Genomic DNA, 288,358 nt, shown 5'->3' on the forward strand with positions numbered 1-288,358 from the left:
AACACTATTTTTGCTTTTGACAAGTGATGGAAACACGACATCACTTTCACAGTTTATCATGCTACTCAAAATAATACCAGACATCATTGTTGCTAAACAAGTGATGGAAAACACATCATCACTTTTACATTTTAAAATGCAACAAATGATTTACAAAAGCACGACCATGAGATGCTAACATATCTAGAAACCATTTTTCACTTATCAAGGTGAATGGGTCGCCTCCTTGTGGTGCATTCGATGTTCAAACAATTGCTTCGCCTGGTTCATGCACCGACACTTTGTCTTTAAGGCGCTGCTTTGGATGGAGCCTCCAACAAGTGTCTCTTTGATGGCCACTTCTATCACAATGACTACAATACATCTTCTTCCTCCAGATCTGCTTAACATGTTTCTTTGCCTGCTGTTGAGAGGGTCATTCACGCCTCATCCTTTTGTGTGTTGCCATTCTTTTCCAACACTTAGAAAATGTATTGTTATGTAATCCACAAAAGGTACATGTCTTTCGATTCCATGGTTCACGTTCATCTCTAACAACATGATTATAATCAAAATGAACATTCAAATGTCGAGAGTGGTTATACCTTTCCTTGTCGTCTGTCGTGTAAGTATGGCGATGAGAGCTTTCCTCAGCTCTTTCCCTACCATGGGCACTGCCATGGGATGATGGGGATGTGTTCCCATCATTCTCTTTCCTTGACAATTTCAACGATGTCTCGGAAGCATTGTTGGGACTCAGAAATGTCATATTTTCATCCACCTTTTTCTTCACTATTCCTTACATTTCATCATCCCATTAACCTTTTATCATTTCATTTTCATAAATACATCTAGGTTTCACCTTCTTATTTTCCATTTTATTCATTTTTGTATTACAAGTGAATTTATGATTAAATATTAGGAAATATACATATTTTTATATATATCTCAAGAATATGTGAGTTTTGTGATGTGTAGGAAATATGTGAAGAATTAATTCCAAGAGGCTTATCCATATCTCCTCCACTATATTAAGGAGATAATTATGCAATCCTATTCCTAAGGAGAAAATCATGGAGAATTTGGTTGGCATATCTTATCCAATTCCTAAGGAGAAGATCATGGAGGATTTGGTTGGCATATCTTATCCAAGATATGTGAGAGATTTATGGAGGATTCAAAGGGATCATATTTTGTAATAATGGGAAAGTAGTTAAAAATGCTTGAGAGATTTGTGGGATCACATTTTGTAATAATGGGAAAGTAGTTAAAAATGGTTGCAAGATTTATGGAACTAAAGAGAGATTAGTGGATGATCATTATGAGTTTGTTACTCATCCCACTGTATAAATAGGAGTACAATCTCCTCCATTTGTAATCTGGAAGTTTTTGTAATCTTAGAATTTTGGAGTATGTAATCTTAGAAGCTTAGAGTTGTAATCTTAGAGTTGGTTTGTAATGGAGATTTTGAAATAAAGGATCATACTTCAATTTTGCTTCTACATCTGAGTCTCCATTGAAGTGGTGTGCTTGTGGAGTTATGGAGGGCCCCCATGGCCTCACTTGCATGCTTATTTGTTTATAATTTATTTTATGTTTTTGTTTGATTTCAGCTTTCAAGTTTTGTTAAATGTTCTAATATTGGAAGAGTCTTATTTGAAGGTGTTCTTGTAAGAGAACCATAAGATCTCATACAATTATTAGATCTAGGTTTATTTCATTTCAACTTTTAATTTCTTATTAGATGTTCTAATGTTGGAAGAGATCTTGTAGAATATGTTCTTGTAAGAGAATCATAGATCTCAAACAATTGTTAGATCTAAGTTTGATTAGTTATTGAAAGAGATCTTAATGAATATGTTCTTGTAAGGGGACTTTAAGATCTTGAACAAATTAGGAATCTTTCTAGATCTATATATTTTAGATAAGAACTTCTAAGTTTACCTTCCCGGGTTGACATTAAATTAAACTCTAATTTGCATCCGCATTTTAGACCACACAAGCATATGACACCTTCGAGCATTCTCCCTCAATGTATCTCAAACCTACAAATCGACGTTTATGCACAACCTCCAAGGGTTGAGTTATGCCTTGGTTATTAACACCAAGTTCTTCTTCCTCCTTGTTCCTCATCCTAGTGAGGAGCCTCATGTTTGTCCCTGTAATTGGGATCTCCAAATCTCCAACCGAAATCATACTATGTGAAGACGAAGCCGAAAGGAAATCAACATCTTTTACCTCCTCTGTCAATTTGGAAATAACTGATGAGGGTTGCTCATCATCTGTTGTTGGTGGTTCGCTTGTTGTCTCAGGCTCTCAGCACATTCCCCAACTTCTTTCCTGACATACCCAAGTCTTTCCTGACGGGGTAATTCATCTACTTTGATGGGGTTGACAATGCCTTGGCCATTAATGCCCAAGCCTTTTCCTTCATAGCCCATTTTCTTCAACAGTTTGGAGCCAATTCCCATGGTAAGATTTTCAAAAACAGCGAAATCATCATTAGGAAATATACATGAAGATGGAGAGCTACGTTTTACCTCACATGGGTCACGCTGCAGCTTTTCCAAGGCCTCGTCCTTAGCTTGCAGTTGTCATAGCAAACCATGTTTTTACGACAGAACTGTTGCAAACCTCGTCCTCTTTCTCTTCATGTAGACGCATTTTAAATTTAGCGTTATCTGTTTGAAGAATTTGATTGGTATGCTTCAGTTCTTCCAGGGCCTCTTTCGTGGCTTGCAACTGAAGCTGCAATCGCTCCTTTTCCTCTGTCTCTTTCTGTAGAGTTTCATACATTATTTCCACCCTTTCGGAAATTTTGAGTATGGTCTCGTACATCGTTTTTTCATCCTCTGTCGCTGCACATTCCATTGTTCACGCTTGCAATTCACATTCATGCAAAGACCGCTTTGATACCACTTAATCCGAGTTTGGGTGTGACAAAGGACCCTTTCAAGACCTTTTACTTTCGTGATGTGTTAGATTGCATTTTTAAAAGAACATTAATGAATACATCTGCATGTTGTAAAGAAGAGGAACATGACAATCGTCAGTACATGAAATAACAAGACATTGATAATGAAGTTCGTCCAGGAGGGACTACGTCTCCGTGCCCCGGTGTCAAGATGGTGTAGGCCGCTGCATTAACTGCTGCCAATAGTGATGATGTACATAAGAGGTGATGTCACTATCATACAAGGAAAATGCCCTCACGCAGGAGTGGCTCCAAGAGATGTTCCGCTACAGGAACTCTCAGTCAAAAGGAATCCTATCAGTATGACACAAACTCATGCATGATGATAATGAGCATCCCGCCAACATGGCATAAAAGGGATCTCAATGCAAACATGCATGGTGACACATGAGTATCCCATCAACATACAACAAAGGGATCTCAAACAAAACATGACGAATCATGACAACAAGTACATCACACAGCTGATTCTGCATCACATCAAGCAGGAATCATGAGACAAGTAAGAAACAGGATCCCACATCAAACATCAAACAGGGATCTGTGCTGCACAATGCATAGCAAAGGAAGTACATGAACACACTGCATATACCTCACATCCAGGGGCCATCTGAAGAAGAGGATGTCAAGCTGCTGAAGCCATTCGTATCATCGATCTCACGGCGTCGAATCTCATGGAATGACTACTCGCACGTCAAACGCTGACACCTGCACCCCACTTAGAAAAGTGGCTGAAAAATGAAATGAGCAAATGTAAAATCTGAATACACCATCAAATTTGTGGCATCGAATAGTGCAAAATCGACTGTCAAATTTCTGAATTCTGAAAAAGCGAGAATCTAGGGCTTAAGGAATCTTTTAGATTCCCCCTAGATTCCTCAAAGATTCCCTCCTCCGAGTCATCTGAAGATCTGCTGCTCAAATCAAAGTTCTAATTGCGCCATCAGGTTCCTTGCGAAATTCTGAGAAAAATGAGTATGAAGTTGGTTGCATTCTGACTCTGGCGAATTTCAGCGTCCAAGGAATCTGGAAGATTCCCTCAAAGATTCTTGAAGATTCTCCTCCGTTGGGAACCTGCAAATCTACTGCGCAAAAGGCATATCTGACCTCGCCATGGTATTCTTTACGAAAATCTGAGAAAATTGACTGTAAACTTGGTTACACTCTGATAAAAATAATTTTTACCTCCCCGGAGAATCTTCGGGCATCAAAGAATATTCTGCCTCGAAATGCATGTCAAGGTTATACCTCCCCTGTCTCGAAATCCATGCCGTGCTTCTTCCTCCATGCTCCCATGACTCTGTTCCGTTGTTCTACACCACTATTCCTGTCCTCAAATCCTCATTCCGCACTGATAAAAAAATGGTTTAGGTATTATTTCGCTGGCGGACTTTACAACAGAAGTCCAATTGGCGCATTGGTAAAATAGTAAATGGTTGAGGAGGGGTCGGGGGATCAAATCCCGCCCCTCCCCTTTTACATTACACAACTGTTTATTAGCTAAACGGGGCGCATTGTTGGTTGGATGGCATGGTTACAGTTTGAATTAACTACAGTTTGAGCGTTATATGAATTGTACTGTGGGGTTGTCGCGTGGGCGGGGCCAGCCCTCCCGCCGGCCGTGGTTTCAACTCCCACCAATTTCTTAATTTGATATGTATGGTGAATAGAGAGGCGTGGGGTTGTGGGGGTGGTAGCCCACCACTTCCTTTTTATATTATTTTTTTTAATTTTTAATACTATAGCCTTTTTTTTTTTTTTCGAAATTTGAGTGTGGGAGTCATTTTAACGAGGCAAAAATTTCGCACCCGAAATCTGGCTATAATTGTCCAAATTCTATCCGCCGGAAAAAGTCCAAATTGTGTCTCCATTAACCTGCCCAGTCAACAAAAGTCAACCAAAACTTTGACTACAACTATCTTCCTCATCCGAACTCCGATTGACAAACTGTTCACACCACCGCAATCACGACGACGGGATATTTAACATGAACCTAGTTCAAGCATAATCCAAACACTTTAATTTTTGAGCTTTCATAAGCCCTCTTTGTCCTGTGTGTGTCTCTAGAGCCACCTAGATCACTTCCTTACTTTGCTTGAGAGTCCTTCCACACTAGAGTAGGAGACCTTTGTAGGCCTAGTTACTATCTCAAACCATAAACAATATACCACTGTAATTTCTTTGTTGATCTAGCCGCACACTGTCCCTCATTCCTTCGCATGTGTGATTGTTTTCTGCCCTAGAAAACAACCCTGCACCTTCGTTGTCCTTCATTCTTCGTTGCCCTAATAGATCTTTTCCTTGGCCTATCTTCGTCCTTCTTGTTCTCTTTCTCATGCGGATTTCAGAGCACAATTGATGCATTCTAATTGGAGTGGACAACCTCTATAAATAGAGGACTGTCCCTCCATTTAAGCCGACTTGTCTGGCTGTCTTTAGGCCGACTTGTCCTCTAAGTTGTAGGCCGACTTGGAGGGCTGTTTGTAGGCTGATTTGGAGGGCATTTGGTGGCTGATTTGCTGAGCAGACTTCACACATTTTCCATGGTGGTGTAGCATGCTTGAAGGAGCTTCTTGAAGGTGTCCTTACATAGGATTAGACTTGACTTTGCCTGCAGGTTTCCCTTTGACTTTTATATATATGTATACATAATGTATATGTAGGAGGCCTTTGTAGGCCTAGTTACTATCCCAAACCATAAACAATATACCACTGTAATTTCTCTGCTGATCTAGCCGCAGACTGTCCCTCATTCCTTCACACGTGTGACTGTTTTCTGCCCTAGAAAACAGCCCTGCACCTTCGCTGTCCTTCAGTTTTCGCTGCCCTAACAGATCTTTTCCTTGGCCTATCTTCGTCCTTCTTGTTCTCTTTCTCATGCGGATTTCAGAGTACAATTGATGTGTTCTAATTGGAGTGGACAGCCTCTATAAATAGAGGACTGTCCCTCCATTTAAGTCGACTTGTCTGGCTGTCTTTAGGCCGACTTGTCCTCTAAGTTGTAGGCCGACTTGGAGGGCTGTTTGTAGGCTGATTTGGAGGGCATTTGGTGGCTGATTTGCTGAGCAGACTTCACACATTTTCCATGGTGGTGTAGCATGCTTGAAGGAGCTTCTTGAAGGTGTCCTTACATAGGATTAGACTTGACTTTGCTTGCAGGTTTCCCTTTGACTTTTATATATATGTATACATAGTGTAACATGCCCTTAAGGCCTTCAATATTTTCTCTTGACTATTTGACTCACCTATAGCACTTTGACATGTGCTAGACCTACTTCAATGAGCAAGAAACTCATTGACATATATTATAAAAATAATATTTTGTTTCTTGAATATGTACAAATATCAAAAGTACATCTATGAAGACTGAACCTAGTTACACTTCCTTCAACAGTATCGAAGAATGACTTGAATGAATGATTTACAAATGAGTATGACGAGGTTAGACCCAAAAGGATGACTAGGCTGACCTCATCAAATATAGAAAAAGTACAATAAAGTGTGTATTACCCATATGTAGGCTCAACAAAACCACCGATACACCTAAGAGAAGGTCAGCACATGGCCTCTAATGAAAATTAACCATAATCCAAACGTTAACTGCATGCTTACTTATTCCCAAAAAACTGGGCAGCTACCTGGTTGCAGTTGTCCATCAAGCAGTGTCCACAAATATAGAATGGCCAACCAGGGAAACGACCACTGTCCACTCTTGTAACATACTGCAATAATGTTTTGTTAAGATTTGTTGTTCTCTTTTGTTACATTTTATAATTGTTCAACAACAAAGGTTTTTAGAAAATGGGAAAATTGATACATCACACAATCAACAAATACATATTTGATAAATTAAAAAATAATCAGGTATCCCTTCTAAATTATTAATCAATTATTGAACAACGTTAAAATCTCACGTGAAACAATCACCAAATTTGAAATGAGTCATGAAAAAAACATAAACAAGTGCAAGTGAAATTCTCTAGGGAACATTCCTCAACAAGAGGGAAATTTTGGGGGATGTTCCCCAAACTACCCCAGATATCTGGGGATCATTTGGAATGTGCCCACCATTCTCGATGGCATTCTCCCCAGATTGGGCACATTCTGCTCCAATCCCCAGGTTCCCCTTGAAACGGATAACACCACAAATAGGTTGCAAATACTCTAGGAGCGCTTCTCATGCTACATAGAAAATTGGCAATATGTGCAGAAAGGATATGGTTTGTGGTTCTTTATACATAAAGAGGCAAAACATAACTAACTGAGACACAAGTCTTGGCTTCTGATGGATGTACATTTTTCATTCAGAGAGCCTAAATAAAATAATCTTTTCTTTTCCAAAATTTTAAAAAATTATTGACAAACATTATCAAATTTTCGGAGGGTTAAGTAAATTGGCCAGGATAATATTAGTGACCCACATAGGTAATTTATGTATTATTATAGCTGTCCATAACCAAGCAGATTGAGCAATTGGAGTCTGCATATTTGATCCATCAGTTATCTGCTGACAGGGACTACAAAATACCCTAGAGGAAAGAACACGACGTTGGACACAGACTTCGGTCCAAATCACGTACATCTGTTAGGATTGGAGAATAGATCAAATTTTAATATCAATCAAAATACTTATTAATTAAATAGTTGATAGACGTTGATAGCAATCAAACTACTTATATGTTATTTGCAATTTTAAGAATTTATAATTTCAATATATGAAGAGTAGAGGTAAGAAAAGAAAAAATCTTTAGAAAATCATTAATTTCGTCTTTTACATTATGTTTATGACTATGAATATTTTCACATGATTAAATTTGTACTATCCATAATTTTTTATCTTTTAAAGAATTAAAATTTCTAAAATCATAATTAAAATAGACAACACTTATTAATCAATGTAAATAAATCACTAACAAAGAAATCTTCATAATCTCTAATTCCAAATCAAAACCCACCCAAAATATTATGAATCAATATAAATAAATCATTAACAAAAAAAATCTTCATAATCTCTAATTCTAAATCAAAACCACCCAAAATATTATGGAACAAATTATGTCTTATCCATGGGTTCGAAGACAATAGTAACCTAGATATAAAAACAAAAATGCAAAACAAGTTTGAATTCCATTTTTATTCATTTAAATGAAGCTTTATACTTTATTTGTGCATTCTTGAGACTCTTCCCATTTTGACCATGATGAAAATGAAAATGGATTCTTAGCTGGGAAAGTTCAAGAATAAAATAAAAACTAAAAATGCAAAATAAGAAAATATTCAAGTATACTTTCAAACCAAAAAGGGATTTTTTTTATAAATTACATTTTAAAATTTCATATATATATATATCCACCGAGTTGATGTTCTTTCAGCTACCACCCCCATCGAGGATGGTTGAAAGTATTCTATATATATATATATAGATGGATATATATATATATATATATAGAATATATATATATATATATATATATATAAGAGAATACTTTCAACCATCATCGATGGGGGTGGTAGCTGAAAGAACATCGGTTCGGGGATGTCATTTAACTTCCCTCTCATGTGTCATTAACGGGAATCAAGAATGTTGAGGGCACTTCACTTGGTGCTCGCCTGGTGAAAATTCTAGAGAACTTTATACAATTAACATACATTGGCTTGGTTGCAGGGTTCGTTTGTGGTTTCGGGATATGAGGGATAGGTTTGCGGTGGGTGAAATTTCTTCATATGCGCAGGGTTGCTTCCAGTCCAATCCATTCCTCACCCCTTGTTTGAAAACCACAAAGTTCTACCATCTGTGCGATGTTGACTGCTGGATACAATTCTCAGCTGAAAGAAGAACCAATCAAGACATCCACAAAATTGTTTGAAACTTTTAAAAAATTGTTAAAATATATTTTGATATGCCCAATGGTGTTATATTTCCTTCTGTAACAAAAACTTAATCTTGGAGATGAACTTTTATGACCATATTCGCCTTATATTAGTAATCACAGACCTTGATTATTAAGTTGGAAAGAGGACCTGAAGATTTAGGGTTTCCAACTTGGGCTTTAAAAGAATCCAAATTTAAAACCCTAAAATGAAAATATGAATTATTTAAACTAAAAATGAAAGTGTACAAACAATGGAGAGCTTATTAGGTTGTCTTTGAACATAATTCACAAGTATTTACTGTAATTGCTCAAGATACATAAATAAACATGTAATTTGCTCAAATAATCCTGCTACCATCATACACATGTTTAATAGGAAGAAAACAAACATGGAAAACACATAAGAGAAGTAATGCATGCTACAATATACCAATCTGATGGAATCAATCTGGTGGCTTTATTTATTCTCTCCAAGGAAACAAAATCATTACACAAGTGCTCAAAATTTCCAAACTTTGAACCCCTTCTTAGTGGTTCTTATGTCTTTTAAATATTACGTAAAATTAGTTACAAAGTAATTGTCAAAAACTTCCATAACTACCTAACTATGTTTAAACTAAAATTCTTTTAAACATTACAAAAATAAGACTTTCTCATTTTTGAGAACCTGCATGACTAGTGGAACATTGACCTTGAGGATTGGTGCACAGTTCCACAACTTGGACTCTGATGGGTGTAATCATCCCATCGCACTTCTTCCAAAGTACTTAGTCTCGGAGTTTACATTGGATCATTTTTTGGAATGCAACTTTCAAATTTGAAAGCTTTGTGTAGTTAGGCTTTGCAACAAACAATGTTTTCATTAACCAAAAGAGTTGAAAATCGCTCTGTCAATAATTTACCACAAATATTGCTTTTAATATTCCAGACTTTTCATGAGTTGTATTTGCCATGCTCTTAAAAACCACTAATTCTTTTTCATATGATTCCCAAGAAAGTAGATTCCCTTGTTGATCCCAACAACTGGGTAAACCAACTCCCACCCTCTGATCAAAATTGGAATCAAAGAAAGACACTGACATTGAACTTCCTTCAATTTGTTTTCAGCTTGAATGCAAAGTATGTTCTTCTCATTCATTTTGCTAATCTCCATGATCATTGCAACTTTGTATGTAATATCTATTGCCCTTAGTTTAGTTGAAGACTTCACATTTAGGCATTTGATCGTTTTCTTAGCCTCAAGTGGTTCTTATTGTACATGTTGCTTGCACGTTCCAATGCTTATTTCATATCCCTTTATCACGGTTTTCTGCTCTGCAATTATTTGAATATACTCCCACACAGATTGAACTTACCAAATAATTTCATCCCAAATAATTTGTCTAGCCTCAATCAAATAAATATTTCCTTTTAGTTTTGCCTTCAAATACTTGATTTCATACTCTACAACTTTATTTTTATTACTCATTTGATTATTATTTTTATTTTCTATATTTAGTTACCTCTCTTTTATATTTAGTTGTTCTTTTATTTTAGTAAGGCTACCCTGAGATTTCTTCAATTCAACCTTTGAAATCATGAGCTCTGTCATTACCCTTGGTAACTTTTCTGAAGGATCATATGATTCAAGACAACAAATGTAAAAAAAAAAACATTTTTAATTGAATGATTTAAATTTTGTACCTTTTCTTACAAAATGACAATCTCTTTGTTTCTATCAATCAATTCTCCCATCAACAACTCTTTTACCTTTTCAACTTGTGTCATCTCAACAGTTTGGGCATGCTTAAACCCAGGGATTTTCAACCTTTTCCTTAAGGATTGCATTTCATATTCAATGCTTTTCGGTAGCACATTAACTGCTTTTCTATCTTCTAGATCAACCCCCAACTTTACAATTAGCTTCTTGAATTCATCAATCTGCACTTTCTTAGCTCTTGAATTAGATTTCTCTTGTCTCAATTGCTTTGTAGTACTTTCAAGTAGCTTTTTCAGTTTTGGTCATTGTCATGACATTCTTACTTAAGTAATTATAAGTCATTTCACTTGCCTTCTTGTGAAAATTGATTTTATCAGATAAAGGAACATCATTAATCTTTTGACAGGTTCATGGCTTTAAAATATGGTCTTGTGAAAATTATTTGAGTGGGATGCAAGAGGGATAACTTTAGTTGATTTCTTTCTAAGTCCATTGTAGAAAGAAACCTGATTTGGTAAATTGAGGTTGATTGTGCTAACAATTGGGCTGTCATTTTAGTTCTCATTTTTATATTCGTTTCCTCAATTTGTTGATAGTTTTTTTGCAAAACATTTATCTGAGAAGGAGCTTCCCCAACTTGGTGTGGTGTAAGCTCTGTAGAGGTGGAAGGGGGAATTGATCATTCTAGATTTTCAAGCTACATTTCATAACCAGGTTGTTTTGAGGGTGTTTCTGTCAGCGTAATTTGCATCACTTCTTCCTCCTCTTCTCCTTCAATTCTAGCCCTTTTTTCTTGTTGCATATCTTCCATCTCCACATCTTCATGTTTTGGAGCAATTCTATTGAGATTTTTTCTTTGACAATAGGAGTCTCAATGCTTATCCCTTGAGGTGTTTAAGCAAATTGATTACCAAACAATATTCTTGATTTTCCAATCTCTCAAGATCTAGCTCACTTTCATGAACATAGGGTACAAAACTAGATTCAACCCCTCTATTTGAAACAATGTGGAAAAAGTCGAAGTCGGGATTAATTCGACAAGGGTCCAAAAGTTGAAAAACTCGTCAAAGTCGGGAGTTTTTTTAAAAAGTCGGCAAAATTAAAAAAACACAAAATTATTCATTTTTTTTTTTTTTAACATCTAGAGTATCCACAACATCAAATAAATGCATTTCCACATAAACATGTAAAGAAAGCTAATATATAATTTGTATATGAAGTCTAGTGCTACATCACATATCAAAATAGTGAATCAACTCCTGAATTTTGAGTCCTGTCTGAATCTCAACTCTCAAGAGTCAAAATATCAACAAAAAATATAATAAATGTATATCATGAGTCATCTAAAAGTCATCAAGTAATCAGTGACTGAGATCCTCTTCCCCTTTTAATTTTTGTTTCCGTTAATTGTATTAAGAAATAAGTCATGCATTTATTCAGTAGATTGTAATCTGCTTGTGTAATAAGGTGTCAGGTGGTAAGTTCAATGAAAATTAACAGTGAGTATTACAGTAGATGTGAAAATTAACGCTTGGTGACTCCAAGCTGCTTATTTTCTGAGAAAATGGTAGATGTCAGATTACTAACTTAGCCTTGGCATCTAATATTCAAAAACTCTTGGAGGTAAAATCCACTTCTGATACATAACCTTTCCCCACATTTACAGGGAGTTCACCACTAAAGAAGATTCCCTTTCAAAACGTGCTCTCATTGCAGGAAGGATCTTTGTTGTCACAAGATTTCACAGGTACTTTGTTCCTGTCTGAAAAATGGGTTCTTTTATGAGGCACTGGTTTTGTTTTTTTTTTGGACAGGTTGTTGTTGTTTGATCTTCATGACCCCCTCTTTGTTGTTTCTTCTAGAAGCATTCAACAACTGTAACAATGTTTTTGATGGTGTGGCATTCTTTCTATGGAAAATTGAAGTAATGCCTGTCCTTTTGGTACTTTTGTAATCTTTTGAAGGGGCACTGGCTATTAGAGTCTAGATCACTGAAAGCCTGGAAGCTTAGCCAATGTATACTTTGCTTTCTAACTAGAAATATGAAGTATAAAGATTTGTTTTTCCTTGGAAAACAAAAACATATCTTAACCTCAAAACTAACAGATTACAAATGAGACTGCTATGCTCGCAAAAAGTATGACAAACAATACAATGCAATAACATGAAAATGCATGGATGGAAGCTTCAATTTACAGTTTTTTCACCTTTGCGGCCTGTTTATCTATGGCCTAGGAAGGAAGGCAGACTTTTTGGGTCGACTCCCGATTAAATCGGGAGTATAAGGAAAAAATCGCGATTTTTTCCTTTGTGAAAAAGTCGCCAAAAAGTCGGGGGATTAAATCGTTTAGTTCAAAAAATCGCGTTTTTAGGATTAAATTGCGATTTTTTGTAGACTTTTTCCACACTGATTTGAAATCACATGATGAGGGTCGTACTGCCACTTTTCCCCTTTTTCAAAACAAAATTCCTTCATCATCTCTTCCACTTGGTCAAGGGCTTGTTTAGTATTTATAATGAAAGGCCCAAAAATATTTTCCAACTTAAAAATGTATCCTTTCTTCCTAGGAACAAAGTGGATTTGATTTAAATTTAGGCTCTGCCTTATAAACTCTAAGGAGAAATTTCTCATTAGTAAAATAGTGGAAAATGATATGGTTCTACATATGCACCATAAAACCTTATTTCTGTGTGATTTTCAAATAAGAATCAATCCGCTACTCGAGTATCAACACTAAGTTGCAAGGGTTGCTTTGCTTGAGGCAACATTATTGGAGTTGTTGATTGTTTAGAACATAAAATACGCAAACATGAAGGAAGACAGATAATGTGAAAAACCCTAATTATTATTTTTCCTTCAGATGATATGAGTATATTCCACTACTGATCTTATTTTCTTTTTGGAATTCGTTATATGTAGATTAAGATATATAAACTTGTTTGCATGTACATATAAAAATAAATGTCCCAGATATAAAGGGTACTTGAAATATCTAGTATTTTGGAAATTCTGAAACTGAAAATTTATTGCTCGAGCTAGATAAGTAGGAATGTCGAGAACGATATCAGGATGGAGCATTAAACTAAGAAGTCCCAAGGTATGTTCATGCGCCAACCCTACATCATCTCCCCGGAAGAAATGAAATAAAAATCAAAACTTGTTAAACAACTTCTGAAAATGAAGTTATTGAGTAACTAGATGCTAGCTCTGGAATTTAGGCTTCTGATGGAAAAATTAACTTGAATAAATTTTCTTTATCAAGTTGTTGGAGGGATTTACAGGTGAGAGTGAGGGTATAATCATTGAAGGGCTTATATTTTTCCGTTGTTAAGAATTTAAATGCCTTTTTAATCAATTTAGGGGTAAACTTGAATAAATTTTCTTTATCAGGTTGTTGGAGGGATTTACAGGTGAGAGTGAGGGTATAATCATTGAAGGGCTTATATTTTTCCGTTGTTAAGAATTTAAATGCCTTTTTAATCAATTTAGGGGTAATTTCGAGAATATTTTCTCTAGTGCAATATATAAAGAATTTCCTTTGAGGCACTAAAGAAAACCTTAACCAACTGATGCATTTTAGAAACTTATAGCAGATTGGAACAATGGTGTGGTATAGGCCAAACTGAATAAACCAAAACAAGTCATTTGACTGATTGAATTTGTCAAGGGCTTCTTGTCGATCCTGTGTAAAGTCAAAAGGACAGTGAGGATCATGTACGTTGGATTCTCGGTTAATTAAGGGAGTGTTATTGGGTAAAGGGAGGATATGCTTCTGGGTTTTCTTCATGGCATGAAATTTTCAAACACCAGGAAGGGCCCTTCCTTAGACTACTTGGCAGTGGAAGGCTGAGTTCACTGGACGTTGACAGAATGTTGGGCATTGTGTAAATTTGGTCAACCTAGTAGCTTGGACATGTGAACAAAACGAACAATAATGACAAAAACCAACGGAAACTTGTTTTAAATGCGAGTAGAAAAAGCGGGAAATAACGGATTAGATGACGTGAGGGGCATACATGTGATGATCTAAAAGGGTTCACGAAAAGACTGCATCGAAAAAAAGACCCGACGAAAAGACTGCATCGAAAAAAAGACCCAACGCACAAGAATAACCGCTATTAGGCCTAGAATTTGACGTCCCACAGGACGTATTTTTTATTTCAGAACGTATTTGACGGCAGGGAAAAAATCTTCCACGTCAGGTTAGACGTGCGGTATACTTTTCCAACCCGTCATTTTGACGTCTAGTTTCATAAAGAAAACGTAAAAATCTATAATATCTGTAATGGGAGTATGGGAGTCTGGGACCACGTCACCACCGGGAGTATGGAGTCTGGACCACGTCACCACCGGACCAGCAGTGCTGCAGTAGCCCTGGTACACAACGCGTTACGCTGGCAGCTGCACAGTTTAAAATAAAAGGCTTTAACTGCATCACCATCCCACTGCGTACTACAGGGTACTTACCATTGAATAATCCAGCTACCATCTGCCCGGCGCCGCTCATAGCCGCTCAAAATTAAAACGAGACTTGCAAATTGCAATCTGCTACTGCTAGTCACTAGTGCCGCTGCCGCACACTGCAGTGCGTATTCTTCCAGGCTCTGCAGTGCGTATTCCTCCAGGCTCTGGTGAAGCTCAGGTTCTAATCTCAGAGGGTTCACTGGAGTTCAGACATGGATCATGGATGTCAAGCTATAAACAAAGAACCAGCAAACAGGGTAAGTACGGAAAGCGATTTTTTCATTTTTTCACAATATCACATGTAACGACAGCTACGGTCTGAAAGTAATGTCCTTTGGTTTTTCAAATAGTGAAAAGGATAACAAGAATTTGAATTGATGTATTTGTAGTGCTTTTAGTTGTATTTACAAAAGTTCATAGGATCCCTTGACAAAGTTCATATATCCACTTCACGCCTAATAGATTTTGAGGTTAAGATTTATTTCTACCAGTTCTAAATACTTCTGTAATGTTGGAGAGTCCGCGTTTCATCTTATTCTCTGATAGACTGTGTATCGATTTTCTCGCGTATCGGTAATATCGTCATTTTTTAACCAGAGAGCACTGTTCAGTTTCCCCACAGACCCCATGAGTATGTCAAATTGTTTTGTTCAGTTCTTCCTGAAAGCGCTCCAAGTTCCAACAGTGAGTACTGCGCTGTGAAATTGATTTTTTGTGCACTATATTGGTGTGTTAAACAGGCCTACGGCATTTTGATGAAAGGATCATTCAAATTTCTTATTTTGAATCAGATGGGTTTCGTCTAATTCTTAATAAGTTAGGTTTTAAACATCATCCGGGAAGTTTCAATGAACTTAATTAAAGTTTTCACTCTTGTTTTGTTTTGATTTGATTTGAGAATATTTTTAGAACTTGAATTTGATTTGATTTTAATTATTTTTGGAATTTTAATGATAATAATAAAATTAATTGTTGATTGGCTGCGTTATATCACATTTAAAAATATTTCAAAATAAAAATAACTTTTAATATTAAAACTCCAAAATTTTGATTGCTTTTGAAAATAGGGCTGAACATTCCAAGAGAGTCCCACCATGAAAAGAAAAATTCAGCGTATTGAAACTTTAGTCCAAATTGAATTAATCAATTAGGACTTTGAGGTGAAACTTTTCTAAGCCTATGAAATTTTAGTCGAAATTGAATTACTCGGTAGGACTTTGTGGTAAGTTTCAACGGATTCACTCAAATTTTAAATTTTTGTGTGTTTGGTAGAGGACCAAACATCTCAAAGAGAGTTCTGCCACGAAAAATTCTCTAACTCTATGGAACTATAAATATAATTTAATTAAAATGGAGAGAAAAAAAACTGTGATTTTTTATCGGTTAATTTTTTTAATTGGATGGTAAATCTTAAAATATTTGGTTTTTTAATATTATTATAGATTTTAGAATATTTTGAAAATATAAATATAAAGGATATTGAACAAGTTGAATGTGACATTTCAAGAAGAAAATGTAGACATTACAACTATTGGGGTGGCTCTTGAAGTAACTATAGGCACATTATCAAGATGATTTTTGAGAAAAGAGACATTTGCAGAAGGCACAACTTATCTTTCAAAGTTTTTAAATGATTCTAAAAATGGATACATTGATATTAAAGATGAAGGGAAAGTTGTAGATAGACATGAGTTACAATACATCTCTATCTCAGCCATGGATATTGAATCCAATGAAGCAAGAAAACAATCTATGAAACCTTGTATTGAAGGTACACAAGAGAGTTGTCAGCAACTCACTGAAGGTTATATAGAGACTCTCATAGACTCTTTGAATGAAAGATTTCCAGACCTTCATCTTTTTAATGCAGCGAAATTGTTTAGCCCTTGTTATTATTCAAAAGAGTGTCGTAGTCGTGAGAAAAATTCAGAGCATTGGTTTTTAAAGCTTTTTCAACATTTGCAACATACCGTATCAAGTGATGTTGGATTTGTAGCTTTATTTGATGTTAAAGCTTGTAAAAGAGAGTTGCACCCTTTTGTTGATTCATTAAATCTGGTATGTGAGGGGTTTTCTATGAAAGAAGCATGGAAAGTCTTTCGTAACACAAAACAGTGGCACAAAACCTATCCTAATATGATGAAATTATGGCAAGCTGTCCTCACTATTCCTGCAAGTATGGTGGATTGTGAAAGGGGATTTTCCAAGCAAAACATCATCAAGGACATTAGAAAATCGAGGCTTGGGTTGGATACACTAGATGCTCTAATGAGAGTATCTTTGAATGGACCTGAATCATCTAATGTTGATTGGCATGCAGTATATGAGATATGGATATATGAGATATGGATAGATACAAAGTCAAGAAGGATTTTTAAGCTTTGAAAATTCTTCTAGTTTATGTTTAATGGAGGATCTATGTATTGAAATATTCCTATTGATAAAAAATTTGTAGTTTCTCCATAAAATTTGACTTTTAATGAAGTATAATAAATGTTTATTATTGCATAATTTTTCTGTATTTTCTTTAGATGATTTATTTATAGTCCAAGATTTATTTATAATCTCACTAGATAATTTATTTATAGTCCATGGATTGTAAGTTTTTTGCAAAAATTTTATTGTTTAAATGGCCCCACCATAAATCTGAGCGATAAATCTGATAGACTGCAAATCTGCAATTTCAATCTAACAAGAATCATTATAAATAACAGTGATTATCAGCCTCCATTTGATGACTTATTGTGTGCTGTGAAATAAATTTACAAAAATGATTAAAATAGAGTTTTCCATGACACTCACATATTTAGTTAAAACGTAAAACAAAAAGTAAAAAAAATACAAAAACATCCTCAAATTTTAATTTGACAGGCAAAAAGAATTTGAAATTCCAAGCCTGCCCGCTATACACTGTCCGAACGGAAAGGAATAATGGAGCAGGTAGATGACCGACACGTTCAACCAAAACGACACTCGAAAATTGCATGAGCGGGACAGGTGTAAACTTTCCTGAAAGGAAAAGCTCCCCAGAAACGGATGCTACGTGTTGAAAAAATCAACTATTCCGGTTAAAAAACATAGAAGACATGAAATCGGATCGCATTTATGAAAATAGTAGGCCCGTTTCAAAGACTTCCGGTGTAATATCACCAGCTGTCTCCTTCATAAATGATTCAGTAGGACCAGCTCCATTCATCTGCGGCGGAAAACACGTGTGTTCTCGGCTCGGTGAATGACTTACGATTAGTCAAGGTAGAACTATTCAAAATTGGTTGTTGTTCTAGTTGTGAATGACTCTTACGATTAGTCAAACTAGAACTATTCAAAATTTGTTGTTCTAGACGCGTCAAACTAGAACTATTCAAATTTGGTTGTTGTTCTGGACGCGTTATATGGCTTTTGCCGGGGAAATGTTCGAGTCACAGCATTTGCAATGGCCATAGGTAAGGGAGTTTCGCTGGCATTCACGGCGGTGTTTTCCTGTTGCGTTGTACAAGGTAATAACTGCAAAAGTGACGACTCCAGCAGCACGTTCAGTTGCCCCGCAGGCACTAACTACACAGTCATTTTTTGCGGCGATGCCACTTCTTCCCCCTCTACGGCCCCTTCTGCGGCCGCTTCTGGTACTGAATCTCACTAACTAAAAGCAATTTCTTTTGGGTCCATATAGCCATGAAATTATTCATTTAACCTCTTTTGACATTCAAGGTTTTGTAGCCATGAAATTATGAACAGTTTTTGAAAATAACAATTTGTTAAATGATGTTTAAAAAGTAACTGCAAATTGGATATTTATGTATGTTCAAGGGTCCAACTTTATTACTGTATTTGTTATTCTCGCAGGAGCAGGAGGTATGACCATTGAGATCCTTAATGAGTGCGAAGGACAGAGGAGAATCGTGGACGGTTCCACTCACTGCCGGTCCGACAGTAGTCAAAATTTGGGGGCGCACTGGGTGTGCGGAGTGCACAACAGCGGAGTGCTGGGGTGAAAGGTATTGCAAAACCGGGCAATGCAAGGGTGTACCAAACTGTGAATGACTTACGCCCCCAGCCACTATGGTTGAGTACTATTTCATCTCTCTCGTCGGCGGATTCAACCTTCCAATTTCGTTCATACCCTCTAACTCTGAGTGCCAAGCGACCGCTTGCAGCAGCGACATAACTGCCAATTGCCCCTCAGAATTAAGGGCCACGGGTGGATGCATGAGCGCATGCACTATTTTCAATACATCCCAATATTGCTGCACTGGGGATTACGACGGAAATAATTGCCGTCCGACTAACTATTCGGGTTTCTTCAAGACGCAATGCCCTCAGGCCTACAGCTATCGATATGATAAAGAAAGCATCATGTTAACTTGCCCGCAGGCACTAAGTACTATACGGTCGTCCTCTGCGGCGCTGCCGCTTCTACCCCGTATCCAGCCGCTTCTTTCCCCTCTGCGGTGGCTTCTGTTGCAGATTCTTCTGGTATGGAATCTCACTAAGTAGAAGCAATTACTTATGGGCTCATATAGCTGTTCTTTATTTCTTCAGCTTTAAGATTTACACTATTTCTCACCATTGCAAAAGCCTAGTACTATGATAATAATAAATATAAAACTTACAAAAACATACAGAATCTGCTTGTCAAAATCCCTGGCCCTTTAATTATTTTTCCAATCAGAAGGAACTCTTTCTATTAATAGTAAAGAAAGTGATTATAACAGAAAACATGTATCAGTATTTCCACTAAAAACAGAGTAGGTTAAAAAGAGAAACTTCAGTCTTAGATGTAACAGAAAAACTGCTTTGAAAGCCTTGCAATAATCCATTATCACAGTAAAGAGATTCTTCCTACAAACCAAGCGATAAAAAGCCAAGAGAAGTAAAAGATAGACACCAATACAAATACTAATAAGTGGATCTGAAAGGCTCCAGTGATCCAGAGAAAAGTGGAAAGATGATGATACAGGGAACCTGCAAACAGACGTGGAGAGAAACATCATCCAGCGATCAAATCCATCCAATCCATCGAAAGGCTAGAAAACAGAGAGCTTCGACGGGGAAAGTTGAGATCTTAAATCTGAATTTGTCCTTTCTCCTGTAGGATGCTGTTTTCAAAATACTGGAAAGAGATCAGTCAGTCCCCGAAGAGCAGCGTGCTTTAGGTAATTGGTTTGCTTCACCATTTTGTGTTCGGTAGATGTGTGAATGTGTGAAATAGATAGGCTGTGGAATTCAGGAATCAGGGATCTAATTTTAGATTTCCAAGGCTCCAGAGAAGGGAGAAGAAGCTAGGCTGTCGAATTTAAAGGATCAGAGTTCTAATTCTAGATTTCCAAGACTCCAGAGAAGGAGAGAAGAAGTAACCTCTCATATTTGCCCACTCAATTATAGACTTGGAATCTCAAAAACAGTGAGCTCTCGTAAACCAAGCCAGCCAGATGGCACAATGTAAGATCTCCCGGAGAAGGCCTCCTCCCTTTATTTATAGTGACACAAATGCAGCCGAAACTCTGCGTCTAGGATCTCCCTTTATTTATAGTGACACAAATACAGTGAGACGCGCTATAACAGCTACCATCAGCAGTTATGTAGGTGCACTGTATCTTCGATACACCTCTTTTGATAATCAAGGGTTTGTGTCATTCTAACAATAGAGCCATGAAATGAATATATAGAATTAGAATAAAATTTACGTGACCAGTTTTACCATAATTTTTTTATGTTGTTTCAGTCTCCAATTTTTTTAATGATGTTTCCAAAAGAAATTATATTTTTGTTTGGGAAATTCAATAAATTATGTAAGATGTTCAAATTTCGGATCTAGAATTTCAATTTGTTTTCCATCTGTCTTTACATTATAACATCACTTGTAACTCTTCTTTAATTTTTTTTTAACCCTGTCTGTTAGCAAAAGCGAACAGGCTTTTAATCGGAATAACCATAAGCGGAGCTTTAATAGCTTTAGCAATGATGGTGGTTATAGCTGTTTATTGGAAGAAATTCAAGACTAAACAACATCTCAACGAAGGTTAGGAAGCAACTTGAAGTTCAGATATATTTTAACATGAGTCATACTGTGAATTTACCCTGTGAAAACACTTCTTTGATATACTGTAAATTTACAAGGATTGCAGACTACTTGACAATTATGCACCCAAATCCAACAAAATTCCGTGCCTTTAAGCTGGAAGAGATTATGGGAGCCACACAAAACTTTAATCAAAAGATTGGGCAAGGTGGTTTTGGATCAGTCTTCTTTGGTAAATTGCGTGAAGGAAAGAATATCGCTGTTAAAGTACTTTCATTGTTCTCTACAGAAGGAGTACACCAATTCCAGAATGAGGTAATTCTAGGGTTTTCAAATCATAATATTTTTAATTATATCGACATTATTATATGTGTGTATAATAAACTTGAGTGGTTTCACTTGATAAACAGGTTGATCTTCTTTCTAAACTCTATCATAAGAATTTGGTTTCTCTACTCGGATTCTGTAATGAATCAAAAGAGGTTATGCTTATATACGAGTATATGTCTGAAGGGTCGGATTCTGTAATGAATCAAAAGAGGTTATGCTTATATACGAGTATATGTCTGAAGGGTCCTTACGGGATCACCTTTATCGTAAATATGTTACTTGTTTAATTGAGTTGTTGTATACATTAAAATTAATTCCAAAAATAAGTTTAAAAAAATGTATATTTGAGCTGAAATTGTTTTCCAGGTCGTAGCGCAGAGCTTTCCCCTCTAAATTGGAAAACAAGGCTCAAAATAGCTTTAGATGCAGCGCAAGGTAAGTCTTTAAACAAATTAGTGCACAATACATATATGTGATACAAGGTTGGTACATCTATGTGATATATCTACTTTCGATCTTACATTTCAATAAATAATGTTTGAAGCATATTTTTCATGTGATCCACCTCCTCTTTGTGTTGAAAGGACTGGAATACCTGCACACGAGTTGCACACCAAAGATAATTTATAGGGATGCTAAGTCTGCCAATATCCTTTTAGACGCCAATATGAATGGAAAGGTTGCCGATTTTGGTCTCTCAAGGATCTCAGTGGATGGAGAGCCTTCTTATGCTAACACTGCAGTAAAGGGAACAATAGGATACCTTGATCCAGAGTATATATTCATATGCCCTCCTCTCTCTGTGCAATATTCTTGATATTGTACAAATTCCGTTAATTTTCTGTTTTTCTGTTCGGGATGTTGTGCAGTTATTTCCGGACTCAAATGTTGACTGTGAAGAGTGATGTATATAGCTTTGGAGTGGTGTTGTTGGAAATCATATGCGGCTGACCAGCCATAAATGCAAATCTGGGTGAAGAAGAGCTTAACCTCATTCAATGGGTAAGGAATCTGATTAACATTAATCGTTTGAATGTTGAACCTAATTTAGGATTTCCAATGATCACTCACCAAAATTAGATATTATGTTGACGTCATGTATAGATGAAACGGTATGTGAAGATGGATGAAAACGCTAGCGACATAGAGGAAATTATAGACAAGAGGTTGGACGGAAAGTACAAGATGGGATCAATAGTCAAGGTTGCGAGAATAGCACTTAGATGTGTGGAGGGTACACTATCATGTAGGCCAAGCATGTCTGAAGTAGTGGCAGAGATAAAGGATGCCAGCACATGTGAAAATGAGATTTATAGTCCCTCTCCTCTCATTTTGGAGGGCGTTGGATGTATTGAACATAGAGATTTGCAACCAGGCAATGTCCAACCGGGCGATGGAGTGGGCTGATAACAACTCTAACATACCACGAGTAGGGAGATGACTTGAAACTTCCAACATATCCATCAATGGACACATGAAGCAGTTTGCTCATTTCTATGTTGGAAGTTTCAAGTCATCTCCCTACTTGTGGTATGTTAGAGCTGTTATCAGCCCACTCCATCGCCCGGTTGGACATCGCCCGTGGTTGGACATCACCCGGTTGCAAATCTCTATGTTCAATACATCCAATGCCCTCCAAAATGAGAGGAGACGGACAATTAATCTCATTTTCACATGTGTTGGCATCCTTTATCTCTGCCACTACTTCAAACATGCTTGGCCTATAGGTTGGTGTACCCTCCACACATCTAAGTGTTATTCTCGCAACCTTAACTATTGATCCCATCTCGTTCTTTCCGTCCAACCTCTTTTCTATAATTTCCTCTATGTCGCTAGCATTTTCATCCATCTTCACATACCGTTTCAGGTCCTATACATGACGTCAACATAATATCTAATTTTGGTGAGTGACCATTGAAAATCCTAAATTAGGTTTAGCATTTAAACGATTACTGTTAATCGGATTCCTTACCCATTGAATGAGGTTAAGCTCCTCTTCACCCAGATTTGCATTTATGGGTGGTCTGCCGCATATGATTTCCAACAACACCACTCCAAAGCTATATACATCACTCTTTGCAGTCAACATTTGAGTCCAAAAATCACTGCACAACATCCCGAACAGAAAAACAGAAAATTAACGGAACTTGTACAATATCAAGAATATTGCACAGAGAGAGGAGGGCATATGAATATATACTCTGGATCGAGGTATCCTATTGTTCCCTTTACTGCAGTGTTAGCATAAGAAGGCTCTCCATCCACTGAGATCCTTGAGAGACCAAAATCGGCAACCTTTCCATTCATATCAGCGTCTAAAAGGATATTGGCAGACTTAATATCCCTGTGAATTATCTTTGGTGTGCAACCCGTGTGCAGGTATTCCAATCCTTTCAACACAAAGAGGAGGTGGATCACATGAAAAATATGCTTAAAACATTATTTATTGAAATGTAAGATCAAAGTAGATATATCACATAGATGTACCAACCTTGTATCACATAGATGCACTGTGCACTAATTTGTTTAAAGACTTACCTTGCGCTGCATCTAAAGCAATTTTGAGCCTTGTTTTCCAATTTAGAGGGGAAAGCTCTGCGCTACGACTTGGAAAACAATTTCAACTCAAATATACATTGTTTTAAACTTATTTTTGGAATTAAATTTAGTGTATACAACAACTCAATCAAACGATAACAATATTTGTTATTGTTTAGTAACATATTTACCGTAAAGGTGATCCCGTAAGGACCCTTAAAACATATACTCGTATATAAGCATAACCTCTTTCGATTCATTACAGAATCCGAGTAGAGAAACCAAATTCTTATGATAGAGTTTAGAAAGAAGATCAACCTGTTTATCAAGTGAAACCACTCAAATTTATTATACACACATATAATAATGTCGATATAATTAAAAATATTATGATTTAAAAACCCTAGAATTACCTCATTCTGGAATTGGTGAACTCCTTCTGTAGAGAACAATGAGAGGACTTTAACAACGATATTCTTTCCTTCTCGCAATTTACCAAAGAACATTGATCCAAAACTGCCTTGCCCAATCTTTTGATTAAAGTTTTGTGTGGCTTCCATTATCTCTTCCAGCTTAAAGGCACAAAATTTTGTTGGATTTGGGTGCATAATTGTCAAGTAGTCTGCAATCCTTGTAAATTTATAGTATATCAAAGAAGTGTTTTCAGAGGGTAAATTCACAGTATGACTCGTGTTAAAATATATCTGACTTCATGTTGCTTCCTAACCTCATTGAGATTCTATTTAGTCTTGAATTTATTCCAATAAACAACTATAACCAACATGATTGCTAAAGCTATTAAAACTCCGCTGATGGTTATTCCGATTAAAAGCCTGTTCGTTTTTGCTAACAGACAGGGTCAAAAAAAAAATTAAAGAAGAATTACAAGTGATGTTATCATGTAAAGACAGGTGGAAAGCAAATTGAAATTCTAGATCTGAAATTTGATTATCTTACATAATTTATTGATTTTCCCAAACAAAAATATAATTTCTTTTGGAAACATCATTAAAAAAATTGGAGACTAAAACAACATAAATAAATTATGGTAAAACTAGTCATGTAAATTTTATTGTAATTCTATATATTCATTTCATGGCTCTATTCTTAGAATGATACAAACCCTTGATTGTCAAAAGAGGTGTATTGAAGATACAGTGCACCTACATAACTGCTGATGGTCGTTGTTATAGCGCATCTCACTATATTTGTGTCACTATAAATAAAGGGTAAGGCCTTCTTCGGGAAATCCTAGACGCAAAGTTTCAGTTGCATTTGTGTCACTATAAATAAAGGGAGGCCTTCTCAGGGAGATCTTACATTGTGCCATCTCGCTGGTTTGGTTTACGGGAGCTCACTGTTTTTGAGATTCCAAGTCTATAATTGAGTGGGCAAATATGAGAGGTTACTTCTTCTCTCCTTCTCTGGAGTCTTAGAACTCTAATCCTTTAAATTCAACAGCCTAGCTTCTTCTCCCTTCTCTGGAGCCTTGGAAATCTAAAATTAGATCCCTGATCCCTGAATTCCACAGCCAATCTATTTCACACATTCACACATCTACCGAACACAAAATGGTGAAGCAAACCAATTATCTAAAGCAAGCTGCTCTTCGGGGCACTGAATGATCTCTTTCCAGTATTTTGAAAACAGCATCCTACAAGAGAAAGGAAAAATTCAGATTTAAGATCTCAACTTTCCTCGTCGAAGCTCTTTGTTTTCTAGCCTCTCGATGGATTGGATGGATTTTATCATTGGATGATGTTTCTCTCCACGTCTATTTACAAGGTTCCCTGTATCATCATCTTTCCACTTTTCTCTAGATCACTCGAGCCTTTCAGATCCACTTATTAGTATTTGTATTGGTGTCTATATTTTACTTCTCTTGGCTTTTTATCTCTTGGTTTGTAGGAAGAATCTCTTTACTGTGATAATGGATTATTGCAAGGCTTTCAAAGCAGTTTTTCTGTTACATCTAAGACTGAAGTTTCTCTTTTTAACCTACTCTATTTTTAGTGGAAACATTGATACATGTTTTCTGTTATGATCACTTTATTTATTATTAATAGAAAGAGTTTCTTCTGATTGGAAAAAATAATTAAAGGGCCAGGGAATTTCACAAGCAGATTTCTGTATGTTTTTGTAAGTTTTATATTTATTATTATCATAGTACTAGGGTTTTTGCAATGGTGAGAACCGTGTGTGAGGAGTTCTCATCCAGAAGAGATGTTTGGGTAAATTTGTAGTGGAGAAAATTGAGTGTCTTGTGTTGCTATGGCGCATAGTGCTTGTGTTTTGACAATATCGCCTGCGGGAAATAGTGTAAATCTTAAAGCTGAAGGAATAAAGAACAACTATATGAGCCCATAAGTAATTGCTTCTACTTAGTGAGATTCCATACCAGAAGAATCTGCAACAAAAGCGATCGTGGAGGGGAAAGAAGCGGTTGGAGACGAGGTAGAAGCAGAAGAATCTGGACCAGAACCATCCACAGAGGAGAAAGAAGCAGCTGGATACGGGGTAGAAGTGGCAGTGTCGCAGAAGATGACCGTATAGTACTTAGTACCTGCGGGGCAACTTAACATGATGCTTTCATTATCATATCGATAGTTGTAGGCCTGAGGGCATTGTGTCTTGAAGAAACCCAAATAATTAGTGGGACGGCAATTATTTCCGTTGTAATCCCCAGTGCAGCGATATTGTGATGTATTGAAAATAGTGCATGCGCTCGTGCATCCACCAGTGGCCCTTAATTTTGAGCAATGTTACTTGGGAGTGGGAGCGACCATTTTCAGAAGCTCCCAGTTTGGGAGTGAATACGGGAGCAATTTTTTAAAAATATATATATATTTTAAATTTTTAAATTTTTGATACATATATGTCAACAAAAACATGTAGAATGATGAATTAGATATAAAAAACATAGATTGATCATTGAACCATATCACATCAATCATCTAGATTCTAGAAATTATAATCTTCATCAACCATGTCCACAAGTTAGTAAAATACATATTACAACTGCAACATAATGAGTCTCGTGAATCATGATTCATCAAATTCAATCTTAAAGTTTCAACTTCAAGCTTTCAAAATTGAAAATTCAATATATAACATTTATCATCATTGATCACCAAAGTTGTACTTGTAAGCTAAGTTTAACGGTTAACCATTACAAGAAGTAATATCTTAGATATTTCTAAGAGTCCTAACTTCTAACTGTTAACATGAAATGAAATGTTATAAAATGAAACATGAATAATGAAATGAAATGAAACAACTTTAGTCTTTCACAAAGCATCATATTCATAATTCACAATCATTACCAATGAGTTATAATTGCCAACTTCAAATTTCAAATTTTCATTATCACGGTCATATATTGTTTACAAAAAATATCATTATGATATGAAAGAGTCAAGAGTCAAGGACTCAAAACTCAACAGTTATGAAAACTAAAGTCTAATAGAAACTAGAAAAGACAAGTAAACTGTAAATCTACATGTGGCCCTTGCCACGAGAGTCTCCAGGAGTATAAGCAGGTCGTGGTGGTCTTCTAGGAGTCTCTGGCACAGACTGACGACCAGAACTAGAACCTCCAGGTGAGGGTGTAGATGGAGGTGGCAACAGCAAAGGAACAAGACTCGAACCTTGAGCACTGCTACTGGATGGTGGAGGTGGAGGTGGCATGGCTGCTACAGCTACAGCTGCAGCTACTTCATCTTCATCCCTTATAAATTCCTCTTCCAGTTCTTCAAGATGCACTATACCATCCTCCAAATTGTCATCCTCTGGGTGATTGTCCCAAATTCTATATGGGATCCTCATAAGCCCGATCACAGTAATGACTCAACAACCTCAAGTTGTAGTGCACATAAACCAAGCTTTCTGCTCGGTTTTCATTGAGTCTGTTTCTTTTCACATTGTGTATGAAGCTGTAGGTGCTCCAACACCTCTCTGCAAAAGAAGTATTCACAACCTCTGATAGAACTTTTATTGCCAATTTTGGCAAAAGTCCATGGCCGCCATATGTTCCCCACCATGTGAGAGCATCAAATTTGTCTATGTCTTCCATTGCATGGAAGGTACCAAACAAACCAGTGCCACTGAAGTATCTGCCTATTTCAAGGCGCATAGCTGCACATTCCTCCCTGTCAGGTATCAACTTTTCCAGTGCTTGCAAATATCTACTAGTTACCTCTGCATCTAAATGGGGTTTGGTCCTAATCCCACCCCCTGGTGCAGGTTGGCCCAACCAAGATGTAGAGTAGTATTTTGGCATAAGGATATACGCCAAGCAATGTAGTGGAAGATTAAGTTTATTCCATACACACAAAATCGTGAATCATTTTGTACAAGTTGGGATCTCTATTATGAAAAATATCTTTTATTTGCCCCAACATGGTATCCATCTGCTCATACACCTCGCTAATCACTGGTTTGTCTGTATCTGCAAACCGAATTATGTGATAAATGGGTTTGGTGAAATCCAACACTTACCTCACATTTGTCCAAAACTGACCATCAAGAGCGACCTCCTCCACCAGTTCAAAACCTTGTCTGTCAGCTGCATTTGTAGCCCTTTCCTTTAATACCCGCCAATGTGGACTTGATAATACCATGCTAGCCAATGTCTCTCTTACCTTCAAAAGGCACCTGAAGGTGAGGTAATAGCTACCAAATCTAGTCTTTCCAATCTTCAACAACTCCAATCTCAAGTGACTGCGGAAAAGGCCATGTGTATTGCTATGATTTGTAATAAATTTTATCATTTGTTTGTCTTTCTTGTACAAATCACCAATCCATTGGTATTGTGCATTTTGGTTCTTGACAACATCATGCATCAAAAGGTTCAATGTGTGAACCAAACATCCAGACCAAAATATGTTGGGGTATTTATCCTCAATAATTGCTCCCGCTGCCTTACAATTAGGAACATTATCAGTGATGACTTGGATGACATTGTATGGCCCAATACGGTCAATTGTTTCAAGTAATGCTTCTGCAATGTTGATGCTGGTCCTGAACTTGGCTGAGTAATCATGTGCAGTTAAAAAGATGGCACCACTAACAGACACAGTAAAACCACTTATCAATGGCTTGCCTTTCACATCTGTCCATCCATCAGATACAATGGACACCCCATGGTCAGTCCAAGAACTTGTCATTCTATTCAAAGAATGTGATATTTTTTCTTTTTCATGATCAAGTCCAACGGTTCTTGCCTTGTCATACCCAAGGCTCTTGTATCCTTTAGGGGCATCATTTATGGCAGAAACCATTTCGTGCCAATAAGGTGAGCGAAGAACATTGAATGGTATCCCACTTGCATAGAGAAACCTGTAAACCTTAGAATCCACATCATTCCTACACCCCTCATCAAGGAAATCTGATATGGTTCTATGCCTTAAACCTGATGACCTTGTGCCTCCATATCCACTGCCTTGGGAGGATGCTGAAGGAGTTCTTTGTGCTTGTGATTGTGAGCTTGGTTCAAAGAAACCCCTTGATTTTTTTGATTTGTATTGGGCTTCCTCCTCTTCCCTTTTGTATTTGGCTCTACCCACTGCTGACACTGCTGGACAAGTTTTGATTCCTATTTGTTTGTCTCCATCCCATGGCCTTTTCCCGTAGAGGTGTTTTCTAGCACGGGTGTATGAACCTGTGTAATCATTGTTGCAATGGGGACAATGAAATTTAGTGGTTCTACCCCCTTTCCCATTCCACGTTGGTCTTGTTTAGTTTTTTGAGAGTCATGTTCACCCTCCTCCAGCGCCTCCTCACCGGGGTTTTCATCAAATCCACTTTCCCCAGCTTCTTCATCCCCCTCTTCATTTTGGCCCCTCTGTTTCCTATTCTCCAGTGCCATAATAACCATAAAAGGGACCAAGAAGAGGAAAATCCCAAGAAATATAGCCAGGTCCATGATGTTTGATATTTGTAGGCTTTTGAATCTGCAAATTAATTTAATTTATTTAGATTAATTAATTTAATAATTTTAATCTATTAATTTAATTTAGATTCATAATTTTTTTATTAAATATAGTTAATAAACTAAATTAAACTACCTAAATTACTACCTAACTAAATTAAACTAACTAAACTAACTAAATTAGTAAGTTACTTACCTCTCTGCAGGTTTGCTCCTCGCTCCTCGGGACTTGCTCCTTGCTTCTCCTCGCTCCTTCGCTCTTGCTCTCCTTGCTCTGGCTCTCATTCAAGTGATAATGAAATGTTTGTTTTCCCCATTGGGCTTTTAAAACAATTTTTATTTTTATTTTTAAATTGGAAAAAAATTTCGCGTCCGCGGCTTTTTTTCCGCCCGGTACGCTTCCGGCGTCGAGGGATTCGTTCCCGGAGCGAATTTTTAATGCTCGGGAGCGTTCGCTCCCCGATCGCTGTCGAGCATTAAAAATCGCCCTGGGAGCGACGAAAGCGACGCTCCCAATGTCGCTCCCTAAATTGGCAGGGAGTGCAATTTTTTTTATCGGGAACGCACTCCCGACCCGCTCCCGCCTAGAGCGCGGATTGGGAGCGGGAGTGAGGTGGGGGGAGCACTCCCCCGCAACACTGATTTTGAGGGACAATTGGCATTTATGTCGCTGCTGCAAGCGGTCGCTTGGCACTCAAAGTTAGAGGGTATGAACGAAATTGGAAGGTTGAATCCACCGACGAGAGAGATGAAATAGTAGTCAAGGTTGGAGACTTGATATTACAATTAAACAATTTAAATTTATAATCTAATATTTTAAATTATTAAACCTACACCAACCATATTATCAAAATTATACACAGTATATGATAATAAAATTCTTTTAAAATGATAATTACATTTTTATTTTCTTCCTATTTAATTTAATTAATTGAATTGATATACAAAAGTGCATTCATTTATAAGTAGGTTGGCTATATATATATAATCATGCTTTAAATTGTATTTTTGAATAGATAAATGGATTCAAGGTATTGAAAATTTTCTTGACCACTTGGATTGTGTAGATGACTAGGCTAAAATTTGCAATTCCAACAGCTCTTTGCTAGATTTCATACAAAATTGCTAAAAAAAAGTATAGAAAAGACCAAAATGTAGAATAATAAGACTATTTAAAAGATTTAAACATCATATTTTATTTTAATCAAAATTTGATAGGGATTTTTAAAAACTTGAGTAGTTGTTTATCTGTAGAATTCAAGTACGCCTTATGTTTTTGAGGGCGTTGAATCCATTTATGCATTGAAAATGTATTTTAAAAAACAAAAGATCACATTCTTGCTTGAAATTATATCATGAAAAAGATTATTTCCTCTATAAGTTACACAATCTATCTCTCTATATATAAATTTTCATTGTTTGAATAATAATTTTGAATACTATATAGAGTAAGTAACTTCAAAAATCTTGTGAAAAAGATTATTCTTGCTTGAAATTGTATCGTGGGATTACCATGAAAAAGACTATTTCCTCTATAAGTTACACAATCTCTCTCTATATATAATTTTTCATTGTTTGAATAGTAATTTTGAATACTATATAAAGTACATAACTTCAAAAATCTCTAGAGATTCCTTTGAAAAAAATTATTCCTTCTATAAGTTAGAAAATACACACAAATATATAGATATAATTATAATTTTTAATTTTAAATACTATATAGAGAACATAACTTAAAAGATCTTTATTAGATTTAAGGTAAGATTGACAAATTAATATACCAAAAATAAAACAATACATTTATATTACTAGCATTAAAGTAGGCATAATTCAAATTAGTTTATATACATACACCTTTTATGTTATATCTTTATTATATAATATTTAAGTGTCATTTATGTATATATAATTCTTAGTTAATTTATGCATTTTTTTTATTTCTTTAACTTGAATGACACTTAATTTAAAACACTAAAATAGAGAAATAAAAATACAATTTGAATATATAAATAAAATTTGAAATATAATTCTTAATGCAAATTCCACAATCATTTTTGGGTTCCTCTATTAGACATATCTTGCAATTTTTATTCAAATTATATATTTATATAAGAACGTGATAACATATATACAATTACATAAGAATGCAAGAATATATATATTTTATCATACATAAAAAGATAAAACTCATATATATATATATATATATATCGCATACGATAGTTTCTAAAAAAATACTAGATGCCAACATAAAGTACTTGGAAATATGTCAAAGATCAAGAAATTTTACCAACAAAAGATGAAACAGGAATGAGTTAAAAAAACACCTCAAACAACAAAACCAAAAGTGGTTTTTTTTTCTTATCCCCTTCATCAACTATTTCTTTGAGTTTCAATTGTTTAGGGTTTTCCAATAATAGTGTACATAACCACGGAGAGGACAACCAATTACTAACATAACTTACAAATCAAGTAAAAGATAATGCAGATAAAAAACCCAAATAAAATAAATTAAAAAATAATATAGATACAAAATCTATGTTTTTTTTGAATATTTCATGAAAAAAAAACTTAAAACCAAAATTTTAATTTGTAGAGTAAATGTATAACTTAGCTTTTTACGTTTTGATATCCTTGTAAGAAGTGACCAGTGAACATGAGCTAAAGAAAGAAAGTGATTTTAAAAAAAATAGGAAATATAAGATGGGCCAATTACAAGTTTAAACTTAGTTTACAAGGATAATTTAAAGGATAATTTAATTGGTGATCATCGTGATAATAAAGTGTTATGTACTCAGAGATTCAAAATTCAAATCCATAAACACTCAGATTATAATGGTAACAACCAGAATCAACTCATATCACACGAATACAAAATCAACCCAATTATCAATTCATCTATTAAAAAAAAGTATTACAAGGTTGAACTTACAACACCCTTAACCTGTAAGAACTATATTTGTAGGAACTATAATTTTTTTTCACCAGCAACGAAATTTTTTTCTTTGTAACTTTTGTACTTGGTGATTTAATATTATCTTCACAAATTTCTATTGGCAAAAAAACCTTTCTTTATTTGATACCCGTCTTCCTTACTTCAAATTGGCCCTTTTAAAACCTCGAAATCAACCTTGGGAACTTTTACTTAACTAACTTTAACAGTTAAAAGCTTAAAATTTGAAAGAAACTTTTGATTTTCCTTTTTTAATATAACCACTTGTGCATTTCTCATTTACACTTGATCTCAGGTCACAGTTTAACGCTCATCTATCGAAGGTTCAGAATGTTGACTTGGGAAGCGTGTTAATCAATTCTTTACTCTTCTAATTACAGATATAGCATGTTGTTTGTTGTGACAGGAAACCATGATAGGGCTGCTGGGATTTTTAACTCACTGCAACCATTTAGAGAGAAATGACACTTGGCATGGTTAAGCTTGCCTCTATAGAGTAGTTGCACACCGAAATACGTGTATCCCGTTTTTTTCCATGTGCAGCTTTTATATGGATTTTTAAAAGGAGTTGTCTATAATGTGACTTTTTGAGATTCCGGTGACGGAATCCGGCGGAAGAAATTGAGATGAAATCATGATTTGTTGCAGTTAAAATGGTTTTTTAACTGCATATTCGGATTCAGCACCCTGAAAAACCTCTGGGACGCTTTTATTGTGCAGAAACTAGTTATCAAACTTCGATTTCAATAAATCACTGCCGGATTTTCACCGGAAAAAATCGCCGGAAAGGCTTTCAAAAAGTCGCGTTAAAGACTACGGCTTTTTAAAATGGGGGCTAGTCCCCAAAGAAGTGATATAGGTCTTTTTTTGTACATATATATATTAGTCATATAGCTGACATCCGTCGCATCCAATCCATCACATCAATCGGAATACAATCGCAATGGTACAATATAGACTGCAGTGCAGCAACACAAAAGAAAATCGAACACAGGTGCGAGTAAGCCAACTACCCTGACCGCTGAACCGTGCACTCAAGTTATGACAATGACAGCTCTAATGACAACTGGGATGGGATTTGCAGTTTGATTTGTTTATTTAATTTGACTTATTGATCTTGTGGAAGGTCACGATGGTCAACAGTGTGGCTATTCTGCAATCCCTCGCTCCATTGACCCCGATCTTAACTCCACTGTACTTTTAGGGATAGGTAGCGTTTAACACACTACGGCCACAGTCATGACCTGTCTCATTGCGATGGTATTTTCTTTAATGTCGTTGCTTAGTGGCAGGTGGTTAATCCAATAGAGGTGGACCTGTAGGTTTAAAAAATTCCAGAGTTTACTTCCAATAAAGTCTTCTGTAACCTGTCCAGCTGTCACAAATTAGTTTTCTCTCTTTTTGACGGGGAGGGGAGAATATTTTTTTTGCGGAATGGTAGTCTCTCTCCAGCAAATATTCTAGACCCTATTGTTTCTCTTAATTATCATTTTCTGATTTCTGGTTTTATCTGATTTTGCAATGGACTAATATTCCTTTAATGGGAATCCAAACTGTAAATGGCCAAGAGCCAGTTAGTTATGGACCTGCAGGAATAAAAAACAGTCACTGATAAATGTCCAAAAGATTTGGAATATTAAAAAAAAACTATTTAGGATAAAATAATATATATTTATTTGAAATATAAAAGAAACTCATTTAGGATAGAACAAGAGCCAGTGGTAATATATCACTGCCTTCTGTATAGGTGGATTTTGTGTATAAAATGCCAATTACTTAACTGTCTTATGAAATATAATATAAGGCAAGGTTATAATAAATAAATAAATAATTATTTATAAAATCTATCAATCTAAATAAATCTACCATTGGTTCTTCTAACTTAATGTCAATTTAGCCCATAAATCTAAAATCAACATGATTTATCAATAACTCAATGTCAATTTAGTCCATAAATCTAAAATCAATATGATTTATCAATATATATTAAATATATTAATATTTAAGCTAATCCTTTTACTGGCAGAAAATATCATAAATGGATAATCAAATTTAAATTACTTATATTATTTTTGTTATAATAATTTATTAAAATATCAAATAATTATTGAACATTGATTATAAATAAATAGAAATATTCATAATCTTTCCTGTCATAAAATGATAAGCAAAATTAAATTATTTATATTATTTGTGTTATAATAATTTATTAAAATAACAAATAATTATTGAACATTAATTATAAATAATAAATTATTTATATTATTTTTGTTATAGTAATTTATTAAAATATCAAATAATTATTGAACATTAATTATAAATAAATAGAAATATTCATAATATTCTTGGTTAAGATTCATAGCGTTGTATTTATAGCTAAAAATTAAATAATATGTTTTTTTATTGCGTGGTATTTTATTTCTCTCAATAAAATTATAATTAACATAACTTGTATTTAAATTTAATTATACAATAATATATTAAGTATATTAAATATAGACATTAACAATAAAATTAAATTTATTTTTCACAAATTGTAATTTACTTATTATTAATACTTTATTTGATTCATTATATTATTATAATCTAAATTACTAAGATGCCGATCCATTTTTTGAAAAGCCAGGAACTGGATATTAATACTTTATTTAATTCAATATATTTTTCCGAGAGAAAATCATCATGTATATTATATTAAGAAAATATAATGAGCTGTTACATAAAAGGCCATAACATTCCGGCCGGCTGATCCTGAAGATAATCCCGTAGATGATAGCAGATGGAGACAGATGAAGACAAGTAGATGTGGCTGATCAGTTCAGATAATAAGATTGAGCTGATACAAAAAGAGGTCCAAATGTCCGTAACATATATATCAAAACATATCCTTGATAACCATCCAAAAAGGAGAGATGATTTCTATGAAAGAAGTTCCACATAGACCATAGAAAAAACAGAGAGAGAAGAAGAACCAGACTTATCAATCCGGAACAAACATAGCAGATATATAAACCAGCACATAGGCAATAGGAGCCTTGGACTCCTGAAAGATGCAGGCATTCCTCCATTTCCAGAGAAACCAACACGTGATGATGAATAACGATCTCCATGCTGGACGTTGGTCACTCCACCACTTGAAGCCCTCCTGAACAGAGGAAAAAACGTGGTAAGGTAAACCATGAGATAATGAGAGATCATACCAGATTTGGGCCGATGCCGGACATTGAAAAAACATGTGGACATTTGATTCGGACGCCTGACGACACATGACACATCTACCTGGACCCATCCATCCTTTTCTTTGAAGGACCTCCCATGTGAGGTTCCTATTGGAAAAAAACAGCCATGAAAATAAAATTGCCTTGAGCGGGCAGGATGCTTTCCAGAATTTGGAAGGAAAGATGGGAGTGGGAAGCGGCGGAAGAATAGACGAGGCAGCTGCATATAAATCCTTTACACAAACAGGCTGAGAGGAATTCGGCTTCGACCATACCAATTCATCATTGATACCTGACTGTTTAATACCTTTATCAGCGAAATTCTTTACGGCGGACACCCATATATGTCGCAGAGAGAGAGGCATACCGAGATCCTCTGCATCCTTCCAGGTTGGCGACGTTGAGGACCAGGACTGAATCAATTTATTCCAAGTGAAGAAACCCCTTGTGTGCAGGAATGAAATCAGTTCGGGAGTGAGTGAATCTTCCAAACCAAGAACAGTTGAATCCAGACCAATAAGGATGCTCGAGCCAGTATTGATGCGCCATCTAAGGAAATCCAGGAAGAGATCCTGTACCTTTCTGAAGCCGAGCCAGATAGCAGATCCCCTTTTTGAGCCCAAAGACTTCCTCCTGTACCAATATACCACAGACCTTCCTTTCAAATATTTTTGATTGATAATGGAGCTCCATTTGCCAACACCGAGATGCCTCGCTGGAGAGATTTGCAGAGGAGGGCCTTGCCGAAAGATCGCATATGTAATAGACCCCATCCGCCAGACCTCTTCGGTCTAGAGATGGAATCCATCTTTACTAAGTGAATCTTAGAAAGATGAGATCTTCCACCCCATAGAAAATTAGCAGATAAAGAGACCATTTTGTTAACAATAGAAGAAGGAAGATAATAGAGGTGAGCCCAGTATACCGCAAGCTGAGATAGGACAGACTGAACCAGGATAAGTCTGCCACCTAGAGATAGGAATCGCATCTCCCATCTTGAATTTTTTTTGTAAAAACGGTCAATCAGCCAAAACCAATCCTATTTGCGATTCCCCTTAGGCTTGAGGAGAAAGCCCAAATATTTAAAGCCATCTTTAATTAAAGCTAGATTAATACCAAATAATGTCGCAATCCATTGAGCTAACTCCTCATTTGAGTCGTTGTGATACAACATAGATTTGGCCCTGTTGATGACTAAGCCCGATGCGGATTGAAACTTTTGAAAGATTCCATTGAGGCATGTCCAGCTTGATTTGCAGAGCATAGCAAAAATAAGAATATCATCAACAAACAGGTTATGAGAAAGAAAAATATTCTTACAAATCTTGATAGGAGCGCATCGTTTATCAGCAACTGCTTTGTTGATCTGAGTACTGAGAGCATTCATGACTAGGATAAAGAGAAGTGGGGAGAGAGGACAACCTTGGCGAAGTCCTCTCTCCGCCTGAAAGAAAGATGAGGGGGATCCATTAATGATAACAGAGTATTTAACGTTCTCAACACATGCCATCACCCAGTTAATTCCTTGAGTCCTCAGACCAATTTTTGCTAGGAGGATACGAAGGAACCCCCAATCCACACAGTCATATGCCTTTTCCAGATCTATCTTTAGAATAGCAGCATCTATGTTTTTTGTTAAGACTGAGAATAAACATTCCTGAGTCGAGGCAACTGCATCAAGAATATTCCTATCTTTTAAAAACGCATGCTGATCCCTGGAAATGAAAGAGTTGAGGACCGATTTCATTCTCTCTGCAATAATTTTTGATATGATTTTGAAGAGAATGTTACATAAAGCAATTGGCCTGAAATCCGCAAACGATTCAGACTGTTCCTTTTTGGGGATAAGCGCTATAAATGTGGCTGTGAGAGCGTTGTTTATATTCCCTGACATACGAGTAGCATCCACCATCCCCAGCAATTCATCTTTGAATAAATCATAGAAGTGAGAGAAGAATTCAATCGGCCAACCATCCGGCCCAGGACTTTTGTCCTTTTTAAATTTCTTGATGGCTTCATGAAGTTCCACTTCCGAGATGGGCTTGAAAAATTCTGTATTAGCGACTTCATCAAACATAACAGGGACTTGATCAATCATCCAGAAGACATCATTTATCTCATTTGTCCGCCGCTTGTATTGCTCCTGGAAAAACCTTGTGGCCTCCATCGAAATATCATGTTGAGAATATAAGAAGCCCCCTTTTCCATCTTCGATCTTCCAGATCGAATTTATACGCCTCCTTGCATTAGCAAAATTATGGAAGAACTTTGTATTTCGGTCGCCCTCCTTGAGCCAAATCGCTCTACTTTTAAGCCTCCATGATGATTCTTCCTTTAGCAGCAACGCTTGTTTCTTTCTCTCCAAGGTTCTGAGATGATTTTTTTGATCAAAGGACATACAGTCAAAATTGACTGTAGCAGATAAAAACCTTAACTCCTTTTTTATGTCATCAAGCTCCTGTTTGTCCTTCTTCCTCTTTTTAATTATCCAATCCTTTGCCGCCTCCCTCAAAGATTGGATTTTTTCACGAAAGGTCGTGAAGGGAGCCCTCTCCGACTGCTTTAATTCCTCCCATTTTTTTGATATGAGCTCGTTGAAGGACTTGTCAGTCAAATAGATTCTGTTAAATTTGAAGGAATAACCCAGCCTACATTCCGAATCCCTCCAGTCAAGAAAGATGGGACGATGATCAGATGTATAATCACTTCCTGTGCTAGCGACTGGCATTCCCCATTCCTCGATAATACTGGCATTGATGATAAAACGATCGAGTCTTTTAGCAATGAAAGCCAGACCAGATCTGCTGTTATCCCATGTTGGAGACATCTTTAGAGGAATAACATCAACCAGATTCCTATTTAGAAATTCTAAATTGCTAGAATTAGGATCATTTTTTTGAAAAGCATTGGTTATTAATACTTTATTTAATTCAATGTATTATTATATTCTAAATTACTAAGATTCGGATCTATTTTTTGAAAATCCCGGCCAGTACCAACAATATAAAATATTTTATAATTTTTAAAAATTAAATTTATATAAAAATAAAAATAAAAATATATATTAGATAAATAATATCAAAATTAATATATTATTTATAAATATTAATTAAATTTGTATAAAATAAAATATAATAAAAACTATAATTTTGATTTAGAATTTTAAATATAAAATTTTATATAATACTTTTAAAATAATTATTAATTTCAAGTGAAATAATAATTATTAGTTTAATAATATTAAAATAAATATTATAATTATTAATTTAATAGTATTAAAATAAATATATCATAATATTGAAACATTAATGACTAGTTATTATATTTAAATTAAATGAACTTATTTTATTGAACTCAGCTTTTTAGGTTTAAAATAAACATAAAATTTAATTAGAATATCCAAAAGTCCGCATCTTATAATCTTAATTAAAGTTTATAATTTGGTTAACCAAGCAAAAATTAATGAACTCCTTTGTTAATTATTCTGGCCGCTGATTTTTAATATCACGTTATTCATCCGCCAGACATTTTCATTCTGGAATTCTGCGCTGAGATCTAATTTGCAAATATGTGCTCACGTCAAAATATTTCACACATTTCACACAGAGAAATGTTGAGCGGATCTTCATGGATCCAGACCCGAATCCGTCTTCTCTGATTCAAGATCCCAGTAACATATTATTTATAATTTAACCATTACTAAAATGTTTCCTCTTCTCAATACAAAAAACACACACTTCCTTTTTCCATACATGTGTAATGAATCTTTACTCATGAAAAATGAGATTCATCAATACATTTTTGCCATTATCCATACAAATATTTTTTAATATGTTTGGTTTATACTTAAATATATATTCAAAGTTGAAAGTTAAGTGAATTTACAATTACAATAAGAATTATATATATATATATATATATATATATATATCGCAATACCCATGCCTTAAAAAATAAAACATTTTTATTTGACAAATGCCTCCCACAACGTAATATAGTGTGGTTAATTATGTTATATTAATCTATTTAAAAATTCTTAATGCATTATGTGATTGTAATGGCATAAATATGTGATATAGTGTATGGTGTAAAATTAAAATGTATATATCTGCACAAATTTTTGCACCAAAAGTTTTGCTGCACACAAGCAAACTTGAGCATTTAAAACCCACATACCATTTTGTCAATGTGCTGGATGATTTCACTAGTAAACTACCATTTACCAGTACCGAAAGGGTGAAAGAGATTGTTCCCAAACAAATCGTCACTTATATTTAAGAAGACAAGAAATTACACTTTTGCTGCACACTTACACAAGTATAAAATACAGCATTTGTTTTACCTCCAAATAAAAAACAAAACCAAAAATGCATTTTCAGCTTGACGCTTAAATATGATGAGTAAAAACTTAAAGTCTATATATTTCAAAAATGAACAGAGTCCAAACTGTCTTCAACAGCCTTAAATATAAAGTCTATATATTTCAAAAATGAACGGAGTCCATAACATTCTCATAGATAGCAAAATCAAGATTTTAACTTGCATTGAATGACGATTAATTTATTCAATGAATGACTTTATATTTCAAAAATGAACTGAGTCCCACACTTTCTCATAGATAGCAAAATCAAGTTTGAACTTACATTGGATGGCAATTAATTTATTCAATGAATTGTTCATGGTAACGTTAGTTTCAATGATATTAATAGAGAATGTGAAATTCATGGATGACGACATCTGTTTTCAAACTTGGCTTATGCTTATATTCTATGATCTATCCAAATTGATGAACATTCTCATTTGTATTATACTAGGATAGAAAATTCATGGGGGTGAATTTGATCTGTTTTCAAATTTGTTCATAATTACCTTTATCTATATTGGCAATATGCTCTGTTTTGAATTGGATGCAGTTTGAAGACATGTTGTTGGTAAGCTTCATACAGAATCTGATCACTACGATCTCTTCACCATCTTCGCAAGCATTCCAAAGATGGAAGCAAAAACAATCAAGAACCTGGATCCGTTTCATTTGGCTCTTCTCTGAATGTTGTTGGGAAGCTTCATACAGGATCTGATCACTACGATCTCTTCACCATCTTCCCAAGCATTCCAAAGATGGAAGCAAAACAATCAAGAACCTGAATCCGTTTCATTTGGCTCTTGTCTGAATCCGACTTCGGCAAAACGGAAACACCAAAAACAGTTTCCAAGTCCCAAAAAAGGGTTTCAGAGATGCCCTTAAAAATGGTCTGTTTATTCCCAAGAAAACTTTTTCGGCCCTCAAAAACGTGAATCGTTGCAGAAAATGACATTTCCATTTTTAGACTGTTAGTTTTTGTAGCATCGAATGGTGTTTTAGTTTCGAGAATTTGTGGAGACGCTGGTTTCTCCAAAACCCAGAAATCGTTTCTAGAAATTCCACCTAGAAATGGCTCAATTAAATTGACCATAATTAAAAAGTTTGTAAGTCTAACTTAGGAAAAATGGTTAATTAATAACAATTAATTGAGATAGGTGATAATTCTCTAGAAACTCACACGGATCGACTTGGAGATAATTTTAGCGATCAATTAAGTTTTAATCTTGGCCATCGGAATCCCGACTGGAGATGATAAGAAGAGGTTGATGGAGAACGCACCAGTGCAAATACTCAATTGCCTAGGCAGTTCGATTTTCCAATGCGGGTGATTCTGCAAGAGAGATCGACCTAGTGGGTGAGTAGCAGGGGGCAAAGGGGCAGAATAGCAGTATTCCAGAGGAGTTTCTAGTTCCGGAGAGTCCGAAAGAAGAGGCTGAAATTTATCTCCAAGAGGTTGTGCAGGGGCAGCGCAAAGCCTCAATTAAGTGATTCGATTTGGCTGAGGAGAAGCTTGTTTTCAGTTCCAAAGGCTAGGAAGATTTTTCTAGAGTGTCGGAGAGACAGTGTCCTAATCAACTGCACGCAGGAGGGCTTGATTTGCAAGAGTTTTGGGTTGAGTGTGAGAGGGTCTGCACTAGGGTGATGCAAGGCCTTCACAAAGCAGGGTGGACGCCTTACTTATCAGAGGCAATCAGGTATTGGTATCGTTCGGAGAGAGGTCAAAATCCCTCAATATATTCTTGCCAGTATTTCTGTTGGGTAGAATCACCAGTTTGGCGACATTTTTATTGTACTCATAAATTCTACTACATAATAATAATAAAATCCCTCACTGCTGCACTGGTTTTCCCACATTGGGTTTTTCTGGGGACTTTTGTCCAAAAATAACGGTGTCATAATTTGTGTGTGTGCTAGCATTTCTCAGTTTCCATCATTTTCATTTCCGCAGCGCAAATTTTTTTGTGTGAAGAAATTGCAGAGTGATTAAATCATTAATTCGATATTAATCAGAAAATTAATAAACTAATAATCAGTGAGGAGAATTAATTCCAGTTGTTGCATTTCAATGAATTTTCACATAATATCAGAGCATTTTTTACGAACAAAAAGCTCAGAGGCATAAGAGGAAAATTTTGTTGTTGAGAGGGAACATTGTGTTGAAATATGTAACGAGGTCTGGTCTTTAGAATGACATATGTAATCATGATTTTCTGTATTTGATGTAATGGAAAAATAAATTTATTATCGTTGATCTTGAGGCATGGGTTTCATGTTCAAGAAGATTTACTTTCGGTCAAGCTCCCATTGAGAGCTCTTAGGATTTATTTATTGAGTCATCAAATCATTAGAGTCATTGTCAGGGGGCATGTTACATATTGTAAGAAAAATTTATTTGAGTCAAAGTCTAGTCAAAGAACTCTCCAAGACCAAGTCATAAAAGCAAAACACAAGTCAGCCTCCTCAAAGATCAAGTCGGCCTAGGGACAGCTTCAAGTCGGCCTCAAATCATGGATGAGGAAGTCTATATATAAGAGGACTTGGGCTAATTCAAGGATCATCGATGAACAATTCAGAAGTTCAATCAACAAGGCAAGAAAAGGAGAAGTGAATTGAAGGAGACATAAACTCGCTATATTTCAGATCTGTTTTGGGCTCATTTCCTCACACGTGTCACCTGTAACTAGGGCACATTCTCAGTGGTAGAAAGTCAAGATTATAGTCAAGCCGAATAGGTAAAATGTTAAAATTGGCAACAAGGGCCAAACTCCACATGGGTCATCTTATTTATGACAGCTGATATTTTTCTTGGATTCCTCTCTCCGAGAAGTGTAGGATTGATCTAAAGATCATCCGATTCCGACATGTACAAATGAAGTTATGAATTTATTTTGATTATGGACAAATTGCCAAGGTCGGCCCGCAGACTTATGTAGGTTCAAAATCCCAACAATCAAGTTCTTTCATCCTCAACGTTTGCTATAAATTCATGATGTCCAAGCCTCAATTGGACATCACTCATTCACTCACATCTCTCTCTCTCGTCATCTAATTGGGTATGCATTTTTTGGGCAGCTTTCTCTCTCACACGTGCGAAGGAAAGGAGGACGATTTTCTGTTTTAGGCGTTGACCAGTTTGACCGAATTTCAGAGGTTGTTTTCTTGGGCTGCATTGACCAGCGTTGACCTTCCTTGACTATGGATTTGGGTGAGGAATTTCGTCCTAGCAGGTCGTGGATCTGGGCATAAAAACTGAGGCAATCTGACCTCAATTTTGACCAGCGTTGACTATACTAGGCTGGCTGCAGGGTTGACTTTCATTGACCAGTTTTGATTGGACTTTTTTACACTGTTTTGGGCTAATTAGACTTGTTGTTGGAGGCCGAAGTTGACTGGGTTTGACCAAACTGAATTGAGAAAGAATTCTGCCTTGTTGACCAGCGTTGACTTTTCTGGTTAGGGCTCGTTTACTGATGTCATAAATGATCAGATTTGTAAATTGTACTATCTCTCTCTCTGCTGCACTATTGAAGAATATAAGACAAATTGATCAAGGGTTTCCCCAGATTGGAGTTTGTCCCTAGCTGGTGCCACATCTTGTGTCCTCTTGTCTTGGCTTGTCTTCTACTCTTTATGTTTATGTTCTATTTGCATTTTACTATCATGTTGATATGATTGCTAAATTGGATATTGATATTGGGCTAATAAAGAAATTGAAGTAAAATTGCTCTAAAGCATAAAACATACCATTGTTGCCTAAAAATAACATGGTATCCGAGTTAAGGTGAAGACAAAGCTCAAGCAAGAGTGAAAGAGCAATCACCAAAGACAGTTGGACAAGGACAAAAGGCTCAATGGGTTCCTCATCCCACTTACTGGCTGAAGACAAGCTCTGTGAAAAATTTGACTATCATGGATGGAAGATGTCTCTTGATTTGACCTTGGAAGAACGAGAAGTGATAGATTACGTGAAGGGTAAAATCCCTGAGCCTCCTTCAAATGCACCGGCTGCTGCGAAGACCAAGTACAATAGGTTTGAAGTCAAAGCAAAGAAGATTATCAAAAATTCCATTGACAAACGTCTGGTCACCTACATCTCCGAATTGAAGACCTCCAAGGAGATCTATGACAAGTTGATCAGCATGTTCAAGGTTAGTAATGCTAATCAAATTTTATTTCTCAAAAATAAGTTGAAGGATATTAAGAAGGGAAAAGATGAGGATATTCAATCCTACTTTTTAAGGATCACTGAGATCAAGAATTATCTACTTTCGATTGGAGAGGTCATTCCTAATAGGGAACTTACTCTCACCAGCCTTGGAGGACTCCCACCTGAGTGGTATGTATTTATACTCAACAATGATCGAATTCTAGGGTTTGAAGAATTGATGTCGAGATGCATTCAAGAAGAAACAAGAATGGTGGAGCAAGAAATGCCTTCTAATAGAAGCAACCCCACTGCATTCTCCGCTCATGCCAAAAGGAGAAATAATGTAGGGTCTAAAGGTCGTTTCAATGGAAAGCCTAGATCTAAGGGAGGAAGGAAAGGCAGGTGCTTTGTTTGCAATAAATTTGGCCACTATGCAACGGAGTGTCCAAATAGAAGGGACACATCGCATGATGATGATCACAATCATTCCAAGGGCAACTTCAACAACAACGATCAAAGGAATGACAGGTCCAATGGCAAGGGAAAAAGGAATCTAGGACATCAAGGAAATGGTCGACCCTCCAAGAAAGCAAGGAACTCCAAGTATGAAGAATCAAATGTTGTTAACAATAAGCAAAAGGAGTACTATCTTATATTGGCCCTCTCCACTACCTCTCCACCAGACACTTTGGGGAATTGGCTAATTGATAGTGGTGTCGCAAGGCACTTCACTGGATACAGGGAAGCTCTTTCTAATTTGATAGAAAATGAGACAAACTTGGAGATCATCCTTGCAGACGATGCCACCTATCCCGTCAGGGGAGTAGGGAATGTTACCCTTCAATTGAATCAAGGTAACACTGTTCATTTATAAGTACTATATGTACCTGATCTAAGGAAGAACCTAGTGTCCATTTTGACCATGGAAGGCAAATGATTCAAGGTGGCATTCATCGATGGAAAGGTACATGTTTAGAAAAGAAATTTTAAAGTGCTTTTACTCTTGGGTTCAGGGTTGACACTTTGTATCAAGTTGGAGGGAGTCCAATGGGAGCCATGTCTTGCGATACATCTCTACAATCTGAACTATGGCACGGGTGGTTTGCCCATCTTCATTATAAGGCCCTACCCAATGTGAGACAGATGGTGACAGGTATGCCCAAGTTCAAAGTAGAGCATAAAGGTGTATGTTTGGGTTGTGCCGAAGTAAAACTTACAAGGGGACCATTACCCTCAAGTAATAACAAGACCACAGATATATTGCAATTGATCCACTCCGACATATCTGGTATTGATGCCCGTAAATTCTTTGGGAGGATACTTATATTATCTCAACTTTACAGATGATTATTCTCATAAGACCTAGATCTACTTCTTGAAAAAGAAGGATGAAGTGTTCCCTTGGTTCTGACACTTCAAAGCCTTGATCGAAAACCAATCCGAGAAGAAAATCAAGATATTGAGGACTGATAATGGGACCGAGTACGAATCCAATGAATTCCAAGATTATTGCAAAGAAGCTGGCATTAAGAGGGAGACTACAACGCCATACACTCCCGAGCAAAAATGGTGTGGCTGAAAGGAAGAATCACATTATTGTAGAAGTTGTTGGTGCCATGCTTCATAATCAAGGGCTTCTGAAGGTTCTATGGGCTAAAGCTACAAATACTGTCGTGTATGTTCAAAATCGATGCCCTCATCAAGCATTGGATTCCAAGACTCTCGAAGAAATGTTCACTGGTAAGAAACCTGATGTCTCTCATTTTAGAATTTTTGGAAGCCTCGTATATTTTCACAAACCAAAAAAGAAAAGAAGCAAATTGGGTGCATCTGGGAAGAAAGGAGTCTTTGTGGGCTATAGTGAAAATTTTAAGGGGTATAGAATTTATGTGGTTGGTAAAAGGGAAGTTGAGATAAGTCATGATGTCACCTTCGACGAAGATATAGCCCTTAGCAAGATCAACAACCTTCCTATCCCAAGGAAGGACAAAGATGCTGACACAAGAAAATAGGGTGCAAAGGAAGATGAAACAATGCCGGATATTGATGAACCTATGGATCCTAGTGATCCTCCTCCTCAAGAGCCCTCCTCCTCCAAGAGGAGACCCTCATGGCTTAGGGAGACTCTCGAAGATGCCGAGAGACATATTGCACCAAGGGGGACTTTCCATGAAAGCAAGAAGCCGAACAGGTATCAAGGATACTTGACCATCATGAGCACTATCATTCAAAATGAGCCTTCATCATTTGAAGAAGCCATGAAGCAACAAGTATGGAAGGATGCTATGAATGAAGACTATGAATCAATTATGAAGAATGATGTCTGGGATGTGGTCCTTAGACCCCAGGACAAATCGGTTGTCACCTCTAAGTGGCTCTACAAAATCAAGCATGGAGCTAATGGAAGTGCAGAAAAGTTCAAGGCTCGTTTTGTTGCTTGAGGTTTCTCTCAAAAGGAAGGAGTAGATTATGATGAGATATTTGCACATGTTTCCCGATACACCACCATCCGCTCGATCATAGCCCTTGCCGCCTCGCAAGGATGGAACCTACATCAGATGGATGTCAAGACTGCTTTCTTGCATGGTTCGATCAAAGAGGAAGTCAATATGGAACAACCCGAGGGGCTTGAGGTTCATGACCTGGAATCTCATGTATGCAAGTTGAAGAAAGCTCTCTATGGTTTGAAGCAAGCACCCCGGGCTTGGTATGAGAGAATTGATAGCTATCTGATAAAGCTGAGATTCACTAGAAGTGAAGTCGATCTGAACCTTTACTTTAAGGTTGAAAATGATAAACCTCTCATTCTGATACTTTATGTGGACGACCTCTTTCTGACAGTTGCAGACCCTCTCATTCACAAATGTAAGAGGGAGGTGGCTTCTGAATTTGAGATGAAGGACCTAGGACCAATGCACTACTTTCTAGGGTTGGAGGTATGGCAAAAGCCAGGAGAAATTTTCCTATCTCAAGGAAAATATGTTGTGAAGATATTGGAAAGATTTGGGATGGTAGACTACAAACCTGTGACTACCCCAATGGAACTCAACTTTAAGAAGTTATGTGGAAGTGATGCCAGACCTGAATTGGGAAATGCTTCTGAGTATCGTCAACTCATAGGAGCATTGATGTTCTTGGTGAAATTCGGTCCGAACATATGTTTTGCAGTTAACACATTGGGCCAGTGTATGGTTGAGCCTCATCATATACATTGGATTGGTGCCAAGAATCTTCTAAGATATCTTCGGGTCACAATCACTCATGGACAAAGATATACTATCAGAGATGTGAGGTTGCATGGTTATTCCGATGTTGATTAGGTTGGCAGTGTGGTGGATCGCAAGAACACTTCTGGATGTTGTTTTTCTTTGGTTTTTCTTTGATATCTTGGATGAGCAGGAAGCAGAAATCAGTTGCCTTGAGCACCGTTGAGGCCGAATACATAGCTACTAGTATGGCATCCTGTGAAGTTGTCTCGTTGAGGAAGCTCTTTATTGAGTTGTTTGGACATGTGTTGGACACCACCATGATCCTCTGTGACAACCAGAGTGGGATCCGATTATCAGAGAATCTCGTGTTTCATGATCGCTCCAAGCATATAGATATCAGGTACCACTTTATCTGGGATATGGTACAACGAGGAGCAATAAGGCTCCATCACATTGGCACTGATGAGCAGGTCGTCAATATTTTGACAAAGCCCCTTGGGAAGGTCAAGTTCCTAGCCTTCCGAGAACGATTTGGAGTCATGGAGAGACCCTCTTATAAGGGTCCTGTATGATATGGACATTGAGCTTTGGGAGCTCCGGGGGGCTTGGGGTACTTCTTGGAGCGATGAGCAACCATAGGGTGAGTGGTTCAGCCTTCCCCTAGTGGTTTGTTGTGTACAGGGTGAGTGGTTCAGCCTTCCCCTGTGATACCCCGTGGCGACATGTAGGCAGGATGAGTGGTTCATCCTTCTCCTGCTGAGACATCCTACCCATGCAGTCTGGGACTCATGGGAAGTACCTCTCATCTGGCCAATGAGTAGGGAAATGAGGATAGGGACCATAATACTACTGATGGATGCATCGTGTACTACCATACTCCCTATGCTAGGATGACCAATATTGATTTGGGATCAATTGGAACTGACTTTGGGTTAGTAAGAGTGGTATGAGACACTCTCTTTTGATTGAAACTAACTTCGGGTCAGTAGAGAATGGTATGATACATTCTCTATCACTTCTTCTTCTTTATAGTTCAATAGAGCAGTGCATTGATGGTAGAGATAGTACAGATTGGCAGATGGATTAGCAGATGGAGTTGTCCCTAGTTAAGAAAGAGTGTTAAAATTGGCATCTAGGGCCAAACTCCACATGGGTCATCTTATTTATGACAGCTGATATTTTTCTTGGATTCCTCTCTCTGCGAGGTGTGGGCTTGATCTATAGATCATCTGATTACGACATACAAATGAAGTTATGAATTTATGTTGATTATGGCAAATTGGCAAGGTCGACCAGCAGACTTATGTAGGCTCAGAAGCCCAATAGTCACATCCTTTCATCCTCAACGTTTGCTATAAATTCATGATGCCTGAGCCTCATTTGGACATCACTCATTCACTCACATCTCTCTCTCTCCTCATCTGATTGGGTACACATTTTCTGGTTAGCTTTCTCTCTCACACGTGTGAAGGAAAGGAGGATGATTTCTGTTTTAGGCGTTGACCAGTTTGACCGAATTTCAGAGGTTGTTTTCTTGGGCTGCATTGACCAGCGTTGACCTTCCTTGACTGTGGATTTGGGTGAGGAATTTTTGCCCTAGCAGGCCACAAATCTGGGCACAAAAACCGAGGCAATCTGACCTCTATTTTGACCAGCGTTGACTGTACTAGGGCTAGTCACAGGGTTGACTTTCGTTGACCAGTTTTGACAGGACTTTTTCGCACTGTTTTGGGTTGATTAGACTTGTTGTGGGAGGCCGAAGTTGACTGGGTTTGACCAAGTTGAATTGAGGAAGAATTTTTACCTGTTGACCAGCGTTGACTTTTGCGGTTAGGGCTCTTTTGTTGCTATCATAAATTATCATATTTGTAAATTGTACTATATCTCTCTATTGAACTATTGAAAAATATAAGAAGAATTGATCAAGGGTTTCCCCACATTAGGGTTTGTCCCTGGATGGCGCCACATCTTGTGTCCTCTTGTCTTGGCTTGTCTTCTACTATTTATGTTTATGTTCTATCTGCATTTTACTATCATGTTGATATGATTGCTAAATTGGATATTGATACTGGGCTAATAAAGAAATTGAAGTAAAATTGCTCTAACGCATAGAACATACCATTGTTGCCTAAAATTAACATAAAACAAGGGTAAAAGAAGTCAGATATAACAAGCCAAATAATATAAGAAATGAAGCCTACCCAAGCGAAGAGGAGAAGGAATTTCCAATGTCCTCAATTTGTCGCACGTGCGAAAAGTGTACTTTGTTTCAAGAGGCCAAGAATTGCAGTCAAGGAGGTCGAAAGTTGCAATCAAGAAGGTCGAAAGTTGCAATCAAGAAGGTCAAAAATTTTAGGGTCAAAGACTGAAGTTGAAGAGTGGATTGAAGTCAAGAAGAATCTATCGTTGACTTGAGGCAATTTGACTTGGTCATGGAGAAGTTCACTATCAAGGGTCTAGGTCTTGGGATTTGTCAATTGAAGATTCTATAAGAAGAAGAATTTTGTGGGTTTTCCCCTCAAGATTGGAGAGGTTTTGGCCTTGGCTCATCGCCTATATCTTGTGTTCTTTGTCTTATTGTTCATTATGTTTTGATAATTGTTTAATGAAGGGAACACAATAATAATCAAGCTAAAGAAGAATCTAATCAAGAAAAATGAAAAATCTCCACAAATAGTTATCATAAGCAAGAGAAGTCACCTATACTCCTGCCCCTAGATTTCTCAACACAGCGGGACAAAATTTTTTAGGGCTGCACAGTGCCTATCCAGCAGAGCAAATTGTTCGACAGAGGATTCGATTTTCAATTGCAGGATGGCAGAAAATTCGACTTGTCCAGAATAGTGATTCCAATCTAGGCCCACGCAGTCTTGATGCAAAGCCAGAAGGGCCAGCGTAACAGTGAGGCTGCCTTCACACAGAAAGTCGGAAACTGTCAGGGAGTTGTCAGAACAGTCGGGAGAGGTTGACGCAGAAGCTCCAGGAGGCAAAAGAGACAGCGCAGGGTTGACGCAGAGCCTGTAAGGCTGACGCAAGGCCCACACAGAGATAGCCGGGGTTAGCCAGTTCTGCTGCCGTATCAGTCGGAATCTATCGGGTGAAGTGAGATAAAACACACTCAGTTTCCCGCCATTATATTTCTTTGCCATTGGATTATCGGGAGGGCGTCCAACATTGTATTCAGAATTACTGCTTAATAATAGAAAACCCTCAGGGTTGTTGCACTGGTTTTCCCACATTGGGTTTTTCCGAGGACTATTTTGTCAAAAAATAATTGTGTCCTATGTATCTTGATCTTTGCTCAGTTTTTTGTTTCATGTAATCAAATTTAAAGTAGTGTAGGCTGCAGAAGTAATTTTACTTCAATATTTAGAAAATAACTTGATAAATGTATATTAAAATCAAGTAGAAGTAAATTTAGTTTTTGTTGTAGGGGTTCCTTGGAGTAGGAATTTTCACATGGTATCAAAAGCATTGATTTTGAAACAGGAAGAGTAGATCCAGCATTGAGCAAAGAGGCCAATAGTTGCATTTGGTAGCAATTTGAATCCCCTTGAATGGATTGCGTAGTCCTTGCCGGGAAGCAGAGATTCCAAGGAAATCTCTCTCTAAGAGAGTCAACAGAGATACGATTTCTAGTTCGTGAGTTTGCATAAGCAGAGGGAGTGACGCAGAGCCTCCGTGCAATGCTTGAAAGGCGCAGTTTTTGTCGGGGAAGAAATATGTCGGAAAAGAGCAAAGACACATAGAAGGGGAATTTTCTCCTCAGAGAACTTTTCTTTTTTGCCAAATTTTGAATTTCTCATTTGCTGGGCAGCTGACCAGTACTGAGCAGTAACTATTGGAGTCAATTCGATAGTTTGGGTGAGATGGCATCACATAGGCTCAAAGATAATGACAGGTTGGAATGAGCTTCCAACTATGTCATATGGAAGACCAGAATCTTAGTTATTCTGGAGGAGTACGATCTCGAAGCTTACGTCAAGAGTGTTGTGGTTGTTCCCGCAAACAATGATCAGAAGAAGAAGTACAAGGACGAGCAGGAGAAGGCGAAGAGGTTCATACTTGATGGAGTTCAAGATCATGTGGTCTCACACTTGCAGGGCAAAGATACAGCGCAAGAGATGTGGGAAGCTTTGTCTTCACTGTATGAAGGCTCTTCCAAACAATGGAAGATGTACATAGAACAAAAGTTGCAACGGACATTGATGCAGAAGGGAGAAGGGGTTAACTCCTATCTTCAACGTCTTTAGAACACCAGAGACCAGCTTACTCCTCAGTCTACCGTGATGGTAAGGACCGCCCTGAATGGAGTCTCGGATGAATGGCAAGTCTTTGTCCAAAGTATATTGGGCAAGGAAAGACTACCTTCATGGGAGGAGAAGTGGGCAACCCTTCAACAATAGGAATTAGGGAGGGATCTCGTTAACGTCAACCTCAATGGCAGCAGTGGAAGTGACACGAAGACCAGCAAGGAGGAGGAGGAGAACGCAGCTCTAGCATCAAAGGAACGACAGAAGTAGAAGCGGAAGAAGGACATTTCGAAGGTGAAATGTTTCAGATGTGGCGAGATGGGCCACTTTGCATCCCAGTGTCCTTTGAAGCAAAAGGATAAGGATGAGAAACATAATCCTGAGGTTGCTCCAGCAAAAATTGATGAAGATGAGTTTGCCATGAGTGCCCATGCATCTCCAGGAGGGAAATGGGGTGATGTTGAGTTGTAGGTGGGAGGACTACATGTGGGCAAGATCCTTGAGGAGTCCACCTCTTAGATCAACTCCTTGTTATGGGAACCCGAGAATCAGCAATAACAAGATGGACTTAGTGTCAGATTATGCAATGGATTAATTGGAGAGACAGATGTAGTAGCCTGAGACCAGAGACTAATCAGCGCAGAGCAAGGTTGGCAGCAGTGCAGATGGCACAGTGCAGAAGATAGCAGCAGCGCAGAAGATTCAGAGGGTCAGAGACTAGTGGCAGTCAGATTCCAACATTCATGGTATTATGTTGAACACAATTAGTTCAGAAATTTTGGATGCTTTTCCGTTGCTGAGCAACAACAATCGGAAAATGACGTAGTGCAGAGCTAGCAGTGGTAGTGTTAGCAGCAGATGTAGAGGGAGTTGTAGTACAAATGCAGCAGTGGCAGTGTTAGCAGCAGATGCAGAGGGAGTTGTAGTATAGATGCAGTAGTGGCAGTGGCAGTGTCATGGGCAAGCAGTACAATAGCAGCAACAACACATTGTTGGTGGTAGCAACAGTGCGGAAAGGAGATGCTTTAGAACAAAGCAGCATGTAGTGGGACATTGTTGCTAGAGCACATTCCTCGCTAAGAGGGAGTGTTAGTTTTTGGTAGCATCGGATGTGCTCTAGCCATGAAAATTGGTGGAGAGGCTAAGGGACGAGTTCTAAAACACCCAGAAACCATTTGGTGAAATTCCACCCGGATTGTATTCTATTAAAATAATTAATATTTTTAATGGGGTTCCTAAGTCTAAACTTAGGAAAATTGAAGTATTAATGGGTATTAATCAAAATATGGGTGAGAATGATCTAGAAGGCAGATCAAGTCAAGTTTTAATCTCAGCCATTGATTAGAGACTTAATCTCGACTGTTGAAGTCTCAACAAGAAAAGTATAAGGAGACTTGGGGTTCATTTAAAAACACACACAGAGAGAACGAATTGATCTAGAGTTCGATTTCTGGGGCTAGGAAGCTGAGAAATTCGAATTGAGTGATCATTCTGCAACAAAGGGGTAGGGATAGTTCGGGAACACTGGGCAGAGAGGCGGAGAGCCACTAGTGGAGGCAAAGCAGCATTTAGAGGGACTGACGTTGGGCCAGTCTGGTCCCACGCAATCTTGACGCAGAGCTAGAAGGGCCAGTGCAGAAGTAAGGTTGCCCTCACGCAAAAAGCCGAAAACTGTTGGGGAGCTGCCAAAACAGCCGGGAGAGGTTGACACAGAAACTCCAGGAGGTAGAAGAGATAGCGCAGGGTTGACGCAGAGCTTGTAAGGTTGACGCAAGGCCTATATAGGGCCAGCGCAGAGATATTCGAGGTTAGCCAGTTCTACTGTCGAATCAACTGAAATCTGCCAAGTGAAGTGAGATAAAACTCACTCAATTTTCTGCCACTATATTTTCTCTGTCACTAGGTTGTCGGGAGGGCATCTAGCATTGTATTCAGAATTACTGCTTAAAAATAGAAAACCCTTATAGTTGTTGCACCGGTTTTCCTTCATTGTGTTTCCCGAGAACTATTTTGTCCAAAAATAATTGTGTCCTGTGTATCTTGTTCTTTGCTCAGTTTTTTGTTTCATGTAATCAAATTTAAAGTAGTGTAGGTTACAGAAGTAATTTACTTCAGTATTCAGAAAATAACTTGATAAATGTATATTAAAATCAAGCAGGAGAAGTAAATTAAGTTTTTACTACAGTAGGGGATCCTTGGAGTAGGAATTTTCACAGTTAGATTCCAGAGTAATAGTTGCATACTAGTGGCGGTCAGATGTTGAAAAGCATAGAGCAATGTTGATAGAAGAGGGAGAGGATCAGTAGCAGAGTTAGCAACAATGCAGATTTCTTAGTAGATAGTGCAGAAGCTAGTCGCAATCAGAGACTCAGGAGGCAAATGCAACACAGAGACACAGTTGGTTCAGTATTTTGGATGTTTCTCAGTTGCAGTAGCAGCAACAACAATTGAAAGGGAGTATCAATTGAGTTGCAGTGCAGATGCAAAGTTGGCTGTGGTACAGGTTGTACAGTGAATTGTCAACAACAACACAAATGCAGCATGGTTCAGCGACAGTGAGTGGCAGATGAATCAAAGTTAATGCAGTAGTTGACAGACAATGACTGAGGAAACAGTGGAACAACACAATAACTAAGGGAACAATGACTGAGGAAACAGTGGAACAACACAATAACTAAGGGAACAACACAGTAACTAAGGGAGCAGCACTGTGACTAAGGGAGCAACACTGTGACTGAGGGAGCAGTGCAGCCATTTCTGGTAGAGTTCCCTGTCAAACATCAACGACATGTATGGGAGGATGATGCAGAGGCAAGGTGTTGTAGCAGTTCAGCACTAGAACACCTTCCTCACTAAGAGGGAGTATTAGTTTTTGTAGCATATGATCGTGTTTATGTCTCGAGACTTTTTGTAGTGGTTAAAACACAGGAGTTCTCCAAAACCCAGAAATTGTTTCTGGAAATTCCACCTAGAGATGGCTCAATTAAATTAATTGACCATAATTGAAAAATTCCTAAGTCTAACTTAGGAAAAATGGTTAACTAATAGCAATTAATTGAGATAGGTGAGAATTCTCTAGAAACTCACATGGATCGACTTGGAGATGATTTCAGCCATCGATTAAGTTTTAAACTTGGTCATTGGAGTCCCAGCTAAAGATTATAAGAAGAGGTAGATGGGTAGATGGAGAACACACTAGTGCAGATACTCAGTTGCCTAGGTAGTTCGATTTTCCAGTGCAGGTGATTCAAAAGGAGAGATCGAGCCAGTGGGTGAGTAGCAAGTGGCAGAGGGGAAGAATCGCAGTATTCCAAGGGAGATTCCAGTTCCAGAGAGTCAAAAAGAGGAGGCTGAAATTTATTTCCAGGAGATTATGCGGGGCCAACGCAGAGCCTCAAATGAGCAATTCAATTTGGCTAAGGAGAAGCTCATTTTCAATTCCAGAGGCTAGGAAGATTTTCTAGAGTGTCGGATAGACAGTTTCCCAATGAGCTGCGGGCAGGACGGCTTGATTTGCCGGAGTTCTGGCTGAGCATGAGAGGGTATGCGCTAGGGTGACGACTTGCTTTTTAGAGTATCGTTCCGAGAGGGTAAAATCCCTTAGTATATTTTTGTCAGTATTTCTCTTGAGTAGAATCACCAGTTTGGCAACTTTTTTATTGTACTCAGAAATTCTGTTGCATAATAATAATAAAAACCCTCACTACTGCACCGGTTTTCCCACATTAGATCTTTTCGAGGACTTTTGTCCAAAAATAACAGTGCCATAATTCTTGTGTGTACTAGCATCTCTCAGTGTCCATTTTTATTTCCACAACGTAATTCTATTTTGTGAAGAAATTACAGTGTGATTAATTCGATATTAATAAAAAAATTAATAAACTAATAATCAGTTAGGAGAATTAATTCTAGTCGCTGCATTTCAAGGAATTCTCACATAGACCATTTCCATTTTCCATCTTGTTTCCATTTCTATACCATTTTGGCAAGGGAACAAGGCCTCCCATTCTGTCTCTGGTAATGTAGGTACTAACCATGTATCCCTATAATTTGTAAATGGGCAGGGCATGGCGATATAATGAGGATGTCATTCATGGTGGCAAAGAAAACACTTATGAAGTGTGTCAACATGATAAGAAGATATCTTAAAGCCTTTGAAGGAGGACACAATTGATGATGATGATGATGATGATGGTGGTGGTGGTGGTTAACGTCCACTGAGACCAAATTGGTCTATCGGACCTATAATTTCTTAATTTCTGATTGTCTGGCTCCTCGTATTTCTTGGTGAGATTAGTGATGCAGCTTTCTTTTTCTTTTCTATGGTCTTCCAACTTTCTTTATCTTGCATCTCCTTCATATCTTCTAGTTCTTGGGACATTGGTGTCTTAGCTTCGCGATCTATTGTGTTCGTCCTTTTGGAGATAGTCGGAGGAGAAGTTTGGTCTAGGAGATCTGCTTTGCTATTAAATGAAGATTTATTTTGCGCGTTATTCGAAACCTCATAATTGTCGATGCTTGAGGGGTTGTTGAGTTCACACTTTTGTTGTTGGGCGGGGCTTTCTCCCTGATTGTCTTGAGAGTTGTTTCTATCAAGCCCGATTTCTTGTAATTCAGAGTTTTCTCGAGAGTATTCTTCTTGGATATAACCACGTTGTCTCTTACAGTGAACTTTAAAGAGTGCCTAATGGATGTAAGAAAAGAAGTTTGTTATCTGTTCCACCCAAGAAAGAAGAGAGCATTGGGAAAACAAGAAATCCCAGTTGAGATGCAGAAGTTGTTGAAAGAATATTAAAATTTGAACCTAGTAGAGCTGCTAGCATGCTTACCTCCCTCAAGGTGTTACAATCAAATGATCTTATCTCAGGTTTTAGACTTCCAGACCAAGCTACCCATATATTGGCTCCTCAAGATTATGAATAGAAGAAAAATAAAAAATCACTGCATTGTTGGACATGGATTTATAAGAGAAATGGTTTTATAAGAAAAAGCAAGTCATGTGCTACACTCACCCATCCATCACCCAACGAAGGAGGCAAATGGAGGTTGTGTGTGGATGTTAGAGCCCTTAAAAAGATTACAGTGAAGTAGTGATATCCATAAGAAAAAATTAACAATATGTTAGATTGTTTGGCTAGAGCAAAAGCTCTTCTCAAAGATAGATTTGAGAAGTAGATTGTCTAATGCCTTAATATTTTCAAATGGGCCCTGAACTAGGTACTCAGAAATACATCATTACATTTGTTATATGTTAGATTGTTTAGCAAGCACCAAGCTCTTCTCAAAGATAGATTTGAGGAGTAGATTGTCTAATGCTTTATTATTTTCAAATGGACCCTGAATTAGGTACTTAGAAAATACATCACCGAATTTGTTATAGTCTATTTTGATGACATTTTTATATTTAGTAGAAATATGAAAGAGGATTTGCAAGATTAAAAGTCATGTTTGACAGTTAATGCTGAAAGGATATAAATCTTGAGAAGAGTGAATTTTGCAGAGACAGACTCGTGTTTCTTGAAAATCTAATTTCAATAGATGGATTGAGTATACATCTAAATAAGGTCGAGGACATAGTTGAGTGCGCAACTCCAGAAAATGTTATGGAGAAGAGGACTTTCCATGTATTAGTGCACTTATATAAGAAGTTTCTTGGGAAACTTAGTCGTATTTGTGCTTTCTTAACGGATTACACGAAAGGAAAGAATTTTACATGGACTAATGTAGCTGAAAAGAGCTTTGGAATACCAAACAAGGTGGTCATCGATGCACCAATCCTCATCCTACTGGACTTTGAGAAGTCTTTTACTATTGAGTCTAATGCTTCAATTGTGGCTATTGGATGAGATTGAGCCAAGAGGGCAAGCCAGTTGCCTAATTTACTGAAAATTGAATGATGCCAAGAAAATATATGGTACTTGTCATAAAGAGTTGTATGTTATCATCAAAACGTTGAAATGTCAGGTAATTCATTTTATTGACAGGCAATTTGGCTCTGAAATTTATAAATTCCCCTGAAAGATTATCACATAAACATGCTAAATGGGTTTCATTTTTGCAGAGTCATGCTTCTGTTGTGCAGCATAGGAATGGAAAATGAAAAGTGATGATTGATGCCTTGCATAGAAATTGCCATCCTCATCCTACTGGACTTTGAGAAGCCTTTTACTATTGAGTCTAATGCTTCAATTGTGGCTATTGGAGGAGAGTTGAGCCTAATTTACTTTAAATTGGATTATGCTAAGAAAAAATATGGTACTTATGATAAAGAGTTGTATGCTATTGTTAAAACATTGAAATGTCAGGGAATTCATTTTATTGACAGGAAATTAGGCTCTGAAATTTATAAATTCCCCTGACCTCATTTTGCAGAGTCATACTTCTGTTATGCAGCATAGGAATGGAAAATCAAAAGTGATGATTGATGCCTTGCATAGAAATTGCCAGCTTGTCACAATGTGGATAAAGATTATTGGATGTGAGAAAATGGAGGGAGAATATGAAACTGCTCTTTATTTGGTAACATTTATGAAGCCGTTGGTAAGCTTAACAACACAAATAAAATCCCTTTTGATGGGTATTTGTTAGAAGATGGTTTTGTTTGGTTTGAAGGCATACAATTATGAATTCCCAATGGCTTGAGGAAGGAAAGTCTGATTAGAGAATCACACTCAAGCAACTTAGGAGAACAATTTGAAAGAGACAAGATTTACAACTTGGCAAAAGAAATTTTATTTTGGCCAATTGATGAAAGCGCGTGAACATGTTTGTTTCTACATGAAAAATATTCCAAGTTGCCAAAGGCAAGTGACAAAAAAATTGGTTGGCATAAGACACTACCTTTGGGCCAAAGAGCCATAGATTGAGATCATCATGGATTTTGTTTTGGGATCACCTTGAATACAAAAAGGCCATGATTAAATGTTTGTGTTTGTGGACTGTATTTTTAGGATGGCTCATTTCTTACCCTACAAAAGACATGTGACACAATCCAAATTGTCCATTTATTCTTGAGAAAAATTATGCAGTTGCATGGAATTGACCCTTTATTTCTCAAAGAAATTATGCAGCTGCATGGAATTCCCAAAACTATAAATATTGACAAGGACACAAAATTTTTAAAGTTACTTTCAGAAAAAATTCAACAACAAATTATAATATAGCTTGGCCTACCATCTATGAGCAGGCAGTAGTAGTGAACCAAAGTTTCGGTAATTTATTATGAAGTCGAGTTGGTGAGAACTTAAAGCAACAGGATTGGCAGTTAAAAGAAAAGAAAAAAACATGATTGGCCACATTTAACAGGAAATTGTACCACAAATGCAAAAGATGGCCGAGACAAAATAATTAGCACGTGGGCAAAATCCAATACATGAGCTCTACCCCAATCCATGGTCATCACCCTGGTTCCATAGGCCCTAGATGAGCCTCCTTTATCATTTAGGAACCCATGATTGTCCCAACCTGGAGGGCAACGAACCACCCTACCTCAAAGGAGGTAATCAATGCTATATCTTACAATCATGCTCTTGTCCTTTGAGCCCCGAGGAGTTAATTAAAGAAAATTCATAAAAGGCAAAATGCATATAAAGAAGGGTGGAAAAATCAAGGTTGGGGGTCCTCATGTACCATGATTTCTCCCTCCTACACATTACATACCCAGGTGTGGGCTTTCCCTTATCTAGCTACCCCTATGCCCCAATATGTGGCCCAGGATTGCCCCTCTCATTCCCAATTCTATTCCACTTATTTATCCCTTGCCACCCCCATTAGAAGGATGTACCTTGGGCTTACTATCCTCTTTAAGGGTCGAAACCACCTAATAAGGTACTCTTGTTTAACCCCCTTTGGAGATTGGAGACACTAGCACATGCCAAAGCCCACTACAGAAGGGCATGCCATTATGAAGTGCCTACTTTGCTATCCATGATTTGTAAACTCTTTTACCCGATTATTTTGATGATTGGTTGTACTGGAAGTCAAGGGGACGCATTGGATCTTATGCAAGATTGCAGGTGGTTTCCATTTGGGTTTGGTCTCCCTATACGGGATCCTAACCCCCAGAGGTCTACATTGGCACATATAGGGTGTGCATAGAGAGCCATTGGCCTCTACAACAGCAGACAACACTCCACGGATCTTCATCGATGCTTAGAGACTACTAGCGATCCACTTTTGGGATGATGGTGATATGCTTGGTACATTATGCCTAGCAGGCCCCCACAGGAGCCCCACACTCTTGGCACATGTCCCAGGATTTGTACGATGTCATCACAGCATTCATTCCACCACTCGGACCCTTCCAGAGGATCTCCAGGCATCTCTGATTCATATCGAGACCCATGGGGTCATTTATGTGCCCTAAGACCCACTAGGAGCACCACAGGTCTACTACTTAGAGAACAAGGGGCCACTCCCTTGTCCATCATATTCCGAGGAATTTTATTCCTCGGTATGGCACTTCAAAACATTTTAGGCCTTTGGAGGGCCCCACGACATGTACATATTATTATTTGGCCCCTTGTGAGGCTTATTTTTACACTTGTGAGCTAGTTTGGTGGGCTTGTCACCAATAGGGTTTTATTTGCACATTAATTTATCACTAGGGGCTAATGTAGGTCCATAGGCTAATTCAAACTCCTTAGGACACTATATATTGATGTTAGATACATTAATTTGTATCATCACTTGACTTGGGATCTCTCTAATATAGAGAACTTCACATTTTTTCCTTGGAGGATATTTTTGGAGATGGATGAATTTTGACCTATGGATTTGGGTTATTTATCTTGTCTTGGAGCTTTGACTTGTAAGTGAAATGTTGGTTGGATATACTCTATAACGTTGTAAGTAAATTTTGATGTTATTATTCTTGCTGCATACTGCTAAAATTAGGGCTAGTTGTTGCATTATTGAAATGTGGAATTAAGCATGTTTTAGCTAATGTAATGTATGAGCCAATGTTATATGAATGAAATGTCCTAGAGATCATTTGTCTCGATAATCTTGCATCGTTTGCTTTGAAGTATAAATGCTTGAAGGTCACTTTTCTTTTCTTTCTCTCAACATTGGATGAAGTTGACTTTCTAGGCCTCCTTGATCAAGAAACCAAGTTCTTACTCATCATCATCCTTGAGTCCATATCCCCAAGTGAATTAGGCACTAATCCCTAAAAACAGGTGGTCATCCCCTTCACCTTTTTCACCTTTTATCACTTTTTCCTAGGGCTAGCCCTTAAAGGTCACCTAGGGCATCAATTTCTCGAGAATTGACCCATGGAAAAAATTCGATCTCCTACAAGCTACTGCACTAGGGGGTCCCCTCCCTCTCCTCCAAATTTGAGGCAATTCTAATGGTGGAATCTTCGAGAATCCCAAGCCCTAGCTCTAGGATCGAATTTTACCTAGGCATCCTTAAGGCTAGACCTCAACAAGATCAATTCAACCTGTTGCAGTAAATATTCTTATTTGGTCCTTTCCTTTCACCTTGTCCAGGACAGGAACATCATTGGTTGCTACATTCCATCCCCAAAACTGGGTTGGATCCACTTGGCCCTGTGTGGTCCCACTTCTCAATAAAGATTATTTGTCAAGGACCATTTGGGAATCCAAGTTTCCCAAGGATTATAGGGATTGAGAACCTCTTCATAAGTCTATTCATTCTCCCTCAACCCTCCAATCCTCACCCATTACCCTTGGAAGACCAAGTCCCTAGCTTAAAGAGCAAGCAAGTTCCATTCTTCACTCCATCCTCGAGAAAGGGTTTCTAGTGTCACCTTCCACCTATTCATTGACATATACTTTACAAGTGATCCCTACACTACTGGTACTCCTCCCATCAGTGAAAGTTTGTAAAGAGCAGGGAGACTTGGTTGTGGTGACAGTGGGCTAAGCCTCCATTGTTGCCCTGAACCTAGCAGTTGCCCTCTTAGGAACCTGTTTAGGTCCCATGTTGGTTTAAGTGGTAACATGCTGCAAACCAAGGCCAAAACCTCTCCACTTAAGAGGAAAAACCACAAATCTCCTCTGCTTATAGATTCTTCAAATGACGAATTCCATGACCTCTAGACCAAGACCAATACCCTTCCAAGTCCAAGCCAGACCTTCTTGATGATGTGCTTCTTCTATCCAAGTCAAACCTAGTCAAATCTCTTCCAACTGTACAATTTCGTCCCCCAACTATAGAATTTCAGCCTCCACTACAGGTCTGAATTTTTTGGCCCCTGCAACAGTAGTTTCTTCCACACATGTGAGCAATTTTAGGGCTTCCAAGGTTTCCTTTGACCTTCGCTTGGGTTGCTTCTCCTTCTAGGGCTTGTAGGTGATCAAAGAGTCCCTTCTTCAACCTTCTTTCTGCAACTTTCACAACTTCGACCTTGCAACTACAAAACCCTAGCCTTCCTTTCGCATGTGAGAGACAGAGAGAGAGAAATAACCCAAGAATTTTGTCCTTTGTCCTTCTATCCTTCTCTGCTTGCCTTTCTTTTGCTTCTCCTTTGCTTGGATGGTGAGAAGTGAGTGAGTGTCCATTTTGAGGTTGAGTTCCTTTCTATATATAGGCTTCCAAGGAGGAGGACATGCCCTAATGAGGCCGACTTGGTCTTGGAGGGTATTTTGACACTTTTAAATACCTAGAAGCACTCAATGGGTGCTTGACCTCTAAATAAAATGACCATGAGCAGGGAACCCATGCTACAAAAATAGCAATAATAATTTTTCTTTATTTTTACAATATACAAGAATCAAGAGTACATCTCACATTTATGAAGACTGAACCTAGTTACACATTTCATCATGGACTACAGGTGCAGAGAAGGGCGTGCACTACCTTGGGTTGTGTGCACTGATGGGGGATGCGAGATTGTTGGTTGGAGGCTGCTAGGGTTTTGAGATTGTTGGTCACACAATTACGAGTCTGGCCCAGTTGTCAATTCCTCTAAATACTTGAAAATAAAAGGATATAGAAGTGCAAGATGGAAGGCTTCTACCTATGCAACACTCATGAAGAGTAATACTAGTGACCATGTGTAGGGGAATGATTGATGATGTATATTGCACAAACAATGGCCTCTCCCAAAAAGACAATTTTATATTCTAAGAATGAAGCATATAGCAGGCCATTTTCATGATGCCCTATTCTTATGCTTAGCCACTCTCTTTTGCTCAAGAGTAAAAGATAAATGGCCTCTCCCAAAAAGACAGCTTTTTATTCTAGGAATGAAGCATATAGTAATCCATTTCCATGATGCCCTATTCTTATGCTTAGCCACTCTATTTTGCTCAAGAGTAAAAGGTAAATATATTAGTGTCCAAAATATGACCACAAAGTAGGTCAATGGGACTGTTGAAAATCCATGGGTGCTGAAACCAATGGAACGCATTACCAATATATTCGCCTTCCCCATTAATCCAAAGATAATTGATTGGTTGTTTGCATTGAACTTCAACAAGAGTTTTGAATTGTTGGATTTGCCAACACATTATCCTTCAATTTAATGGTGCAGACCCATTGAAATTGAGGACAATCAACAAAAAGAGGAAGTACTAGGCTCTCCCAAGACAAGTGGCAATGAGAACATAAATATCATCGTGAACTAACCCAAGGACTCAAAGGCAAACCTTGAGTTGTCTGTTGGTAGGGCTTGACTCTCGGTGATGTTTACCCACCACACATCCATCAAAAACATCACTAGGAGGGTTGATCTATGGAAGACAACTCATGTCTCAAGGATTCATGATGGATGTGACATAGACAAAAGTACCATATTTTTTTGTCATCATCAAAATTAGCCTCCATTGTAGTGAATTTATTCTAAGCTAAAGGTGAATAAGACTTTCAAACTTGTACATAGATTTCAATTTGTCAATAATATCAGGAAGCAACAAGTTTAACCACGTCCTATATGTCTTTAACAAACCATTTATTTGGCCAAAATTGGACCTTTTTCTTGGAGTGTGTGACATGATATATAGATAAAAGATTTTGTCCAACTCCAAGAACACAGAGAACATCCCCATACAATGCCACAACCAAATACAAGGAGTTGAATCATCACAGATAGTCGGTGAGAAGGTACTTGTGCTTTGTCATATGTCTAGCTGTCCCAAAATCTACAATCCATTCATGAGAAGAAATTGAAGACCTTAAAGCTAAGTCACAAGACACAGCCCTTAGGGGTCCCGCGTCCTGTATTATGCATGTCGAGCACGACACGACCCATAAAACGTGTCTGACACGTTTTTCATCATGTCCTAAAATCAAGACATGTGTTTGGACCATGTCAAACACATGCCCTAACGTGCTGCAATTTTAGGACATGTGTCCCACTAAAATCCCAAAGTAAGTAGCATTGTGTCGTGATTTTTTTTCATTTTTTCTATCAATTTCATGTTTGTTCTTGAGAGGAATATTGTTGAGCATGTGACTAATACACTAGAAAGTGTTCAATTCCAACCCCGCACAACATAAACTAGACATTGACCGGCAAAATTATTTCATTATTTGATTCATATATATGATGTTTTAATTTGTAAAAAATATGGATCAAGCACTATATTTCAGTATATTATATATATATATATATATATATATATATATATATATATATATATATATATATATATATATATATATAAAACGTGTCCCTCATGTCATATTTTTAGGGCTGCCATGTCTCATGTTGAATAATTGTATTTACGTGTCCTTCGTGTCTCGTGTCCTCGTGTCATGTGACTTAGCCATAAATCAAAGCGCACAACTAGATGTGCAATATTAGAAGTACTAGCCTTGTCTTCAAAGAGATTATTGTTGCTAATCCTTTGCTCGTTAACATCTTCAATTTTTTTTAAGATGAAGAAGACGAGCTTTGAAAGAATGTCCCTCCTTGTCATAATCAGAGGATGCCATTCTCTTTTTCTTGGAGAAATTTGGTGTCTCCTCTTCAAGTTCATGAATAAATGAGTACAAGGTAGCCTTAGAATAACAGGGTTAATAACAAGGGGATAGGTCTCCTGAATTCTGCAAGGTGACTTGATGCTAGATAAGGATCAAAAACCATATATTCTAAAGGAGAAATGGGCACTTTGATAAAGAGAGGAATGTTGTAGAAAATGACAACAAAATTTTTGAATGCAAGAAAAAGATTATTCATAACAATACTTACATATTCTGAATTAGAGTTTTATGAGCCACTGGATGTGATAATGCCAACATATACTTGAACTTTGTGATGCACTCTTCAATACTAGCAACATTAGCGATCTTGAGATTAGAGAACTGTTAATTTTAGTTAACAATGGTATGTTCTATGCTTAGCACAATTTACTTCAATGTTCCTTAGTAGCCCAATAACAATTTCCAAATTCCAATAGCAATCACAAAAATCACATCGATAGTAAAAGCAGATAGAACATGAAACAAAGTGCAGAAGACAAGCCAAGACAAGAGGACACTAGATTTGGCGGATGCCAGGGAAAAACCCCAATGTGGGGAAACCATTTGATCAATTCTTCTTATTATTAAATCAAAAAGTTCAAAAGAGAGAGAGAGAGAGTACAAAAGTCAAATTGACTTGCCCAATACAAAGTCAAAACAGCCCCAAAAATTTATGCAGTGAACTACATTCAAACTTCAGCCCTAATCAGAAAGTCAACATTAGTAAAAGCAACAGCAAATCGTCCCCAAAGCAACTCGGTCTTCTTCAGTCAAGCTCAGCCTGATCAGAAGGATGAATTCAACCCAAAACAGCTTGGTCAAACTCAGTCAAAGGAGAGAGAAAACTGCTGTAATTTTCAGCAATCAAACAGCCCAAAATTTCTCAGTTTTTTGCAATGTTCCACCAAGTCTCCGGGACGAGGAGACGCAGGTGCGGGGAGACGCACAAAGGGGACGTGTGGGAGAACCCTGAAATTTTAGGGAAATTTAGGGGAGATGGGGAGACGTCGAGGTATATATAATATAATTTTTATTTATATATATTATAAATTTATATACATGTATATAATTTTGAAATTTTCATGTTCATATTCATTGTTCAATAATGCTAATTCATCAAGATTCAATACCATAAGATTCAATAATAAAATTCAATATGAAATTCAAATATTCAAATACAATGTACATTGATCCATATCATTCATCATTCATCAATCATCATTCTGTAATTTACATTGAATCATTGATTTAAAAATTAAATTGAAAATTGAAAATTCTGAATTCATCATTCATCATTCTAGTCTTCTAGATTCTAAATTGAACACTAAATTAAACCAACGAAACCACCTCAGAGATAGCAAAAAATCCATGAAATTACTTCACAAAATCACCTCAGAAACGAGTTTTTCTTGTTTGAATTCGGTAGTCAAATGAAGAGGCCCAGCTTCAATATATTCAAGATTATGCTGAATCGTTGATATGCTACCGCCTGCCGCCTGCGTGGAGCAAGAGGGAGGATGCCACTGCAAGTTTGCAACGATTGCTAACTTATTCGGTAGTCAAATGAAGAGGCCCAGCTTCAATATATTCAAGATTACGCTGAATCATTGATATGCTGCCGCCTGCCGCCTGCGTGGAGCAAGAGGGAGGATGCCACTGCAAGTTTGCAACGACTGCTAAGTGCTAACAGCAAGTCGCTGCGTGGAGAAGAGTGAGGATGCGTTGAAGCTCTCATGGGCGTAGTGAGAGCAGATGGAAGAAAAAAATGCGTTGAGGTAAGAGCATAATGAATGGCGGCAGAATGAAAACTTGAAAAGTGGAGTTAACCCTAACTTGTTCATGTAATTTTTTATTTGTAATTGTTAATTTAGTTTATTTTTATTTTTTATGTTTTTTTAATAAATTAATTTTCATTTTTTTTAATTTTTTTTTTTTGGTTTATAAAGGGTAATTAGACAAAAATGAAGGGGGGACGCCCAGAAGTACCCCTTTCGGGGAGTCGAGTCTCCCACATTGGGGAAACGCACCCCCTTGCGTCTCCCCGAGTCTCCCCAAAAGGGGGACGTGGGGAAACGCACCCCCGAGAGTCTCCCCGTCCTGGGTGCGTGGGGTGCAAGGGGTGCGCGCACCCCACCCTGGGGGACGCATCCCCGTTGAACACTGGTTTTTTGTGCCCAGCAATGCAGCCTAGAAAATTGAACCTTTGACCCTCAAAAGTAAAACGCAGTCAAACTTGGTCAGCAACCCCTCAGTCAACGTTGGTCAAACCTGTCTTTGAAGTCTGAAATTTTGGCCTATAATCCTGCCCTGAAAATCTGTCCTTGCCACATGTGTGAGAGAGAGAGAGGCTGCCCAATAGTTGTACGAACCAATCTGATGAAGAGAGAGAAGAATGTGTGAGTGATGAATGTGCCAAATGAGGTGTGAGGTCTCTTGTATTTATACAATTCGTTGTGGGTGAAGAGACACATCCATTGGGCTTCTTGAGCCTACATGATGATGAAGCCGACCTGAACAATTTGCACATGTGTGGGCATAAATTCAAAATCACACTTCTACTTGTCCGAATGAGATGATCTTTATATCAATCTTGGACCTCTCGAAAAGAGGAATCCAATGCAATCATCATCTCCATCAAATGAGCTGTCCCAAGATGGAATTTGGCCCTAGTTGCCAATTTTAACATGATTGAGTAGTGTTCACTATGTCAAATAAAGTGTGAAAAGTTTCAAAAATCTCTGCTTTGCGCTTTTCTTAATCTTGGTGAGATGAAGAAGGTCCAACTCCACATAGAGAGTGATCAATCAAAGGGATTCATCCTCGTTTTTCAGGCAAACTAGGCCATAGCTATCTTATTTCAGGGCAGTAAAAGGTTTCTCCAAAAGCATCCATAAACCTTTGCTATAAGGAAGGGTTGTCATTTTATTAGCCCAAATATGATAGTTAGCCCAGTTAAGATGGGAAAAGCCATTTCCATATCTAGATGCCTAAGATACCAGCACAGCCATAAGAACTACACTATTTTTGGCTGAAAATATAGAAACAGGAGTCCACTTCCCTAGAAAAAAGGTAGAGATTTGCAAAAAACTCCCATTAAATCCACTGAAGTCAAAACTCTGCCCAAAAACAGAGTGCACTGCTGAAGGAACAGGTAAAAAATCCCTAGAAATTTAAAGCTTTTTCAGCACTTGTTTAGGACAGGTAAACAAACCCTAGAAAATCTCTTGTCGTCCTAAAAAAGTGCTGAAAATAACCTATATTCAGACCTCAAATGGCCTTCAAATGGTGTTGGCTAGAGAAAAACGAGTTCACACTGGTATTGATAAAATGTTGAGATCATAATAGGTAGTGGATCTATGGTGAACTCTCCAACAAACCATGATCCAGTTGAGGAAAACACGAGAAAAGTGTAATAGCAGAGCTCAAGATAAAAAAAAGTGCTGGAAAAAACCCTAGATTCAGACCTTAATCAGCCTTAAAACAGTGTTGGATAGAGAAGAAAGAGTTCACACTAGCACTGATACCATGTTGAGGTCATAAAGAGATAGTGGATATATGGTGAACTCTCCAACAAACCATGATCCAGTCAAGGAAAACACAACAGAAGTATAATAGCAGAGCTCAAGATGAATGCATGCACTTGAGAGAAAAATTCAAACATAACCAGAGAGATTGCTAGAATATTCCAAACACATGAACAACAAAAGCGTGCTATATAAGGAATGCTCTTAGTCCTTAGACGGTTAGACCTTTATCAAAGAATGACCTGAATGAGTAATTTACAAATGAGTATGCTTTATTTATACAAATACTTTAGGGTTTAGGGGAGCCCCAAGAGGATGACTAGGCTGACCTCATCAAATATAGAAAAGTACAATAAAGTGGGTTAACTACCCATAAGTAGGCCAAACAAAACCACCAATACATCTAAGAGAGTGTCAGCACATGGCCTCTAATGAAAATTAACCATAATCCCAACGTTAACTGCATGCTTACTTATTCCCAAAAACTGGGCAGCTACTTGGTTGCAGTTGCCCATAAAGCAGTGTCCACAAATATAGAATGACCAACCAGGGAAACAACCATTGTCCACTCTTGTAACATACTGCAATAATGGTTTGTTAAGATTTGTTGTTCTCTTTTCCTCCATTTTATAACTGTTCAGCAACAAAGGTCTCAAAAGAAATTAGAAAATGGAAAAGATGATACATCACACAATCAACAAATACATATTTCATAAATTAATCAATAATCAGGTATTGATTTTAAATTATTAATCAATTATTGAACAATGTTACCATCTCACGTGAAACAGGTACCAAATTTGAAATGAGCAAGTGAAATTCTCCAGGGAACATCTAGGGAACGTTGGGAATGTCTGGGAAACAATTGGGGACTGACAGGCACTGCCAAGGAACATCTAGGGAACATTCCTCAACAAGAGGGAACATTCGGGGAATGTTCCCCAAACTACCCCAGATATGGGGGGATCATTTGGAATGTGCCCATGCGCCCACCATTCTTGATGGCATTCTCCCCATATTGGGGACATTCTGCTCCAATCCCCAGGTTCCCCTGCAACAGGTAACACCACGAACAGGTTGCCAATACTCTAGGAGTGCTTTTGATGCTACATAGAAAATTGGCAATATATGCAGAAAGGATATAGTTTATGGTTATTTATGCATAAAGAGGCAAAACATAACTAATTGAGACACAAGTCTTTGTTTCTGATGGATGTACATTTTTCATTCAGAGAGGCTATATAAAATAATATTTATTTTCCAAAATTTTAAAAAATTATTGACAAACACTATCAAACTTTCACGGGGGGGGGGGGGGGGGGTTAAGAAAATTGGCCAGGATAATATTAATGACCCACATAGGTAATTTATGTACTATTATAACTTTCCATATAATTTTAAGAGAACCACTAAAACTGAAGATCATATTAACAATAATGTCATTGTTGGCAATTCCTAAGACAATAGCATTTGGGTATCAAATATAGGGTAGGGTGTATGTATTCTACTACATATAGTTCTTTCCCTTATGAGGTGTTAGGTAGGTTTTGGAGGTAACAAGATTCTCACTACCACAGAGTATATATAAATTAAATTGAGTGGGAATATGTTTCTGGTTAGAGGAATTGTGACTCGTCAAACTAGGAATCTACAACCAGATTTGTCCAACGGGATCAATGCTTTCTTCCTTGTCCAACCAAGTTTCGGTAGAAAACAACAGCCAAAGACTTAGATTTCATTCAGATGTCAGAGCAGTGAGGACTCAAATCTCTTCCCCCAACCTCTGCCAGCAGGATATCCTTCTGATAGATATTTGAGGAGACCCTGCCCGAGAGGCTGGGATAGACTTCAAAGGACTAGCAGGATATCTTTCTGATAGATATTTGAGGAGACCGTGCCCGAGAGGCTGGGATAGACTTCAAAGGACTAGAGGCATGTGGATTCCATGAGGGCCCACTGCCAAAGGTTATTTCCTTCGATCCAGAGTACTAGTCTCCATGCTTCATTGAGCGGCTAGTCATCAATTCAAAGTTTCTTCCACATGAGCTTCAGTGGTAGGAGTGGAGGGGATCCTTGCTCTAGGGCTCACCCCAGGATTCCCTCTATTATTCCATTTCCAGACAAAAGCACAAAATTCAATATGATTTACTGAATTTAATAGCAAAGAGAATCTAAAATACCAGAGAGGTGCAATGACAGAGCACATAATGAATAACTTGTTAGTTAACACAAATCATTGACAAATATGTTAGATAATGAATATTTCTCAATGAGACTATTAGGGAAATAAATGAACCTCATGAATGAAATTAACGTTGATGTATGCATTTGCTTTTGCCATATCTGTGATCATACATTTGACCACTAAAGGTGTTATGGCTTACTGAATAAATTTGGCATGCTAATAATACCTGTCTTCGGCAAAATAAGTGTGTATGTTTGAAGGAGGGCAACCAATGCAATGAAGTGCAGACTGAAGTCGCTCTACTTTCTGCATCATTCATAATAAACACATTAAAATATTGCAAAAAAAATATATAAAAATGCCATCCACCTTCACATTGTCCAATGTACTTAGTAATGTTTGTACCTTCTTTTCACTCTGTGCTTTTTGAAGCACATATTGAATGTCTTGGGTCTTCATTAATAACAGTTCCTCATTGGAATATTGCTTTGCACCACTCCTAAGCACAAAAAATAATCAACTTTTAACATCTTAAACTTCGGTGCAATTAAAGCAAGAAAGAATGAAATATTTGAATTTCCTTACTTTGGACGGTGCATGCCATCAACAGTCCTAGTGTTGATCATCTTAAAATAAAATTCATCGGGGTTTCTAGATGCTGCTTTCTCTCGAAGCCTCTACATTATCAATAACAATCTAAACCATCAGAAGGAAAGACAGTGAAGAAAAGCATACAAACAAAGTAACATATGAACATGCATAAGCAAATGCACACCGATATATATAAATTACACAGACAACTATATCATAAATGAGAGATGCCACTGTGGATCCATGCCATTTCACAAAAAGAAGATTATGGGTGATTAGATGCAGCTTTTCCTGTTTGCAAATGTTATGAGAAACAATTTCAACCCAAAAATAATTTATCGAAAAAATAATATATAAAGAAATTTTGCATGGCATACCTGGATGTTTTCCTGCTTCTTGTGATAATCACAAGCCCTAAGTACATAGTCCTTGTGTTTCTCTAGTAACCCAAATTTATTCCTTTCAGCCCTACATGGACAAAATGCTAATAGTCTAATGTTTTCTTCATAATTTATATTTCTAGGTTTCCAAAGTTTACAAACAAATATGCCAAAAATCATATTATTGTATTACTTTTTCCAAAATAAATCACTAACTAAAAATTCTAAGGAAGAAGAAATACATACGGTTGGGCGCGTTCCTTGTGAGCCTGCCGCTTTACAGCATTTCTTAACGACGACATAATTGAAAACTAGATAACGTAAATCTGCAAAGACAAAACAATTTAAAAATAGAAATAAAAACTTCTTTAGTGTACTCCTCATCATTACTGAGTGCCAGACACACAAGCTAGATACCATGATTACTGCCTAATGGGCCAATAAAGCAATAAGACTATATGTTTCTAATTAGTAACAAGTTAAACACCAAGTTCATATAGTTCAAACCTCAAGCTGTCGAGTCCAGAGTTCAAACTTCCAGCTGTTGAGTTGTTGTTGTTCAAACTTCAGTTCAGGCTCTAAAGCCCTCTACAGTGGACCAGTGGGTGAGGTCAAGAGGGCAACCGCTTCAGCTTCAACCTTCAGTCAATCAACATACAGATTTCCTGAACTTCAGCCTGATAGGTGCAGAAAAAAGCTAGATATTTTTCTATCAGGTTGTATCTCGAGTTTGGCTTGCAAGCAGGCAACTAATGGGGATTTTCAAAGCCCAAAAATGTCATGAATACTAGTGAAAATCCAGTTGTTTCTATTCTAATCCATACAGAAATATGGTTCAAGGAATAACAAGGAGAATTTGTAGCTAGTCCCTGCCTTTAGACAATAATCCGCAACTTTTTAAAAACTTATAAAAGAAACAAAACAAAAACTGTGTCACAATTTGTTCAATCTATTCAAAACTAAAGGTGTATATGTTCAAAAAATATAGCATAAACAAAACCAACAAATTTATTGAGCTAGAATGCAATAAATTTTCCAAAAACATAAACCTCAAGTTTCCAAAAACATATTACAAATGACCCATTTTTATATTCAGGATTAATTTGGCAAATTGTAAACTTATTCTAAATGGAAAACGTATAAGGCAGAAAACCTTTTCTATTAAAAAAAAAACTATAAACAAGTCAAATTGCAACCAATGAAGTTTGAGTGTTAGGAATCACTCTTAAATGGAATATAAAACATACATTTCCACTTAACTTTAAAAATACCATACAAAAGTTGAAGTGTGGCTAACTGAAATTTTATCCGCTGGTGTTAAAATCTGACCAACCTGATAGTCAAGTTCAAATGAAGGATATTTTTGCAGAAAAAGACTTCTAATTAGAAGTGTGGAGGAAGCAAACAATTTTTCCGACAATTTAACCAATTACATATTCAAAGTTGAAAAAATAACAAAAATGAATAATTTTCAACATAACTAAATCGACCAAATTGAAATTTCTAAAGCAGGACATCAGACCAAGTAGTATTTTAGCAGTGCAATAAAGCTATCATCAGCAATCTCCAATATGAATAATGTGGAGTGATCAGGGAAGGAACTAAAGAAACCCCAACCACCTCGCTGATGGTTTCAGGTTCTAAAGGGCCTCACCCTCTGCCTCCTCCACCTGATCCTGATATTGATGTTTTCAATGCACTAGTTGACGATGGTCCTAGGTTCTAGCGCTCCAAGCTAGCCCTATTTGTGAAGAAACTCAATGATGTCCAAAAAATTGGATTCATGCCAATCAATCCCACGCAATGCCTCTTAGTTTAGTGGAGAGAGGCCTGAACGGACAGTTTATGGCCTTATGGCCCTCACTACACTCTCTAAATCTCTAGGTGGATAAAAAATGGAGACCCATGATTGAAGGATGGCTTTCTATTTCCTTCTATGGGAGGGGGGTTTCTCTTTCCTCTTTGAAAAGAAAGCAAATTGAGATCTAATTTTTCGAAGTGGACCATATTTTATGGGGATTCAAGATTTGTATCTAAATCTATGGAATCTAGATTTCAACTCTGAAAATGATGTTCCATTAGTTCCTCCTGTTTGGATTAAATTGTCATATTTTCCCTTTCATTGTTGGAACAAGGACACCTTTAGGAACACTAAAAATGTTATGGACCACTATATCGATTCAGCAAAACCACAAGAAGGTGTGCAATCTTGTACCAAGATTGGTGTAGAAGTGGATCTTGATAAGGGACTCTTGATGGTAATAAATCTCCATCTAGATAATTAGACTCGTTATCAAGAAGTGGATTATGATCAACTACCATTTAAATGTAAGAATTGTCATGAATATGGGCAGTTTGCCCAAAGATGCCTAAACGCGAAAGAAATCCAAAAAATTAGTGAGTTCATGGCAGCGACCAAAAAGAAGAAAGGGTGCCCCCCAGCAAAATACAACCACAAGGACACAAGAAGGAAACGAATTGGGACCTAAAGGACCTCAAGAATTCTCCTCTAGCAAGAACAGAGGTTTGGCAAGGAACAGATTTGAAGCCCTCAATCAAGCAGACAAAGAAGGGGAAATCCCTAATCCAGTACACCAAGAGATCCAACTAGTCAACTCAAATGCATGTGTTCTGCGGGTCTAAATAACATGTCTCCCCTCAAAGATGTTCTGACTCAAGAAAATTTAGTCACAGAGGAAGAGGTCGCATCAAAAGAGGAAGAGGTATTCCATTCCCCTAGAAACACCAGGATCCATCTGGGATCTTTGGCTTATGGATATGCAAACGAAAAATCATAGGGTGAAAAGGTAATATGTGAAAAAACAAATAAGAAAGTAGGCCAATGCCCTAATAGAGATGTTAGAAGTGCACATGCAGAGAAGGATAAAGTGCTAGGCTCTCAAAGGTCATTGGAAGTGGCCTTTCAAACGGCCCCTAAAAAACCCAAGACAAGGACTTAGGGGCTGATAAAGAAGCCACACCTACAAAAAAAACAAAAACAAAAAAGTTATATTGCACCTGCAAAAAAGGTTGAAGGTGATAATGCCTCCTCCTCTTCATCCTTTTCAGAAGGGTTAAAGAATAATTTACATCCCTCCCCTCCTTTGACAAGAGATAGGAAAGACCGCAAAGAAAGAAACTCCAACACCCAAAAATCTCCAAACTTCTTCGATTTACTGAGAGTGTCTTTTGATAATTCTTGATCATGCTCTATTTCTATATTGGTTGGTGTAAAAGACCTAGAGATGTAATCCCACCTCCTGCCATGTGTTGTGAATTTTGTCAAATTTAGTCTTTGGGTGTATTTACACATATAGGCATAATGGTTTAGATATCAATGAAATCAAATTTTATGATCCACTTGGGCATTCCAAGGGGTCGTGTATGAGTCAAATAGTTGGGACAGCCCCCCTTTTGGTGTAATTGTTGCGTCCACAATGTAGATTTTATAAATATAATATTCTCATTACAGTTTACAAAAGCAGTAAAGTTATCCTTGACAAATTCAATTAGGAGTTGCACTATTGAATACTGAGAGGGGAGTGAATTAGTATTCATCAATCATTGATTTATTTAACACATTTATTCTTAGTGAATTAGACCCATTACACAATCTAAAGCATATAAATACCATACAACATCAAGCTTTAACACAAAACACAGTACTCGAAATTTTACGTAGAATACCACGTAGGAGAAAACCACAAAATTGCTTTCTCTTTATTAATGAATGTAGGCACCAACCTACTTCTACAATCGTTGCAATCAGCAACTTGCAGGGGACATCAATCACCTTTCAAATTTTGCAAGCACCAACCTACTAGAGACACCAATCCCCTTTCAAATTTTTGCAAGCACCCACTTGCAGGAGACTCCAATCCCCTTTCAAAGTTTTGCAAGCACCCACTTGCAGGAGACTCCAATCCCCTTTTAGATTTCTGATTTGTAGTTGATTTGTTATTAGTCCAATCAACTCCTCTTCAATCACCTTCCCTATTCTTTGGATCTTCAATCTTGACTGATTTCAACCTCTTACAACACTTTGTTCTGCTACAGCTATCTGCTCTGCCCTCCAAACAACACTCTTCATTCCATCTATCCTTCAGTATTCATACTAACTATCTCATATTCAATTTCTTTGACAAACTATTTATTATTTTTGTTTTCTCATGTCCAACCTTTACAATGGTTTGGTGCCCATGGTTTTAAATCGACCTATGGTATTGTATCTTGATTCTTGACTCTGTCTATATCTGTCAGTATTACAATTGACAAACAAACATGATCTCTTAGTTTCTTTTTCAACAGCCTTCTTTTTCCTGTGGTTGTGGATTTCTGGAAATATCCCCCCACCCGCTCTCACTATCTGGTCTTTTCTCTACTGTCTCAGACCTAGGGTTCCAAACTTCCAACCATTAGTATTTACATGTTATATGATGGTCAGTCCCTGGCAACGAATCTGTGTGTTGAGCTTCAATATACTGTATTACTATTTTATCATGTTGTAGACAAGATCCAAGGTGAAGAATCCACTCCACACAGGCAAGAACAGCTAGAACCATTCCAACTGGATTCCGCAACTGGGAGAGCTGAGCCTGTAGTCTTGACCTTCTCTCTTCTTTGTGCTGAGCCAAATCAACATAAATAGGCTTGCTGATAACAAGTTTCCCACTCATTCCGTGAGAGCTCGGGATGCTTTATCAGGAGATGAGAAGGCAACAAATCCTGAACCTCTACTGTGTCCATGAAAATCCCTCATTACCTTACAGGAAGTGATTATACCAAAACCAGAGAACAGTTCTCTTAGTTTTTCATCATCAATGCTATCATCCAAAAAAAATTAAATAAAGATTTGCTCCTTGGAACTTTTCAAGCCTCTCCTTCAACAGCTTTTTAAATCACCCCCTCAATTCAGACTCCCTCTCAGATGACTTTTGTGCTTTTCTAACCTACCATTCTTTGCCTTAAATTTTCTTGCCATTTAAGCTTTCAACGCAATTTGCTGCATCATCTGCATTCTCAAAATTGATGAATCCAAAATACTTTTGAATTTCCCTCTGCATCCCTCATCATTACCACACTGGTAATTATCCCATATGCACCAAAATAATTCCACAAATCCTTCTCATTCACATATTCTGAAAAATTCTTTAACAAAAACATTATTAAACTTGGCTTTTCCATTTGCTTGCTCTTGCTCCTACTTTGTCATGAATGGTCCAACACAAACCAGTTTGACATTGATAAGCATGCCATTAAATATTTCTATTCCATTTTCAACTGCCTCATCTTGCTCCAATTGCACAAATCCATATCCTTTAGATTGTCCCAATACATCTGTTGCAATCTTACAAGAGAGAATAGATCAAAACACAGAGAAAGCATCATAGAGAACTTTAATGTCGATTTCTTTGTGAATACATTATCCAAATGGGCTTTCCATTAAGAGGCATAAAGTTCAACGGATCTAAAGCCCTGCTGACATTTTCAGCAGTGCCATAATTGACATAGGCGTATCCAAGAAAACTCTTGGTGCTGATATCTCTGCAGATGCGAACAGAGAGAACAGGACCAATCTGCTGGAACTGGAAGAGCTCAGAAATCTGGCCATCGGTAACACTGAGGTCCAGATTCCCCACATACAGAAACGTTGATATGAATTGATTAGGCAGATTGTTGCTGACATTCCCAACAACCTGTTGCTGCTGTGAAACAACAGAGTTTTGGAGTTGGGCTTGTATCTTTGCCATTCTCTCTCTCTTTCTTTTATAGAACTTTTATCTCTGCTCTCTGATATTGGAAAAAATAGAAAGCACAGCCTCCTTCAACTACTAGAAATAATTTAAAAATAAAAAGACCGAAACTACTAGAAATAATTTTAAAATAAAAAGAACAAAATCCCGATCAAAATTGAAATAAAAATCCAAAACCAACCTAAAAACGCTGGTTAAGTTTAAAATGAGAGTTGGTAGATCCAAATAGAGCAAACCAACCAAGGCCCTTCAACTACAAATCTGTTGCAGGGAGAGTGGATCGAACCTAGAGATATAGAGATCGACTCAACACCACCTACTTCGACTCCGATAGAAAATAAACAAAGGGAGAAAAGGCAGCTACAGACTACGTCACTCACCATTTGGTAACCTCATCCCAACTGTTTCATGTATACCCTGAATCAAGGGCTCTCTAAACTTGTTGACACTTTATTGAGGGGGGTGCAACAGGGCGATATAAGTGATTCCTAGCCGATTACGATCTCGGCTTCTCATATTCTAATTGAAAAACCAAATGGTGACTACTTCATGCTACCACCTTCACCATATTGATCTTCCGATGACATCAATGACAATACATGTTCGACTATAATTGTCAATTCCAGAAACATATCTAAACGATTGAGGGAAAAGCATGGGATTCCAGTTATTCCTAATCACAAAAAGGACTGTTGAATAGAGAAAGCCAGTTTAGGCAGCGTTTGGGGGACGACGAAAATTCAAAATACACAATGTAAACAATTTCTCCAACTGTTGCATAGAGAAAGCTGGTTTAGGCAGTATTTGGGGGCAGCAAAAATCCAAAATATGTAAACAAATTTTCATACAGAAAAATAACATATGACCAGGTGCAAGCAAAACGAGGTCACAAGGTTTATATATAACCGCATTTAAGGTAATTTATATTTATTCGTGAGCCAAAGAAAGTCCGTATTATGTCATTCAACCATTGACACCAGAGCATATTTTCCGAAGGCAGGCAGCGATTTCGCTGATCAGAATAAAATGAAAGGAGTCGTTTAATTCCATCATTTATAATCTTCGGCACACGATTTACCAGTTTTCCAAGTCCAGTCAAAGACAGTAATATTACTAAACATCACCATAAAGGGCTTTTCAATGCCTAATATAAAATTAAAACCGAGTTCCAGCCTCTAACAAAACCCAGAATAGAAACCAGTACCTCAATAACACTCAAGGTTTCTCTTAACATCTGCAGTATTTACAAAAGATTGTGCAATGCAAACAAACACGCCGGTGATTCAAGATAATTATAATAACTTGAAATTATCATAATATGGTTGAAATCGATAAAGAAAATAAAAGTGGAAGATATGTGGAATTCATGACACTAGGAAACACATAAATTAGGAGCAGTAAGTAATGCTCCCTATAACTATTGTTTTTTTCTCTGGAAAAAAGAAGTTCCAAATTCTGTTATCTCATGGATATGTTATTTCCGATTTTGCAAGCGAACTTCGAAATACAATATAAAAAAGTAATGTTGCCTATAAGGTTTCTTCTACAGAGAAAATAAAGGTTTTTTGCGCTAGCAAACCTTTGATACGAATGAGTGAGGTCAATCACATTACTGAAATTTGTTAAAATTGGCAAGTAGGGCCAAGCTTCATGTGGGTCATCTTATTCATGGCTGATAATATGTTCATTAGATTCCTCTTGTCGAGAGGCGTAGGATTGATCTAAAAATCATCCGATTCCGATAAGTATTCATGGAGATATGAATTTATTTTTGTCAAGCCAGGTAGTAACTCCACAAAGCAAAAGCTGATTCGTGTTTTCATTCAATCAAGTAGGTCTGTTATATACATGAGGGAGAGACTGTTCAGTTCATCTCCCGATGACTGTTCACATTTCTCATTTATTTATTTACATATATTTACCCAATCACAAGGATTAGGGTTCAACATTCCCCCCCTTAATCTGAAGGGATGTTGGTGAGTCCAAGCATCGTTCTGAATCGTTCAAGCTTTTCTCTTCCAAGCGCTTTGGTGAAGATGTCTGCAATTTGCTCATTTGTGGAACAATGACGAAGATGGATTGTTTTGGCCTCAACATGATGTCGAATCAGATGATATTTAGTATTGATGTGCTTTGTTCGATCATGGAACTTTGGGTTCTTGGCTAACTTTATTGCAGAGGTGTTGTCAATCATGAGTGGAGTTGATTGTACTTGTTTTACCTGCAAATCTTCAAGAATTTTCCTGAGCCACACAATTTCTTTTGTTGCTTCCGCTGCTGCCACGTGTTCTGCTTCTGTTGTGGAATCTGCTGGAACTGATTGTTTGCGTGATCTCCAGGAGACAGCTCCTGATCCAAGACTCATAGCATATCCTGAAGTAGATACCCCAGTTTCTTTGTCTCCATCGATGTCTGAATCAGAGTATCCGATCAAGCTGAAGTCATCCACCTGTGTGTACTTGATTCCAAAGTCTTGAGTTCCCTTCAAGTACTTTAAAACTCTTTTTGCAACAGACCAATGTCCCTCACAAGGCTTTTGCATAAACCTGGAGAGGATTCCAACAGCAAATGAAATGTCTGGTCTGGTAGTAGTTAGGTAGTTGAGACTTCCTACAAGCTGTCTATACTTTGTTGCATCCTCAAATTCCTTTCCTTCAGTAGATGTGAGCTTTAAGTTTTGTTCCATTGGAGTAGTGAGAGGATTGCACTCTGTCATGCCAAACCTGTTCAACAAATCTCCAATGTATTTCTTTTGAGAAAGAAATATGGACTTTAGATGTTGGGTTACTTCAATGCCAAGATAGTAATGAACATAGCCCAAATCAGTCATTTCAAAACTTTTCCCCAATTCCATCTTTATGGATGCAATGTAGCTTTCATTGTTCCCTGTCATTAAAAGATCATCTACATATACCACAAGATATACAACTGTTTTTCCAACTTTCTTGACAAATAAAGTTGCATCATCAAGATCAAAATGATTGAAATTGAGTTTCAGAAGATGCTCAGTTAGTTTTTCATACCAGGCTCGCGGTGCTTGTTTGAGGCCATACAAGGACTTCACAAGTTTGCATACTTTATGTTCATGTCCTTTCACAGCAAATCCTTCAGGCTAGGACATAAAAACATTCTCTTTTAGATCTCCATTCAAGAAAGCAGTTTTTACATCCATTTGATGGACTTTCCAACCGTTCTGAGCTGCTAGTGCAAAGAGTGTCCGGATGGTAGCCCATTTTGCTGTGGGGGCAAAAGTCTCCTCATAATCGACCCCTTCCTTTTGTGCAAAACCTTTTGCCACAAGCCTAGCCTTGTGCTTGTCAAGTGAGCCATCAGCTTTATACTTGTTTTTGTAGACCCACTTGCAGCCAATTGGTTTGGTTCCTAATGGAGGATCAACCAGCGTCCAAGTGCCGTTTTTTACGAGGGCATCATACTCCTTTTTCCTTGCTTCTTTCCATTCATCATGAGAAGCAGCTTCTTTGAAGGAAGTTGGTTCAAAATCTGTAGACATGTTCAATTCACAATCATAAGAAACATCCATATCAACAGGTGAATTAGAGTCATTTACATCACCTCCATTTTGCCGGTTTGAATTTCTGGTTCCTGTCTTTCCAACTTCATCAGGATGAACACTTTCAAGTGTCTTTGTCAGCCACTTTGGGGGACCTTTTTGAGATGGTCCAGGCTGCTCTGTTGATTGAGTTGGGACTGAATCAAGATTGAGTCTCCCAATTCTATCAATTACATCACTTAAAGCATCATCCGTTGTTGGAGTTTCATGCGGGGGAGAGTGTTCTTCAGAAGAAGATTCCACATGTTGATCTAGTATAGGAATCCCACCTTCAAGATGTGGAATCTGATTATCAAATTCTTGAAATGATTTTGCTTTTGCAAATCTATCCAAGCGATCAAGTTGCCGCTCAACAACATTGTTAGCTTTGGATGATTCAAGAAAAATTACATCTCTAGATACAACAAACTTCTTATTTACTTCATCATAGAGGCGGTATGCTTTGGACGTGTTTGAATACCCTAGGAAGATACACTTACGACTTCTAACACCAAGTTTATTCCTATGTACCTTTGGTATCAAAGCATAACAGGTGGAACCAAAAACCCTGAGATGTTTAACCGAAGGAACATGTCCATACCACATTTCATATGGAGTCTTGTTTCTTATAGCATTAGATGGACATCTATTCTTTATATATGCAGTACATAGAATAGCATCAGCCCAAAACATTATCTTTACATTTTTGAAGAAAAGCATGGATCGTGCCATATTCAAGATTGTTCTATTCATTCTTTCAGCTACACCATTCTGTTGGGGTTATAAGGCACAGTTGTTTGATGTTTGATCCCATGTTGATGAAGATAGTTTTCAAATTCATTTGATGTGTATTCTTTTCCATTATCAGTGCGAATAGACCCAATATGAGATTGTGCATCATTTTCAATCCATTTATGAAAATTCTTGAATGTTTGAAAAGCATCAGATTTGTTCTTCAATAAATAAACCCAACACATTCTGGTGTAGTCATCAATAAATGTCATGATATATTTATTTCCATTTGCAGAAGGAACAGGCATTGGACCACATAAATCTGAATGAATGAGTTCAAATTTCCTATGTGCTCTTGAATGTGAATCATGAAAACACTGTTTGCTATGCTTTCCTAGAATGCAAGCATCACATTGCTTAAGTTTTCTAGGAATTGTAGGCAAACCAGCGACACCATTTTTCTTCAATAAGCGGAGACTGTCATAGTTCAACTGTCCAAATCTAGCATGCCATAATAAACTTGATGGAAGTGTACCTTCTTCATGATGAGAATTATATGAGAAATGTTGTGCATGAGTAGAGGTTCCTTGCAATTTGAGAAGCCTTTATTCTTCTATTCCCCTCATGACAAGTGAGTGGTCAGATGCTTTTCTTACCTCAAGCTTGCCATCAAACATATGAATGGAGTGACCTTGCTGGCGGATGTGAACCAAGGACAGCAAGTTTCTCTTGAGCTGTGGGAGATATAGAACATGATCCAGAAGAAATTTTGGAAGACCAGGCAGTTTAAGCATGATTGTGCCAAGCCCTGATGGCTTGATTTTTGATTTATCTGCAAAGTATACTGCTCCATCAACATTGTTAGTGAAATCTTCAAAAAACTCTTTTCTATGAGTCATGTGGCAGGTTGCTCCTAAATCAAGCAACCAATCATTTTTCCATGAAGCAAGTGAAGCATTAAACAAATCATTTACTCCAATGTTACATTGTGCCTCAACATAGTGCGCGGATTCAGGTGCTTTACCTTTGTCTGTATCATCAGTTTTACCTTTCTGTTGGTTTCTTTTCTGCTCAATTTTGTCCCATGGTAGCTTGCATGTAGAGGCATCATGTGATCCATTTCTTTTGCAGCGAATGCAATGCAAATCTGCCTTTTCTCCTTGAGAATGTCTGCTCCCCCTACATCTGAAATATCTTCCTCTTCCTCTTCGTCCACCTCTTCCTCTTGTAGAATCTTGAGCAGGATGTTTTCTTTATGAGCAAAGCACACAGTGCCTTCAGAAGATTCAGGGGTTGTCTTCTTTCCAAAAGCTTTCTCTCTTTCAGCAAACTTTTTCACAAGAGAGTCAAAGGTTATATCTTTGAGATTTCCATTTGCTTGCAATGACTCAAGATAATTGGAGTAAGTAGGATAAAGTGCCTTGAGAAAAGCGATAAGAGGAATATCCAATTCAACCTTAGTAGATTTGATATCATGCATTATTGACTTTACTTTAGATGCAAGAGCAAGGGGATCATTATTTTGCAATTCAAGAGTGAAGAGTTTAATCATGAGTTGAACAACTTCAAGTGCAAAATGTGAGTCATAGAGTTCTTTCAGCTTTTGTAAAGCTTCAAAGGTAGTTGAATATGACGAAATATGGCGACTCACCTCTTCATTTACAGATGCTGCGATTAATGCATAAGCTTTGTTGTTCTTGTTTTCCCAAATGACGAGCTCTTTGTCTGAGGTAGGTTGTACTGGGTCATTGTCTCCTTATTCGACACACACTCCTTTCCACAACTCATTGAAAATGAGGGTGTGCTTTATCATCCGGGACCATTCAGGATAGTTCTCCTTGCCAGTGAGAACTATTCCCACCATAGATATGATTGAATGCATACTGTAGCAAATAAAATTTTGGCTGCAAATCTTTTACTCTTAATGAAAAAAAATAGTTCTAATATAATGGGACAGCAGATTCAAAGCACAAAATATGGCAGTATAAAATACCCTCAACAGCATTGCGTTCACCAAAGAAAAACTGAAGAATGTAGTCCAGATGTATTTCTAATTTTAAGCCACATAAGATACGCCACAAGACTACAAAAAAAATCTTAAGCACTTCTCCAAATTTAATTCAATTTCCCAAAACTAAGAAATCCCTCTGAAAAACCAAGATACAAAGATCCTTTTATGGCGCGCATGTAACATCACCCACAGCTCCTCTCCAATTCCCAGCAATCGGCTTTATCTATTCTGCTACTATGTCAACGTGCACATTGTTGTAAGGCCTCGACATCTTCTACCAATTCAGAGCTCTTAGAATTACAGAACTTAATTGCAAGATTGCCGATATATATATATATATATATATATATATATATATATATTTGGAACTCGAATATTAGATTAGAGCAGAGATTGTGTTATAGTTTAAACACCATAAAAAAAAATACCATTCCGCCACTAGAACGAGGTCACGGTTCATGGCATTTGTTAGCGCTCAAATGGTTGGCTCCGTTGCACTTTGGCAATTTCCGGCACACAGTCTTCTCACTGCGCTGCTCCTGGTATCAGAGTGGCGCAACGGATTTTAACGCACACGCACATCAAAGGCCTCGGCCTCAGGGAAGATGGCAGAGCTTTGCCTCAGGCAGCGGGTTTCGTCGGGCAGCAAGAAGCTCGGAAAGCAGCCGGGCTGGTGGTCGATATGATTCGCCAGAAGAAGATGGCTGGCCGTGCCCTTCTTCTCACAGGTCCTTCTGGAACCGGCAAAACTGCTCTTGCCCTTGGTATCTCTCAGGAGAGGAAAATTTGCAGTCGCTGAGTATATTCCTAAAGAGTATTACAACAGGGGGGACAACGCGGTGTCAACGGCTGCCTCTTTTACCATGTCAGGTTCACAGCTCTCAATTCCAAAGCAAAACGGGCCTGACACTCCAGCGCAGGACCTAAGGCTAACGCTGCTCCTGGTATCAGGGGAGAGCGAGTAATCAGAATAGGAATCAATTCATGCAATGGAGGCGGCAGGCGCAAGTCAGGGCATTTCAAAAACTTTAACGCACAGGACAGTGCTTGTCAGGACAGCGCCCTTTTTTTTTTTGAAACGTTTGGACAGTCAGACAGGATGGACAGCGCTGAATAGTGGAGGACAGTAGGGCAGCTACCATGTCAGGAGCAGCTAATTTTATGGAGGAGCTGCTCAGCTATATGGAGAGCAGACAGGGAGTTACAAGGGACACAAAAGCTAAAAAAGGGTTGGCTCTGATACCATGTCAGGCCAGGTAGTAACTCCACAAAGCAAAAACTGATTCGTATTTTCATTCAATCAGGTAGGTCTGTTATATACATGAGGGAGAGACTGTTCAGTTCATCTCCCGATGACTGTTCACATTTCTCATTTATTTATTTACATATATTTACCCAATCACAAGGATTAGGTGTCAACAATTTTGATTATGGAGTTATTATCAAGCCAACCTACAACTCATGTAGGCTCAGAAGCCCAACAGTCACATCTATTCAGACGCCAACGTTGTGTATAAATAAAGGAGGAATTTTCCTCATTTGCACTCACTCATCTCATCACATCTCTCTCTCTACTGCACAGAAAAGAGTCTCTTCTCTACTACGCAGAAAATGGTTTCTCCCTCACACATGTGAAGCGGAAAGCTGCTGAAACTGAAGCTGCAACTACAGAAGTAAAGTTTGACCTGCGTGGACCAAAAGATTTCCTCATCTAAATTACGTTGTAGGTTCATCTGAACCTCCTCTGAAAGCCACAACTTTTGGTGGTGGAATCTAGTCAATCCGCCGGACGGTTTGCAAGATATCGACTGCCCTAGTTTGAAGGAAGCTGCTGAAACTAAAGCTGCAACAGCAAAAGTAAAGTTTGACCTGCGTGGACTAGAAGATCTCCTCATTTAAACTGCATTGTAGGTTCATCTGAAGCTCCTCTGAAAGTCGCAACTTTTGGTGGTGGAATCAAGTCAATCCGATGGACGGTTTCAAGATATCGACTGCCCTAGTTTGAAGGACGTTGTTGAAACTGAAGCTGCAACTGCAGAAGTGAAGTTTGACCTGCGTGGACTAGAAGATCTCCTCATCTGAACTGCGTTGTAGGTTCATCTGAACCTCCTCTGGAACCCGCAACTTTTGGTGGTGGAATCAAGCCGATTCGACGGTCGGTTTGTGAGATATTGTCTACCCTAGTTTGATAATGAAGCCGATAATGCTGATGCTGCTGATCTAGGGTTTGCTACTACTGATATAAATCAGATTTATTGTACTATTTCTCTCTGTTGAATTATTGAAGATAAAAGAAGATTTGATCAAAGGGTTTCCCCACACATTGTGGGGTTTGTCCCTGGCTAGCCACCACATCTTATGTCTCTTGCCTTGGCTTGTTTTCTGTCGATCGTTTAATGTTCTATTTGCACTTCACTTTATGTACATGTGATTGCTAATCTATGAATAATAATAAGTACAGAAAAGTAAATTGCTCTAAGCATAGAACATACCATAACTTAACATGGTATCGGAGTTGAGGTGAAGACAAAGCCCGAGCAAGAGCAAGAGCAATCACTGAAGAGAAGATAGGCAAGGCTATCCTAGAAGAACAAGGAGTGTTGGACCATGTGAGAGGCAATATTGTTGAGCCTCCATCAAATGCATCCATTGCTGCCAAGTACAAATGGAAAACCGGAGAAGTCAAAACAAAGAAGATCATCCGGGACTCTATCGACAAGCACTTGGTGGCCTACATCTCTGACCTGAACACCTCCAAGGAAATCTACGATAGACTGGTGAGTTTATTTAAAGTTAATGATGCAAATCAAGTTTTGTTTCTTAGAAATAAGCTGAGGGAAATCAAGAAGGGTAAAGATGAGAGTATGCAAGCATACTTCTTAAGAATCACCGAGATCAAGAACGATCTCCTATCTATTGGGGAGACTATTACTAACAGAGAAATGGCACTCATAACTCTTGGAGGATTACCATCCGAATGGTACGTGTTCAGGACTACTCTTCTAAACAATAATGTAATTTGTAGTTTCATGTTCCGGATTATCCACAGTTTCTAGTTCAGTCTGTCGACGTTTCAAACCCCAACGGGGGTCCATCATCAGGACAATTCAGAAAGATAGAAATGAAATGAATGAAAGATGATGAGAGAAGCAGCTAGGCACCTGGATATAAATACACAAAGGAACCCTAATATGAGAGCCGACACATGATTTTACATTCTTGTTATTATTTCTTGTTATTTATTTATAATTGTATTTATTAATTATTAATTTTTATATTAAATATTTAATTTATTTTATTATTTTTAGCCTTAATAAATCAACCATAAATTAATTAATTAATTAATCAATTAAATAAAATAAAATTTTTCTTCCCTTTCTTAATTTAATGAAACCCCACACCATAGGTTAATTAGAAATTTATAAATAATCAATTTCAATTGTTCATTTTTATTTTATCTTATTATTATTATTTATATTAGATTAATAAAATAAATCAAGTTAATTAATTTATTTTTACTTTCATTTTGGATTAAACCACCCCTTTTTTTTTTATTAATACCTTATTCCCTATTCTATTTTACTTTTTATTAATTAAATTTTATTTAAATTGATATTTTTATATTAATTTAATTAAGCCTTTTTATATTATATTAATTAATTAAATTAATTATCTTATATTAATTATATTAATTAATTTTAATACCATATTCCCCTATTTTATTTTACTTTTGTTAATTAAGGATCTTGGCTACATACTTAGCTAATTCATTAATTAAAATAGGGGAATATGGTATTAAAATTAATTAATATAATTAATATAAGATAATTAATTTAATTAATTAATATAATATAAAAAGGCTTAATTAAATTAATATAAAAATATCAATTTAAATAAAATTTAATTAATAAAAAGTAAAATAGAATAGGGAATAAGGTATTAATAAAAAAAAGGGGTGGTTTAATCCAAAATGAAAGTAAAAATAAATTAATTAACTTGATTTATTTTATTAATCTAATATAAATAATAATAATAAGATAAAATAAAAATGAACAATTGAAATTGATTATTTATAAATTTCTAATTAACCTATGGTGTGGGGTTTCATTAAATTAAGAAAGGGAAGAAAAATTTAATTTTATTTAATTGATTAATTAATTAATTAATTTATGGTTGATTTATTAAGGCTAAAAATAATAAAATAAATTAAATATTTAATATAAAAATTAATAATTAATAAATACAATTATAAATAAATAACAAGAAATAATAACAAGAATGTAAAATCATGTGTCGGCTCTCATATTAGGGTTCCTTTGTGTATTTATATCCAGGTGCCTAGCTGCTTCTCTCATCATCTTTCATTCATTTCATTTCTATCTTTCTGAATTGTCCTGATGATGGACCCCCGTTGGGGTTTGAAACGTCGACAGACTGAACTAGAAACTGTGGATAATTCGGAACATGAAACTACAAAAAACTTCCACAGAGGCTTGAAAACCAACAATAATGTAATTCCTGGTTTCGAGGAATTAATGACTAGATGCATTCAAGAAGAAACAAGGGTAGAAGAGCAAGAAATGCCCATGCCTAAAGGTCCTCCTGCTGCTTTTTCTTCTCATGCTAAAAAAAGGAAATAATTCCGAGTCTAAATCGAAAAGAAAGGCTAGACCTAAGGGTGGAAGAAAAGGACGATGTTACATTTGCAATAAAGCAGGTCACTATGCAAGGGAATGCCCTGATAGAAAGGACTCACACCAGGACGATGATCAAAATCCCTCTGATGGCAATCAAAGGAATGAAAAATTCAATAGCAATGGTAAGACGAAGAGCTGAGAATCAAGGAAGAGGACAACCATTCAAGAAGGCTAGAAATTCCAGGGTGTATTAAATGCACCTGACCTCAAAAAGAACTTGGTGTCCATCTCGGCAATGGAAGACAAAGGCTACAAGGTAACCTTCAGCGATGGCAAGGTACGTATGTGAAAAAATAATGTTAAAGATGCCTTTACTCTTGGGTTTCGTGTTGATTCATTATATCAGGTCGATGGAAGTCCGCTAGGTGTCATATCTTATGACACATCTCTTCAGTCCAAACTTTGGCATTGGAGGTTTGCCCACCTTCATTATAAAGCTCTACCCGGTGTAAGACAAATGGTGACAGGTATGCCTGAATTTCGAGTAGAAAAAGAAGGTGTATGTTCGGGATGTGCCGAAGGAAAGCTCAAAAGGGGACCATTCCCCTCAAGCCTAAGCAAGACCTCCGATATATTACAGTTGATTCACTCAGGCATACCTGAGGTTGGAATTAAGAGGGAGACTACTACACCACATACTCTAGAGCAGATTGGTGTGGTACCGTACGATTGTGGAAGCTGTCTCTATGGGTAGATGATGTAACAATGCCTGATGTGGAAGAACCAATGGATCCTATTTATCCACCTGAGCCTTCCTCTTCCAGGAAGGGGCCTTCATGGCTTAGGGGGATACTTGATGACGCTGAAAGACATGCTGCACCCCGAGGAACCTTTCGTGAAAGTAAGAAACCCAACAGGTATCAGGGATACCTAACCATTATGAGCACAATCATACAAAATGAGCCTTCATCATTCTCAGATGCCGTCAAGCATCAAGTATGGAAGGATGCTATGACCATTATGGAGAATGATGTTTGGGAAGTAGTTCCCAGACCCCAGGACAAGACAACTGTTACTTCAAAATGGCTTTACAAGATAAAGCTGCAGCAGATGGAAGTACAAGGCTCGTTTTGTTGCTCGTGGTTTCTCCCAAAAGGAAGCTATAGACTATGATGTGATATTTGCACCTGTTGCCAGATATATGACCATCCACTTGATCATAGCCCTTGTGGCTTCACAGGGATGGAACCTACATCAGATGGATGTCAAGTCCGCGTTCTTGCACAGTTCGATCAAAGAAAAGGTCTACGTGGAGCAACCCGAAGGATTTGAGATTTATGATCGAAAATCTCATGTATGCAGGTTGAAGAAGGCTCTCTATGGGCTAAAGCAAGCACCCCGAGCATGGTATGAGAGGATCGATAGCTACTTCATGAAGTTGGGATTCACTAGGAGTGAAGCCGATCCTAACCTTTACTTTAAGGTTGAAGATGACAAGCCTCTCATACTGCTGTTGTATGTGGATGACCTCTTTCTAACGGGTGCAGACCCTCTCATTCACAAATGTAAGAGGGAGTTAGCTTCTGAATTTGAAATGAAGGACCAAGGACTTGAAGTGTGGCAGAAGCCAAGGGAAATTTTCCTATCTCAAGGAAAATATGTGGTAAATATATTGGAAAGATCCGTATGATGGACTGCAAGCCTGTGACTACCTCGAGGATCTTAACTTTTAGAAGTTATATGGTAGTGATGTCGGACCAGATTTGGGAAATGCCTCTGCGTTTCATAAACTCATTCGCATTGATGTTTTTGGTGAACCTCCATCCGAACATATGTTTTGCAGTTAGTATTGTGAGCTCATATTTGGTTGAGCCTCACTGGATTGATGCCAAGAATCTTCTGAGATATCTTCGTGGCACAATTACTAATGGGTTAAGATACACTGCCGGAGATGTGAGACTACTTGGATATACTGATGCTGATTGGGCAGGCAGTGTGGTGGACCGTAAGAGCACTTCCGGGTGTTGTTTCACCTTGGGATCTGCTTCGATATCCTGGATGAGCAGGAAGCAGAAGTCGGTGGCTTTGAGCACCGCCGAAGCAAAATATATTGCTGCTAGCATGGCCTCCTATGAGGCAGTCTGGTTGCAAAAGCTCTTCAGTGAGCTGTTTGGATTTACATTGGATACCACTGTGATTCTTTGTAACAACCAGAGGTGGGATTCGATTATTGAGGAATCCTGTATTCGTCGATTGCTCCAGCAGATAGACATCATCTGGGATATGGTAAGTCGATGAGCAAGGAGGCTCCATCGCATTAAGATGATGTACAGGTCGATACACCTTGTCAAAGCCCCGAGGAAAGATCTAATCTGTGATTTTCCCAAACGACTTGGAGTCGTCAAGAAACCCTTGTACAAGGGTCCTGCATGTTGCATACATTGAGTTCTGGGAGCTCTAAGGGCTTGCGGTTCTTACTGGAGCAGCATACAACCACAAGGTGACTCACCCTCCCCTGGTGGTGCGCACTAGAACAAGATGATTCGCTCTCTTGTGGGACAATCTGATTCGTTCTCTTGTGGAAGAGGATGATTCGCTCTCCTGTGTAGCAGGATGATTCGCTCTCCTGTGTAGCAGGATGATTAGTTCTCATGTGAGGCCTGGATTCATGTGTTCTCCATGGCGACTGTAACAAGATTGATGTGTTCTCCTGTGAGGCCTGGATTGATGTGTTCTCCATGGCGATTGTAGCAGTATTGATGTGTTCTCCTGTGAGGCATGGATTGATGTGTTCTCCTGTGAGGCCTGGATTGATGTGTTCTCCATGGCGATTGTAGCAGGATTGATGTGTTCTCCTGTGAGGCCTGGATTGATGTGTTCTCCATGGCGATTGTAGCAGGATTGATGTGTTCTCCTGTGAGGCCTGGATTGATGTGTTCTCCATGGCGATTATAGCAAGATTGATGTGTTCTCTTGTGAGAACAGGATTGATTAGTTCTCTTGTCGAGGCATCCTACCCATGCAGTCTAGGACTCATGGGAAGTACCTCTCATCTGATCAATGAGCAGGGAAATGAAGTTAAGGACCACAGTAGTACTGATGGATGCATCGTTGTATCTACCGTACTCCCTATGCTAGGATGACCTCCGTTGATCTGGGTCAATGATACTGGTCTGGGACCAATGGTAGGAATGGTACACTCTATGACACTGACTTCGGGTTTGTTGTTACTGGTCTGGGACTAGTGGTACGCACTTTGAGACTGACTTTGAGTCAGTGGAGGATGTTACTGGTCTGGAACCAGAGGTAGGAGTTGTACTCACTATGACGCTGACTTTGGGTTGGTTGAGACCCAGACCAGTGGTACATACTCTGAGACTGACTTTGAGTCAGTATGATACATCCTCGATCATTTCTTCTTCTTCATAATTCGGACAAAAGCAGAGCAAAACAAAACAAAGCAGAGTAGAGCATAACAGAGCAGAGTCGTACAAATCAGTACAGGGTAGAACAAGACAAAGCAAAACAAGCAGAATAGAGCAGAGCAGGGCAAGGGTTAGGCTGTACAAGGCAGTGCATTTGATGGATAAATAGTAGCGACAGACAGACAGATTGCAGATGAAGTTCTCCCTAGTTGAGAGGGAGTGTTAAAATTGGCAACTAGGGCCAAAGTTCATGTGGGTCATCCTATTCATGGCTGATAATATGTTCATTAGATTCCTCTCGTCGAGAGATATAGGATTGATCTAAAGATCATCCGATTCCGATAAGTATTCATGGAGATATGAATTTATTTTGATTATGGAATTATTATCAAGCCGACCTACAACTCATATAGGCTCAAAAACCCAACAGTTGCATCTATTCAAACACCAACGTTGTGTATAAATACAGGAGGACTTTTCCTCATTTGCACTCACTCATCTCATCACATCTCTCTCTCTATAGCGCAGAAAAGAGTCTCTTCTCTACTGCGCAGAAAAGGGTCACTCCCTCACACATGTGAAGCTGGAAGTTGCTGAAATTGAAGCTGCAACTGCAGAAGTAAAGTTTGACCTGTGTGGACCAAAAGATCTCCTCATCTGAACTGCGTTGTAGGTTCATCTGAACCTCCTCTGAAAGCCACAACTTTTGGTGGTGGAATCAAGTCAATCTGACAGACGGTTTGCAAGATATCGACTGCCCTAGTTTGAAGGAAGCTATTGAAACTGAAGCTGCAACTGCAGAAGTAAAGTTTGACCTGCGTGGACTAGAAGATTTCCTCATCTGAACTGCATTTTAGGTTCATCTGAACCTCCTCTGAAAGCCACAATTTTTGGTCGTGGAATCAAGTCAATCCGACGAATGGTTTGCAAGATATCGACTGCCCTAGTTTGAAGGAAGCCGCTGAAATTGAAGCTGCAACTGCAGAAGTGAAGTTTGACCTACATGGACTAGAAGATCTCCTCATCTGAACTACGTTGTAGGTTCATCTGAACCTCCTCTGGAAGCCACAACTTTTGGTGGTGGAATCAAGCTGATCCGACAGTCGGTTTGTGAGATATCGTTTGCCCTATTTTGATGATGAAGTCGCTAATGCTGATGTTGCTGATCTAGGGTTTGCTACTGCTGATATAAATCAGATTTATTGTACTATTTCTCTCTGCTAAATTATTGAAGATAAAAGAAGATTTGATCAAAGGGTTTCCCCACACATTGTGGGGTTTGTCCCTGGCTAGCCGCCACATCTTGTGTCTCTTGTCTTGGCTTGTTTTCTATCGATCGTTTAATGTTCTATCTGCACTTAACTTTATGTACATGCGATTGCTAATCTATGAATAATAATAAGTACGGAAAAGTAAATTGCTCTAAGCATAGAACATACCATAACTTAACAAAATTCGAACTCCCGATCTTCTGCCTTGCCCAAGGCCTACTCTTTCACACAGAATTCAGAAACTGCATAGTGGGGAAGATGAATAAATAGATGAGGAAAGTAAAGATTGCGGGTATTTTTTAGATGCACTTGTTGTGTTTGTTTATTAAAATGGATGTTCGAGTTTATGTGCGAGTGAATCTATCCCATATATATGTATATATATTTTAAACAGGGCTAAACTTATCGTCAAACCAAAGAGTGCAGATCAGAGTATTTACTTGTCTTTCACTTTTATATATATTAAACAGTCGAAAAACTCATCCTCAAACAAACATTGGAGTTGAGAATAAGAGCGCAGATCAAAGTATTTACTTGTCTCTCATATATAGTAAATAGTGGAAAAACTTATCCTCAAGCCAGAGTTGAAATTATTTATTTGCTTTTCACTTTTTCTCACTTTTTCTTATCTTTAGCTTTGTTTTTTTATTTTTATTGTATTTTTACATGTAATTAATGACATTCAATTAATTATTAATTTATTTTTTATAATTAATTTTTTTAAGTTAATTTGATGGATATATTCAAAGTTTATTTTATATATACATTTTATTTTAAAATATAGATAAATAATAATTTTAATTTTTTAAATTGGAAAGTTAAGTTACAGTGAATCTTTAAGATAATAAAAAAAATTAATATAAAATTTAGATATTCCATAATGTAATAAGGAGTTTCAATTCTTCTATATATAGTAGTTAGTACTACCTCTTAATTTAAATATAATAATGTACAATTTGATGAATGGATGATAGATTTTTTAATATATATATAATATCTAAAAATTAATTTGATGGATATATTCAAAATTTATTATATATACACTCTATTTTAAAGTACACATAAATAATAATTTTAATTTTTTAAATTGGACAGTTATGCTGCAGTGAATTTTTAAGATAATAAATAAAATTAATATAAAATTTAGATATTTCCATAATGTAACAAGGAGTTTTGATTTTTCTATATTCTACAAGTATGAGGGGATGTGTAAGTGTGTCTCTTTAAAATTAAAAAAATAATAAATAATATCATGAAAAAAATTAAGTTTGTATGGTTATATATACTCTAGTTGGCCTTTAGTTAGTTAACATTATATTTTGCACTCTAAAGAAGTTTCACTTAAAGAAATTTCATGTTAGATATGTACTTAAAATGGATCTATAGTATTTAGAATGTAGAAAATTCTTGAATCTTTATCTTTTGGATAGAATGTGTAAATTATATGAGTAGTTTGAATATTTGAATTTTTGAAATTTTTATGATTTTATTTTCTAATTAGTTTTCAACAATTAGTTAGTTATTTTCTAATTAATTTTGCCCAAAATTTGATTAGATGTTTTTCAATTAAGTTGAGTTAAAATATATTTTTATACTAAATAATTATTATAAAGTTAATAATTACTTTCAAAATGGTTTATAACATAATGCTTTCCTAAGAAAATTTTTCTCTTAACCTTCTAGAAAGGCTATAGATAAAAGATAGACATACCTAATGCATAATTAAGAGCAAGAGTTAAATGTGCTAAGCAAACAAAAGTTACCAATTAAATTTATTTAGTATGGTTAAAATAAACCTTATTTCCATGTAACAAGCTACTAAACTACCATATTGATATGATATTTAATTAGTCTTGTAACAAAGACAATTGTCACCTCAATAATATAGATATTTAAATTACATGACATAGGAACATAAATATTATAAAATTCAAATTTACCATTATAAATAAATAAGATATTAATATTTACAAAATAAAAATAAAAATAAAAAAATTTTAATATAACTTAACAAATTGAAATTCAAAATAAATGCAAAATAAAAATAAAATTCAATTACATGATATGATCCGGATAAAACTATCAAATACTATTAATTTAATACAAATATAATTTTGAATAAAAGAAAATTAAGTTTATATAAATTTACCCCTCGTAAGGGACTTTAATGTTTTGCTTTTTCTATTTAAAAATCAAATAAGGAAATCGTTAATGCAAGACACATATTTGTGGTTGGACAAATAATCGAGAGTTGGAGCAGATAACATGGGAGTAATGGCTTCTGTATTTGTTTTCATAGATTTAATGTTTTGCTTTCTCTATTTAAACATCAAATAAAGAAATCTTTAATGCAAGACACATATTCATGGTTGGACAAATAATAATCGAGGGTTGGGGCAGATAACATGGGAGTAATGGCTTCTGTATTTGTTTTCATAGATTTTTCATATTTGCTTCTGAAGACACATATTCGTGGTTGGACAAATAATCGAGGGTTGGAGCAGATAACATGGGAGTAATGGCTTATGTATTTGTTTTCATAGATTTTTCATATTTGCATCTGAACAGTACATTAAAACCAGACTTAAAGCGCTTACCATGTGGCAGCATATAGATGTAGATTGGTACGGTTGAGTTTTCTTGTTTACTCGCATGTTTATTGGTTGTGAGCTTATTCTTTTCCACACTTTTATTTTTATCAATGTAATCATTACTATATCAAAAATTGAATAAATTAAAATAATAAATTTGAATTAAATTTAAAATAGTAAGTATTATATAAATTCAAAGTACAAAGCTCCAAGGGTTGGCTCAACTTGTTGAGTCCCTGTTGTTAAGTATCTCGCCGATCGAAAGGTCACAGGGTCAATTCTCCTCGACGCCCTTTGGGTTAAGCCCTACTAGTCTGGCCGAGGGGCTTGATTCCCTTCGGGGTTGATCAGCCTAGACTTTCCATGGACGTGACCCAGTGTGTGTGAACCATCCATTAAAAAAAAAAAAAGTAAAATTCATAATACCCTTGATCGAGGTGTGAGCTGGCAGACAGAGCCATTAAGGTTGTCATAATGAAAAGGACAGCAAGTGATGGTGCCACCGCCTCCCACACGCTTGAAGCGCAGGGCGTGGTGGTCGTCGACAAGCTTAAGGCAAGCAAGAGGAGGGAAGGTGGCAATTGCATGCAGTTGAGTTACCGACCGCAAAGAGGGATAGCAGTTCGGAGGGTGTAAGAAAAGAGGTGACGACGACGAAAGTGGAGCAATGGCGTCGGGAAGGAGAGGAGATACAACGTCTCCAAACGCAGATTATCGGGTATGTTAACTGGCTCTGCCTACAATCCATTATGCTTCCCTACATCTGGTCTGGTAACTGGGGCTTGCATGGGGGCATGAGGTTTGTGGGGGCGAGCAACTGGGGCGATGGAATTAGCCTAGAAGAGGAGGTCTGCAAGAATAATCCCAGGTCCATGGGGTCTACACGAGTGTCTCTCAGGTTCGGCATTCTGTTATCCATGGGGATTATAGGGTTGGGTTGGGAGGAAGTCTGCCCAAGCAAATTCCTGTTTATTGTATACCTGGTAAACTTGAGGTTTGAGGGTAGGGAAGCAGCGATTGTCTTTGCGTTAAGACCACTCTGGTTCCTGAAATGCTCTGACGCTAAGCCCCTAAGGAGCGTTGGTCGGGGAGAGACTGTCGTTGGATGGAGTCTTCTGAAATTGTGGAATTGGCATGCTAGGAACATTGGCCAGGCTAGCTTCGGCCAGCCGTAGGGAAGGGGGTTGGTTAGAAAGCTATGCGCAGAGTGCCTTGTGGGGGTTGGGGTTCAGATGTCGGGTCACTGGGAGGACCAGAGTCAATCTAATCGGAGGTTAATGTGAAAATTTATGAATCTAACACACCAGAAACCCCTACTACATTTTCTGATTTACTATCTCCTACTTGTTCTTTGCATTAAAAATTATTCAAATGCATAAATATCTAAGTAAACACAAATGCAGCCTTCACAAATATACAGATCAACAACTGAAATAAACTGAGACAACACAAGGGACATCGTTATTTTTGGATTTGGGTGAACTTATAGCTAACCAAATTAAGTAAATTAGCCTATCTTGATCCTGATTTCCATCACCTGTAGATCTCATGCATAGGCACACAACATGGTAGGAACTTTGGTACTTGTGCACACATCACATAGTGTTGACAAGTTAACAAACCCTGGTTGACAATTAAATGATTATGCAAATCATCTTCATATATATATTGCATGAGTTTCTGGAACGTGGGAACTTGGGTACGGGTGTCCGGAACAGCGAGAGGTTCCCCCAAAATTTACAAGAAACGACTAATCGGGAGCGGTAATAGTATAAAATAAAAAATACAAAATACAAAAATATCAAATATATTTTTAGTTATATAATTTATATAATAATCAAAATTAATATTGAATCAAAATATTCAAATATTAAAATCAATTTAAATATATAATCTCTCTTATATATAAATATATTCTCTGGGTGTCTCTCTCACTAAGTCTCTCCCTTTTATATATATAAAATGACAAGTTCATTATCCGTTCTCTGACACATGACCAGTTATTGAAACAATCTGGCTTAAAAATACAAAGAAACAGTTTTACCTATGTTTCTTTAGTTATTCTTAAGAGAAAAAACAAAGCAACTCTAATGTTTAAGCATTGACTGCCACATACAATATGCACACACAATCTTATGTGATATATATACATAAACAACAAAAGAAATACTCAATAGCATGACATTTCAGATATTGCCCTTACATCGAGGTGCCACATGCTTCCTTAACCCATCAAGAGATTGCTCTAGTTTCTCAATTAAGGATATTGGTGTTAAGGATGTCTTTGGCCTTTCTTCCTGCAAAGGTTTCAACATAGGCTCATGTTTTGTGGGCAATTCAACATACTTCTCTTTGGCTTATTCTCCAACGCCAAGGAACACGGAAACTCCAAAAAAAATAGTCTTCAAAGCTCCCAAAACTTTCCCCAGCTCCCGCTGAAAAGGTAACATTCTCATACAGTTCCAAAGCTCCCAGCAGCGCGGGAACGATTGGGACGGGTTTCCCACCTCTCGGGAGCGGTTTCAGTGTAATATATATATATATATATATATATATATATATATATATATATATATGTATGTATATATATTCTTGGATAGTTTGTGATGGCATTTTTGACATTCCAACAAGTTCCACTTATTTTTTAGACAAAAAGACAATCTTACATTATGTGATGTAGTAGAACAAAGGAATGGTCTCCTTTTCTATCAAGGATGGAAAGAAGTAAAGGGATTTGATCTAACAAGTTGAAAGGTAAAGAAATGGAATGCTTTTGTAAAAACATTGCAGTATTTCCCAGATATGGATGATGATTCATTAGTCTAGTCCATAAATCTTGCCAACGGGGGGAATACACGGCAAGCATGGGTTATCAGGCAATATTATGGGCAATGAATACATGAACCCAAGTTGGTGATGGAAGCCATTATGGATGTTGAAAGCTCCACTTGAACCTTAAATCTTCCTTTAACTAGCACTTAATGAAATGGCATTGTTGGCACAAGAAAATAATCCTTGCCGACCTCATTGGCTCACCTAGAAAAAGTGCCCAATTTGAAATTCTTCACTTAAGGAGAATCCTTCGATTTGTAGCCTTCACTACATGCAAGAATGCAATATGAATGCAACAAACTAATTCCTAGGGAATAGTAACAAGAGTTAGAAATATATTTGATAATAGTGACAATACTCCACCATTCTTATACATTAGAATAGTTTTTGTTTTATAATGGGCCCCATAAGGAAAATGCATGTTGATAAGTTGGAATAAAAGAAACCAATAAAATTTCAAGAATTAGGTCAACACTACTCATTTACTATGATTTATAAAAGTGAAAGATTATTAATGTGTTATATCACCTTAGTTAAAATATTAGTAATATCATCTTAATATATGATATATATTCTATGAATGACAAATATAGAATAAAATATATTATCACTACTCTCGATTCCTTAAAAAAATAAATCTCACATTAATTAAAATCATAATAAATTTACATTTAAGTATACATAAATATAATCACAAAATATCTTTATATTTATAACAACTATTAAATATATTTTGTATATAAGTAATTTATATAAAATATTATATAACAATGAATATAACACTTTTATACACACACGTATGTATGTATGTATATATATATATATATATATGAGTCAATTGAGTTTAGCTTGGGTGGTTGGTTGGAATACTTGTTGTCCTCCCCACCCAGGATCAAGTCTCATAAGTTGACATGTTGACGCTCTGGAACAAAATAATTTTGTTGCGTTTTTGGGTCTATACTAAAGGTTTACCTACTACCAACAACCTCTCTCTTGCCTTTGGGCTAAGAGTGATGCCAAATTTCTTCCCCAGGCAGTACCCAATGCCCATATATATCTATATATATATATATATATATATATATATATATATATATATATAACTTTCACTAAATAACACCTCCAACTTATGTTTTTACTTAATTTTAATATTTTTCTTAGGAAACCCATTTTAGACCTCAAATTTACCCTAGTGAATAAATGAACTTGATTTGTAACCTCCCGACTCCTTTCTAAAATGTGATGATCCAATTGTTAAAAACAATTCTCTCTCATAAAACCAACAAGATGAAATAAAACAAGTTTAGGCATATAAACAATATGGATAATAGTCCACAAACTAAAACGTATACATAATCAAAGATTCTAAGGATCTAGGAAATGTTTCTTCTGATGATTAAGAAGCTCCATGTTTCATATCAGATTTTAGCAACTATAACATAAGTGAGAATAAGCATCATAACACAAGAAGGGACTCATAAGTTAGGATGATCACACCGACAAGGACCCCAAGTAAGAAGAGAAAGGTCCCAAGACTATATGCAATCTTATAAGAATATAAACACACTAACTAGCCATGACCTCTTTATTACTAGATGAAAATAACTTACAATATCAAAAAATAGAACCCTTGCTTGAAGGCAAAGGTTCTATTTATAAACTCATCTTGAGGTATTTGGCCTTCCAACTTCCTAACTTTTCAACTACTCTAGGCACTTCACATTCTCTACCTCTTTGACTCAAAAGCTACAATCTAACTACTATTTAAATTATCAAACTTGAGTTCCTTCCAACTTCCCAACTTTTCAACTACTCTTGTACTTCACATTCTCTACCTTTTTGTCTCAAAAGCTACAAATAAACTACTATTTAGATTCATCAAACTTGAGGTAAATTTGCTAAGATGAGTGGACGTTTTAGTAAATAACTTTTCACATTAGAATGACAAATTTCCTACTTTTGGCCTAATTCCCACCAACCTAACTTCTACATTGACCTTTTTATTTGACAACTCAATAAGCACAACGTTAAGCATTTTGACTTACTTGGTTGGAACCATTATACAAACATTAAGAGCCACATCAACATCTTGGACTTCATTCAAAAAGCTTGTTTCAATTCAATGTTTTGGATGACTTTCTCCCTATGCTAATCAAAGAAAATGTCCATTTCTTTGAGCTAATGGTGTGAAGTAAGTAGCATGTTTCTCATGAGTTGCATATTCGACAATGCATCTAGGATTTCACTCCTTATGCTAATCACTTCTACCTACACACTTGATTCTTCAAAAGGCCATATGCACATGAAATTTAGTTGCCTCAAACTACTAGAGTGTATATGTGGGACAAGTTCAGTGCATATTGTACCTGCAATTACATTGCATGCACTAGGACCATCATTGGAAAATTTCAGCAAATATTTTCTCAACATGTCATTAAATCTATCATTGCAATTTTGAAGTTTTGTAAATCGATGAGTGCACTAAAATACACATTCAACCTTATGTCTCTCAACAAGGCAACTTTCTTGATCTGAATGTAATCTTGTCCTCAAACCTCTACTCTGCACTCTAAGTTGTCATTTCTAACTAGTAATCTATTTAGCCTTAGATAGGCCATGGACATGCATTATCTTTAGCTTTGCATTAGATGGCCCCAATAAAATAACACCTTTTGCCCCAATAGCTAATGGATGTGCATTGTCAGCATTGAAAATAAATTCTGTAATTGTTTTTATCTCCATTTTCATCTTTCTGACTCACTTTCTCTTATAAGTTAGCCTTTTGAACTCTTGGCCTCGAAAGTTGAATGTAAATGAGCCATATTAATATATCGCTCTATCATCTTGTGGATTTTTTAATAATTAATTGTTCAATGAACTAAGGTGCTCATTTGATTGTTCGAGTTACTACTATTCATATTTTGTGAACAATTGGGAATTTGGGACACTCAATACATTTAAAAGAGAATACTTGATCCTCTTGACATAATTTTTTTACCTTGGGTTAAGAGAGATAGGTTCTTTGGGAAGAATTTCATCCAACGGTTCAATTCACCACATACTCACTGGTTTGAAATCAACCATCCACTTATTCCCCATAAAGACTCGTGTTGTTTCTAGATTGACCTTTGATTGGCGAACGGGGGTGTTCACTATAATCTCAAAGGAAGGTTGTATGTTGGTTAAATAATGAACCTAGATCTTTCAATGCTAGCCATTTTGAAACTTGATTACCTCTTGCTCCTCTACCTATGTGGAATTCTTAGCTTTCCTATATAATTCCCCCTACTCATTATGTTGGTAACATAGTTTCCAAATCAAGCCTTAGGACACATGAATTTTCATCTACATGCTAAGGGTCAAAAACTATGATTGGCTCCATGCGCTTCTAGTTCAAAAGAAAGATGGTCATCAAGGGCAAATTAATCTTGATACTCCTCAATCACAAGAGGAAGTTGAAACCAAAGCTCCTTACTCTTATTAGGAGTCCTAGTCGCCCCATGTACAGTTGTTTAGTGAGCTATTTCTCAATAAATAATCTAATGAATACACACTTAAAAAAATCTTTCAGCAAGCAAATTTTCACAAATCTCAACATGTAACTTGAATATTTTATGCAGTTACTCCAAAACAAACTCTCGCAAGTTAATAGATGCAAACAGGTAAATTGCAGAGTTACCAAATATGCATACCATCAACTCCTTACGCAAACTCATATCCTAGTAGACAGATCAACAGTAGATGAGATCTTCCCAAGCACAACAATAGGATCTTCCTTCTAGACAATGATACAATGCTGATTCCAGCTCTTCTTCCGATTCTTTTTCCAAACAGAGAACTATTCAATTTTTTCTTGTCTCGGCCTCAGATGCTAGGAGAAATGGTTCCAGTGGAAGCCTTGTACCACTAGCACCATTTATAAACTGGTCCTGATGATTGGTGAACAATTTCATCGTCATGGAGTTTCCTTTTTCTACCTTTCCAAACAGAGAACTATTCAAGTATTTCTTGTCTCAGCCTCGGATGCTAGGAGAAATGGTTCCAGTGGAAGCCTTATACCACTAGCACTATCTATAAACTGGTCCTGCTGATTGGTGAACAATTTGTTTGTCACGGAGTTTCCTTTTTCTACCCTTCACCTACAAGAAGAAAAAATAAAAAAAAATGAAAATTTATATACAAATTCTGTATCAGATACCCATCGATTAATGAAAACTTAAAATCTTTCAGCAAGCATATTTTCACAAATCTCAACATGTACTTGAATATTTTATGCAGTTACTCCAAAACAAACTCTCGCAAGTTAAAATATGCAAATAAGTAAATTGCAGAGTTTCCAAATATGCATACCAACAACTCCTTAACGCAAACTCATGTCCATAGCTATGTTTTGCATCTCATCTGCTCTTTTCTTTCTTTCCTTTAGCTCCTTGTATGCTGCAGCAACTTTCCTATAAATGATGCAGTCAGTTACCAAGCAAGTCATTTCACCAACATAAGGCTAAATCAGTGAGAATATCTGAAAGGTTATATCAACAGCTATGTAGAAGAACAGCTTAAGAGGTTCATTATCACACCAAAATGACAAACAAGAATTTAGTAAAAGAACTGAGGAATAAAGCAAACCTACAGTAACAATCTGCAAATTAGTAGGGTAAATATTACATGATAGAATTAACATTTATGTAAAGATGCAACAGTGAAATAAAGTATCTTACTATCAAATGTAATTTATGATAATCCGCAACCTTGCTACCAGGAACAGAAAGGGGGGACCATTCAGGTGGTGTTTCTGGAAAAAAAAAACTTCCAAAACGGAAACTGCACTAGAAATGTTGTTTTTGGCATATCTGTTTACAGTCTTTTGATGGGAAATCCATTTCTCACAGGTTTCTGACCAGCAAGAAACAGCCAGCAGTAAAAGAGCAAAACCACAAAAACAATCAGCCAAGAAAGACAACTTTATAAAAAATGCTGAACGCAACTTGCAAATTGAAAAGTTCAATCCTGATTCGACATAAAACATAATGTTTTAAAGCTCAATGAGTATGGTAGATATGATCTGCCGAGACACTTTCATCTGCAACATTTATTTCTGAATGCAATATCCATCGTTGTATGACATTGCCATTGAATAGATACAATGTCATTTTCCTCGGAAGATTTCATACATTATACTTTTGGCCTTGTTTCAAGATAATTTAATTTTTTTTCTAAGGTTTCAAACTAGGACTTTGAAAAACTTATTCAGCTTGTAAACTTATCAGCTGTAACTTTCCAGATGCCCTCTTTAACTCAACAATAGACATAACTTGCCTTTGTAATGCCACTTTAATTCTTGTGAAACTCCTATTTACAGAAATTTAAACTGTCGACTGTTGCACCAAATTTCATCTCAGCACAATTATTTGATGCCTCCAGAGCAAGTGGTCATTGCTCTACTACCACGTAGAAACATTTACACACATGGGCAGAGAGGAAAGAATCAATGATTTATTTGATCCAATGCAGAAAGAGAGAGCCTCAAGAGTCAAAGTCTGGAAGAGATGTGTGTATATGTCACATGGGGGTGTGTATAACACTAATGAAACCAGCATAGGTCTACCTTAATCCCAGGTCTATCAAGCATAAACAGGGATGAATCTCTTCAGGTGAAAACTTCTTTTGGAATGCAAAACCTGAAAAAAGATTTGCACCTCAAGAGATTTATCATTTGATCGCTCTCCACAATTGATAAATTCCTCAAGATAATGGCAGACCTCAAGATGAATCATGCACTTCAGAGAAAAATTCAAACATAATCAGTGGCAGAGAGATTGCTACAATATTCCAAACACATGAACAAGAAAAGCGTGCTATATAAAGATTGCTCTTGGTCCTTGGACCTATTGAAGAATCTAGGGCAAACTTGCAAAGTAGTGTAGTTTGATTCTTCGTTATTTGATAACAATTTGTGGAGCCTTTTTACTTTTCTTGTTAGCTTATCCTTCTTCTTCTTATTAGTGCATATGTGTGTACTTCATCAAACTGCTACCAAAACATAAAAACAAGAACACAAGATGTTGGTTCTCTACCAAGGCCAAAACCTCTCTACTCTTGAGAGGAAAACCCTTTAGTGAATTTCTCTTATTGAAGCTTCTATTGATCAATGCCAAACCCTAGACCCCTGACTAAGAGATCCTCCAAGCACAAGTCAAGTCTTTACTCCTTTCTGCACCTTATACCTCGGCACTTCTTCCGGCACTTTGTCTTCCAGCACTTCGTCTTCCAATTAGAGTCCTTTCACCTTACAGAGATGGGTTCCTTCGTTAGGCTTGGGAGTCCTTGGAGATTTGATCTCTCACCCAAACAAAGGACTGTTAGCTAATGTCATACCCTTACTGCACCTTGCACGTGTGACTATTTCTAGCCCTAGAAACAGTCCTTCATACTTCGGTTTTCTGCTTCCTTACTTTGCTTGAAAGTCCTTCCATGCTGGAGTAGGAGGCCTTTGTAGGCCTAGTTACTAGCCCAAACCATAAAGAATATACTAGTGTAATTTCTCTGTTCATGTAGCCGCAGACTATCCCTCATTCCTTCTCACGTGTGACTGTTTTCTGCCCTAGAAAACAGTCCTGCACCTTCATTGTCCTTCTTTCTTCGCTGCCCTAATAGATCTTTTCCTTGGCCTATATTCATCCTTCTTGTTCTCTTTCTCATGCGGATTTCAGAGCACAATTGATGCGTTCTAATTGGCGTGGACAGCCTCTATAAATAGAGGATTGCCCCTCCATTTAAGCCGACTTGTCTGGCTGTCTTTAGGCCGACTTGTCCTCTAAGTTGTAGGCCAACTTGGAGGGCTGTTTGTAGGCTGATTTGGAGGGCATTTGGTGGCTGATTTGCTGAGCAGACTTCACACATTTTCCATGGTTGTGTAGCATGCTTGAACAAGCTTCTTGAAGGTGTCCTTACATAGGATTAGACTTGACTTTGCTTGGAGGTTTCCCTTTGACTTTAATATATATTTATACATAGTGTAACATGCCCTTAAGGCCTTCAATATTTTCTCTTGACTATTTGACTCACCTATAGCACTTTGACATGTGCTAGACCTACTTCAATGAGCAAGAAACTCATTGACATATATTATAAAAATAATATTTCTTTTCTTGAATAAGTACAAATATCAAAAGTACATCTATGAAGACCGAACCTAGTTACACTTCCTTCAACACTCCCTCTTAACTAGGGAGGTATTCATACAACATTACAAGGTGTTTGGCTATTATCAATCTTGAAGAATTCACATAAGAGAAACCGGATTAGCAATCCATCTGTTATAGCATCATATCCATCAGCATTGTCATAGTGCAAGGCCTTGACTAACAGCTCCATCTCTTTACAAGACCATGAGCTACAATGTTGGCGAGACCAATGATTTATAGACACCTTCATCATTGTCTCTCAAGGTACATACCCACCCGAGTGTTCTCCAAGTATGACCTTCTAGGACTATTCTTATCTTGGGTTCCCAGCCCTCAAAGAATATTGGTCCTCTTGCCTACTCTTGTCTTCGATGCCCTACACATCCTCAAAGAGTATCGGATGCCAGATGATTACCTAATCCTCCCATTCTTTCTTCCCAAGTGAAGACAAGAATGTTGTGTCTATCTTGTGTCTACATTTCCATTCATGGCCTTCATCTAGACTTACGGCTGTTAGTCCTGGTCTAGTGCATGACCCATGAAATGGAAAACACAATTGTCACTCCTTTGTAATCAAGGGTGATCCAAAACTCCCTCTTGATCAGGGACCTGTCAGAGCTCCCTCTTAACTGGGGACTCTTTCCTTCATCAACAGCTTCTTCTTCGTGGGTCCTTCAGTTGCTTGATCTCCTTCCTTTCTTGATGTCATGAAGTCTTTGTTCGAACTTCTTCTAGGTAGGGCACCATCCATTGATCACTTTCCTTCTTGGTTTGTCATGTCATTGCTTCGTGGAAAGTGACTATCAAGTTTTTCTTGTCATCTTGTCCATGCTTCGGAATACTCTTCTCATGGATGCTTCATTGTACTTGCTTGATTACATGTTTTGACCTAGTAGCCCATCATGACTTCATCCCGATATTGCTTCAACATTGCCTTTTCTTGTGTTGGATGGTCTCTTCATCATGACATCTCTGTAGAGTAGAATCAGTTATCTGCGCCTTTATATCTCCAAGGCCTTCATAGGTTTCAAGGGTCCTTTCTTCCTTTATCAGAGTTGTCCTGCCTTCTTTTGCAAGATATCTTTCAAGGCATTCTGTCAGATAGTGATTCTTGGTGATCATGGTGTTCTTCACATGCTTGATCTCTTTCTTCATTTGCTTCTTCTTAGATAGATAGGTCAACCATCTAATGCTTCTTGTGAAAGCATTCCTTCATTGCTTTATTTCTGGACTTGTCAGCATTTCTTCTTGCTTCTTAGTCAGTAGTCTTATGCTCCTTATGTGAGCACATTCCTTTGTTGACCTTCATTGCATCGTGGTACATGCCTTTGAGCATGTTCTTGGTGAAAGAGATTCTTTCATGCTTTATCATGTTATAGAACTATACCCATGACTCAATAATATACAAATGATAACATGACTTAAACATTGATGCATACATACCTCATCTTGATTCTCCTTTGATCATACTTTGGTGTGGCCCTTCTTCCTTCATCTTAGCTTGCCTGCATATCATTATTTTCTTGAAACCCATGAATGGGATTCCCAATGAGACATCTGCTTTGGTCCATGAACCTTCTTTTGAAGATTCCATCATAGGATCTTAAAAATCCTTGGCTTGCAGATGTTTCCTTTCTTTTGATGGTGTAGGTCTTCTAAGATTCTTATCATGATCAATTTTCTTTCATTGTGTATGAGGTCCTATACTAGGTATGCTCCTTCTACATGAATATCTTAACCTATATTTGCCATGCTCCTATATTCTAGAAGATATTTCTACTCATGCATTTTTTTTCTTATCATAAATGCTACATCTACATGAGTATCTAGAACTCTATGTACATCATGTTGTTAGATTCTAGCGGATGTTTCTATCCATGCAATTTTAATTTATTCCTACATGCTCCTATCCTAGAAGTAAAGAGTATGACCTAATCATAGTAGAGATCCAGAGGATCTTCCTTCTTTTGCTTCTTTCCTTCTTCTTTCATCTCTTGAGTTAAGTGAGCTTCTCCCCTCTGTTCTGCATAGAGACCACATTTCACTGAGAGTGGTTGCTTCCTTCTTGGCATATATGCTAGATGTGAAGTTTCCCCACTCCTCAGGTAGAGCATTGAGTACTATAGTTGGCATCTCTCTGTTAGACATGACTTCCCCAAGCTCTTGAAGTTGATCTCTCATTTCAGAGATTTTCATGAAGTAGGGAGCTATTCCTTCCGTTGTTATCTTCATCTTGTATAATTCATTTCTCAGAGATATAACTTCTCCGGTTGTGGATACCGAGAATAGCTCTACTAGCTTATCATAAATTTCTTTCGATGTCTCAAACTTGGAGACATAAGGAATGAGAGAGTCATTGATTGATTCTATCATAATCCTTTGAGCTCTTGTCTCATCCTTGTTGTACTTGGCTAAGGCTTGAGTCTGTTCCTTAGTAGGGATAGTTATATTCCCTTTGACATGCTCTAGGAGTTCATTCTCCTTAAGTAGTAGATCAATCCTCTTCCTCCATGCAAGAAACTTATTGGTACCTACCAATTTATTGCTTTCCTTACAAAAAGATATTGAAATATATTCAGAAGGGGACATGTACTTGATATATTTTGAGATGTAATGGATTTGCTTCCTCCTTAAAGGCTTGATGGCTTGTCTTCCCTGGATCTTGATGTTCTTCAAGTTGCCTTCTCCAAGTGGACTTGCTTGGTGATGAGGTTTGCTTGAAGACTTGTAGCTTGAGGTAGGTCTTGCTTCAATCTGCTCTTCTTTGTAGGTGCCTTTATATAAGGCTCTTCTTCTGGCTTTGTAGACCTCCTTTATGGATGTTGGATTGTAGACCCTTCTTGTACTTGAAGTGATTGAGACTTCTAGGTTTGATGCTTCAACTTTGTAGATGTTTCCCCTTGATGAGTGTTCCTAAGTTGCCCTTTCCTTGATGTGTCACCTTAGCTTTGATACCATATTGAAGAATCTAGGGCAAAGTAGTGTAGTGTGATTCTTCGTTATTTGATAACAATTTGTGGTCTTTTTACTTTTCTTGTTAGCTTATTCTTCTTCTTCTTATTAGTGCATTTGTGTGTACCAAAACATAAAAAGAAGAACACAAGATGTTGGCTCTCTGCCAGGGCCAAAACCTCTCTCCTCTTGAGAGGAAAAACCTTTAGTGAATTTCTCTTATTGAAGCTTCTATTGATCAATGCTAAACCCTAGAGCCCTGACTAAGAGATCCTCCAAGCACAAGTCATGTCTTTACTCCTTTTTGCACCTTATACCTTGGCACTTCTTCTGGCACTTTGTCTTCCAATTAGAGTCCTTTCACTTTAGAGAGATGGGTTCCTTCGCTAGGCTTGGGAGTCCTTGGAGACTTGATCTCTCACCCAAACAAACGACTATTAGTTGTTGTCATACCCTTACTGCACCTCGCACGTGTGACTATTTCTAGCCCTAGAAACAGTCCTTCATACTTCGGTTTTCTGCTTCTTGATCCGGGTCCGGGTGTGACAAAGGACCCTTCCAAGACCTTTTATTTCAAGATGTGTTAGATTGCATTTTTTAAAGAACATTAATGAATACATCTGCATGTTGTGAAGAAGAGGAACATGACAATCATCAACACATGAAATAACAAGACGTTGATAACGGAGTTCGTCCATGAGGGACTACGTCTCCGGACCCCGATGTCAAGATGGTGTAGGCCACTGCATTAAGTGTTGTCAATAGTGATGATGTACATAAGAGGTGATGTCGCTATCATACAAGGAAAACACCCTCACGCAGGAGTGGCTCCAAAAGATGTTCCGCTACAAGAACTCTCAGTCAAAAGGACTCCTATCAGTATAACACAAACTCATGCATGACGATAATGAGCATCCCGCCAACATGTCATAAAAGGGGTCTCAATGCAAACATGCATGGCTATACATGAGTATCCCATCAACATACAACAGAGGGATCTCAAACAAAACATGGCGAATCATGACAACAAGTACATCACACAGCTGATTCCGCATCACATCAAGCAGGAATCATGATACAAGTAACAAACAGGATCCCACACCAAACATCAAACAGGGATTGGTGCCGCACAATGCCTAGCAAAGGAAGTACTTGAACACACTGCATATACCTTACATCTAGGGGCCATCTGAAGAAGAGGATGTCAAGCTGCTGAAGCCATTCGTATCATCGATCTCACAACGTCAAATCTCATGGAATGACTGCACGCACGTCAAATGCTAACACTTGCACCCCACTTAGAAAAGAGGCTGAAAAATGAAATGAGCAAATGGAAAATCTGAATACACCATCAAATTTGTGGCGTCAAATAGTGCAAAATCGACTGTCAAATTTCTAAATTCTGAGAAAGTGAGAATATAGGGCTTAAGGAATCTTTTAGATTCCCCCTAGATTCCTCAAAGATTCCCTCCTCCGTGTCATCTTAAGATCTGTTGCTCAGATCAAAGTTCTGACTACACCATCAGGTTCCTTGCGGAATTCTAAGAAAAATGAGTATGAAGTTCGCTGCATTCTGACTCTGGCAAATTTCAACGTCCAAGAAATCTGGAAGATTCCCTCAAAGATTCTTGAAGATTCTCCTCCGTTGGGACCCTGCAAATCTACTGCTCAAAAGGAAAATCTGACCTTGCCATGGCGTTCCCTGTGAAAATCTGAGAAAATTGATTGTAAACTTGGTTACATTCTAATAAAAAGAATTTTTACCTCCCCGAAGAATCTTCGAGCATCAAAGAATATTTTGCCTCAAAATGCGTGTCAAGGTTCTACCTCCCTTGTCTCGAAATCCGTGCTGCGCTTCTTCCTCCATGCTCCCATGCCTCCATTCCATTGTTCTACACCACCGTTCATGTCCTCAAATCCTCGTTCCGCACTGATAAAAAAAAGGGTTTAAGTATTATTTTGCTGGCGGACTTTACAGCGGAAGTCCAACTGGCGCATTGGTAAAATAGTAAATGGTTGAGGAGGGGTCAGGGGATCAAATCTCGCCCCTCCCCTTTTACATTACACAACCGTTTATTAACTAAATGGGGCACGTTTTCGGTTGGATGGCATGGTTATGGTTTGCATTAACTGCGATTTGCGCGTTATATGAGTTGTACCATGGGGCCACCACGTGGGCGGGGCCGGCCCTCCCGCCGACCGTGGGTTCAACTCCCACTGGTTTCTTAATTTGATACATATGGTGAATAGAGAGGTGTGGGGTGGTGGGGATGGTGGCCCACCACCTCCATTTTATATTATTTTTTTTATTTTTAATACTATAGCCTTTTTAATTTTCCGAAATTTGAGCGTAGGAGTCATTTTAACAAGGCGAAAATTTCACCCAGAATCTGGCCGAAGTTGGCCAAATTCCGTCCGCCGGAAAAAGTCCAAATTGTGTCTCCATTAACTTGCCTAGTTAGCAAAAGTCGACCAAAACTTTGACTGCCTCTATCTTTCTCATCCGAACTCGGATTGACGAACCATTCACACCACCACGACCACGACAACGAGATCTTTAACATGAACCTGGTTCGATCATAATCAAAACACTTTGATTTTTGAGCTTTCATAAGCCCTCTTTGTCCTATGTGTGTCTCTGGAGCCACCTGGATCAATCCTCGATGATTTCAACGATGTCTCGGAAGCATATGACACCTTCGAGCATTCTCCCTCGATGTATCTCAAACCTGCAAATCGATGTTTATGCACAACCTCCAAAGGTTGAATTATGCCTTGGTTATTAATACCAAGTTCTTCTTCCTCCTTGTTCCTCATCCTGGTAAGGAGCCTCATGTTTGTCCCTGTAATTGGGATCTCTAAATCTCCAACATAAATCATACTATGTGAAGACGAAACCGAAAGAAAATCAACATCTTTTACCTCCTATGTCGATTTGGAAAGAACTGATGAGGGCTGCTCATCATCTATTGTTGGTGGTTTGCTTGCTGTCTCGACCAGTGTTTTTAAAACCGGAACCGGTGACCGGACCGGTCCACCTAATGAACCGGTTTACCGACCGGAACCGGTCTAACCGGGACTGGTTTGGTCTAAACGAACCGGTTTTTAAAAAATACATTAAATAATTAATTTTTAATGAAACAAAACTATTTTTAAGATGTAAAACCATGATTCCAAGCCAATAGAGACAAAATATGCAAAGTTTGCTCATTTATATACCATGCAAAGGTGAATATATCAAAATGGCACCGAGTGCAATACATATCATCGACAAAATAGAAAAATACATAAGAAATGAGGCTCTAAATGGCCTATAAAGTCCAAAAACAATGCTGCAAGCTATGAGGCCATTGGCCTACTACAAGTCTACAGTGTACACATGATCAATCATCAAGTCCATCACCACTACTAGACACAGGATCATCATCAGGAGCTACATAGACATCATCTGGTTCAGAGTCTGAGGATGCCTCTGCCTCATCTGCAACATCAGTATCAATGCCACCAATGACAATAGAAGTGGACCTAATGGAAGCACGAGTTTTTCGACCTGCACGACTAGTGCCTTCCATTGGTTCCTTGCCTTTCCTTGATGCCGCTACTGATCCTGGTTCTGATGCCGCCACATAATCTGCCTCATCCTCCGCTAAAGCCATGTCGATATCAAAATCAGCCTCAAACACAGGATCTTCAGTCTCCTCCACCCATTCTGATGTTGGATCAATATCGTCCAACACAATGGGATCTAGATCAGGTGATTTGCTCATCATTTGGTTCCTCCTCAGTCGAAGGTTGTATTGCACAAAAACAAGATCATTTAACCGTTTTTGTTCCAAACGGTTTCTCTTCTTCGTGTGTATGCGCTCAAAAACAGACCAATTGCGCTCACAACCTGAAGCACTGCAAGTTTGACTGAGGACTCTAATTGCAAACCTTTGCAATTGAGGACACTGGCCACCAAATGACTCCCACCAATGTGCTGCAAAGAAAAAGACAATAATTAGTAACTTAGTTTATAATTTGAATTGTAAAGAACGTAAACAATTTTAACTTGAAATGAAAAACAAAATGGAAATTGGAATTGCTTACCTGGTTGGTCCACATCTCTTGCCATCTTTGCCAAGTTTTTGCCAAAAGTACCACTTGCTTGATTGAAAATAGTAAGTTGTCTATGTATATCCAACTGGTCTACATGGTTAGGGACCATGCGCTCCAAGCAATCAATCAATCCAGCTCTGACCTCCCCATCATGCTGATCTCCTAGCCGATTTTTATAGTGATACCTTGGGTTCAAAAAATACCCGGTTGCATGTATAGGACGATGGAGTTGATTGTTCCATCTGTTATCAATGATCTCCCATATACGGCCATATTTAGCTAACCTGTCATTGTAAGCTGCCCGTATCTGCTCCTTTGCCTGATCCATAGCTTCATAAATGTAGCCCATGGCCAATGTTTCCCCATCCACCAACCTTAGCACCTTAACAAGGGGCTCGGTAATTTTCACAAGCTCTACAGACCTTTTCCAAAAATAAGTGTCTAACACTTTCTTTTTGGTGTCTTTTCCATCTGGTCTACGAGCCCACCGAGATTCAGACCATTCATCAGAGGAAAACATTTTCTGCAAGTTTCTATGTTGACCATTGAGACATTGCAACGTGAGGAAGTGAGTTGCAAATCTCGTAATTGCAGGCCTAACAAGCTCTTTGCCTCCAGTGTGTTTCCTCATTAGGCTCAATACCCATGAGTGGTTGTAAATGTATTTTGTAATGCACTTGGCATGCTCTACAGTGTTTTTTACCCACTCCACCTTGCCTATATCCTCAAGCATGAGGTCTATGCAATGTGCAGCACATGGAGTCCAAAATATGGTGTTATATTTGGCCTCAAGCATCTTTCCAGCAAGAACATAGTTTGAGGCATTATCAGTGATGACCTGCACAACATGCTGCTCCCCAACTTCCTGAATAATGTTATCCAAAAGCTCAAATAGAAGGCTTGCATCCTTTACCCTATCAGATGCATCAACTGATTTCAAAAACATGGTTCCTTGAGGGCAAGAAACAAGGAAATTAATGATAGTGCGGTTCTTTCCATCGGTCCATCCATCTGACATAATGGAACAACCTGTTTTGACCCATGACTCTCTAAACTCAGCCAAATACTCATCAATGGAAGATATCTCTTTTTGCAAAAGAGCTCCCCTCAAGTCATGCATACTAGGGCCTTTGAAGCCCTTTCCTGCAGCTATAACAGAGTCCCACATAGCTTGGTAATAAGGTGAGCGAGCAGCATTAAATGGGATATCTGAATCATACCACCATCTAGCAATGTATTGGTGAGAAGTTTCTTTGCATTGTTTTTTCCAATGCTGATCCAAAGTGGGTTGAGAACTTGGCTGGGAGGAAGTGGGATTAGATTTAGAAGAGGCAATGTTGGCAGAAGATGAGAAATAACTTTGGATGTTTGGTCTCTTTGCTCCTTTTGATGGTTGGCCAACTCCAACAGAAGGATGAACATAGTGAAAGGGGTCATTGGTGGAAGGGATAGAAGTGGAGTCTTGAATCTCATAATCATCATACCCACTCTCTTTCATAAGATTCATGGCTTCCATTAATTCCCTCTTCCTTGCAATTTCATCTTGGATGGCCTTCTCCCTAGCCTTATCCTCATAAAATTTTTCAAGCTTGGCAATGTATTCTGCCCTAATAGGACCTAACAGTTCTTTTGGTGCATCACATGGCTTTACTTGGCCTCTTACCCCAGCCAAGTGTTGTTTCAACCTAAGAATACCCCCACCTCCAATAGATTTATGGCATAATTTGCATATCATTTTTCCCTCAATTACATCACAATGAACCCATGCACTGTCCTTTCCTTTTGGAGCCATGTTTGCTTGAAATAATAACAATTTGCAAAGAAATCAGCCATTTAAAAAAAAAATTGCAGCTAAGGAACATGGAAAACCAATGATAAATGTAGGAAAAAAAATGCACATGCAAGCTACAAAAATTGATAGCATAGAGCTAGAGAGTTCATAGGCTTAGCATAGATGATAGATCATTGAAGTGAGAAGTTTATAGCACAAAAAAAATAATTCATGGACAGCAGACCCAAATGAGGAATTATCAAGTGCAAATCCTTACCTGGAAATGCAAAGTAGCTCCCTTAGCCTCCTCTTGATGATGGCAACTCCACTGACAGCTACACACTATCTCCAAAATAGCTCCAACTCCAACTCCAAGATGACTACTTCAGCAAAAACTCCACACTCTCCAAGCTCACAAACAAACTCACAAACACTCACAAACACTCCAAATCAGTTGTGTGAGACAAATGAGAGTGAGAGGGGTGTCTTATAGCAAGTGTGAGGGTGTTTTTGGAGGGAAAATCCCTTTCCCTCACCCCCAAAACCCCTAAACCGCCCTCAGTTCCAAAAAACCGCTACGCTTTTTGCTTGACCGGCGGCCTGTCCATAAACCGGCCGGTTTAGGACGGAACCGGCCGGTTAGCAATAAACCGGCCGGTTCCGCCCTAAACCGGCCGGTTTTTACCGGTTAGGGCAATTTTCCGGGCAAAGGGTGTTGTAAACCGGGTTTTTTCACCGGTTCTGACCGGTGAGCCTCCCAACCGGCCGGTTAGGCCGGTAACCGGTTGGACCGGAACGGTTTTTAAAACTATGGTCTCGACACATTCCCCAACTTCTTTCCTGACATACCCAAGTCTTGCCTAACGGGGTAATTCTTCTACTTTGATGGGGCTGACAATGCATTGGCCATTAACGCCCAAGCCTTTTCCTTCATAGCCCATTTTCTTCAACAGTTTGGAGCCAATTCCCATGGTATGATTTTCAAAAACAGCGAAATCATCATCAGGAAATATACATGAAGATGGAGAACTACTTTTTACCTGACATGGGTCATGCTGTAGCTTTTCCAAGGCCTCATCCTTAGCTTGCAGCTGTCATAGCAAACCATGTTTTTCCTCTTTCTCTTCATGTAGACATATCTTCAATTCAGTGTTATTTGTTTGAAGACTTTGGTTGTTATGCTTCAGTTCTTCCAGGGCCTCTTCCGTGGCTTGCAACTAAAGCCGCAATCGCTCCTTTTCCTCTGTCTCTTTCTGTAGAGTTTCATACATTATTTCCACCCTTTTGGAAATTTTGAGCATGGTCTCATACACCGTTTTTTCATCCTTTGTCGTTGCACGTTCCATTGTTCACGCTTGCAATTCACATTCACGCAAATACCACTTTGATACCACTTGATCCGGGTCCAGGTGTGACAAAGGACCCTTCCAAAACCTTTTACTTTCGTGATGTGTTAGATTTCATTTTTAAAAGAACATTAATGAATACATCTGCATGTTGTAAAGAAGAGGAACATGACAATCGTCAGCACATGAAATAACAAGACGTTGATAACGGAGTTCGTCCAGGAGGGACTATGTCTCCAGGCCCCAGTGTCAAGATGGTGTAGGCCGCTGCATTAAGTGTTGTCAATAGTGATGATGTACATAAGAGGTGATGTCGCTATCATACAAGGAAAATGCCCTCACACAGGAGTGGCTCCAAGAGATGTTCCGCTACAGGAACTCTCAGTCAAAAGGACTCCTATCAGTATGACACAAACTCATGCATGATGATCATGAGCATCTCGCCAACATGGCATAAAAGGGATCTCAATGCAAACATGCATGGCGACACATGAGTATCCCATCAACATACAACAAAGGAATCTCAAACAAAACATGACGAATCATGACAACAAGTACATCACACAGCTGATTCCGCATCACATCAAGCAGGAATCATGAGACAAGTAAGAAACAGGATCCCACATCAAACATCAAACAGGGATCTGTGCCGCACAATACATAGCAAAGGAAGTACATGAACACACTGCATATACCTCACATCTAGGGGCCATCTGAAGAAGAGGATGTCAAGTTGCTGAAGCCATTCGTATCATCGATCTCACGGCGTCGAATCTCATGGAATGATTGCTTGCACGTCAAATGCTGACACCTGCACCCCACTTAGAAAAGTGGCTGAAAAATGAAATGAGCAAATGGAAAATCTGAATACACCATCAGATTTGTGGCGTCGAATAGTGCAAAATCGACTGTCAAATTTCTGAATTATGAGAAAGTGAGAATCTGGGGCTTAAGGAATCTTTTAGATTCCTCAAAGATTCCCTCCTCTGGGTCATCTGAAGATCTGTTGCTCAGATCAAAGTTCTAACTGAGCCATCAGGTTCCTTGCGGAATTCTGAGAAAAATGAGTATGAAGTTGGTTGCATTCCGACTCTAGCGAATTTCAGCGTCCAAGGAATCTGGAAGATTCCCTCAAAGATTCTTGAAGATTCTCCTCCGCTGGGAACCTGCAAATCTGCTACTCAAAAGGCAAATCCGACCTCGCCATGGCGTTCCCTGCAAAGATCTGAGAAAATTGACTGTAAACTTGGTTACATTCTGATAAAGAATTTTTACCTCCCCGGAGAATCTTCGAGCATCAAATATTATTCTGCCTCAAAATGCGTGTCAAGGTTCTGCCTCCCTGTCTCGAAATCCGTGTCGTGCTTCTTCCTCCATGCTCCCATGCCTATGTTCCATTGTTCTACACCACCGTTCCCGTCCTCAAATCCCCATTCCACACTGATAAAAAAAGGGTTTAGGTATTATTTTGCTGGCGGACTTTACAACGGAAGTCCAACTAGTGCATTGGTAAAATAGTAAATGGTTGAGGAGGGGTCGGGGGATCGAATCCCGCCCCTCCCCTTTTACATTACACAACTGTTTATTAACTAAACAGGGCGCGTTGTTGGTTGGATGGCATGGTTACGGTTTGCATTAACTGCAGTTTGTGCGTTATATGAGTTGTACCGTGGGGCTGCCGCGTGGGCGGGGCCAGCCCTCCCGCCGGCTGTGGGTTCAACTCCCACCGATTTCTTAATTTGATACGTATGGTGAATAGAGAGGCGTGGGGTGGTGGCCCACTACCTCCTTTTTATACTTTTTTTAATTTTTAATACTATAGCTTTTTTTTTAATTTTCCGAAATTTGAGCGTGGGAGTCATTTTAACGAGGTGAAAATTTCGCCCGGAATCTGGCCGGAGTTGTCCAGTCTCCATCCACCGGAAAAAGTCCAGATTGTGTCTCCATTAACCTGCCCAGTGAGCAAAAGTAAACCAAAACTTTCACTACCTCTATCTTCCTCATCTGAGCTCAGATTGACGAACCGTTTGCACCACCGCGATCACGACGACGAGATCTTTAACATGAACCTGGTTCGAGCATAATCCAAACACTTCGATTTTTGAGCTTTCATAAGCCCTCTTTGTTATGTGTGTGTCTCTGGAGCCACCTAGATCACTTCCTTACTTTGCTTGAGAGTCCTTCTTCCACGCTAGAGTAGGAGGCCTTTGTAGGCCTAGTTACTAGCCCAAACCATAAACAATATACCACTGTAATTTCTCTGCTGATCTAGCCGCAGACTGTCCCTCATTCCTTCACACATGTGACTGTTTTCTGCCCTAGAAAACAGCCCTGCACCTCCGTTGTCCTTCCTTCTTTCTTCGCTGCCCTAACAGATCTTTTCCTTGGCCTATCTTCGTCCTTCTTGTTCTCTTTCTCATGCGGATTTCAGAGCACAATTGATGCGTTCTAATTGGAGTGGACAGCCTCTATAAATAGAGGACTGTCCCTCCATTTAAGCCGACTTGTCTGGCTGTCTTTAGGCTGACTTGTCCTCTAAGTTGTAGGCCGACTTGGAGGGCTGTTTGTAGGCTGATTTGGAGGGCATTTGGTGGCTGATTTGCTGAGCAGACTTCACACATTTTCCATGGTGGTGTAGCATGCTTGAACGAGCTTCTTGAAGGTGTCCTTACATAAGATTAGACTTGACTTTGCTTGCAGGTTTCCCTTTGACTTTAATATATATTTATACATAGTGTAACATGCCCTTAAGGCCTTCAATATTTTCTCTTGACTATTTGACTCACCTATAGCACTTTGACATGTGCTAAACCTACTTCAATGAGAAAGAAACTCATTGACATATATTACAAAAATAATATTTCTTTTCTTGAATAAGTACAAATATCAAAAGTACATCTATGAAGACTGAACCTAGTTACACTTCCTTCACAAGACCTTTATCGAAGAATGACATGAATGAATGATTTACAAATGAGGAGTATGACTAGGGGAGACCCAAGAGGATGACAAAGCTGACCTCGTCAAATATAGAAAAGTACAATAAAGTGTGTATTACCCATATGTAGGCTCAACAAAACCACCGATACACCTAAGAGAAGGTCAGCACATGGCCTCTAATGAAAATTAACCATAATCCAAACGTTAACTGCATGCTTACTTATTCCCAAAAAACTGGGCAGCTACCTGGTTGCAGTTGCCCATCAAGCAGTGTCCACAAATATAGAATGGCCAACCAGGGAAACGACCACTGTCCACTCTCGTAACATACTGCAATAATGTTTTGTTAAGATTTGTTGTTCTCTTTTGCTACATTTTATAATTGTTCAGCAACAAAGGTTTTTAGAAAATGGGAAAGTTGATACATCACACAATCAACAAATACATATTTCATAAATTAAAAAATAATCAGGTATCCCTTTTAAATTATTAATCAATTATTGAACAATGTTAAAATCTCACGTGAAACAGTCACCAAATTTGAAATTAGTCATGACAAAAACATAAACCAGTGCAAGTGAAATTCTCTAGGGAACATCTAGGGAGCATTCCTCAATAAGGGAAATTTTGGGGGATGTTTCCCAAACTACCCCAGATATCCGGGTATCATTTGGAATGTGCCCACCATTCTCGGTGGCATTCTCCCCAGATTGGGAACATTCTGCTCCAATCCCCAGGTTCCCTTGCAACGGATAACACCACAAACAGGTTGCAAATACTCTCGGAGCGCTTCTCATGCTACATAGAAAATTGGCAATATGTGCAGAAAGGATATGGTTTGTGGTTCTTTATACATAAAGAGGCAAAACATAACTAACTGAGACACAAGTCGCGGCTTCTGATGGAAGTACATTTTTCATTCAGAGAGCCTAAATAAAATAATCTTTTCTTTTCAAAAATTTTAAAAAATTATTGACAAACATTATCAAATTTTCGGAGCGTTAAGTAAATTGACCAGGATAATATTAATGACCCACATAGGTAATTTATGTATTATTATAGCTGTCCGTATAATTTTAAGAGAACTATAAAACTGAAGACCATATTAACAATAATGTCATTGTTGGCAATTCCTAAGACAATAATATTTGGGTATCTGTAACACACCCCTCCTTACCCATCTGATAACCAGAGTGAGTGGTTACTATGGTGACCTGACTCCAAAAGTGTGGTTATGGGAATGGGGTCTAAAAGTTTCTTTTCCTTTTTTTTCCTTTGATATTCTTAAATACATGTCAATTTTATACCATCATGCATCACAAAATCGAGTGGAAATGCATCCCTATCAATCCTGAAATCCTAAAACTGTTAAGTCTAATGGATTTCAATAAGTGCATCACTGCCATAGTCTGCCTATGAGAATGCACCTTTGCTATTTGATAATCAAACAAACAAAATTTTCCTGTCAAGACAGTGAAATATATATATTTTGTTTTATAATAAAAGCTAATAACAGTGCTTAAACCAACCAACGGAGTTTGCTACTGCACTTGATCATTCTTCAGAGCAACCCACCCCTGCACATTTCCAGTCACTAAAGCAGACTGAATCAATGCACTTGACTTCAGAGCCAAAATATGAGCAGGCAAGTAATACACCACAACTGGAGGTCCAATTGGCAACCCAGAACAAATTTGGGAAGACAATGCATGAATGGCACCAGAATGCCAGGTACCCGATTGCAATTGGTATCAATCTTTGGTTAAAGTAGCCAAGGGCACACAAACCAGTGCAGAAGAAAGGATATTCCCACAATCCTTAATAGTTTCACTAGAGCAGCATTCAAGGAAGCCAGCTAAGCACCAGGAACCATGAGTCAGGGAAACCACAGTACCCATAGAACTGTCCAGGGGCTGCCTGCCAAAACCCACACAAGAATCCACTGCATGAGAGGCCCGCTGAATGCACAAACTCAATGCCTGACACAATTATGGAAGAGCCAACTTGACTAAGAGCAGGACCATTCATGCCAGCAAATCAAACTAAAATGTGCTGTTATAACTTAAGTCAAATCCTCTTTAGATGTCCTGTTAACATAACCATAGCAAGTCCATTCATGCCAGCAAATGAAATTAAAATGTGCTGTTATAACTTAAGTCAAATCCTCCTTAGATGTCATGTTAACAGAGCCATAGCAAGTTAGGTCTGTGCTGCGTTTGATTAGGTATTTAACCTTTTCTACTCAAATTCTGAAAGCAGAAATCACTTGAAAAGGAATATTTTAATTATTTATGACATCTGCACTCATATTGTGTAAATGGCGATATGTCCATTAGCTTCTCATAAAGCTTCAAACACCATTTTAGCTCAATGGCACAAAATAATATACCCATCCAGAAAGCACTCGAGTTAACACCTAATAGTTGGATAAAACTTTAAATCAGATTAAGATAAACTTCCAGAACTTTTTCTAAGGTTCAGAAAATATGTGATTCATGTGTCCTTGTTCCTATAAGTCAAATTCATATAGCTAGAAGAAATAAGAGATCATATTTGGACAGTGTTTTTGCCATCCTCTTCTTCAGTTAAGAGATTGAAGTCTGGTAAGAAGGCTGCATACATATTCAGGATTGAAGTCTGGTAAGTGGCTGCATCATTCAGGAAAGCAGACTTGACTGGGTTATCTCTTTGCCATCTGGATAACGGTTTTACTCAACATATTGACACGTCAATTTGACTTCATGTGTACTTTCTCATTCCCTGCTGAACATTTGATTATAATAAGATAATAATAAGAAGAATTGATCAAGGGTTTTTCCTTCTTGTTCGGCCATATTCATGTGGTCTCTTATATTGGCTTGTCCTCAGTATCATTTATTTCTTGCCTCACTTAATATCAATGGGATAATAATCGATGTGCTTCGAATGGAAATGGGTTGATGTCTATGAAAGATTGAAGTTAGTGTCCTTAGCAAGAACATGTTAATCAAAATTTAACCAGCAGTAACTTGCGATAACATTAACATGTGAGATCCCATTTCTTGAACTAAGATGGGCAATGAATTGGGGACAGAACTCACTTCCCAACCGTAGAGTACTGCAATCAAAGTTACTGCGCAATGGTCTCCCCCGAACCAGACTCCAGGGCGTAAGGGGACTGCTTCCAGGATACAGCCAAGCTCTGCGCTGCCTCTAATTTTTTATAATCTCCCAGTCGGACTCCACCAGCAATGTTAGAATCCCCTTTTTTTCTCCCTTCAGCGCGTTTATATCGTGTCTGATGTCTCTATCCGAGTCTTTGTGTTGTTAGAACTCTGCCTCCTGGAGGTTAGAGTCCAGCCTGGTCCACATCTTCTGGACCAATCACAAGTGGTCCATTTGTCCCTCAAGTTCCAGATTTTTATTATTTATCCATGGCTGGTTATGCCTAGCCGTATGTCCTTCTTCTGTCAGGAGGTTAGAGTCCAGCCTGGTCCACATCTTCTGGACCAATCACAGATGCTCCATTTGTACCTCGAGTTCCAGATTTGTATTAGTTATCCATGGTTGGCTATCCCAGCAGGGTGTCCTTCAAGAAAATTGAGGATATCCGCCCGGGATAGACTTCAAAGGACTGGCAGGCATGTGGATTCCATGAACGCCCATTGCCAAAAGTTATTTCCTTCGATCCAATGTACTAGTCTCCATGCTCCATTGAACGGCTAGTCATCAATTCAAAGTTTCTTTCACACGAGCTTCAGTGATAGGAGTCGGGGAATCCTCCCTCTAGGGCTCACCCCAGGATTACCTCTTTTATTCCATCGCCAGACAAAATGATTTAGTGAATTTAACACCAAAGAGAATCTAAAATACCAGACTGGTGCAATGACAGAGCACATATATGAATAACTTAGTTAACACAAAGCATTCACAAATATGTTAGATAATGAATATTTCTTAATAACACTGTTAAGGAAATAAATGAACAATTCATGAATGAAATTAATGTCGATGTATGCGTTTGCTTTTGCAATATGTGATCATACATTTGACCACTAAAGGTGCTAGGTCTTACTCGGCAAAATTAGCATGCGAATAATACTTGTCTTCAGCAATTTTAGTGTGTCCGTTTCAGCAATTTTAGTGTGTCCGTTTAAAGGAGGGCAAGCAATGCAATGGAATGCAGACTGAATTTGTTTTATTTTATTTTTTGGGAGGATTATATTTTTATTATGTTTTATTTTATTTTTTTTTGGGTAGGATTATATTTTTATTATGTTTTATTTTTTATTTAAATTTAGAGATAGCATAAAAAATTTCATCAATGAGATTTTATTTTTATGGCATTGTCAATTAAGCTATTTCAAATAAACACCTAACAAACAAAATTTAAAATTCATAAAAACATTTTAATTGAGTTAAGATTTATAAAAATATTTAATTAAATTTAAACTTACTTTAAATTTGAATCAATTTTTACTATAATTTTTTATCAATGAAATTTTGTTTATTTATTAAAAAAAATAGTTTATTCTATTTATAAATTAATTAATTAATTTGTATTAAAAATAATTTTATTAAATATATATTTAAATTATATATGCAAATTTGATGAAAGAGAAATTAAAAGTAAAAATGAACTATCTTGATAAATTGTTTAAGAGATATCTAAGCTCCACCAAAATTTATATTCCAACTAAATCTAAGTTGACACTAAATTATAAATCTGGATTATATTGTTTTTTCTTTTGGTCAAAAAAACTTTAACTTTCAATTACTTTTGAAATATTTAGGCAAATTTTATGAAGTTTATTAAAGTTCTAAAAAATATATATATTAAATTAAATATTTTGAAAATTACAAAATAATTTTTTATTTTTTAAAATGTAAATTATTTTTTTCTAATTCGTAAATTGTTATTTTTATGTAGCTTTAAATCGAATTATGAGATATGAAAATTATACTAAAAAAAATCTAATAAAAATTTATTGGCCAAGTGTCATAACTTTGGACAAGAAGTCCGCCATTTTTAATGCAAAAAAAAAGTCTATATTTCTATAATTTTAATAAAATTCACAAGTTGTACTGATTTGGGGTTAATAAAATTTTAGAAAGTTTTTTAAATACTAATTTCTTAAATAACTTGAGTTGTCAATAACTTTTTGCATAAGAGAGCAAGGTTGCATATTAGACTTGTTTCATTACTCCTTTTGAGTTCAAGTAGGTTATCCTACTTCCATTCCATGAATGACCATCAAACGTAGACAAATTCTAGTGGTAGCTTGTCTAAACAAAATAAGTAGGTATGAACCGAAAATAGAAGTACAATTAGCATAGCAATATATATGTGTGTGTTTGTGATTTTTTTTTCAAGGGAAAATCACAACTTTCTATTAATAAAAACAAAAAGTTACATTTGTAGATGCACAATTGCATCCATATATTGTCCCTAAAGACCATTGTATGTGGTTGAAGCACCCATCAACTTTCTATTAATAAAAACAAAAAGTTACATTTGTAGATGCACAATTGCATCCATATATTGTCCCTAAAGACCATTGTATGTGGTTGAAGCACCCATTGTAGCCATGCTACCAGAAGAAACCTTACCCAGTTAATCTGGGTTTTTCCTTTTTACCTTTTTTCTTTTGAACTTTGTGCCAAACCCCTGCATTTGGAGAGGCCATAACTATGGCTAAATTTTCTCCTTCTGAAATTATTGGCACTTCCTTGTCTAAGTCTGAGCTCTCTAAGACGTGTGTCCGCTTTGTTCCACCTACTCCTTGGCTTTCGCTCTTTTCTCCATGATGATTATTAGGACTTTGGAACATCACTAGGCTAGTAGAAAACTTTACATGTTTTGATGGTCCCTTCTGCGTCTATTCTCCCTCAGTGTGGGAACTTTATTGATTTTACGCCTTTGGTTGTTGTCGTCTTTTGTCCTTTTCTTCCTCTTAATCATCTAAAAGAGGTGGATCTGGAATTGCCAACCCTTTGGCTTTTGTGGTCTCTTCTTTGCCCATTTTTTTTGCATGTGGACATGAATTCTGCAAGTGCCTTGTCTGTTGGCAGATCCAGCACCTGAAAGCAGTGTTTTTAAAATCTAACCATTGTGTCCACTTAAATTATTGGTGGATCAGATGGATGCAATCTAGTAGACCTTTGCTCAAGTCTATCTCCACACATATACAGGAAAAAATAAAAATACCTTTGTCCATTCTTTTCCTATCCATCTTTAGAAATCTCCCCAATGAGTTTCCAATGCCTTCTAGGACTTGGTGATGCCAAAAGGGGAGGGGGAGATTATGTAACCTTAACCATACCGACATCTTTGTAACTACCATTGTTGTGGCATTGAACCTAGGAAACCATGGAATTGTGAAAAGACCTTCCCTTCCCCAAAACCATGGTCCTTCATTTTGGACATAATCCATATCCTTTTGAGTGTGAAATTGAACCACAAAAATACCTTTTTCACATACATAAATATCACAATTGTTAGTCCAGTTGAGGTAGATCCCTTGATGGAGTTCCTCTGAATTGGGCCAGAAGCCATTAAAGCGACATATAATAGCTTTGGCTTGTAGAACAATGAAGATACCACTTACTTTAGGCAGGTTAATTGGTAGATCTGGAGCTTTCTCCATCTTATTAACTAAGTAAGGAACTGGAATTGTCGGATTTGGTGATTTTTTATCTATTGTGGCAATTTTCCATCTCTCTGCATCCTTAAACGAAACTGGACCTTTAGTAGCTGATGATGATGGATTGTTCATTCCAGGAGCTCCACCTCATAACCTCAAATTTGTAATAATCGTAGAATTACGCTCAATGCCATAATCTCTTAGATTGAGGGCATCTTGAAGTGATTTACCCTAAAAAACCAAATTCTAGATATTGGTTGGAATACCTAGTTTTTCATGCACCTTCATTTTCAACTCTGATACCAGATCTATTGGGCGAGCCTCTATAAGGATTGAATTTCCATTTAGATCCTTCAAAAAAAATTGGAACTCCTCTTCACGGGCCTGATCTGAATCTTGATATTTACAGCTCGGATCTGGAGGGAGAGTGGCACATATCGTAGATCTGGGATGATGCTTGAATCCTCCAACTAAATCCACATATGCGAGAGCATAAAGATGGGGATCTTGACGCTACCTACTCCATGCATCTCCTGCATTCTGGCTTGATCTCACCTCTGTTGCCAACAAACGGCCTAGCGATAGATCCAAGGTTGCAAGACTTGGATCTGATCTCCATAGTCTGATAGCATCGCCCCGATGTCATATTTCCCTGCCCCTTCTAGATACCGCACTTAAAATATGGTGATTTGATAGATCTAAGCTGAAAGTGTCAATATCTCGCATAAAATAAGCAAGCAGATTGAGCAATTGGAGTCTTTATATTTGATCCATCAGTGATCCGCTGACAGAGGCCACAAAATACCCTAGAGGAAAGAACACGAAGTTGGACACAGACTTTGGTCCAAATCACGTAAGTTTGTTAGGATTGGAGAATAGATCAAATTTTAATATCAATCAAAATACTTATTAATTAAATAGTTGATAAATATTGATAGCAATCAAACTACTTATATGCTATTTGCAATCTTAAGAATTTATAATTTCAATATATGAAGAGTAGAGGTAAGAAAAGAAAAAATCGTTAGAAAATCATTAATTTCGTATTTTCCATTATGTTTATGACTATGAATATTTTCACATTATTAAATTTTTACTATCCATAATTTCTTATCTTTTAAAGAATTAAAATTTCTAAAATCATAATCTAAAATAGACAACGCCTATTAATCAATGTAGATAAATCACTAATAAAGAAATCTTCATAATCTCTAATTCCAAATCAAAACCCACCCAAAATATTATGAACCAATATAAATAAATCATTAACAAAAAAATCTTCATAATATCTAATTCCAAATCAAAACCCACCCAAAATATTATGGAACAAATTATGTCTTATCCATGCTTTCGAAAACAATAGTAACCTAGATATAAAAACAAAAATACAAAAACAAGTTTGAATTCCATTTTTATTCATTTAAATGAAGCTTTATACTTTATTTGTGCAATATTGAGACTTTTCCCATTTTGACCATGATGAAAATGAAAATGGATTCTTAGCGGGGAAAAGTTCAAGAATAAAATAAAAACTAAAAATGCAAAATAGGAAAAATTCAAGTATACTTTCAAACCAAAAGGGGATTTTTTTTTATAAATCACATTTTAAAATTTCATATATATATATATATCAAGAATACTTTCAACCATCCTTGATGGGGGTGGTAGCTGAAAGAACATCAACTCGGGGGATGTCATTTAACTCCCCTCCCATGCGTCATTAATGGGAATTAAGCGTGTTGAGGGCACTTCACTTGGTGCTCACCTGGTGAACATTCTAGAGAACCTTATACAATTAACATACATTAGCTTGGTCACAAGGTTCGTTTGTGGGTTTCAAGATATGAGGGATAGGTTTGTGGTGGGTGGAATTTCTTCATGGGCGCAGGGTGGCTTCCAGTCCAATCCATTCCTCGCCCCTTGTTTGAAGACTGCAAAGTTCTACCATGTGTGCGATGTTGACTGCTGGATACAATTCTCAGTTGAAAGAAGAACCAATCAAGACATCCACAAAATTGTTTGAAACTTTTTAAAAAATTGTTAAAATATATTTTGATATGCCCAATGGTGTTATATTTCCTTGTGTAACAAAAACTTAATCTTGGAGATGAACTTTTATGACCATATTCGCCTTATATTAGTAATCACAGACATTGATTATTAAGTTGGAAAGAGGACTTGAAGATTTAGGGTTTCCAACTTGGGCTTTAAAAGAATCCAAATTTAAAACCCTAAGATGAAAATATGAATTATTTAAACTAAAAATGAAAGTGTAGAAACAGTGGAGAGCTTATTAGGGTGTCCTTGAACATAATTCACAAGTATTTACTATAATTGCTCAAGATACATAAATAAACATTTAATTTGCTCAAATAAACTGCTACCATCATACACATGTTTAATAGGAAGAAAACAAATATGGAAAACACATAAGAGAAGTAATGCATGCTACAATATACCAATTTGATGGAATCAATCTCTGTGGCTTTATTTATTCCCTCTAAGGAAACAAAATCATTACACAAGTGCTCAAAATTCCAAACTTTGAAACCCTTCTTAGTGGTTCTTATGTCTTTTAAATATTACTTAAAATCAGTTACAAAGTAATTGTCAAAAACTTCCATAACTACCTAACTATCTTTAAACTAAATTTCTTTTAAACATTACAAAAATAAAACTTTCTCATTTTTGAGAACCTGCATGATTAGTGGAACATTGACCTTGAGGATTGGTGCACAGTTCCACAACTTGGACTTTGATGGGTGTATTCATCCCATCACACTTCTTCCAAAGTACTTAGTCTCGGAGTTTACATTGGATCATTTTTGGAATGCAACTTTCAAATTTGAGAGCTTTGTGTAGTTAGGCTTTGCAAGAAACGATGTTTTCGTTAACCAAAAGAGTTGAAAATCACTTTGTAGATAATTTACCACAAATATCCCTTTTAATATTCCAGTCTTTTCATGAGTTGTATTTGCCATGCTCTTAACAACCACTAATTCTTTTTCATATGATTCCCAAGAAATTAGATTCCCTTGTTGATCCCAACAACTAGGTAAACCAATTCCCAACCTCTAATCAAAATTGGAATCAAAGAAAGAGATTGACATTGAACTTCCTTCAATTTGTTTTCAGCTTGAATGTAAAGTATGTTCTTCTCATTCATTTTTCTAATCTCCATGATCATTGCAACTTTGTATGTAATATCTAGTGCCCTTAGTTTAGTTGAAGACTTCACATTTAGGTATTTGATCGTTTTCTTAGCCTCAAGTGGTTCTTATTGTACATTTTGCTTGCACATTCCAATGCTTATTTCATTTCCCTTTATCACGGTTTTCTGCTTTGCAATTATTTGAATATACTCCCACACAAATTGAACTTACCAAATAATTTCATCCCAAATAATTTGTCTAGCCTCAATCAAATAAATATTTCCTTTTAGTTTTTCCTTCAAATACTTGATTTCATACTCTACAATTTTATTTTTATTACTCATTTGATTATTATTTTCATTTTCTATATTTAGTTGCCTCTCTTTATATTTAGTTGTTCTTTTATTTTAGTAAGGCTACCCTGGGATTTCTTCAACTCAACCTTTGAAATCATGAGCTCTGTCATTACCCTTGTTAACTTTTCTGAAGGATCATATGATTCAAACAATGTAAACTTTGAAACGGGAACTGATACTGTTACCCGTTTTGTAGAGGTGGCAAAAAAATGACCCGATTTTCAAAAGTGTTGATGCAGAATACACGCTTTTTTAAGAACATGGTTTTTGGAACTTTAATTTTTTTCATGTGCATTAAGTTTTAGAATGGTAGTGAATGGTAGTGATTTTCATCCTGATTTTAAAAAGTGAGTATTCTGCATCACACCCTTTTTTTAAAAGACCTATTTTTTTACTTTAAATTTTCTAGTGTGTGAAATGTAAAAAATTATTTTCTAAATTTGATAGTTTTTGAAGTCGTCATTGTATTCATATTTTCTTGTTCTCTATCTTAATTTTTATTTTTTTTAGTGGGGTTTTTATTGTTTTGCGTTTTTAAATTAGAAAGTCGATAGTTTGAATTTTAGATAATCTACATATTTAGACATCCTTAATTAATTTTTCAATCCACATGAAATAATTGTTTCTAAAAAACAACATTTTTTAACAATGGACATAAAAAATAACCATTTTTAACATAAATATAACAAAAAAACTAAACGTTTTGATAATTTTTTGCTAGAATTAACATGTCAAAATCACAATTTTTATACAAAAATATTAACTAAAAATGGTCAAATAATAGTTTTTTTTTTATAAATTTCATGTCAAAAAGATAATAATAACTACTTTTTTTTCAAAAAAAAATGATTAACTTAAAAATCAATGCAAAAATCACATATTACCAATATTGAACGTATAACAACCCTAATTGAGTGTTTATTCTTCTCATAAAATGTCAAAGTCAAAACATTGCAAAGCTTGAGTTACAAGCATAACTTAAATTTAATCAAGAATGTCACGTAATCCAAACTCTTCGTCCTCTAGAGTTTCATCATTGTCCTCTTCCACAATATTTTCTGTTTCATTTTGCTCATTTTGCTCATTTTCCTCTTCTAATGGGTCTTTCATGTCTGCAAATCCCCCAATATGTGTCTTTCCATACATTCCATGTAATGGTGGTTGGGGTTCCTTTGCCTTTTTTGCCACACGTGATTCACTAAAGTCCCCTTTCTTCAACCCAATTTCTTGCATTGCATCTGGAAGAAATTGAAGAGCATTAATTCTTTGCTGAATGAAATTGCATTGTAATGGATCTTTCTCAATTGCAATGCAATTTCTTCCTTTTTGAAGGCAGCATGCTAGTGTTGTACCTAATTATCAAGCACAAAAAAATAATGAAGTAAATTAGTACAATGACATATTAATTAAAAAAAAGAACATATTGAAATTCAATTCCATGTGGCAAAACGTACCTGAGCCAGAAAATAAATCCAGAACCCAATCTCCTTCATTTGAACATATGTCTATAAGATAGTTAATCAATAATTGTGGTTTCTGATAAATGTTAACTATCTCTCATTTCATTTCTTTGTCTTCATATGTTAGTTTTCTCACAACAGCATCATAAGTCAGTATTTGGCTATGACTCTTTTTGTCCACCCGATTAAAAATCATAGACATATGGCTATCATCTTTTGCCCAACTATCAATATGAATGAACTCACAGTCATTTATAAATTGTTGATCTTCATTGTCAAGAGGATTTGACTTTTGCCTGTAACATAAAATAGTAAAAGTTCAATTAACTTGTACATAAATTAATTTTTCAACATTAATCAAATATACCTTTAAACATCTTACCATGTAAGTTGCATCCTTGAATTTGTTTTCCCCTTGAAGCTTGACAATAACATTGCCAATTGTGTGTCTGAATGAAATGTCACAAATCTCCATAATGGTGATGACGTCACTTCCTTAAATCCCGCCACCACTTTATTAAAAGCTTGATAAGTATAAGGGTCAATATCATAGCAAATGTTTGGAATATTGAAACCATGGGGAATATCTGCAATAACCAGGGCATAATCCCTTTTTGGTACGAGTTTCGCAATGTCTTCACAGTCGCCTTGTATTACTTGATATTGAATAGTGTCTAGCCCATTCCAAATGAAATGATTAAGAGTTGGATCAAGTTCAACATTCTTAATACGTTGCTTTCTCAGTCTTTCAATCTTTATTTTTTCAATAAAAGTCTTGAAACTGTCTGGTGCTCCATTATCTTCTTTCTTCATCTTTTACCAAACAAACAAATGTATGTGTAAGTTTTAAATTAAAAATAGTACACAGATGATTAAAACTGAATGTATAAATCAAGTTACCTTTTTAAATGCAAGATAAAAAGCTTTCAATGTTGATGTAGAACTTGAATCTGGATAGTTGCGTACAACATCATCCCAACTATCTTCATTCAACAATTTAACCATTTGTTCCTGAATTTTCATGTAAACTTTGTGACTGCATAGATAAAGTAAGAAAAAGTTAATATACTGATATGTATAACAAATACTACCAATAACAACATGTTTTAGTTAAAAGATAACTATAATCCTGGAAATAAGTAAAAATAATTCAGCAAACTTACTTTTGAAATTCTTCAGACATTTCTTCCAATGATAATTCCCCCGACTTCACACGAGATAATATTGTTTTGACAATTTTTTCATCTTTCACTCTTTGCATCGCCCTCCAAGGCGTGATGGTCATATCGTCTGGAAGTTGCTTCAGTTCAGGCGCTGATTTATTGTTGCTACATATCAATGGCTTAGACTTTCTGACCCTCTGGTTTTTAATGCGAATGTCTTCCCACATGCTAAAAATGTCATCAATCAAATTCCAAATATCTCCAGTTCTAAATGCCAATTGGAAAATGTTATCAACACCTCTGAATAAATCGCTAGATCTGTTGTCTTTTCCATTTTTTGAATTGCCTTTATCTTCAATTTGATAGCCTATTTCCATACAACATTCCTTTCAGAAATCTGTAGTAATATTGATCTTATCCCCACCACATTTTTCTAGGAATTCACTATGAATAAATCTAACCTTTTGGATCAAAGTCATAGACATCCTATATTCATTATCTGAATTATGATCCCATGCCACTAACTTTGCTTCTGTTTCATTTAAACCAGCATAAATGATACATTTCATCGTTTCAAAACGTGGGCTATTAGGATATTCCTCCATCAATTGTCTTTAAGCTTCAACAGAATGGTTCCCCCCAAGCACATAATAATTGTATTCAAAACATTTTGACTTATCAAATGCTTCTTTGTTGGGAACTTGAAGTGGATCAACAAGAAGCACATAACTAACCACATGAGCATATGGATTGTACCTCATCAATGTCTTCAAGTTGTGAACATGCAGATGATGTGGCTTTCTGACTTGATATTGGCATTGTCCTTCACTTGCCTTATAGGTTTGTGTGACATTTAACTGAAATGTACGACCACCATCAACTAAGTTTCTCTTTGTCAAATTCTGTCGAATGGCATTTTGTTTTGTTTTGATAATGCCATCACCTAAATCAGCTCCTGGTGTAATGATTTCTCTGCTTTCTTTTGAAGTTTCACTAGGTTCTTGACTGCTGGTAATGACTACTTCAAGATCTTCAACTCTACTTTTTTTCGTCTTAACATTCTCAAGAGATCTATTCTTGGGCATTGTTACTTTTGGTCTTTTACGACCTTCCACAATTTCAATGTCATCTTCAGTAATGGCAACATATGCTTCATTGTCAATTTCAACTTCATCGTCCTCAAAAGTAACTTGTTTACCCTTGCTAGATTTATCCACCAGAGGCCTTTTTTTCTGATTCTTTGGATGTAGTTTTGTAGCATCATCAATTACTACATTTTCCATGTTTTGCATATCTTCTTCTGACACTGAGTAAAAATGGCTGACAACTTTCATGATATCATGCTCTATGTAATGAATGCCTCCCAACATAATTGAACAGTTTTCAACAAAATTCTGCCAAACAAAATATCATATGTTAATATAATCAAAGTTAAAAAATATAGCGAGACATTTTCAAAACGCAAAATAAAAATACAAATAACAATACTTACCGTGTTTTGTGTCATATCATTTAAGATTTGTTTACACAACTTTGTAGATACCTCTCTCCTGTCATATAATGAATATGATAGTCGGTATTTAATCCTTTCATGTGACTTGGCAGCTTTTGTAAGTACGTAAACAACTTCAGTGTTTGGTACCGAACACATATCTATGACTTTTCCCATCACCTCCAAATTTTCATTATTATTGCGTGTATCAATGTATAGATATATATTCACAGTTGTGCTCTCTCTTTCTTTCACATACCAGGCTCTTGATGGAAATTTCACCTCTTTTGAACTTTTCCAATCTGAGATTAGCTTCTTATCACTTAAAGCAGTTGACATATTTGTAGGTATGAGCTCAGGTGGAGTTCGTTCACCAACGTTTTTTGAAGATACACCTTTAAGACTCCTTGCTCCAGAAAGATTCACAGAAATTTTCCTTGATGCCATTTTCCTAAAAAAAAAACACATAAATTAGTAAAAAAAAAAACATATTAACTTAAATTAACAACAAAAATATACCATAAATTTTTTATTTGTATAATCAAAATTGCCCTCCCCCTCCCCCGACCCGCCCGCCAGCCCACCCCTAGGCCCCCCGCCCGGGCCGCCCCGCCCCCCTCCCCCTCCGGCCCCCCGGGCCTCCCCGGCCCCCCCTCCCCCCGCCCGGGCCACCCCCACCCCTGCCCCTCCGGCCCCCCGGGTCGCCCCCCCCCCCTGCCCCTCCGGCCCCCGGGTCGCCCCACCCTCTCCCCCTCCCCCTCCCTCCCCCCCGGGTCGCCCCCTACCACCCCCCACCTCCACCCCCTTCCCCTCCCTCCCCCGGCCGGGCCGCCCCAACCCCCCCGCGGCCACCCCCGCCCGGGCCGCCCCACCCCCCTCCCCCTCCCTCCCCCGGCCGGGCCGGCCCCTCCACCCCCCGGCCCCCCGCCCGGGCCGCCCCACCCCCCCTCCCCCTCCCCCTCCCTCCCCCGCCCGGGTCGCCCCCGCCCACCTCCCCCCGGCCACCCCCGCCCGGGCCGCCCCGTCCCCCCCCCCCTCCCTCCCCCGCCCGGGCCGCCCCCTCCACCCCCCGCCCGGGCCGCCGCACCCCCCTCCCCCTCCCTCCCCCGCCGGGCCGCACCCTCCACCCCCCGGCCCCCCGCCCGGGCCGCCGCACCCCCCTCCCCCTCCCCCTCCCTCCCCCGGCCGGGCCGCCCCTCCCCCCTCCCCCTCCCTCCCCCGGCCGGGCCGCCCCTCCCCCCTCCCCCTCCCCCTCCCCCCCCACCCAGCCACCCGCGCCCCCCCCCCCGCCGGGCCGCCCCCTCCCCCCCTCCGTCCCCCCCCCCCGCCCGAGCCGCCCCACCCCCCTCCCCCTCCCTCTCCCGCCCGGCCACCCCCGCCCGAGCCGCCCCCCCCGGCCCGGGCCGCCCCACCCGCCTCCCCCGCCCGGCCACCCCCGCCCGGGCCGCCCCCTCCCCCGCCCGGGCCGCCCCACCCCCCGCCCGGCCACCCCCGCCCCACCCGCCTCCCCCTCCCTCCCCCGCCCGGGCCGCCCCCTCCCCCCCGCCCCCCCCCCCCCCCCCCCCCCCGCCCGGGCCGCCCCCTCCCCCCGGCCCCCCCCCCCGCCCGGGCCGCCCCTCAGGGAATCGACGCTCCGCCCTCGGGCGGGGCGGGGCGGCCCGGGGGTGGCGCTGCGCGGCGGCGCCGCCCGCACAGGGCCACCCCCAGGCCGCCCCGCCCCGCCCAAGGGCGGAATCGACGCTCCGCCCTCGGGCGGGGCGAGGCGGCCTGGGGGTGGCCCTGTGCGGGCGGAGGGGGCGGGCGGGGGAGGGGGAGGGGCGGGCGGGGCCGGGGAGGGGGCGCGGGAGGGGGAAGGGCGGGCGGGGTGGGCGGCGGGGCCGGGGAGGGGGAGGGGCGGGAGGGGTGGGGCGGCCCGGGCGGGGGAGGGAGGGGGAGGGGGGTGGGGCGGCCCGGGCGGGGGGGGGGGGGGGGCCGGGGGGGGGAGGGGGCGGGGGGCGGGCCCGGGCGGGGGAGGGAGGGGAGGGGGAGGCGGGTGGGGCGGCCCGGGCCGGGGGGGGGGCGGGGGGCGGCGGGGGGCGGCGGTGGCCGGGCGAGGGAGGGGGGGGAGGGGGGTGGGGCGGCCCGGGCCGGGGGGGGGGGGGCGGGGGGCGGCCCGGGCGGCGGGGGGCGGCGGTGGCCGGGCGGGGGAGGGGGGGGAGGGGGTGGGGCGGCCCGGGCGGGGGGGGGCCGGAGGGGGGAGGGGGCGGCCCGGGCGGGGGTGGCCGAGCGGGGGAGGCGGGTGGGGCGGCCCGGGCAGGGGGGGCTGGGGGGGAGGGGGCGGCCCGGGCGGGGGTGGCCGGGCCGGGGAGGGAGGGGGAGGGGGGTGGGGCGGCACGAGCGGGGTGGCCGGCCCGGCTGGGGGTGGGGGCTGGGGCGGCCCGGTGGGCCAGGGCGGGGGTGGGCGCCGGGTGGGCCGTGCGCTGGGTGGGGGCGAGGGTGCCGGGGAGGGGGAGGGGCGGGCGGGGTTGGGCCGTGCGCCAGGTGGGGGTGGGGTAGGCGGGGGTGCCGGGGAGGGAGGAGGGGCGGGTGGGATGGGCAGGGGGGGCGGGTGCCGGGTGGGGTGTGGGATGGGCAGGGGGGCCGGGGTGGGGGCGGGTGCCGGGTGGGCCCGGGGTGGGGTGGGGTTGGAAAATTTTTTAATTTGAAAAAAAATATGGGGGGGGGAAGGGAGTTAGGGGGGCAGGGGTTGGGAAGGGGGGAGGTGTGGCGGGCGGGGTGGGGTAAATAGCAAGATTAGGCTAGACAGTTACCGATTCACCATGTGGTATAAAAAAAAAATAATAATAATAATAATAATTTGGCTTGGAAAATTTTTTAATTTAAAAAAAAAAAAAATTTCATTAAAGTAATTTAATATGAAAATTTCGAAAAAATAATTGTACTTACCTTTCAATTGCGACAATTCTTCGTTGTATATATTGTTGATAGCAATATCGCTGCTCCACAAATTCACGAGTCTTTCAAGGGACTTCAGAAAACCTAGATGTGAGGAGAGTAATAGTGATAGCGAAATTTATTATATAAGTGAAATTACGAAGATGTTTTTCCATACGATTAATGTGGGATAGTTTGTTTTACATTATTATAGAGAGAATATTGTAGAGTTGTTTTACAATGGATTGAATGTGGGATTAATTTGTTTGAGAATATATTATAAAAATTAGAAAAAAATAATTGTTAAGTAAATATTATATACTTTAACTATTAGAATAATTAATGTACAAGTTGTGATTTACAATTTGAATTTTAGTGATTTATTTCATAAAAATAAATTAGTTTACGTTTTTCAATCAATTGTAGAATAAAATAATAAAGGTAAATAAATCTAACAAACTTTTGGAGGGAAATATTTTCGCGAAAATTTTTGGAGGGAAATATTTTCGCGAAAATTTTTGGAGGGAATATTTCATTCTTTAAGCTATATAATATTCTTAGGAGACTCCATTTGTATCATTCAACATTTTCTATTTGAAAGTGATGGATTGCTCTGATGGTGAAGTTTCGATTTATACACCATCAACATCTTCATCGCGTAACAACTCTATTCATATTGATGAATATAGCGGGAATTCTTCCACTATGAATATAAAGTCAATTCTTCCACTTAGTCCCGATTCTAAAGACTACGAGAGCAACACTGATGAAAGAGGGGATGGAGAATTTCAAATTAATAAAGAGTCACAGATTCCACTTAGTCCAAATTCTAAGGACTATGAAAGCAGCGGTGATGAGGAGCATGATGGTGAAGTTCAAAAGAATGGGGTGTCACAATGTCCACTTAGTCCTAATTCTGAGGACTATGAGAGTAGCAGTTTTGAAGAATGTGATGGTGAAGTTCAAAAGAATGGAGGGTCACGATGTCCACTTAGTCCTAATTCTGAAGACTATGAGAGCAACAGTTTTGACGTGCATGATGGAAAATTTCAAAATAATGGAGTGTCAAAGTGTCCACTTAGTCCTAATTCTAAGGACTATGAGAGCAGCAGTGATGATGAATGTGATAATGAATTTCAAAAAAATGGAGTGTCAAAGTGTCCACTTAGTCCTAATTCTAAGGACTATGAGGGCAGCAGTGATGAAGAGCATGATGATGAATTTCAAAAGTATGGAGTGTCACAGTGTCCAGTTAGTCCTGATTCTAAGGACTATGAGAGCAGCGGTGATGAAGCGGGGGATGATGATTTTCAAAAGATTGGAGTATCACAATGTCCTCTTAGTCCTGATTCTAAGGACTATGAGAGCAGCGGTGATGAAGCGCGGGATGATGATTTTCAAAAGATTGGAGTATCACAATGTCCTCTTAGTCCTGATTCTAAGGACTATGAGAGCAGCGGTGATGAAGCGCGGGATGATGATTTTCAAAAGATTGGAGTATCACAATGTCCTCTTAGTCCTAATTCTAAGGACTATGAGAGCAGCGGTGATGAAGCGCGGGATGATGATTTTCAAAAGATTGGAGTATCACAATGTCCTCTTAGTCCTAATTCTAAGGACTATGAGAGCAGCGGTGATGAAGCACGGGATGATGATTTTCAAAAGATTGGAGTATCACAATGTCCTCTTAGTCCTGATTCTAAGGACTATGAGAGCAGCGGTGATGAAGCGCGGGATGATGATTTTCAAAACATTGGAGTATCACAATGTCCTCTTAGTCCTGATTCTAAGGACTATGAGAGCAACAGTGATGAAGAACAGGATGATGCAGTTAGTCCTAATTCTAATCAGTATAAAGGTAGCAGTGACAAAGGACAGGATGTAGCATCTTCAATAAGTAAACAGCCACATTTTCAACATAGTCCTAATTCTATGGACTATGAGAGTAGCACTAACAATGTACATGAGGAAGAATATCCATTAAACATCGAGTCAGATTTTCCATTTAGTCTGAATTCTAAGGACTATGATAGTAGCACTGAAGAAGGGGAAGATGAAGGGTATCCTCTCAGTCAAAATTTGAAAATCAGAGCAGATCATAGTGTGGATAACGTTCCTCTTAATGATGATGAAAGTCCTTATAAAAATGATGATCCAATGATGGAGATGTTGCCAAGAAATATTGTATCGAGGAGTAGGAGTAGACCTTTTCGTATCGATGCAAGCTATTCTAGTTATACAAGGGGTATAGCAGAATATCTGACGAGAAGAAGTTCTATCAGCGCTCTCATTTCAAGTGAATGTTGCCAAAAAAATTGCTTGAAACGTATGGATTTCACATTTGCATTAGAAAGCAGGAAGAGATATTTGTCAATGAATAAAAGCATGCAAAACTCATATTTAGTTGGCTGCATGCAATCTACATTGTCAGGTTATGATTATCATATTAGGAATTTTTTATTGTGTAGAAAAGCTTTCAAAATGTTTCATTCAATTGGGAATTTTCGTCTCTCGAGAATTCAAGAAAATTTGGAAAAGGATCCCACATTTTATTCAGAAGTACGTTATAAAAGACAGTTTGGGCCATTATCAAATACTGCAATGTCATGGATGAAAGATTTCTTTTCAAAGCATGGAGAGTGTATGCCAAATAGAGAGACAATACATATTCCAGATAATTTTTCAAGACGAGAAATCTACAACTTATACAAAGAATATGCAGAAAGTGCTGAGGGACAGGGCCACTTTATTACATATCAATATTTTGTGAAGATATGGAAGAAAGAATTCAATAATGTTCGTATTCCTAAGAAGACAAGGATGGGGATTTGCAGTACATGTGCTTCTCTTAAATCAAAAAGGGACAAATGTGAAGGCTCAGAAAGAGGTAAGTGTTCATAACTTTTACTTTTAAAATTGTATAGTCATCAACTATGAAAACATATTTCTTAATAAATTTCTTTTATGTTGTGTAGATTTAATTGTCAAAGAACTTCAGGAGCATCGCGAACAACAAACAAATGAAAGGAAGAAGTTGTACAAGCATCGAAAGAAGTGTTATGATAATCCAAATAAATATTTGGGTTTGATAATTGATGGTATGGACCAGAAGAAAACACTTTTACCACATTTTGTTCGCACACCCAAAAATCTACAAGAGGAAAATTTTATTCAGTTTCACTTGGTCAGTTGTATGGTCTTCAATGGGAAAATGTTGCCAAGGGTGTACTTCACAGCTCCAAATATTCATAATGATGCAAATCTGACCATAACCATAATTCATGATGTGATTTCTCATTGGTCTGGTAATCTTCCTGAAGTTTTGTATCTACAATTGGACAACACTTGCCGTGAAAACAAAAATCAGATTGTTTTTGGGTATCTGAACATGCTTGTTGAATTGAGAATTTTTCAAAAGGTAAAGGTTGGTTTCCTTCTTGTTGGGCACACTCATGACCATATTGATCAGATGTTCAGTCGTTTTTCAGTCACATTGAGGAGGAAGGAAGTTGGGAGCTTGCCATCACTAATTGAATGTATTAAGAAATCATACATGCCAGAGCCTGCTTTTGAAGTGTTGGAAGAAACTGTTGACATGCGAAGGTTTATTCTGGGATCATATGGTGAGGGGAAATGCATTGAACAACTTAATGACATTAGCTTCCAACATCAATTTCGTATCAAAAAAATTGATGGGAAAACACTAATATGGGGCAAGAAGTATTCAACTACTACAGAGTGGGCACCGTCATCAGGATTGCAATTTTTGAAGTTCATTCCAGATCATCCAATATTTGCATCAAAAATATTGTCATTACAATCAGTTGGTGAAGTTCAGAATGCACGTAGACAGAACAGGGCTATAAATTATTCTGATTGCCTGGAAGAAATTAAAAAATGTATTAGATATACATATGAGTACTTTGACATTGCTGATTCAGTTTGGTGGGAGTCGTTTTTCAATAATCAAAGTGATCTCATTTCGACAACAATAAATGAAGATATACCTTTGAAAAATCCATTTATTTGGCCACAAAATGTGTCGAATGAACATGAGGAAGTAAACATTGTTGAACAACAACAATCTCAAGGTATTATTAATTCTTCACAGGCAGAGGAAAGAGAGATGTATATAGGTTCCAGAAGATCTCGTGCACAACGTGAAGCCATGGAAGACCTTTATAGGGGTTCAGTACAGGATATTAAGGAGGGTTGCATGATTGCAGTGCTAGCAGATGGAGATCCCAATGGCTATCCATTTTGGGTTGCTAAAGTTTTAAAGGTCTTTACAGAAAATGAGGATGTTACAGGTGTTGAAGTACATTGGTATGCCACAAATACACACCCATTCAATGGTGTGTATAAGCCAGAGATGGTAGTTGACAAAAAAAATGGTGGAAAAAGAAAAAGAAAGGGTACAAATATAAATCGCCGCCGCACAGACATATTACAATTGAAGGATGTTGACATACTTGTTTATGACTTCAATTTAACAAAGAGAGGAACTCTTCGCTTCAAGACGACAGAGATTCTGAAAAGGTTGTTACCAGAAGGAACAGTGTTGACATGGGACTCTGCTGAAACCAGTCGTAGATCTAGAAGACTTTTGAAACCTGGAATCTTGGGCATGCATGTGGACTCAGATGGGGCACTAGTTGATGACAGAGAAGAATATGGAACATCTTCGTCAGCATCCAGTCACTCATCTGAAGATGTGAATTCTGATGGTGTGCAAGAAAATATGAGTGATTTTGAATAATTGTTTAAGACAGTTTATATAACTGATGTATGCATCGTATCTTCAAATAAAATTAATGTTTTCCATATTTTGTTAAATGAGAAGTTATGAAGCATTTTTATGTTGTTGGATTATGTCTTAAGTATGATAAATTTTATTGTTTAAATATCTACAATGCAATATCAAATTAGAGATATAATGTCTCTTTTATTCAGTGTACAAATAAAGACTTTTGAATTCATTCAGTGATATAATTTGTTCATAATGTCATGTTTTTTTAGTTTTGTGGTTGAAAACATGTTAAATTTATACTTAGGAAAGAAAAATGATATTCTACCAGAAACATTAATGTGTTTTTCCTTAAAAGTTAACTTTGTTTGAGACATAAAAAATTGGTTTTATTAGCATTGTTTAAAAAGTATGAAAATTGACCCTAAAAAAAAAAATCATTATTCCAGTATCAACACTTTCGTTCTGAAGCTATATTTTGCAGGAAAATTTCGTAGTCGCTGCCATTTTTAAAACAACCGCAAAATTGACACCTAAAAAAAAAACATCGTTCCAGTATACACACTTTTCGTTTTGAGCACTGTTTTTGTGGTTTTTTTGGGGTTTTTGGGCCAGAGTTCCCGTTTTGAGTTTATAGTTCCCGTTTCAAAGTTTACATTGTTTTCAGGACAACAAATGTAAAAAAAAAAAAAATTAATTGAATGATCTAAATTTTGTACCTTTTCTTACAAAATGACAATATTTTTGTTTCTATCAATCAATTCTCATATGAACAACTCTTTGACCTTTTCAACTTGTGTCATCTTAACAGTTTGGGCATGCTGAAACCCAGGCACTTTCAACTTTTTCCTTAAGGATTGCATTTCATATTCAATGCTTTTCGGTATCACATTAACTGCTTTTCTATCTTTTGGATCAACCCGCAACTTTACAATTACCTTCTTGAATTCATCAATCTGCACTTTCTTAGCTCTTGAATTAGATTTCTCTTGTCTCAATTGCTTTGTAGTACTTTCAAGTAGTTTTTCAGTTTTGGTCATTGTCATGACATTCTTACTTAAGTAACTATAAGTCATTTCACTTGCCTTCTTGTGAAAATTGATTTTATCAAATAAAGGAACATCATTAATCTTTTGACAGGTTCATGGCTTTAAAATATGGTCTTGTGAAAAATATTTGAGGAGTGGGATGCAAGAGGGATAACTTTAGTTGATTTCTTTCTAAGTCCATTGCAGAAAGAAACCCGATTTGGTAAATTGAGGTTAATTGTGCTGACAATTGGGCTGTCATTTTAGTTCTCATTTTTATATTCATTTCCTCAATTTGTTGATAGTTTTGTTGCAAAACATTTATCTGAGAAGGAGATTCCCCAACTTGGTGTGGTGTAAGCTTTATAGAGGTGGAAGGGGGAATTGACCATTCTATATTTTCAAGCTACATTTCATAACCAAGTTGTTTTGAGGGTGTTTCTGTCAACTTAATTTGCATCACTTCTTCCTCCTCTTCTCCTTCAATTCTAGCCATCTTTTCTTGTTGCATATCTTCCATCTCCACATCTTCATGTTCTGGAGCAGTTCTATTGAGATTTTTTCTTTGACAATAGGAGTCTCAATGCTTATCCCTTGAGGTGTTGAAGCAAATTGATTCCCAAACAATATTTCTTGATTTTCCAATCTCTCAATATCTAGCTCGCTTTCATGAACATAGGGTACAAAACTAGATTCAACCCCTCTATTTGAAATCACATGATGAGGGTCGTACTACCACTTTTCCCCTTTTTCAAAACAAAATTCCTTCATCATCTCTTCCACTTGGTCAAGGGCTTGTTTAGTATTTATAATGAAAGGCCCAGCAATATTTTCCAACTTGAAAATGTATCCCTTCTTCCTAGGAACAAAGTGGATTTGATTTAAATTTAGGCTCTACCTTATAAGCTCTAAGGAGAAATTTCTCCTTGGTAAAAATAGTGGAAAATGATATGGTTCTACATATGCCCCATAAAACTTATTTCTGTGTGATCTTCAAATAAGAATCAATCCCCTACTCGAGTATCAACACTAAGTTGCAAGAGTTGTTTTGCTTGAGCCAACATTATTGGAGTTGGTTGATTGTTTAGAACAGAAAATACACAAACATGAAGGAAGACAGATAATGTGAAAAACCCTAATTATTATTTTTCCTTCAGATGATATGAGTATATTCCACTACTGATCTTATTTTCTTTTTAGAATTAGTTATATGTAGATTAAGATATATAAACTTGTTTGCATGTACATATAAAAATAAATGTACCAGATATGAAGGGTACTTGAAATATCTAGTATTTTGGAAATTCTGAAACTGAAAATTGATTGCTCGAGCTAGATAAGTAGGAATGTTGAGAACTATATCAAGATGGAGAATTAAACTAAGAAGTCCCAAGGTATGTTCATATGCCATCCCTACATCATCCCCCCAGAAGAAATGAAATAACAACCAAAACTTGTTAAACAACTTCTGAAAATGAAGTTATTGAGTAACTAGATGCTAGCTCTGGAATTGAGGCTCCTCAGGCTCCTCATGGAAAAATTAACTTGAATAAATTTTCTTTATCAGGTTGTTGGAGGGATTTACAGGTGAGAGTGAGGGTATAATCATTGAAGGGGTTATATTTTTCCGTTGTTAGGAATTTAAATGCCTTTTTAATCAATTTAGGGGTAATTTCGAGAATATTTTCTCCCATGGAAGATATAAAGAATTTCCTTTGAGGCACTAAAGAAAACCCTAACCAACTGATGCATTTTAGAAACTTATAGCAGATTGGAACAATGGTGTGGTATAGACCAAACTGAATAAACCAAAACAAGTCATTTGACTGATTGAATTTGTCAAGGGCTTATTGTCAATCTTGTGTAAAGTCAAAAGGACAGTGAGGATCATGTACGTTGGATTCTCGGTTAATTAAGGGAGTGTTATTGGGTAAAGGGAGGATATGCTCCTGGGTTTTCTTCATGGCAGGAAATTTTCAAAAACCAGCAGAGGCCTTAGAATACTTGGCAGCGGAAGGCTGAGTTGACTAGACGTTGACGTAATGTTGGGCATTGTGTAAATTTGGTCGACCTAGTAGCTCGGACATGTGAAAAAAATGAACAATAATGACAAAAACCAATGGAAACTTGTTTTAAATGCAAGTAGAAAAAGTGGGAAATAACATATTAAATGACGTGAGGGGCGTACATGTGATGATGTGGAGTGATTATGTGGCATTGGTAGCACGCTCTCCTGACCTGTCTCACTTGTGTTGTGTGCCAGGTGGCACATTATCATTAGCTGGTGGGACCCTTGATATGGTACTATGTTGGTGGGAGTGGTCTTGGTGAAACCACTTACAACTTTGTGACACCCCCCTTGGCGGCTTTTGAAAAGAGGGGGAGGGACGTCACAATCCATAATGGTCTTTATATTTGTGATTGGCTAATTTATGAAAACCATTTTGCAACGAGTCTCTGCCCCCCTTTAACGTCCAACAGGGTCGGATCATCGCAATCCAAAGGATCCCTGCTGCCTAACGATTGGATGATCTGCCTGTCGGGAAGCTACACCTGCTTTACATTTTAATTTTAGTGGGCGCGAAACCCACTTCTCCACAGTTTGCGATGCGTTCGTTTCTTTTCCCTACCAAGTTAAGCTTTGATGTATAATAAATCAAAATTTCATAAAAGGGCTTACTCTTTTTGCATTTTTTTAGCCCATACAAAATTTCCATTTTTTTTCCATTTGTCTTTGTTTTGATTTTTTTACATAATAATAAAAAGGAAATTATGACTACAGCACTGGCTAACATTTTGAAACAAAATGTTAAGAACTGCAAATCAATGCCTTCACCTGAGGCATGGAATCGTATTGTAGGAAATGATAAGCAGTAAAATTAAACAATTTGGCACTTACAATGGGCACACCGATATTTACAATCAATGACAACATATAGTCTAGTGATGAAATAATGTTTGAGGAATTGGTCATTAACAAGAAATTGAAGCAGCTCGCCATCTAGGTTTTCCAACAGAAAAGTGTTGTTACTTTTGACTTCTGGAATTTTGAAAGGGCCAAACCATAGAGCATCAAATTTTCCATGTTTTCATCGATATTCATGCCTAACATTCCATCTGAGCACAAGATATTCTTGCTCGAACAACCTATATTTTTCTTTTCTATCAAATATGTATTTCAATTTTTCTTAATACTTTTCTAGATTTTGCTTCACTTGTTCTCTACTCTCTTATAATTCAACTAACTTATAAATTCTTTTGGTCAAAGCATTTGGATCATTTTCTGCATCTTGGATCAGTTTAGCCACTGGTAGGGCTAACTGGCTTGGATATAAATAATTAGTTCCATAAACCAACTTAAATGGAGATATTCAAGTAAAATTAAATGCATTGATACTTACAGTGGGCATACTTATATTTACAATGAGTGACAACAAATGATCTAGTGATGAAAATAATTTTGGAGGAATTTCCCATTAACAAGCAATTGGAGCAGCTCACCATCTAGGTTTTCTAATAGAAAAGTGTTGTTACCTTAGACTTATGCAATTTTGAATAGGCCAAACCATATAGCATCAAATTTTCCATGTTTGCCTTAATCTTCATGCCTAAAATCCCATCTGAGCGCAACATCTCCTTGTTGGAACAACCTATCTTTTGCTTTTCTATCAAATATGTGTTTCATTTTTTCTTGATACCTTTCCATATTTTGCTTCAATAGTTCTCTACCCTCCTTTAAGTCAACCAACAAATAAATTCTTCTAGTCAAAGCATTTGGCTCCTCTTTTGCATCTTGGATCAATTTAGCCATTGGTAGGGCTAACTTGCTTGGATATAAAGCAATAGTTCCATAAACCAAATCAAATGGAGATCTTCCTGTAGACCTCTTTATTGTTATTCTATTAGCCCCAAAAACGTATTTTAGATGTGTGTCCCAATTCTTATTATTGTCTACAATAATATTCTTAAGAATTATGACTAGCCTCTTGTTTGAGAATTCACCGAATCCATTCCTCCATGGATAGTATGCAGTATAACGGCTTAAAACAATGTTGTACTTTTGAAAAAAATTAATCATATTAATTGATTTAAAGGCCTAGGTATTGTCAATAACTATTTTCCTTGGGAATCTAAATATGGCTAAAATATTCTCTTCAATAAACTTAAGAACAATTGTATCAGTAGCAGACCTAGTTGGTATCGTTTCCACCCATTTTGAGAATTAATTTGTGACAATTAAGATCCATTTATGTTGTACATTGTATGTTGGGTGAATTTCTCCAATGAAATATAACCCCATTTGCATGAATTATTCTTTAACAAAAATTGGAACCAACAACAAAGGAGAAAAATAATGTTTTTCAACAAACATCTGGCATTTCTTACAAATCTTGACTATTGCATGAACATCATAAAATAAAATTAGCCAGTAAAAATCGCCTTTAGGATTTTGTGAGTTGTTGTCTTCCAATTGTAATGTCCTCCACATACACCATCATGAAATTCATCTGCAATCGTTTTAGTCTCTTCTTTTGTTAGACACAGCAATAACACCCTAATAGGGTCTTTCCAGTAAATATTTCCATTAGAAATAATGAACTTCATGGCCTATAATATTAATGATTTTTATTTGGCTCTATTCAACTTTGGTGCACATTCAAGCTACAACAAATCATGAACAATATTTGTATATCATTCCGAGCATAAATATTTTTACTTAATCCACTTATCTGCTTCTTTGGCTTTGTCTCCTTCTATTTCTACATTAAGTTCAAGTTCAACAGATAACAAATTAATCCCCATGGCTCTGCAATTTGCTTAAGATATTAAATAAATAAATAAAATCTAAGCCTTTCCCCTTTACCAGCTTTGTTGTTTTAATAGCCATATCATATTCTTAGATTCTTGCTATCCACCTCCCTCACTTGTCTTCATCGTCTCCTTGGGTTATGATCTCTTTGACTACAGATGTTAGGACATAAGCTATTCTTCTGGATTGCAGTATATAAGTTATGAAGGCCTTCAGAGCTTTGGCAAGTGCATAGGCCTATTTTTCCAATATATCATACTTTAGCTCTGGGTCCCTTAACATTTTGTTGAAAAAGGCCATGGGTTACTCCTTTCCATCATCATTTTCATGTAGTAGGATAGTTGCAAGAGTTTCTTCTAAATCAAATGAGAATACAGAAAAGGATTTATTGTAATATGGGTTGATTAAAATAGGAGCTTCTCCAAAAGATTTCTTAATTCGAGAGAAGGATTCCCTAGCTTCAGGAGTCCACTTCACTTCTTCATGTTTTTTCAACATGTCAGTTATCTCCATTATAATTTCAACATAATTTGGTTTAAATATCCTCGAAAAAATTAGATTTCTTTCTTGTTCCTTGGTAGAGGAATGTATTGGTAGCTTCAAGCCTTTTGGGTCAATTTTCACCCTTCTTTTGAAATGATATGACCTAGTAGCTTTTCTTCTTGCAAAGCAAACTTTGACTTCATAGAATTTAGTGATAGACCATATTTCTTGCACTTCTCAAATGTTTGCTGGAAATGGTCCAAGTGTTCTTCAGCTGATTTTTAATAAACAATGATGTCATAAAGATATATCACTAAAAACTTATCCTTTTCACCAACAAAAGCTATATCCATAGCCTTCTAAAATGTAGCTCCTGCATTCATCAAACCAAATGGCATCTTGGCATACATGAATGTACCCCAAGGAGTTATAAAAGTTGTTTTCTTTTGGTATTTGGGGTGAAATGCAATTTGGTTATACCTAGAAAACCCATCTATCATGGACAATATTGATGATCCAACTACCTTCTGTAAAATATAATCCATCTTTGGCGGTGGATAATTGTATTTCAGGGGAGATTTATTCAGATTTCTAAATTCTACACACAACCTTATCTCTCCATTCTTCTTCCTTACGGGTACTAGATTAGCTATCATTTTGAGTACCTCAAAGGGACTATAATTTTAGCTTCAAAAAGTTTCTAAACTTTTTTCTCAATTAGGGGCAGTAGAAAATAGTTTATTTACCTTAACTTTTGTTTGTATGGCTTAGTTGCAAGTTTTAAAGGAATTCTATGTTGAATAGTTTATGTATTATAGGCTTTAATATCCTCATAAAACCAAGAAAAAACATCGGAAAATTTCTTGAACAAGTCAACATACCTTTGCCTAAAATAATTGGGTATCCCATTTGCTAATTTAATGAGCGTTGGCTCTTGTTATCTTCCAATATTACAATCTTCCACATTTTCTTTATGAAACTGCTTTGTTATCTTTGTTGGAATATCATTTCTGTCAAAAAGCATCTCGAATCAAACAAGGCCTCGAGGAATGGCATTCTCTTCAACTGTAAAATATTCTAATCAACAATAGTGTCCTTCCATGCTGGATTACCATCATTTTCTTCTTGTTGTTCATTTTCATTTCCATCTTCTTAACCAATCTGTGAAGCAAAAAAATCTCCAATCACCTCCATGAAACGATTGATTTGTTCACCATCCTCGAAGACCTGCCAATATTTGAAATTGTTAGGTACTATAGGTCGATGTTTGATCTCAATCTCATACCTCAAATGAGGTTTTTGAGGTGGTTTGAAGGTGTTGACAAACATTGCTAAAGAATCAACAAGCCTATTATGCTCCCTAGGAAAAAATTGTCTATTGAAAGTTGAAAAGAAATTCTCCATGAGATCCCAAACTTAATTTCTGTAAGACCTCAATCTTGGATGTTTGGTCTGGTATATCCCCTTCACTTGCTTTACCACCAATTTTGAATCCTTGAAGATTGATAAATTATCAATTTTTAAATTTTTAGTAGCTTGCATACTCAAAATCAGAGCCTCATACTTTGTCACATTATTAGTAGTATCAAATTCTAACTTTTATTACAAGAGAATCATTTCAAATTTGGGAGACACTAATAAAATCCCTGCTCCATTTCCTTCTCTTAAATAGGCTCCATCAAAGTACATCTTCCAAATTGGATTCTAAATTTCTTTTAGTTTTTGCATAATTGTTGTAGTATGAACTTCCATATCTTCAACTACTTTATCATCTACCTATATAAAAAGAAAACCAAAATCCATATCCTTATTATATACAAGAGAGTTGCTAGGATTGTCCTCTCTCGTGACTATTTTACAGATCTAGACTCTTTGTGCAACCTCCTCTCTTCCCTTCCAAATACCAGGATAGTTTCATATGTCATGTCCAACTTTATTGAACTTGCGAGCTTCATCCCCCATGAACTCGACAACAACATGCCAAATATGGTGGGGATACCAACAACTACCACATCCATTTTGATGCTTCTTACATGAACGACCATATCCTTGATTAGACCAACACTCTTCACTCTTTTTTATTCAAATGAATATAAATCTTTATATGGCTTAGTAATTTGCAAACCCAACTGCTCAATTACAGATAAAGGCATAAGGTTGTGGGAAGCACCATAATCAAGCATGCAATTGTGCAACATCAAATCATGCATCAACAAATTTATGTAGAAGTGAGGAGTAGTAAAATATATTTTTTCCACATGTGGCTTGAACATCACCACATGTCTATCATCTTGTAAATTGACATTATCTTGATTAGGTGTTACTTATGAAATTAGAAATTTTCTTTTGATAGGTTGGTTGCCTTGCTAATTTAGCTAATGGCACATGTATCTTCACCTTCTCCAGTTCCTTCTCAATATTAAAAATAGGACATCCTTTCTCTACCTTTAATTGTTCTTATGCTTCTTTACTTTCTGGTGTTTGTTGCTTGGATTGAGTTTGTTCTTTTAATCAATTTTGTTGTTTCAATTTAGCTTCTCTGATTATGATGTTTATCCTCTAGACGCTGGAATATTTTGCACAAGTTATTTTCCCTTATCATCATTCTTATTTTGGGCTTGTTGATATTGATTATCAGTCTGATCCTGTGTTCTTGATCTCTTCCTTGACATCAAGTCATATCTCTTATGAAGCTCTACTTGCACTAAATCTGCATTTTTTTTGCAATGCATATTTATTTCATCTTCATCTAAGGGAGACTAAAAATCACAATCTATACCTTCATAATATCTTTCCTCATATCACAATGTTGAGTATTGATTTTCCTGATACTTTAAGGCTTCTTCCAAGTTCTCCTCTGGTTCATCTTCGATCATTAAAGGAGGTTGAGCCTGATCTTCTTGGTCCTTCCTCTCTCTTTGTAATATGTGAGGAGGAGGATTGTAAGGTATCCCAAACTGGGGGTTGAAATTTCTATTTCCCCCTTGCTGCAGTTGTCTTAGAGGATTTTTATTTTTGAGCTCTAACTTGACCAACTTATTTGAGAGGTTCCTAATCATTTTGGTCATCTCATATAGTTTTTTATCTTGCAAGTATTTATGTTTCCCTAAAGGTCCAACTTTCTTCTTTTCCCTTTCTTCTTTCAAAGAGGTAAGTTTTTCCCTTGAGTTATCCTGTTGCGGCCATATTGGCTTCAATTTCCAGAGCATCAGTTTGAATTTTATCAAGAGTATCTGACTTCCTTTCTCTGAGGGTAAAGGCAAAAGATCCTGCAAAAGCTACTTTGGGAGCTGCTAGCAAAGGCTTGATCTTTGCCAGTATCCCATTATAAAGTTTACAGAATCTTTTAATAAACTTTGTAACAACCTCAATATGCTTCTTCTTGATGTGATTAAATTCAGTCAAATAATACACATGGTCTTTCTTCTCACCCCACTTATTTGTAAGAGAATTTTCTAATTCTTCCCAAGTGTTTATTGAATCTAGAGCTAAAGTTTTAAAACATTTCCAGGCTTATCCATCCAATGACTAAACAAATAATATGATAACCATATCTAGATGCTCAACATTCAAATTTTCAGCAAATGCAAAAAAAGTTGAAATATGTTTTTATGTTATGATATCATCTTCCTCATTGAAGCTAGGCAAAAGCTTTAGGTAGTCCTATGGCATGACATTAATTGACTGAGATAAGTTGAGAGGAAGATAACAATTAGCTAAAAAGTCTAGTACTGCCATATTGAAAGGTGAAGGTGGAAGATTTACTATTTGAAATGAAGAAAAAGAGGCTGTTATAGAAATAGATTGTGATACAACTAGGACTGACTGAGATTCAACTATTGTAACAATATATTTTATTTTCTTAATTTCATATAAAGAGGGAAAATAAAATGAAACTGCTTCAAAATATTTTTGTTCCAACTAAGGCTTTGAAAAAGGAAAATTAGGGAGGGGAAATTGTTCTTCAGAAAATTATAGGGTTTTAGGAGAAACTTCAGGAATATTTGACTGAAACTTATGTGAACTTGAAGTAGATGTTCCTTGCCTAGGAGCAAATATTGTATGGTTAGGAGTCAGTGGAAATTGTTTCTCTCTCCAAACTCTTTTGGAAAAAAACTTTTGAGGGTTGCAAAATTCTTGTGTATTTTGTTGGGAGGTATTAGAAAAATTATGTGGCCTTCTTGGAGCCGAGTTTGCAAATAACTAACCCCCATTTGGTGAGAAATTTCAGCCAACAATTCCTTTTCTCACCCAAAAAAGAAATGTTTAATAAGAACCTAGGGAAAAATACTCAACTTCGTTCCCCAATAATGTTACCAATTGATGTTGTCTCCTCGATACAATTCTTGGCTAAAAGAAGAACCATTGCCTAGGACATCCATAATTTTTTTTGAAACTTTTAAAAATATTGTTAAAAGTTATTTTGATATGCCCAGAGGTGCTATATTTCATTGTGTAACAAAACTTAATATTGGAGATGAAATTTTATACGTTGATTGGCCTTATATTAGTAATCACAAACCTTGGTTATTAAGTTAGAAAGAGTAACTCAAGATTTAGGGTTTCCAAATTGGGCTTTAAAAGAATCCAAATTTAAAACCCTAAGATGAAAATATGAATGATTTAGACTGAAAATGAAGTGTAGAAACAATGGAGAACCTATTAAGGTGTCTTTGAACATAATCCATAGGTATTTATTATAATTGCTCAAGATACATAAATAAATATGTAATTTTCTCAAATAAAGCTGCTATTATCAAACATGTGTTTCATAAGAAGAAAACAAACATGGAAAACACATAAGAGAAGTAACACATACTACAATATACCAATGTGCTTGAATCAATCTGGTGGTTCTATTTATTCTCTCCAAGGGAGCAAAATCATTCCACAAGTGCTCAAAATTTCCAAACTCTGAACCCCCTCTCAGTGGTTCTTATGTCTTTAAATATTATATTGAAATCAATTACAAAGTAAATTTCAAAAACTTCCATAACTACCTAACTATATTTAAACTAAAATTCTTTTAAACATTAAAAAACTAAAATTTTCTCATTTTTTATAAAACTCGTATGACTAGTTAAACATTGAACTTGAGGATTGGTGCACGGTTCCACAAATTGGATTTCAATGGGTGTAATCATCCCTTCAAACTTCTTCCAAAGTAGTTGGTCTGGCAGTTTACATTGGATCATTTTATGGAATGTAACCTTCAAATTTGAGAGCTTTGTGTAATTAGGGTTTGCAACAAATCGTGTTTTCATTAACCAAAGGAGTTAAAAATCACTCTGTAAATAATTTACCACAGTTCTCCCTTTTAATATTCCAGTCTTTTCATGAGTTATATCTACCCTACTTTTAACAACCACTAATTCTTTCTCATATGGTTCCCAAGAAAGTAGTTTCCCTTGTTGGTCCCATCAACTAGGTAAACCAACTCTCAGGTTCTAATCAATCTTGGAATCCAATAAAGAGTCTGACCTTTGAACTTCCTTCAATTTGTTTTTAGTCTGAATACGAAGTATGTTATTCTCATTCATTTTTCTAATCTCCATGATCACTACATCTTTGTCTGTAATATCTAGTGCCCTTAGTTCAGTTGAAGACTTCTCATTTAGGTATTTGATCATCTTCTTAGCGTTGAGCACTTCTTTATGTACATGTTGCTTGCACATTTTAATGCTTATTTTAGATCCCTTTATCATGGTTTTATGCTCTGCGATTACTTGAATATACTCCCACACAGATCGAACTCGTTGAATAATTTCATCCCAAACAATCTCTCTAGCCTCTATCAAAGATATGTTTCCTTTTAGTTTGGCCTTCAAATCCTTGATTTCATCTAGTGCAACTTTATTTTTATTAGTCAATTGATTATTATTTTCATTTGCTATATTTAGATACCTCTCTTCTATATTTAGTTGTTCTTTTATTTCAATATTTCAATCAGGATACCATGGGATTTCCTCAATTCAACCTCTGAAATTATGAGCTTTGTCGTTACCCTTGTTAACTTTTATGAAGGATCATCTGATTCACATAGGACAACAATTGTACAAACATGAGTTTTAGTTGAATGCCATAAATTATGTAACTTTTCTTGCAAATTGAAAATATCTTTGTTTCTATCAATTAATTCTCTCCTCAACAACTCCTTTTCCATTTCAATTTATGCCAACTCAGTTGTTTAGGCATGTTTAGACCCAGGCATTTTCATTTTTTTCTTAAGGACTGCATTTTTTATTCAAGTTTTTTCAGAAGCACTTTAACCGCTTCTCTGTCTTTTGGATTAACCCCTAAATTTACAATTAGCTTATTGAATTCATCAATTTTCACTTGCTTAGCTCTTGAATTAACTTTCTCCTATCTCAATTGCTTTGTAGTATTTTCAAGTAGCTTTTCAACAATGGTCATCTAGGACCCTGAGTCATTGTGTCCAACAACGACAAGAAATATATTATTATGGTTCGTATGGGTAGGAGTTTTTGTAGTAAGGTACGACCTCGTATTTTCTCTTGGAACCTCCAACACCTCTATCTCATAGGTACATTTTTACAGTTTTACTTTTCCTTGTTTTCTTGTATGGAGCACTGAGTGATCTAGTCTTGTTCTCTTCGTGGGATTTGTCATGTGCCGGATGTTCACTATGATGAATGTAGAAGCTTGTGGCAACCCCCCTAAGGCATTTGATAACCACCCTGGGTATAATTCACCCCTAGGGTTTCAGTGTTGTTGTTGGTCAAGCGACACAAGGTGGTGGCTCCGAGCTGTAAGATCTGGGAATTTCCCATCGCATAAGGTGGTCAAGTGGTGGTCATTTCTTGGGGTTGCATTGGTCTTGTAGTTGGTTTGAGGTCTCATCTTGTAGCTTTTGGATTAGGAATCACAAGGCCAATTTCATTTGTTATTCTTTGTGGTGTTAGTCCCTGTCAAATTTGGCCAAGTGGGTAGGTTGGCGGGTGATGCAATGCCAAATGGGATGCATTTGTAGGGGTGTCGACACTCAGGGAATTGGTGCGGTGCATCTTGTGAAACAATGAGATACTTGGGAAGAGGCCGACCAACAACTTGCCAACTCTCTAGGCAAAGTTGATCCACCCCCTCCATTTGACTCTCTCAAAGCTCAGTTGTGTCAGGTCACATTATTGGTGGAGAAATTAGCTCAAGATCGACATGATGACCACAACATGTCATTTCCTTTATGAATGATCTACAACATAACTAGTGGCACATGATGGATAGGTTGGTTTCTCTCCGATGTGGGTAGAAACAGATTTAGGATAGACATGACTGCTTAGAGGGAAGGTTGGCGCATATGGAAGCCCACGTGCATGAGGCCATTTGTCCTCCTCTTCCACCTAACAATGTGTCATATGCTCCTAGTCTAGGTAATGGTGCTGAATAAAGATGGTTGTTGGTTGTTTCTGGGTTTTGCGACTCTTCTTTTTAATGCGGGCAATCTACATGAGGTTATATGGCTTTCATTTGTTGTAGTCTTTTTGTTGTTGCCACTATCTCCTGGCCAACAAGTACGATAGGAATGAGGCTGAGATCATTTTTTTAATCAACTTATGGTGTACTCTGAATAATTAATAGAAAATATCGATTTACAAAAAAAAACTACTTTCAACCCAAACCCAAAGGTGGAAAAAATTCTAAGTTTTTAGACAAAATAAACAAAAAATATTGAAACATAATGCCATACCTACATCTTTATGAGAGGGCTTGATAGGAATTCCTCATTCAACCATCAATATCAAGTGTCACATATATGCACACTATTTTCTATCATTTAAAAAAAAATCTCAAGTCTGTATCAACACGAAATTTACAACAAATCAATCTAACAACCAAAAGAAGAAAAAAAACAGGTGTCGTCTTAAAAAATTAATCGTCGAAGTGACATATTTTTTTGGAAAATAAAAAGGAATCATGAATAGTAAATTTTGCATAATGATTTTTCCTATATAAGTAATTTTGCTAAACCCATGATTTAGCATTTGAAATATTCATGTGCCAAATTTTTAAACAACATCAACCCTTAAAATGTTTTATAAAGTTTGTTTTTAAAATATGTAAAGAAATATGATGTTTAATAGAAATGTTTACACATCACTCATTCCGTCAAGGCATCAAATGACACTGATCCTACAATATAATACCTTTAATCATTAAATATGTGTCTATCTAAATCGCCTGCTTTGAAGTGAAAACAAAAGAATAAATGTAATAAGAGAATAGATCAATGAATAGTAAAAATAATGTAACCTAGTTTTCATGATAGTGTCGAGATCTTTTAAAAACATCTACCTTAAAACTGTTTCTTGAAATTTATGACTCCGGAAAACTGCAAAGACAAATAATTAAAGATTGAAAAACTTTATAAGCTTTAGAATAATAAAAATGTTAATATAAATCATTCATTCCAAGCATCAAATGAAATTGTTCATACAATATAATACATTTAGTCATTAAATGTATGTGCCTACCTCCAACCGATTGCAAGAAACCTCCATACCAATACCAATTCTTGTCATTCAGATCATCATCCACCTTGTTTAAATCAAGAAGGGTTATCAACATCAATTTAGTCAAAGGCCAAGAAAGCAAAAATGATGTTAAATTAGCACGAGAGGAAATGAATATGGTCATGTACACATACCAGGGATGAAATTAAAAATTGGAAATGCAAAATTTGAAAATCCTGGAATTTGTTTTGTACTGTGGGCCATGTATTTTAATAATGGATGACTGACGCTCCAATTTGCATCCTGCATGTCTTTGATAATCGTTTGCATGTAGCTTTTACAAATATTTCTTATTAGAACATAAAATGGGTGATCGTCAAAATCATCAAAACATTTTTGTAATATTCCTAATTAGCTATGGCTAATTGGAATATTCGATTTTGTTCAATTTTTGCCTTCTATAGTTATTTGTAAATAAAAAGTGAGGAAGGGGGACATAACTCGCTTTAGAATTAAAAGTCGTTTCCTAGGTAGCACAACGTTGTGACTTAAAGGGGAGCCAAGGGGGCCAAAGGGGGACGCAGAAATGGAGCCCACGCAGACACATGGAGAGACTGCGTAGGAGGAAAGAACACGTGGCAAGAGGAGAAGCACGCAGGAGGAGGTGAGCCTAGGGATTGTGAGAGGCAGAGACTATAAAATAGAGAGGAGCCCCCTCATTTTGGATGATTCAGTTATGTGCATTTTGAGCTAGTTGTTTCGACTTCTGAGCACGCTGGCTGTTTAGCTAGTCTGCAGCACTGTTTAGTGCATCGAGTGTCTCCGTTCGGAGATCTCACCCTTAGCCCCAGGGGACTTCGAGTGCCTGCTCGAGCAAGGTATTTCCTTTGGTGTTTCAGCAGTAGTTTCATCAGCATTCCAGCAGCAGTTTTAGCAGCATTTTGGAGGACTGCGTAGCACTGGGAGAGGGACACAGTTCTTTCTGGTAGGAGTGTTGGATTGGGGTTTTGCAGGTGGATTTATGCTGGGAGATTGAGCAGGGGTCTAGCTCTTGTCTCATTGGAGGATTTTTGGCAGTGTTTCAGGCAGAGTTTATAGGGGTTTCCTTTAGTGGCAGCACAGGGCATTGAGGAATTGCGCAGAAGCCCAAGAGGGTGTTTTTCGGGAGTCGGCCGTTCCAGGAAAGCTTTCTGGGTTTTTCTGGGTTTCTTGAGTAGAGCCCGAATCCAGAGTTTTAGTTTTTTCCGAGGAGGGGAGCAGCCCCAAATCATCATTTTTTCTAGCAGCAACAACAACATCCACGCAGAGAGGCCATTCTTGTCATTCTGAGAGTATTTCTTCACTTGCCTTGTGCAAGTCGAGGTGCCATCTGTCTAATCACCTCTTGTACTTGTTTTATTGCTCAGTATAATAAAATGGCTTAGCATTTCTCACTGCATTTCTTGTGTATCTGCTTATGTTTCCGGTTTACATTATTATATGTTGTTCCACTGTTATTTTATTGCTTCTAGGTTATTTGCACATATTTGGTTGGAGTTTTTGCTGGGGTTTGAGGAATATTCTGGGTTAGGAATATTACAGTGGTATCAGAGCATAGATCTAGCTCAGCCTGTGGAGCTAGCAATCTATGACACCAGGGGAAAAACCCTACATTTGTTACAGAGGTAGGAGGTATAGAGACACTGAGTGTAGGTTGGAGAATACCTACGGAGAGGGATATTGTGTTGGTGGTGGACACAGAAAAGGAGGAGCCTATGGTGGACGCAGAGCAGAAGGATCAAATGGCAGATGAGGATGGGAAGAGATTTGCAGATATTCTCCTCAAATCAGTGTAGGATCTGTCGAGATAGATTGAGGTGATGGGGCAGAGATTCCCGGCAGTAGAGGCTAGACAGCGTGAGAGCCCACGGGTTTTCCAGGTTGGTGAGGGATCAGGTGCATCCCACCATTTTCCAGAGCAGCGTGATATTGTGCAACAGGTGGCCTCACATGCCCCTACACGCTCTACCATGCCCACTTTCTTAGGAGCCGACACAGGGGCCGTAGCCCAGCAAGAGACAGAGCCTGGACATATGGGCAATTATTTTGCAGAGTACCATGCTTATGGGCAGGAGTTCAGGGAAGCCCTCTCATTCAGAGATTTTGTTCAGCTCCAGCGGGATAGTAGACCCCGTGACCATCACAGAGGGTATCAGTATTACCATGGTGGCGACACCCACCATGCAGCAAGTATATTCCACTTGCCTACGTTTGATGGTTCATTAAACAGTTTAGCAAAGTCTTGGGTGGAGAAGCTGGACATTTATTTCCAGCTTAACCAGATGTCGGAGGCAGAGGCCATCAAGGTGGCAACATTGCATTTGGATGGCGAGGCCCAGGATTGGTGGTTTCATGGGATGGTTACACTGGGGCACTTCAGAGTGACGACATATGCTGAGTTTACCAGGAGACTAATGGAGCGATTTGATCGGAGGGATCCAGAGCAGCGTTTTGTTGAGCTGACGAGGCTCAAACAGACAGGGAGCCTAGAGACCTACATTGCATATTTCTTGAGGATCTACGTGATGGTGCCAGACTTATCTACGACACGGAGGGTCTATATGTATGTTGAGGGGTTAGCAGAGCCACTTAGGGGTTTAGTCCGATCTACTAAACCAGCCACACACCAAGATGCTATTAGCAGGACCCAGGACTTACAGGTTGTCTTACCCAGGACCCGGACACCTTACCCCTAGAGACAGACTTTTCAGTCTAAGGGGAAGGATGTGAGGATTCCTCCTCCAAAGGGGAATCCAGGACGAGTATAGCTTGACGACGATGCCAGGAGGGAGCTGAAGAAGAAGCGGTTGTGCTTCACCTGTCAAGAGCCATGGGCACCGGGACATAGATGTGCTGCTGGCAAAGCACATTTTATTGAGGTCTTCTCCGAGAGTGGTGGGGAAGAGGATGACGAGGATGATGTGGAGGCAGGAGATAGCCATGCCATACAAGGACCTTTGCCACCTCCACCGCCAGCAGCAGGTGGTGCATCTTTTGCACCTACCGGAGGGACCCTTGTAGCATTGCGAGGAGTTCCCAAGTATCTGACGCTACGCATACGGGGGACAGTACGTGGCCAACGAGTATCAGTTTTGGTGGACAGTGGGGCGACCCACAACTTCATCGATGCCCAGATGATTAAGCGAAGAGGTATACAGACAGAGAGCTTCGATGGGTTTTCAGTCTTGGTCCCAGGAGATCAGACCATGACGTGTGCTTGTTATGTTCCAAAGCTTTCAGTGATGATGGGAACCTACACGTTAACTGACCACTTTTTCGTGGTCGATATTCCGGACACCAACATGATACTGGGTGCTCAATGGCTTATCACTCTAGGGAAGGTCACGACAAATTGGAAGACCCTAGAGATGGAGTGGGATGATGAGAAGACAGGGAGGCATGAGAAGATATGGGGACAACACACATATCCACCTCAGACTGTTTCGGCTCATCGGATGGAGGCAGACTTCCGCAAGGGAGACATAGAGTGGGCAGTGGAACTGCATGCATCAGAGGTAGGGACTACACGGTAGATAGTACATCCAGAGATACAGTCCATCCTTGATCGGTATGCCATAGTGTTTGGAGAGATTCCACCAGGACAGCCGCCGGATCGGGGGTTTGAGCACACCATCGAGCTTGAGCAGGGCGTACAGGCCGTGATCACCACCCCCTATAGGCACCCCAAGGCCTATCAGGATGACATTGAGAGGGCTATCTAGGAGTTGTTGGCTCTTGGGCATATCCGACCAAGCACGAGTCCTTTTGCTTCTTCTGTGGTGTTGGTGAAGAAGAAGGATGGTACATTGAGGATGTGCATTGACTACAGGGCCCTGAACAAGAAGACCCTGAAGAACAGGTACCCCATACCCAGGATCGATGAGTTGATGGACGAGTTGAGAGGGGCACGTTTCTTCTCAAAGATTGATTTGAGATCTGGGTACCATCAGATTCGCGTGAGGGAGCAGGACATTCCCAAGACCACCTTCAGGTGTCACTATGGGCACTTTGAGTTCTTGGTGATGCCTTTTGGGCTAACCAACACCCCAGCTACATTTCAGTCCTGTATGAATCACATCTTCTGAAGTCACTTGAGGAAGTTTGTGTTGGTAATCTTTGACGACATTCTCATTTACAGTAGGACTTGGGAGGAGCATCTCCAGCACATTGAGACGATATTGCGTATCTTACAGGAGCAACAGTTCTATGCCAAACTCTCCAAGTGCAAGTTTGGGTTGACGAAGATGTTGTATCTGGGACACATCATAGGGGTGGACGGAGTGAGGGTCCACGAGGAGAAGATCAGGGCCATCAGAGAATGGCTGGATCCGAGAAATGTGATGGAACTTCGAGGATTCATTGGCATTTGTACTTACTACCAGAAGTTCGTCAAAGGTTTCTCGCAGCTTGCTGCACCCCTGACAGATTTGACGAGGAAGGGGGAATTCAATTGGTTAGATACGGCGCAGCGAGCCTTTGACAGGCTCAAGGAGGTTATGAGCAGCTGCCCAGTGCTTGCGTTGCCAGAATTTACACATCCATTTATTTTGGAGTGTGAAGAATCGGGAGAGGGGATCGGCGCAGTGTTGATGCAGGGAGGTCACCCTATAGCCTTTGAGAGCCAGAAGCTCCTTCCGCACGAGAGGTTGTATTCTATATACGACAAGGAGATGTTGGCCATCATGCGTGCATTGGCTAAGTACCGACAGTACTTGGTGGGTAACAGGTTCAGGGTGAGGACTGATCACAACAGCCTCAAGTTCTTTTTGGAGCAGAAGCAGCTACAGGAGAGGCAACAGAAGTGGATCAACAAGATCCAAGCATATGACTTTGACATTGAGTATTTCAAGGGTAAGAACAACGTGGTAGCAGATGCCTTTTCATGTAGACTAGCCACGTTGTCTCTTATGAGCTTGGATACAGACTGGAGGGCTTGACTCTTAGTAGAGTACTCCAAGGACAGGTTTGCATGTGAGGTTCTGGATGGGCAGGCGGTAGATGACAGGCAGAGGGTGGTCGATGAGATCATCTATTATAGGGACCAGATCTTCTTGACTGAGGGGTCTCAGTTCAAGAAGAAGATACTCCAAGCATCATATGATTGACCATTGGCAGGACATCAGGGGTTTACCAAAACCAACAGGGCCATTAGGGAGAGGTTCTCATGGAAGGGCCTCAAGGAGGACGTACTCCAACACATCCGAGAGTATGATGTTTGCCAAAGAAACAAGGGAGAGATGAGACATCCCGCGGGATTATTGTAGCCTCTTCCCATTACGGAGGGGAAATGGGAGAGTATTTCGATGGACTTCATCATAGGGTTGCCCACGGTACAGGGCAAGGATTGCATCTTTGTCGTCGTTGATCGACTGACGAAGTACATGAATTCTTTTGCCATATCCGCACACTATACAACAACACAAGTGGCCGAGCTGTTCTTTAGAGAGATTTTTAGGCTACATGGTCTTCCCAAGACCATCATCAGTGATAGGGACAACCGTTTCATGGGTGGATTTTGGCAGGAGCTTTTCCAGTTGGTGAGGATGGAGTTGACATGGAGGACCAGTTATCATCCATAAACGGATGGGTAGACAGAGATAGTTAACAAGTGGCTAGAGGGCTACTTGCATAACTATGTCAGTGGGCAGCAACGAGCATGGTTGAGGTGGCTATATCTAGGGGAGTACTGCTACAATACTTCACATCACATGTCCATTGGTATGTCACAATTATATGCCTTATATGGGTATCATCCTTTATCTTTTGATGACATGATGATTGGTGATAGCAAGGCTCCCAGAGCCAAGATTTGGATCCAAGAGAGTCGGGATATTCTCTGAGCTCTCAAGGATAGCATGGCTACAACACAGAACCAGGAGAATCCCTATGCCGACAGGGGTCAGGTGGAGAGACAGTTTGAGGTAGGGGACATGGTCTACCTATGATTATAGCCATACCGACAGTCGTCACTAAAGCAGAAGGGGGCTGAGAAGCTCAAGCCCCGCTTTTATGGGTTGTACAGGGTGATACACAGGGTTGGACAAGTTGCATATGAGTTGGAGCTGCCCCAAGGTAGCAAGATTCATAACGTTTTTCATGTCTCATGCCTGAAAAAGGAATTGGGGCAGCAGGTGACAGTGACAGATGAGCTACCACCCATGGATGACGAGTGGCATTTGGTATTGCAGCTAGAGGCTATCATTGATACCAGGGAGAGGCAGCTGCGAAGCAGGACGGTCCAGGAATTCTTGGTGAGGTGGAAGAATTTGCCAGATGAGGATGCCACTTGGGAGAGTGAGAGGATCTTCAATTGCTTGAGGACAAGCAAAATTTTGCTGGGGGAGACTATAATATTCCTAATTAGCTATGGCTAATTGGAATATTCGATTTTGTTCAATTTTTTCCTTCTATAGTTATTTGTAAATAAAAAGTGAGGAAGGGGGACATAACTCACTTTAGAATTAAAAGTCATTTCCTAGGTAGCACAACGTTGTGACTTAAAGGGGAGCCAAGGGGGCCAAAGGGGGACGCAGAAATGGAGCCCACGCAAACACATGGAGAGACTGCGCAGGAGGAAAGAAGCACGCAGGAGGAGGTGAGCCTAGAGATTGTGAGAGGCAAAGACTATAAAATAGAGAGGAGCCCCCTCATTTTGGATGATTCAGTTATGTGCATTTTGAGCTAGTCGTTTCGACTTCTGAGCACGCTGGTTGTTTAGCTAGTCTGTAGCACTGTTTAGTGCATCGAGTGTCTCCGTTCGGAGATCTCACCCTTAGCCCCGGGGGACTTCGAGTGCCTGCTTGGGCAAGGTATTTCCTTTGGTGTTTCAACAGTAGTTTCATCAGCATTCCAGCAGCAATTTTGGTAGCATTTTGGAGGACTACCCAGCACTGGGAGAGGGACGCAGTTCTTTCTGGTAGGAGTGTTGGATTGGGGTTTTGCAGGTGGATTTATGCTAGTAGATTGAGGAGGGGTCTACCTCTTGTCTCATTGGAGGATTCTTGGTAGGGTTTCAGGCAGAGTTTAGAGGGGTTTCCTTTAGTGGCAGCGCAGGGCATTGAGGAAATGCGTAGAACCCCAAGAGGGTGTTTTTCGTGAGTAAGCCATTCCAGGAAAGATTTCTGGGTTTTTCTAGGTTTCTTGAGTAGAGCCCGAATCCAGAGTTTTAGCTTTTTTCGAGGAGGGGAGCAGCCCCAAATCATCATTTTTTCCTAGCAGCAGCAGTAGCATCCACACAGAGAGGCCATTCTTGTCATTCTGAGAGTATTTCTTCACTTGCCTTGTGCAAGTCGAGGTGCCATTTGTCTAATCACCTCTTATACTCATTTTATTGCTCAGTATAATAAAATGGCTTAGCATTTCTCACTACATTTCTTGTGTATCTGTTTATCTTTCTGGTTTACATTATTATATGTTGTTCCACTGTTATTTTATCGTTTCTGGGTTATTTGCACATATTTGGTTGGAGTTTTTGCTGGGGTTTGAGGAATATTTTGGGTTAGGAATATTACAGTGGTATCATAGCATAGATTTGGCTCAGCCTGTGGAGCTAGCAATCTATGACACCGGGGGAAAAACCCTATATTTGTTACAGAGGTAGGAGGTACAGAGACACTGAGCGTAGGTTGGAGAATACCTACGGAGAGGGAGACTGTGTTCTGGTGGTGGACGCAGAACAGGAGGAGCCTGTGGTGGACGTAGAGTAGAAGGATTAGATGGTAGATGAGGACAGGAAGAGATTTGCAGATATGCTCCTCAAATCAGTGCAGGATCTGTCGAGACAGATTGAGGTGATGGGGCAGAGATTCACGGCAGTAGAGGCTAGACAACGTGAGAGCCCACGGGTTTTCCAGGTTGGTTAGGGATCATGTGCATCCCACCATTTGCCAGAGCAGCGTGATACTGCGCAGCAGGTGGCCTCACATGCCCTAACACGCTCTACCATGCCCACTTTCTTAGGAGCCGACATGGGGGCCGTAGCCCAGCAGGAGGCAGATTCCAGACATATGGGTGATTATTTTGCAGAGTACCAGGCATATGGGCAGGAGTTTAGGGAAGCCCTCTCATTCAGAGATTTTGTTCAGCTCCAGCGGGATAGTAAACGCCGCGACCATCACAAAGGGTACCGACATTACCATGATGGTGACACCCACCATGCAGCGAGTAGATTCCACTTGCCTACGTTTGATGGTTCATCAAATAGTTCGGAAAAGTCTTGGGTGGAGAAGCTGGACATTTATTTCCAGCTTTACCAGATGTCGAAGGTAGAGGCCATCAAGGTGGCAACATTGCATTTGGATGGCGAGGCCCAGGATTGGTGGTTTCATGGGATGGTTACACTGGGGCACTCCACAGGGACGACATATGCTGAGTTTACCAGGAGACTGATGGAGCGATTTTATCGGAGGGATCCAGAGCAGCATTTTGTTGAGCTAACGAGGCTCAAATAGACAGGGAGCCCAGAGACCTACATTGCAGATTTCTTGAGGATCTCCGTGATGGTGCCAAACCTATCTACGACACGGAGGGTCTATATGTATGTTGAGGGGTTAGCAGAGCCACTTCGGGGTTTAGTCCGATCTGCTAAACCAGCCACACTCCAAGACGCTATCAGTAGGACCCGGGACTTACAGGATGTCTTACCCAGAACCCAGAGGGGAATCCTCCTCCAAAGGGGAATCCAAGACGAGTACAGCTTGACGACAATGCCTGGAGGGAGCTGAAGAAGAAGCGGTTGTGCTTCACCTGTCAGGAGCCATGGGCACCAGGACATAGATGTGCTGCTCGCAAAGCACATTTTATTGAGGTCTTCTCCGAGAGCAGTGGAGAAGAGGCTGACAAGGATGATGTGGAGGCAGGAGATAGCCATGTCATACAGGGACCTTTGCCACCTCCACCGCCAGCAGCAGGTGGTGCATCTTTTGCACCTACCGGGGGGACCCTTGCAGCATTGCGAGGAGTTCCCATGCATATGACGCTACGCGTTACGGGGGACAATACGTGGCCAACGAGTATCAGTTTTGGTGGACAGTGGGGCGACCCACAACTTTGTCGATGCCCAGATGATTAAGCAGAGAGGTATACAGACAGAGAGCTTCGATGGGTTTTCAGTCTTGGTCCCAGGAGATCAGACCTTGATGTGTGCTCATTATGTTCCAGAGCTTTCAGTGATGATGGGCACCTACATGTTGACTGACCACTTTTTCGTGGTCGATATTCCGGACACCAACATGATACTGGGTGTTCAGTGGCTTATCACTCTAGGGAAGGTCACGATAGATTGGAAGACCCTAGAGATGGAGTGGGATGATGAGAAGACAGGGAGGCATGAGAAGATATGGGGATAGCACACATATTCGCCTCAGACTATTTCGGATCATTGGATGGAGGTAGTCTTCCGGAAGGGAGACATAGAGTGGGCAATGGAACTGCATGCATCAGGGGCAGGGACTACAGGGCAGACAGTACATCCAGAGATATAGTCCATCCTTGATTGGTATGCCATAATGTTTGGGGAGATTCCACCAGGACAACCATCGGATCGGGGGTTTGAGCACACCATCGAGCTTGAGCAGGGCGTACAGGCCGTGATAACCACCCCATATAGGCACCCCAAGGCCTATCGGGATGAGATTGAGCGGGCTATCTAGGAGTTGCTGGCTCTTGGGCATATCCGACTGAGCACGAGTCCTTTTGCTTCTTCTGTGGTGTTGGTGAAGAAGAAGGACGATACATTGAGGATTTGCATTGACTACAGGGCCCTGAACAAGAAGAACCTGAAGAACAGGTACCCCATACCTAGGATCGATGAGTTGATGGACGAGTTGAGGGGGGCACGTTTCTTCTCAAAGATTGATTTGAGATCTGGGTACCATCAGATTCGCGTGAGGGAGCAGGACATTCCCAAGACCGCCTTCAAGTGTCACTATGGGCACTTTGAGTTCTTGGTGATGCCTTTTGGGCTAACCAATGCCCCAGCTACATTTCAGTCCTCTATGAATCACATCTTCCGAAGTCACTTGAGGAAGTTTGTGTTGGTATTCTTTGACGACATTCTCATTTACAACATGACTTGGGAGGAGCATCTCCAACACATTGAGACGGTATTGCATATCTTACAGGAGTAGCAGTTCTATGCCAAACTCTCCAAGTACGAGTTTGGGTTGAGGGAGATGTTGTATCTGGGACACATCATAGGGGTGGACGGAGTGAGGGTCCACGAGGAGAAGATCATGGCCACCAGAGAATGGCCAGATCTGAGAAATGTGACGGAACTTTGAGGATTCATTGGCATTTGTACTTACTACCGGAAGTTCGTCAAAGGTTTCTTGCAGCTTGCTGCACCCCTGACAGATTTGACGAGGAAAGCAGAATTCAATTAGTCAGATACGGCGTAGCGAGCCTTTGATAGGCTCAAGGAGGTTATGAGCAGCTGCCCAGTGCTTGCATTGCCAGATTTTATGCAGCCATTTATTTTGGAGTGTGATGCGTCGGGAGAGGGGATCGGCGCATGTTGATGTAGGGAGGTCACCCTATAGCCTTTGAGAGCCGGAAGCTCCTTCCACACGAGAGGTTGTATTCTATATATGACAAGGATATGTTGGCCGTCATGCATGCATTGGCTAAGTACCTGCAGTACTTGGTGGGTAACAAGTTCAGGGTGAGGACTGATCACAATAGCCTCAAGTTCTCTTTGGAGCAGAAGCAGCTACAGGAGAGGCAGCAGAAGTGGATCAGCAAGATCCAAGCATATGACTTTGACATTGAGTATGTCAAGGGTAAGAATAATGTGGTAGCAGATGCCCTTTCACGTAGACCACCCACGTTGTCTCTTATGAGCTTGGATACATAATGGAGGGCTCGACTCTTAGTAGAGTACTCCAAGGACAGGTTTGCATGTGAGGTTCTGGATGGGAAGGTGGCAGATGACAGGTACAGGGTGGTCGATGAGATCATCTATTACAGGGACCGGATCTTCTTGACTGAGGGGTATCAGTTCAAGAAGAAGATACTCCAGGTATCACATGATTCACCATTGGCAGGACATCAAGGGTTTACCAAAACCAACAGGGCCATTAGGGAGAGGTTCTCATGGAAGGGCCTCAAGGAGGACGTACTCCAGCACATCTGGGAGTGCGATGTTTGCCAGAAAAAAAAGGGAGAGATGAGCCATCCCACGGGATTATTGCAGCCTCTTCCCATTCCGGAGGGGAAATGGGAGAGTATTTCGATGGACTTCATCAGAGGGTTGCCCACAGTACAGGGCAAGGATTGCATCTTTGTCGTCGTTGATCGACTGCCGAAGTACACACATTTTTTTGCCATATCTGCACACTATACAGCAGCACAGGTGGCCAAGCTATTCTTTAGAGCGATTTTCAGGCTATATGGTCTTCCCAAGACCATCGTCAGTGATAGGGACAGTCGTTTCATGGGCGGATTTTGGTAGGAGCTTTTCTGGTTGGTGGGGACGGAATTGACACCGAGTAGCACTTATCACCCACAAACGGATGGGCAGACAAAGATAGTTAACAAGTGGATAGAGGGCTACTTGCGTAACTATGTCAGTGGGCAGCAACGAGCATGGTTGAGGTGGCTACATCTAGGGGAGTACTGCTACAATACTTCACATCACATGTCCATTGGTATGTCACCATTCTATGCCTTATATGGGTATCATCCTTTATCTTTTGCTGACGTGATGTTTGGTGATAGCAAGGCTCCCAGAGCCAAGATTTGGATCGAAGAGAGTCAGGATATTCTCCGAGCTCTCAAGGACAACATGGCTACCGCACAGAACCAGCAGAAGTTGTATGCCGACAGGGGTCGAGTGGAGAGACATTTAGAGGCAGGGGACATGGTCTACCTACGATTACAACCATACCAACAGTCGTCACTAAAGCAGAAGGGGGCTGAGAAGCTCAAGCCCCGCTTTCATGGACCGTACAGGGTGATACGCAGGGTTGGATAGGTTGCATATAAGCTGGAGCTGCCCCAAGGCAACAAGATTCATAACGTTTTTCATGTATCATGACTAAAAAAGGCATTGGGGCAACAGGTGATAGTGACAGATGAGCTACCACCCGTGGATGACGAGGGGCATTTTGTATTGCAGCTAGAGGCTATCATTGATACCAGGGAGAGGCAACTGCAGAGTAGGACGGTCCAGGAATTCTTGGTGAGGTGGAAGAATTTGCCGGATGAGGATGCCACTTGACAGAGTGAGAGGATCTTGCAGCATCCATCACTTCAGTTACTTGAGGACAAGCAACATTTTGCTGGGGGAGACTGTAATATTCCTAATTAGCTATGGCTAATTGGAATATTCAATTTTGTTCAATTTTTGCCTTCTATAGTTATTTGTAAATAAAATGTGAGGAAGGGGGACATAACTCACTTTAGAATTAAAAGTCATTTCCTAGGTAGCACACAACGTTGTGACTTAAAGGGGATCCAAGGGGGCCAAAGGGGGACGCAGAAATGGAGCCCACACAGACACATGGAGAGAGTGCACAGGAATAAAGAACACATGGCAAGAGGAGAAGCATGCAGGAGGAGGTGAGCCTAGGGATTGTGAGAGGCAGAGGCTATAAAATAGAGAGGAGCCCCCTCATTTTGGATGATTTAGTTATGTGCATTTTGAGCTAGTCGTTTCAACTTCTGAGCACGCTGGCTGTTTAGCTAGTCTGCAACATTGTTTAGTGCATCGATTGTCTCCGTTCGGAGATCTCACCCTTAGCCCCAGGGGACTTCGAGTGCCTGATCGGGCAAGGTATCTCCTTTGGTGTTTCAGCAGTAGTTTCATCACCATTCCAGCAGTAGTTTTAGCAGCATTTTGGAGGACTGCGTAGCACTAGGAGAGGGACGCAGTTCTTTCTGGTAGGAGTGTTGGATTGGGGTTTTGCAGGTGGATTTATGCTGGGAGATTGAGCAAGGGTCCTGCTCTTGTCTCAATCGATGATTTTTGGCAGGGTTTCAGGCAGTGTTTCAGGAAGATTTTAGAGGGGTTTCCTTTAGTGGCAGCGCAGGGCATTGAGGAACTGCACAAAACCCCAAGAGGGTGTTTTTCGGGAGTCGGCCATTCCAGGAAAGCTTTCTGGGTTTTTCTGGGTTTCTTGAGTAGAGCTCGAATCCATAGTTTTAGCTTTTTCTAAGGAGGGTAGAAGCCCCAAATCATCATTTTTTCTAGCAGTAGTAGCAGCACAACAACAACATCCACGCAGAGAGGCCATTCTTTTCATTCTGAGAGTATTTCTTCACTTGCCTTGTGCAAGTCGAGGTGCCATCTGTCTAATCAATTTTATTGCTCAGTATAATAAAATGGCTTAGCATCTCTCGCTGCATTTCTTGTGTATCTGCTTATATTTCCGGTTTACATTATTATATGCTGTTCCACTGTTATTTTATCACTTCTGGGTTATTTGCACATATTTGGTTGGAGTTTTTGCTGGGGTTTGAGGAATATTCTGGGTTACGAATATTACAATTTTTCAACAAGAAAAAAACACTGTATTTATATTGATATATATAAACCAGTACATTTGTCCATATAAACATATACATCATGACATTTCCTACATATAATAAAACTATCATCTGAGTATACCTCTGTGTATCTTGTCCACATATTATGTATCCTTTCTTCTCTATCACATCATCATAAAACAGGAAAATGTGTATAGTAGTGTATCATATTTCCCATATATAAAAGCACAATAATCACACCATTGGCCCTTAACTACAGTGGGCCTGTGTATATAGTATTGTCCAAATTTTACAAAAAACTACAATTAAAACAGTCCTTGAAACCCTCATCAACATAAGACAATATTCAATAAAATATCCCCTATCCAGGAAGTGGAAATGACCCCAGGTCCACTGAAGTGCTACCCAATCTAAGCTCAATATGCATCCTGTCTCTGGTGTCCAATAGTCCCCTCCTAGACAGTAAATCAGCATTCTGGTTGTACACTCGACTGACATGCTAGATCGTATATGCCCTATGAGAGTTCCATAATAAACCGATACGATTGAGCCATCCCTGTAATTGATATTGAGTGATATTTCTTCTTCCCAATATATGATCAATGATGGCCTTTGAGTCGCCAAATATTTGTATGCTAGGAATGTCCAAGTAAGTAGCAAAATATAGCAATCCCCAAATAGCAATAATCTCAGCCTTCATGTTTGTACCACATCCAGCATGCCAATAAACCTAATACTCCTGCTCCTCCGACATCCTGATCTAGAAACCACAACCACATACATCCCTTTATGCAGCCCCATCAAAGTATGCAGCCAGAAATATATCAACAGGCTCCCGCATATTTTTATGAGTGGCCTTGGTATCCTTTTTGTGGATTTTTGTAGAATGATACCATTCAATAATGCAATCCACAACCCTTGAGGAGCGTTCCCTAAAATCTTCAAATATAATCTTGTTATGCCACCTCCATATTTCCCAACAATATATTAATGGAATAGATCTCCAAATATCATTTTGTTTACACCACCATCCCAAAAATGACGAGATATCAGAGAAGACTATTTGAGGGAAATCTATATGCAGCGCAATCTGGCACCAGATCATTTTAGAAATCAGACATCTGAGAAATATATGCTCAATATTTTCCTCCGCCACCCTGCATAATACACAAATACTTGGCCCGTGCCAATTTCTCTTCTAAAGATTTTCCCAAGTTAAGTTCTTGATTTTCCAAACAAGCCATGCAAAAACAATGAGTTTAATGGGCACTTTCGTTTTCCAAAATTTATAAAATCACATACCTCCACATTGAGTGATCCCTGAAGACAAAGCGTATGATAAATATCTGCCACTACAACACAGTTGGATTTCATCTTACCCCTCCATGTAATCATGTCTGCAACATGTTCCTTGTCGACACCCGCCCACCGCAACTCTGTTCGTAACTGAGACCACTCCCTTGCCAGATTATACGTCAAACCCATCTCATTAATAGTGCACCATATAGGGAACTGACCATTCCATGAAGAAATAAGTTGATTCCAATAGAATATTCCTGAGTTGTGAAGGCGTCAAATGAGCTCCTCGGAGAAGGTGATAGAATTACTAATACCCAAAATGTAATTGAGACCAATCAAAGTCTGGTGTCCCATACCAAGTGCCCAACATATATTCTGTATAAAACAATGACTGTTTTTCCTGAAGCTACGCCAAATAGCCGACCCCGTTGAAGTCCCAATAAGATCCCGACGCACCCATGCATCAAATTCTAGATCCTTTAAATATTTATGCTTCAATATATTTCTCCAAATGCGTCTGCCAAATATGCCCCTCCATAATGCCTTCTGTAACAATGCGCTTCCAAAACGCCGCAAATCCAAAATACCCTAGCCCCCAATCCATTTTGGAGTGTTGATCATGTCAAGTTTTGACAAGTGATATTTTTGTTTGGAGATACCCCCAGACCAAAGATAATTGTTAGGATATTCCGACACATAGGAAATAGTTAAGTACAACTTGGTCTAGTATAGAGTTAGGTAAAGTATGTTTCTTTACCATGTACATTTTGTAACTTACAATCCGACGGTCACGATATGTAGTGATCCGACGGTTCATTCTCTCCTCGGTATTACCGACACTTGATCCGTGGCTTAACACCCGATTGGTCCATGATCTCTATTTAAAGAGCATGGAGGGTCATTTGTAGGGTAATCCGTCTATGAGAGAAGCATATGTAAATTTTCATTCTTTTATTAATACCTTGCCTAAAGTGGCCGCGTTGGCTCAGGCCGTGGACTGTTTCCCTCTTTGAGGGTTTTAACCACGTCAAAATACTGGTGTATTGATCTGTGATCTGTTTGTGAGCGGTGTCCTTTGGTGTTCTGTCTGAGGAACTTACCCTGTAAATTCCTACATGGTATCAAAGCTATTTGAGGGCCGCGTCCGTTGGTGATCCAAATCTAAATTCGGTAGAACTGCATCCGACTACCGTTTCCTAGATCTACTGTTTCTGACTGCTTTCGGGCCGAGAGGACTGCTCTGTTGTGTTGGGAGCATCTGTTCCAGTGAGGAACCCCTTTTGTTTCACGCGAAAAGGTTTCCGATAGCCCTAGGTGCGACATTTTTAAGATCTGGAGGTATACAGTGTTTATTTGCAGTTTACAATTATTTTCTCTCTGTTTATTTCGGTTTTTGATTTATTTAGCTTTTTTTTATTACCAGATCTATACCTTTCATTTTTGCGTATGCTCTTTGCCCTGCGACTCTGTGCGATCTGGGAAAATCAGAAATAGAAAGGAAGGATTTTTCTCATGCGCATGCTCTTTTCCGCTGCGCCTTAGTGTGATCTCGGAAAATCAGAAACATTGAGGAAAATATTTAGTTTCCGGCTAAAGCTAACTTCGAGCCGCAAGGTTTTTTATTTTTGTATGTCTGTGTTGGGTTTTGTGTTTTTTGTTTTGTAGGGAAAAAGAGCTTTCTCAAAGCAAGCACGCAAACGAAAGCATCAACCCCTCTCTCTCTCTCTCTCTCAAACTTTTTGTATAGCTCACTTGGTGCAAAGCTAATTTATAAGAGTAGAGGTCTTGGGTTCAAGTCTCCATTTTGTGGGGGCGGATTTTTCATTTCTGCACATTCCCGCACTTTGTTGGCGACTTCATCAATTTTTTTTCAAAAAGCCATAACTTCTTCATCCAGAAGCCGTTTTCAAAACCATTTTTTTGTACCAACCTAATTTTTCGAGATCTTTCCATTGGTACACTTAGTTTCAGCATCTACAGCTTCAGTTTCTGTTAAAAATGGAAAGTCCATGCCAAGTCATTCTTGATAGCACTAACTACTTCCAATGGTGGTCCTACATTGTGGATTTACTTAGAAGTAAAGGTCTTTACAAAATAGCCACATGCCAAGAGACCAAACCGAAAGATGAAGATAAGGCAGCTAAATGGGAAAATAGGCAAGATCAAGCATGTGGGTTGATAGGGATGTCTATTTCTCCAGATCTTAGATTCCATATTGCAGAACTTGATACTCCTGATGAAGCAATGAAACAGATTACTAAAGTCTTTGGAATTAAAAATGAACTTAAAGCCCATCAACTTGAAAATGAATTGCTTACATTGGACCCCAATAATTTTTCTTGCATTGAAGATTTTTTGTCCAAGTTCAAGACCCTTAGACTTCTCTTGGAAGTTGTTAAGGTTAAGAAAGAAGATAGTAGCCTTATCTACTCCATTCTTATTAAGTTGGGACCAGCCTATTCTATGTTTGTTTCCACCTTCCATTCTACAAAAGAAGCCTTCATTTCTCAAAGACAAACCTACAAGTCCCCTTCCTTTGATTCCTTTTGTGATTCTTTAATAAGAGAACAAGAAAAACTCTTACACCTTGGTCTTCTTCATCTTGGAAACTCTTCTAAGAAAGCGTTAGCCGCCCAGCAACAACCAAATCCAAAGAATCCTAAGAAGTTGTATCCTAAAAAGAATGGTCCTAAACCAAACAAGGGTCCTAAGAAATTTCAGCCTCAAAATGGAAAATCATTTCAACAAAATGATAAGACAAATAAAAACAAAGGGAAGAAGACTGATAGACATTGCAACTTTTGTAATCGAGATGGCCACTTAGAATCCAAATGCTTTAAGAAGATGGAAGCCTTGGAAGCAGCAATGAAGAAGCATAAAATCCATTTGGAGCAATCTTCAACTTCAACTTCATCTTCAGGAATGGCACTTTCTGCATGTGGTTGTCAAGCATCTCGGTTTGGCTATGCACTAAATGTATCTTCTTCTTCTCATTCTCATGAGTGGCTCATTGATTCTGGAGCTTCTTATCACATGGCCAAAAACAAAGCCATGTTTTCTTCTTTAAATGATTGTAACACCAAAAATATATATGTTGGTGATGATAGATCTCTTAGTGTTGTAGGGACTGGAACTGTTCATCTAGACAATGGTCAGTTTAATGATGTATTATGTGTTCCAACCTTATCCTGCAACCTTCTATCTGTATATCAGATAACCCATTCAGGTGAAGGTAAAATCGTTGAATTTTCACCTCACGATGTTGTAATTAAGGACCTAAGAGAACCTAGACAGATTTTAGCTACTGGCATTGCTGATGATTCTACAAGGTTGTATAAGTTTCACAACTTTGGGTCATCAAATCTTCCCTCAGTATTTGTTGCTCATAATGATGAAGTGAGCAAACTTTGGCATGAGCGATTTGGTCACTTAAACTATCGCTCTCTTCAGAATCTATGTAAAGAAAATATGGAGACAGGTCTTCCAATGGTATCTTACAGAGATGGTGTTGTTCCAGATGTGTACTCGGAAAACATCATCGGGACAGTTTTGAAAAACGTGCCTCTTGGCACGCCTCAGCCCCTTTACAGCTCGTGCATAGTGATTTATGTGGTCCACTTCCAGTTGCTTCATTCTCTGGCTACAAGTATTTCTTAACTTTCATTGATGATTTCTCCAGACGCACTTGGGTATACTTCTTAAAACTCAAGAGTGAAGTATTTAACATGTTCTTGGCCTTTAAGGCCTTTGTTGAAAAACAATCTGGACATCAAATTCTTAAGCTAAGATCTGATAATGGCGGAGAATATGTTAAAAACACATTCATCAACTTTTGCACTGAGAATGGAATTCAAATGCAACATACTGTTCCATATACTCCACAACAAAAAGGTGTAGCTGAAAGGAAGAATCGCACCTTAAAGGAAATGACTAATTGTATGCTTCAATCTAAAGGACTTAGTCTTAATTATTGGGCAGAAGCAATTAACTGTGAAATTTACATAATAAATCGCACTCCTACTAAGGTTTTAAAGAATATCACTCCAGAAGAAGCATGGAGCTCAATCAAACCAGATGTAAGTCACTTTCGTGTTTTTGGAAGTGAAGCATGGGCCCATATTCCAGATGAGAATCATAAAGCTTTAGAACCTAAGAGTGAAAAATGTATTTTTGTTGGATATTCTAAAGATGTCAAAGGATATAGATTTATTCCACCTAAGTCCAAAAATGTTATCATTAGAAGAGATGTAAAGTTTGTTGAAAATATATCGGCCTGTGAGCCTAGTTCGGCGGATGTGCCACCTCTCCCTATCTCCTCTACTTTTGAAAATATTTCCTTTTCAGATGATGAAAGCGAGGATGAAAATCCTCCCCCACCTTCTCAGTATCCTCCTTCAGCTCCTCAGCTTCCAAAATGGGTCTGTGCTACTCGGGATGCAGCAGGTGATCTTGCCGGTGATCCTACAGATCAGCGATGTACACGTTCTCAGTTCGAGAGAGCCTCTTCTTTACTGGCTCAAGCTTCAGTGAATTATGATCCTGACACCTTTGCAGAAGCTTCATGCCATCCAGATTGGGAAGCAGCTATGAATGAAGAATATCATTCATTATTGGCAAATGATACATGGGATCTTGTTCCTCTACCAAAGGGACGAAAACTTGTTAGATGCAAATGGGTTTATAGAACCAAGTATGGACCAGATGGGAAAGTTGATAAACATAAAGCTCGTCTTGTTGCTAAGGGTTTTTCACAAGTTGAAGGCATTGACTATACTGAAACCTTCTCCCCTGTTGCCAAAATGAACTCTATCCACCTTGTTCTTTCCCTTGCTGCCTCTTTCAAATGGGAAGTCCATCAGATGGATGTTAAATCCGCCTTCTTGCATGGGGACTTGCATGAAGAAATCTATATGGAACAACCTATTGGCTTTATACAAACAGACTCCAGCCTTGTATGTCGGCTTAAGAAATCCCTTTATGGTCTCAAGCAAGCTCCTCGAGCTTGGTATGCCAAAATGGATAACTTTCTTTTAGAATCTGGCTTCTCTAGGTGTCATTCTGACAATACTGTCTACACCAAGAAAGTGGGCAAGTCTCTTATCATTCTTGTTCTTTATGTTGATGATCTTATCTTGACTGTAGTGATCCCAACCTTATAAACCATGTGAAGTCTAGCCTTAAAAGGAAGTTTGAAATGACAGACTTAGGACACTTACATTATTTTCTTGGTCTTCAAGTCTTGCAATCCAAGGAAGGTATTTCCCTTTCTCGGTCCAAGTATGCCTGTGATATTCTATGCCATTTTCACATGGAAGACTGTAAGCTAGCACCTTCTCCCTTTCAGTATGGAGTCAAACTTTCACTCACTTGTACTTCTCCTGAAGTTGATGCTACCTTATACCATCAACTTGTAGGAAAACTTTTGTATCTAACCCATACTCATCCTGACCTTTCCTTTACCGTTGGCCTTGTTGCTCGGTTTATGCAAAACCCACATGAAAGTCATTGGAAAGCAGCTAAAAGAATACTTCGTTATGTTCGAGGTACAGTTTAGTTTGGGATTCATTACAGTGCCGAAGCAACTCCTCTATTGGTTGGTTTCACTGATTCCGATTGGGCTGGTGACCCTGATGATCGGAAGTCTACTGCAGGTTATGTGTTCACTCTTGGTTCAGGACCTATTACATGGGCTTGCAAGAAACAAGGTGCCATTTCTCTTTCTTCAGCAGAAGCAGAGTATCGTGGTGTCGTAGAAGCTAGTAAGGAAGCCTTGTGGCTTCGTCAGATCCTGTCAGAGTTTGGCTTTCAACAACAGCATCCGACTACACTTTGGTGTGATAATCAAAGTGCCATTCAGCTATGCAAAGATCCAGTCCAACATCAGCGCAGCAAACACATTGAACTACACATGCACTTCATCAGAAAGCTCATTCACGACCATGTTCTTGAAGTACAATATTGTTCAAGAGATGATCAAGTTGCAGACATCTTTACAAAGGCTCTCACAGAGGCGAAGTTCACTAAACTTCGATTTATGGTTGGAGTTCAGGAAGTTGTCACTAAGGGGGGATAGGCTCTAGTGCCTCCTTCCTTTTCCTATTGTGTCATATTTGTAAATCCTTCAATCCTATCCCAAGTTGTTCTTAGGGGGGGATGTTAGGATATTCCGACACATAGGAAATAGTTAAGTACAACTTGGTCTAGTATAGAGTTAGGTAAAGTGTGTTTCTTTACCATGTACATTTTGTAACTTACAATCCGACGGTCATGATATGTAGTGATCCGACGGTTCATTCTCTCCTCGGTATTACTGACACTTGATCCGTGGCTTAACACCCGATTGGTCCATGATCTCTATTTAAAGAGCATGGAGGGTCATTTGTAGGGTAATCTGTCTATGAGAGAAGCATATGTAAATTTTCATTCTTTTATTAATAAATCGCCTGAAGTGGCCGCGTTGGCTCAAGCCGTGCACTGTTTCCCTCTTTGAGGGTTTTAACCAAGTCAAAATATTGGTGTATTGATCTGTGATCTGTTTCTGAGCGGTGTCCTTTGGTGTTCTGTCTGAGGAACTTACCCTGTAAATTCCTACAATAATGAGCCATAATCCTATTCAATTTTTTATTGATAACAACCGGAATAAAGTATAAATGAGCCCAGTAATGTAATGCGTCCCCCCAGTGAGAGGCATCTATTCTCCCAGCTCGAAATCCTCTTATAATACTGATCCACCAGCCACAACCAGTCTATAATTTTGTATTTGTTGGGCTTAATGATATATCCCAAGTATTTCAGACTGCCCACCATTGTTGCCGCACTGATGTGCACAATATCCTCCTGGGCGCAATTCCCATACAGAATGATAGATTTCAATATATTCATGCAGAGCCCTGATGCTTTCCTAAATCTATCAAAAATATATGATAAATGACACCATGCTATTCTATTTATCATGCCCATAATCAATACATCATCCACAAAAAAACTGTGGGATACCTTTATATTGCGGCCCATGTCTAAGGGGACAAAAATTCCAGCCCCAACAACTTGTTTAATGTGCACACTCAGACCATCCATAGCCAATATAAATAGTAAAGGGGATAGTGAACAACCCTGCCTGAGGCCCCTACCGATAGCGAAGAAATTGGTAGGCATGCCATTGATTAATACAACATATCGCACATTTGAAATACAAGCCATAATCCACTCCAAATTCCTGGCCTGCAAACCAATTTTGTAAAGAACCATTCTCAAGTAACCCCAGTCAATACAATCATATGCTTTTTGTAGATCAACCTTCATAACTGCAACATTTAATTTTATAATATGAATGGAATGTAAGCACTCCTAGGCAATGGCAACAACATCCTGTATTTGTCTATTTGGAAGAAATCCAAATTGTTCAGGCGATATATATTTGGATAGGATAGGCTTCATTCTTTCAACAATAGTTTTGGAAATAATCTTATAAATAAGATTAGATAGAGAAATTGGCCTGAAATTCGGAAAGGTCCCATAGGAAGACCCCTTTGGAATGAGAGCAATAAAAGTCAAATTTATATACTGATGGATATACCCTCAAACTCTGGACTCCTCAACCATGGCCAAAATATCCCCCTGGAATATTTCGAAGAAATATGTGAATAGTTCGACAGTCCATCCATCAGGACCCAGACATCTATCCTTCTTGAAAGATTTTAGGATCCCCAAAATTTCCTCAGCAGCAACTTCTTTAAATAGCTCCTCACTTGCATCATTATCAAACATATATGGGTATCCCTCCACCCCCCATATCTGATCCTCTCCATATTCTCCCACCCGCCTCCCGTAGGTCGATTTAAAATGTAAAGAATTCGCCCGCAAAATCTCATCATGAGTGAGGCATTTATTTCCATTAGAATCCATGATCTCCCATATTTTGTTAATTTTCCTTCTGTGATTGGCGAAATGATGAAAGAATTTGGTATTACGATGCCCCTCTCGGATCCAGATGGCCTTCTTGTTTAGCCTCCAAGTCACCTCCCGTAGCTTCAATATTTGACTTCGCTTCAACTCTAATGAGTGAATGTCCACCATAATGGACGTCGGGGGATTAGAGAGGGTAAGATGCAGCCTCATTTTTTCCAGGGACCCCAAAATATCATTTAACTCAAACTTCATTTGGGCCAATTTCTTTTGCTTCCATTTCTAGACCACATATTTTAAATCTCTAAGCCTATTAATGATATTTACCATAAGGGAAATACCATTGGCCCGTGGCCTCTGCCAAACTTCCTACACAAGAGCATCAAATTAAGGGTCCTGTAACCAAATGCGAATAAATTTGAATGGAAAACCGAAGTGGAGGTCCTCCCGTTGCCACAAAAGTAAAATGGGTCTGTGATCCGAAACAAAGTTACTCAAGATGCCACACTGTACAGAGCCCAGTCTGTCCAACAATTCTTTGTGAATAAGGAAACGATCCAGACGTTTCGCCACATAGCCATTACCCGACCGTCCATTATCCCAAGTAGGGCCGAGCTTGGGAGGACATATATCGACATAGTGATGGTCCAACATGATATCTCTGATCATATCCGACATAGAATCATATATATTTGAGACCCCCCAAATCTCATTAGTGTCTATCGTGCATTTCATATCCCCCGCCAAGATGAGAGAATGCAGATCTAATATCTGGGATGCAACCAAACCTTCCCAAAATAAGCAACGATCTTTATAAGGTGCGTAAATATTGAGAATATGTATATGTCCTAGGAAATCACGAACACAACCTGCAAGTAAGATGCCTGCAAAACAAGAAAAGGCCCTCATGTGAACCCGCCTGGGGTCCCATAATGCAACTAGTCCACCCGACTAACCAACAACATCTGTAGCAACCATGTACCAATCTGGAAACATTCTCCTGAAATATACAATCGCCTGTTGTGCAGAGTGCATAGTCTCCTGTATAAGTATAATATATGGCTGAGAAGAGATGGAACAAATCTTTGAGAGCCAAAAATTTAGGAGCGGCCCCTAGTCCCCGAATATTCATAAAAATAATGAAATTCATGGCAGACCCGATGGGGCCACATTTTCTCTAGGGCCCAAGTGGGAATGGAAGTAGCAATAGGGACATCAACCAGTTCATTGGATACAGTAGGACCATAAGGGATAGTCTTAGCACGACCCCGAAAGTGTCGGTTGTCCCTACCCTTTTTACGACGAACAATAATATTACTTGCAAAATTTGGACTGATATGTGGAGATTTAGCACTAGGGGGTTTATGAATGGTAAGAGAGCGGAGGTCTAAGGTCTTGCGCAATAGGAGGCCATCCAGGTCACTAAAAATCATCGAAACATTGTGTGTGTAATTTATTGATTAATAATTAAATAATTAAAAGTTGAGTTTAAAAGCATAATCCTATTTTGATGTATAAGTCACTAGCGCCATTTTAGTCTTTGTTTCACTCTCTCTTTAACCAACTAACATGGTCTACATCCTAGCTTTTCTTTTGTTGGTATGTAATCAATTGTGCACAAAATGAGTCATCTGACTTAAGACTTATTTTAATTAATTTTTCTTTATTTTATAATGTATTAATGGGTCTTAAAACTTAAGGCATTTGAATATTTATATATAAATAGGTATTGAATAGTGGTTTAGTGAATTGTAAATAAGCTACTAAAGATCTTATGCCGACTTTATTTTCTCATTAAATTTGTAAGTGAATCTCCTAATTTTAAATGTAAAATCTTTATTCGCGAGGGAAATACTAGGTTTTCAACAAGTGCATTTTTTGTGAAATAAATTATTGTCAAAATGATTGAATGAAAGAGTATATGATTGTTTCAATTGAACAAAAATTTGACTTCATTATATTTTTGTCCTCATATTGTACAAGATCCAGTCTATTACTCTAGAAAGCAATTTGCAACAACTTCAGAGAGCATAATCGATTAGAGGCATGGAATAAAGTAGTGGTATAGGAAGAAGAAATAGACATTTGGATGTTGGAATGTATAACTCTTGGGTTTTATACATATGAATAGTCACAAAATCATTTGAAATATATATATATATATATATATATATATATGGTATTTTTGAGTCTTTTGTTCAATGGGACCTTTACATACATGACTAAGAATATTTTCACATTATTAACTTTATACTATCCATAATGTTTTAACTTTTAAAGAATCAAAATTCTAAGAAACACATTTTAAAATGGATAGTGCCTATTAATCAATGTAAATAAATCATTAACAAATAAATCCTCATAATCTTTAATTCCAAATCTTCTTCACCCCCTAAGAGCCTTGTCCCCAACTGGGACCTTTTGCTTTCCCTTTTGATGCAAGCGCCACATTATCTTCCTCCTTCACACCTTTCGATCCCTTATTGCTTTTGCCACATTACAATTCGCCCCATCTTCTTCCGCTGTAGGTATGACCACACCTGATCCCACCCTGGTAATGTGTCTCATCCTATAAGGTTCCCTAATTTATTCATACATTTTTCTTTAACAAAATATGGAAACTATTTTATGAACTTAAACAAAATTCATAACATCAAAATTTCATTTTCGTTGTCGAGTACTTAGTTTACTGTGGTTGAAGATGCCTCAGAATTTTCTCCTGTTCCCGTTCCAGCTCCCATTACCAAAAGACCAAAACCACCCAGCCAAACTGGGTACAACCTAGGTACTCAATCCCAAAGTGCAACTCAATTGACTCAATCTGGTCCCCCGTGCCCAAAAACTTAAGAACAATTGAACTCTTCCTCTCAGTAAGTAAGATTCTCAAAAATCAGAAATTTCCCTTTTCCAACCTCCCCTTCCTCCAGATTTTCTTACTTTTTTTTCTCTACCAACTGCCTTCTTCCCATCTCCGTGTCATTATTTTTGTTACGTGTAACTTTTTATAAAAATCAAATCTCATTTGATTTTATAGATTTTATTTTGAATACGTAGGATTTGATTTAATTAAAGTTTATTATTATTTTAATAAATTAATTTGATTTATTTAGTTTATAGTTTTAATTAATTTATATTATTATTTTATTAATTTTAATTTTAGATATAATTTGTAAATTAAAATTAACATTTTCTTTTAGTTTAAGAATTTATCATATATATATATATATATATATATATATATATATAAGGTAGTATACGTATTACCTACCTAATTTGATATATATGGTATTCTAGTGAGGTGGGGATTTATTTTGATAATTAATCCATTACCTTAATTTATATCTCTCCCTGTAATAACCAACCTATATATAGTATGATACATGCGGGTCCATGCATACGTAGCTATTGTATGGAGGTCTCGTATGTATCCTAATATTCAAATTTTATTTATAGTTGTAGGTGGGTCATTACACATCCCAAGATACCTTGGACGAAGGCTTCCCATTCCTCTCAGACATTGTTTAGGGCCAAACGTACAAGTTCTGTAGGTTGAGGTGCTTTCCCAACGGATGTAAGATGATCCCAAATATCCTAAATTCTGGTGAGAAATGGATATGCCTTCACCCTTCTACATCATGATGTTTCTCAACTTCTCCTTCAAGAACATCTTTCGTTGCTCAGAAGGATTCTAAAACAACACTGTGAGAGCATCCCACATCTCCTTGGAAATATTCTTGCCAAATATATGTGAAACTATGTGGTACTGGACTCCATCCAGGATCATCAATTTCGCCTTGGCAGTCTCCTTCTTACATTCTTTCTGTTGATCTGCATCAGTAAGTACTTCCGCAACATTCTCTGCATAGGTCTTTAGGCCCAACTCATCCAACAAGAATAACATCTTGGCCTTCCAGATGATGTAGTTGGAATCTCCCTCCAACCTGTCATGATCTCTAAAGCTCAATTGTAGCCATCTCTACAAAAAACTAAAAAATGGGATGGAAATCTCCCTCTTCCTCCTACTTTTTTGTTGGTTCTAATATTCGCACTCCCTTCTAGAGTGAGAAAATATGCTTGGATCTATTATCGAATACAACTAAAAATTTGGATGTCTAAAGCTAGAAACACTCTGAGCAAAATCTCCCTTTGTGTGTGCACTTCCTCTTCCTTCTGGCACTGATTCTGCTGTTGCAACAATTGAAAAAACCTCTGTGCCCAAACAAGAAATCTTCTCTATGAAAATATAAGGTACTGGTGCTCCCTCTGCCTGCTGGAATCACTTACTCTAGCAAGCCAAATTTTTTCTATCACTTGCAACTGAAAAATTAAACCATTGCCCAATAATTCACATTTCCTGGCTAGGCACTGCGCAACCCCTGAAAATTTTGGCTTGCTGCTCCCTCTGAATAGCGAAATTTTCCTCTTCCACCTCTCAGCTTCCCTATCCATCAAATATGCTTTGATACCATGTGAATATTCCTTGAAATGCAACAACTAGAATTAATTCTCCTAATTGATTAACAATTTATTAATTTTCTGATTAATACCGAATTAATCACAATGCAATTTATTCACTAAATAAAATAAATGCTAAGGAAATAAAAATGTTGGAAACTGAGAAATGCTAGCACACACACATAAAAATTATGACACAGTTATTTTTGGACAAAAGTCCCTAGAAAAACCCAATCTGGGAAAACCGATGTAGTAGATCAGGGTTTTATTATTATGTAACAATTTATGAGTACAATTTTTGGATGCCCAACTAGCCATCCAATCAACAAGAATCTGACAACGATATTCAGAGAGAATTTTCTCTCACTCCACAAGCAAACCCTAGCCTCAATCTCCCTCTGGAAATTGGCCGTCCAACCCCTGTACAGACCCCTTTTGTGTTGCTTCTGATTGATCTGCGCGGCTATGCTAGCAAAACCTGTGCTACCCTAATCTATGACTCATCTAAAAAATCCGTGTGACACTTCCAGCTATCCTGGGCTAGCTTCACCGTGGAATATTTTTTTCACTTGTTGCTGCCTCTCTAGAACTGGAAATCTTCCTCTAAATCACTATCTTTGCCCCTCTAACACTTGCTACTCGATCTCTAACTTGATCTCTCCTGCTAATCACCTGCACTGGAGAATTGAACTGTCTAGCTCACTGAGTATCTGCACTGGTGTGTTCTACATCTACCCATTGACCTCTTCTTATAATCTCTAGTTGAGACTCCAACGACCAATATTAAATCTTAATCGATGGTTGAGATCATCGCCAAGTCGATCCGTGTGAGTTTCTAGATGATTCACTGATCCAGATTTAAACATGAACGCAATAAAATACAAAGATAACCATAAAGACAGATATGCAGCGGAAATAATACCTCACTTCATTAATGTAAAATACTGAAATTTGCTTACAAACAGAAATGGAAATAAATCAGCTAGGGCGATGGTAGCTTATCTCTGAGAAGAGATGTGGTGGCTACATGCCTCTGAACTGTTCTCCAAAACTGTGTTACAAGGAGGCTCGAGGGCCTATTTATTGTTGAGAAACAATAGAAAACCCTTCACATTCCAAAACCTAACCCTAGAAGATGAAACGCCAAATTGTGGGCCCCGTTTTTGGGTAAGTTGGTACATCAACTTCCCAGGGTCGCGAATTGGTCGTACTATCTCCGTTTGACGCGCATGATAGCCCGTTGGAAAGATCTCTCCGAGGACTACGACGAAAAAGATGATTTTTAGTCAAAAAAATCATTGGCGGTGGATTTCCCAAAAAACGTCGTTTAGGGCCTCAAAACGGCTCCGGAAGTTTAGGACCCGAAAAACTGCTAAAAATAGTAAACTGTGCTATAATTAAGGAAACAGAAAAAATGAAAGAGACAGTTGTGGGGGTCCAAATGGGATAGGTGGGTGGCCACCAACATCCACCTGGATCATTCCTCCCCCATTACGAAGCAATGGTCCCCATTGCGTTGAGTTCCTCCCTGAGATGAGGAAGCTTCTGCTGAGTTGGGCCTCTGGTGAGCTGTTCTGCAATCTCTGATGTGTCCAGAAATGGTGGGGAGCATGGTCGGCGACGGTCCCCATTGAACACTCGGTGCAAGTGAAGGAATGGAGGAATGTTGTGCTTCAAAGTATTGTTTCCCGTAGCCTTGTTATTGGTGTAAGGACCATGTCGAAGTGGTCTGAGTTTCTGATGGGTTCTGGTAAGGTGCTCCCTCTACAAATGTAACCAAAATTTTTCGCCCACCTGAAACTTGTGTGGTACCCCTTTGGGTAAGGAGAAGTTGTTCTTGTGTTCTGTCACGACTGTATCCATCTGTTGTTGCCGTTGTGTGGAAGAACCCTTCGCGGGGGTCATGGATGTAGCAACGATCTTCCCCTTACTTTGGGAGCGAACCAGACATAAAATAAATTTCCCAGTCTGTGAGATGAGCTTGCTGCCTTTCTTAGCGGTGATCAAAGAGGTGGCGGTAGGTGGGGCTACCTCCGGTATCCTATATAATGAATTATCCAAAGAAATGATGACAGCGCGAGGCCTTGACTCATACACAGCATGTCGCCTCCACAAGTATGGCTGGCCTAATAGTACATCACAAACATCCAGAGGTGTAACATCACACAATACCTCGTCTGTGAAGGGCTTGATGCTGTAAGGAAGGCGGCACTGCTGGTGAACTTTGAGATCTCGTCCTTCGTGAAGCCAACCGATACTGTACGGCTGTGGGTGTGGTGTAGTTGGTAGGCCCAACCGCTTCACGACCTCTGCTGAAATGAGGTTCTTTTGGCTGCCACTGTCGACAATGAATTGCAGCGGCGAACCCTTCACCCACATCTGTGAGTGGAAAAGACGTTCCCCCTCCTCTGGATCTTCAGGCTCATTTTTCTGGATCTTGGCAGTAGCAACAGTGGCGCTGGGATCCGCATCAATGATCTGCTTCCATTTTTCATTCCCCTTGTCTGGTTCTGACTCAGAGTCAGAACATGCATCTGATTCGGAAGCCTTCATCTCGACCACCAGTGACTGCTTGGTCCGAAACTCACTTGTGTTATGAGTGGGACTCTTGTGGAACTCACACCACTTTCCTGTGTCCTTCTTCAGCTTCGTGGTGTTGTTCTTTTCTTGCGGCTTCGACAGGTTGTCTTGGGTCACCCCGCCTTGGCTTTGTCCTTTGGGCTTTGGATTTGCAGATCCAAAGTCTCGCTTCTTCTGTTTGAACTTTTGCTCGATTTTGACAGCGTATCGGTATGTTGTGCCGAGTGAGGAGATGTTCAAGAACTCCATCTCTTCCTGGATGTATCTGTGTAGGCAACCGCAGTATTTGAGTACCAGATGCAGCTCAGAATCTTTGATACCCAATTGTGTGCGAAGGGTATGAAAAATGTTTGTGAACTCCGGCACATCTTGGTCTCGTCCCTGCCGCAGTGTGGTCCATTTGATGTATTTGTCCTCATAGCTTTTGACAGGGTAGTACTGCTCCTTGATGGCATCCCGGAAGTCATTCCAAGTGGGTGCGGCTGAAAACAATGAGCCTGTACTTTCATCCTTCTGTTCGCAGTAGGTTTCCCACCAGTCCTTGACGTGGGGGGCTGCTTTGAGAAGAGCGAAAACAATCTTTTCCCGACTTGAAAATTCATGAACAAAAAAATACCCATCGAGCAGATTTAACCATTTATCTACGGCATCTGCGTCTATTTGACCCTCGAAGATGGGGATTTCAAAATTAACTTGTACCTTAAACGATGTGGCATTTCCAGAGTAGCCGTTGGAAGCTGATGCGTCGCCTCTAGGTAGCCGCTGAAGTATTTGGGCAAAGTTGTCCATCATCGCGTTCCTTTGTCGCTCGAGGGCTTCTTCGAGCAAGATTTTGATAGGATCTCCTGCCCCCTCGTTTTTCTTCTCATCCGCCATGGGAGGTCGCCAAGATTTGCGAGGCTGGTCTTGCAAAGGTTCGACCAGTTCCAGACCTAACTCCTTATATCCCAACCTCGTTGGGGACATGCAAAGAAAGACAGAGAAAAAACAGACCGCTCTGATACCACTGATCCGGATTTAAACAGGAACGCAATAAAATACAGAGATAACCATAAAGAAAGATATGCAGCAGAAATAATACCTCACTTCATTACTGTAAAATGCTGAAATATGCTTACAAACAGAAATGGAAATAAACCAGCTAGGGCGATGGTAGCTTATCTCTGAGAAGAGATGTGGAGGCTACATGCCTCTAAACTGTTCTCCAAAACTGTGTTACAAGGAGGCTCGAGGGCCTATTTATTGTTGAGAAACAATAGAAAACCCTTCACATTCCAAAACCTAACCCTAGAAGATGAAACGCCAAATTGTGGGCCCTGTTTTTGGGTAAGTTGGTACATCAACTTCCCGGGGTCGCGAATCGGTCGTACTATCTCCGTTTGACGCGCATGATAGCCTGTTGGAAAGATCTCTCCGAGGACTACGACGAAAAAGACGATTTTTAGTCACAAAAATTGTTGGCGGTGGATTTCCCAAAAAACGTCGTTTAGGGCCTCAAAACGGCTTCGGAAGTTTAGGACCCGAAAAACTGCTAAAAATAGTAAATTGTGCTATAATTAAGGAAACAGAAAAACTGAAAGAGACAGTTGTGGCGGTCCAAATGGGATAGGTGGGTGGCCACCAACATCCACCTGGATCATTCACACCTTTCTCAATTAATTACTATTAATTAAGCATTTTTCTTAAGTTAGATTTAGGAAATTTTTAATTATGGTCAATTGATTCAATTGAGCCATCTCTAGGTGGAATTTCCAGAAATGATTTTTGGGTTTTGGAAAACTCCCACGTTTTAGCCTCTCCACAAAGTTTTGAGACTAGAACACCATTTGATGCTACAAAAACTAACAATACTCCACCATTCTTATACATTAGAATAAATTTTGGGTTTAAGATAATTCTCATAAGAAAAATGCATGTTGATATGTTGGAATGCAAAAAACAATAAAATTTCAAGAAATTAGTTCAATGTTAGTCATTTACTAAGATTTACAAAAGTGAATGATTATTAATGTGTTATATTTTTATTTAAAAATATTCAACTACATATTAACGTCACCTTGGTTAAAATATTAGCAAATATCATCTTAAGTATGATAAATATTTTATGAATGGAAAATATAGAATAATTTATATTATCACTACTTTCAAGTCCTTAAAAGCATAAATCTCACGTTAATTAAAATCACAATAAATTTACCCTTAACTATATATATATCAATTGAGTTTAGCTTGTGTGGTTGGATGGAATAGTTGTTATCCTCCCCACCCAAGTTCAAGTCTCATAAGTTGACATGTTGACGTTGTGGAACAAAGTAACTTTGTTGCACTCTTAAGTGAGTCTATACTAAGGGATGGCCTAGTACCAACAACCTCTCTCTTGCCTTTGGGATGAGTGGGAGGCTAAATTTCTTCCTTGGGCAGTACTCAAAGCTACAAACCAACTACTATTTAAATACATCAAACTTGAGGTCCTTCCAACTTCCTTACATTTCAACATTCTCTACCTCTTTGACTCAAAAGCTACAAATCAACTACTATTTAAATTCACCAAACTTGAGTTAATTTTTCCAAAATGAGTGTAAGTTTTAGTAAATATTTTTTCACATTAGAATGATAAATTTCCCAGTTTTGGCCTAAGTCCACCAACCTAATTTCTACATTTACCTTTTAATCTGGAAACTCAATAAGCACAACATTAAGCATCTTGACTTACTTGGGTGGAACCATTATATGAACATCAAGATCCACATGAATATCTTGGACTTCACTGAAGGAGGTTGTTTCAATTCAATGTTTTGGATGACTTTCTCCCCATGCTAATCAAAGGAAATGTCCACTTCTTTGAGGTAATGGTGTGAAGCAAGTAGCATGTTTCTCATGAGTTGCATATTTGACAGTGCATCTAGGATTTCACTTTTTATGCTAATCACTTCCACCTACACTTGATTCTTCAAAAGGCCATATGCACATGGAATTCAATTGCCTCAAACTAGTAGAGTGTATATGTGGGACAATTTTAGTGCATAGTGTACTTGCAATTACATTGCATGCACTAAGATTATCATTGGAAAATCTCAGCAAACATTTTCTCAATATGTCATGAAATCTATCATTGCAACTTTGAAGGTTTGTAAATTGACGAGTGCACTGAAATACACATTCAACCTTATGAGTATGTCTCCCAACAAAGCGACTTTATTGATCTGAATGTAATCTTGTCCCCAAACCTCTACTCTGTATTCTAGTTTTCATTTCTAGCTAGTAATCTATTTAGCCTTAGATAGGCCATGGGCATGAATTATATTTAACTTTGCATTCGATAACTCCATGAAAAGAACACCTTATGCCCCAATAGCTAATGGATGTGCATTTTCATCATTGGAAATAAATTCCCTAATTGTTTGTATCTCCGTTTTCATCTTTTTGCTTCAGTTTCTCTTATAAGTTAGCCTTTTGAACTCTTGGCTTTGAAAGTTGAATGTGAATGAGTCATATTAATACCATGCTCTATCATCTTGTGGATTGTTTAATTGTTCAATGAAATAAGTTTCTCATTTGATTCTTCGAGTCACTAACTCAATCATGGCCACTTCATTCTGCATCTCCTTATTACTACTACTCATATTTTGTGAACCATTCAGTCACTCGAGACATTTAAAAGAGAAGACTTGATTCTCTTGACATAATTTTCACTTTGGCTAAGGAGATAGATCCTTTGGGAAGAATTTCATCCAACAATTCAATTTACCACATACTCACTAGTTTAAAATCATCCATCCACTTATTCCCCATAAAGACTCTTGTTGTTTCTAGATTGATTGATTGGCAAATGAGGGTGTTCACTATGCTCTCAAAGGTTGTAGGTTGGTTAAATAATGAACTTGGATCCTTCAATGCTAGCCATTTCGAAACTTGGTTAGCTCTTTGCTCCTCTACCTATGTGGAATTCTTATCTCTCCTATATAATCCCCCCTACTCAATATGTTGGTAAAATAGTTTCCAAATCAAGCCTTGAGACACATGAATTTTCGTCCACATGCTAGGGGTAAAAAACTACAATTAGCTCCATGTGTCTCTAGCTCAAAAGAAAGATGGTCATCAAGGGCCAATTACTATCGATACTCCTCAATCACAAGAGGAAGTTGAGACAAAAGCTCCTTACTCTTATTAGGAGTTCTAGTTACCCCATGTATGGTTGTTTAGTAAGCTATTTCCGTATAAATAATCTAATGAATACATAATTTGATAATGTGTTGAGTTATAGATATCCATCAACATTGACGCAACAACTTCCTTCTTGCACATACGAGTCATCAATCAACTTCTTTGCTTTAATTGACTTAGTGGTGAAAAATAATGATTATCCACATGAGATGCTTTTGTGTAATGCATCCAATACATAAGTAAAGAGTTTAGAATAATCCTACAAATACCTAATATTCCACAAGCGCTAGTGGTATACATGCATCAAGTCAAATGTAGGTATCCACAACAATTTGAAGCCTAAGAGATCCATGCATGCACATATGCATTCTGTGAGGTAAGTTGACATGTAAAAACATGTTGATTCCCTTCGTTCAGGTGCATTATCCTTCTATAAAGTGTGTATGAGGCCACTAGAAATTAGGTCCACCTAGTTAAACACAATACCATACTCTAAGCTCCCATACATTATTGGTACCCAACTCACCCACATGTGTTGAGCATATAAAAATCCATTCAATGAATTTAGAAGCACAATCAATTTTCTAACCTCTTCTACAAGTTCTTAACTAGATAGACTTCAAAAGTTCTTTTGAAATGCTTGGAAAGTCCTCTATTTGCTAACAATCTTATGCACATTTTATTTCCGAAATATTTCTACACATTTTGTTCACACAAATTGTGGGAACATAGAATTTATAGATATTTTGGATCTTCTTCGAATTGAAATCACTAATTATATCACGCCCATGAGGCTTTAAAGCATGCAATATGGCATTGACATTCTAGATCAGACTCAAAATAACATCACCACAAGGAAACAACTCCTCTTAGGTTTATGAATATGATACATCTGGACCATATAATCCTTTGTTGTCTCTCTCACTTATGGTGGGGGAACAAATCCATATTTATGGTATAACACTTAAGGTTTGGTGAAAACATTGTATCCATGAGCCATATATTTGAGTGTGAAGACTTCTTTTTGTTTACCATTACCTTCATGTAAAACCAAAATTTCATTAAATAATTAAGAGAATTAAGAGACGCAAAAATGACTATAGATTTATTTATTAGAAAAAAATAAAATACACGGAAAAATCCTTTTATCAAATCTTAAATGAATTAATTAAACCTTGTAAGTATTGTCTTATTATTTCAAAAGATAATTTTGTAGTTGAACCCTCCCATTAATGAGTGATCCAATAACAATTTTAATACAATATTTGTAGTCTCACACATATTAAGATTGCTTTATTAAAATCTATAATATAACAAAAATGGGGAAAATATGAAGCTTTGTATGAAGTTAGAAAACTACATACAAAAAATAAATGGATTCCAAATATGAATGCTAATGATCAAAATTAACTCCTCAAGAAAGGTAAGTGCTAGAGTTCAAACAATGACATTTTTTTTGGCTTTTACATATGGAACCATCATGTTCCTCTTTCTTGGATGAACCATGAATGAAAACCTTATTATTCCTTGAGGAATCAAACCATGTTCTTTTCTCGAATGTGTTGAATTTCCACGATCTTGGGTCTAGGATAGAATCTTAGAATCTCTGACGCTACCAAACCAAGAATCTCAACAAAGCTACCTTGCACAACGGAACAATCATAAAGCAATAAATCACACATGCACAAGTATAGACAAATTTTTACAAAATATTGTACAAATATGTACAACAACTCAATCTTAGTAATATTAAACCAACTAAATAATACAACAGTCTAGGGCTTCCCATACAAGGAATAATGACCCTCAACACAAGTATAAGAATACAAGATACACTGACAATCTCACTGAAATGTCTATGTCGTATATCGTCATGTTGATCCTTCACTCCCATTCTGCTCTCTAGTTGTCCCTTAGTCCATTAAAGCACAACACATAGAGTCTCCAGGAGGGCTGCCACCTATCACTGTTGCAAGTCACTTCTACTTCAATGAACACAGACTGATCCAATCTACTCTTATAGGTTGGAAAACAGCTGAGCTCCAATGTGGCTTCTAGTAGCTTCTTTCATCCATCAAAGAGCTACACATAGGCTCAACAACTTCACCCAAACTTCAACTGTCAAGCTCTCTTTATCACTGATTGTCAAGGGATACTTTGGGTGGCCAACACACTGCCCTCTATTAGTCCAATGGAACCCAATACAATCACTGTAGGATCTTCTCCTAGGAGGGGCTTCTAACCACCAAGTCAAGCCCTCCAAATGGCTGCCATAGGCTGCAACAAAACTATCCACACTAGGACTGATTCTCTTGCATCCAATTCAACACTAATACCATGCCTCTACACTCCTTAAAGGATGATGTCACTGTTGTAGGTTTGGTGCCCTGGTTAGGGCTTGTTGACAATTTGCAACAACCCTCTTTCACTGCTCCAAAACTCTTTCTTGGAATTCGACCTCCCTTCACACTAATATTCCCACACTCCTTTGTTCTCTGGGCTATTTACAACCCTCATTTATATCTCACGGCCTACCTACTTCAAGGGAATTAGGCATGCGACCCTTCATGTAACCACAACAACCTTTCAGCCCCCTGTCTGAAGAAGATAATGCCTACAACCTGCCTATATTTGATGTTTAGGAATGCGACCTGCTTCTAGGAGGAAGATCCCACCTCAAACTGTCCCAAAACATCCACAAAATTGCCCCTAACAATTGTTGTAGCCTCATGTAGTACTGCGGACCTGTAAGAGACACATATACCCACAAAAATAGTCCCAAACAAGTTCGATATGCCTCCTTATCTAACTCAACTACCTCAGAGGTGTATCTCCTATGAATGGATGCACATTGGATAATAAAATGACTTGACATCACCTCTTATTTATACCAAACAAGAGGGCTCTACGAATTTTTGAAGAGATGTGTCTTTTGGACCAATTTGACTCAAGCCCACATGACTTGACTGTCCAAAAATTCAATTTTCAACTTCAAAATTCATATCTCATCAAGAACGTCTCAGATTTCGATGATTCTCGAAGCATTGGATTCTCCTCCTCGTCCTCTATTATCTCCATCCATCACCTGTCCAAAATTCTCAATGGTTTTGGCCCAAACATCGACGGGTGAAAAATATTAACCTTGGGTTCTAAGCCCATAAGTGACTCTTGTGGTGCTCCAACCTCCAATCCCTTAACCCTAGGGCTTGGAGTACCTACCAAGCTACTAAAAAATCAACACTCCCTCTCAGTAAGGGAGGTACTTCAAGACTAGAAAGTAACTCGTCATCATCATCATCACTACTCGCAACACTCACTCAACTCCTGGCGCTCACCACTGCAACAATCGTTGTAGTATGAACTATGCCTCTCACAAAAGTGTCGCTATCACTAGAAGCATCCTGCTTCTTTTTCTTTTCCTGTATCACTTTCCAATCCATCCATGATTCCTTATTGGAAAATGTGGAAGACTCTTGCTCTCCACTGACCACACGCTCTTCTTGGGCTGCAAAGTCTCCCTTTGAATCTGAAAGCTTCCACTAGAACTCGACTCTCTTTGAGCCTCTAGAACCTGGAACTTCTTCTTTGGAACTTGTACCTATACCTCTGAAGCTTGCACCTGCAATTGCTTCATTGGAACCTGCACTTGGTCTGCCTGCTACTTCTTCCCATGATCTATAGGTTTTCCCGTTAGCCTATATAGACCATGCTCTCTAACTCCAAGCACAATGCCTACAGATCTAGAGCCTCTAGCCCTGAGTCTTGCCTTCCTATCCTAGAATAAAACCTCAAACCCCTTCTTCTCGATCATCGAGACATATATCACGCTATATTGAAGTCTTGTTACAAATAATACATCTTGGACCCACATCACTCGTCCTGTCTCCATCTTGAATGGCACAACTCTAGATCCTCAGATCTTATTCTGACTCTTGTCGCCCAACACCATGTGCAACTTTGAGTCCCATTCAACTAGAGTCTCGAAAACCTCTTGTGACCCTGTCATATGTTTTTTCACACCACTGTCCACATACCATCCATTCTCATCGACAATACCCTGCGAGAAATGAGAGATCATAGCAAAGTCCTCCTCCAATCTCCTAGTGAGAACATCTATCTCAGTAGAAGTGGCAACATCGATGACCTACTTCCCTTTCTTCTTCTTGTAATACCCATTCTTCTTCATCAGACATCTCAACAAAAAATGACCCATCTCACCTCAGTTGAAACACTTAACTTTATTCAAGTCCTTCTTCTGCTTACCCTTCATTCGTTCTGCAAGTTCCATGTCATCATTTGAAGATGTCTTCTTCGGATGAAGATCCTCGTCTCACAGCTCCTCCTGAATGAAGTCATCCCACAACCTATTCCAGTCTGGAAACTTCTCTCTAGCAAGAATCCCTTTGATGAAGGGCTTCCATTCCTCGGTGAACCCTTTCAAGGAAATCCTCACCATATCATTCTCTGAAATATTCACATTGAAGGCAACAAGCTCATCTTTGACTTGAGACAATCTCGTCAGATACAAAGTCACTCCTTCACCCTGCATCATCTTGGTGGACTTCAACTTATCCTCGAATACCATTACCCAGTTCTCATTCTTATTCTGGAACAAATTCTAAAGAAGCATCCACATCTCATGTGTAGTGTTCTTTCTGGACAAATGAGGTATTAGGGAATCCTTCACATCATCAAGGATGATCAATCTCACCCTCGTATCCAAATCCTCATACACTTCTAGCTCCTTCGGGTGAGTTGGCTTCTTGATGGATTTCTCAGCGAACTCCTAGATCCTATTGACTTGCAAGACCAAGTTGATCCTCTCCTTCCATGGACTATAGTTGGACAACCCCTCCGAAATTTCCGCATATCGGAGATCAGCCTGCAACTTTGACATTGTAGTGATCCCTTCACCTAAAATGTGACCAACTCCCTCTTAAGTTGTACTTCGTTGTGCACTCTGATGATTCACTATCTTCCAAAGTAGCTCAGACACGCTCTGATACCATGTTGAATTTCCACAATCTTGGGTCTAGGATAGAATCTTAGAATCTCTGACACTACCAAACCAAGAATCTCAACAAAGCTACTTTGCACAACGAAACAATATAAAGCAGTAAATCACACATGCACAAGTATAGACAACTTTTTACAAAATATTGTACAAATATGTACAACAACCCAATCTTCGTTATATTAAACCAACTGAATAATACAACAATCTAGGGCTTCCCATACAAGGGATAATGACCCTCAATTATCCACAACTACAAGAATACAAGATACACTGGCAATCTCGTTGCAGTATCTATGTCGTATCTCGTCCTGTCGGTCCTTCACTCTCAATCTACTCTCTAGTTGCCCCTGAGTCGATCAACAGACAACACATAGAGTATCAAGGAGGGTTGCCACCTATCACTGCCACAAGTCACTTCTGCTTCAATGAACACGAGCTAATCAAATATGATCTTCTAGGATGGCCAACACTTGAGCTCCAATCTTCCTTCTAGTAGCTTCTTTCGTCCATCAAAGAACTAAACATAGGCTCAACAACTTCACCCAAATTTCAGTTATCAAGCTCTCTTTATGACTGCTAGTAAAGGGCTACTTTGGGTGGCCAACACACTTCCCTCTGCCATTCCAATGGCACCCAATACAATCATTGTAGGATCTGATCCTAGGAGGGGCTTCTAAACACCAAGTCAAGCCATCCAAATGGCTCCCATAGGCTACAACAAACTTGTCCACACTAGGGATGATCCTCTAACATCCAATTCAACATTAATACCATGCCTCTACACTCCTTAAGGGTTTATGTCACTACTGTAGGTTTGGTGCCCTGGTTAGGGCTCGTTGACAGTCTGCAACAACCCTCTTTCACTGCTCCAAAATCCTTTCTTGGACTATGGCCTCCATCCACACTAATCTGCCCACACTCCTTTGTTGTCTAGGCTATCTCCAGTCCTCATTTATACCTCACGGCCTACCTGCTTCAAGGGAATTAGGCCTGCGACCCTTCCTGTAACCACAACAACCTTTCAACCCCCTGTCTGAAGAAGATAAGGCCTACGACCCACCTGTAGGTGTTGTTTAGGAATGCAACCTACTTCTAGGAGGAAGATCCCACCTCAAACTGTCACAAAACATCCACAAAACTGCCCCTAACACCTGTTGTAGCCTGGTGCAAGGCTACCACCCGCACATACCCACAATATGCATTTTACACAATAATGCATCTACCCCTGTCCCAGGATATTTAACTCAACGAAGGAGTCAAATATACAGACCATAAATGGTCAAGTGGCCCTCTTACACAGTTCCTTTGTAACGGAACTTCAATCACCACACTTAAAACCCTCTATCGGGACTCTATCCGCTCTTATAACCTTCACATAAGACTTTAACAAAGCCTTCCATTAAATCTCTCTCATCGAGACTTAAAAACCCTTCTTAACCTTTATTTAAGCCTCTGGTCGCATATATATATATATATATAACCTGTCCTCTCGACCTTGGTTAATATATATATTAACACAGAAATACTCTATTGGCGCTCTTCCATAGAAAATCCCTGTATAAAGGGAAAATGCTCAAACCACAACTTTTTCATCCACTACACGGGTTATGCACAGACCTCGAGGTTATACTTCAATCATAATCGGCTGTCGGCTTATTCAACGGTCACACATATATGCTTGTATCCCCTCCTCTTCCGATATGCGACTATCGAAGCGTTAACATATAACTTTAACGCAACATAAGTTTACACAAGAACCCCACTCCAAATACATATATTGGACTTCAAAGGTTATACAATTGCCACTATAACCCTATCGGGTCCGCTCTTTAGTCGCCACTCCTCTGATAGGCCCGAACTTTTCCAGCGCTGATACACAATTTGCGATTAGATCTTGACCGTCGATCTGATCTGTGATCCGACGGTTGAGATTAAGTCGCGCTATCGCATATCGCTCAACCTCAATGCTGGCTCCTTCCTTTTCTACACGTCGATCCGATAACTTTTCAGACCCGATAGGGAAATAAACCAGTCCCTAAAATATTTCAAGTCCAACACTTGACCCTGACTGTGGTTTTCACCATTTCTTAATGTAATTCGGGTTTTTACATTCGTGGGAGTTAAACTGTGTAATGAACCCGCTAATGTGATAGTTCGCCTTCCCGATTTGATCTCAGCCGTTGATCTTCTCAGATCCAACGGTTGTTGAGCATCAATTCTTTAATTCTCCGCTCATCCATTTACTTGGGTTTTTCTGCGTTTTCAATGGTTTTCCTCCGATTTCTTCAAGGGCTTCTTTCTTCCATTGCGTTGCTCAACTTCTCTGAGCTTTACTCCCCCACTTAGTTACCTCTCCAGAGCTTCTCTTTGCTTCCTTAATTGGATTCAAAGACCCCTTTTTGATTCTTCTAAATCATGTTACGCCTCTACGTATCCTTCAGGATTCTGCCTAGAATCTCCTGCAACAGAGCCTACAATTCAAGTAATTCATTCATGGAAACATTCTTCAATACTCTGATACAATCAGAAATAAACTCTAAATATATATTAATGCAAAAGAGAGAGATTACATTCAAGACTCCTCGGTCTCGCTCACACACATACACATGCCTGATTCTATTATTGGCGGCCTCTCTTTGCCCGTAGGCTTACATATGCTTATATGGAAACTTGGATTGGATTATTGCTCCATCCTTTCCTTAAATCACTCAAATAAATCCCTAAAGCTCTACACACATGCATATATATATGTCAGACTTTATCCACTTTAGTTTTTCCTCTGTTTTAAAGCAGAGAAGTCACCTTATCAGCTCAATGGTCCATATCTACTCTAATTAATTCCTAAAAGCTCTCTCTTGCTCCTAGAGAATTGGATTTGACTTCTACCACTCATGTTCTCATTTATTTATTTTGAGAGCATTTACATATTCTCCCATTATCTAATTAAATCACACTTAAAGGCCTAAATATTGCCTTAACTTGATACTTAGGAAAACTATTTCCTAAAATGCATGACCCCCTATGTCTACTGTTTACAATGATTTTCCTTGGGCTGAATGCTTCTGCATCATAGCCTCATGTAGTACTGCAGCCTTGTAAGAGACAAATATACCCACAAAAACAGTCCCAAACAAGTTCGATCTACCTCCTTAGATAACTCAACTACCTTAGAGGTGTATCTCCTATGAATGGATGCATATTGGATAATAAAATGACTTGACATAACCTCTTATTTATTCAAACAAGAGGGTTCTACGAATTTTTGAAGAGACATGTATTTTCGACCAATTTGACTCAAGCCTACATGACTTGATTGCCTAAAAATTCATTTGTCAACTTCAAAAATTCATATCTCAACAAGGACATCTCAAATTTCGATGATTCCCGAAGCGTTGGATTCTCCTCGTCGTCCTTTATCATTTCCATCCATCACGTGTCCACAATTATCCATGGTTTTAGCCCAAACATTGATGGGAGCAAAACCCCAACATTGGGTTCCAAGCTCACAAGTGACTCTTGTGGGGCTCCAACCTCCAAAACTTGAACCCTAAGGCTTGGAGTACCTCCCAAGCTACTAAAAAATCAGCAGAATGCATGGTAGAGTTGGCCACCATGTCAAGCTAGTTTTAATGATAGATAGAATGCCTGAACACCAAAGTTCAATGCACACTTGTCCTAAGTACAAAATCGATCAGCAATGAAGAATGATGCTTTCATTCAATTGTCTTAAAGCATCTAAACTATGCAACAACATATCAATGTGAAATTTAATAAGAAGAAAAATGCCTAGAGATAAAGAGACCATTGCACAAGAGTGGTGAATGAATTAATTTGCCTGTGAGTGAAATGTCCCTCGGAAACTCACAATCTACAATAGAATAACCCTGAGAATAATGGAACCCTCACCGACCACCAAGAGATGATAAATAAACTTTCCCATGCTAAATGAAATACCATAGGACATAATAATTGGTGGACTAAGGAAACTAGACACAATTAAATCGTCGAGTTGGATGGTTTACTTGTCTCTCGGGTAAGTGGATTAAGTCGTTGAGGTAAAGTTGTATGTTGCCTTGGAGGTGAGTGGTGTGTGTCATATGGAAAATTCACTAATTTAAAGGGCACATCGTGCCTTAGATGTATTGGGCATCATCAAAAATATTTATTATTGAAAACCATTTTGATTGGTTCCCATAAAAGGAATTGCGAGGGTTGATACGTAGAATGCCCAAATCACTAGGCTTAAGAGTGTTTTTGCCATTGAGGCAAGCACTTTGTTTCATATGTGCATTTTGTTAAAAGGGGGAAATGTGCCTTGGAGGTGAGTAATATGTCTCATATGAGCAGTTTGCCAATGATATAAACCAATACAAAGTTTCAACATGCCAAGACATTTAAGGAAAAAAATGTTAATTAATTCTCCCAAGCATACAATTGCTAGGCTTGATCCTTGAGGTGATTCATTGCTAATCAATGAGTTAATGAGGCACTTTGAAATCCTAGGTGAGTGAAAACATTGAGAAAGAAGTGATGGTCATAATCAACATGCTCCAAGCAAAGCTGGTCACCAAAAAATCCACCTAAAATATTAATTAACAAAAAGAATTCCCTATAATTAAAAATGTTCCCCTTTTTTGAACTTCCATACACTACCTCGACTCTGTATCATGTTAAGCAAGGCTTAGAGGACACCAAGATCTTTCTAATGCCAAGTTAGAAATATCTTTCACCACTCTTTTAATACCTTTCATTAAACCTATGTCAAAAAAAGTTCTTTGATGAGAATTTTTTAAGAACGTTTTCTTCTAGGGCTCTTCATTGATTTCTTCCAATTCCATTGAGATCAATGACCCCAAAATCCTCAACCTAGATTCTTCTAGAGTTCCAATATTTCATTTGGCCAAACATGAAACTACACATAATCAGGAGCCATAGGGAAAGTTTGGTCCTCAAACAAAGTGTTGCTTCAATAATGACAGTGATCATACTTTGGAATGTCATCACTGTCGTATATTCTTTGATTTGCATTAGTAATCATCCTCCAATTCACTGCAGAATGGTTGATTAACCTATGCTCAATATACACTCGAAAACTCGTTGATGCATATGTAAACACTATTAAAATTTTGACCAAAATGCTTCATAACTCAAAGGAGCAAGCATTTGTGAAAAACAAGGGCTATAAGCAATCGAGATTAAATATGTAACTATGGCATGAATATTTTATCAATATATTCTCAAATTTACCCTTTAAGTGACCATCCTCATTATGATTGTAACCACAAATCTTAAGGTTAAAGCAGAAAACGATCTTAAGAATTCATTTATAGATCTTAGTGTACCATCCCACCATAATCCATGTGTGACAAGCACATGAGCCTTGACTACTATCAACACAAGCTTCAATTCAAAACAAGATCAAAATCATCAATGCACAAGCAATTAAATGCAATCTATGCCATAGGGATTATGGGACAAACCAACCAAAGACATTCATGGGTTACCATATATTTGAATACCTTTTTAAATGGTTCATGCATACCATTGGCATGCTTTTGAAAGAGATTGTTTGTGGCCATCAATAATGAGCAAAGGAAACAATGTCATTTAAGTACCTTACCATAAACCAAGGAATTTCAGTAAGCGGCTATGCAAACAAGAATATTTTTGAAAGCATTGCATCTATCGATGAACAAATAACCCAAATTATCAAAACCAGGATTATCATCCTACTAAACCCAAAGAAAAGTTCAAACAATTGCCGGTTCATAGAGATTCATGCACAAACTTAAAATAAACACAAAATCAATGATCAACAAAAAATTTGTAAGTTTTAATAAGAATGCCCTTAAAGTGAGGTGTGCTAGCATGGTTTACCCTCTATGCTTTGAATGTGAGTAGATAAACAACATTCGTGCATCTAATGCAAAACTAAGTAGATACACTTGAACAAAAGCTCAACACAACAGTTAGTGCCCAATGCACCAAGAACACCATAATGAACTATCTACACAAATCAAAATGGTCAAAAAGATTTAAACAAATAGGAAATTAGAGTTATTCATGGGAGCACATTAGGACCATAGTGATCCATAAATGAATCATTCAGCCAAGGCACTTATCATTCATGCATACTCCAAGTAATAAAGTCAAACAGTGAAACCATTCAAAGAACTTGAAATCATCCCAAAGTCTATCATGTCAAAAGCTTAAGTTACAAAGAAAAACAAATTGTGTTTGGTGAGACTTATACTATTTTGTCGTTGGGAAAGTCCCATGCCTAGGGATAGTTGAGGATCTCAACAGAGTCTAATTTGGATGCACTACAATAGAGAACCTAGTAGAGTCTAGGGTTATGTGTTCTCTGTAGGAACAATGAATAATATTTATACCATGTAAAATTTTACTAGAGGAAAGAGGACTTGGAATGGGCCCTCATAGTAGAACAAAAGGGTGGTTTGCAGAATAGAAAATAATGTTGACACACTAAAGCTTTTTAGAGACTCACAACTAGTTATTCACTAGGTTAAGGGGATTTTAAGGCTTAAAAACCTTACTCGACAAGTCCCCTGAATCAAAATTCAGCACTGGCAAGTTACACCATGTCTTTCAAGACAAGTTTGAGAAGAGGAACAAACAATTGGGATGAATTTTGCTGAATGTCAACACTTCTCCAAATGGCACTAGGAAAGAATGTTGGATCTAGGAAATAATTTCTAAAAGGCATTAAGAGTTTCCATTATGCTTTAGAGACTCACAACTAGTTATTCACTAGGTTAAGGGGATTTTAAGGCTTTAAAAACTTGCTCTACAAGTCTCCTCGATCAAATTCAGCATTGGTGAAAGGTTTAGGGAGATCTACTTTACTCATATATACACAGAACTAAACACATGCAGATGTGCTGCCAGAGCAAGCTGTTGGACAAGAAGAAGATGACATGGAGATCACAGAATAGAAGGTGAAGCTAGAACTTCCTCAATGCACAAAGTTATGTCCCATTACTCTATGCATGTCATGCAATTGGTTGATTAGAATGGAACTATCACCGGGCACTTCCATTTGTACTCCAGGTGTGTTTTTGGATATAGTCTAAAAGACAATGTGTGTTTTCATTCTGATTTATGATGTAAAAGTGTAACTTTTGATACTCACTGAAATAGTTTGCTTTGGGCTAAAAAGAACTCTATGCTTTGTGCTGTTAGAAGATCCTTTTTGTTCCCTGTTGTCAAAGCACCCCTTATTCTAACATTTGCTTTCCTTCTTGAATTACAAAAGTTGCAATTTTTCCTCTTGGAAGAAAATATATTCTAACAAATAATTAATAGTAATTAGAAGTATTTCCATGCACTCTTAGTGTAAATACAATTGAGTTAGTTCTTCAAACTTTTTCATGATTGCATTTGCAACAAAGTCCTTGAATTTAATGGTATACATTGTTGTTACCAAGTACAAAGATGCAACAAAAATGTCAAACCTGTAAAAGCCATAAGTTTTTTATATTTACAACCATATTTATAATCAATAGTTTCTATATTCACACTGAAATTTATTATTTTTATCTCTGTTGTCACAGTTTATTAACAATTTATTATTAAGGCAACCATGGTTCGCAGTCAATGAGTGGTCGCTATGTCCACGAGCAATAATCCACACAGATCCACCAAATGCGGCCTAATATATCGGGCCTAACCCCAAGGGCATCGAGGAGATTTGACCTCATGACCTCCCAATAGGCAAGGTACTTAGCAACGAGGGCTCGACCAATTGAGCTATCCCTTGGGGATTAACATTCTTTTATTAACACTTTAAACAAAATGTATATGAAATTAATACCTCCTCATATTGAATTTTTTAAAATTAATTTTAAAGTTAATTAAACATTTCCTGGGTCAAAAATTTATATATCAAATTAATACCCCTCATATTGAATTCTTTCAAATTAATTTTAAACTTAATTAAAAAAATGATCTGTCACACATTTATTTGACTCCTAGGTATGAAAGAATGCATTATAGCATGCTCCATCATGCAGCAAAATATTCCCTTGAACTATGTTGAACGTTGACAAATGTTTAAAGTTAAATTTTCCCCATTTTATATCTTGAAAAATCATTTTCTAGTGCCTTCTTGAGTATATAAGTCATTTAGAGTTAAGTTGAAACACATCAGTTTTCCCTAAAAAAAAATCATATTCAAGACCCATTATCCCTAAAAAGTTTATTATCAAAGCTAGGTTTGGAATTGGAACCAAAGAAAAATTGTCAAGCAAGCCTCGTTGTATCAACCTTATTTTTACAAGCAATCAATCTTTGAGTAAAATGCAGCACTCGACTTCATAAAAAAAAATTGCAACCAAAAAGGGCTATATAGCACATCGAAAAGAATTTTCATAGAAAACATAGGCAAAGTCCCTTCATGTTATATTAAATAATGCCTAGGATTATCTATGGGCACATTGATCAACCATCTTCCTAAATTGTATGCCAAAATGTTTATCAATATAATAAGGTCCAAGACATAAGAATAGAAAGGATGAGATTATTATTATTATCTAATTTTAAGGCCACGGCCAATCTAGGCATATGAGACCCCTTGTTTGTGGTACAAGGGACCCACTTCCGTGCATCGATTTGACTGCTTAGTCTACAAAGGCATACATACTCTATCCCCTCTGGTTTTGAACCTGTGACCTCTGAGGAGGAAACACATGCTCTTAACCATTAGGCCCACTCAAGCTGTATATTAGATAAATGTGGTTATTTGAAGCCACTGAGTTCTTGACATTGAAATTGAAAAACTCTTGTTACTGACAGCGAAAATGAAGTCTGGAATATGAAAATAATCAGAAGCGGAAATATTAACTTTACACCATATTTCTTCAGTTGATGTCTAAATAAAAACATGTTATATATAGTTTTAAAATAACCAAAAAAAATAAAAAATAATAATAATTAAGTTTTATGAAAAAATTGTTTCTGGTCTAAAGAACAACCAAAACTGAGGGCAAACAAAAACGATGTCTTACAGTAAAGTTCTATTTGAGAAGCACAATTTCTTATGTTGGGAAAACTTTAACCTGAAGGGGATATTAGGCCAACTTTCTTTCCTTAAGGTAGCCAATAACAACATGCTTTCTAAGGCAGCATTGTTTGGGGTTCATCCACCCAGGCACAGCTAACCATACCAGTTCACATGGCAAACAAACTAGTAGATATTCTTTTAAGCAAGAATTTGACAACGAGGAGGATTTATCATTAAACAGTTCACAGTAAAAGAAGAAGGAATAATTATACTAAAAACTTGATAGAGTAAAAAACCCCCTGTTCAACTTTTTATGTTAAATGAAGATTAAAGTTGAATAATGAGGATTCACTGAACGTAATATAAGGAATGCAAACACGAAGCAGGTCAGTTATAACTCGAGTGAGAGAACATGCATACAGAGTTGCACATTTTAAAATTAAAAAGAAAATCCTTTGTGCACTATCACATCCATGTGTAATGTATCCATGTGTAATGTTTGAAACTATTGACTGCTCGTAATCTCAGAATTTGGTTATTATATTTTTCACTGGTTTATTAATCCTCTAGGCAATTAGAATAGCACAAAGAATTAAGATTTAAAATAAGATGGGAATTTTTTTTCTTCCATGTTACTGTCAACAATATATATGCTTTGAACAAGTTACACATAAGCCCTGCCACAACGCCTACATCCTATGTAGAGAGATTTCGTATCATGTATTCTTGAAACCAAACTCATGTTCTTTGTATTGATAAACACGTAGCAGTGCTGATTTCCTCACATTTTCATCCAATTCTTCAAACAGGGAATTCCATGCTCTATTTCTATAATGTCTCAATTACAATGCGAGTTCCGGTCAATGAAGTCGACAAATCACCTTTTCCGTTCCTTGGGCCATTTATAAACTGGTTCTGCTGTTTGGTGAACAGTTTCATCATCACGGAGTTTTCTTTTTCTACCCTTCCCCTACAAGAGGAAAAACGAAAATTTATATATATGAATGTTGTATCATAGATGCATAGATTGATGAAAACTTGAAATCTTTTAGCAAGCAATTTTTCACAAATCTCAACATCTAACTTGAATATTTTATGCAATTACTCCAAAACAAACTCTCGCAAGTTAAAATATGCAAACAGGTAAATTGCAGAGTTACCAAATATGCATACCATCAACTCCTTACGCAAACTCATGTCCAGACTAGTCCTAGTAGACAGACAAATCAGTAGATGAGATCTTCCCAAGCACAACCACGAGATCTTCCTTCTAGACAATGACACCACTGATTCCAGCTCTTCTTCCGATTCTTTTTCCGAACAGAGATCTATTTCAAATTTTTCTTTACTCAGCCTCAGATGCTAGGAGAGATGGTTCCAGCGGAAGCCTTGTACCACTAGCGCCATTTATAAACTCGTCCTGCTGTTTGGTGAACAATTTCATCGTCACAGAGTTTCCTTTTTCTACCCTTCCCCTATAAGAGGAAAAAAGAAAAAAATAAAAAATTATATATGAATGTTTTATCAGATACGCATAGATTAATGAAACCTAAGATCTTTCAGCAAGCAAATTTTCACAAATCTCAACATGTAACTTGAATATTTTATGCAGTTACTCCAAAACAAACTCTCGCAAGTTAAAACATGCAAACATGTAAATTGCAGAGTTACCAAATATGCATGCCGTCAACTCATTAACGCAAACTCATGTCCGTAGCTATATTTTGCAAACAGGTAAATTGCAGAATTACCATATATGCATACCATCAACTTCTAAAGCGAACTCATCTCCTAGTAGACAGACCAATCAGTACATGAGATCATCAACTCCTTACGCAAACTCATGTCCATAGCGATGTTTTGCAACTTATCGGCTCGTTTGTTTGTTTCCCCTAGCTCCTTGTATGCTGGAGCAACTTTCCTATAAATGATGCAATCAGTTACCAAGCAAGTCCTTTTACCAAGATAAGACTAAATCAGCGAGAATATCTCAAAGGTTATATCAACAGCTATGTAGAAGAATAGTTTAAGAGGTTCATTATCAGACCAAAATGACAAACGGGTATTTAGTAAAAGAACTGAGAAATAAAGCAAACCTACAGTCAACATGCAAACAGGTAAATTGCAGAGTTACCAAATATGCATACCATCAAATCCTTTCGCAAACTCATGTCCAGACTAGTCCTAGTAGACAAACCAATCAGTAGATGAGATCTTCCCAAGCACAACGACGGGATCTTCCTTCTAAACAATGACACAACATTGATTCCAGGTCTTCTTCCGATTCTTTTTCCATACAGAGATTTATTTCAAGTTTTTCTTTATTCAGCCTCGGATGCTAGGAGAGATGGTTCCAGTGGAAGCCTTGTACCACTAGCGCCATTTATAAACTGGTACTTCTGATTAGTGAACAATTTCATCGTCACAGAGTTTTGTTTTTCTACCCTTCCGCCACAAGAAGAAAAAAAAAATGCTATATCTTATACCCAGAGATTAATGAAAACTTAAAATCTTTCAACAAACAAATTTTCACAAATCTCAACATATAACTTGAATATTTTATGCAGTTACTCCAAAACAAACTGTCGCAAGTTAAAACATGCAAATAGGTAAATTGGAGAGTTACCAAATATGCATATCAATACCTCACGCAAACTCATGCCCATAGCTATGTTTGCATCTCATCTGCTCTTTTCTTTCTTTCCTCTAGTTCCTTGTATGCTGCAGCAACGTTCCTATAAATGAGGCAGTCAGTTACCAAGCAAGCCCTTTTACCAACATAAGGCTAAATCAGTGAGAATATCTGAAAGGTTATATCAACAGCTATGTAGAAAAACAGCTTAAGAGGTTCACTATCACACCAAAATCGCAAACAAGAATTTAATCGAAGAACTGAGAAATAAAACAAACCGGCAAATTAATAGGGCAAATTTTACAGGATAGAATTAACATTTATGTAAGGATGCAACAGTGAAATAAAGTATCTTACCAACAAACGTAATTTATGATAGTCCGCAACCTTGCTACCAGGAACATAACCCGAGGGGGGCATTCAGGTGGTGTTTCTGGAGGAAAAAAAAAAAACTTTCCAAAACGGAAACTGCACCAGAAATGTTGTTTTTGGCATATTTGTTTACAGTTTTTTGATGGAAACCCATTTCTCACAGGTTTCTGACCATGACCAGCAAGAAACAGCCAGCAGTAAAAGAGCAAAACCACAAAAACAATCAGCCAAGAAAGACAACTTTATAAAAAATACCGAACGCAACTTGCAACTTGAAAGCTTCAATCCTGATTCGACATAAAACATAATGTTTTAAAGCTCAATGAGTATGGTAGATATGATCTGCCGAGACACTTTCATTTGCAACACACTTATTTCTGAATAAATAACGACCGCTGTATGACATTGCCATTGAATAGATACAATGTCATTTTCCTCTGAAGATTTCACACGTTATACTTTTGGCTTTGTTTCAAGATAATTTTATTTTTTTTTCAAACTAGGACTTTCAAAAACTTATTCGACTTGTAAACTTATCACCTGTAACTTTCCGGATGCACTCTTTTAACTCAACAATAGACATAACTTGCCTTTGGCATGCCACTTTAATTCTTGGGAAACTCCTATTTGCAGAAATTTAAACTGACTGTTGCACCAAATTTCGTCTCAGCAAAATTATTTGATGCCTCCAGATCAAGTGGTCATTGCTCTACTACCAAGTAGAAATATTTACCACACATGGGCAGAGAGGAAATAATCAGTAATTTATTTGATCCAGTGCAGAAAGAGAGAGCCTCAAGAGTGGAAATCTGGAAGAGATGTGTGTATATGTCACATGGGGTGTGCATAACACTAATGAAACCAGCATAGATTTATCTTAATCCCAGGTCTATCAAGCAGTAAGAGGGATGAATCTTTTCAGGCGCAAACTTCTTTTGGAATGCAAAACTTAAAAAATGATTTGCACCTCAAAAAATTTATCATTTGATCCCTCTCCACAATTGATAAATTCCTCAAGATAATAGCAGAGCTCAAGATATAGAGCTCAAGAGCATGCACTTGAAAGAAAATTTCAAACATAACCAGAGAGATTGGTACAATATTCCAAACACACGAACAAGAAAAGCATGATATATAAGGATTTCTCTTGGTCCTTAGACCTTTATCGAAGAATGATCTAAATGGATGATTTACAAATGAGGAGTATGCTTTATTTCAAATATAGAACAATAAAGTGGGTATTACCCATATGTAGGCTCAACAAAACCACCGATACATCTAAGAGGAGGCCAGCACATGGCCTCTACTGAAAATGAACCATAATCCAAATGTTAAACTGAATGCTTACTTATTCCCAAAAACAGGGCAGCTACTTGGTTGCAGTTGCCCATTAAGCAGTGTCCACAAATATAGAATGACCAACCAGGGAAACGACCATCGTGCACTCTTGTAACATAGTGCAATAATGGTTTGTTAAGATTTGTTGTTTTTTTTGCTCCATTTTATAATTGTTCAGCAACAAAGGTCTTTAGAAAATGGAAATGTTGATACATCACGCAATCAACAAATACATATTTCAGAAATTAAAAAATAATCAGGTATTCCTTTTAAATTATTAATCAAATATTGAACAATGTTACAATCTCACGTGCAACCGGTACCAAATTTGAAATGAGTCATGACAAAAACATAAACCAGTGCAAGTGAAATTTTCTAGGGAACATCTAGGGAATGTTGAGAATGTCTAGGGAACAATTGGGGACTGATGGGCACTGTCAAGGAACATCTAGGGAACATTCCACAACCAGAGGGAAAATTTGGGGAATGGTGCCCAAACTACCCCAGATATGGGGGATCATTTGGAATGTGCCCACTATTCTTGATGGCATTTGGGGAATGTTGCCCAAACTACCCCAGATATGGGGGATCATTTGGAATGTGCCCACTATTCTTGATGGCATTCTTCCCAGATTGGGGACATTCTGCTCCAATCCCCAGGTTCCCCTGCAAGGGATAACACCCCAAACAGGTTGCGAATACTCTAGGAGCGCTTCTCATGCTACATAGAAAATTGGCAATATGTGCAGAAAGGAGATGGTTTGTGGTTCTTTATGCATAAAGAGACAAAACATAACTAACTGAAACACAAGTCTTTGTTTCTGATGGATGTACATTTTCCATTCAGAGAGCCTATATAAAATAATCATTCTTTTCCAAAATTTTAAAAAATTATTGACAAACATTATCAAACTTTCAGGGGTTAAGTAAATTGGCCAGGATAATATTAATGACCCAAATAGGTAATTAATGTGCTAGCTTTCCATATAATTTTAAGAGAGCCACTAAAACTGAAGATCATATTGACAATAATGTCATTGTTGGTAATTCCAAAGACGATAATATTTGGGTATCTGTAATACACCCCTTCTTACCAATCCGATACCCAGAGTGAGTGGTTATTAATGTGACCTGACTCCCAAAGTTCGGTTATGAGAATGGGGTCTAAAAATTTCTTTTCCTTTTTTTTTCTTTGATATTCTTAATTAAATGTCAGTTTTATACCATCATGCATCACAGAATCTAGTGGAAATGCTGCACAACCCTACCAATCCTAAAATTGAAATCCTAAAACTGTTAAGTCTAATGGACTTCCAACACTGCCATAGTCTGCCTATGTTATCAACATACTCAGAGAATGCACCTTTGCTACTTGATATTCAAACCAACAAAATTTTCCTGTCAAGTCAGTGAAATATATATATATATATATATTCTGTTTTATAATAAAAGCAACAACAATGCTTAAAACCAACCAACGGAGTTTGCTACTGCACTTGATCATTCTTTAGAGCAGCCCACTCTGCACACTTCCACACTTCCAGTCACTAAAGCAGACTGAATCAATGCACTTGACTCAAGAGCCAAAATATGAGCAGGCAATTAATACACAACTGGAGGTCCAATTGGCAACCCAGAACAAATTTGGGAAGACAATGCATGAATGGCACCAAGATGCCAGGTACCCGATTGCAATTGACATCAATCTTTGGTTAAAGTAGCGAAGGGCACATAAACCAGTGCAGAAAAAGGGATATTCCCACAACCCTTAATAGGTTCATTAGAGCAGCAGTAAGGAACCCAGCTAAGCTTCAGGAACCATTCTTGGAGTCAGGGAAACCACAGTACCCATACAACTGTCCAGGGGCTGCCTGCCAAAACCCACAAAAGAATCCACTGCATGAGAGGCCCGCTGAATGCACAAACTCAATGCCTGACACAATTGTGGAGGAGCCAACTTGACTAAGAGCAGGACCATTCATGCCAGCAAATCAAACTAAAATGTGCGGTTATAACTTAAGTCAAATCCTCCCAAGATGTCACGTTAACATAACCATAGCAAGTCCATTCATGCCAGCAAATCAAACTGAAATGCGCTGTTATAACTTAAGTCAAATCCTCCCTAGATGTCATGTTAACATAACCATAGCAAGTTAGGTCTGTGCTGCATTTGATTAGGTATTTAAATTTTAACCTTTTCTACTCAAATTCTGAAAGCAGAAATCACTTGAAAAGGAATATTTTAATTAGTTATGACATCTGCACTCATATTGTGTAAATGGCGATATGTCCGTTAGCTTCTCATAAAGCTTCAAACACCATTTTACTCAATGGCACAAAATAATATACCCATCCAGAAAGCACTCGAGTTAACACCTAATAGTTGGATAAAACTTTAAATCAGATTATGATAAACTTCCAGAACTTTTTCTAAGGTTTAGAAAATATGCGATTATTGTGTACTTGTCACTATAAGTCACATTTATATAGCTAGAAGAAATCAGTATACTCACCGACCAAATACAAGAGGGCTAAATAATCACAAATCACCTTTAGAATTGAAAAGCACATTGGCCAACTACTTCCCTCACAGGTCGAGAGCTTTTAAGATAAAAAGTAAACGAATCAACGATACCTAAGATTAAGACATCTTAGCAACAATAATCAGAAATGGCCACTGCCAGACCGATCTAAGGCAGCTTTGCTGTCAATGCACACTTGTCGTTGACCCAATTAGTTTTGCAAACCAGTGGTACTGATTTGGGGTTCACCCCAACAGTGGTGGTTATGTAAGACATCATCAGGTGTCTCATCTTGGAGAGTTTACCAAGATTTTTTCCATAATATATTCAAGAAACAAATTAGAAATAGAGAGAAAAGGAAGCTAGAGCAGTCAGCGAAACTTCATTACAAGTAACCTGCTTTGATACATTGTACCTTTTGTTCTCCATAAAAGCCTGAAGAAAGTGATCAGGAACGTATGCTTCTTTTCTTTAAGTTGTGCAAAAGCTAGACCAAGAATTTTACCATCATTGCAGCTTCAATGACATCAGTGAAACCAAGGAATGCTTAGACAAGCATGACCTCCTTCTAGTGTCTGTTGTATGCCAATATAGTATGTATGTCACATAGGTGATCACATCGAGCAGCAAGGGATGTCGATGGGTTCACAAATGATTAAAAATACAACAATCTAGTTCCCAAAAGAGATGAGAGATGAAGACCGTTGGCAAGGTGAATGCAAAGGCCTAATCATCAAATCTAATCAATTTTCAATTTATTAACCTCATGGAAGTCTGTAGTTGTATTTCAATTATCCACAAGCTTACGTTCCTAGGTTGATGGATTCATGTTTGAAGGGATTTTCTCCTGTAAGAGGATACATGACAAGTTCTACGGGTTCAACATTGTGAAAATCCTGAAATCACACCCCATAAACAAGCTTAGCATTAATTTCTGTACAGTCAACATAGGTCCTAATAAATCTAACATGAACTCATCCCACTGTGTTCTCATGTTGGTGCTCTCATTTAGGAAGTTCTCCAAAACGTTGAGGATCAGAGAAGCAAATGCACAGTCGGTCTCCACAATAGAAGACCGACATATGATGCCAATTTCAAACGACATAAAAATTGAAATAACAACTCTATGGTGGTATATCAAAACAAATCAGGGTTATGCAGCATTAACTCCGAGAAAATGTTATGTTAGCAACCTTTGTATCATCCAGAAGATGATGATGCGTGTATATGTGCCTAAGGGGACTGCTTCCAGGATACAGCCAAGCCCTGCGCTGCCTCCAATTTTTACCCGGATAATCTCCCAGTCGGACTCCAGCAGCAATGTTAGAATCCCCCTTCTTTTTCTCCCTCCAGGGCGTTTATATCGGGTCTGATGTCTCTGATCGGAGTCTTTGTGCTGTTCCAAGTTCCAACTATGCCTCCTGGAGGTTAGAGTCTAGCCTGGTCCATATCCTCTGGACCAATTACAAGTGCTCCATTTGTCCCTTAAGTTCCAGTTTTTTATTCGTTATACATTTTTGGTTATCCATGGTTATCAAGTTCCAGATTTTTATTAGTTATCCATGGTTGGTTACCCCTAGGCTCAAGAGGCATGCAATGACGTGTTGGCCGTATATTAATAGCGGTTCGGCAGGTTATGGCGGGTTTAAGGTTTCTATACCATGATTACGTTGCACATTGTTCATTTACGCGTTCATTTATGTTTGGGACATGTTCTTGTCCTTTCGCAATGCCGGTAGTTGATTGTCGTTGTGCCAATGGCAGTCACTGTCATTACTGTTGTTGGTGATGCGGGTAGTGGCTTCGTAGTGTCGGATGGTGGTTTATGGACCAGCAGAGGTGGTCGTTCTTCAGCTTGTTCAGTTGTTTTCATGCGTTTTGTGTTGTTTTTTCCCCTGGTTTTCTTCCTCGTCTGGTGGTATGGGCTCATTATTCGTCTGCCTTTATCCCTGTGGCGAATTTAGCTCGGCTCAGTGTTGGAGATGGTCGTTTCGCGCTCCGAACGGATTTTTCAGGTTTGTAGTTCAATTTATGAGCTGCAATTTCACAGTTTAACTGATTTTTGGTCCCTATCTAACCATTTTGATGTTGTTTTGCAGGTTGTTGCAGTTTGAGCTACTGTTTGAGCATCTGGGGTTCCTATGGCTTTCTGGCATGGAGAAAAAAGGTAGGACACTATCCTACCAGCCAAATATACTGTGTTTTTAAACACATTTAGCCTCCATTGGAGTATTGTGCCTTTGTTTTATACTTGTGGCTTTCTGGCATGGAGAAAAAAGGTAGGACACTGTCCTACCAGCCAGATATACTGTGTTTTTAAACACATTTAGCCTCCATTGGAATATTGTGCCTTTGTTTTATGCTTGTGTATGTGTTTACCTGTGTGTACGTGTTTACCTATGCGGGTTTTGGCTAATTATTGGGTTTTGGGTTGTGGGTTTTTACAGTAAGTGGGTTAGTGGGTTTTACCGTCTATGGTTCTCAGAATTGATAGTGGTTTTGGCAATGCTGTTATTGTTTTAATTTATTCAAATAATTTTTGGGTTTTGGGTTGTGGGTTTTACAATCAATGGGTTAGTGGACTCTTGATAAATTCACCTATTTATATCCTTTTTCTATTGTTAGGGAAAGCAGAGATGCATCTCAATTTCCAAGGTTGGTCCTACTTAGGGGTTGGGAGTTAAGAAGGATGGTAGATAAGAAGGCAGGTAGATAAGAAGATGGTGGGGAAAGAACCTTAACTCTCGGGTAAAGATGGGTCATCTTTCTTTCTTATTCGAGCGAAGCTTATGGGTCATCTTTCTTTCTTATTCGAGCGAAGCTGATGGGTCATCAACTGAATTCAGAACTATCTTTGCAACTGGAGAATCTGCTACCTGCACTGTGTTTGGTACTGCGTTATGCTATACAGCTAGAAAGAGAGCATTAGGCCGATTTAGGGGCTGCTGCTATGTTTTGCAGCAGGCCGTGAGCTTTAAAGGATTATTTGGCAAGGGATTAGGGCTTAGGATGATAGGATAACGATGAAAGAGTGAAGATTTAGTGTGTCCTAAGTGGATTACCTCAATCTTACAGAGATAGAATTGAGTTTGATCAGCCTTGAACTCTTGATGAAGCCATTGCACTTTGTGGCCTCCGCAGCTGAGTCAAGAATCTGTTCTAAATGGTTCTTAATGAGCATTTGTGTTTTTCAGCTGAGTCAATAATCTGTTCTAAATGGTTGCTAATGAACACTTGCTTTTTGTTGTTGTGGTAATTGCTTTCTCTGGTGGCCTGTTCTATAAAGGGCTTAGGATGATAGGATAATGATGAAAGAGTGAAGAATATGTTCTAAATGGTTCTTAATGAGCATTTGTGTTTTTCAGTTGAGTCAATAATCTATTCTAAATGGTTGTTAATGAACATTTTCTTTTTGTTGTTGTGGTAATTGCTTTCTCTGGTGGCCTGTTCTATAAAGGGCTTAGGATGATAGGATAACGATGAAAGAGTGAAGAATCTGTTCTAAATGGTTCTTAATGAGCATTTGTGTTTTTCAGCTGAGTCAATAATCTGTTCTAAATGGTTGTTAATGAACATTTGCTTTTTGTTGTTGTGGTAATTGCTTTCTCTGGTGGCCTGTTCTATAAAGGGCTTAGGATGATAGGATAATGATGAAAGAGTGAAGAATCTGTTCTAAATGGTTCTTAATGAGCATTGGTTCTTAATGAGCATTTGTGTTTTTCAGCTGAGTCAATAATCTGTTCTAAATGGTTGTTAATGAACATTTGCTTTTTGTTGTTGTGGTAATTGCTTTCTCTGGTGGCCTGTTCTATAAAGGGCTTAGGATGATAGGATAACGATGAAAGAGTGAAGAATCTGTTCTAAATGGTTCTTAATGAGCATTTGTGTTTTTCAACTGAGTCAATAATATGTTCTAAATGGTTGTTAATGAACATTTGCTTTTTGTTGTTGTGGTAATTGCTTTCTCTGGTGGCTTGTTCTATAAAGCTCCGGAGTTGAGGAGTGGTAATTGCAGAGATTGTCTTGAAGCATTATTTATCTTGGCTCTTTAACTTCGTTACTTACATCGTTCATTTACAAACTCTTAACATAGTTAAAATTTCATTATTATTTACAATTTATTGATATTCATATTGTCTGATTTCACTCCAAACATAATACTTATAAATCTTGGCTCTTTAACTTCGTTACTTACATCGTTCATTTACAAACTCTTAACATAGTTAAAATATTTTTTTGGTTTTGGCAAATAATACTTATTTAATATAAACCTCTAATTTATCATAATCCCTACACATACAAGTTTCTATAAATTTTTTCTTTTAGCTTAAACCTTGAAAAATGAACTCAAGTGATCTTTCTCACTTTCACTACCCTGTTGGCATGTGTCTATGAATTCCTTGGGTGTATCAACTTGATATGGAAGCTAGTTGACTAATCATACACCTGTCACACTGCCTTCAGTAAGCAACCTAATCATAATCCTCATGTTAAAGCTCAAGGGTTATTGGATTGAACTCAAGATCCTAATCTTCTTAGCATGATCAGAGTATCGACATACTCTTCCTAAGGTAGTAAGGCTACAGGTTGTAAGACTGTAATAAGATGATTAGACTGCTCAAAAGGTCAGCTCCTAGGTTCTAAGTTTGTTCTAAGGTTTTATAAAAATTCAAAATCAAAATAAACTGTTTTATAAAAATTCAAAGTCAAAATAAACATTAACTAATTAGTGATTATTTACAATTTCTTCATATTCATATCGTGAGATTTCACTCCTAACAAAATACTTAAGAATCTTTGCCCTCCTTCTTAACTACTGCTTCTGAATTGCTTAGCTCAAGCTAAGAGCAACAAGTTGAACTACACTACACTAGTTGGATCAGGCAGGCTTAGCCAAATAGAAGAAATAGTTGTTAGTTCCAGAAAAGCTAGTTGAATCAGGCTTAGCTAAAGCTAATTAGTATCAATAACTACTATTTGGACTAAAGATATATTGAAATCTATAGAGAGAGTCAGACTTAGTGTAAGCTAAATAGTCTAAGTAATATGTTATCCCATTGTCATTAGGTATTAGCTTAAAACTCTCACTGTCATTACATAACTAGACTAGTTATCATTACTGGAACTAACCAATGTATCTATTGTTGTATCTATTTTGTTCTAAACAGGAAACATTAACACATATTTGCTGAGCATATCTTCTAGAACTAGCCTTTACATCGTTCAATTAAAACTCTTAAGAGATTGTCTTGAAGCATTATTTGTGTATCTTCTATTATTAGTAACTACTTGTGATTTATGTTCACTTCTTTTCCTTCTTTATGTTCTTGCCTTTCATCAAGTAATTGCCAAGACTGTCGTTCAGTTGAGTCAAGAATATGTTCTAAATGGTTCTTAATGAGCATTGGTGTTATTCAGCTGAGTCAATAATCTATTTGTGTTATTCAGCTCAGTCAATAATCTGTTATAAATGGTTGTTAATGAACATTTGCTTTTTGTTGTTGTGGTAATTGCTTTCTCTGGTGGCCTGTTCTATAAAGCTCCAGAGTTGAGTTCATTTATGTTCACTTCTTCTCCTTCTTTATGTTGTTGCCTTTCATCAAGTAATTACCAAATTAAGTAATTACTACTTCTTTTCCTTTGCAATGTTGTTTCAAACTGGATTCAATTGATCTTTACTTTCTATTATTTTCTCTTGAATTTCCTTTAGTGAGAACAAAGGGATTCTTTTGTTTACTGCCTCTGTGAGCAGACAAAGGGTTGGTTTCTATTGCACTTCTCAAGCACATGCTCCTGGGCAGATCTTTCCTTTGATTGGTAACTACTTTTGTTTCATGTTCACTTCTTTTCCTTCTTTATTACGTTGCCTTTCATCATAATTCCAATTCAAATTCAATTTAGTTTATAGTTTAGCTTCTACTATGAAACCAATCAACATATTGCATCCTTACAAAATTCACATTGCAATTATTATGTTGACTTTCATCATAATTCCATATCATATTTCCAATTCAAATTCAGTATTGTTTATAGTTTAGCTTCTACTATGAAACCAATCAACATATTGCATCCTTACAAAATTCACATTGCGATTATTATGTTGACTTTCATCATAATTCCATATCATAATTCCAATTCAAATTCAACTACCCGGCAGAGTGAATGGACAAGAACAGGTCCCAAACAGAAATGAACGCATAAATGAACAATGCGTAGCGTAATCACGGTAAACAAACCCTAAACCCCGCCATAACCTGCCAAACCAGTATTAATATACAACCAACATGTCATTGCATGTGTGGGTTACGTGTCCTTACAAAATTCACATTGCGATAGCGGTTACAAAAATTAATTCATGCCACCCCTATGCTTGATGGCCTCCATTTCTTGCATTGCCCAGAATTGTTGAGTCTCCTGCCTGACCCAAGTATGGTGGACTACCCAAGATTGGTTGATTAGGATGTGCCTGAATGTTACCATATCCTTGACTCCAATTTGCTCCTTGTAGCCATGGAGGGACTGAGTAACCCAAGTGTCCACTTGTGTTACTAACTCCAGCACTGGGTGCAGGTGTCATATAAACACAGTTAGGATTTAAACCTACACTGGTAGGGGTATATGAGGTGGGCAGAACCCCTGGCTGATAGCGGGGGACTTGGATGTTAATCAACTCTTGGTATGATGGTGCGTGCTCTGCAATGTGGTCCAACATATTGGACATCATCCTATTTGCCTCAAACTGGCTTGGACCATAGACTTCCCTGCTTGTCACCTCTCCTCCTCTTTCCAATGCTTCTTGAACCTTTCTTGCCTCCCTCTCTTGCCTTGCCAATTATTTTTTATGTTCCTTATCTTCCCTTGCTTTTTGTCTTTCCATCCTTTCCTTTGTTTGAGCTTCTACTGCTGCAATCCTTGCAGCTCTCTTGTCCTTGGCCAACTCCTTCTTTCTCTTTTTAGTTTCCTGAATTTCATTTTTTTTACGTTCAGACTCAAACAATAAATTCATATAATCTTCAGATGTGAGCAACTGTGAACTCCTCCCCAAATGAAGACAATCTGTAGTTGAGTGCCTTGATGAGGCCTTCACTCTCTCTACTAGTAGCTTTAGGAATGCACCAAGTAATCTACGATTTTCCCCTTGCTCCCTAGGATTTGAAACTTGGCTTTTAGCCTCTGATACAACTGATTGGCCCCCATTATCTTCTTCAGGTACCTCATGCTGAACAGGCTCCTCTTCCAGTGAACCATTGTCCACAAAATAATGAACAAGTTCGGTGTTCAACTCTGATGGTTGTGAAGGCATGTCCATGCTTTCCTCATTGGTGGTAGACACATTATGTGGGTTGATATTCATCATGACCTCTGCCAACCATGATGGTGGGCTTACCTGAGTTGGCATGCTCAATTGTTCATTGTTTAATCATGTTGCATAATCATTTGAAATCAAGTTTGCGTTTTCATTCGCTTCATCAACTGCCTCATATGGAATATCACATGTAGAATTGGCATGTGGTTCAGTAGGTGTGACAACCTCCATGACATTGAGTTCATGACTAAACTATGTCTCATTCACATGTTCATCATCATCACTAGAGGGGGAGAAGAGGAAAAAACATAAAATAATCAAGAAAAGTGAAACTGTAGCTAACTTGGTCCTGGGAATAAATGTCCAAATCGACGAGGCCATGGAGGCCGCTGAATTAACCTTGGTAGGAAGGGCAAGAGGTAAGAAATACTACGCCAACTATATTCAATAATGGACTACAAAAAACTAGCAGGAAGCGCCAAACACAACTTTTGTGGTCACAACACTAGCGAAAGGTTGGTTCATGGTCAAGTTCGGCAAGAGGGAATCATCGGAATGGGTCATGACGAGGAATTGGTGTTTTAGGAGGTACCTGATCTTCTTCAAGAAATGGAACCCCATGTTTGATGCACAGAGGGAAAGAGTGGACGAATCACCTCTTGGAATTTCTAAGTCTAACCTGTTAGAAACCCTTCATGTACTTTCTTATTTATTCCTACCTACTCGTTCTGTTAATTAACAAGTTATTTACCATGTAAATATTGGAAATAAATACAAGTACATGCTCAACACATTACAGATCGTCAACTGAAGGAAACAAAACAAGCACACAAGTCACACCATTGTTTTTGGACCAATGTCCCCGAAAAAACCCAATGGGGGAAAACCAGTGCAGCTATCTGAGGGTTTTATTATTATGTAGTTTTTTAATACAATCTGGGTGCCAAAAACCAGCTCACCCAACAGAGAATAATCTTGGCAATAGTACCTCTCCTTCGGAGACAGAAGCTCCGGCTGAAACCCCGGATAAACACTCCGATAGCTCCTCAGCTGCAATCTTCGCCACGAAAAACCCAAGCGTCAGCCTCTAGGGTCTGCGTCAACCTCTTCTGCCCTCTGTGTCAGCTTTCTCGGTAGTTCCGACAGTTCTTGGCAGTTCTGATTGTTCCTGATGGTTTCGACTTCTTCCCTCAGCGTCAGCTTTCCTGACTATTCCGGCAGTTCCCGACAGTTCCAGGTGTTCTTGGCAGTTCCGGCTTCTGCCCTCTGCATCAACTTTCCTGGCTGTTCAGGTAGTTCTCGACAGTTCTGGTTGTTCCTGGTTGTTTCGGCTTCTGCTCTCTGCGTTAGCTTTCTCGGCTGCTGTGTTGATCCTCCCGACACTATCTCTGCCTCTCTGCTTCTATATTCACTACCCCTCAGTTGTAACTCTGATCACTCTCTCGACTTCCTCAACAAAACTTGCCCCAGAAAGTCGAAATCTTGATCAACTCGGTGTATTCTCCAAGTGACCCTCAAGCCTCCTTTTATACTTTTCTCGTTGACAATTCAACAGTCGATATTAAGTCCCTAATCAATGGCTAAGATTAATTTTGGCTTGATCCATGACTTTTGGACCATTCTAACACAATTTTATATTAATACACATTAATATTTTATTTTCCCTAAGTTTAGACTTAGGGACTCCATTAAAAATATTAATTATTTTAATATCTCTCAAACTGTTTAGAATCTGACCAAACCATTTCTGGGTATTGGAGATCTCATGTGCTTTAGCCTCTCCAACAATTTTCGTGGCTAGAGTAGATCTGATTCTACCCCAAATCAACACTCTCTCTTAGCGAGGAATGTGCTCTAGTAATACTCCTCACTAAGCATCACCCTGATCATCCGACATCGGTCCTTATGCTGATGCTAGGCCTGCTACCCAACATCCTCTAAAGCTGCTGCATCATGTATTACTACCCATGGCCTTGCCACTACCACTGTTGCATCTGTATAACAACTCGCTCTGCATCCGTGCTGCTACCCATGGCTCTGCCACTGCATCTGCACTGCAATCCCTCTCGTCATGTTGCATCATGCCGCCCATAGCACTACCACTGCTAACTATTGCACTGCAACTCAGTTCTTGAGAAGTAAGTAACTGATCTCCCAACTCTGACATCTCTGTCAGGCTAGAGACACCCATGATGCTGAAACTTTCTCTGCCACTGACACGTGCTCCCTCTCTGACCTCTGCGTTGTTGCAACGACTCCATGCATCTCACACTGCTGCCTCACGATGTCCTAAGAATCCTGCATTGTAGCTCCCTCTGTCACCCCATTCGCATCTGTCTCTATTGACATCCGCCAATACTGCTACTCCTCTTCGGGGCTCCTGTAGCAAGGTATAATCCAAGAGGCTGGGTACCTTGAGGATCCTACCCCTCATCGCCTGTAGTTCGCCTAACTACAACTCGATGTCTCCCCACTTCCACTCAAGTGGCATGTGAGCACTCATGGCACAATTGTCATCCCTTAAGGCGAAGGCCTTGATACGATGTTTATCTAGAATGGACAAGATCCTAGCCTTCCAGACCACAAAGATGCTTCATCCAACCTATCCTGATCCCTCATCCCATTCATGGCCATCTCTCTACTCTTCCCTGTCGACTCCTCTGAGTCTCTCTACTTCCCACCTGGAATTTCTTGGTTCGACTCCTCCTAAGTCTCTATACTTCCCATCTGGAAGTTCTTTGTTCGAGTCCTCCGAGTCTATCTACTTCCTGTCTGGAAGTTCTCTTATAAACTCCCTCTAAGTCTTGATTTCCCTCCTGGAAATCCTTCCGCGAACCGTCAAGTTGCCCCTCTACGATCGTCTGTGCAACTGCACCACTGATTTGGATTCCTTGGCTAGAAATCCACCTTGGAAACAACTCCCTGCCATTAGTCTTGCCCTATTAGGTGCTATTCTGACTACAGTACCCCACCAGCTTCACTCTATAACTTACCCACAGCCTCCTATACGCTAACAACTTAAGGATTGAGCCTCTTGGCTCTGCGCAATCCCGACACTGGAAAATCAGCTCCCCCAGCCAACTGTGTCAGCCCTTCTGGCCTCTGCATGGCTCTGTGTGAGCCTGATTCTGCCCCCCTTAGCCTCTGCGTTGCCTTTCTCTAGCCCAGAATGATGACGCAACTGCATCACTCCTTCCTCTATCGCCTTCTACAAGGATCAACTCTGTCACTCGGGACAACTGATTTCTGCTGCTGCTGCTCTGCTCGGATGATGTCCTCAATTCTCCTGTGATCTGTAACCACACTCTGATACCATGTTGGAATTTCTAAGTCTAACCCGTTAGAAACCCTTCATGTACTTTCTGATTTATTCCTACCTACTTGTTCTGTTAATTAACAAGTTATTTACCATGTAAATACTGGAAATAAATACAAGTACATGCTCAACACATTACAGATCATCAACTGAAGGAAACAAAACAAGCACACAAGTGACACCATTGTTTTTGGACCAATGTCCCAGGAAAAACCTAATGCGGGAAAACCGGTGCAATTATTTGAGGGTTTTATTATTATGTAGTTTCTGAATACAATCTGGGTGCCAAAAAACAGCTCACCCGACAGAGAATAATCTCGGCAGTAGTACCTCTCCTTTGGAGACAGATGCTCCGGCTGAAACCTCGGATAAACACTCCGACAGCTCCTCAGCTCCAATCTGCCCCACGAAAAACCTCAGCGCCAACCTCTAGGGATTGCATCAACCTCTTCTGTCCTCTGCATCAGCTTTCCCGGTAGTTCCGACAGTTCCCGGCAGTTCTCAGCAATTCCGGTTGTTCCTGACAGTTCTGGCTTCTGCCCTCTATGTTAGCTTTCCCCACTGTCCCTGCAGTTCCCGACAGTTCTGGCTGTTCACGACAGTTCTAGCTTCTACCCTCTGCGTTAGCTTTCCCGATTGCTGCATTGATCCTCTCGACACTATCTCTGCCTCTCTGCTTCTATATTCTCTACCCCTCAGCTGCAACTCTGATCACTCTCTCGACTTCCTCAACAAACCTTGCCCCAAAAAGTCAAAATCTTGATCAACTTGGTGTATTCTCCAAGTGATCCTCAAGCCTCCTTTTATACTTTTCTCGTTGACAATTAAACGGTCGAGATTAAGTCCCTAATCAATGGCTAAGATTAATTCTAGCTTCATCCATGACTTTTGGACCATTCTAACACAGTTTTATATTAATACACATTAATATTTTATTTTCCCTAAGTTTAGACTTAGGGACTCCATTAAAAATATTAATTATTTTAATATCTCTCAAACTGTTTAGAATCTGCCCAAACCATTTCTGGGTATTGGAGATCTCATGTGCTTTAGCCTCTCCACCAATTTTCGTGGCTAGATCACATCTGATGCTACCCCGAATCAACATCACATGTATGGATATGCATGGCGGGACTACCGCCGTTTTTCTGGGTCGAATCAGTATTCAAGGTCATCGACAACCACCTAGGAAAATTCATGGAAGCAGATATGTCGTTTCTGCAAATGAGAGATCAAGGGATGGCCTGTATATTGGTATGCTTAAACCCTCGTGCAGGCTTGGCGGAGGAAATCAATTTACAATACAAGGACTTCAAGTATACTCAAATTTTAGATTATGAACACCTGCCATTCAGATGTCACAGGTGTCACAAATATGGACACCTAGCAAAAGAATGTTTGTTGGGGTTCAGGCGAAGAAGAAAGTAGAGGAAGGAAGAGGGAGGGAAAGCAGCAGAGGAGGAGAACAAGGGGGAAAGTTGAATAAGGGCTCAGGGGACGATCAGATGGATATTGATAAGCCTTAGGAGGATTCAGTGGAGAATATGGAAGTGCAGGAAGAAGGTCATCCAACAATTCAGCAAATTCAGTAGTAGAAGGAGACAAGTATAGAACCAGAACCAATAGCAGTGGAGGCCGGGAGCCATACTCATCCAAAAGAGGGTACGGTTCCGGTTTCTACCCCTACTCATTTTTCTCTTGTTCATTCTTTGATTCTTCCTGCATTAGTGCCTGGTCCCTCCAGGCCTCAGAATCTTGTAATTCCCTTTTCAATCATAGCAAATGAACAACTGGATAGTATTATTACATCAATCCCTGATTTAGATCTGAACCGAAAGACTGGGAAGGGTGAGGAAGTCTCGAACCTTGTAGATACCCTTGCTGTAAAACCCTCCTACAATCTCAGACCCCGTGAGAAAAAGCCTCCTCCTTGGGAGGCTGTGGGTGGGCTTGAAATGCAGAATCTCCAAGAAGGGGACCGGAAGGCTAGAGGGAGGAAATCAAACTTGTCTAAGGCTCAATTGCGAGCCAAACTGGGCATTGCGGATGGGAAGAAAATGTCCATCTCTGGGGTGCTTAGAGCAGCGAAAAACCCCCCAGAGGTAATCCAATGATTATTCTATCCCTGAATTGTAGGGGTTTAGCCAGTAGTCCTAAAAAACTGGCTCTAAAGGAGGTGATTCACAATTACAATCTGGACATTCTACTATTACAAGAAATGTTGGGTGTTGGATCTGAAGTCTCAAAAACTCTATCTAAATTATTGCCTGGATGGCACATCCAGGCATTGGATGCCAAAGGCCGTTCAGGGGGACTGGCATTGGGAGTAAAAGAAGGAAAATTAAGAGTTTTGAACACTTGGGGGTTGGACTAGGTGATCAGAATAGAAGTTTACTCCGTAGAGCTCCGCACAAACCTGCTGATTCTCAATATTTATGGACCCTGTCAAGACAGAGTCCACTTTTGGAATAATCTTTTGTCAAATTCCATTATGGATAACCCAAACCTAGTGATTGGGGCGACTTAAATTTTTCCGTGGGAATTGCTGAAACCTGGGGTCCCTCTGCACGAGCAGACCTGCTCTCGGATTTTTTCTCAAAAATCATTAGAGAGAATAAGTTGCTAGACATTAATCTACTGAAACTGAGACCTACCTGGAGGAATAGGAGAACAGGGGAAGATCGAGTGGCCAAAAGACTGGATCGTTCTCCTGAGAGAGGAGGTAGCGCAAAGATCCCAGTGTTCCATCAGTGGGTAGGGGAGGGAGGTGATTCTGATCATCTGCCCGTCTTGCTCAAACTAAAAGGGCCTCCCAAAAAGTCGACAGCTCCCTTCAAATTCAATCCCGCTTGGCTAATGGAGGATTCCTATAACACCCTCTTTAAAGAAACCTGGAGACCTGTGAGGTTTAGTGAGAATGGGGACAAATCTCACCACTTTATGGAGAACCTAAAATGCCTTAAGAAGGCTACGGTGGAGTGGGCAGAGTCAAGAAAATGAAAGAATATGAAAACCTAATCCAAATAAGGGTGGAGCTCGATGAGATCGAATGCCCAGAAGCTGATGGATACGAGACAACTAAAAAAGGGATAGGATCAAGCTGCTGGAAACCTAAAGGAGGAAAATCCTTTTAGAAAGAGAATAACAGTGGTGCTTGAAAAATAGGGCCATCTGGTTAAGGGCAGGGGATGAAAACACTAAATTCTTCCAAAATTATGCAAAAGGAAGGAAAAATGCAAATACCATTTGGTCTTTAAAAGCAGAGGATGGAAGGCAGGAACTCATTTGAGGAATTATCAACAATGGGAATAAGACACTTTAAAAATCTCTTTACAGCACCTTCAGAAGTGTCGTTAGCTGAAGTGATCCGGACAGCTCAGGCTTTCCCTCGCTATGTGGATGAGGAGGATTCTATTGAGCTCATGGGGGAAGTCACAAGAGGGGAGGTCGAAGGAATCATAAAATCTATGCCAAAGGACAAGAGTCTAGGTCCAGATGGTTGGACAGTGGAGCTGTTTCAACACTTCTTCGAGGCCATAGGTAGTGAATTGACTGATGTGGTTGAAGAGTCCAGAAGAAAAGGTGCAATTTTTGAACCTTTTAATGCCACTTTTATAGCCCTTATTCCCAAGAAGGAATACCCAACCTCTTTTGAGGATTTTAGACCAATTTCTTTGTGCAATTGTATCTATAAAATTATAGCAAAGGTGATTGCTATCAGATTGAAGCCACTGTTATCCATGCATATTTCAAAAGAACAATTTGGATTCCTAGATGGAAGACAGATTCATGAAGCGATAGGAGTGTCTCAGGAAATTACTCATAGCATAAAATTTAAAAAAAGCAAAGGAGCAGTAGTGAAAATTGACCTATCTAAATCTTATGACAGAAACAGTTGGATGTACCTTCGAATGCTTCTAACCCACCTAGATTTTCAAGTGGACTTCATAAATTGGGTCATGGGGTGTTTGAACAATGTGAGCTTTGCGGTGTTAATCAACAGAGTGACATCCCCCTTTTTCCAAGGTCAAAGAGGGCTGAGACAAGGCTGCCCCTTATCTCCTCTCCTCTTCCTCCTGGCAGCAGAAGGTCTTAGTCAGTTGCTACTAGAAGCCAGAAGAAAAGGAGATATCGAAGGAGTTGAAGTGGCAGTCAACTTATATATAATTCATTTACTGTTTGTGGACGATATTCTTCTCTTTAGCAATGGAAGAAGGAGTGAAACAAAGGAGTTAAAAAGGATATTGGAACTTTTCCTCAAGGCGACGGGCATGCTCGTCAATAAGGAGAAATCCCATTTACTTCTGGAAGGATTCAATAGAATGGAAGCAAGGTATATAGTAGAAGACTTGCCCTTCGAATATTGGAAGTTGGAGGATAGTTTCAAGTACACGGGATTCTTCCTGAAGCCACACTCATATAGGAAACAAGATTGGTTCTGGCTGGTAGCAAAAATAGAATCCAGGATTAATCATTGGAGCTTCAAATGGATTTCTAAAGCAGGAAGATTGACACTCATTAAATTAGTCCTAATGGCCATACCAATATATTGGGTGGCACTAACATGGGTTCCGAAAGGAATTCTGGAAAGGCTCAAACGAGTATGCAACCATTTTCTTTGGGCTAGTTCGAAGGAGGAATCGGTGTTACCCTGGGTGGCGTGGGTTAAGGTGGCAAGACCAAAGAAATGGGGAGGATGGGGAATAAAAGAGTTATATGCATTTGGACCATCTCTAGTAGCCAAGATGGGATGGAGATTAATAAAGATGGAGAACTTGTGGACTATAGTGGTCAAACGAAAGTACATTGACCCCATTCCTTCGGATGATTGGATTAGGAAGCCAAATAAGAAGAAAGGGAATGCATTAGTGGTGTGGAAAGCTACCATAGATGCCTTCAATATCATAGGACAAGGCTTCTCCTAGAAAATAGGAAATGGAGAACAAGTCAGGATAGGGAAGGATCCATGGGTGGGGTGCAACGAAGGATTTTCACTAAATCCAGGTCTTATAAACCAACTAGGCTTAAGAGGCATCCATCATATAAGCCAGATCAGAAAGAATGGTCACTCCACGATATGGGGTCAAGCCTGGTTATCTGGGATTGACCTAAATCTCAACCAACAATGGAGGGAGGAGTGGCAAAACTTCACCAAGGAATTGACCAGGTCAAATGTGAGGCTTAGAGATAGACCAAATCAGCTAGTTTGGGCACATGCCCCCACAGGCTCTTATTCTCCAAAACAAGGCTATAAATTTCTCATGTAAAGAAAGGGGTGGGGGAATCAAGAATGGTGGGTTAGCCTCATCTGGAAGTGGAAATGCCCAGCCAAAGCTCGAATGTTCTTATGGTGCATACTAAGGAATAAAGTGCCAACCTGGGACATATTACAGAGGAGATACAAGTCGGGCCCAGGAAGGTGTGCTTTATGTAAAAATGATGTAGAAACGATCCACCATCTCTTCCTAAAATTCTTGTTCACAAAGGAGGTGTGGATGGAATCAGGGAGATTGATTCAGACTAGGATGACCTGGGAAGGGGAAACACTAGCAGAAGTATGGAACAAATGGTGGAAGGATTATCCAGAAGGAAATTTGAGAAATCTACCCCTAATCATAGCCTGGGGTATCTGGTTGGCCCGCAACAACATTATTTTTAAAGACCAGAATCCCACTGCAGGTCACATTGTTGTAGGATGCACTACAATTTATTCAAGTATACCTGAGCCAATTCAGGATGCAAACCCAAGAATCGTAAGGGAGGAACAAATAAGAGAAGGAACTCCATGGACCTGTTTTGATGGGACCTTAGATCAAAATAACAAATGTGGGGCAGGATTGGTGATTCATCTAAATGACCACAGGAGCCTAAAAGCCTCTGTTGGATTGGGGAATGGAACCAACAATTACGCAAAACTTCTTGCTTTAAAACTACTCCTTTGTTGGCTTACTCACCTGGGCATCCATTTGGTTCAGATCTTCGGGGATTCGATGAATATCATTAAATGGTTCAATGGCGAGAGAGGATGTCATAATTACATTCTATCTCCTTTGCTAAAAGAGGCAAAATACTCAAATATTTTTTTAATGATTTTTCACTATGTCATATCTATAGGGAACACAATAGTACAACAGACCAGCTTTCTAAAGCGTGTCTACAACAAGATCTGGACAGTTGGAGGATAGAGGAAGTTGAACGGGATGAGATCTGTGTGTCGGATCAGCCACCATTTTGACAATCTTGTCACACAGACTTGGCTTCGGCATATGATACCTTTTTTCATTTAGTCTTTTAGTTTTAGCGTTCTAGATTTAAGCAGCAAACATGTTTATTATCATGTAAATCCGTTTTCTAGAAAACAACAACAACAACTTGTTTAAATACATTGTTAAACTGTAAGCTAAACTCATTCCTGTTTGGGTTGTTTTCCTCAACGAGGAGGCCCGAGAATGGCTCAGGGCATACTTTTGGTGCTTTGGTTTTTATCAGTTATCAGTTTTGTAATGCTCTTTTTTGGAGGACAGTTACTGAAAGCTGACCAATATCCTATTTGGGTTGTTTTCCTCATTGAGGAGGCCCGGGATAATGTTTTCAGTGATCTTGATTTAGCAAAAATGAGATGGTAGAGTTAGAAGACACTCAAACTTACCATTTCAGATCAACTCTATGCTTTGAACAAAGTCATACAGTTCACTGAATGCTTAAATGCATATACTATGTAACTCTTTATTACCTTAATAAAAAGTTAGATTTTTTCTTTGGAAAAAAAGAGCCCTTAGCAAGGCTAGATTTTTACCGGTTGAAATTTGAACCGGTGACCTTTACACTATGGAGTGCCTTAACAAAATACGCTATCACCATTTACTAATATTAACAATCTCTTATTTATTATTTTAAAATATATTTAAATATTTAATTTAATACTTGATATGAATCTTAGAGATATATATCATTGAATGTGGCCTTTGCAATATTTTATGATTATAATTATTTGAAGTTTTCTATTTAAAAAATATAATTTTGAAGTTTTTATGAAAATATTAACTTGCTATTAGTAATTATAATTTATAAAAACAATTTATTTAAATTTAAGATTTATAAAAATATTTGAATTAAATTAAAATTTAAAATTCATGTCTATGGGGCATAGAATAATAGATGGTGACAAGGTGTTTTGTTAAGGCACTCTGTGTTACAAATGTTATTAGTTGGAGACATGGTGGGCAAAATTTTATCCATGCTAAAGGCTAGTGTGATCGAAGTCCTTGGGTGATTTTTGACAACTTAAATGCCCTTGGGTCAGAGTTACTCAAGCCACAAATTAAACTTATTAATCATCTCAAAACTTACATTATGTAACAAATAAAATTAAAAATTCATAAAAATATCTTAATTAAATTAAAATTTATACAAATATTTTACTTAAATTAAATTTGTTTTCATTTAACTCGCATTACTTAACAAATAAAATTTAAAACTCATAAAAACATTTTAATTATTTGAATCAACTTTTACTCTAATAGTTTATTAATAAAATTTTGTTTATTTTATTTTAAATTAGAGATAATTTTAAAATATTATTATTTTGTGTTAATTATTTATAAAGTATAAATTAATTAATTTGTATAAAATTTAATTTTATTAAATATATATTTAAATTTGATGAAAGAGGTCCACGATGTCTTGGTGTCTTGGATGTACGATGATCAGGTGTTATGTTAAGACACTCATCTTGGATAGATGATGATCATGTGTTATGTTAAGGCGCTTGTCTTGGATATACAATGATCAGGGATGATCAGGTGTTATGTTAAGACACTCATCTTGGATATACGATGATCAGGTGTTATGTTAAGGCGCTTGTCTTGGATATACAATGATCAGGGGTTATGTTAAGGCACTCGTCTTGGATAAACGATGATGAGGTGTTATGTTAAGGCGGGTGTTATGTTAAGGCACTCGTCTTGGATAGACGATGATCAGGTGTTATGTTAAGGCACTTGTCTTGGATAAACGATGATTAGGTGTTATGTTAAGACAAGACACTTTTTGATGTGAAGTCACTAGTTCAATTCCTTGCCCCAATCCAGGTTATATATTAGACATGATGAAGATGTTGTCCCACCAAATTATTTTGATAAATTGTTTAAGAGATATCTAAGCTTAACCAAAATTCATATTCCAACTAAATTTAAGTTGACACTAAATTATAAATTTAGGTTATTATTTTTACTATAGTATATATTGTTTTTTGTTTTGGTAAAAAAAATTCACTTTTAATTAGTTTTGAATTTTTTTAGCAAATTCTATCAAATTTATTAAAAGAGTATTTTGAAAATAAATAAATAAACTATTTTTTAAAATGTAGAGAAATTAAAAGTAAAAATGAACTCTCTTGATAAATTGGTTGATAAATTGTCTAAGAAATATCTCAACTTAACCAAAATTCATAATCCAACTAAATTTAAGTGGACACTAAATTATTAACTTAGGTTATTATTTTTCTATAGTATATATCCTTTTTTATTTTGGTAAAAAAAATGACTTTTAATTAATTTTGAAATTTGTAAGCAAAATCTATCAAGTACGACGGATATTCCGAATACCTGGGCAGAGAAATTCTCTGGAGTTGATCCATCCTCGCTAAAGGCGAACCTTTGGTTCGTTCTCTTTCTTCACCTAAGATCATCACATGGTTTTTGAGACCCAAGATTTTCATATTGGGACAAACACTCTTCCTTGCCTCTAGTTCCGTTCTGGTAACATATCACAAAAATGCAATCTACCGGCTATGCATATTAGATCTACATCTGGACCAACGTTTGCTTTAATCTACCCCACTATTTTATAGAATACACATATTTCATGGAATGCGTTCTGGAACAAACAATAGAATAAAGAAGTCTGTTGGGTTGGGACGAAAGAAAGAAACTATTACCCCTTGTCCAGAAATTATGTGGACAGCGACCCAAAAGAAGCTGCTTTCTGCCCCGTTACAAATAGATCTCTACTCGGCAATAGATCTGTCCGAAATGATTTTATATCATTGTGAGATGAGTGGGCTCATCTCATAACGAACTTATATGTGAAAGATTTGATACGTTCCACGGATCGATTGACGCCTACCAATTCTGTTCGCTTGATCTAAACTTTCAAACGAATTAACTGAAAGACAACAATCAAATTTATATTTGATTCATCAAATGTTCACTATCTCCGTCGGTAGATGAGCCTTTAAATTTGTATCTTTGTCCCATAACCTGCATAATAATATAACAAAGAACTTGATTGTATCCTAACCGTGCATGTAAGATAACAAAATTTTCCAGATTGGAAAACCCTATACCTTCTAATACGAGAAGGAAGGATACAAGTTCAAATGGTCTAGATTCATCAAATCTGAATATATGATAAGCGAATAGGGTCGAACTTGTCGACACAGCCACAACCTTGATAATTTTAAACAACGACTCTCCGATCAAATACCCTGCCCAGAGTTGTTCAGATGGACAAGATCTTAGTATCAAGATAAAACATACAATAAATATCGAGATAGATCTCGATCTATTCCATTTACACCGAACCATTTTAATGGTTATGGCCCGTTCGTTACAACTCGAATAACGTGGGATCTACCGAACCAATCTGCAAAACTGTGTTAGTTGAAAACTAAAATCTAATAGGGAAAAACAATAATTATCGCCCATGAGTGAATAGACAAAGGATCGATACGAAAGAAGAAAGATTCTTCTTTCACGTTCAAAAGAACGGAGGGAAGATGGGATCGTGATATTTCTCCGGGAGAAATACAAAATACTTCATATTTATCACATATTTGATAATAAGCCATACAACTTGTTCGAGAGTTGAGAGTTAGTCATCGATCTTGCTTTGATCCCCTATCAGAGGTCACCGACGACCCACATAAGAACAAACGTTAGCTCATTTTTTATTCTTGGAAGAAATGACTGTAGATAGATAAATTGGTTTTTCCGGGGCGGACGTAGCCAAGTGGACCAAGGCAGTGGATTGTGAATCCACCACGCGCGGGTTCAATTCCCGTCGTTCGCCTCATAAAAGAAGATAAAAAACGGACTGGATCCGAATCCGATTTGTTGTCATTTTCATATTCATATTTCGGTGAAAATATTTCTATCTATGTAATAGAAATGGACACCCGAGCCTTCTTTCTTCGTGGGAAACATGAGCCCTTTATCGGACTTGAACCGATGACTTACGCCTTACCATGGCGTTACTCTACCGCTGAGTTAAAAGGGCCCCCTCATCATATATGAATGAGTGAGTCTACTATGGTAGATGGACAACAAATTGGATATGGATGATCCATCTATCTTTATAGATATCAAGTTGAGAACATATATTATAGTAGCTCGTAGGGTAAGGATCGCTATACTGGAAACTCCGGGCTGAGCTGATACGAAACGGATGGAGAAAAGTTATGCCTGAGAGCATTTGCTGAAATATGTTCGTATTGCTAGAAGAGCCAAAGGCTCAACGGGTCAGGTCCTATTGCAATTACTTGAAATGCGTTTGGATAATATTCTTTTTCGATTGGGTATGGCTCCCACCATTCCCGGAGCTAGACAATTAGTGAATCATGGACATATCCGGTCAATGACCATATGGTAGATATACCAAGTTACCCTTGCAAACCTCAAGATGTGATTACTATAAGAGATCAACAAAGATTGAGAGCTAAGAATATGGAGCCATTCCAGTTTATGGCTCTTTTTCTTCCTGGAAGAGGAAGATCTTTCTAAAATGAATTAGAAAGAATTCAATTAGAAGATTAGAGGAGTTGAGCAAAAAAATTCCTTGATAAAGAGAAAGAACAACCTAGAATTTCTAAAACTAGAATGGATAGAATCCTTTCTTCTCTCTCGGAAATAGAAGAGAGAGAATTAAGGAATTCCGGAATTTGGATTCAAATGTGGAAGGAAAGAAGTGACGGAATATCCGTCAATGGGATTGTGGCGTGTATAGTTTAGTGATACAGGTGGGTTTTATTCGTTACATTATCAACTTAAATAGTTAAAGGATATTTGGATGGATCAGAGATCCATCCAAAGCTCTATCTATCTATAACTAAAGGGCCCGATACAACCATCAGAGTCAGAACAGTGAGCTGCGCAATAACTTCTAGATCCATTTGGTTTTGTTTCACCCTCCATCGACTGAATGTATGAATAAAATGTTGTCAGGATCAATCACTTTTCTTCTATTTTGTCTTCTTCGGACTCCTACCCATTGGTGTAGTTTCGATCAGGAACCTATGGCCTTGAGCAACTGATATCTTTACAATAAGACATAAAATAGATAGAGAACCCTAAATAGATAGAGAAAGAACCCTTCAATATCTATATAATAAAATTTGATATTGGAGAGAAATAAATGGACTAATCCATGTAACGCATTTAATCAAACTCATTTGGGAGGGAATGAAGATATGGTAGAGCTTAAATTTTTGATAGCTTTTTTTCTTGCTTTTACAGCAGGTATTCTAGCTATCAAATTAGGACCAATCTGTTCGTCCATTGAGCACCTCAAAGATATGTCATAATAGAATTGAACACCTGCCTCAGATTGACTCCCGTATCATAGTCGCTCCAGTCATAAACTAGAAAATAAAGGGAGAAACGAGTTGAGATATATCTCTCGTAAGTTCACTAATTGCTATTGGCAGGTTTCTTATCCGATACTCATTAATAAGATTCGTTCTCAATTTACTTTGTAGAGGTTCCCATAATGGATGATAAAGTTCCCACAATATATTCCGTTTAAGCAAAATATTATGCTTAATATTTTGCAAAATAGATACAAATGGATTACTGCCATGTAGTAATATCTCCGAAAGAGTATCTAAAAGCATATTTTCAATATATTTACACCATGCAGAGGTAAAAAACCAGGGCATATATGTTTTGAACAAATACCATTTTGAAAAAATACTATCTATTTGAGAGATCCTATAAATATTATGTTCCTCTTTAGATGAATTAGAAAGGTTACTCCTTCCATCTATGTCTTCGTTTACTATTTTGTTTTTTAAACATTCGGTTACAAACCAATCTTGAATACGAGGAAAAATTTCCTCGTTCTTATTGGAAAACATTTCGGATAGTAAATCATCTTGATAAGATCGAGTTTGAATAAGACCCACGTTTGAACTGAAACCCCTTTTAAAGCATTGATCAAAGTTGTTTTCTTCTGAATCGGATCTTTTAAAAAAAGGTTGGCAAAAAGTTTTTTCAAAATTGACTATTTGTTCTTTTGTTAAAGGCGTTGTAGAAATCTCTTCGATCGAAGAAAGATATCTATTTTCACGAACGAATGGATTCAATCGAGTTAGTAAATTGAAGGATCTGTACAAATCATAGATTAATACAAACGTTTGGTCACCACTTCGTTTTCGTTTTAAATATTTAGGTAATAATATGTTAGATACTTGTGATTTGATGAATGAAATAGTCTCTTTTTCTGAGTGAACGGGTCCTATTTCACCAATGGGCAAGGAAGATAGATTGTTGTGGATGATCAAAAGATTGAATAATTGTCCATATGTAAAATTATTCCTTTTTATATAAAATCTTTTCATATCAGAAGATAATCTATTCCTATAATTTGGCCGAGTATGATGCAAATAATCAAAAAATTGGAGCGTATTTGCTCCGTGAAAAGAAGCTATCAATGAGCTCTGATCAGATAGTTTCACAGGATTCAACCAATTGTCTCGATCGTTGGATATCGTCGAAAAATAAGTGTTATCGAATGATTCCATGCGATTATTTTCATTATCGAAAAAGTCAATAATCAATGGATTAATTGGTATCTTATTCGTAACAAATGGTGCAATTGTTCCTTCATCAATCAATAATTTCGATCTTTGTGAAAGATTATGGTCATACAAAAGAAAGGTTTTATTTTTTTTTAAACGAACGATTAGAGTACCAATTGGATCTAACAACTGATTTAATAGTCTATAATTCATACTTTGGAGCCCATGAAATGCAAAATCAAAAAACGAAATTAAAATATCGAACTTAGAATTTAAGTTCGAAATGATATCGAACTTCGAGTTTAAGATCTTTACAGTACTTTCAGAAAGGGATAAAAACACAGACCAACCAATTGAATCTCGCTTAGTATTAGTACATAATTCAATTGGATCGAACACTATTTTAAAATAGTTTTTTTTAGAAAAAACCTGTTTCAAATATTTCATAAAGTATTCGGTCTGATTGGACCATTTGTACACATTCAAATTCCGATTGATATGTTTATCAATTCGAATAATAGAATGGTTGAACCATTCTCTCTTAATTTTTTTCCAACTTGATGAATGCCGGTCAATTGTATCTTTCGTTACATTATTAAAATTTTCATTTTCTATAAAATTTGTTCTAATTTGATCCTTTAAATTGCGACTGAGCCTATTTATAAAATAGAATCTATTTAATAAATTTTTCGAATACCTGTTGTCAATGTTATACTTAATTGATTCATACCAACCCAAAGCTTCAGTTCTATAATTTTTAAAGGGAGTTCCTATCTCCAAGCAATTTTTGGAATCGATTTGGCTCAATTGTTTGTCAATTATTTGATCTAAATAATCATCCGCTTTATCAATAATATTGAGTAGGACCCATAAAGATTGATTCTTCCATTTTTCTTTGTGATTGAAGATCTGATCCGATCTCAACGATCCATTCTTGTTGAGTTCATATAATGGATTCATTTTATAATAAATAAAAAATGAAATTTTATCATGAACCTGACTAGGCTTAGTTATTGATAGAGTGAATTGATCTGTCATTTCCAGACAATTTTTGTGCAATATGTATTTTCCTTTGCTTTGATCACAGAATGCAGAAAATAGATTCCAAGGCAGAGTAAAACTCCGCATAGCACAATTCAAGGAAGGATTTTCAATTTCAAAATATGTTTTGATCTTCCATAGATCAACTATCCTATTCATTAATGAATAGGATTTTGAATCCCTTAAATCTTGGGAAAAAACATTTTTTTATTTTATTTTAAATAACCTTTTGGATAAGTTGAAATCTTCAATGGGCTTTTTAGTAGCACTAGGACCACCCATACACGGTTCATCTATTGGCAATATGTAAAAAAAAGAATAGCGAATTGATTTTGTAAAATTTTCAATGAATCTTTTCCTCTCCAAAGGAAAGGAATTCTCTTCTGTATATCTTTGATCTTCTGTAAATAATTCTTTCGCCCAAGAGATTGGATAATCTTTTGATAAACACTTTGAGGACAAATCCGATTCTATTTTTGTTTGTTCTCTTTCAATAAAAGAAAGATCCCAAAGAATTGATCTTTTTCTTCGTTGCTCAATCTCTGTTTTATTCCTTGTGAATGGATCTTCACAAAGATATTTTTCAGGGTTCCAATACTCATTTTCGGTTGAATTAAGAGTTGAATCGATCTTCAAATTGATATCTTTCTCATCATTTTCCGAATGAGTTTCGCTTGGATTGGATAGATACATCCGGGATTTTCGATTGAACGGAAATTTTGTTCAACCCCAACGGAATGCGTTGCGTTTGGATGGAGCTAAAAGTCACATGTCCGATCGATACTTTGACTGCTCTATGGATTGCTTGGAACATATGATATTCGAGAGAACTCTCGAATTTTTCGAAGAACTAGCGATAAAAAAAAAAAATAAAAATAGTTTATAGGTTTGATCATCTGGTATCGGATCAATCTCGATCGATCCAAAATACTAATATGCCTGCTCTGGTCCAACGTTCCCATCCATCGATCTAGATAAGGACATGAGATTGATATGATCTGAAAGACTTTTCAAGGCCAAGTCATAGGGACGGACTATGAGGGGATATATATAAATAGTATCACTTAGTGGAATGTATAGGGCTATACGGGCTCGAACCGTAGACCTTCTCGGTAGAACAGATCAAAGTTCTTATTATCAAAATAATTTGAACTGTTCCAAGAACCCAACATGCATTTTCTCGCATTGGGCTCTTTCATTAACTGATGGAAAGATCGGTTAGTCTGCCATTCTCCTCTTTCCGGTAAGATACTAATATGGCTCCGTGTGCTCCAAATTCTTACCCTTCGGAAGCAATCCCAAAGTTATTCAAAAGGTTTTTTTGACGTAGGTCTGCCTTGCTCGGGCATAGATTGACTCAAATAGAGTCTCTTCTATCGCTCCAAAAGTAAAATATGACACTTCATACACCTAAAAGTTCATAGAGCGAAAATAATCTATTTTGAGGTCCCCGTATTATACTCATTATGCCTGGCATTGAACAGAGCTGGGATTGACCATATCAATTAGATCCGTAATTCGAATCAGATCGAACTTAATCTTTGTCATGCTATTGTTCCCCAGAGAAACAAATTTATAGAGTAAGACTATTTCACATAGAATCTATTTCGTGGATCGGACGAATCGATAAACTCTCCCGAAAACCATTGGCGCACGTGTAAACGAGGTGCTCTACCTTGCTGAGCTATAGCCCTTCCTTGCCAGTCTTGGTGATACACTACTATACTAACCAGATGGATCACTTTATGTCAAGGTAGATATTTCATGATCCAATACTATGATCCAATACGTTCCAATAAGTTCGATCTGTGCCAGGGACACATACATTGTCTATACATTTAATTCGATTTCGATTTAGAATCGTTTATAAATCCAACTCTACCTATGAGAATAAATGACCCACTTAACTCAGTGGTTAGAGTATCGCTTTCATACGGCGAGAGTCATTGGTTCAAATCCAATAGTAGGTAAACTTATTAGATGCCATCGAGTTTTCAATGGTATCTAATAAGTTTTACTCCACGTGTTTGGATCGAGGCGGAACATTGAATCCATTTTTCAGATCATTATAGAAAATGTTAATTAGAGACGGGGGGGCTAGCATTGATAGCCTCTAATCGGGTTCTAGCCCTTTTCAGAGCTAAATCAGCCTCAATTGCTTGTCTTTTGCCTTCGGCTCGAGCTAAGTCAGCTTTAGCTATTCGAAAATTTTCTTGGGCTTCTCGGGGATCGATGTCAACATCTCTCTCTGCATTATTTACCAATATAGTTATTCTATCACTGTCTATCTTGGCGAAACCGCCCATCATAGCCATAGTGGACCACTGCCCATTGAGACGTATTTTCATAACTCCTATATCTACAGCTGCCACAAGTGAAGCATGATTGGGTAATACGCCAATTTGACCACTATTAGTAGATAGAATTATTTCTTTAACTTCTGAATCCCAAATGACTCGATTAGGAGACAGTACACGAAGATTTAGGGTCATTTTCAGAATTAACTTTCCATGCTGGAGTTTATAGCCTTCGCGGTAGCTTCATCAATATTACCCACCAAATAAAAAGACTGTTCGATAAGACCATCTAATTCTCCAGAAAGGATCATTTGAAAACCTCTAATTGTTTCCATGAGACCCACATATTTGCCCGGGGAACCTGTGAATACCTCTGCTACGAAAAAGGGTTGTGATAGGAAACGTTCAATTTTTCTTGCTCTTGCCACGATTAAACGATCTTCCTCCGATAATTCATCCAGTCCAGGAATAGCTATAATGTCTTGAAGTTCCTTATAACGTTGTAAAGTTTGCTTAACCCCTTGTGCAGTTTCGTAATTTTCTTCGCCTACGATCCAAGGTTGGAGCATAGTCGATGTTGAATCTAAAGGATCCACTGCTGGATAGATACCCTTCACAGCTAATCCTCTCGATAGTACGGTAGTAGCATCTGAATGTGCAAATGTCGTAGCAGGAGCAGGGTCGGTCAAGTCGTCAGCAGGTACATAAACTGCTTGAATCGAGGTTATGGATCCCTTTTTTGTGGAAGTAATTCTCTCTTGCAAAGAACCCATTTCCGTGCTAAGAGTTGGCTGATAACCCACGGCGGAAGGCATTCTGCCTAATAGGGCGGATACCTCTGATCCCGCTTGGACAAAACGGAAGATGTTATCAATAAATAATAGTACGTCTTGCTCATTGACATCTCGGAAATATTCGGCCATGGTTAGAGCAGTTAAACCGACTCTCATGCGAGCTCCCGGTGGTTCATTCATCTGACCATAGACCAGAGCCACTTTTGATTCTGATATTTTTTGTTCATCAATTACTCCCGATTCTTTCATTTCCATGTAAAGATCATTCCCTTCACGGGTACGTTCTCCTACTCCTCCAAATACAGATACCCCTCCATGAGCCTTAGCAATGTTGTTGATCAACTCCATAATGAGTACTGTTTTACCCACTCCAGCTCCTCCAAATAAACCAATTTTTCCCCCACGGCGGTAAGGAGCCAAAAGATCTACTACTTTAATGCCTGTTTCGAAGATGGATAATTTTGTATCCAACTCTGTAAAGGCGGGAGCAGGTCTATGAATAGGAGATGTTATGCCAGCATCTACAGGACCCAAATTATCGACAGGTTCTCCAAGAACATTGAAAATTCGTCCGAGAGTAGCTCCACCAACTGGAACACTTAGAGGAGCTCCCGTGTCAATCACTCTCATTCCTCTCGTCAAACCATCTGTAGCACTCATAGCTACAGCTCTAACCTTATGATTTGTGTTACTAGTATTTTTATTCATTATTTCTTTTCCTTATTTATCCTTAGCCTTTTATTCCCTCCCTATTATGTCGACAAAAATTGTTGAAACTATAACGCTTGAATGTGAAACGGGCAATTATCATAGCTTTTGTCCTATTAGCTGTGTATCCTGGTTGTATCAAAAGATTGAAGACAGTTTCTTTTTGGTAGTGGGCACAAAAACATGTGGTTATTTTCTCCAAAATGCACTTGGAGTTATGATTTTTGCAGAACCCCGCTATGCAATGGCAGAATTAGAAGGAGATATATCGGCCCATTTGAACGATTATGAGGAATTGAAAATGCTTTGTATTCGGATAAGAAAAGATAGAGACCCCAGCGTCATCATATGGATAGGCACCTGTACTACAGAAATAATAAAAATGGATTTGGAAGGTATGGCACCCAAATTGGAATATGAAATTGGAGTACCAATTCTAGTGGCAAGAGCAAATGGACTGGATTATGCTTTTACTCAGGGGGAAGATACTGTCTTAGCTGTAATGGCACATCGTTGTCCAGACCAAGAATTACCCATTGGTGAATCAAAAGAAACTAAAACAAAATTATTCCCTTTTCCTCTTCTGAAGGAAAAGAATTTGGTGGAATATGCAAATCATCCTCCCTTAGTTATTTTTGGGTCTTTACCCTCGAATTTGGTTTCTCAACTTGATACAGAATTAAGACGCCAATTCATCAAGGTATCAGGTTGGTTGCCCGCTCAGAGATATGCCGATCTTCCATCACTGGGTGATGGAGTTTATGTTTGTGGGGTTAACCCATTTCTTAGTCGTACAGCAACAACTTTGATAAGACGAAAAAAATGCGAATTAATCGTAGCTCCTTTTCCTATTGGTCCGGACGGAACGCGTGCTTGGATCGAAAGGATTTGTCCTGTATTTGGTATTGAGGCCCAGAGTCTGGAGGAAAGAGAGGAACGGATATGGGAGAGTTTAAAAGATTATCTTGATTTGGTACGCGGAAAATCTGTCTTTTTCATGGGAGATAATCTAATAGAAATATCTATAGCCAGATTCTTAATCAGATGTGGTATGATCGTTTATGAAATTGGTATTCCATATATGGATAAACGGTATCAAGCTGCTGAATTAGCGCTATTACAAAATACATGTATAAGAATGTGTATGCCCATACCACGAATTGTAGAGAAACCAGACAATTCGAATCAGATACGACGTATGCGCGAGCTACAACCCGACTTAGCCATCACCGGAATGGCTCATGCTAACCCGTTAGGGGCGAGAGGAATTGGTACTAAATGGTCAGTTGAATTTACTTTTGCCCAGATTCATGGATTTGCCAATGCGAGAGATGTACTCGAATTGGTTACCCGACCTCTACGACGTAACGAAAATTTTGAAAAATAAAAAATAAAAATAAAATAAAATATAATTTTTTTTCCTTTTTTTTTTCTTCTTATTATTGGATTGGATATTTTTATGTAGTTTTAAATTGAATTATGAGATATAAAAATTATATAAAAAAATAAAAAATCTAAAAAAATTATTGGCTATGTGTCATAACTTTACATAAGAGAATGCCATGTGGATGGTTGCCCACCATTTTTATGCAAGAAACTTTCTATATTTCTATAATTTTAATAAAAAAAATTCATTCATTGCTCTATTGATTTGGAGTTAATAAAATTTTAGTTAGTGTTTTAAATACTAATTTCTTAAATAACTTCACTCGTCTATAGCTTTTTGCATAAAAAACAGGTATTAAGCAACAAGATTGTACAACTTTTGAATTCAAATAGGTTATCCTACTTCCATTCCCTACTTCAATCCATTCCGAGATAAAAGACCCATTCCTAATGACCATTAATAACCCGTTTTATTACTGCTTTAGTTCAAGGGCCCATTCTATTCGGAGGTGAGGGCCCATTCTTAATGAGCATCAAACGCCCACAAATTCTAAGTGGTAGCTTGTCCGAACAAAATAAGTAGGTATGAAGTACAACTAGCCCGTTTTATTACTGCTTTAGTTCAAGGGCCCATTCTATTCGGAGGTGAGGGCCCATTCTTAATGAGCATCAAACGCCCACAAATTCTAAGTGGTAGCTTGTCCGAACAAAATAAGTAGGTATGAAGTACAACTAGCATAGGAATAAAATTTAAATGGCTAATAAATTTTAATAGCAATTAAAATACTTATTAATTAAATAAATGATAAATACTAATATCACTCAAACTAATTATATGCTATTTGCAATTTTGAGAATTTATAAATTTAATATAGGAAGAGTGAAAATAAGAAAAGAAAAATATGTTAGAAAATCATTGATTTCATTTTTCCTATTATGTATATGACTAAAAATATTTTCACATTATTAAATTTGTATTATTGTATTTATTTATTTTAATTTATCTTTTAAAGAATCAAAATTCTCAAAAACATATTTTAAAATAGATAACATCTATCAATTAATGTAACTAAATCATTTACAAAGAAATCCTCATAATCTCTAATTCCAAATAAAAACCCACCTAAAATGTCGTGGAACAAATTTTGTTTAATCTTTGTGTTTGAAGACTATAATAACCTAGTTATTTAGACACATAAATGCAAAAACAAATATGAATTCCATTTTTATTCATTTAAACATAGTTTTATACTTTAATTGTGCATTATCGAGACACTTCGCATTGTGACCATGATGAAAATGAAAATGGATACTCAACATGGAAAATTTTAAGAATAAAACAAAAACAAAAAATGTAAAAATAGGAAAAAATTAGCCTCAGCCTATTCAAGTATACTTCCAAACCCAAAGGGGATTTTTTTATTTTTTATTTTTATTTTTTATTTTTTTAAATCACATCCTAAAAGTTCTTAGACAGTAAAAAAAAACAAATTCTATTCAATAATACTTTTAATCTTCCCCAATGGGGGTGGTAGCTGAAAGAACTTGGGGGATGTCATTTAACTCCCCTCCCACGCGTCACTAACGGGAATTAGGCGTGTTGAGGACACTTCACTTGGGCTCGCCTGGTGAAAGTTCTAGAGAATCTTATACAATTAATAGGCACTGGCTTCATCACATGGTTCATTTGTGGGTTTCTGATGATGAGTGATAAGTTTGTGGTGGGTGGAATTTCTTCAGGTGTGCAGGGTGGCTTTCATTCCAAGTCATTCCTTGCCCCTTGTTTGAAGACTACGAAATTTTGTTATGCGTGTGATGTTGTCTCCTAGATACAGTTATGTGAAAATGCATCCATTTCGATGGGAGAACTATTGGAGTGAAAGAAGGCTGAAAGAAGAACCAATACCCAAGACATCCACAAAAATTGTTTGAAACTTTTTAAAAGATTGTTAAAAATTATTTTGATATGCCCAAAGGTGTTATATTTCCTTGTGTAACAAAAACTTAATCTTGGAGATGAACTTTTATACCCATATTGTCCTTACATTAGTAATCACGAACCTTGATTATTAAACTGGAAAGAGGAACTGAATATTTAGGGTTTCTAACTTAGGCTTTAAAATAATCCAAATTTAAAACCCTATGATGAAAATATGAATTATTTAGACTGAAAATGAAAGTGTAGAAATTGAGAGCCTATTAAGGTGTCTTTTAGGGAAAATTCTAGGGGCTATTATTGGTAGGTGGGCTAATTTTCCATGTTTTTTCCAAAAAAAAAGATTCGCCAATTTCCATTTTTCTAAAAAATTATTCACCCAAATTTTGTAGTATAAAATCATTTTACCTTAAAAATTGCCAAAATTTTATATAAACTAATGTAAAATCATTAGAAATCTAAATATTTTTACAAAATATTGCTAAACATTTTACAATTTTCATATTAGGGACTAGTAAAATTTGCCAAGGTCTCTAGACTTTAAGATAAGATTCCATCCTTAAAAAACATTTCCTTGGTGTCTTTGAACAGAATTGGTAGGTATTTACTATAACTACTCAAGATACATAAATAGATCTATAATTTGCTCAAATAAACCTGCTACCATCATACACGTGTTTCATAGGAAAAAAACAAACATGGAAAACACATAAGAGAAGTAAAACATACTACAATATACCAATGTGTTGGAATCAATCTTGTGGCTTTATTTATTCTCTCCAAGGAAGAAAAATCATTACAAAAGTGCTCAAATATTTCTAGACTCTGAACCTCTTCTCAATGGTTCTTATGTCTTTTAAATATTACATCAGAATCAATTACAAAGTATCTATCAAAAACTTCCATAACTACCTAACTATCTTTAAACTAAAAGTATTTAAACATTAAAAAATAAACATTTTCTTATTTTTGAGAACTCACATAACTAGTGGAACATTGACCTTGAGGATTGGTGCACGGTTCCACAACTTGGACTTCGATGGGTGAAATCATCCCTTTACACTCGATCCAAAGTACTTGGTTTGGTAGTTTACATTGGAACCATTTTTTGGAATGCAACCTTCAAATTTGAGATATTTGTGTAAATAGGCTTTGTAACAAACAATGTTTTCATTAACTTAAGGAGTTGAAAATCCCTCTGAAATAATTTACCACGGTTCTCCCTTTTAATATTCTAGTGCTTTCATGAGTTGTATCTGCCTTGCTCTTAACAACCTAATCCAGGTGGATATTGGTGGCCACCGGCCTATTCCACTTGGACCCCCACCATAGTTTATTTCAGTTTCCTTAATTGTAGCATAGGTTACTATTTTTGGTAGTTTTTTGGGTCCTGAACTTTCAGAGCCATTTTGAGGCCCTAAATGATGTTTTTTTTTTTAGAATACAGGCAATCACAATTTCGATGGCAAGGTTTTGTGGTTGAAAGTTGTAGTCCTCAAATAGATATTTCTAACGAGGTATCATACACATCAAATGGAGATCATATGGCAAAGTTACGAGCCCGTGAAGTTGATGTCCAATTTACCCCAACTGGGCCCACATACTTTTGGCATTTCATCTCCTAGGGTTAGGTTTTTGGATGTTATGGTTTTCCATTGTTTTTAAATAATAAAAAGGCATTCGATCCTCATTGTAGCACAATTAAGAAGACATGTATTTGCCACATCTCTTCTTAGAGATAAGCTACCATCGCTTGGGCTAGTTTATTTCCTTTTTGCATGTAAACAATTTCCAGTACTTTGTTATTAATGAATTGAAGTTATGTTTTCATTGTATCTCTATGTTTTTGTTCTTAATTGTATTTCATTTCATTCCTACATAAATCTGGATCAATGGTATCATAGAGGTATGCTCTTTCTCTGTTTTCTTGTGCATGTCCCCAATGAGGTCGAGGTATAAGGAGTTGAGACTTGAATTGGTTGACCCCTTGCAAGACCGTCCCCTCTGACACTGACGAATGCCCATGGGGGAAGAAAATAAAGATGATGGAGTGGGATATCCTATCAAATTGTTGCTTAAATAATCCTTCGAGTGACAAAGGAATGAGATGATGGATAACTTTGCCCAGATCCTTTAGTGGATGCCAACATGTGATGGATATTCATCTAGCAGTCACTTCAGAGGTGCTGCCCCCTTCAAGCTACAAGTTAAATTTGACATTCTTATATTTGAAGGTTAGATAGATGTAAATGTTGTATATAAATGGTTAAATATGTTGGAAGGATATTTTTCGGTTCATAATTTTTCCGATAGGGAAAATATTACTTTTTTTCTCCTCAAAACCGCCCCCCCACATCAAGGATTGGTGGGAAACCTATTGTGAGTAGAAGGATGAGAGGGAACCCTCACTGTTTTCAACCGCACCCACTTGGAATTCCTTTTGAGACGCCATCAAGGAACAATATTACCCTGTCGGGAGCTATGAAGATAAGTACATAATGAACCACACTACGACAGGGAATGGACCAAGACGTGTCACAGTTCACAAATATTTTTCATACCCTTCGTACGAAGTTAGGTATCAAGTATTCTAAGCGGCATCTGGTACTCAATTACCACAGTTGCTACACAAATACATATAGGACAAGATGGATTTTTTGTACATCTCCTCGCTCGGTGCCACATACCAATACATTGTCAAGATCAAATATAAATTCAAATAGAAGAATCAAAAAATTGCATCTGTGAATCCAAAGCAAGGAAAAGGCACCCCCAAATGGCAGGACAAAGGGCAAAGCCAAGGAGGGGTGACCCAGGACAACCCATTGAAGACACAAGCAAATAATAACACCACGAAGATGAAGAAGGTCATGGGGAAGTGGTGTGAGTTCCACAAGAGCCCCACTCACAACACAAGTGAGTGTCGTGTCAAATAGCCACTAGTGGCCGAGCTGAAGGATGAAGAGTCAGATGCATGTTTCGACTTTGAGTCAGACCTCGACTAGGAGAATGAAAAAGGGAGGTAGATTATTGATGCAAATCCCAGTGCCACCATTCCACCACCAAGGTCCAGAAGATTGAGCCTGAAGATCCAGAGGAGGGGGAGCATCTCTTCTACTCACAGATGTGGGTGAATGGTTCTTCGTTGCGGTTCATTGTTGATAGCAGGATCCAAAAGAACCTCATTTCAGTAGAATTCGTGAAGCACTTGGGCCTACTGACCACAATACTCTTGTAGTTGTACACCATTGGTGGCTTCACCAAGGATGAGATATTTGCTTCAACCAATGTCGTCTTCTCTACAACATCAAGCCCTTCATGGATGAGGTACTATGTGATGTTGTCCCTCTTGAAGTTTGTGATGTGTTAATATGAAACCCATAATTGTGGAAGTGTCATGTTGTGTATGAGTCTAGGCCTCTCACAGTTATTATTGCTTTGGGAAATAAGTTATATACGATACTAAAGGTAGCACCATCGGCAACCATCTCTTTGATCTCTGCAAAGCAATGCAATAAGATCATCTCCCAAACTGGGAAATTTGTGTTATTTTTTATTTGCTCTCAAAGTAAGGGGAAGATCATGGCCACATCCATGGCCCCCGGGAAAGGTTCATCCATGCAGTAGAAGCAGGTGGATAAGGTCATGGAAGAATATAGGGACATCTTCTCCTCACCCATAGGAGTGCCCTTACATTGTTAGGTCAAGCATTCGATCGATATGAACCCCGAAGCACTTCTACCCAATGGGCCAATATATCATCTCTCTATTCTAGAAAATGAAGAGATCAAGCAGCAGATCCAGGGGTTGCTTCAAAAAGGGCAGATCCGACAAAGTTCCTCACCTTGTGGGAGCTTGATTGTACTTGTATAGAAGAAGGATGGGACCTGGAGGCTCTGCATTGATTACCGAGCACTGAAAAAAATCACTTTTAAGAATTGGTATCTAATCTCGTGGATTGATGACCTTCTCTACCAACTAAGGGGACCAATTTTTTCAGTAAGATTGATCTAAATTCAAGCTATTACTAGGTTCCAATAGAGGCCACATATGTATCGAAGTCTGCCTTCAAATCCAAGGAGGGGTTTTTTGAATGGTTGGTCATGCCCTTTGGGTTGACAAATGCCCCTACCAATTTTATGAGGCTGATGGATGACATATTGCATCCCTTCACCAACTCGTTCATGGATAAACAACATTCATATCTTCAACAAGAGTTAGGAACAACACTTTCAACACATTCAACATGTCCTTCAAACCTTGCTGCAACACAAACTATATACCAACATGGATAAATGCACCTTTGGCATGAGCAAGGTCAAATATCTGGGTTACATCATAGATGAGAAAGGTGTGCATGTGGATCCGGCTAAGATCCAAGTCATTCGGGATCACCCATCCCCAAGCACTCTCACAAAACTTCACAGTTTTTTGGGCCTTGCCGTTTTTTATTGGTGGCTCATGTTGGGATTCTCCCATATCACTTAACCTTTGATTCAGGGTACCAAGGGTGGAGCAAAAGAAAATTTTTCCTGGTCTGAGTCTCAACAAAAGGTGTTCATTGAGCTGAAGCACTGCCTCTTCTCTACACCTATACTCAAATTGTTAGACCTACAACAACCATTTCAAATCAAGACATATGCCTTTGACTATGCTATTGGTGTAGTGCTCACCTAGTAATGGCATCTAGTGGCCTATAACCATAAGAAACTTTATGAAACCATTAAGAAATACCCCACCTATGATAAGGAGATATATTCCATCTTTCAGGCTTGCCGATAATGGAAACATTACATTATGGGAAAGGAGACGGTCATCCACATATATCCCTGACCCCTGCAGTTTATACAAACCCAATGGAAGTTGCATAACGATCACCGTCAGAAGTGGTCCACATATCTGCAACAATTCCATTTGAATATAAAGTAGAAGAAGGGAAGCACCAATCATGTTACAAATTTCCTCATTTGGCCACCAGTTGCAGCACTGACCACTGTTCTCAACTCTTGTGGCCACGAGACCTATGGATGGTCGCAACTATATAAAAATGATCCAAATTTTTCCACGACATACCAGATGCTAGTGAATGGCAAACAAGTTTCAAACTTCCACCTGTAGGATGCATTATTATGCTACCTGGGCCACCTTTGTGTTCCTTCAAGTGAGCATGCCAAGATAATTTTGGAGGCGCACTACAGTCGGGTTGCGAGACACTTTCGTGTGGAGAAAACTGTTTCCATACTAAAGAAGTATTTTTATTGGCCAAATCTCTGACATGATGCTGTAAAATACATCATATATTGCATTATCTATGCCATCGCTAAGCCAACTATTAAGAAGCAAGGCTTGTATACACCTCTTCCTACTCCTAGCCAGCCCTAGGAATCCCTCTCCATGGAATATGTGTTTGTCCTTCCTTCTACCAAGCAGGGCAACACATGCGTATTTGTGGCAGTCCAAATACTTTCTAAGATGACCATATTGGCTGCCTACAAGAAGAGTATCATGATAGAGGCCACTATCAGACTCTTCTTTGAATGGGTGTGGGTAAATTTTGCGATCCCATAGACCATTACCTCAGATTGGGATATTAGGTTCCTAAGTGTGTTTTGGTTTAGCATTTGGTCATTGTTGGACACCAAGCTCACCAAGTCAACTACATTCCGCTCCCATACTGATGGCAAGACAGAGGTCATCAACAAGATGATTGTGCACATACTATGCATGAACAACTCTAAGGATCCATAGACATGGGACGAGAGTCTTCCCTATGTGCAACACAACAATAACAGAGCTCTCCATAGCTCGACTAGCCACAACCGCTTTGAAGTGAGCTTAGGATTTCAACCATTATGTCCCCTTGATGTTGCACTACTTTTTGTAACTACACAGGAAGAATATGCCCATGTTCAGTCTGAAGCTGATAAATCCACCAGGATTATTGAGCAAATTCAACACACCTGCCAACAGGCTCACAACATCCTGGAGAAAGCTAATTCCAAATACAAACAATGACATGATCAACATCGGGTGCCCCATAAGTTTTGGGTGGGTGACAAATTTTGGTTACATATGCAGAAAGAGTGTCTCATTGGAGCCCATTGTAAGCTTCGACCACTCCGATAAGAGCCTTAAACCATCACCAAGGTTGTGAGAGACAATGCTTTCGAGCTCAGTATCCCCCCATTCCTTAGCTTGCACCCTGTTACCCACCATTTTGTGGGTGATATTTTATTATCTAAGATTGTCCTCAGCTGACAACTGGAAACCCCTTGCAGACACCAACTAGATCGTTGTTCCACTTCTCTGCCACCTGATCCAACCATGTGGCCCCTCACTCATCTGCCATGATTGTATGTTTGAAGGTGGGCCTCCCGAACCTAAAGGTATGCCTTGTCATTTGGTAATTGAGTATTGTAGTTTACTTATCATGGATACTTATGGGCATGGATTAATGGGAGGATTCAATGGAAGGTATGGGCTAGGTCTGTGCTCTTGTCCCTAGCCTCATTTTGGATTTTAACCATGGATTCTAGTCCCGTGGGATATCTTCTACTAACCATTTGGATTTAGGGATGGTACTTCATGGGAAACCCTCATTTTGGTTGTGTGGTGTCACTCCCTCATCCACATACATTCCCCCCTTTCCACTCATTATAACCCCATCCATCATTTCTCCCACCTAGGTCCACATTCCTCCATTGGGTCCTCATAGGGTTAGTTTTCCCCTTCCCCTTGTCCACACCTTGAGTTTGGCCTAGAATGATGTCCCAAAGGTTGATGCGACTAAAAAGAAAATTAAAAGCATAATCAACCACACTGAACAAGAAATGTAACACAAAATGCAAAAGATGGCCAGGACAAACATATGTAGCTCGTGGGAAAAATCAAAAACATGAGCTCTACCCCATCATCATGGCCATCACCCTAGTTTCTATAGGCTCTATGAGCCTCCTTCATCATATAGGAACCCATGATTCTCCCAACCCCTTGTGGGCAATGAACTGTCCTACCTTAAAAGGGGGTATCCATTGCTATATCTCACACATCATGCTATTACCCCTTGAGCCTCAGGGAGTTAATTAAAGAAAATTCATAAAAAGGCAAAAGGAATATAAATAAGGGTGGAAAAATAAAGGTTGGGGCACCTCATGTACCACGATTGCTCCCTCCTATACATTATATACCCAAGTGTGGGCTTCCATTTTACTAGCTACCCTTGTAACCCAGCATGTGGCCCGGGGATGCCCCTTTTCATTCCCTACTCCATTCATCTCTTTATCACATGTCACCACCTTTCAAAGGATGTACCTTGGGCATATTATCCCCTTTAGGAGTAGAAACCACCTAATGGGATACTTTGTTAAACCCATTTGGAGCTTGGATACATTAGTACATGTCAAAGCCCATTATGGAAGGGCATGCCATTATGAAGTCCCCACCAGTTGTGCATGGTTTGTAACGTCTTTTACTCTATTTCCTAGTTGACTTGTTGTACTGGAAGGCTAGGGGACACATTGGATCTTATGCAGGATTGCAGGTGGTCTCCAAATTGGGTTTGGTCTCCCTATACGGGGTCCTAACCTTCTAGAGGGCTACATTGGCACATATATGGCATGTGATGACAACCATGGTCCTCCACATCAATAGACAACAATCCATGGATCCCCATAGATGTTCATAGATTGCTCAAGATTCACCTGTTGGAAGAGGAAGATTCACCTGGTTCACCTTTGCCTAGCCAACCCCACAAATGTACCATGCACTTAGAAGATGACCCGAGACTTGTATGTTGATTTGGCTTCACTTACACCATCATATGAACCCTTACAGATGGTCTAAAAGCATCTTCGACTTACTTGGAGACCCATGAGGTCACTTGTGTGCCTTCATAGCCATTGGGAGCACTACAAGTTTATTATGTGGAGAACAAGGGGCCAACCACTTGTCCATTACTTTTGGAAGTACAACTAATAATTTTAGTAGTTATGGGCTTCATCAGGCCTGTTAGAGAGCCTAATGACATGCATGATTTATTATTCGACCTCTTGAGAGGCTTATTATGTTATTTATGAGCTAGTTTGGTGGGCTTGTCACCAATAGATAGTTATTTGCACATTATTTTAGTTGATGGGCTAATGTAGGCTCAAATTATGTAATTAAAACTCATAATGAGTTTATAAATAGGAGAGACATGAATTCATTTGTATCATCACTTGGATTGGATCATATCTTCTTGTGATATTTTCGCTATCTTTTGAGGATGAGACTTTTGGATGAATGGATGAGTTTCGATGTTTGGTTATTCTTCTTTGCCTTGGAGCTTATATGATTGGCATATCTTGGTCATTGAATATATTCTTCTTACATGTAAGAACTATGTTAATGCTATTTTGATTCTTTATTTTGTTTCATTCATGATATTCGGATTTTTGCTATTCTAGGGTTAATTTGTTACTTTTCTTGGAACTAAATTGTGGAAATTAAATCTCTAAATAGAGTTGTATCATGATTGGGACATGTTTGAATGGATGAATTTTCTTAGAGACATTCTTGTCTTGACAATTCACCAAATATTTTTGAACGAAGTATAAATGGCCTTGAAGCTACCTCCATTAAGCCCTAATGCTCAACAAAGTTGTCTTTTAAGCCTCCTTGACAAGTGGAAATCAATCCAAACTCTAAATCTTCCACGAATCCATCTCTCCCAAAGGAAAAAGCACCGGTACTCCTCTAGTGATCACTTTCAAGCTTATTTCTTTCATCTTCCCCTCTTTTTCTAGGCCTAACCTACATAGGTCACCTAGGGCATTAATTATCTCACAATATAAGCATTTAATTACTTCGATTTTTGGTCCACAAATACATTGGTTTGTCCTCAAGAAGCCCTCAAAATTTCATGATATTTCGACATTGGGATCTTGAGATATCATAAGCTCTTGCTCGAAGACCAATTCTTACCCTTAGTTTCCCTTAGGCTAGAAACCTCATTGGGATCCTTCATTGCCTTTTATTGAAAATTCATTCCTTGATCCCTTTCTCCTCCCTAATTAGGTCAAGTATATCATTGGTTTCTAAACCCTATCCTCTTAACCTAACCTTGGGTCCACTTGGTCCCGTGTGGTCCCGTGCATTATCAAGGTTAATTCTTGAAAGATCACCTAGAACCAAAAGAATTATCGGGCTTAGGGATCTCCTTTATAAGACACATACTCAAAACCTAACCCTTGAAATTCTCCCCAAGTCCTTCCTAGAGATCCTTCCATCTTGTCCTCCAAGACAAGAAAGGCACAATCTTGAGCCTCTCTTGTGAATATGCTTCTAGGATCACCATTCATCCTATATTGATCTATTCATCTTTGTGATCCTTATCATACTGGGTCTCCTCCCATTGATGAAAGTTAGTAAAGAGTAGGGAGATTTTGTTGAGGTGACAACGGGATATTTCTCTATTGTTTCCCTTAACCCAACAATTTTCCCTTTAGGATTCCCTCCTAGGACCCTTGCTAGTTTGGGCGATAACATTTTGGCGCCGTTTCCAGGGACACGAGACGTGTGTTTTGTTCCCCATACGACATAATGACATATCATTATTGGTGACTCCATTGGAAGAACGAAGCCCTGGTTCTTCATTGAACTTCAAAGTCAATGCTTGTAGGGTGAAGCAGGCATTTGTTAAGGGAATTTTAGTTCACCCTGACAATTCCCATGATATCAACATATAAAGATCAATGGATTGTAAAAAGATTGATGAGCGGTTTCCTACTTTGGATATCACATGTGTTCCAGGATACCCAAATGGCATGGATTGGAAGTTTCTACAAAATATTTCACAATTCAATGGTGATCCATCCACAACAATGGACCATATAGAAAAACTTATGAAGCATGCTTCCGATGTTGATGTGGTCCATCTAGAAAACCTCATGGATTTATTTATTTCTTTTATTGAATAAAAGCACTGAGGTTTGCTTGACTCGTGCGAGCCTGAAAGAATTTCATCGTTTAACAAGTTTGTCAACAAATTCATAGAGTATAAGGGACCCAAATTCCAATCTAATGAAGATGCTTGTGAAATCCTAGATGAAGCCTTCTGAAGGGAAGGTCTCATTATTTAAGATAAAGAAGTTGGAGATAACATTGAGGATCTTAGTGATGAGTAGGAAGATGAGTCCTCATTAGGTCCAAATAATGAATAAGAAAGCACAAGTACTAGGAAGGATGAGTTTATGGAAAATGAAATTGAGACCAACCTTACCTTTCTTAAGGATAGTACTCCCAATGACTCCTCTTTTGAGAACCTTGAGAAAGTTGATCCCATTAGCCCCTTGGAAGATGACATTGAATATTATTTCCGCATTGAAAAGGAGAAATGGGAAGTTGTTGGGCCCTAATTTGATTATGCTCCCATATATGATACCAACAAAGAACATGAGGCTGAGATTGGTTTTCCCTTTATCTCAGGCATTACTTGCGATGAAATATCCATCAATAACCTTGGGAAGAGAATTATTATTTTCCCTTGCATGAAGAGGGACAATTATAATTAATTGATTCTCCTTTTAATGAAAACCTAATCTTTGATGCTTATAATGAGGAAAACAATGAGGCTCTTACCTACCCACCTTATGATTATATATTCAAATCACTTGAGCCTTTAGATTATTATTTTGGGGAAGGAAAACCTGTTGAATATGACACTTCACCCTTCCCTTTGCCTTTCCCTCTTTTTCATCATCTTGAGTCTTCCTCAAGTGATTTCCTCATCCCTTTTGGTATGACCTCGAGTGACCATGACCCTTTCCCCCTTCTGAATACGCTATCAAGGAAGAACCCTTCATTGAATATACTTTATCCCCTTTGACTCATCCTCAGGATTATGATCACTCTGCGATCTCCCCTCCCCAATGCGACCATTACCATGGGCGACCTATTTGTTGCACTCCTCCTGTCCCTCACCCTTTGTTCCCCTCTCATCACGGCCTTGTGGCATCTACAAAGCATAATATTATAAGCAATGATTGTGATAGGGAGTTCCAGAGAATGATCTTTCATTCCATCATTACGTACTTAAAGGGAAATCCCTACACTTCTAGATCGAGCTATTCTCCTTCTCTTAGGGCTCATGTTTACATCAAATGGAGATCATGTTTCCCCACCTCCCACCTAATTCACCCTTCATGTGATTGTGTCCACATTCACTTTGGTTTTTTTTTCACGAGTAATCATACTAGCAGGCATATGTATAGTGACATGATGATATGTTGGTTTCATTAGCTTTATGATTACACTTAGCATTTCTCTTACTATATGCATGTAGAGTAGGATGCATTGCATGTTGATTTTTGCATTACAAGTAACATCGTTTGATATTTCTGATAATAAATTAGCTTCATTTAGATTAATTCTTGCATATTTTATTTTTTTTGTTGTTGATTTTATGGCCTGACACTAAGCATGGGTATCATAAGATAGTGAAAAACATGTTTCCTCGTCGGTTCAATCATTGATATGTGCATGTAATAGGTCTACGATAACCAAGAGACTGTTGGAGTTCTCATGACCTCCCGTTCGAGTAGTTTCACCCACTTCTTCGAGAGATCACGTCCCAGTTGGAGTCAGATGTTACCCACCATTTTGTGGGTGATATCCCTAAGAGAATTTTTTCCTCTAAGATGGTCCTCAATTGGCAGCGAGCAGTTGCTTGTAGCCACCAACTAGCTCGTTGTACCACTTATCTGCCACCTGAGCTAGCCATGTGGTCCCTCACCTATCTGCCATGATCGTATGTTTGAAGGTGGGCCTCCTGAACCTAAAGGTATGCCTTGTCATTTGGTAATTAAGTACTATAGTATGCTTATCATGGATACTTCTGGGCATGGATTAATGGGGGGATTTGATGGAAAGAATGGGCTAGGTCTGTGCTCTTGTCCCCTAGCACCTTTTGGATTTTAACATTGGATTCTAGTCTGGTGGGATATCTTTTACTGATCATTTGGCTTTAGGGATGGTACTTCATGGGAAACCTTCATTTTGGTTGTGTGGTCCCACTCCCTCACTGACATACATTTCCACCTTTCCACTCGTCATTTCCCACACCTTGGGTTGGGCCTGGAATGATGCCCCAGAGGTTGATGCAGCTAAAAAGAAAAGTAAAAGCATAATCAGTCACACTGAACATGAAATGTACCACAAAATGAAAAAGATGGTCAGGACAAACACATATAGCACATGGGAAAAAGCCAATACATAAGCTCTACCCCATTGTCATGGCCATCACGCTGGTTCCTACAGGCTCTATGAGCCTCCTTCATCATATAGGAACCCATGATTGTCCCAACCTATGGAGGTCAATGAACCGCCCTACCTTAAAATGGGGTATCGATTGTTATATCTCAACATCATGCTATTACCCCTTGAACCCCGTGTAGTTAATTAAAGAAAAATCATAAAAAGGAAAAATGCATATAAAGGATGGTGGAAAAATAAAGGTTGGGGCACCTCACGTACCACGATTGTTCCCTCCTAGACATTATATACCCAAGTATGGGCTTCCCTTTTACTAGCTACCCTTGTACCCCAGGATGTGGCCTGGGGCTTCCCCTTTTCATTCACTATTCCATTCATCTCTTTATCACATGCCACCACCTTTCAAAGGATGTACCTTGGACATATTATCCCCTTTAGGAGTAGAAACCACCTAATGGAATACTTGGTTAACCCCATTTGGAGCTTGGAGACATCAGCACATGCCAAAGCCCATTATGGAAGGGCATGCCATTATGAAGTCCCCACCTATTATCCATGGTTTGTAAGCTATTTTAATCAATTTACTTGATGACTTGTTGTACTAGAAGGCTAGGGGACACATTGGATCTTATGCAGGATTGCAAGTGGTCTCCATCTTGGGTTTGGCCTCCCTATATGGGGTCCTGACCCTCCACAGGGCTACATTTGCACATGTAGGGTGTGTGTTGAGAGCCATGGGCCTCCACAACATTAGACAACACTCCATGGATCCCCATAGACGTTCATAGATTGCTTGAGATTCACCTATTGGATGAGGAAGATGCACCTGGTTCACCTTTTCCCAACCAACCCCACAAATGTACCATGGACTTGGAAAATGACCTAGGACTTGTATTTTGATGTGGAATCACTTACACCATCATTTGAACCCTTACAGATGGTCTACACGCATCTTCGACTTACTTGGAGACCCATGAGGTCACTTGTGTGCCCTCACAGCTATTGGGAGAACCATAGGGTTATTATGTGGAGAACAAAGGGCTAAACCCTTGTCCATTACTTTTGGAAGTCCAACTCATCATTTTGGCACTTCTGGAATTCATTAGGCCTCTTAGAGAGACCAATGACATGCATTATTTATTATTTGACCCCTTGGGAGGCTTATTATTTTATTTATGAGCTAGTTTGGTGGGCTTGTCACTAATAGATAGTTATTTGCACATTATTATAGTTGATGGGCTAATGTAGGCTCAACTTAGGTAATTCAAAATCCTTATGAGTGTATAAATAGGAGAGACATAAATTCATTTGTATCATCCCTTGGATTGGATCATATCTTCTTGTGAGATTTTCATTATCTTTTGAGGATGAGACTTTTTGGATGAATGAATGAATTTCGATGTTTGATTATTTTTCTTTGTCTTAGAGCTTCTATGGTTGGCACATCTTGGTGATCGAATATATTATTATTACATGTAATTACTATGTTAATGCTATTTTGATTCTTTATTTTGTTGCATTCATGATATTGGGATTTTCGCTATTCTAGGGTTAATTTGTTGCTTTTCTTGGAACAAAATTGTGGAAATTAAATCTCTAAATAGTGGTGTATCATGATTGGGCCATTTTTGAATGAATGAATGTTCCTAGAGACATTATTTTCTTGATAAGTCACCAAATATTTTTGAATGACGTATAAATAACCTTGAAACTACTTCCATTAAGCTCTAATGCCCAACGAAGTTGTATTTTAGACCTCCTTGACAAGTGGAAATCAATCCAAACTCAAAATCTTCCATGAATCCATCTCTCCCAAAGGACAAAGCATTGGTACTCCTCTAGTGATCACTTTGAAGCTTATTTCTTTCACCTTCCCCTCTTTTTCTAGGCCTAGCCTACATAGGTCACATAGGGCATTAATTATCTCACAATCTATCCATCCAAATACTTTTGATTTTGGTCCACAATGGTGATGGTGTGTCCTCAAGAAGCCATCCAAATTTCATGAGATTATGAAGGTGGGATCATGAGATATCACAAGCCTAAGCTCGAAGATCAATTCTTTCCCTTGGTTTCCCTTAGGCTAGAAACTTCACTGGAATCCTTGCATTGCCTTTCATTGAAAATTCATTCCTTGATCCCTTTCGCCTCCCTAATTAGGTCGAGTATATCATTGGTTTCTAAACCCTATCCTCTTGAACTAGCCTCATGTCCACTTGGTCCCGTGTGGTCCCATGCACTATCAAGATTAATTCTTCAAATATCACCTGGAATCACAAGAATTCTAGGGATTAGGGATCTCCTTTATAAGACACATACTCAAAACATAACCCTTGAAATTATCCCCAAGACCTTCCTAGAGAGTCTTCCAAGACAATGAAGCCACAATCTTGAGCCTTTCTTATGAATAGGCTTCTAGGATCACTTTTCATCCTATCTTTTATCTATTCATATTTTTTATCCTTATCATATCAGGTCTCCTCCCATCGATGACAGTTCGTAAAGTAAGGAGCTTTAATTGAGGTGACAGTAGGCTATTGCTCCATTGTTTCCCTTGACCTACCAATTGCCCCTTTAGGATTCCCTCATAGGACCCCTACTATTTTGGGTGGTAACACACCTCATATTGAATGTGGACCATCTTCGGCCATACTTTTCACCATTGCTGGACACATAAGACATTGTTGAGCAGTTGACACCAATATAGCTCAACCCAAATTACATTAAAAAGGCCACAACTGATCAGATCATGGACAAACATATCAATAACACTTTCCAATAGAAGATCCAACAATATCAGGTTGTCAAAAGTGACCAACTCCTACACCAAGGCAAGTGGCTCACCAGGGACAAAGTTCAGTAGAAGTTTCCCCAACTCATGGAGGCACTGAACGCAATGGGGACCATTTCTTCCTGGGCGGGGGGGGACTAATGTAGTTAAATATTGGTGCCCACCCACCTATTCCACTTGGACCCCCACCATTGTTTCTTTTAGTTTCCTCAATTGTAGCACAACTTACTATTTTTGGTAGTTTTTTAGGTCCCTAACTTTCGAAGTTGTTTTGAGGCACTAAACGATTTTTTTTGGAAAATAGGAAAACCACTAGTTTTCTTTAGGAGTTTATAGTTGAGAGGTGTAGTGCTTAGATATATATTTCTAGTGAGGTATTGCACATGTAAACAAATACCGTATTCTAAAGTTACGACCATGGGAAGTTGATGTACCAATTTACCCCAACAGGCCCACAAACTTTTGGCGCTTCATCTCATAGGGTTAGGTTTTTTTATGTTTAGGGTTTTACATTGTTTCTTGATAATAAATAGGCCTTCAAGGTTCATTGTGACACAATTTAGAAGGCATGTAGAAGCCACATCTCTTCTCAGAGATAAACTACCATTGTCTGAGCTAGTTTATTTCCTTTTTGCATGTAAACAATTTTCAGTACTTTGTTATTAATGAATTGAAGTTTTGTTTTCGTTGTATCTCTATGTTTTTGTTCATATATATATTTCATTTCATTCTTTCATAAATTTGGATCATTGGTATCAGAGTGGTCTTCTCTTTCTTTGTTTTTCCGTGCTCGTCCCCAATAAGGTCGGGGTATAAGGAGTTGGGACTTGAATTGGTTGAACCCTTGCAAGGCCGTCCCCACCGACATCGATGAGCACCCATGGTGGAATAAAGGAAAGACGAGGGAGGATGAGATCCTACCAAACTATTGCTCGAAGAAGCCCTCGAGCAAAAAAGGAACTAGATGATGGATAACTTTTCTCAGATCTTCGGTGAATGCTAACATGTGCACGTCTTCATCTAGCAGTCACTTCGGAGGTGACGCCCCCTTCAAGGTACAATTTATTTGTGACATCCCTATATTTGAAGGTTTAATAGACGTAAATGTTATAGATAAATGTCTAAATTTGTTGGAAGGATATTGTTCGGTTCATGATTTTTCGACAGGGAAAATATTATTTTCTCTCCTCAAAGTCGCCCTCCACACACACACTTGGAATTCCTTCTGTGACACTGTCAAGGAACAATATTACCCTGTCGAGAGATATGGAGATAAGTACATAAAATGAACCACACTATAGAAAGGGAGGGACCAAGACATGTCAGAGTTCACAATTATTTTTCATACCCTTCACACGAAGTTAGGTATAAAGGATTATGGGCAACATCTGGTACTCAAGTATTGTGGCTGTATACACAAATACATATAGGACAAGATGGGGATCCTAGATATTTCCTCTTTCGGTGCCCCATACTGATACACCGTCAAGATCGAGTAGAAATTCGAAGTGAAGAAGGGAGACTTTGGATCTCTGAATATGAAGCAAGGAAAAGGTGCCCCCAAACTATAGAAAAAAGAGAAAATCCAAGGCGGGGTGACCCAGGAAAACCCATTGAAGATGTAAGAAAAGAATATCACCACGAAGATGAAGAAGAACACAGGGAAGTGGTGTGAGTTCCACAAGAGCTCCACTCACAACACAAGTGAGTGTCATGCCAAACAATCACTAGTGGTTGAGTTGAAGCCTTCAGAGTCAGATGCATGTTATGACTCTGAGTCAGACCTCGACAAGGGGAATGACAAAGGGAAAAAGATTATTGACACAAAACTCAGTGCCACCGTTTCCACCATCAAGGTACAAAATATTGAGCCCGAAGATCAAGAGGAGGAGGCTTGTCTCTTCCACTCACATATGTGGGTGATAGGATCTCCGCTATAGTTCATTATCAACAACGAAAGCCAAAATAACCTCATTTCAATAGAGGTCATGAAGTGGTTGGGCCTACCAACCACACCACACCCATAGTCATACACCATCAGCTGGCTTCACTAAGGACGAGATCTCTGTGTCAGCCGGCAGTGTTGCCGTCCCTACAACATCAATCCCTTCATGAAGAGGTACTGTGTGATGTTTCTCCTCTTGAAGTTTGTAATGTGTTATTAGGCCAATCATACTTGTGGAAGAGTCATGTTGTGTATGAGTTTAGGCCTCATACTGTTATTATTACTTTGGGAAATAAGTTATGCAAGATACCAAAGGTAGCCCCACCTACTTCTATCTCTACGATCTCTTCTAAGCAATGTAATAAGATCATCTCCCAGACCGGGAAATTTTTGTTCTTTTTTATTTATTGTCAAAGTAAGGGGAAGATTGTGGCCACATCCATGGCCCCTGGGAAAGGTTCCTCCATGTAGCATAAGTATGTGGATAAGGTCATGGAAGAATACATGGACATCTTCTCCTCACCCACAGGGGTGCCCTTACACTGTTAGGTAAAGTATTCAAACAATCTGATCCACAAAGCACCTCTACCCAATGGGGAAATATATCACCACTCCATTATGGAAAATGAAGAGATCAAGCGGAAGATCCAATCAAGTTCCTCACCTTGTGGGAGCTTGATTGTACTTGCATAGAAGAAGGATGGGACCTAGAGGCTTTGCATTGATTATCAGGAACTTAACAAAATCATTGTAAGGAACCGGTATCCAATCCTGCAGATTGATGACCTTCTTGACCAACTCAAGGTGGCCAAGTATTTCAATAAGATCAATCTGAATTTGGGCTATCACCGCCAGAATGATGGCTAGATAGAGGTTGTCAACAAGATGATTGCGCACATACTATGCATTTACAACTCTAAGCATCCATGGACATGGGATGAGAGTCTTCCCTATGTGCAACAAAACTATAATAGATCTCTCCATAGCTCGACTGGCCACAACCCATTTGAAGTGGGCCTAAGATTTTAACAATTATGTCCCCTTGATGTTTCACTGCCTTTTGCAACTACACAAGAAGAATTTTACCATGTTCAGTTTGACGCTTATAAATCCACCAAGTTTATTGAGTGCATTCAGAACATCCACCAATAGGTTCATGACATCCTAGAGAAAGCTAATGTCAAATAAAAGCAATGACATGATCAACATTAGGTTCCCCATAAGTTTCAGGTAAACGACTGTTGGTACCATTCCATGACCTTCTTTTTCCTCTTGAAACACATCATTTGTCTACCTTTTCCCTCCATAGATCCCTTATATTCCTTGAAATTGATTAGTTAACAGTATTATAGTTGTTAGTTTGCATTAAAGTTAGTTTATGAGTTTTTATGTTAGAAATTAAGAGTTTTTAATAAAAAGGTTACAGGAAGTTACAACATCCTGTAAATGCTTCATCATCTGACACGTGGCATGACAGGTAAGCTAAAACAAGGGATAGGAACGAAAACTAGAATGTACAAGCATGGAGAAACATCGATCCTACAGTGAATCCAACACTCCTTGTTATGCAGTCAACGCTGGTCAAAGCCCCAGCCTTTTGGTGACAAACGCAGCAACAACCATAGGTTTCCAAACCGGTTTCGTTTTGTTTCTTTTTGGAAATCGGTTTTGAATGGAAATGACCCAAAAATCATTCCATAGTAAAAGCGGCAACAGCTGCATAGTGAATGTACATTCAATCCAAATGTAAACGGTGTATTAGTTGTTTTTAAAAACACGGATGTAGACACAGTTACATGATTGTTGTTTGATCTCTGTATATCATTTGGAGAACAGAGCTTTTGTATACTCTTAAAAACTTAATATCAGAACTCGATTACAGTCACGGTTTCAATATAACCTTGTTCATGTGTTAAATACCTTAGTTGCTTGCGCGCATTCCAGTATACCGTTGAAACGCGGACGGGCCCTGCGTGGACGGGTATACTGTCATTTTCATTTCATTAGCAGCTTTTGAATATTGAATAGCAAGCACAATCATTAGAGTTATGCTTATGATTTCGTTGATTTAATTAGCAATCCTTATGAATGATGTTTATGGTGATAGCTTAAGGGATTTATCGTTAAGATCATTGAACTGTATCTCGTAAGAGGTCTGATCCTTCATTATATTTTTAAAGCATCCTCATAGACCTTGTTTTCCATGCAAATCAAAGAAAACAAAACGATGAAACCAAAAATAAACAAATGCAACCATTGCATCCACCACCTTTTCCAGACCGATTGGTCCAAACAAAACTTCCAATGTCTATACCACAGTTTGATGTTTTAGACGAGCTCAAAAATGTCTATATAAAAATTCCACTACTACAAGCCATAAAAGACATTCCCATATATACTAAAGCAATCAAAGAACTGTGCCTTAAGAAGCCCACTAGGAAAAGGGTTGATCCACAAACCATTCATGTTATTGGACATTTAGCTGGCCTTATGACAAATACCATCTCAATGGAAAAGTATGTTGATCCTGGTATTCCCAGAGTCACTACAATCATTAACAACATACATATTCCAAACACCTTAATAGATCTTGGGGCCGCAATAAATGTCATGACTCTTGAAACCATGAAAACACTCCAGCTCACAAATTTGCAACACACAACAATTGTTCTAGAACTTGCTGATAGGTCTAAAGTGATTCCTGAAGGGATTTTGGAGGACATAATTGTTTCACTGGACTCTTGGGAGTATCCAGTGGACTTTTTAGTTCTTCAACCCAAATCCAATTTAGGAGGGCACCCTATCATCCTTGGTAGACCATGGTTAGCAACTGCTGATGCATTCATAGGATGTCGGTCGGGTAATATGATCATTTCACGAGGAACTGAAAGAAAACAACTCACTCTTTACCCAGCAGCACAATCACCAGCAGTAGCACACAATTTATGGCTTGACGATAAATACAATGACAAAGAAGAAGTACAATATGTTTTTATCATTAACCAAATCTATGATTTTCAAGAACATAATAATGATGATTTGGTAGAATTGTTCCTTTCTCAACCTGATATTTCCGAAAATTTGAGAAATGACCAATATCATGCTGCAGATGAACTTTTAGCCCAAAATTTTCAGGAAACATGCACCATTCAATCTTTGCAAACAACATTCCACGATATTTTTTCCATTCAATCCATCACAAACACACAGATTCAGACCATAGAGATTAGTCCAGGAAAAACTCTGAATATTGGCACTCACCTAGACTCATCTCAGCAAGAGAAATTGATTCAATTATTGAGAAAATACCAGAAAGCATTTGCTTGGGACTACATCGATATGCATGGGATTCACCCTGAAACATGTACTCACCATATTTATACTGATACTACTATCAAACCAGTGAGGCAACCACAGAGACGAATGAACCCCATGCTCCAGGATATTGTTAGAGAAGAATTACAAAAACTGTTGAAAGTTAATTTTATCTATCCTATCTCTGATAGTCATTGGGTATCCCCATTGGTATTAGTGCCCAACAAAAATGGTAAGTGGAGGATTTGTGTCGATTACAGACAATTGAACAAAGCAACGCTCATAGATTATTTCCCACTACCATTTATCGACCAAGTGCTAGACACATTAGCTGGGAAATCATCATTCTCTTTTCTTGATGGTTTCAGTGGCTACAACCAGATCAGGATAGCCTTAGAGGACCAAGACAAAACCACTTTTACTTGTACCTAGGGCACTTATGCTTATAATGTTTTTCCATTTGGACTTTGCAATGCTTCAGCTACATTCCAGAGAGCTGTGTTAGCTATTTTTGCTGATTTAGTTCATGATTGCGTTGAAGTTTACATGGATGATTTTTCAGCGTATGGTGATTCATTTGAGCAGGTATTAATAAATCTTGAAAAAGTTTTGAAGTGATGTATTGAAGCTAATCTATTCCTGAGCAATGAAAAGTGCTTTATGATGTTAAACGAGGGGATAGTATTAGGCCACTATATTTCTTTTCAAGGCATTAAAGTTGATCCATCAAAAATCCAGATCATTGTCAATTTGCCAATTCCGAAGACTCAAAAAGAGGTAAGAAGTTTCCTTGGGTATGCAAGCTATTACAGAAGGTTTATTGAACATTTTAGTAAAATAGCTTCACCTTTGTTCAAGCTTCTAGCCAAAGATGTACTTTTCAACTGGAATGAGAATTGCCAGCAAGCATTTGAAACACTAAAAAAGAAGTTGTCAACCACACCAGTCTTGAAAGGACCTAACTGGAACCTACCATTTCACATCTTTACAGATGCATCTGATACTGCAGTAGGTGCCTCATTAGGCCAAAAAGAGGAATCTTGTCATTATGCCATCTATTTCATTAGCAAAAATATAACACCTGCAGAACTAAACTACACAGTCACAGAAAAAGAAATGCTTGCCATCATATATGTTGTGAATAAATTCCGACATTATATAACTGTGTTATGAAACCAGCTCACAAAAAGATAAAAAAGAGAGATCCACGCCTTAGAATTCAGCCTCTTCGAGGGGGCAACCTCCTTTACATTACATAAATGAACAATTCTTCGATGATACAAATGAAAAACCTCCTTTCTATATATAGGAGTCTAAGTGGTCCCAATACAATCAAAGCCTACATAACAATAATATTGTAGGGCACAACAATAACAATAGTGGGCTTCTATGTGGCACAATAGTAACAATATGGGCACTACATGGGTACATCAATATAAATAAGGGGTATAACTACAATAGTAATGGGGTAATCACTAGTATTATAGGGACCCAACATGCCCCTCTCCTTCAAAAAAGTGTTGTCCTCAACGCTTGAGTAGTTCAGGATACTTCTGCATAAAATTCTCATCCTCCCATGTGGAATCTTCAGCGGATAAGTTCTTCCACTTGATAAGATACTCTGAAATTGATCGATTTCGTAGCTGTCGAGTTCTTGTTTCTATGACTGCTTCCGGTTCCAATATAATTTTTCCTTCCTCGTCAAGTTCTGGCAATATTGTTTGAACTGGGAGCTTGTCGCCTATAACCTTCTTTAAACATGAAACATGGAAAACTGGGTGCAATCGAGAAGCTGCAGGAAGCTCCAATTTGTATGCCATAGTACCAATCTTTTGCAACACCTTGTACGGACCATAATACTTTGGTGATAATTTATTATCCTTCTTAGCTTGCTTGAGGGACATTTGCTTATATGGTTGTAGCCGTAGGAATACCCAATCACCTACATCAAAACTTCTTTCACTGCGATGTTGATCTGCCTGTTGTTTCATTCTATTCTGTGCCAACACGAGGTTATCCTTTAAGAGTTGGAGGACTTGTTGTTGATGTTCGATGTGATGTTCCACTGCTTGAACCTTAGAATTTTCTCTTAAATATGATGTGATGGATGGTGGTTGATACCCATAAAGTGCCATAAATGGGGTCATTTTTGTTGCTGTATGGAAGGAAGTGTTATACCACCATTCAGCCAGAGGCAACCATTTGACCCATTGTGTCTGTTTATCAGATACAAAGCAACGAAGATATCCTTCCAAACATTTGTTTACTATCTCAGTTTGCCCATCAGATTGAGGATGATAAGATGAGCTATGAGCTAACTGAGTACCAAGACAAGAAAATAATTCTGTCCAAAAATTTCCAGTGAAAATGGGATCTCTGTCACTTACAATAATCTTTGGGTTTCCATGTAGCTTTTGAATTGTTTCCATAAATGCAGTAGAAACTGTACTGGCTTTAAATGGATGTGATAATGCACAAAAGTGTGCATACTTGGTAAGTCTGTCAACTACCACCATGATGACACTCTTTCCCTCAGACTTGGGTAAACCTGTGATAAAATCCATTGAAACCTCCTCCCAACGTTGGCTTGGAATGGATAAAGGTTGTAATAGACCCGGTGTCTTAATTGTTTCAACTTTATTTTGTTGGCAAACCAAACATTCTGCCACAAACTTTTGAATATCTGATTTAAGGCCATCCCAAAAAAATTCCTTCTTAACCCTGTGGTAAGTTTTTAAAAATCCTGAGTGCCCTCCTAAGGGAGAAGTGTGCAATTCCATAAGAATCTTTTGTTTTAGCTGGGAATTCTTACAGAGGTATAAGCGATCTTTGTACCATAACGAATCATTTTTCCAGCTAAATGTATCAGACGTACTGGAATCTTGTTGTAGCTTTCGAATAAGTGCCCACACTTCTTCGTCATTCTTCCATTCCTCCCTTGCTTCATTTATCCAATCTGGTTGGATAATAGAAATGGCGCACAACAATGCTTCCACATCCTCATCCTTTCTTGAGAGTGCATCTGCCACCACATTTTGCTTCCCTTTTTTGTAGATGATTTCAAAGTCATAACCCAACATCTTTGTGACCCACTTTTGTTGCTCTTCAGAGGATAATCTTTGTTCTAAAAAGTATTTAAGGCTATCATGATCCGTTTTTACCTTGAAGTGTCTTCCCATTAGGTAGGGTCGCCATTTCTTAAGTGCATGGAGTATTGCCAACATTTCCTTCTCATAAATAGCTTTGCTTAAAAACTTTCCCTTGATTGGACGACTTTCAAAAGCAATGGGTCTTTCATCTTGCATTAGAACAGCACCAATTCCATTTCCTGAAGCATCACATTCCACAATAAAGGTTTTTGTGAAGTCCGGTGTAGCTAAGACCGGTGCTTGGCACATTGCCTCTTTAAGATGTTCAAAGGCCTTTGTTGCTTCCGGAGTCCATGAAAATGCATCTTTCTTCAATAATGTTGTTAGAGGTGCTGCTATTCTCCCATAATTCTTAACAAACTTGCGATAATACCCTGTCAACCCAAGAAATCCTCGCAGATGCTTTATGGATGTGGGGATTTTCCATTCCTTAATGGCTTTAATTTTGCTAGGGTCTACCTTAACTCCTTCATGAGATACAATATGACCCAAATATTCCACCTCCTGGACTCCAAAGAAACATTTGGATCTTTTTGCATATAATTGTTTCTCCTCCAATAGTTGTAGCACCCTGTCAACATGTTCAACATGATCCTTCCAAGACTTGCTGTAGATTAGTATATCATCAAAAAATACTAACACAAATTTTCTAAGGAATGGTTTGAAAATTGAATTCATCAAACCTTGAAATGTTGAAGGTGCATTGGTAAGGCCAAAAGGCATGACCAAAAATTCATAATGACCCTCATGAGTTCTAAATGCCGTTTTCGGAATGTCTTCAATCTTCATTCTGATTTGATGATATCCTGAACGAAGATCCAACTTGGTGAAGTAAATTGATCCATGCAATTCATCCAGTAATTCATCAATGACAGGAATGGGGAACTTATCTTTAATAGTGAGCTTGTTGAGCTCCCTATAATCCGGACACATGCGCCATGATCCATCCTTCTTGTGCACCAATACTACTGGAGCAGAGAAAGAACTTTGACTCGGTTGAATTATACCAGCCTCTAGCATTTCTGCAACCATACGTTCAATTTCACTTTTTTGGACATAGGGATATCTGTACGGCCTGATGTTTGGAGGAACACTTCCTGGAATCAGATGAATAGCATGATCATGATCACGCATAGGTGGGAGACCTTTGGGAGTCTCAAATACCTTGGAATGATTGTCCAGGACTTTTTGGAGATCTGGAGAAATAGATGATTCCAATGTGGAAACATCTAGCGAACATAATTGTGCAATTACACCCCTTTGCTCCTTTTTTAGAAGCTTTGTCATACCATTAGAGCTGATTATCTTTCCTGGTTTCCCTGCAATACCCCTTAATTCAACTTCCTTTCCTTCCACAGAAAATTTCATGAAAAGTTCTTGAAAATTAAAAGCTATTGTACCCAAGGATTGTAGCCATTGGACTCCTAGTACAACATCAGCACCTCCCATTGGAATGGAAAGCATTGGGCTAGTCAATACATATTCTCCCATGGATAGCTTGATATTATGGCACTTTCCAGAGCAATTTATTGTTCCTCCATTTGCAATCATCACTTGACACTCTGGTGCTGGATATAGGAAGCAATTCAATTCTTTTGCTACCCTACAATGAATAAAATTGTGGGTGCTTCCTGAATCAATCAACACTATTACCTTTTTCTTCTTGATTTGTCCTTCTATCTTGATGGTTTGAGGAGTGGTAATTCCCGCCAATGCATTACAAGATATGGTCGGATTTATTTGTTCTTCATCTAGGCTTTGTTCCTGGAGTATATCTTCTTCTTTTGACCTTTCTTGCTCCTTTTCTTCTTCCTCTTCACAATCTATGTAGAATAATTTCTTCTCAGCACACTTATGACCCTTTGTGTATTTGCTATCACAATTGTAACAAAGCCCTTTTGCTCTTTTTTCTTCCAATTGTTGTGGTGTCAACCTTGTAGGTTGTGGAAGACTATGGGCAACAACACCTCCATCTTTATAGTTGTGAATGGTATGCTTCCTAGTTGCCATAATTTTGCTTTCCATTTTTCTTGCTAACCTGAATGCCTTCTCTAATGAATCAGGTTCCCAAAGGCGAACATCATGTTGGATATTATCCTTTAAAGACCCTATGAACACATCAATCCTATGCTCCTCTGGAATATCTTTTACCCTTATGTTCAATTTTTGGAACTCCTCAATGTGCTCCATTATTGAACCCTTTTGTTTGAGACTTATCAATTGGCTAAAAAAAGTGTTGTTTTTTGTATCCTCATAATGTGCTATCAATTCTTCCGTAAAAATTGCCCAAGTGATAAATTGTTTACGAGAGCAAAGCCATTGATACCATACAAATTGATTTGGTTCCAAATATAAAGTTGCCATACGTACCTTTTGTGTGTTTTGCACATTATTGAGATCAAAGAACTGCTCCATCTGTAATATCCATGTGGCGGGATCCTTGCCATCAAACTTCCTCATATCGATTTTTGGAATATGGTGGGTCTTCGATCCAACATTAGAATCTATGGAATCATGATTAACATTACTTTTGTTCACATCATGAGTTTCCTTTACAACCTTTTCACCATTAGTAAGTATCTCTTGTAGAAAATTTGTCAAATCTGTCTTCAAATCTGCCATGTTTGTCTTCAAATCTGTCTTCAAACTTGCCATGTCTTTCTTCAAATCTGTCTTCAAATCAGTCTTCAAATCATCCATCTTAGCTTCCATGCCCTTTATCTTAGCATCTGTTAGCTTTTGTGAGCGTGACATTTGTTGCACTTGTTCTTGTAATTTTGATATATCATGTAGCATTTCTTCCTCTTCTTCATGAGTCATGCTAGAGCTTTCAGGTTCCTTACTAGGCGTTTGCATTTTCTTTCCTCGGGGCATCAGTTACCGATAATAATGCTTTACTAGGCCCTTTGAATTCCTTCAAACCAAGCTTATGCAAAAATTAAAAAATAAAAACTACACACCTTTTTTTTAGTTTGTAGAAGCCTGATATTGAATCTGATGTACCTCTGTAATTTCGAATCATCCAATTCTGAAATTGTGATCTATAGTAGCTTTCTGTGTCCTCTTTCCAATGCCACTAGTCTGAACCAAATTGGATTCTCCAAGAAAGAGTTATGCACAATCTCCCGCAGTGACCTGATTATAGACTGTTTCAGTAGAGCGAACTTGTATGAAGTGCCACGTGTCACTGTTTCAACCCCTGACTCTAAAAAATATATAAACGAAAACTACAGTTCGTCCTCTTTCTGTAACTTCTTACGAAATTTCAATCCGATGCTCAGAAAGAAAGTTATGACGATTTTCCCCAGGTCACCTGTTTTGAGTGTAATTCAGGAGTCTGCAAAAATACCAACTTCCGCAGATCATATATCCGAAAATATTGCGCGAAAAGATCTGAAATTCGGACCCAAGGTTCAGCGCCAATTCTTCTCAAATGGGTTTTTTCTGCGACTTCTGAAACGTCACAGAAAAAAAGTTATAGCGAAAATGCCACGATGACCTGTTTGGAGCAGCGAAACCCTAGAATCCAAAGCTCTGATACCAAATGTTATGAAACCAGCTCACAAAAAGATAGAAAAGAGAGATCCACGCCTTAGAATTCAGCCTCTTCGAGGGGGAAACCTCCTTTACATTACAAAAATGAACAATTCTTCGATGATACAAATGAAAATACCTCCTTTCTATATATAGGAGTCTAAGTGGTCCCAATACAATCAAAGCCTACATAACAATAATATTGTAGGGCACAACAATAACAATAGTGGGCTTCTATGTGGCACAATAGTAACAATATGGGCACTACATGGGTACATCAATATAAATAAGGGGTATAACTACAATAGTAATGGGGTAATCACTAGTATTATAGGGACCCAACAAACTGGTTATGAAGTTTTTGTACATATTGACCATTCTTCCATTAGGCATTTAATGAACAAACCAGTAACTAGTGGCAGAGTTACCAGATGGTTATTATTGTTACAGGAATTTAACATCACAGTGTTAGATAGACCAGGTAAGGAGAATCAGGTGGCAGATTTTCTTTCTAGACTGCAAAATCAAGGTGAGGTTGTTCCGGTTTAAGATTCTTTTCCAGATGAAAATCTATTTGCAATTTCAATAGTGAATCCTTGGTATGCTGACTTGGCCAATTATTTGTATACAGGAAGAACACCTCCATCCTTTACTCCAAAGGAAAAGAAGAGGCCAGTCAAACAAAGTGCTCGATACTCATGGATTAATGGCGATTTATTTTACACTGGTTGTGATATGATTATTAGACGATGTGTAAGAAATGATGAGATAATTGATATTTTAAAATCTTGCCATGATGAACCGTGTGGTGGGCATTTTGCAGCTAAGCGAACAGCATTCAAGATTCTTAGTCTTGGATAATACTGACCATCCATTTTTAAGGATTCCAAGAAGTATGTGAAGAGTTGTGATAGCTGCCAAACAATGGGCAGGCCAACAGCTACAGATGAGATGCCACTTCAGCCACAAGTGCATCTAGGACCATTAGAAAAATGGGCTCTAGATTTCATAGGACCCATTAATCCAACTTCCAATGGTAAGAAGTACATCTTAGTATGTACTGATTACGTAACAAAATGGGCTGAAGCAAAAGCACTAGTTAGAGCAATTGAACAAACAGTGGTAAACTTCCTTTTTGAAGAGATTTTGTAAGGTATGGAGTACCAAGGGAGATAGTGACTGATCAAGGTACTCAGTTTACTTCAAAGTTAGTTAAGGACATCACAGAAAAATATCAAATCAAGCACAAAAGAAGTACACCTTACCATCCACAGGCCATTGGCTAGGTGGAATCCACAAATAAAACTTTGGAAGGAATTATCACTAAGACGGTGGAAATCAACAGAAAGAATTGGGAAGAGAAGCTCAAAGATGCACTCTGGGCTTATAGAATCACGTGGAAGAATACTACAGGATTTACACCATATCAGTTGGTGTATGGCAAAGAGGTAATGCTTCCTATTGAGTTTCAAATACATACTTTTAAGATGGCTGCAGATTTGGAAATTGATCTGAATAAAGCACAACAAGAAAGAATTCAGCAGTTGAACCAATTGGATGAAATGAGGCAGCAAGCAGAGGAAACAACAATCCTCATGCAAAAACAAAGGAAGCAGTGGCATGATGCACATATCAAGAAGAAGCAGTTCAAGGAAGGAGACTGGGCTTTACTCTTTGATTCTAAATTCAGAGATCATAAAGCCAAGTTTACTACACATTGGATGGGCCCATACGAAATCATTCAAGTCTATGACAATGGATCAGTCAAGCTCATCACTATTGATGGAGAAGGCCACTCCTTTACTGTCAATGGTCATCGCTTGAAACTTTACAATAAGCCCATCAGCAAGCAAAATTTTCTTCAAACTGTATCTCAACAGAGAGAGGTTGAGATATTGCAGCCTTCAGCTGTAGTATCTCTGCCTTAATTCATTTCATTTCAATTTAGAAATTCAAAAGAAATTAAAAAAAATAAAATAATAAATAAAAAATAAAAAAAATGGGTTAGATGTGAAAACCAGACTCTGGCACACTCTAACCCAGAATTCTTACTTGAAAACCAATTCATTGGCTGGTAAGAATTCCTTTTCTTTTTGTTTCCTGTTTGATTAATCAATTGAATAATGACTTGAGGACAAGTCAACGCTTTAGTGGGGGAGAAGCATCAGCATTTTGTTTTTCTTATCTTATCTCCTCATTGTAAATTCTCAAAGATTTCTTATCTCATCTCCTCACTGTAAATTTCCAAAGAGTTTGTTTCAGCACTCCAGATTTCAATAAAGAAGTTGTTTTTGTCTTTGTTCTAATCAGAGGGACCTGTTTAAAAACACTATGCAGTGGGACCTGTTCTGTCCAGAAGACCATGTTACCAGCACCAACAGTAGTGGGACCTGTTCAGCATACATAAAAGGGACCTGTTAAGAGACTGTTATCTCAAGTTACTTCAGCAAAGCTTCATCAAGTTTCAACAGAGATTCAAAGGTTGCTTGTCACCTAGGCTTCATCCAACACCAAAGATCAAGGAACCTGCACACATATAGTTCTTTTCCAGATTTCAAAGAAGTTGCATAAACATTTTCCAGATCTCAGAGGGACCTGTTGCATTCAAGTTTATCTCAGAGGGACCTATCATGAACAGCAAAGATTAGTCAAGAAAGACTAGTCCTACCTAGCATGCCAATTCAACGATTGATCAACCAATAAAAGTGTAATGTATTCCTTATTTTTAACATTTAAATTCCTAGATTAATTTTTAATGTTAAATGTGATGACTATGACTGCTACGATCAATTTCAAAAACACCTGCATACCTATCACCCCTTATCATATTCTCATATTCCTAATCCCTATCATCTCCCAACACTCTAGCCTATCCCATATTTATACGATTTTTAAAATCCCCATACTCTCCATACGATTTCTCAATCCCCTCCTATATCACCCTTCCAACCTTTGTTATTAAGCCAACCAAACCCTACTGTCGGTCCAACATCTCTATTCGGCCAGGTACCAATGAACGGGGGACATGTGGTGAATTGTTAGAAAGCCAAATGTTATACGATTTGTTCATTATGTTTGAATCGGCCGAATTATGACATAACCACCCGACGAAGTCGAATGATGCAAACGACCATCTGATATCATGCTCCAGTACTCCATATATCCCTCCAGCGTTCTCATGATGGTATTTATACGACCCGGTACAGCCACTCCTTTGTCATAAAATATGACTATGCTATGAATTGAGTCGGGTCGGTTATTAAAAAAAAATTCATTTCATTCTCAGTGTTCTATATTAGCAATTTGACTTCTGTGATTTCAACAACAAAGACTGAGAGTAGCCAGTGCTACAAAAAGGAAAACACAGTCATCTGGGTTTACAAGTTTCGACCTCCACCATAATTACAAGACAGTCATCTGGGCATCGCTTAAGTCACTGAAGGGGCTAGTTTCGAAGAACAAAGGGCGCCACCAGGTCAGCAGTGTGGAGCAGAAGACAAAGGTAACAAACCAAGATACCTTTGTTGAATTCATAGGCATAAACGAGGAGGGTTAGAGCAAAATTTCTCTGTCCAAATGACTAATAGGGTAGAACCAAGCACATTCGACAGTTCCCAATACCACGATGATTGCATTGCAATTCTAAAAGAAAAACAATGGCTACCCTTCTTGGAGAAGTTTCATGGAAACAATGAGGAAGTCACTAAACAATTTTCCTTTACATTCAATGGGGAGAAAGCCTTGATAGGTAATTTTTCATTCAGGGTTTCAGAAGACACCATAGCACAGTCCTTAGGGATCAGCCCAGAAGGGGAGAAATACTTCAAGACAAAATAGTTCAAAGAGAAATCATGGACCCAATTCATGTCCAGATCAAGGGTCTCATCTGTTAACTGGAAGAAAGGTGTCCCTAGGAGCTGGCTGATGCATCCATGGGACGAGATGGTGTATATCATCCAAAAATTTGTAACTTGTGAGGGCCGCTACAGCATCGTTTACTTATACCACATCAAACTACTGTTACATTTGAAAGGGCAGTGCACTATTAGCTTACCATACTTCCTCTTGCAGAGCCTAACCAAAATGTCGAAAACCATCCAAAAGCAAAAAGGTAACGAGGACAAGAGCTTATATCATTTCGGGCTAATTAAAATTCTTATTGAGTCTGAATTACAGAGAAGAGGAAGAACGTGGAAGGAGTTCTTGGCTGCCAACCAAATCAAGGATGAAGAGGATGAGCAAGAACAGCAAGAGCATTCAGGGTTTATGCATGACATTGATGAAGAGTTTCCTGCGCACAAATCAAGCAATGTACCTCCACCCATTAGTAATGTGAGGACGAGGAAAATGAGAAAAGAGGATGCCCAGAAAGCAGAGCAAGATAAAAATTTTACTACCTATACAAGAAGATCCAGGAGGGCACAAAAGACTCAGCTACAAGAAGACCAACCAGAATCTAATGCACCTGCACCAATGGATATTGAGAGTAGTGCTCACTCACAACCTGGACCAGAAGCTGAGATGGAGGTTGAGAGCAACAATAGGCAAGAAAAAGAGTCACCACCCACCATTAAGAAACAAAGAAAGCTGGAAAAGCAAATTGAAAAGTTAAAGGAAGAACTGATGGAGGCCAACATGCTGGAAAAAGTCATCAAGAAAGAGAATGAGATGCTAAGAGCACAGAGTAAAGAGACTCAACAGAAAAATGAGAAGTTGAGGGAGCAGATCAAGGAACTCGAAGCTGAACAAACTGACATTTGCAAGTGGGAAACCAAATGGTATAACCAAAAGAAAGCCCTCAAGGAGAAGTACAAGAGTTTAAAGCATGAGCTCCACAGTCAGAAAGATGCCCAGGCAAAGAAGAACATGGATGCATTGTTGAAAGCAGCAGAGGTGCAGGCAGGGATAGAGTTTAGAGGCAGCACATCAGGATTAGCATGAGGACATGCTAATTCATTAAGCTCGGGGGAGATGTTGGTACCATTCCATGACCTTCTTTTTCCTCTTGAAACACATCATTTGTCTACCTTTTCCCTCCATAGATCCCTTATATTCCTTGAAATTGATTAGTTAACAGTATTATAGTTGTTAGTTTGCATTAAAGTTAGTTTATGAGTTTTTATGTTAGAAATTAAGAGTTTTTAGTAAAAAGGTTACAAGAAGTTACAACATCCTGTAAATGCTTCATCATCTGACACGTAGCATGACAAGTAAGCTAAAACAAGGGATAGGAACGAAAACTAGAATGTACAAGCATGGAGAAACATCGATCCTACAGTGAATCCAACACTCCTTGTTATGCGGTCAACGTTGGTCAAAGCCCCAGCCTTTTGGTGACGAACGCAGCAACAGCCATAGGTTTCCAAACCGATTTCGTTTTGTTCCTTTTTGGAAATTGGTTTTGAATGGAAATGACCCAAAAATCATTCCATAGTAAAAGTGGCAACAGCTGCATAGTGAATGTACATTCAATCCAAATGTAAACGGTGTATTAGTTTTTTAAAGACACGGATGTAGACACAGTTACATGATTGTTGTTTGATCTCTGTATATCATTTGGAGAACAGAGCTTTTGTATACTCTTCAAAACTTAATATCAGAAATCGATTACAGTCACGGTTTCAATATAACCTTGTTCATGCGTTAAATACCTTAGTTGCTTGCGCACATTCCAGTATATCGTTGAAAGGCGGACGGGCCTTGCGTGGACGGGTATACTGTCATTTTTGTTTCATTAGCAGCTTTTGAATATTGAATAGCAAGCACAGTCATTAGAGTTATGCTTATGATTTCGTTGATTTAATTAGCAATCCTTATGAATGATGTTTATGGTGATAGCTTAAGGGATTTATCATTAAGATCATTGAACTGTATCTCGTAAGAGGTTTGATCCTTCATTATATTTTTAAAGCGTCCTCATAGACCTTGTTTTCCATGTATTTGAATTTTAATGTGCTTTTGATTTCAGTATGCTTTTAATCTTTCATGAACGATGAGTGTTAAATGTTGAGTGTTCACTAAACAGAGTTTTTATGCACAATGTCCTTGTAAGGGGACCAAAATCTCAGTTTAGTAATACACAGTGTCTTTAGGACAGTTAAATGAGTTGAGTGACTTGAGTGTCAAGGTGATAGGGAGCATATATTAACCTTCCGTTAAGAAGTATTGTAACCTACCACAATGAACACTTAGTTAGGAATCCTTTATGTTTATAGATTTTAGACGCATGCCTCGAAGTTTACTTATCCTGGTCGATAATAAATATAGCCTAATCTAGTACCCTAGGTTTGTCACTACAGCGACAAAGTTTGGTTACATATGTAGAAAGAGTGCCTCGTTGGAGCCCATCGTAAGCTTCAACCACTCTAATACGGGCCTTACACAATCACCAAGGCTATGGGAGATAATTATTTTAAGCTCATTAACCACCCATTCCTTGGCTTGTACACCAACAAATATCAACATGGATTGTATTGAATAGACCACAAATGATTGACTCATGGACACACACATTAAGAACAGTCGTCAGTAGAAGATCCAACTATATCGGGTTGGCAAAGCTGGTCAACCCCTGCACGAAGGCAAGTGGCTCACGAGGGACCAATTTCAACGAAAGTTTCCCCATCTCATGGAGGCACTGAACACAATGGGGACCATTGCTTCTCAAGGCGGTAGTACTGATCCAAGTGGATATTTTTGGCCACCTTCCTATTCCACTTGGACGCCCACCACTTTTTTTCAGTTTCCTTAATTGTAGCAGATTTTATTATTTTTTGTAGTTTTTCAGGTCCTGAACTTCCAGAAACGCTTTGAGGCCCTAAACAACGTTATTTAAAAAAAATTGCAAACTTAAAATTCACATAGGGGTTTGTAACTAAAGTTGTAGTCCTCAGATAGATATTTCTAACAAGGTATCGTACACGTCAAATGAATATCATATGCCAAAGTTACATCCCCGGGAAGTTGATGTACCAATTTACCCCAACAGGGCCCACAAACTTTTGGCACTTCATCTCCTAGGTTTAGGTTTTTAGATGATTAGGGTTTTCCATCATTTCTCAATAATAAATAGGCCTTCAAGCTTCATTGTAACATAGTTTAGAAGGCATGTATCCACCACATCTCTTCTTAGAGATAAGCTACCATCGCATGAGCTAGTTTATTTCCTTTTTGCATGTAAACAATCAGTACTTTGTTATTAATGAATTGAAATTTTGTTTTCACTGTATCTCTGTGTTTTTGTTCATATATGTATTTCATTTCATTCCTGTATAAATCTGGATTAGTGGTGTCAAAGATATCTACTCTTTCTCTGTCTTTTTTTGCATGTCCCCAACAAGGTCGGGGTATATGGAGTTAGAACTTGAATTCATTGAACCCTTGTAAGACCATCCCCACTGACACCGATGAGCACCCATCAGGGAATAAAAGAAAGACGAGGGAGCATGAGATCCTATCAAACTGCTACTCGAAGGATCCCTTGTGCGACAAAGGAATGATATAATAGATAAATTTTCCCAGATCTTTCAACGGATACCAACAAGTGACACATATTCATCCAACATTCACTTTAGAGGTGCCATACCTTTCAAGATACAAGTTAACTTTAACATCCCTATATTTGAAGGTCAAATAGATGGAGATGTTGTAGATAAATGGTTAAATCTGTTGGAAGGATATTTTTTGGTTCATGATTTTTCCCATAGGGAAAAGATTACTTTTGCTCTCCTCAAAGCTTCCCCCACGTCAAGGACGGGTTAGAAACCTATTGTGAGCAAAAATATGAGAGGGAACTCTCACTATTTTCATCCACACCCACTTGGAATTCCTTCTGAGATGTCGTCAATGAACAATCTTACCCTATCGGGTGCTATGAAGATAAGTACATAAAATGGACCACACTGCGGCAGGGAAGGGACCAAGATGTGCCATAATTCATGAATATTTTTCATATCCTTCGCACGAGGTTGGGTATCAAGGATTCTGAAAGGCATATGATACTCAACAACCATGATTGTCTACACAAATACATCCATGACAAGATGGAGTGCCTAGACATTTCCTCGCTTGACACTGCATACCGATACATTGTCAAGATCGAGTAAAAATTCAAACAAAGGAAGAGAGACTCTCGATTTACGAATCTGAAGCAAGGAAAAGGTGCCACCAAACTGCAGAACAAAGGTCAAAGCTAAGGCAGGGTCACCTAGGACAACCCATTGAAGTCGCAAGCAAAGAATAGCACCACGAAGACGAAGAAGGACATGGGTAAGTGACATGAGTTCCACAAGAGCCCCACTCACAAGACAAGTGAGTGTCATTCCAAATACTCATTAGTGGCTGAGATGAAGGCTTTAGAGTTAGAGGCATGTTTCGACTATGATTCAGACCCAAAAAATGGGAATGACGAAGGGAAGTAAATTATTGACGCAGAGCCCATTGCCATCGTTTCCACCACTAAGTTTAAGAAGATTGATCCCGAAGATCCATAGGAGGGGGAGTGTCTCTTCCACTCATAGATGTGGGTGAATTTTTCTTTGCTACAGTTTATTTTCGACAATGGGATCCAAAAGAACCTCATTTTAGTAGATGTCATGAAGTGGTTGGGCCTATTAACCACACCACACCCGAAGTTGTACAACATCGGGTGGCTTCACTAAGGGCGAGATATCTATATCAGCCAACAGTGCCACCTTCCCTACAACATCAAGCCCTTCATGGAAGAGGTATTGTGAGGTGTTGCTCCTCTTGAAGTTTGTGATGTGTTATTAGGAAAACCATACTTGTGGAAGCTTCATGCTATGTAGGATTCTAGGCATCAAACTGTTATTATTACTTTACGCAGTAATTTATATAAGATACCAGAGGTAGCCCTTCCAATCGCCATCTCTTTGATATCTGCTAAGCAATGAAATAATATCATCTCCCTGGCCGAGAAATTTGTGTCTTTTTTATTTTCTTTCAAATTAAGGGGAAGATTGCGGCCACATCCATGGCCTTCGAGAAAGGTTCTTCCACGTAGCAAAAGCAGGTGGATAAGGTCGTGGATGAATGCAGGGTCATCTTCTCCTCACCCACATGGGTGCCCTTACATTTCCAGGTTAAGAATTCGATCGATATGACCCTTAGATAACCTCTACCCAATGGGATAATATATCGCTGCTCCATTCTAAAAAATGAAGAGATCAAGCTATAGATCTAGGTGCTACAACAAAGAGGGGAAGATCCAACCAAGTTCCTCACCTTGTGGGAGCCCGATTGTACTTGTATACAAGAAGGATGGGACTTGGAGGCTCTGCATTGATTATTATGCACTGAACACAATCACTATCAAGAACCGGTATCCAATCTCGTGGATTGATGACCTTCTTGACCAGCTCAAGGGGGGCCAAATATTTCAACAAGATCGATTTGAAGTCGAGCTATCAGCAGGTTCCAATAAAGCCCATAGATGTATGGAAGACTGACTTCAAATCCAAGGAGGGCCTTTTTGAATGGTTGGTCATTCCCTTCAGGTTAACAAATGCCCCTGCCAATTTTATGAGGCTAATGGATGACATATTACAACCCTTCACTAACTCATTCATGATTTTTTATCTAGACGACAATCTTATCTTCAATAAGAGTTAGGAAGAGCACTTGCAACATATTCGACAGGTCCTTCAAACCCCGTGGAAACACAAAATATGTGCCAACCTAGAGAAATGCACCTTTGGAATGAGCAAGGTCGAATATTTGGGTTACATCATAGATGAGCAACACATGCATGTGGATTCAACTAAGATCCAAGTCATTTGAGATTGGCCAGCCCCGACCACTCTGACAAAGCTTCGCAATTTTTTGGTCCTTGCCAATTTTTATTCGAGGTTCATGTTGGGATTATCCCATATCACTTGGCCTTTAGGTCAGGTTACCAAGGGCGGAGCAAAAGAAAATATTTCCTGGTCTGATTCCCAAGAGAAGGCATTTGTTGAGCTGAAGACAACTTCTGCTCTGCACTTATACTCACATTGTCAGACTTGGAACAACCATTCAAAATCAAAATAGACGCCTCCGACTATGCTACTGGGGCAATTATCACTCAACAAGGGAATCCGGTGGCTTATCATAGTGAGACACTTTCTGACACCATTCATAAATACCCCACCTATGTTAAAGATATGTATTCCATCATGTAGGCTTTCTGACAATGGAAATATTACATTATGGGGAAGGAGACATTCATCCACAAAAATCACCATCCCAACAGTTTATATAAACCCAAGGGATGTTGTAGAATGATCTCCATCAAAATTGGTCCACATATATGCAAAAATTCCATTTGAATATCAAGTACAAGAAGGGAAACACAAATCATGTTGCAGATTGCCTCAGTCGGCCACCGCTTGTAGCACTGACCACTATTCTCAACTCTTGTGGCCACGAGACCTCCGGATGGCTGCAACTATATAAAAATGATCAGAGTTCACCACCACATACCAGATGCTAGTGGATGGAAAACAAGCTCCAAACTTCCACCTCCTAAACGCATTATTATGCTACCTAGGCCATCTTTGTGTTCCTTCAAGCGAGCGTGCCAAGCTGATTTGGGATGCACACTACAATCGGGTCACAGGACGCTTTGGTGTGGAGAAAATTGTGGTCATACTACAAAAGTATTTTTAATTTTTGAATCTTTGACAAGATGTTGGAAAAGACATAAGATCCTACACTGCCTGTACCATTTCCAAGCTAACTATTAAGAAGCAAGGCTTGTATACTCCTCTGGCTACTCCTAGTCGACCCTGGGAATCCATCTCCATGGACCATATGTCTGGCCTTCCTTCTACCAAGCATGGAAACAACTATGTATTTGCGGTCGTCAACAAAGTTTCTAGGATTACCATATTGGCTACCTACAAGAAGAGTATCTTGGCAGAGTCCACTTCCAGGCTCTTCTTTGAATGGGTGTGGGTACATTCTTGGATTTTGCAAACCATTATCTCAAATCAAGATAAGATGTTCCTAAGCACGCTTTTGTCGAGTCCCTGGTCATTGCTGGACACCAAGCTCACCAAGTCAATTGCATTCCACCCCTAGACTGATGGCTAAACATAAGTCGTGAACAAGATGATTATGCACATACTGCACATGTACAACTCTAAATATCCACAAACATGGGATGAGAGTCTTCCATATGTGAAACATAGCTATTCTCCATAGATTGAATGGACACATCCCCTTTGAATTGGGCCTAGGATTTCAACATCATGTCCCCTTGAGGTTGCACTTCCTTTTGCAAATACATAGGAAAAATATGCCCATGTTCAGTTTGAAGCTGGTAAAGCCACCAAGTTTATTGAGCACATTCAACAGGTCTGCCAACAAGTTCATGACATCTTGGAGAAATCTAATGCCCAATAAAAATAATGGTATGATCATGATCCAGATTTAAACAGGAACGCAACAAATTACAGAGATAACCATATACACAAAGATGCAGCGGAAATAATACTTCATTTCATTAATGGAAAATACTGACATATGCTTACAAACAGAAATGGCAATAAACTAGCTAGGGCGATGGTAGCTTATCTCTGAGAAGAGATGTGATGGCTACATGCCTCTGAACTGTTCTGAACTCTATTACAATGAGGCTCGAAGGCCTATTTATTGTTGAGAAACAATGGAAAACCCTTCACATACCGAAACCTAACCCTAGAAGATGAAACGCCAAATTGTGGGCCCCGTTTGGGTAAATTGGTACATCAATTTCCCGGGGTCGTAACTTTGGCATACGATCTCCGTTTGACGCGTACGATAGCTCGTTAGAAAGATCTATTTGAGTACTACCACTTTGGGAGGCAACATAGGGCTCGGTCGCCCCAGAATTCCAAAAAAACGTCGTTTAGGGCCTCAAAACGGCTCCGGAAGTTCAGGACCCGAAAAACTGCTAAAAATAGTAAACTGTGCTACAATTAAGGAAACTGAAAATGCTGAGAAAGACAATGGTGGGGGTCCAGGTGGACCTGGCAGGTGGCCACCAATATCCACCTGGATCAGATCAGCATCGGGTACCCCATAAATTTTAGGGGGGCAACAAAGTTTGGTTACATCTATAAAAAGGGTGCTTCGCTGGAGCCCATCGTAAGATTTGACTACTCAGATACAGGCCTTACACCATCACCAAGGTTGTGGGATACAACACTTTTGAGCTTAGTATCCCCCCATTCCTTGGCTTACACCCCGTATTCAACGTGGACCACCTTTGACCATACTTTCCACCATTGTTGGACACATCAGACATTGCTGAGTAGTTGACACCAGTAGAGCTCAACCTGGATTGCATTGAGATGCCACAACTAATCGGATCATGGACACATAGATCAAAAACACTCACTAGTAGAAGATCTAATTATAGCAGGTTGTCAAAGTTGGAAAACTTTTGCACCAAGGAAAGTGGCTCACGAGGAACCAAGTTCAACAGAAGTTTCCCCATCTCATGGAGGCACTCAACCAATGGGGACCATCGATTCCTGAGGGTAGAGGACTAATCCATGTGGATATTGGTGGCCACCCGCCTATTCCACTTGGACCCCCACTATTGTTTCTTTCAGTTTACTTAATTGTAGCATAATTTACTATTTTTGGCAGCTTTTTAGGTCCTAAACTTCCGGAGCTATTTGAGGCCCTAAACAACATTTTATTTGGAAAACTTGCAAACCCACAACTTTCAAAAGGGGTTTTCAGTTGAAAGTTGTAGCCCTCGAAAGATATTTCTAACGAGGTATCATACACATCAAATGAAGATTAAATGCCAAATTTACGACCCATGGAATTTGATGTACCAATTTACCCCAATGGTGTCCACAAACTTTTGGTGCTTCATCTCCTAGGGTTAGATTTTTGGATGTTTAGGGTTTTCCACTGTTTCTCAATAATAAATAGGCCTTCGAGCCTCATTGTAACCTATTTTAGAAGGCATATAGCTGCCACATCTCTTCTCAGAGATAAGCTACCATCACGTGAGATACTTTTTTATTAATGAATTGAAGTTTTGTTTTCGTTGTATCTCTATGTTTTTTTTCATATCTATATTTTTATTTCATTCTTGCATAAACCAGATCAGTGGTATAAAAGTGGTTTGATCTTTCTCTATATTTTTGTGCATGTCCCTAATGAGGTCGGGGTATAAGGAGTTGGGACTTGAATTGGTTGAGCCCTTGCAAGACCATCCTCGCTGACACCAATGGCCACCCATGGGGGAAGAAAACAAAGACGAGGGGGCAGGAGATCCTATCAAACTATTGCTCGAAGAATCCCTCAAGTGGAAAAGGAATGAGATGATGGATAATTTTTCCCAGATCCTTTGGCAGATGCTAGTAGGTGACACATATTCATCCAAAAATCACTTCAAAGGCGCCTCCCCCTTCAAGGCACAAGTTAACTTTGACATCCCTATATTTGAAGGTCAAATAGATGTAGATGTTACAAATAAATGGTTAAATTTGCTAGAAGGATATTTTTCGGTTGATGATTTTTCCGATAGGGAAAATATTAATTTTTCTCTCCTCAAAGCCACCCCACACATCAAGGACTGGTGGGAAACCTATTGTGAGCAAAAGGATGAGAGGGAACCCTCATTGTTTTCAACCACACCCACTTGGAATTCCTTCTGAGACATCATCAAGGAACAATATTACCTTGCAAGGAGCTATGAATATAAGTAAATAAAATAGACCACACTACAACAGGGAAGAGACCAAGATGTGCCAAAGTTCACAAATAATTTTCATATGCTTCGCACGAAGTTGGGTATTAAGGATTATGAGCAGCATCTAGAACTCAAGTACCATGGTTGTCTACACAAATACATCAATGACAAGATGGAGTTCTTAGACATTTCCTCGCTCGGTGTCGCATACTGATACACTGTCAAGATCCAGCAAAAATTCAAATAAAAGAAGCAAGACTTTGGATCTGTGAATCTGAAGCAAGGAAAAGGTGCCCCCAAATTGAAGAACAAAGGGAAAATCAAAGCTAGGGTGACCCAGGAAAACCCATCGAATCCACAAGAAAAGAATAACACCACAAAGACGAAGAAGGACACGAGGAAGTGGTGTGATTTCCACAAGAGCCTCACTCGCAACACAAGTGAGTGTCATGCCAAACAGTTACTAGTATTTGAGCTGAAGGCTTCAGAGTCATATGCATGTTTCGACTCTTAGTCAAACCTCAACAAGGGAAATGACAAAGGGAAGAATATTAGTGATGTAGATCCCAATGCCATCGTCGCCACCACCAAGCTCTAGAAGATTGAGCCCAAATATCTATAGGAGGGGGAGAGTCTCTTGCACTCACAAATGTGGGTGAAGGGTTCTCTGCTGTAGTTTATTATTAATAGCAAGAGCCAAAAGAACCTTATTTTAGCAAAGGTCATGAAGCAGTTGGGCCTACCAACCACACCACACCCACAATAGTACACAATGGGGTGGCTTCACCAAGGATGAGATCTTCGCATCATCCAGTAGTGTCGCCTTACGTACAACATCAAGCCCTTCATGGATGACGTAATGTGTGATGTTGCTCTATTGAAGTTTTTGATGTGTCATTATGCTAACCATACTTGTGGAATCATCATGTTGTGTATGAGCCTAGGCTTCCCACGGTTATTATTACTTTGGAAAATCAGTTATACAAGATACTGGAGGTAGCCCCACATACCACCATCTCTTTGATCTCTACTAAGAAATGTAGTAAGGTCACCTCCTAGATCGAGAAATTTGTGTTTGTTTTTATTCGCTCTCAAAGTAAGGGGAAGACAGTGGCCACATCCATGGCCCCCGAGAAAGGTTCATCCACATAGAGAAGCAAGTGGATAAGGTTGTGGAAGAATACATGGACATCTTCTTCTCAAGCGCAAGGGTGCCCTTACATTGTTAAGTCAAGCATTTGATTGATCTCACCCCCGAAGAACTTCTAACCAGTGGGCCAATATATGGCCACTCCATTCCGGAAAATGAAGAGATCAAGCAGCAGATCCAACCAAGTTCCTCACCTTGTGGGAGCTTAATTGTACTTGTACAGAAGAAGGATGGGACCTGGAGGCTTTGCATTGACTATTAGGTGCTTAACAAAATAACTATCAGGAACTGGTATCTAATCCCGTGTATTGATGACCTTCTTGGCCAGCTCAAGGGGGCCAAGTATTTCAACAAGATCTATTTAAAGTAGGGCTATCAGTAGGTTCTAATAGAGCCCACTGTTGTATGGAAGACCACTTACAAATGCAAGGAGGGCCTTTTTGAATGGTTGGTCATGCCATATGGGTTGACAAATTCCCCTACCACTTTATGAGGCTAATGGATGACAACTTGCAACCCTTCACTAAATCATTCATGGTTGTATATTTGGATGAAATTCTTATCTTCAGCAAGGGTTAGGAAGATCACTTGCAACACATTCGATAGGTCCTTCAAACCCTGTGACAACAAAAATTATGTGCCAACTTGGAGAAATGCACCTTTGGCATGAGAAAGGTCCAATATTTGGTTTACATCATAGATGAGCAAGACATGCATGTGGATTTGGCTAAGATCCAAGTCATTCGAGATTGGCTAGGCCCGAACACTCTCACAGAGCTTCGTAATTTTTTGGGCCTTGCCAATTTTTGTCGGATTTTCGTGTTGGGATTCCCCCATATCACTTAGCCTTTGAGTCAGGTTACCAATGACAGAGCGAAAGCAAAGTTTTCCTGGTTCGAGTGCCAACATAAGGCATTTGTTGAGCTAAAGCACCATATCTCCTCTACACCTATACTCACATTGGCAGACCTACAACAACCATTTGAAATCGAGGCAAATGCCTTTGACTATGCTATTGGTGAAGTTATCACCCAGCAAAGGCTTTCAGTGGCCTATCACAGTGAGACACTTTCTGACACCATTCATAAATACCGCATCTATGATTAGGAGATGTATCCCATTGTGCAGGCTTGCCGAAAATGGAAACATTACATTATGGGGAAGGAGATAGTCATCCACATAGATCATCGACCCCTATAGTTTATACAAACACAAGGCGAGTTGCAGAACGATCGCCATCAAAAGTGGTCCACATATCTACATCAGTTCCATTTAAATATCAAGTACCAGAAGAGAAACATCAATCATGTTGAATATTTCCTCAGTCGGACACCGGTTTCAACACTGACCACAGTTCTCAACTCTTATGGCCACGAGACCTTTGGATGGTCGTAACTATATAAAATTGATTCAGAGTTCGCCACCACATACCATATTCTATTGGACAGAAAACAAGTTCCAAACTTCCACCTCTAGGATGCATTACTATGCTACCTGGGCCGCATTTGTGTTCCTTCAATTGAGTCTGCCAAGCTGATTTGGGAGGCACACTACAGTCGGGTTGTAGGAAACTTTGATGTGGAGAAAACTGTGACCATACTATAGAAGTATTTTTATTGGAAAAATCTTTGACGGGATGTTGGAAAATACATCAGAGCCTACATTAGATGTGTCATTTCTAATCCAACTATTAAGAAGCAAGGCTTGTATAATCCCCTGCCTACTTCGAGTCAGCCCCGAGAATTCATCTCCATGAACTATATGTCTGTCCTTCCTTCTACCAAGCATGAAACAACTATGTATTTGTGGTCATAGATGATTTTTCTAAGATTACCATATTGTTTTCCTGCAAGAAGAGTATCACAACAGAGGCCATTGTCAGACTCTTGTTTGAACATGTGTGGGTACATTTTGAGATCCTGCAAACCATTATATCGTATTGGGATAGAAAGTTCCTAAGTGCATTTTGGCTAAGCCTTTGATCATTATTGGACACCAAGCTCACCAATTCGACTTCATTCCACCCCTAGATTGATGGTCGGACAGAGGTCGTCAACAAGATGATTGTGTCATACTACGCATGTACAACTCTAAGCATCTGTGGACATGGGATGCGAGTCTTCGCTATGTGAAACACAACTATAACAGAGCTCTTCATAGCTCGAATGGCCACAAACCCTTTTAAGTGGGCCTAATATTTCAACCATTATGTCCCCTTGATGTTGCACTACCTTTTGAAACTACACAGAAAGCCCATGTTCAGTCTAAAGCTGATAAAGCCACTAGGCTTATTGAGCACATTCAATACATCTGCTAAAAGGTTCACGACATCCTGGAGAAAGCTAATTCCAAATAAAAATAGTAACATGATCAACATTGGGTGCCCCATAAGTTTTAGGTGGGTGACAAAGTTTGGTTGCATCTGCAGAAAGAGCGCCTCACTGGAGCCCATCGTAAGCTTTGACCACTCCGATACGGGACTTACACCATCACCAAGGTTGTGGGAGACAATGGTTTCGAGCTCAATATCCCCCCATTGTACTTGTACCACCACCATTGTTCCTTTTAGTTTTTTTTTAATTGTAGCACAATTTACTATTTTTGGCAATTTCTCGGGTCTTAAACTTCTGGAGCCAATTTGAGGCCCTAAACAACTTTTTTTGGAAAACGGGGAAGCTTGGAGCCCACATTATAGATTTTTAGGCAGAATTTTTAGTCCTTGGATAAATATTTCTAATGAGGTATCGTACACGTCAAACGAAGATCGTATGCCAAAGTTACGACCTAGAGAAGTTGATGTACCAATTTACCTCAATGGGGCCCATAAACTTTTGGCGCTTCATCTCCTAGGTTTAGGTTTTTTGATGTTTAGGGTTTTCCATTATTTCTATATAATAAATGGTCCTTCAAGCCTCATTGTGACACATTTCATAAGGCATGTAGTTGCCACATATCTTCTCAGAGATAAACTACCATTGCTTGAGCTAGTTTATTTCCTTTCTGCATGTAAACAATTTTCATTACTTTGTTATTAATGAATTGAAGTTTGGTTTTCATTGTATCTTTATGTTTTGTTTTCATATATGTATTTCATTTTGTTCCTGAATAAATATGGATCACAACCACTAATTCTTTTTCATATTTTTCCCAAGAAAGTATATTCCCTTGCTGGTCCCAACAACAAGGTAAAGCAACTCTCAGCCTCAATCAAACTTGGAATCAAATAAAGAGACTGAACTTTGAGCTTCCTTCAATTTGTTTTCAGCCTGAATACGAAGTATGTTCTTCTAATTCACTTTTCTAATCTCCATGATCACTGCAACTCTGTATGCAATATCTAGTACCTTTAGTTTAGTTGAAGACTTCTCATTTAGGTATTTGATCGTTTTCTTAGCCTTGAGTGCTTCTTTTTGTACACGTTGATTGCACATTCCAATGCTTTTTGCAGATCCATTTATCATGGTTTTCTACACTACAATTATTTGAATATGCTCCCACACATATTGAACTTTTTGAATAATTTCATCCCAAATAATTTCTCTAGCCTCGATCAAAGACATATTTCCTTCTAGTTTGACCTTCAAATACTTGATTTCATCTTGTGCAACTTTATTTTTATTAATCGGTTGATTATTATTTTCATTTGCTATATTTAGCTACATCTCTTTTATATTTAGCTATTATTTTATTTTAATAAGGCTACCCTAAGCTCTCTTAAATTCAACCTTTGAAATTTTGAGCTCTGCCATTACCCTTTTTAACTTTTCTAAAGGATCATTTGATTCATCTGGGACAACAATTGTACAAACATGATTTTTTATTGAATTCTCTAAATTTTGTACCTTTTCTTGCAAATTGAAAATCTCTTGGTTTCTATCAATCAATTCTCCCATGAACAACTCTTTTACCTTTTCGACTTGTGCCAACTCAACTATTTGGGCATGCTCAAGCCCAGGCATTTTTAATTTTTTCCTTAAGAAATGCATTTTAGATTCAGTGTTTTCGATAACACTTTAACTACTTCTTTGTATTTTCGATCAACCCCCAACTTTACAATTAGCTTCTTGAATTCATCAATCTACACTTAGCTCTTTAATTAGCTTTCTCTCGTATCAATTGTTTTGTAGTATTTTTAAGTAGCTTTTTAGTTTTTGTCATTTTCAGTACATTCTTACTTAAGTGACTATAATCCATTTAACCTATCTTGTGCAAATTGATTTTATTAGATAAAGGAACATCAATAATATTGATTGATAGGTTCATGGCTTTAAAATCTAGTCCCTTGGGAATTATTTGAAGAGTGGGATGCAAGAGGGATAACTTCAATGGATTTGTTTCTAGGTCCATTGCAGAAAGTAACTTGGTTTGATAAATTGAGGTTGATTGTCTTGACAATTGGGCTATCATTTTAGTTCTCATTTTGTAATCCCTTTCCTCAGTTTGTTGATAGTTATGCTGCAAAACATTTATCTGAGAAGGAGATTCCCAACTTGGTGTGTTGTAAGCTTTGTAGAGGTAGAAGGGGGGATTGACCATTCTAGATTCTAAAGTTATATTTCATAACCAAGTTATTTTTGAGGGTGCTTCTGTTAGCTTAATTCACATGACTTACTCCTCCTCTTCTCCTTTAATTCTAGCCTTCTTTTCTTGCTGAATATTTTCCATCTCCACATCTTCATGTTATGGAATAGTTCTCTTGAGAGTTTTTTCTTTGACAATAAGAGTCACAATGATTATCCCTTGAGGTGTTTGAGCAGATTGATTACCACACC

The 288,358-nt window shown here is 38.5% G+C and overlaps 3 protein-coding genes, 1 non-coding gene and 1 pseudogene across 16 annotated transcripts; 2 read left to right on the top strand and 3 right to left on the bottom strand.

Annotated features, from left to right (window-relative positions):
• Positions 1 to 18,102: 18,102 nt before the first annotated feature.
• On the top strand, positions 18,103 to 22,043 carry LOC149216715 (uncharacterized). The gene is made up of 2 exons (XM_089392825.1): positions 18,103 to 18,613; positions 18,834 to 22,043. The coding sequence occupies exons 1-2, from the start codon at positions 18,424 to 18,426 to the stop codon at positions 18,980 to 18,982; spliced, it is 339 nt and encodes a 112-aa protein (XP_089248951.1). The 5' UTR covers positions 18,103 to 18,423; the 3' UTR covers positions 18,983 to 22,043.
• Positions 19,050 to 22,290, top strand: LOC149216716 (putative LRR receptor-like serine/threonine-protein kinase At5g48740). Its single transcript, XM_089390051.1, has 8 exons — positions 19,050 to 19,463; positions 20,083 to 20,143; positions 20,890 to 21,009; positions 21,116 to 21,324; positions 21,420 to 21,567; positions 21,706 to 21,774; positions 21,999 to 22,113; positions 22,209 to 22,290. Exons 1-8 carry the CDS (start codon positions 19,050 to 19,052, stop codon positions 22,288 to 22,290), a joined length of 1,218 nt encoding a protein of 405 aa, XP_089246177.1.
• Positions 22,291 to 68,634: 46,344 nt separating this feature from the next.
• Positions 68,635 to 211,751, bottom strand: LOC149216717 (putative U3 small nucleolar RNA-associated protein 11). Of its 13 annotated transcripts, XM_089392826.1 has the most exons (10): positions 211,374 to 211,751; positions 102,715 to 102,815; positions 102,057 to 102,503; positions 72,070 to 72,201; positions 71,809 to 71,888; positions 71,560 to 71,650; positions 71,177 to 71,268; positions 70,997 to 71,090; positions 70,818 to 70,897; positions 68,635 to 69,039 (listed from the first exon to the last, which is right to left on the bottom strand). In XM_089392826.1, exons 5-10 carry the CDS (start codon positions 71,862 to 71,864, stop codon positions 68,835 to 68,837), a joined length of 618 nt encoding a protein of 205 aa, XP_089248952.1. In that variant the 5' UTR covers positions 71,865 to 71,888; positions 72,070 to 72,201; positions 102,057 to 102,503; positions 102,715 to 102,815; positions 211,374 to 211,751; the 3' UTR covers positions 68,635 to 68,834. The 13 variants fall into 13 exon arrangements, 1 of the variants encoding a protein (XP_089248952.1); XR_016251133.1 differs by lacking the exons at positions 68,635 to 69,039; positions 70,818 to 70,897; positions 70,997 to 71,090; ... (4 more) ...; positions 102,057 to 102,503; positions 102,715 to 102,815 and adding exons at positions 204,114 to 204,286; positions 204,477 to 204,791; positions 205,068 to 205,237; positions 205,464 to 205,756; positions 205,962 to 206,051 and having other exon boundaries at positions 211,374 to 211,727; XR_016251130.1 differs by lacking the exons at positions 68,635 to 69,039; positions 70,818 to 70,897; positions 70,997 to 71,090; ... (4 more) ...; positions 102,057 to 102,503; positions 102,715 to 102,815 and adding exons at positions 204,114 to 204,286; positions 204,490 to 204,791; positions 205,068 to 205,232; positions 205,464 to 205,756; positions 205,962 to 206,051 and having other exon boundaries at positions 211,374 to 211,726.
• Positions 75,978 to 77,312, bottom strand: LOC149216718 (polyadenylate-binding protein 8 pseudogene; annotated as a pseudogene).
• Positions 211,752 to 231,008: 19,257 nt separating the features above from the next.
• On the bottom strand, positions 231,009 to 231,080 carry TRNAT-GGU (transfer RNA threonine (anticodon GGU)). Its single transcript has one exon. It is a non-coding gene; the product is annotated as a tRNA-Thr (tRNA).
• Positions 231,081 to 288,358: the final 57,278 nt, after the last annotated feature.

The sequence above is a fragment of the Pinus tabuliformis genome, chromosome 1_1 (assembly GCF_031772625.1).
Source record: "Pinus tabuliformis cultivar Carrire ecotype Pingquan chromosome 1_1, CPIR1, whole genome shotgun sequence".
Classification (NCBI taxonomy): domain Eukaryota; kingdom Viridiplantae; phylum Streptophyta; class Pinopsida; order Pinales; family Pinaceae; genus Pinus; species Pinus tabuliformis.

Excerpts from the sequence above, each read along its gene's own strand:
- LOC149216717 (XM_089392826.1), bottom strand. The coding sequence starts at position 71,864 with ATGTCGTCGTTAAGAAATGCTGTAAAGCGGCAGGCTCACAAGGAACGC. Across the intron at positions 71,651-71,808 it reads CACAAGGAACGCGCCCAACC|GGCTGAAAGGAATAAATTTG; the intron begins GTATGTATTTCT and ends TTGTCCATGTAG. Across the intron at positions 71,091-71,176 it reads GATGGCATGCACCGTCCAAA|GAGTGGTGCAAAGCAATATT; the intron begins GTAAGGAAATTC and ends TTTTGTGCTTAG.
- LOC149216716 (XM_089390051.1), top strand. The coding sequence starts at position 19,050 with ATGGTTGAGTACTATTTCATCTCTCTCGTCGGCGGATTCAACCTTCCA. Across the intron at positions 21,568-21,705 it reads GAGGTTATGCTTATATACGA|GTCGTAGCGCAGAGCTTTCC; the intron begins GTATATGTCTGA and ends ATTGTTTTCCAG. Across the intron at positions 22,114-22,208 it reads ATAGGATACCTTGATCCAGA|TTATTTCCGGACTCAAATGT; the intron begins GTATATATTCAT and ends GATGTTGTGCAG.
- LOC149216715 (XM_089392825.1), top strand. The coding sequence starts at position 18,424 with ATGGCCATAGGTAAGGGAGTTTCGCTGGCATTCACGGCGGTGTTTTCC. Across the intron at positions 18,614-18,833 it reads CCCTTCTGCGGCCGCTTCTG|GAGCAGGAGGTATGACCATT; the intron begins GTACTGAATCTC and ends TTATTCTCGCAG.